This window comes from Dermochelys coriacea, chromosome 10 (genome assembly GCF_009764565.3).
Source record: "Dermochelys coriacea isolate rDerCor1 chromosome 10, rDerCor1.pri.v4, whole genome shotgun sequence".
Taxonomy (NCBI): domain Eukaryota; kingdom Metazoa; phylum Chordata; order Testudines; family Dermochelyidae; genus Dermochelys; species Dermochelys coriacea.
The window spans coordinates 1,018,150-1,306,507 of record NC_050077.1 but is presented as its reverse complement, the minus strand read 5'-3'; the positions used below and the strand labels follow the sequence as shown (position 1 = coordinate 1,306,507).

The following is a 288,358-nucleotide window of genomic DNA, read 5'->3' as shown; positions in this document are numbered from 1 at the left end:
TCAATGATCTGGAAAAAACATAAAATCAACAATGATAAAGTTTTCAGATGACACAAAAATTGGGGGAATGGTAAATAATGAAGTGGACTGATACCAAGCAATCCAGATCAGTTGGTAAACTGAGTGCAAGCAAACAATATGCATTTTAATACAGCTAAATGTAATGTATACATCTAGGAACAAAGCACGTAAGCCGTACTTGCAGGATAAGGGACTCTATCCTGGGAAGCAGTGACCGAGAAAAAGATTTGGGGTTGGTGGTGGATAATCAGCTGAACATGAGCTCCCACTGTGATGCTGTGGCCAAAAAGGCTAGTGCGAACCTTGGATACATAAACAGCGGAAATCTGGAGTAGGAGCAGAGAGGTTATTTTATCTCTGTATTTGGTTCTGATTTGACCATTGCTGGAGTACTGTGTCCTGTTCTGGTGCCCACAATTCAAGAAGGATGTTGATAAATTGGAGAGGGCTCAGAGAAGAGCCACAAGAACGATTAATGGATTAGAAAACCTGCCTCATAGTGACAGATGCAAGGAACTCAATCTATTTAGCTTCACAAAGGGAAGGTGAAGGGGCAACTTGATCACAGTCTGTAAGTACCTGCAAGGAGAACAGATATTTGATAATAGGCTCTTCAGCCAAGCAGAGAAAGGTCTAACAGGATCCAAGGGCTGGAAGGTGAAACTAGAAGAATCCAGACTGGAAATAAGGTGTACATTTTTAATGGTGAGAGTAATTAACCATTGGAACAAATTTTAAAAATGGTCAGTGATGGAGAATCCACCATGACCCTTGGTAATCCAGACTGGGTGTTTTTCTAAAAGCTCTGCTCTAGGAATGATTTGAGGGCAGGTCTCTGACCTGCGCTATACAGGGGTCAGACTAGATGATCGCAATGGTCTCTGAACCTATGAAAAGAGGAGGACAACTCACAGCAGCTGAGAACGCCATTGAGGAAGATGTCGCTGCCAGGGAAACAGATTATGACCAAGCAAGAAACGAGGCAGTGGCAGACGGAGGTGGCAGGAACGGGCTACTCCATGTGACACAGGCATGAGAGCATCCAATACATAACAAATAACAACAATGGCTCTGAGAGGCTATGGAGCCCAACATGCTCCTTCCCCAGCCCTGTCTGTCCCTGCACAGCTGGCTTTGAGCAGCTCCGAAGATTGGGCTGGATCCCAGCCTGATGGCCCAGGGGCCCCAGAGGGCCCCATTAGTTGGTACAGCCCGTTATGGCGGTTCCGTTTTGACTGATCTAAAAACCGTGAATCTCTCCCCAAACTAAACTCAGCTCCCTGCCCCCCAGAGACATGCAGCCCGATGCAGCCCACTCCTGCTCCCTGTCGCTCCCCCCAGGACTCCCGCTCCCCTCTCATCACCACCCTCGCTCAGCACGCGCCTGAAGGTGGTGCATGTCCCCTGCACATCACAGCCGGCGCCTGGAACTTGTGGGTGGGCAGGAGGTGTCAAGAGGCCGTGGCCAGTGCCAGGCTGAGCGCGGTTTATACCCTATGGCAGCACTGGCAGGAAGGCTCTAAAGGAGCCACCTTCTCTCTTTCCTGCCATTTGCTGCCCTTTTTCACATGCTACACATTAACGCTACACTGACTATATACATTTAATGCACTGAGCAGAGCTTGGCTTTTCTCCCTGAAGCTGAGAGACTCCTGCTTGCTCCGGCAGCTGGTTGCCAGCCTTGCTGTAGCCTACAGCGGTTCTCACATCTGGGCCCTGCCCTGCGCGCACTCCACAATGCTAACAGCATTGCCTTTTCACTTCGCTTGTGACCCAGGAGGAGCAGCTGCACCAAGCGAACCCGTGAGCATGAAAACTAAATGGTTTCATCCAAGGGTGGCGGAATATTGTCCAGGGAAACAGGCAGCAGTGGGGAGCCTCCCTCTCCAACCCATTGTTCTCGCTTTCAGTTTCTGCTGGTGGTAAACTTCAGACTGTGCAAACAACCAACGCTCATTTCCATTCTGTTCCACTGCTGCCTCAGCTAGCACTAATGATGACACAGGTAGAAGCACAATCCCCAGCCCCGGTCAGAGGGGAGAAGCTCTGTTCATCGCACCCAGTCCTGCACCGTCTATAGATCAACACACACACACTCCCCGTCACCCCACCCCTCTCTCTCTCTCACACACACACACACACACACACACACACACACACACACCGGGAGTGTTACATGCAGCTGCTTTGTTGTTAGGAAATAATTCTAAATTCCAAAGCAGAGGCTGAGAAATTGAGTCCTGACTCACTAGACATATTTCCTATATGTTAATTTCAAACAGACTTTCAGAATGTGCTTTCCTAGATCTAAAGTTGGCAACAGAATCTTAACTATTTGAGTTTCTTGCTGGCTGATAAAATATGAATAAAGGAACCAATACTTTATAACAGCAGGAAGAAAAATAATTGCCAGGGCTGGCTCCTATTTGAATATTGTTTAAAATCTATGCAGCGTGGAGGAGGCTGTTGCAGTTGCATTCTCCTTGTGTGAATAACGACGTTATGCAAGAGTTCCCACTCTGTACAGCAAGACAAGAGGATAATGGGGGTGTTTTCTAATTGCCCGCACCAAAAGCTGGAAATGATCGAATCTCACACGTTAAGAACCATTCTCCATCCTGCCCCTGAGCAATGGGAGCAGTGCTGTGTGTTTAAATGCTACATGCCAAGGGCTGGGCTGTGATCTCTGGTGCCAGAAAGCATTTTCCAGGCTCAACAAGGGGAAGGGGAAGAAGATGGGGACAGTTCTTTAGCAGCAATTGACTAGAGCAATGGAAGGAAAGAAAGAGATGAGTCAAGGAGCTGGCTGGCTTGCAATTGCCATTCACGGTTCTGAATCCCCCCAGTAGCCTGAGCACATAGAAGAGCTGAATTTTGGCAGGATTTGTTGTGTTTTTAACATGGTGGGTTTTTTTAAAATGAGCTGCTGCTGCCACTGCAGAGGCTCCCAAGGACGGTAAAGTGACACTGACTAATTTAATTCTGAACAAGCTGGAGCAATGCAAATATCTGACAAATTGATTTAATTTTATTCACGTACAATAAAGCTGAGATCTAAAAGGTCAGCTAGAAAATGGAAAGGGTCCCTGGAGTGCTAACAGGGAGAAGCTGACTTTAATACACATTCATCACATTTTATCATCTAATTAGTTCACACAATGCCAGACTGATAGACAGAGGCCTAAACAAAAGTATTGATTGATTATTACCCCTGTATCTGTCATATTACCTTCAGCCCCTTGTCGGCTAGTTCTGGCAACTGCTGCTTAGTGTATCAGCAGAACAGGGTGTTTGTTTTGATAAATTGTTTTTCTATAGCAGACTTTAGACTCAGGAAAGTCTCTCTCCTGGATTCCAAATGATAAAGGTGCTGCTTTATTCCCCAGAACACAGCCAGCCTGGGCTCCCCCCTCACCTGGTCTGCACAGTGAACAAACAGCAAACTCATCCAGCTCAGGTTGTTAATGAGCCCCAGGCTTGCATGGCATTGCCTGGACAGGCCAAATCTTCTAGAGAAGTTAACACCAAACCACTTGGAATCAGCAACTTTCTGGCCATGGAAAGCAGGACCCACATCTCTAGCTGACTTTCAGTGTCTGTGACTTTGCCTCGGTTAAATATCGTTAACTTTCCTTAGTTACTGTAATGGGCTGGAGCCCTGGCTGTAATGCACAGTTATGGCAGGGCATCTCTCAGGGTTCTCTATCCGATAGGCACTGGAAGACAATATTGCTCATCCTGGCTGGGTCCCTGTTTTGGGGGCTACTTGATATGATCTCTGGAGCCTGTGTTCCCATTCACTGTTATGAAAGTGCTTCTCTGCAGTTCTTTTGAGTCTCAGATCAGTCACAGTTTTCCCTTTTCTTTGCTTTTACAAAGCAGGGAAATTCTGAAAACATAACAGGAAGCCTCCTTGCAAAGCTGAGCTGTTTCCTATCACTGTGCATGGCACTCGTATTTGTGCTTTAGTAGCTGAGTTATAGTTGCTATGAAAAACAGATCTTGGCCTGCCCTGACTTTGTGCATCTTCCATCTCAGCCCTTGCCAAGGTGGCCATGTGGCTTTTTGCACTTACTTCCCTCCTACGTGCCCGGAGCATTTTCAGAACGCTCACAGAAGCCTGGGCAATGAAATCCTGACTTGTAGTGATGCTTTTCCTAAGTGTTGCAGTCCCTGCTACTGGACAATCTGGGCTTTTACCTCCACAGCGGGGAGTTTGAAAGGCAGGCAGAGATCAGGGAGAAGTGGGCATTCATCCACCAGGAGGGTGCCTGGAGCCTAGCCACTGTGCTTTTGTCTCCAGTGTTTGTGTTACTCTGAAAAGGGCTTTTCATCCAGGGAGAGGAAGCAGGCGTGCTTCTGCCCTCCCAGAGCCCGGCATTTCTCACTCACAGATGGAGAAACATTTTAAAAAACATTTTAAAAAGACAAATGTGATTGCACTGACTGGCAGGTGGTGAGAGCTCAGCCAGGACGGCCAGAGGCTGCTGCAGCCGACAAGCTCTAGGAATGGCCTGGCAGGCTTAGCTTGATAAAACCAAATTCCTCTGTTGATTTGCCATCTAGGCGGGGTCTGAGCAGCTCCGAAGAGCAGGTGCTGCACTGTGCCACACGCAGCCAGAACCTGACAGGGAGGCCAGGCAGTGCTATGGACTGGGGCAAAGGCACCGTGGAATGTGACATCCTCACAGGCAGTGAGCCAGGGGTCTGTTATTGATCCAGATTGTGTGTCTCACGGAAACAGTGAATTCCATAAAAAGAAAAGGAGTACTTGTGGCACCTTAGAGACTAACAAATTTATTAGAGCATAAGCTTTCGTGAGCTACAGCTCACTTCATCGGATGCATTTGGTGGAAAACCAAAAAACCGAAAAAGTTTTCCACCAAATGCATCCGATGAAGTGAGCTGTAGCTCACGAAAGCTTATGCTCTAATAAATTTGTTAGTCTCTAAGGTGCCACAAGTACTCCTTTTCTTTTTGCAAATACAGACTAACACGGCTGCTACTCTGAAACCAGTGAATTCCATGACAGACAGAGAGAACGAGCTGCACCCAAGCACCACCCCCTCCCACTTGGGAAAGGAGAAGAGGAGGAAACTCCATGAAGTCCCCTTTGGACTCAGCTTTGCAGATCCAATTTAGTTGGCAATTGCTCAGATACTATAGTGATGGGTGCTGTAGGACAGTGGTGCTCAACCAGGGGTACGCAGAGGTCTTCTGGGGGTATATCAACTCAACTAGAGGTTTGCCTCATTTTACAACAGGCGACATAAAAAGCACTAGCGAAGTCAGTACAAACTCAAATTTCATCCAATGACTTGTTTAGGCTGCTCTATATACTATACACTGAAATGTAAGGACAGTGTTTATATTCCAATTGATTTATATGGTAAAAATGAAAAAGTCCGCAATTTTTCAGTAATAGCGTGGCAGTGATACTTTTGTATTTTTATGTTTGATTTTGTAAGCAAGTCGTTTTTAAGTAAGGTGAAACTTGGCGGGTATGCAACACAAATCAGACTCCTGAAAGGGGTACAGCAATCTGGAAAGTTTGAAAACCACTGCTGTAGGAGACCCTCAGACAGACAGACAGGTGAATGGACAGATGGAGAAACAGACTTTTCTCTTCCAACTCTTTGAGGCAGGGGAGACTTTGCAGCATGGATATAATGCTTTAGCACTTCTCTTTGCTGAGAGGTGTGATGTTTAAGACTCCTTCTTTCCCTGAGTAATCCCCTCCTTTCTCCATGACTCATTTCATAAACCTTGGAGTCTGTGATACATCTGTACTGTAGGAGGATGTGATGAGATAGCTTTCCTGGAGATGCTGTTACCTGATCAAACCCAACTTCCTGGCACAGTTGCAAATGCTACTTCAACAATTGTTTAATTCCTGTCACTTTCACATCACTGAAACGTCTCCATCCTGCAGGTGGTTCCAGATGCCAGGCTCCCATCAGCCCCATGCTGTGCTGGTAGGAGGATCAGACAAGATGTTTCCCCCATGCAGTGCTCTGGTCTGGATCTTTTAAATGGGGCCAGCCCAGCAGTCCCCTAGCAGAGACTCCACCCCACTGAGACTTGGGTTTGAGGAGAGCTCAGGCCTTCAGTGAGGTGAACCTGCCTCGACCAGAGGACAAGGGTAAAGTCTGTGCAAGTTCAAAGTCCTGCTCGAGCCTTGAGTCCTCCTCAGGTTCTCCACCCCACATGGCTGTCACTGCTTCTGCATCGCTGGCTGTAGGTACACAGCTGATGTCCCTCCAGAGATGCTGTCCTGAACACTGGGCTGTTACCAGGGCACTACCCTATTATTTCTCAGAAGTTCATAGCACTGACTGTCCCCAAGTGAGTCCTGGTGCATGAGATAGCTCAGCCTACTGCCACCAGGCCTCAGTAATCACTCTCCGGCCATCGGAGAACCGGCTTGCTGCAAGCAGGAGATCACGGGCAGTGCGCTTTTGTCTCCCAGTCTCAGCAAGGATTGTTCGAAGCAAAGGCAATAACCATGTGCCTTGGAAGTCTCCACATGTATTTAGTATTGATTTGTACGATGGCAAATGTTACGAACTGCAATTCCATTAAGCATGAGCCAGTGGCTTCTCCCCATGACCCAGCTGCCATGCACAGCCTGTTCTCAGCACAGAGCTGAGTTTGGGGGAGATTGATCTTTCATCAAGGAGGCTAAATTGATAGAGGGCAGGGAGAAAAGGAAAGGCCTGAAGCCACCGGTCATGGTAATAACATGCAGCAGGGGGCCCCTAATGCTGTGGGGAGAGACTAATTAATGGCATCTGGTTTAATACAATTTCACTGAGTTTGCCACATTCCAGCTTGTATTTTAATCAGCCCAAAGTAGTGAAAGTGCAAAAGAAATCCCTTTCAAAGGAGATGAGTTTAAGCATTTGTAAAAGTAATTTAATGAGCAAAGGCAAAACAACTGCCATAAGGTTACATAATATTCTCTTGGCATACAGTTACATTTGCATTTATTTGCATTATTTTTGTGTCAGAACATATGGAACGGGACCTCATCGGGGAAGTGGGCGGGTTTGTTTTGCCTTTTCTTTAGGCTCTATTCATTCTGACTCCAGATTATCTCATTATTTTGGTTTTAAATCATTAGGATTTGAACCTGGATATTTTAATATTGCCTAATCTGGAAGATTTAAATGGCTTCTGATGAGACAGGCACATTCAGCTGTTGCCACAATACTGGAATTCAAAACCCCCTTCTTCATGGCTTGATTTCTATAAAAAAATGAATAAAACACGTAAGTGGGATGACTGAGTTTAGCTAACTGGAACACCCAGAGCACGTGTAGCTCTGTGTTAATGAGACAGTTAAACAAGTCTTAGAAGATTAAACGATCCCAGCCCTGAGGATCTTCCTCCTGGGACTGAAGCAGCATCTATGCCCTGCCCATGGGAAGGGATTGGTCCCTCTGTGGGTGCCACACTGAGGATGCTGCTGCTCTGCACTCAGTAACGCTGAGTAACGCTGTACAAGGAGCACACACCCGGAGTGGTGAAGCTGCTGCTCCTGCTGTATCTGGGTATGTGGACATGGCTGAGACGGGCTGGAATTTACAGGGATATTGTCATGTCTGGGTTTGGGCACAGCACTCTATAAATAACTACTGCCTCCCTCTTCAGCGCCCCCCCATCATCCCTCCCTCTGCCTCCCTCACCTCCATAAGAGACATGAGGAAGAGGGAACCATTGCATATGCCCAAAGCACACCCATGGGCTGGAGTCAGCTTTTGTGTAAACAGCTTTTCCTCCTGTGTAGTTCTGTTGACTTCAGTGGAGTTGTTCCTGCTTTACACCAGTGCAAGTGGGGCAGAATCAGGCTCTTTATCTTGGCAGATAAATGAGGTTGTTTTTTGAAATTAGATTGGGGAAGCATCTGTGCAGGCCTGGAGCAGCTTTTGAGCGTGATCACTCAAAGCGTCTCAGGCCCACTAGCGCACACACATGCTAGACTCGGCTCGGGAATTGCCACCGGAGGCCAGTCGACTGACTGTCATGTCACTTCACACTTTCTTCCATGCCTCTCCTTCTGCTCCTGTAAAGATCATCCCTGTCCTGCAAATCCCTCCTTCAAACACCCTCTGCCATGGTGCCTACAGCCTAGGCAGCTGGGGTGCTGTAACCAGCACTTCTCACCTGGACCGGGATCAGCACCTTGATTGCTTGTGCTCCCGCATGGCGGCTGCAGCGCCCTGCTGCCTCTTTCATCTTGGACAGTGAGCTCTTCTGGGCAGGGGCATCTTTTTGCTGTGTGTTTGTACGTGCCTAGTAGGATGGGGCCTGGCCCTAGGCATGGCCACAACACACATAACAGCAGAATGTACCACCCAGCAGATGTAGCAGCCTCTGATGCTGAGGAACTAGTCTCAGATCTTCTTTAAAGCTTTAGTTAGGGAGGGCTCAGGCTGGGATCGACCATCTGGAATTCTTCCCCGTGTGCCAGTCCTGTGAAGTGCTCTGTGCCTCCTGGCTACCCTCAATCCCCTTCCCTGCTTCAGCAAAAGTAGAAGGAACTCAGCCCCTTCTGGTCTGGGAAACCTCCCTTGTAGGACTGGGTCCTAGCTCTGGACTGACTCCAGTTCAGGCGGTGACCTAGGGAGGGTTTCTTGCATTTCCAGGTCTATCATGACTAGAATAACCTGTCTGAACAGACTAGCACAACTAATTTATTCTGAACAAAGCAAGAAATAAAAGGATAATCAGGTTATCCCAAATGACAGCAACAACATCTGTATTTTCTGGTACACTGGGCACATTTGATGTGCAGAATATTGTAATCAGGCTGGAAAACTTGTCAGTGATATTCCTTTTGTCCCTTTCTCAAAGGAGCAATGGTTAGCACTCCAAAAAGAATATTAATTGCTACAAAATGTGGAGAGTAGCACCTTCCTGTCCTGACAGTCATTCGTTTCTGTCTTTCTACAAGGGACCTGTTTGTCCTACCAGTGGTACTTCTTTCGGCAGTCTGTCGGGAGGGAACAACTGAAAGTATATGGCCCACAGCAATCTCTCAATAGCTGCCAATGTGGGTTTGGTTCATTATGAAAGATCCAGCTGCCTTTATAATTTGACACTCGCCTCAGTACTGGGAGCAGCTCTGTACCCTTTCCCCAGCTCTGCAGCCAGCACACCAACCAGACCTGCCCTTGCACTCAAGCACTGCAGGGTCAGTGTGGGTGAGCGGCCAAGTCAGCCCCTCCTTCAATCCAGGAATTGCCTGATATCAGGCTGGACAGTACATAAGAACATAAGAAAGGCTCTACTGGGTCAGACCAAAGGTCTATCTAGCCCAGTATCCTGTCTTCCAATAGTGGCCAATGCCAGGTTCTCCAAAGGGAATGAACACAACAGGGAATCATCAAGTGATCCGTCCTGTTGCCCATTCCCAGCTTCTGGCAAACACAGGCTAGGGACCCCATTCCTGCCCATCCTGGCTAATAGCCATTGATGGACCTATCCTCCATGAATTTATCTAGTTCTTTTTTGAACCCTTTTATAGTCTTGGCCTTTACAACATCCTCTGGCAAAGAGTTCCATGGGGTGACTGTGCGTTGTGTGAAGAAATACTTCCTTTTATTTGTTTTAAACCTGCTGCCTGTTAATTTCATTGGGTGATCCCTAGTTCTTGTGTTATGAGAAGTAGTAAACAATACTTCCTTATCTACTTTCTCTACACGGGTCAGGATTTTATAGACCTCAATCATATCTCACCTTATCCGTCTCTTTTCCATGCTGAAAAGTCACAGTTTTATTAATCTCTCCTCATACGGAAGCTGTTCCATACACCTAATCATTTTTGTTGGTCGTTTCTGAACCTTTTCCAATTCCAATATATCTTTTTTGAAATTAGGTGACCACATCTGCACGCAGTATTCAAGATGTGGGTGTACTATGGATTTACATAGAGGCAACATGATATTTTCTGTCCTATTATCTATCCCTTTCTTAATTATTCCCAGCATTCTGTTTGCTTTTTTGACTGCCGCTGCACATTGAGTGGAACTATCCACAATGACTCCAAGATCTCTTTCTTGAGTGGTAACAGCTAAGTTAGACCCCATCATTTTATTTGTAGAGTTGGGATTATGTTTTCCAATGTGCATTACTTTGCACTTATCAACATTAAATTCCATCTGCCATTTTGTTGCCCAGTTACGTAGTTTTGTGAGATCCTTTTGTAGCTCTTCGCAGTCTGCCTGAGACTTAACTATCTTGAGTAGTTTTGTATCATCTGCAAATTTTGCCACCTCACTGTTTACCCCTTTTTCCAGATCGTTTATGAATATGTTCAATAGGACTGGTCCCAGAATAAACCCCGGGAGACACCATTATGTAGCTCTCTCCATTCTGAAAACTGACCATTTATACCTACCCTTTGATTCCTATCTTTTAGCCAGTTACCAATCCATGAGAGAACCTTCCCTCTTATCCCATGACAGCTTACTTTGTGTAAGAGCCTTTGGACAGGGACCTTGTCAAAGGCTTTCTGAAAATCTAAGTACACTATATCCACTGGATCCCCTTCGTCCACATACTTGTTGACCCCCTCAAAGAATTCTAGTAGATTGGTGAGGCATGATTTCCCTTTACTAAAACCATGTTGACTCTTCCGCAACAAATTATGGTCATCTATATGTCTGACAATATTGTTCCCTGGGAGAATAACATGAGGGGGAAATAACATGTTGCATCTGAAGAAGTGAGGTTTTTACCCAGGAAAGCTTATGTTCAAATAAATCTATTAGTCTTTAAGGTGCCACCGGACTCCTTCTTGTTTTTGTGGATACACACTAACACAGCTACCGCCTGATACATGAAGGGGAAAGGAGTCCAGGAGAGCTGGCTGTATTTTAAAGAATCCTTATTGAGGTTGCAGGAACAAACTATCCCGATGTGTAGAAAGAATAGTAAATATGGTAGGCGACCAGCTTGGCTTAACAGTGAAATCCTTGCTGATCTTAAACACAAAAAAGAAGCTTACAAGAAGTGGAAGCTTGGACTAATGACCAGGGAGGAGTATAAAAATATTGTTCAGGCATGCAGGAGTGAAATCAGGAAGGCCAAATCACACTTGGAGTTGCAGCTAGCAAGTGATGTTAAGAGTAACAAGAAGGGTTTATACAGGTATGTTAGCAACAAGAAGAAGGTCAGAGAAAGTGTGGGCCCCTTACTGAATGAGGGAGGCAACCTACTGACAGAGGATGTGGAAAAAGCTAATGTGCTCAATGCTTTTTTTGCCCCTGTCTTCACGGACAAGGTCAGCTCCCAGACTACTGCACTGGGCAGCACAGCATGGGGAGGAGGTGACCAGCCCTCTGTGGAGAAAGAAGTGGTCCGGGACTATTTAGAAAAGCTGGACGAGCACAACTCCATGGGACCGGATGCACTGCGTCCAAGGGTGCTAAAGGAGTTGGCAGATGTGATTGCAGAGCCATTACCTTTGAAAACTCATGACGAATGGGGGAGGTCCCGGAAGACTGGAAAAAGGCTAATGTAGTGCCCATCTTTAAAAAAGGGAAGAAGGAGGATCCTGGGAACTACAGGCCAGTCAGCCTCACCTCAGTCCCTGGAAAAATCATGGAGCAGGTCCTCAAGGAATCAATTCTGAAGCACTTAGAGGAAAGGAAAGTGATCAGGAACAGTCAGCATGGATTCACCAAGGGCAAGTCATGCCTGACTAATCTAATTGCCTTCTATGATGAGATAACTGGCTCTGTGGATGAGGGGAAAGCAGTGGACGTGTTGTTCCTTGACTGTAGCAAAGCTTTTGATACGGTCTCCCACAGTATTCTTGCCAGCAAGTTAAAGAAGTATGGGCTGGATGAAAGGATGATAAGGTGGATAGAAAGTTGGCTAGATTGTCGGGCTCAGCGGGTAGTGATCAATGGCTCCATGTCGAGTTGGCAGCCGGTGTCAAGTGGAGTGCCCCAGGGGTCGGTCCTGGGGCCAGTTTTGTTCAATATCTTCATTAATGATCTGGAGGACAGCATGGACTATACCCTCAGCAAGTTTGCAGATGACACTAAACTGGGAGGAGAGGTAGATACGCTGGAGGGTAGAGATAGGATACAGAGGGCCCTAGACAAATTAGAGGATTGGGCCAAAAGAAATCAGATGAGGTTCAACAAGGACAAGTGCAGAGTCCTCCACTTAGGACCAGTAGCGTAATTAGGGGGGAGCGCGGCAGCGGCCTCTCCCGAAATGAGCACAAGTGGCACCTTGTCAATGTCTTGGTGCCTTTTAAATTTTCCCCTGTTGCGGGAACAGGGGGAGCGATCCCAAACAAAGGCGCCACCCGCTGCGGCACTTTTACTCACCTGGCAGCGTTCCGGGTCTTCAGCGGCTCCTTGGCGGCGGGACCTTCAGTGCCGCTGAAGACACCCAGAGCGAGTGAGGGCCCGCTGCCGAGGTGCCGCAGAGCACCACCATGTGGGTAAAAGCACTGCAGCGGGTGGCGCCTTTGTTTGGGATCGCTCCCCCTGTTCCCTCCACCTGGCTACGCGGCTGCTTAGGACGGAAGAATCCCATGCACCGCTACATGGGACTGGGGACCGAATGGCTCGGCAGCAGTTCTGCAGAAAAGGACCTGGGGGTTACAGTGGACGAGAAGCTGGCTATGAGTCAACAGTGTGCCCTTGTTGCCAAGAAGGCCAATGGCATTTTGGCCTAATAAGTAGGGGCATTGCCAGCAGATGGAGGGACGTGATCATTCCCCTCTATTCGACATTGGTGAGGCCTCATCTGGAGTATCGTGTCCAGTTTTGGGCCCCACACTACAAGAAGGATGTGGAAAAATTGGAAAACATCCAGCGGAGGGCAACAAAAATTAGGGGACTGGAACACATGACTTATGAGGAGAGGCTGAGGGAACTGGGATTGTTTAGTCTGTGGAAGAGAAGAATGAGGGGGGATTTGATAGCTGCTTTCAACTACCTGAAGGGGGGCTCCAAAGAGGATGGATCTAGACTGTTCTCAGTGGTAGCAGATGACAGAACGAGGAGTAATGGTCTCAAGTTGCAGTGGGGGAGGTTTAGGTTGGATATTAGGAAAAACTTTTTCACTAGGAGGGTGGTGAAGCACTGGAATGGGTTACCTAGGGAGGTGGTGGAATCTCCTTCCTTAGTTTTTAAGGTCAGGCTTGACAAAGCCCTGGCTGGGCTGATTTAGTTGGGGATTGGTCCTGCTTTGATCAGGGGGTTGGACTAGATGACCTCCTGAGGTCCCTTCCAACCCTGATATTCTATGATTCTGTGATTTATTATAGTTTCAACCAGTTTGCCCAGTACTGAAGTCAGGCTTACAGGCCTGTATTTGTCGGGATCACCTCTGGAGCCCTTTTTAAAAATTGGCATCACATTAGCTATCCTCCAGTCATCTGGTACAGAAGCTGATTTAAATGAGAGGTTACAGACAAGAGTTAGTAGTTCTGCAATTTCACATTTGAGTTCCCTCAGAGCTCAGTATGGCTACCTTTGGGGAGCTGAGTTGGGACCTGCTTCTCAGAGCAATCCTGGCTCCCCCAGTCTATTCAGCTGGTTCTTTTCATGGTTAGCAACATCCATTGCTCTTCCCCTAGACCTCTGGATATAGGGAAGAGGGAAAGATGGGGGAGGAAGTGGGGAAGACTGGAGAACCTGAGTTTAACCTTACGAATAACTCCCCTGTAGGAGACAGCATGTCCCTGTTTCAATTCTTTTGGATTGGAGCTGCCCTGCCGGATTTGAAGCAGGGACTTGGCCCTGGGTCTCGCACGTCCCAGCTGAGAGCTCTAACTTCCAGCTATTGGCTGGGCTCTCTCACACTTATATTTCTGGGAATGATTTCAAAAGGTCTCAGACTTTTCACATCAGAACAAAAGCCCATTTCAAAACATCAATGTTTTTTCCAAAATGGACAAAGGGTTGTTTTCAGGCTGTCCCAGTCTCTGATAAGTCATGTCAACTGCTGGCATCATCACAGCTCCCCTCAGCAACTGACTGGTGAGAAGAGCACCTCCGCTGCCACCTGAGGTTACCTCAAGGAGGGGGTGGCCATGACAGAACCTGCTTCCCCCCCCGTTTGCCAGTGCTTCCTCTGCTAGGGTGCGTGACTGCCTTGCATCCGTCCCCATCCTGCAAAGGCATGTGCTGTTAAGAGGCACTTTGCTGCTCTCTGTTGTGATGGGTTCGAGTTAGCACAGCTCTGAAATCACTGCTCAAATTTTTATTTATGCTGATAGTTTTTTTCTATTTCTAGGCTTTGAACTCTGCTGATTTTAGAGGAGTTTTATTTGCTACTAAATAACAGGTGGTTATTACTGAGTTTTGAATAACCACTTTCAATGGATGAATTTTATGTTCTCATATGGTGTAATCTGTGCTGACCATAGACATGAGGGGCGACTACATTCAAGTTGAAATCAGGGGCCAATTTTCTGTTTACAGGGGGTGCCCCAAAGAGCTGAGGAAGCGCTGTGGGAATCTCTGGTACTTGCTGATTCAGGCACGGAAGGATCTTACCAGAACCCAGGTAAAACAACACCTACTTTGGATACAGTTCCCAGGCTCTGCAAGCTCTGGAGAGAAGGCTGATTCCTATTGATTCTTCCCTCATCCCCATATTTTCCCACATTCAACAACAAATTTTCAGCCTGGCCTTATCTGAGCCTCCACTCAAGGGCATAAATCACTGCGGGTGCAGCTTTGTGTCTATCATTATTTGGACCCACAAAAATGAAGTCTGGTGTCTGAAAATCTGCAGGGTTCAAATACCCTCCCCTGCATTGCAGTGCAGCATGTAGGGGAGCAAATGCCTGGAATAATAGAGGCCCCGAGGGCCTGTGGGAGAGGATCAGCTGAACGCTTGTGCAACAGGAACTGCAGGCAGGAGAGGAGCACGTTTGCCTGGCTGGGGATTGATCTGGAGCCTGTGATTGACAAAGGGGCTAGGGGGCTTTTCCTCTCTTCCACTGATTAGGAAATTTTATTTTCTCATCCAACGCCCAGCTGCTAACCCTCCAGCAGGGTCTCCAGCCTGGCCTGTGGTGTGTACCATGCAGAGAGGGAAGGCTCCTCCTCTAGGAGACAATGCTTTTTGTTGCTTTTTGGCTGCCTGCAGCGCTGACACCAAGCTCAGCATGTACCCACCCGGGCCCTCTGAAAGAGCAGGTCTCCCTCTGGCTTTCCTCTGAATCTTCCTTCTGTCCCTGCAGCTCTGTTCCCATCTCTCCCTCTCCCACCCTACAAGGATATAGCTGCCAAATGGAGCCATCTGAAGCCAAGGCCAGAGATCCCAGCCAGGGAGCAGCATGGTGTGTAGCTGGCTTGGTGGAGACAGGAACAATGTTATCTTCATCCGTGGAGAATGTGACGAATGGTACACTCCATATCATCCTGGTCGAGACAAGCTTGGGAGCCATCCGGCAGTCAGCCTGTCACTCTCTTGTGTCATTAATAGCTCAGGTGAAGGGGTGGCCCTCTCACAAAGGCATTTACCATCTCTTGTGTGGAATCCAAAGAATTATATTTAGCTGCAAGGTTATAATTAATCTCCTCATTTCATTTGTGCAGGTTCCCAGTATATGCAACTAGACACCATCTTGGAAATGTACTGTTGATGTTGATTTCTTTTTGTGCTAGCTCATAAGAACTCAGGGCCTAAGAAATTAATCATGGTGCTGGCTAAGATAACTGTCCCCTTGTTTGCTAGTTTCCATTTAAATTGAGCTTTGTGCGGCTTTGATGAAGGAACATATTAAAGCTAGCATGGCTGACATTTTTGTAATAAATTCCAAGATGAATTCCATGCATTTGCTGCACTAATGTGGAAGGTGGAGATAGAGACTGGGATGAGCTGAAGCAGAAAGTAGACTGTAAATTGAAGTTTGGCATTGAATATAAATGGGAAGCATTGCTTGCCTGACAATAACAGTAAATCAGGTTCCAACCCCACGGGGCCGTAGGGCTAGAGATGCTATTCCAGCCTGACTCTGCGGGTTTGGTGGGTCATTCGGGTGCGGGTGACTCAGCGAGAGATGTGTAAACCTAAGAAAATTGTTCTTTCCAGTGAAAAAGCGGCCCCAGTCTTGGCCCTACAGGTTGTGTGCCAGCCAGGGGCCTGCTCCTGTGAAGTGCTGAGCTCCCTTAGCTTCCAGTGACTTCAGTGGGACTTGGGCTCTCAGCAGAGTGCTGGGTAGTATTGGACCCTTAGGGTGGCCTGGGGTCCTGATAACCAGACACACACTTCAGCCATCCTGTGCCCCCTCTTGTGGCTCACACCCATTTGGAGCAGCAGCACATTCCTTCCTCTTTAGCCGCACAGCGCACATACTAACGACCTAATTACCGAGTGCTGTTCTTGAGCTGTACCTGGAGTCCTCATTGGAGCTCAGGGTCCCACTGTGCTGGGTGCTGTGCAAATACACAGCGAGAGTTCCCTGCCCAAAGAGCTTACAGACATGATGGGCAAAGAGTCGGAGAGGAAACTGAGGCCTGGAGAGGGGAAGTGACGTGCCCAAGGTCACTGAGGTCAGTGGCAGAGCCAGGAATAGAACTTGGGTCTCCCGAGACCTCGGCCAATGCCCCAGCCACTCGCTAAAGCCCTCCCAGCTTTTCCTGAGCGTTCCAGCTCTGACCCGTCCATGTCCAAGGGTCACGCCTGTAAGGAAGCACTTGCTTAGGAATCCTCCATGGAATGGGGCTCTTTGGGGGAGGGGCCCAGAGAAATTAACCTGCCGTTAACCCTTCTCCAACCACATGACTAACTGAAATGGGCTAAAGCCCCCATTCCCTTTCCATTGGTCCACAGCCCTCTTTTACAGCCCCCAGGCTCAGTACTGCCTAGATTAAGCACCAGTCAGTTCCCACAGATGGTAATAACGATGGTTCATCTTCCCTTATGCCTGAGAGAGGTTTCTGTTCCCTCATGGGAAAGTCCTATAGAACTACGAGGGGATAAAACCGGCAGGAGTCTATAGGATTTATTCTAATAACATAAAGAACAGGAGGACTTGTGGCACCTTAGAGACTAACAAATTTATTTGGGCATAAGCTTTTGTGGGCTAAAGCGCACTTCATCAGATGCATGCAGTGGAAAATACAGTAGGAAGAGAGAGAGAGAGATACAAAGAACATGAAAAAATGGGGGTTGAATTGGATGGGACAGGAAAGCTTTGCTAGGTTTTTGAACCATCCGGTAGAACCCTATCACCAGGATAAACTCTTGTCTAGATTCCAAAGGGAGGCCCCAGAATCCCACAGAAATGTTCTCATTTGCTATTCAGTCCAATAAGGCTTTTCCAAATGGGTTTCCTTTGTGTCAGCCCCTCACCCTCTTTTCATTCAAACCCTTCTTTAAAGCCATCTGGGACAAAACTTTTCCACCACAATCCACCAAAAACGAGACATTAGCTGCATTAAGAATCACGACACCAAGCAGTAAATATGTAAAACAAAACCAATCTGGGATCTGCTCCCAGGAGAAAACACGACGCTCCCCAGGGAACAGTGTTTTCTGCCGCCCTTTGCTCTTCTCTCCCCACCCTCGGGGATGTGGCATAAATTTAAAATCAGAAAATAACAATGAACATAATAAAATCCGTTCTCTAAACCGCCCAGCTAAACAGACCAGGAGCTGAGGCTCTGAGTCCCTGGAGAGCAGGGGAGGGGCTTGGGCTCAGCAGCCAGAAGAATCAATTGCTGACGCCTGGGAAAAGTGAATTTGAGTTTGTTAATTCAGAAAGGAGTCTGTGTGTTGGAGGGTAATGGAAGTAATTCTGGGGGAAATGGTTCTGCCTCTGATTAGAGGAATTGATGAGCTAGGAACTGTTCCGCAATAAAGCTAATGGCAATGTGAGCAGCAATGTTTCAGGGGATGCGGTCAAAGGGAGCGCTTGGTCTGCAAGAATCAGTAGTGGATTTCTCAGCTAAGTTCCCATTGCAAACTCCTTGTAACTGGTGACGGGGTAGGAGGCAGAAAGATTCTGGCTCTGTTTTGGATTCCAGCTGAAACCTGAGATATCAGCAGTTAGAAGAATAATTTTCTGGCTAAAACTGAATACCAGCACAGGTAAGATGTTAGCTGCACAATGGCACTGACCCTAGGGCACTGAGAATGAAGAGTTCTGTACTGTGTTCTATGGAGAGGGACTGGAGACTAGTAGATATGAAGACGGGGTGTAACACGGCTAATACTGCACTCCCCAGAGCATACAAACAAGAGGGAGGTTTTTACAGAAGAAAAAACAAAACAATCCCCCCCAAACCTAATCAGAATTGAAGGGTTTAAGCAGTAGCCACAACTCTCCAGGGTCTAGACAAAGCTAGATTTAATCATGCTAGCTGCAGAAAAGGACATAAATACTGTTTAGGAGATAGGAGATGCCTGATTATGAATTATTCTGGTCAGAGGTTGCAAAGATTTTAATGCCAGAAAGAATCATTATGATCATCTTGTCTACATAACACCAACCAGAGCACCTCACCCAATAATTTATGCCTCAGGCCCATCTCCTTTGTTTGAGCAAGCCCATGTCTTTTAGAAAGATATTCAGCCTTGAGTTAAAAACTGCCGGTGATGAGAAATCCACCCAGCCCTTGGTACATTGTTACTCACTTAAAAATGTGCCCCTCATTCCTAGTCTGAGTTTGTGTAACTTTGGCTTCCAGCCATGGGATTTCCTTCTGCCTTTTCCTGCTAAATTAAAAGAGCCCTTGTGACGTTATTGACATAAGCTGGGACCGTATAGAACAGTGTTGCAACCAAAGTCCTGTAGTACCACCAAATCTTATATGAAGGGGGTCAAATGAGGTCTCTAAGACCAGGTTATGGTTTGCTGCTTAGGATTATGGTGTCTATATGTGTGTATCATTTTTGTAGTTGAAGTTATGAATATTGGCTCTATACTGTCTGTAAGTTCAAACTTGTGCTATGCTTCTGGGGGACACCCCAGACAAGTTGGTGTCAGCTCTGCCTAGCCTGCTGGATGGCCCATTAAGGACCATCAGCTATACAACTGACCCACTGAGAGAAGGCAGACACGCCTGGGGACTCAGCCAGGTGTGCAGGGACCTGCCTATGGACAGAACTCTGAGGGTTTTCCAGGCCGTGTGCTGGACAGCTCGTCTTTGGAATAAAGAAAGACCACATGGCAAGAGAATGTAAAAAGCTGCTGCAGCTCCTCCATCTGGTCTTCAATCCTGATTCTTACCTCTGGAGGAACTTTGCTACACTGAAGCTTTGAACCAAGGACTGAATGACCCATCCCAGCTGTGGATGTTCTCCAGAGACTTGATTTGAACCTGCAGTTTATTCTAACACTGCTGCAAGCCTGAACCAAGAACTCTGCCATTACCGTATGTCATTGATTCCATTTAACAAATTCTAGCTCTCATCTATATTTCTTTCCTTTTATGAATAAGCCTTTAGATTTTAGATTCTAAAGGATTGGCAACAGCGTGATTTGTGGGTAAGATCTGATTTGTATATTGACCTGGGTCTGGGGCTTGGTCCTTTGGGTTCAAGAGAACTTTTTTCTTTTACTGGGATATTGGTTTTCATAACCATTTGTCCCCATAACGAATGGCACTGGTGGAGATACTGGGAAACTGGAGTGTCTAAGGGAATTGCTTGTGTGACTTGTGGTTAGCCAGTGGGGTGAGACCAAAGTCAGTTCTTTTTGGCTGGTTTGGTTTGCCTTAGAGGTGGAAAAACCCCAGCCTTGGGCTGTAACTGCCCTGCTTTAAGCAATTTGTCATGAATTGGCACTCTCAGTTGGGTCCCGCCAGAACCAGCATCGTTACAGCCCTGTACTACCAGAAATCTCTTCGCTATGCCGGTACTTGTAGACTGATCAAGTCACATAGATTCATAGATTCATAGATACTAAGGTCAGAAGGGACCATTCTGATCATCTAGTCTGACCTCCTGCACAGTGCAGGCCACAGAATCTCACCCACCCACTCCTACGAAAAACCTCACCTATGTCTGAGCTATTGAAGTCCTCAAATCGTGGTTTAAAGACTTCAAGGAGCAGAGAAGCCTCCCCCAAGTCAACCATGCCCCATGCTACAGAGGAAGGCGAAAAACCTCCAGGGCCTCTCCAATCTGCCCTGGAGGAAAATTCCTTCCCAACCCCAAATATGGCAATCAGCTAAACCCTGAGCATATGGGCAAGATTCACCAGCCAGATACTACAGAAAATTCTTTCCTGGGTAATTCAGATCCCATCCATCTAATATCCCATCTCAGGGGATTAGGCCTATTTACCCTGAATATTTAAAGATCAATTACTTACCAAAATCCCATTATCCCATCATACCATCTCCTCCATAAACTTATCGAGTAGAATCTTAAAACCAGATAGATCTTTTGCCCCCACTGCTTCCCTTGGAAGGCTATTCCAAAACTTCACTCCTCTGATGGTTAAAAACCTTCGTATGATTTCAAGTCTTAACTTCCTGGTGGCCAGTTTATACCCATTTGTTCTTGTGTCCACATTGGTGCTGAGCTTAAATAATTCCTCTCCCTCTCCTGTATTTATCCCTCTGATATATTTATAGAGAGCAATCATATCTCCCCTCAACCTTCTTTTAGTTAGGCTAAACAAGCCAAGCTCCTTAAGTCTCCTTTCATAAGACAAGTTTTCCATTCCTCGGATCATCCTAGTAGCCCTTCTCTGTACCTGCTCCAGTTTGAATTCATCCTTTTTAAACATGGGAGACCAGAACTGCACACAGTATTCTAGGTGAGGTCTCACCAGTGCCTTGTATAACGGTACTAAAACCTCCTTATCCCTACTGGAAATGCCTCTCCTGATGCATCCCAAAACCGCATTAGCTTTTTTCACAGCCATATCACATTGGCAGCTCATAGTCATCCTATGATCAACCAATACTCCAAGGTCCTTCTCCTCTTCCGTTACTTCTAATTGATGCGTCCCCAACTTATAACTAAAATTCTTGTTATTAATCCCTAAATGCATAACCTTACACTTCTCACTATTAAATTTCATCCTATTACTATTACTCCAGTTTACAAGGTCATCCAGATCCTCCTGTATAATATCCCGATCCTTCTCTGAATTGGCAATACCTCCCAGCTTTGTATCGTCTGCAAACTTTATTAGCACACTCCCACTTTTTGTGCCAAGGTCAGTAATAAAAAGATTAAATAAATTGGTCCCAAAACCGATCCCTGAGGAACTCCACTGGTAACCTCCCTCCAACCTGACTGTTCGCCTTTCAGTAGGACCCGTTGCAGTCTCCCCTTTAACCAATTCCTTATCCACCTTTTGATGTTCATATTGATCCCCATCTTCTCCAATTTAACTAATAATTCCCCATGTGGCACTGTATCAAATGCCTTACTGAAATCTAGGTAAATTAGATCCACTGCATTTCCTTTATCTAAAAAATCTGTTACCTTTTCAAAAAAGGAGATTAGGTTGGTTTGGCACGATCTATCTTTTGTAAAACCATGTTGTATTTTGTCCCATTTACCATTGACTTCCATGTCCTTAACTAATTTCTCCTTCAAAATTTTTTCCAGGACCTTGCATACTACAGATGTCAAACTAACTGGCCTGTAGTTACCCGGATCACATTTTTTTCCTTTCTTAAAAATAGGAACTATATTAGCAATTCTCCAATCATTCGGTAATACTCCTGAGTTTACAGATTCATTAAAAATTCTTGCTAATAGGCTTGCAATTTCAGGTGCCAATTCCTTTAATATTCTTGGATGAAGATTATCTGGGCCCCCCGATTTAGTCCCATTAAGCTGTTTCAGTTTCGCTTCTACCTCAGATATGGTAATATCTACCTCCATATTCTCATTCCCATTTGTCATGCTACCATTATCCCTAAGATCCTCTTTAGCCTTATTAAAGACTGAGGCAAAGTATTTGTTTAGATATTGGGCCATGCCTAGATTATCTTTAACCTCCACTCCATCCTCAGTGTTAAGCGGCCCCACTTCTTCTTTCTTAGTTTTCTTCTTATTTATATGGCTATAGAACCTTTTACTATTGGTTTTAATTCCCTTTGCAAGGTCCAACTCTACTCGACTTTTAGCCTGTCTCACTTGATCCCTACATGTTCTGACCTCAATTAGGTAGCTTTCCTTGCTGATCCCTCCCATCTTCCACTCCCTGTACGCTTTCTGCTTCTTCTTAATCACCTCTCTAAGATGCTTGCTCATCCAGCTTGGTCTACAACTCCTTCCTATGAATTTTTTCCCCTTTCTTGGGATACAGGCTTCCGATACCTTCTGCAGCTTTGATTTAAAGTAATCCCAGGCCTCCTCTACCTTTAGATCCATAAGTTCTTCAGTCCAATCCACTTCCCTAACTAATTTCCTTAATTTTTGAAAGTCAGCCCTTTTGAAATCAAAAACCTTAGTTGCAGATTTATTTTTGTTAATCCTTCCATTTAGTTTGGACTGAATTAGCTCATGATCACTTGATCCAAGATTGTCCCCTACAACCATTTCTTCTATGAGGTCCTCGCTACTCACCAAAATTAAATCTAAAATGGCATCCCCTCTAGTCGGTTCAGCAACTACTTGATGAAGGAATCCATCAGCTATCGCATCTAGGAAAATCTGAGCCCTATTATTATTACTAGCACTGGTCCTCCAGTCTATATCTGGGAAGTTAAAGTCTCCCATGATCACGCAGTTTCCATTAGTATTTACTTTATTAAAGACATTAAAAAGGGCTCTATCCATATCCAAATTAGATCCCGGAGGTCTATAGCACACCCCAAGCACTATCGTATGAGAGGCTTTACTAGTTTTCTTCCCCAATGTAATTTTTGCCCACACGGACTCTGTCTTATCCATTGCATCGCTTCTTATTTCTTTACATTCTACCTCATCATTGATATACAATGCTACTCCACCACCTTTACCTTTGTTTCTGTCTTTCCTAAACAGCACATACCCTTCAATACCTGTAGTCCAGTCATGACTACTATTCCACCATGTTTCTGTTATCCCTATAATATCTGGTTTCACTTCCTGCACCAGTAGCTCTAGTTCCTCCATTTTGTTACCTAGGCTCCTCGCATTGGTGTATAAACATCTTAATTTTTGCTGTTTGGCCTCGCTCACATTTTGTACCCTATTAGGCACAGTCATTCTACAGCCAGTATAACCTATTAGACTAGTATCCACACCGCCCTCGCTCCTTATATACAATCTCCTACCCACAGCTGTATCCTTTCTTACTTCGTCTTCTTCCCTCTCAATGCTAAAATCTGGCGTGGAGATTTCCTGGACATTTCCCATCCATTTCCCCCTAATTCCTAATTTAAAGCTCTCTTTATCAGTTGTCAGAGTAGCAGCCGTGTTAGTCTGTATTCGCAAAAAGAAAAGGAGTACTTGTGGCACCTTAGAGACTAACAAATTTATTAGAGCATAAGAAGTGAGCTGTAGCTCACGAAAGCTTATGCTCTAATAAATTTGTTAGTCTCTAAGGTGCCACAAGTACTCCTTTTCTTTTATCAGTTGCGCCAGCCTTGATCCTAGAAGTCTATTTCCTTCCCTACTCAGATGAAGTCCATCCCGAGAGAACTGTCCTCTGTCTGTGAATGCCTCCCAGAGGCCATACATCCCAAAGCCCTCCTTATAGCACCACTGCCTAAGCCATCTGTTGACAGTCATAATCTTGTCACACCTTTGTTGCCCTTCTCTAGGAACAGGAAGGATCCCGCTAAAGATCACCTGAGCCTCAATTTCCTTAAGCGTCTTCCCCAGCCTAGCATAGTCTCCCTTAATACTTTCCAGCGAGAATCTAGCCGTATCATTTGTTCCCACATGAAGGATAATTAGGGGATTCTTTCCCGCTCCCTTTAGGATCCTTTTCAACCTCAGGTCTACATCCCGTATCTTAGCACCCGGAAGACAGCACAGCCTTCTATTCTCTGGATCAGCTCTGGTTACAGGCCTGTCTATTCTTCTCAATAAAGAGTCCCCGATCACATAGACCTGCCTTTTGCTGGTGACTGTGCTATTCTCAAGTCTCTCCCCTGTTCCCTCTGGCTGCAAGTTCTTTCCATTCCTATTTTCCCCTTATAATCTTCTTCAACCTTTTACCTTTCTCTTGGATAACCTAATACAGTGGATTGAACTTCTTTAGTCTCTCACTAATAGGCAGGTTTTGTAGACTTTGAATCATTTGTGTAGCTCTTTTCTGCACCCTCTCCAATATTTCAACACCCTTTTAAAACTGTGGGCATCAGAACTGGACACAGGATCCAGTAACTGTCTCACTAATGCTGAGCATAGAGGTAATGACAGCTTCCTGCTCGTACTCAATGTCTCCTGCTTATACATCTGAGGGTCGTGTTCACCCTCTTTGTTGCAGCAGCACACTGAAGCTTATGTTCAGTTGGTTCTCCATCATGAATACTAAGTCCCTTTCTGTGTCACTTCTTCCCAGGATGCACTTCTCCATATGGTAAGTATGACCCACATTCTTTGTTGCAATAGGTATGACCTTGCATTTGACTGTATTCAAAACAGTATTTATCACTCCACCAACTATCATGTCTTCTGCACATTTTGATAAGATATTGAACAACAATGGACAAGAACAGATCCTCAGAAACCCCTTGGGAACACCCCCGATTGGATGTCTGTTCCCCATTTACAATTACTTTTTCTGATCTACCAGTTAACCATTTAATATGGGCTATACTGATTTTGCACCATGTTAATAATTTTTTTTAATCAGCATGGCATGCAGGACTAAGACAAATGTCATAGTGAAGTCTATCCACAGTGTTACTGTTATCAATTAAACATATGGCCTCATCAAAAAGCATTGTCAAGTTTGTTGGACAAGAACTATTTTCTATAAAACCCATATCGATTGCCAGTGTTGGGATTTTGTGGTTCCCAATAATAACCAAATGAGTCAGATGCCGGGCAGAATCAAGGGTCTTCAATAATTTATTGAATTCAACAAGACTTTATTCAATGTGCACAAAGGGAGAGCCCCGGTACAAAAATCAGCCAGAGTCCCTCCAGCAAGGAGCCCCTCCCATTGCTATTTTATAGCACATGGCAGTTACATAACAAGTGACATAACACAAACCTCTAGCCAGTCATATTTAACCTTTCCATATATGGATTTGTTCATCACATACTTATACTTCTCCACTCCACATGTTGAGCTCACCCCCCTCCTCTTGGCCTGTTCTAGAATGTTCCTAGGGTGGTGAGCATGCTTCTTTATGCATACGTACCTTCTAAATCACATTTTGTTTAAAATGAACACAAGGATACCCTTCACCACTAAGTACGCTGCCATTCTTAAATGATTTACAGACCATGTTCCATATCAGCCTTGCCATGATTTTGCACAGAATCGACGTCGGGCTAGCTGGCATATAGTTGTCAGGGCATCCTGTTTACTCTGTGTAACTATTGTAAAAACATTAGTTTTTTTCCAGTCCTCTGGAACTTCCCATTATTCCAAGATTTGTTAACTATTAACAATTGATAGTTCATAGAGCTCCTCAGTCAATTATTTTAATACTCTTGGATGCAAGTTATTAGCTTCTGCAGATTTAAAAATGTTTAACTTTAGAAGCTGCTGTTTAACATCCTTATAAGAAGCTTACAAGAAGTAAAAGATTAGACAAATGACCAGGGAAGAGTATAAATATATTGCTCAGCATGCAGGAGTGAAATCAGGAAGGCCAAATCACACTTGGAGTTGCAGCTAGCAAGAGATGTTAAGAGTAACAAGAAGGGTTTCTTAAGGTATGTTAGCAACATGAAGAGAGTCAAGGAAAGTGTGGGCCCCTTACTGAATGAGGGAGGCAACCTAGTAACAGAGGATGTGGAAAAAGCTAATGTACACAACACTTTTTTTGCCTCTGTCTTCACAAACAAGATCAGCTCTCAGATTGCTACACTGGGCAGCACAGCATGGGGAGGAGGTGACCAGCCCTCTGTGGAGAAAGAAGTGGTTCGGGACTATTTAGAAAAGCTGGACAAGCACAAGTCCATGGGGCCAGATGTGCTTCAACTGAGAGCGCTAAAGGAGTTGGCGGATGTGATTGCAGAGCCATTGGCTATTATCTTTGAAAACTCATGGTGATCGGGGGAAGTCCCGGATGACTGGAAAAAGGCTAATGTAGTGCCCATCTTTAAAAAAGGGAAGAAGGAGAATCTGGGGAACTACAGACCAGTCAGTCTCACCTCAGTCCCTGGAAAAATCATGGAGCAGGTCCTCAAGGAATCAATTCTGAAGCACTTAGAGGAGAGGAAAGTGATCAGGAACAGTCAGCATGGATTCACCAAGGGCAAGTCATGCCTGACTAATCTAATTGCCTTCTATGACGAGATAACTGGCTCTGTGGATGAGGGGAAAGCAGTGGATGTGTTACTCTTTGACTTTAGCAAAGCTTTTGACACAGTCTCCCACTGTATTCTTGCCAGCAAGTTAAAGAAGTATGGGCTGGATGAAAGGACGATAAGGTGGATAGAAAGTTGGCTAGATTGTCGGGCTCAACAGGTGGTGATCAATGGCTCCATGTCTAGTTGGCAGCTGATATCAAGTGGAGTGCCCCAAGGGTCTGTCCTGGGGCCGGTTTTGTTCAATATCTTCATAAATGATCTGGAGGATGGTATGGATTGCACCCTCAGCAAGTTTGCAGATGACACTAAACTGGGAGGAGAGGTAGATACGCTGGAGGGTAGGGATAGGATACAGAGGGCCCTAGACAAATTAGAGGATTGGGCCAAAAGAAATCTGATGAGGTTCAAGAAGGACAAGTGCAGAGTCCTGCACTTAGGACGGAAGAATCCCATGCACCGCTACATGGGACTGGGGACCGAATGGCTCGGCAGCAGTTCTGCAGAAAAGGGCCTAGGGGTTACAGTAGATGAGAAGCTGGATATGAGTCAACAGTGTGCCCTTGTTGCCAAGAAGGCGAATGGCATTTTGGGCTGTATAAGAAGGGGCATTGCCAGCAGATGGAGGGACGTGATCATTCCCCTCTGTTCGACATTGGTGAGGCCTCATCTGGAGTACTGTGTCCAGTTTTGGGTCCCACACTACAAGAAGGATGTGGAAAAATTGGAAAATGTCCAGCGGAGGGCAACAAAAATGATTAGGGGACTGTAACACATGACTTATGAGGAGAGGCTGAGGGAACTGGGATTGTTTAGTCTGTGGCAGAGAAGAATGAGGGGGGATTTGATAGCTGCTTTCAACTACCTGAAGGGGGGCTCCAAAGTGGATGGATCTAGACTGTTCTCAGTGGTAGCAGAAGACAGAACAAGGAGAAAAGGTCTCAAGTTGCAGTAGGGGAGGTTTAGGTTGGATATTAGGGAAAACTTTTTCACTAGGAGGGTGGTGAAGCACTGGAATGGGTTACCTAGGGAGGTGGTGGAATCTCCTTCCTTAGAGGTTTTTAAGGTCAGGCTTGACAAAGCCCTGGCTGGGATGATTTAGTTGGGGTTGGTCCTGCTTTGAGCAGGGGGTTGGACTAGAACCTCCTGAGGTCCCTTCCAACCCTGATATTCTGTGAATCTATGATCCTCCCTAATTACTGATCATAGAATCATAGAATCATAGAATATCAGGGTTGGAAGGGACCCCAGAAGGTCATCTAGTCCAACCCCCTGCTCAAAGCAGGACCAAGTCCCAGTTAAATCATCCCAGCCAGGGCTTTGTCAAGCCTGACCTTAAAAACCTCTAAGGAAGGAGATTCTACCACCTCCCTAGGTAACGCATTCCAGTGTTTCACCACCCTCTTAGTGAAAAAGTTTTTCCTAATATCCAATCTAAACCTCCCCCATTGCAACTTGAGACCATTACTCCTCGTTCTGTCATCTGCTACCATTGAGAACAGTCTAGAGCCATCCTCTTTGAAACCCCCTTTCAGGTAGTTGAAAGCAGCTATCAAATCCCCCCTCATTCTTCTCTTCTGCAGACTAAACAATCCCAGCTCCCTCAGCCTCTCCTCATAAGTCATGTGCTCTAGACCCCTAATCATTTTTGTTGCCCTTCGCTGTACTCTTTCCAATTTATCCACATCCTTCTTGTAGTGTGGGGCCCAAAACTGGACACAGTACTCCAGATGAGGCCTCACCAGTGTCGAATAGAGGGGAACGATCACGTCCCTCGATCTGCTCGCTATGCCCCTACTTATACATCCCAAAATGCCATTGGCCTTCTTGGCAACAAGGGCACACTGCTGACTCATATCCAGCTTCTCGTCCACTGTCACCCCTAGGTCCTTTTCCGCAGAACTGCTGCCGAGCCATTCGGTCCCTAGTCTGTAGCGGTGCATTGGATTCTTCCATCCTAAGTGCAGGACCCTGCACTTATCCTTATTGAACCTCATTAGATTTCTTTTGGCCCAATCTTCCAATTTGTCTAGGTCCTTCTGTATCCTATCACTCCCCTCCAGCGTATCTACCACTCCTCCCAGTTTAGTATCATCCGCAAATTTGCTGAGAGTGCAATCCACACCATCCTCCAGATCATTTATGAAGATATTGAACAAAACGGGCCCCAGGACCGACCCCTGGGGCACTCCACTTGACACCGGCTGCCAACTAGACATGGAGCCATTGATCACTACCCGTTGAGCCCGACAATCTAGCCAGCTTTCTACCCACCTTATAGTGCATTCATCCAGCCCATACTTCCTTAACTTGCTGACAAGAATGCTGTGGGAGCCCGTGTCAAAAGCTTTGCTAAGGTCAAGAAACAATACATCCACTGCTTTCCCTTCATCCACAGAACCAGTAATCTCATCATAAAAGGCGATTAGATTAGTCAGGCATGACCTTCCCTTGGTGAATCCATGCTGACTGTTCCTGATCACTTTCCTCTCCTCTAAGTGCTTCAGGATTGATTCTTTGAGGACCTGCTCCATGATTTTTCCAGGGACTGAGGTGAGGCTGACCGGCCTGTAGTTCCCAGGATCCTCCTTCTTCCCTTTTTTAAAGATGGGCACTACATTAGCCTTTTTCCAGTCATCCGGGACTTCCCCCGTTCGCCACGAGTTTTCAAAGATAATGGCCAAGGGCTCTGCAATCACAGCCGCCAATTCCCTCAGCACTCTCGGATGCAATTCGTCCGGCCCCATGGACTTGTGCACGTCCAGCTTTTCTAAATAGTCCCTAACCACCTCTATCTCTACAGAGGGCTGGCCATCTCTTCCCCATTTTGTGATGCCCAGCACAGCAGTCTGGGAGCTGACCTTGTTAGTGAAAACAGAGGCAAAAAAAGCATTGAGTACATTAGCTTTTTCCACATCCTCTGTCACTAGCTTGCCTCCCTCATTCAGTAAGGGGCCCACACTTTCCTTGGCTTTCTTCTTGTTGCCAACATACCTGAAGAAACCCTTCTTGTTACTCTTGACATCTCTTGCTAGCTGCAGCTCCAGGTGCGATTTGGCCCTCCTGATATCTTTCCTACATGCCCGAGCAATATTTTTATACTCTTCCCTGGTCATATGTCCAACCTTCCACTTCTTGTAAGCTTCTTTTTTATGTTTAAGATCCGCTAGGATTTCACCATTAAGCCAAGCTGGTCGCCTGCCATATTTACTATTCTTTCGACTCATCGGGATGGTTTGTCCCTGTAACCTCAACAGGGATTCCTTGAAATACAGCCAGCTCTCCTGGACTCCCTTCCCTTTCATGTTAGTCCCCCAGGGGATCCTGGCCATCTGTTCCCTGAGGGAGTCAAAGTCTGCTTTCCTGAAGTCCAGGGTCCGTATCCTGCTGCTTACCTTTCTTCCCTGCGTCAGGATCCTGAACTCAACCAACTCATGGTCACTGCCTCCCAGATTCCCATCCACTTTTGCTTCCCCCACTAATTCTACCCGGTTTGTGAGCAGCAGGTCAAGAAAAGCGCTCCCCCTAGTTGGCTCCCCTAGCACTTGCACCAGGAAATTGTCCCCTACGCTTTCCAAAAACTTCCTGGATTGTCTATGCACCGCTGTATTGCTCTCCCAGCAGATATCAGGAAAATTAAAGTCACCCATGAGAATCAGGGCATGCGATCTAGTAGCTTCCGTGAGTTGCCGGAAGAAAGCCTCATCCACCTCATCCCCCTGGTCCGGTGGTCTATAGCAGACTCCCACCATGACATCACTCTTGTTGCACACACTTCTAAACTTAATCCAGAGACACTCAGGTTTTTCCACAGTTTCGTACCGGAGCTCTGAGCAGTCATACTGCTCCCTTACATACAGTGCTACTCCCCCACCTTTTCTGCCCTGCCTGTCCTTCCTGAACAGTTTATAACCATCCATGACTGTACTCCAGTCATGTGAGTTATCCCACCAAGTCTCTGTTATTCCAATCACGTCATAATTCCTTGACATCACCAGGACCTCCAGTTCTCCCTGCTTGTTTCCAAGGCTTTGTGCATTTGTATATAAGCACTTGAGATAACCTGTTGATCGCCCCTCATTCCCAGTATGAGGCAGGAGCCCTCCCCTCTCAGACATTCCTGCCTGTGCTTCCTCCCGGTATCCCGCTTTCCCACTTACCTCAGGGCTTTGGTCTCCTTCCCCCGGTGAACCTAGTTTAAAGCCCTCCTCACTAGGTTAGCCAGCCTGCTGGCAAAGATGTTCTTCCCTCTCTTCGTAAGATGACATGGTCTCTCTTGGACCGCCTATCTACGGCAGGCTGCATGCCAGCAAAGAACATAAGAACGGCCATACTGGGTCACACCAAAGGTCCATCAAGCCCAGTATCCTGTCCTCTGGCAGTGGCCAATGGCAGGTGCCCCAAAGGGAATGGTTATCATCAAGTGATATCACCATAATCCAGACTGGTTATCATCAAGTGATCCACGCCCTGTCACTCAATCCCAGCTTCTGGCAAACAGAGGCTAGGGATCCCTACCCATCCTGGCTAATAGCCATTGATGGACCTATCTTCCATGAATCTATCTAGTTCTCTTTTGAACCCCGTTATAGTATTGGCCTTCACAACACCCTCTGGCAAGGAGTTCCAGAGGTTGACAGTGCATTGGATGAAAAAATATTTTCTTGTGTTTGTTTTAAACCTGCTACCTATTAATTTCATTTGGTGGCTCCTTGTTCTTGTATTATGAGAAGGAGTAAATAACACTTCCTTATTTACTTTCTCCCCACCAGTCGTGATTTTATAGACCTCTATCATATGCCCCCTTAGTTGCCTCTTTTCCAAGCTGAAAAGTCCCAGTTTTATTAATCTCTTCTCATACAGAAGCCGTTCTATACCCCTAATCATTTTTGTTGCCCTTTTCTGAACCTTTTCCAACTCCAATATATCTTTTTTTGAGATGGGGCGACCACATCTCCACACAGTATTCAAGGTGTGGGCGTACCATGGATCTATATAGAGGCAACATGATATTTTCTGTCTTATTATCTATCCCTTTCTTAATGATTCCCAATATTCTGTTCACTTTTTTGACTGCCGCTGCCCATTGAGTGGATGATTTCAGAGAACTATCCACAGTGAATCCAAGATCTCTTTCTTGAGTGGTAACAACTAAGTTAGACCCCATCATTTTATATATATAATTGGGATTATGTTTTCCAATGTGCATTACTTTGCATTTATCAACACTGAATTTCATCTGTCATTTTGTTGCCCAGTGACCCAGTTTTGTGGGATCCTTTTGTAGTTCTTCGCAGTCTGCCTGGGACTTAACTATCCTGAGTAGTTTTGTATCATCTGCAAATTTTGCCACCTCACTGTTTACCCCTTTTTCCAGATCGTTTATGAATATGTTGAATAGGAGTGGGCCCAATACAGATCCCTGGGGGACACCACTATTTACCTCTCTCCTGACTCTAAGCGTGAGTCTACTGCCTGGCGCCTCATTTGGTAGCCTGGTGCACCCACTTGGCACACCTGTGAATGAGGCACAAGGTGCAGAGCCAGGGAGGAGCAGCCCACAGACTATGCCCTTCTGGTGTCTCCCCTGAGAGCAGCTTTTATAACTGCTGCTACCTTTGGAAACTGCTGAGGAGAATTGCTGTCAGGTCTGTTCTGGCTGATGGCAGGAGAAGACCCAAAGTGAAATCCCTGACCTGTCCTGTCCTGGCCATGGGAGTGTAGGACATTCTGGATGATTCACATTACCCGTTCCTGATTAGCTCTCTTCCCCAGCCCCTGGGACCGCTGCCTTTTGATAGCAACGATTACCCTAGTGGCTAAGTCAATTCGCTATCCAGCATCTCTCCTCCAGGGAGCCAGGAACCGCGAGTTAGGAGTGACAGGAGCTGCTCCCATTTAGATAGCCTCCTGACACTAACATGTCTGAGGATGCCGTGGCTTTTCCCCACAGGTGTCTGAAATTCTCCATATAACCCAGACATCTTCAATGCAGATATTACAAACACTGACTTTAAAAGCTTAGGTACAGCCCCATCCATCACCTGTAAATATGAATGTGGGCAGGTTGGTCTGTCACTGGTGGGAAAGCAGACCAGTGTGCCGTGATTTATTTTCACAACTGGAAGGAAATGACAAGTATGTGGTGTGTGCTGGCATGTTATAGCCTGGGAGGTTTCCCAACACTCCAATGCTTGGGCAAGTGATGGGTGCTATCGTCACGGGGCTAGCACTGACCCTGGAAAATACAGGTGTCCCTGTGACCAGGCTGGCAGTGATGGGGCTCACTCCGGATTCTAGCCCCAGCCCCAGGATGCCGCCATGCTTCCCCCTCAGAAAAAAGTCTCCCCAAGTTTGATTTCCTGGCACCTGGCTCGAGCGGATCCCAGGGATGGTGTCCACCTGTCTGGCCAGGTCCTGGCAAGTGGAAAAGCCACACTCTGAGCTCCCTTCCCAGTATAAACCTGGATGATGTCACTAGCAGAGGTTGAAAGGCTCTGGGTCCTTTTCACCAGGTCTTTGTTAGGACTCTCGGGTCCTGGTATCACAGCAGTGCCTGGTGGCTCCAGCTGAAATCGGGTCCCTCCGTTCTGGGATGAAAAGAAGGGATGTGACTTGCCCAGGGCCAGCCCTCCAACTCCCTGTATCACGTACTAGCCATGAGGCCTCCCTGCCTCCCCTGCTACTGGGAGGAACCTGCATGCGGAAAGTGGGGCGGTTTGTGACTATGCGGAATGATTGTTTCATGCTGGGAGATGCTCAGCAGCCACTGAAGAGGGCTGGAGCAGAGATGACCAGGTGCCTGGTGTAAGGGTGCCACAGGCGTCTGGCAGTCCTACTTAGTGGCTGGCACATGGACGGGGAGGGCAGAGAATAACAGCTCTGACTGGCCTTCCTGATTCAGCTCGCTCTGTGAGATCACCCGGCTGCCTCTCCCCTTTGGGCTCTGCCTGCAGAAAGGGGATCGAGAGCAAAGCAACACATCTGGGTGTTTGGAAAACTACCTTGGATAAGCATAAAACCTCCCCAGCTCCCAGCTTTCCTGCGTAACTGAGCCAGGCGCAGCGGTGATGGGGGCAGGAGCCCTGCTCTGTTCCATGCCTCTCTGTCACTGAGCCGTTCCTTCCGACGCTTGCACAAGGCAGATACCATCAGCACCGCCCAAAGCTGCTGCCAGTTTGAGTCCTGAGCACAGGGAGTAAACCTACGCTTGGCTTCTGCACGCAGGGTACCTGCTGCTGTACTTTAGCAAACTGCCTGGCTAGAATGACATGAATTTTAAGCCTCTCTCCTGTGAATGTACCATATGCACAGACCCCTGTTCCAGGGAGAAAGCACTCAGCACATCCAGCCAAGAGAAATGTGGGAGAGTTGGAGGAGTTTTCTGAGGCTTTTATTCTTCAGGACAACACATGTAGGGAATGGGTAAGTTGTTTAATCAGTGTAATGGCAGAGGGGGTGAGAGGACCAGGGGGAGACAGCTTGAGGGATGGAAAGACAGACCAGAATGTTTTTATAATGAAGAATGAACCTGCGCTAAATTGTTTTAGATTAATCTGGAGCTAACTGAGCTCATTAAATGGAAATGATTTCATCCAGGACCATGAGAGAGTGCCTGAGGAGAGCTCTTCAGAGAGCAGAGACATATTAACCCCCCGCGTGGCTAGCACAGTTCAGACTCAAACCCACACAAGTGAGAGATTCAAGGTTCAGACTGACCCTCTTGCTCCTCCTGCTCAGTTCTCCACCCCTAGAAGGGAGGCAGGCACATTCAGCCGGTGAGACTGCTGCTCTCCGGAGATTCCTGCAATCTAGGTAATTGCATCCTGCCTATCTATTCACCTGGACATGGGATTCTTCTTCACTGCCAATCCCGAACTGGGGGCCAGTGCTGCTTTGCATGGTTAACAGCTGCTGTGCTCCACTGCAGAAGTGGCCGTGTTTCAGCACTGGATGAAGGCATTCCTATCCAGACAAAGCCAAATTCTGCTGCTCTTGGTTAAGCAACTCACCCATTTGCCCGGTAGTTTGTAAAGCATTTGGGGATCTTTTGGGCTGACGGGCCCCATAGGGATACGGGATATTTTGGCAACATCCTGTGTAACAAGGTGAGCTAAGGCTGCAGAGACCAAAAGGCCTGGGGATTTGAGCCCCATTTCTAACCCTTCTCTCATTTCTTGATTTAGCTCTCACCCTAAAAAGTTCCTTTCAAAACAAGAGAGTTTTCCCAAGACTACTAAAGAAAGAGAGCTCCTGGGAAATGTCGGAAGCCTTTGAGTGGGGGTAGGAGACTAATGCAGAAACCCAAACTGTCAGGCCAGGCCTCGCAGTGTTCACTGCCCCAGTGGCCACTAGCCATGGGACTGTTCATGTTAAGCACAGCTAAGCCCAGCTCAGTTCCAGGTGAGCCCCCCCTTGGTCACCTGCAGGGCTGGGTGGGTCCCTTGGGGTGGACTGGCAGCACCGATGGCCTCGCAATGACTGGAAGACGCAGCCATTGAATTTTCCTGCCCAAGGTTTGTCCACAAATGGTGAACACAGCACACAAGACAGACTTCTGCTATGAACTGTGCCCTCCGGCTCAGGGAGCCCATGTGGAACTCGACCGCAGCTCTGCTGCAGACCTTGGAACCCGATCTGCTCCAGTGGTTATGTGTAATCCCAGGCAGCCCCTGTACTGGGTGGGTTTGTCTGTGCCAGAGAAGGGCCCCTGAGGTGCCACCCAATGCCCTCTAAAAGGACCAAGCCAGCATCACTTCCCCTCTGTCTCTGCCCCCAAGGCCCAGCTCCTGGCTTTTGCACAAACACCCACCAAGTTATCACCTTTCATTCCCTCCGTGCCCCTTTGCAAACTGAATTAAACCCAGAGCTCACATGCTGCAACTCGCCTTGCCAAGTCCCCGCCTGGGTGAAACTGAAGGGCTAAGATACAGAACATTCAAATGAAGGTTTCCTCTTATGGAACTCCTGAGACCACCCCTGTCAGGGCAACTGCCTGGAAATCTCCCCATTTCCTGGTTGGTCAGCACAACGCCACCAGCTCATCGGCAGGGAGTGATGTGTTACCTGGTCGTACCATCCTGCTCTGCCGGCCCCACTGCAGAGTCAGGGATCAATGACAGTGTCCCCTTGGGCACTCCAGTCTATCTTGCCACCAAGGCAAGCTTAACTCTGTGATAAATGGTTGCTTTACTGCAAAAATCACAAAATATTCAGGTTGCTTCCAGTCCTGGAGACTGGTCATTTACCCCAGGTCAGAGCTCAGATCTCACACCAAAGATGCATCCGATGAAGTGAACTGTAGCTCACGAAAGCTTATGCTCAAATAAATTTGTTAGTCTCTAAGGTGCCACAAGTACTCCTTTTATTTTTGTGGACACCAAAGATAGTGCTTGTAGCTAATCCCATAGTAAACAAACTAAGGATTTATTAACTAGGAAAGGAAATGAGAGCATTATTACAAGGTCAAAGCAAGCAAACTTAGATACACAAATGAGTTTCAAAAAGAAAAGGAGTACTTGTGGCACCTTAGAGACTAACAAATTTATTAGAGCATAAGCTTTCGTGAGCTACAGCTCACTTCATCGGATGCATTTGGTGGAAAAAACAGAGGAGAGATTTATATACACACACACAGAGAACATGAAACAATGGGTTTATCATACACACTGTAAGGAGAGTGATCACTTAAGATAAGCCATCACCAACAGCAGGGGGGGGAAGGAGGAAAACCTTTCATGGTGACAAGCAGGTAGGCTAATTCCAGCAGTTAACAAGAATATCAGAGGAACAGTGGGGGGTGGGGTGGGAGGGAGAAATACCATGGGGAAATAGTTTTACTTTGTGTAATGACTCATCCATTCCCAGTCTCTATTCAAGCCTAAGTTAATTGTATCCAGTTTGCAAATTAATTCCAATTAGTTTTAAAAGGTGACAGACTTGTCGTAATCTCTCAGCTCTGAATGTCTTTTAGGGCTAACCCAACTTGACCGTGGGGATCTCGGCTTCTGTTTCCTAGCTCCAGCCCCTGTTTCCTAGCTCCAGCCCCTTTGTCCAAACAGCAAAGAGAGAGGGAAAATGTTCTTGTTCACTCTCTTTATTTCCTTCTTCCAAAATTCAGGCTGATAGGATGAGCCCTTTTGCACAGAGCCTCTTCATGGGTGTGCAGGGGCAATTAGCAAAGTCTTTGTATTGTGATGCCCCACAATGGCCCATTTCGTTTTGTTAGCCCTTCCTGGTGGGCAAGAGGGGATTCCTTTCACAGGGATTTAGCATTTGGCCCTTGGTAAAGTTTTCTCTTGTTTGGTGAGTCCCATAGTTCAGAACAAACACTTTATGGCTCTAGTGCAAACACTTAAGTACCTTGTAGCATGGGATACAGACCACAGAAGTAGGGTTAATACATGTTGCTACTAACAAGCATTTCATAAAGTCTACACACATTGTTCTAAGTCCAATACCTTCCTGAGCCAGTCTAACACATGGGTGAAACAGACTGGGTTCCAGCAATGAATTTGTCAGTGCTCAGCTGAGGCCTAAAACCTTGGCAGGAATGGGCACCTGGTGTGCCAGGGCCAGTGTCACAAATGGCTCTGAGTCCGAGACAAACCATACAGGAATCCTGGACAATGCAGCTGTCAAACCCACAGGAATGGGAGGAGTTTCCTTCTTTAGGGAATGATGAGCATTCAGAGAAACTCCTCAGGAACACTGGAGCATCCACTCCTGGAGGATCAATTTCCACTCTGATCACCACAGTAATACTCTGTGTGAGGCAATATGATTTTCTTCTATGTAAACAGTGATAACTTCAGAATTACCCAGGAAAGACAGAGACCTCAAGAGATCTTTAAATTACTGGCTATACCATTAATCAAACGCCAATGCAAGACAAGCAAAGACTCTAGCTACTGAGCTGGAAAATGCTTAAATTCATTTATTGGGACAGCAGGGGAAGCCAGATCCTGCAGCAGACATTGGAGCAATGCCAAGGGCTGCGTAGTCCAGGAGTCGGGAGGCCACCATGCTGACATGGTGCTTTTACAATATTTACTGACTGTCTAGGGCTTCAGTCTGTTTCATCGCACAACCCTGGGGCCAATTTCAGCCCAGATGGGAGCTCTCCATGCCATGGGGCTGCACCCGCTGACCCCTGGGCTGCATTTCACCCCTTGGCCTGAGAGTCAACGTTGGGCAGCCATCCCAGGTGCTAATTCCAGAGACATCCAGGGAGTTGCATGTGCTTGGGGTTTAGCAGCATCTGCCTGGCCTGGCCTCAGCACCAGCAAGTGCACTGCCACACGGTGTCTCATCCTGCTGCACTTACAATGGAACTGAACTAAAAGAGAGAGATGTGGCTAGGAGGCTCCTTCCACCCTCTCGGGTTGTCATGCCAACCAGAAGGACAGAGACACTGACTGTCTTCACCATCTTGACATCAGCTCTGAGCTGCTGGTGTCACGGGTGCGGAGAACAATGAAGAGACCTCAGGGGCCGGGGGGAGTAGAGGCTGCACACTCCACTCAGTCATTCTCCACCCCAGAATGTATTTGCATTTCCCAGTCAGTTCCTGGGCCTCTCCTGACCTGGAAATAGGACATCCAGGTAGGTGCCCAAGGGAATAAATCGCCCTTGCAGAGTCTTTAGAAGGAACAGGGGGTTGGGAAGCAGCAGGAAATCCCATTGGAGAATGAGCCCCGAAGGCCTGGTCTTACTGGGGCCTCCTCATTTTCATGGCAAGACTCGGTCACAAATGCGAGGCACTACCACAGTGTGGGTAGATCTCCGCCCCTCTGACTGAGGCTCCTCCCTCCCAGTCTCATCAGTAGACTCTCTAGGGAGCTATGGTGCAATGTATGTGACCAACCCGCTATTTCTAGCTGCCCTGGGTTTTACCGTCCCCAGACTAGCAGGGGCTGGAGAAGATTCGGAGGTTGAGTCTCATTGGGCCCCTCCACCCAGCTCCTGGTCACATACCCCATTTGACACACCCACCTGTCCTGGTGAATGTCTGGGATTGATGCAAAGTGCCGGCAGCGCCTGCTGGTTTGTGTTCCCAGCAGTAGGCAGTGTGCCAGGAGGGCACTTGCATGTAAATATTCCCATGTCTGGCCATCTCTAGAGACCCCAAGCTTTTCACGAGCCTGGTGTTTGGCTCACAGATTGTGTTTGTATCATGTAAGCTGCCAGAAATGACCCTGCAGAGCCAGTGTTCTTGGGTCAGGCACTGGGCAGTGAGCAAGGGACACTCCATTGTCAGAAATGCACGTGTCTTGGGAATGTAGGCTACAGCACTTTCCTTGGCAGGTGTCCTTCTCAACAGCTGCACACACACAGTCCCAAGGCCCTCTCTCACAGCCTGCTGCCCTTTCAGATCAGTTCTACTTCTTCCCTGCCTCTGTGTAGCTACCCGTCTGTCCATCTACCCTCCAGCTAGCTGTGGCATTTCTAGACTGCCGAGTGAGGCACCAGTTCGGCACTTCATTCTAAAGCACCAGTGGGGACAGACTTGTAAAAATGTATCAGTTCCTCATAGGAACATAAGAATGGCCACACTGCATCAGACCAAGGGTCCAGCTAGCCCAGTGTCCAGGGGCTTCAGACGAAGTGAACAGAACATGGCAGTTATCAAGTGATCCATCCCCTGTTGTCCAGTCTCAGCGCTGGCAGTCAGAGGCTTAGGGACGCTCAGAACATGGGGTTGCATCTCAGACAGTCTTAAGAACATGAGAGCGGCCAGACTGGGTCAGACCAAAGGTCCATTCAGCCCAGTATCCTGTCTGCCGACAGTGGCCAGTGCCAGGTGCCCCAGAGGGAATGAACAGAACAGGGCAGTTATCGAATGATCCATCCACTGCTGTCCAGTCCCAGCTCCTGGCAAACAGAGGCTCGGGACACTCAGATATACTCTGATGCTCAGGTGTTGAAACACCTTGTTTTACTGCCAACTCGTCCACCCCTCCATCTCCTCCCCACGTTTGTGTGTTCGGCCAGCCTGGTGTGTCCTGTTCTAACCTAGACTGTAAACTCTTTGGGACTGGGATTTTTAAATAAGTGTTTTGACAGTGCCCAGCACAATGAGAACCTGTCCCTTTCTGTGGCCCTGAAGTATGGGTGTAACATACTTAGTAGCTAATAGTAATGATCACAGTGTGTCACTGAGCACTGCGTACTTAGCCAGATGTTCTAAATTTCAATCTGGGCTTCTATGTCCACATACAGAAACACAGAACAGGAGAATCCGATGGGTAGCCATTCTGGGTCTGCCTATACTGCACTTGGGAGTATTTGCTGTTGGATTTGGGATCCTCACAAATCGATATCCCAGACCTGCCACCTCGTATAAATTACGCTTTGCTAATTTTCACGGATCCCCGGGGCCCTGTCATGCACTGGCAGTTTTAGTCCAAGAGCTGTAGAGCAATATGCTTATGAGTAATAGCATCTTATTGGAGTGTAAAGACCTTCCTATTTCACTGATTTATCCTGCATTTAAACTATTTCAAAATTCACTCACTTGAAGTAGTACTGGAAGCAAAATACTCCCTGTAAATAGCTTGGCTTCTTCTAAACTGATATCTCTGAATGGGAAGATGGAATAACTTGCGCTATCTATTTTCTCTTGGAGGCAGCTCCGCTGTTCTATTTTGACTGGTTTTCATGAAGAGGGCCAGAGATGATTCTTTTTCCTCTAAAAAAAGGCTTATGGGCTGGCAAGGACTATCTGACCTTTTCAGCTGAGGCCTTAGGAACTCACTGAAGATTAATTTGAAGTTTGCGCAAGTAGCTCATTAGGAGATCACTTCATTTTCAATTCACTGCATGGTGGATTTTTGAATCACAAAATGCCAGATATCAAAACCCAATTCCTTTTCATTTGCATTATGCTTTTTCCTCCCTAAATATTTTAGATACTCTTTATGAGCTGTCACTTATCACATCACAGAAGAAAAGCAGAACCGAGCCAGGGCTGGTTACATTGTTCAGCTATGACAGGAAGCTGAAAAGCTACAAACGTGGAAGTAGAGAAGGAGGCAGATCATGTGCAATGCACAATGCAGAGAACAGATACCAGCACAGCTAGTGCATCTACATCACTGGAGATGTGGAGAGCAAAATGGAAAATTTTTATTGAAAATGATTTTTGAAGAAAAACATTTTCAACTAATTTCACCCCTATTTCCCCACCATTTTTTGAACAGCTCTAGTCATGAGACGAGCACCCTTTTGCCTCTAGGTCCCTGGTGTCAGGTCAGTAGAGACCAGACGTTATTACTGTAGCTTTGACAGGCTCTAGGAATTGGATTTGCACCAGTTGCGATTAAAGCAGTGGTAGAACTAGACCAGACTGGCTACCTACTTAGCAGCTGTAAGAGAGAGGCCAAGGCCTGGATACATCAGAGATTGGAATTCCCGGCTGCTGGTTCATCGGTGGGGGCATTCAGTGTCTTTGATAAAGGCTTGCCTGTTCTGTTCCTATTCAGGGACATCCCGAGGGCTTCAGTCTCCAGACCTTTCACCAGAACTAATGAACTTTGTGGGGACAGAGCAGCAGGATGGGTTGTGGTTAAGGCCCACAATCACGACTCAGCCGATATGGGCTCTATTCCTGACGCTGCCCTGACCCTCTGTGCAAACGTGGGCAAATCACTGCCTCTCTCCATGGGGACAGTAGTTAGGGGTGAGCGCTTCAGGGCAGGGGCTGGCTCTTACTGTGGCTGTGCAGCATCGGGGGCTCCGCTTTCCATTGGGCTTTACTGGAATGCAAGTAATAATCATTGAACATTAACAAAATACCAGGTTAACCGTATAAAGCACAAGCATCAGGCAAAACTTGGGAACTATTTCTAAGAAAAAGAAACAGAACGAATGTGTAATTTCTAGCAGAGGGAAGATGACTCTGTGGCCGTGCTAACTGTCATTACTATAACTAATGACCCAGTCCAGGGGCTGTATCTGCTAGGTTCTTGGGAACCGAGTTTCATTGTCCCAGTTACATCAGGATCATTTGCATCAGGCAAGCTAGGGTATGTCAGCATGTGTCAGGTATGTCAGGTATGTCAGCAGGGAGATTCCCTTTACTAGCCCAGGGACTGGGAAGAGTAAATGTGGTACCAAGATTCAGAAAACAGTGATCCTGGTATAATCATCTGATAAATCCAGCTTCGGTGCCTAGCTCAATAACGTAACACATTCTAAGAGGGAAAAATGCTCCCTAACTGTCCACAAGAGCAGAGCCATGAGCAATAGGGGACACAGGGGTTTGTAGGGAATAGATCTTGGCAGGAATGTTCTGGGCACCTCAACACCAGGCAGATGCTGATAAATTCGGGAGCTCAGAGAAGAGCTACAGAAATGATGAAGGGGTGGCGGGTCCGATGGATGAGCAGAGATTAAATGAGTCCAATTCACAGCGCTTGGCTACTTGGCACATGTGTGAAGAGGGGGCAGAGGGAGGGACCTCCAGGGGGTCCAGAGGGGTTCGCTAGGAGGATGGGCTGATACTATGGAAGGGAACATCTATCGGAAGGTCCCTCTTGACAATGAGCCATGTCAGGCTGTGGGAAGTCCTGAGGAAACGACGTTTCATCAGAATCATTCCAACCAGCTCCGCTGGGAATGACCAACAGAGCCAGAAGCAGCCAAGAGGTGAAACCAGACGAGGATGCCGGGGAGGCCCTGAGGTCTGGCCAGGACAAGCTGTTAGACACGCTGGCGACAGCAGTCCCAGCAGATTGGAGAGAGTGGGACCAGGGAGGTCTGGGATGGAGCTGGAGGAGAGGGACTCAAGTAGCCCTTGTAAGCTGCTTGCTTGGTGAGTTTGGTGGTGAAGGGAGGGGGCAGTGGCTGGAGAGACAGGTGGTTTCAGAGTCTCAGGGAGACCAGGCTGACATCTATGTTGTGAGCAGGAGCTAGAGGAAAGTGATGAGATATTGTCCCCGAGATGTGGGGTCCAGGGGAGGCAGGGTCATCATCTCATGATGTTCTTGGTAGCACCCATCTATCTCCAAGTGCCAGGCTGTGGGATTTATTGTGGTAACAGCAGCTGACTGACGGACCCTCTCTGCTGCCAATAGCAGGCTCTGGGTGATGTGGCTTCAGGCAGCTGGCAAGTTGGCCTGTGCTCCTGGAAGCCATTGTCTCTGAAATCACCTGGTGGCTTAATTAGCTTCTCTCTGACCTGTCTGCAGAAAAGGGTCCTCCACGTTCCTCAAAGGCTTCAGGTGCCAAGACGGGAAAACTGGTCTCAGTGATGGAGGACGGGAGAAGAGTGCTCACACACTGAGATGGTCTCTGTCAGGAAATGGCCACCTTTACTCCACTCATAATAATCCTCCTCAGCTGAGCAAAATCCAAGCCTGGCTAATATCACTGGTTCAGACGTCCATCACTCGAACAGACGCTGCTCTCCAAAGCAGCCTGGTGGAAGGAGTCACTGTCTGGGCAGGTTTGTGAGCTGGCTATGTGGCTTATGATCACACGCTGGTTTATGATCTATTTGGGTGACAGATGTCCATGGGAGAAAGGCGTTTTGCATTTGGAAAATGAAGTTATTTGGCATGGTTAATGGGGTGTGACTGCATGAGTGACAGATGTCTGTGTGCCAGACAGGGCTGGCTCCCCTCACTCTGTTCCAGGAGCAGTCGCTTTAGAAGAGATTCTTTCCTCAGAGAGGCGAACACTAAAATCTGCCCTTAACCGTTTACCTACCTGTTCGTCCTCAGCCATTCACACCCCACGGGCATCAGTGGGTTCTGGGGACACTTGAGCCCCAGTAGATTGTTCCAGTCAGAGCTGTCTGGTGCATCTGGCTGCACAGCAGGTGTGCGCTTCCAGGATCAGGCTGGAGCCCTCGGCAGGAAAGCACTCGACCTCAGCCTGCCACCGAGCACATGCATTTCACCATTTGGCCACCAGCACGTGGCCCAGCACTGTAGAGCGGGAAAGCAGCACTCACTTTCACCACCCCCTTAGTCAGCACCCACCCCAAGAGTTACTGCAGGACCCACAGCTAAAAACATGGCACAGGCCACCTGCACTGCCTCTGAAAGCCAGGGGACCTGCAGGGCTTCAGCACCCCCAAATCAGACCCCCATGCCTGGCTTTGGCCAGCATATGTGTTGTGTTGACCTATTCTGTAGAGGTTACTACGTTCTTATGGCTTTCAAAAGCTGTGAAAGGAGGCAGAGCTTCTTGGCTCATGGTTCTGACTTTTCTTTCTGGTGTCTAATAATTTCTAAGGTTTCTCCTGCATCTCTGGTGGCAAACTGGGCAAGTCCTTTTGCAATATTCAGTTCCCACCACCTGCAAGAATTGCAGAACGGCTGCTTCTCTTTCTCTTCGTGGGCTGCTAACAGTCAGGTGTCTGAGGCACAGCCTGAGATTGGCGAGACAGGCAGCGAGCGGAGACTATTGCTTATTATTCAAAAACACTTTCCTTTCCCCGCCTCCCCCGTGTGTTGGCTTCAGCCACCTGCTGCATCTTAACCTCGCCCGGCAGCCCTCTGGGCCAGGCCTGCCTTTGCTAGCTCCATGTCTGTGCAACACCAAGGACCACGGGGCCCTGCTCCAGGCCTAGGGGCTCCAGACATTCCTGTACTGCACGTAAGGAAGGGGAAGAGAGGGATCAGTTATTCTGATGGTTGGCTCTGACCACAACAAGGAAAAGGCTGCCAACTGCAGCTGCAAAGGTCTGCCCTGCCCAGGAGAGAGGCAGGAGAGGAGGCTTTCCTAGCGGAAGTGGGGCTCCACAGAGGTAACTCAAGTGGTCTTCGGCGAATCGGGAGGTGGTATCTGCATTGCAGATCTCAGAGCCCAGTGCGGAATGCGAGAGACACGGAGAATTCCTGCTTCATCAGCACATCCGTCAGTGGCGACCAGAGGGATGCACCCCGCTTGATATGGCACGGCAGAGGCTGGACTGGCCATTTCATCTCCATGCCACCTATCAGGTTGCTGTGGTGACAAGATCCCGGGATGAGCCCCTCAGAGAGAGGCCTGCGTGCCAAGCTACCTGAACTAGACTAGTGAGGTGGGCACCAAGACTGATTCAATGGCATCCTGCCATCAGCAGCCATCCTTGGCCCACAGGCCAGGGAGAGGGTGTGAGAGAACTCGCCGGGGAAGGGCCACGGTGCTGAGACAGTGCGGGGCAGGAGCTCAGCACACAGCTCAGTTAATTGACCCCAGGGAGCATTTCATTCGCTACATTGTCTCCCTGGAGGCAGAGCTGGGCACTGATGGGCAGCAGCTGACGATGGGCATTTTAATATGCACAGTCTGTGCTGGCACAAGCGTCAGAGTTCAGCCTTCCAACCCAGTGCTGGCAGCAAACCATGCAGAGGGGAATTTGTGCCTCCAATCCCCAGCACCTGCCAGCTGCCGAGACTCATCTACCCCTTTCCAATTCATAAGCCACCCCCTTTATTTAGGCAGCTGAGTGACACCCTCTCCACCGTGTTGGAGTGCACAGGGTCATTGGCCTCACCCACCCCCAGGCGAGATCCTGTCCCCGGGGAGGGAGCCTGCTGTGTTACTTGAATGAATGTTTCTCAGCATTTCTCCCCCCAGACCCAGCAGTCACACTAAGGAAGGAGTCACTCCAATCCCGCAGATGTGCTTGCTGCACTGAGCCGAGCAGACACCGCACGCGAATGCAATGCCCAGCCCCAGAGCTGGAGACGGAGCATCCAGCAGGTATGTTATTCCGGGAAGGCGCTTTCTGCTCCACCTGCTGCTGAACACACGAGGGTCACTCTAGCTGGGCAAGGCCAAGATAGGGCCCAGCGCTCAAAAGGGGCAGGGGCAGAGTATGAGCTGCTGGGACACAAGTCACAGCACAGTGAGCAGAAGGGGCAGGAACTCACAGTGGCCGGGCCGTAGCAGGGGCAGTGGGAGGTTAGGGGGCTAGACCAGAGTAATGGGGCTCAGATGGGGAAGAGGCCATGTGGGCAGGGTTCCCAGGGGCCAAGTCTCCACACAGGGCTCAAGTGGGGAAGAAGCTGTTGGGGCAGGGCCCTGTGTGGGGTTCAGAGGGGTGGGGAATGGGCTCTCCCAGCACTCCTGCAAAGCTGCAGCTTGGAATATGGAAACAGACATGGAATTGGAGTAGTTCAATCAGCAAAAGGAGCAGGGTCTTCACTCTTAGGCACCATCTACCCTGGGGAATTAACCCTTTCCTAAGTCAACAGGGTGAGCCCCCTGGCCCAGGGCTGAGAGTGCTGATGGGACAAAGCCATTTCCGGCACCATTCAGGAGGTAGGTGTGGGGATCGGGTGCGATCGTGGCCCACCTACACTAGCAGGGATATCATTCTCAGTCCGGGTTGGGGTGCCCAGTGCAAACGTGGCATTGGTACAGGTCAGAGCTCTTTCCGTTTACAGCCTGTCCTGAAGAAATAACCTACCCATGGTAAGTGACATTCACAGCACGGCGCACTGGGCCGTGCCCACTCCCTGGGCCCATAGGGAGCGGCTGGGACGGCAGGGAGATCGTGCCCTGCAAGGCCGTAGAATGGCACTTGGCCTACAGCGTGCAGGCTGACCGTGTAGCCCGCACCCCAGTGTGTGTATTTGTACATGATCGGAGGAAGCTGGCAGCCCATGTGGCATCCGAGGGCTGCTCCCTGGCCCTGGGGGAGGGCATGCTGCACACATGTCCCCAGGGCTGAGTGTAGAACTCAGGCCGTCCCTTCTCCCTGGAGGTGGCTCGCTGGCTAGAGGTGACTGAGTGAAAACATCTCGGCCTGGTAGGAGTACAAGGGGCGAGAGTGATATTCTTTCAGGTGGATTTAGTGTTGGTGGAGGTTGCCCAGCAGATAGGATGGGCTGAGCCAGGGCAGATCTCCCTGGGCAAGACATCTCCAGCCCATGGGTCATCCAAGCATTGACCTGTTCTCACAAGGGGCTAGACGCTGCCAGTCACTGGGACTGTGATTTCTGTTGTCTGGGCTCTTGTCCAGAGGGAGCTGGACTTGGAGCACAACCCCCAGATGGGGTAATTTATAATCCCACTCACCCTGAGCTATTTTCCTAAAGGTAACAGGCTGCCTAGCCCATTCCCAAGCTGTGTGCTGGGTAATCAGTGTCATGCAGCGTGATGTCATGCCAGCCCAGACTGACATCACCCTGATAAAGCAGCCTTATCGGTGATACAGCAGCTGCATGAACGGTTTGTCAGGAGCTTTGATCAGGAATGTTGCTATGTCTGAGCAACCATCCTACCCTTTAAGTTGGGAGGCAGCATGCTTCATTGTACAGGGCATGGGGCTGGGAGCCAGGAGACCTGGGCTTTGACTCCTCCACAGAGCCCCATGTGCCCTTGGTCAAGTCACTTAGCCTCTTTCTGTGCCTCAGTTCCCATGTGTACAATAGCCCTGCCTTGCCTCACAGGGGAGCGTGAGGGTGCTCAGATCCTGAGGTAATGTGGGCCAGAGATGTACCTAACAGCTTCCTGGCTCTGCAACTAACTCACGGTGTGCCGTTGGGCAAGGCTCATCTTCGCTCTGTGCCTCAGTTTCCCCCTAGGGATGATGACATTTAGCCCCCTTGAGAGCTAAGCATTGTTACTGTTGTATTAACACACACATTGGAGACACCCAGTTTGCTTCTGCGCTCAGTGTAATCTGCTGCCTGCTAGACCATTTCAACCTGCCCTGCAATCAGCCAGAGGCTTTTCTTCATTTGCAAACCCTGGCACTTGGCTTGCAAGCACTTGGTTAGATTATCTCCTGACAACGTGCAGATAATGCCACTCACCCACACACATCACTGTACGTTGGTAGGTGACAGATTGGAAAAGCTCCCACTGACACCCTTTCAGAAGGAGCAGATATGGCTGCACACGCATTTAACAGGGAGATGGAGGGCAGGAGGGGGCCGGTCACTCTGGCCTTGCCTGATGAGCATGGGTCTCTGAAATAAGAGCCAAGGGTCTCAGGGCTCATTGCTATACTGGGCAACCCGTGAACTAGATACATCACTATTGACTAGAGCCACTTACTAGGCTCCTTCTGTGCAGTGCCCCTGACACTTCAGAAAACAGAAACCTTCTCTGAGCCTGGAGAAGAATGCAGGCACATCACATTGCCAAGAGGAGCAGGAAAGCAGCTGCTTCTGCATTCCCGGTGCACGGTCTGGGGCCGGGGAAAGCAGAGCGGTTAGCAGGCCCAGAGAGGGTGGAAGGGACACTGAAGACCACCAAGAACCAGCGGAGGCTCAGAATAATCCTGCTGATCTGCTGCTAGGGAGGCAGGCACCGTGCAGGCAAGGCTGTGGGGCGATACGGTCCCTGCTCTCCACGGAGCTGGATTGAAGGGGGACGGTGACCCCTGAGGTGTCTACAGCAGCCCCAAAGAGGCGATCAGTGGACTGAGTATGCCATTTTACATTGCTTTCCTAGGAGGACGGAGCGGTGTAGTGGGTGTCTCCCTCAGCTCCATCCTCTCCCCACCCAAGCAAGCCAAGCCGCTGAGTGTCACATATGCGGAGATCCTGGTGTGCCAGAGTTTAGAGGAGCCCAAGGGAGGGAGGGAGGATGCAGCCGTGCTCAGCCCTGCTGCCCCGTGGAGCGAAGTGAGACTTGCTGCCGTAGCGCCTCCTGCTGGTTGTCTCGGGAATTAGCTCTTCCAGCCTAAGGAGCACCCCCTGAAGGCCGGTGTCTTGCCTGCTGGTGGCCACCGTGTCCCTCCCAGATCCCAGTGCCCCTCAGGGTTCTGCCCCGAGCAGTAACCCACAATCTGGGTCTCCCCACCCAGGGCAACCCCCAACCCTCTAAACCCACCTTGCCTCAGTGGCTACTGCCGTCGCCATCTAGCCCCCGCTCACTGGGGCAGACTGCAGTGCAACGGCCACTCATCATTGGCAAGGAGGTTGGACCAGCTGCCTCTGCCCATCACCGAGCTGCCCCTCTGCAACCTAGTGCCTTTTGGGCCCTTAACAAGGCCACAGCCTTGGGATGGGATGGGATGGGATGGGATGGTCTAGTCTAGTCTAGTCTAGTCTAGTCTAGTCTAGTCTAGTCTAGTCTAGTCTAGTCTAGTCTCTTGCTCCCAGGCAGCTAGCCCTTCTCCCTCCAGGGCTAGAATGAGACTCCAGCAGCTTCTGGCCCACAGCCCTCTTATAAGGGCCAGCTGAGCCCTGATTAAGATGGCCACAGCTGTGGTCAGCTACTCCCTCAGCTTCCCCCAGCTGTTCTCACTCCATTTCCCAGCCACAGCCCTCTTCAGGGCTGCTTTTAACCCCTGTTCTGCAGCACTGGGGCAGCTGCCCCACTACACCCTGGGATTCTGCTCTTTCCCTGCCCCTCCATTTGGAAGCAGAAGGCCCAGCAAACACACAGATTCTCCATGGTGAATTTAGACACCAAAGAAGCTTCAGTTCAGTAGGCAGCTCAGGTCAAGGTGGCCAGGGCAGACCCTTGGTCTCAGTGCAGGCAAGGATGGCAGCTCCATTTGACAATGGTCCAGGAAGTTGCTGATCCCAGTGAGCTAGACTGATCTCAGCCGTGGCTATGTCCCTTTCCCTAGCCCCAGGCATGTGGCCACTTCCCTGAATGGCTCTCCAAGATCCTAGCAGTGACTAACTCTTCCTGGGCTGCTAAACAACTCGCACTGCAGAGCCCTTGCCTCCCTCATTCTGCTCCAGACCTGAGCCATGCTGGTGCACAGACAAGGATGGGCCTGGGGGTGGGTCACAGCGCCTCCCCATGACCCTCCAAAAAGGGTACAGAGAGCTGGGGGCTCTGCAACTGCTGAGGAATAGAAATCAAGTTCCAAGCCTCAGCCGCTTTATGGTCCTTTCCTCCAGCAAACCATCTCAACACAAACCAAATCTACAGAGAAACACTGGGTGCACATAGTCCGTTTGTTTGTTTGGCTAGATAGCCAGACAGCAAACTGCTCCTTCCCCAATTCCCCCTTAACCCTACTTCCCCTTCCTTTTATACTCTGCCCTGATCAACCATGTGACCAGCCAGGACCTGTTAACCCTTTACAGGCTGTAGTACCTTTGCCTTGCTGCAGTTACCTTAGCTAGAAAAATCAGCCAATTCCACATTACATATTTAAAGTCATTTCACAGCACCTTCACCAGTTAGCTAGTCAAAAAGCATAAGAGGAAAAGAAAAGTAGGTCATTACTGAGGCCACAAACTCAGCAGAATTAAAAAAAAAAATATTGTTAGGGCAGGCCTCACCATGTGGCACTGCCACATATAGTTTTCCAAGTTATTTTTTCTCAGCATGTGAGCAAATGTTCAGTCTTGGGGAGACATGCTGCTAGTTTTCTTTATGTAAGGTTTAGTGCAGCTTTGGAAAGAGAGAGCTGTGTGAGCGGCAGGAAAGTTTCTGTCTTGGACTTTAATTAGAGTTAATTCTTGAGGCAGAGTTGGTGCGGGGCTGAAGTTGTTGAAGAAGGGATTTCCCTATGCATTGGTTGACCATCTCTGCTCCAGGACTGGGGACATATGTGTAAATGAAACTCATTACACTCAGCATATACCTAGCCACCATGTCACTGATTTCTCCTCCACTGGGAAGCAGTCCTGAATATCTGCTACCATTGAGCAGAGCGGTGAAACTGGTGACAGAACAGCACTGTACGGAGAAGGGGGCACAATATGGATAAAGAGAACAGCCATGATTACATTAGAGAGGCTGAAGTTGTATCAGCAATAGAAATCCGCCTGTTCCAGGGCTTGAGCCAATGACTAGCAGCTTGAGGTTTTCAAGAATCTTCCCTTGTGGACAAATTATTCCATAACTCATCCCCCTGGGTGTCGTACACCCTCCACCGGCAAAGGCTGCTATTGGAGACAGGACAGCAAGGTGAGTCAGGATCACCCAAGGAGCTGGTTGCCATGAAGTGCTCTTGTTTCACAGGTGAATGCATCTCACAGAATGGTGGGTTCTGGGGGCTGCTGGAGATGAGATGGAGAAATGATGGCACGTTCCTAGTGTTCTCATTGGCCTCTACCAACAAATAGCCCGAGGACTCAAACAAATCCCAGTGTCTTATGAGTGTTCTTGGCAGGGATGGCGGGGGGGAGGCAGTCACCTTGTCACTATGGAAACACAGGGCAAGGGGCCCTGTTCCTTACCCAGTCCGCAGCAGAAAGAGTACAGACAAATTCAACAGGCCCCTATTAGCCCATATCCGGCCACTGCAAATAGGAGCTTTGGGTGAAAGTGGGTGGCAAGAAAGGCCCTGCCCTCTCTCAGTGCAGTCACACAGGTTATACAGGGCTCCATGGAAAGGTGAAAGCTCATTTATCTTGATGTGTGAACTTAGTGCTGGTGAGAGATGCTGCCTGGACATCCTGGAGGCTGAAGTTGTCTCTGTACCCACAGAAGGAGTGCAGAGGCCATGCCAGCTTCTGGCTCGCGGCCCACTGGCCAGCAATGTGCCTGAACAAGAGAGTGAAGGGGCTACTTTAGGATCTAAGTTTCCTTTCCATTTCCGCTCATCATCCCGTAGCCTGTCTGCTGGGACTTCTACCAGCACAGAGATCTACTGATGGCAATGGCAGTGGAGTTTTAGGTGGCATGGATTCCTGAGACCGTAACTTATTTCACACAGACTGCTGACAAAAGTCCTCGTGATACACTCTGATCTTGAACTCAGAGCTGTTTCCCCCACATCAAAAACTCCTTGAGACTGCAGAATGCCATCACAGAACTTTTGCCAGGTTTTAAATGGTTCCTTCATTTGTAGTTTACTACCTAATCAGCCTGTATTTACAACCTCATTTTTTCATTCAAGTGGCTAGGACACAACATGGAATAATTCTTACCTCTTAGAGGTGTTTCATTGTTTCTGATTAAAAATAAATAATGAAACTGAAGTAGCAGAGGAAGGTTGGGTAGGGAGGTTTCTGGAAATATAGGTACGGGACTATATGATTATATCTACAATGTTGTAACAGTCAGGAGAAGAAGATCATATCCATACTTGCTTCTAAGTGCTAGTAGCAATGAGGTAATACAAGCTTCTGACACACCTAGATTCACAGATTTTAATCAGACCAGAAGGGACCATTGTGATTGTTTAGCCTGACCTCCTGTACAACACAGGCCAGAGAATCGGACCTAGCGATTCCTGCATCAAGCCCTATCGTGTGGCTGAGTTAGAGCAGATCATTTAGAAAGATATTCAATTCTGATTTTAAGACTTCAGGTGATGGAGAGCCAATCACTACCCTGGATAAGTTGTTCCAGTGATCACTAGCCCCCTCTGCCCCCTAACCCTAAAATGCGCACTTTATTTCTAGCCTGAATTTGTCTAACTTCAGGGTCCAGCCCTGGGATCCCATTAGGCCTTTGTCTGCAAGACTGAAGAGCCCCGTGCTGCCTGAGATCTTCTCCCCAGGTAGGCACTTGTAGACCATGATCAAGTAACATCTGACCCTTCTCTTGGGTAAACTAACTTATGTGGACAGTGACACAAACAATTCCTTTGTTTGGATAGGGGCCAAACTCTGCCTTCCCCTCATGAGTGGGATGCTGAGCCCGCTCAAGCGACAACAGCAGAATGGAGCCCAGTGTGCGGCCTGAGAGAAGAACATCGCCAGTGGGACGGAGGGAAGCTGCTGGTAGCGCAGCCATGGAACACGTCCGGATTTCCCGCTGTCTAGCTCTCCACTAGGAGCCGTCTCAGCGCCCATGAATGCCATTGACATGACTCTCGTGATGTCAGGGAGACTTGGTGCAGGCCCTAGTGCCTCGTACAACAAAGGGTCCCTGCAATAGGGCCTGCCACCAGCCGAGCGACCCCTCCTGGCCAGGGTGCCGCTGCTGTTCCCTTCGCCAGGGCTCCTGCAACGAAGGCGACAGGCACTTTCCGTCACCACCCTGCACGGCGACTGGGGTTTTATCACATTAACTCAATTCTCAAACAAACACAGAAACAACCTTCTAGCCAGGCTCGAGCTGGCACAGCACTCCTCCCTAAGGACCTGCTGCTTCTCAGGCCCCCCGGCAGGGACCTCCTTCCCTCCAGCTTCATCCACCATCCCTCATGGCAGGAGCCCCAGCCTTTCGCTTCCTGCTGCTACTTTTTACCCAGGGATCACCCTATTCAACCCTGGGGAGGCTCATCCTGAAATCAGAGTTGCCTTAGCCCCAGGTTCTGCAGCCCATGGGCAGTGCCCAAATGTCTACAGCCACCCATTGCCACAGGATGCCATGGAGGCCACAGGCCCAGCAGGAATCACAAAGGAGCCGACATTTATATGGAGCTGAGAGAATCCAGGTATATCACATAGGGTAGGAAATATTAGAAGTGACATAAACGTTCAAGCTTCAGGGAAACTACTAAATAATGGGGCTTGAAAGAAACCCCCCTCTATGGGAAGGAAATGCCGTAATTGTCCATCACGGGTTTTTTTGCACCTTCCTCTAAAACAGCCGGTTTGGCCCTTGCCAGAGAGAGGAGCCTGAGCTAGATGGCTCATGGGTCTGATCTGCCCAGGTGATTCCTGTGCATAGCCAACAGTACTTGCTGGACTCTGAACTGGACACTTCCCGAATACTTGGGAGTAACTTTCAGGGCTAATTAATGAGCCTGGAAATGTGCAGGTACACAATGTAAATGTAGGAGCCCTCAGTAGCAGAAACTGTGAAATAAAGTGTCACACTCCATCAGTTTCTATCATATCCACTCAGAGAGCACCACCGACAGTTGGATCACACTCACATCTGCTCAGGCATGTGTTTGACACCCATACAAGAAAAATACAAAACGTTGCTTCGTTTATGAGGAATAAAATACTCAGCTCTGAGCCTGGGTACCAGCTGTTTCAGGAAAACCCCTCATTGTACAGGGCTTTCCACTCTGGTTGTAAAATTTTCCTCTGGGCTAGAAGCTGGAGCCCAAGAGGAGATTCTATTTCCTTGATGTCGGATCCGCGTGCACATCCTATTCGGGGCGTGTGCAGCAAGCAGAACACATGGAGAGGTGCCCCTGGAATCTCAGACAGGGGTGTTTTGGTAAATGCTGTGCTGTAAACATGTGCTCTGTTTTACAATAAATAATTGAAGTTTTTCTGGCCCCTCCTGTTTATTTTGGAGCTTCAAAATCACTTCCATCTCCTGTAGGGTAAATCCTCATTTCACAGGTGAAAACGGCTGCCGCAGAGTAATTGCATTTGGCCAACACGGCCTTGGAGATTTTTCCCACGTGGAGTCAGTGCAGAGATGCAGAATCTGCTGGGTCAGTGGTTCAAGCACCGTGCTGGCAGATTCAGCCCATCTCTATGATACCCAGTGGTTTCTCCAAGTTTAAATCAAAGAAAAACGAGTGCAGAAGCAGGTACGAGATGCTCCGAGGATGTCCAAGCACCAATCTAAGAGGCGATATCTCCATATTAATGTTGGAGACCAACTCCAGAGATGGCCAGCGTGCATCCAGTTCAGTATGGAGGATAATGAAACAACACTGTGGGCCCTGCACACCCAGAAGTCGGGCAGCTCTGATACATTCAGACCATGCTCATAGCTCCCAAGTGGGGAGTAAGGGGAAAGGGCTGGGACCAGCAGGCTGAACACTCCCAAGGCCTGATCAATCAGTGCCATTTCTCTCTGGAAAGAGCAGTTGCACTATTGATTTGCTTACGCTCAGATTGCAGCAACTCCATGGGATGTAGGTTAAGGACAGTTAGAGTAGCTAAAGCCATTCCTAAACCAGAACAGCAGATTAAACCTGCTCTGCTCAGAATGTCTGGGAAAGGTGGAGCTGTACCTAGCCCTACAATTCACACTTCCATCTACAATGGCCTGACCTGCAGCCCTCCCGCTCTCCCCCCCCCCCCCCCCGGGAGTTTTCAGGACCTTTGGCTTTGGGTTTGAATCCTGATCTCACCTTGCTAGTCCTCACTTCTGAAACAGATGCCCCTCACCCCTGAAGAAATGCCCCCTGGAATTAACCTGCTCACAACAGAGATAGAAGGACAGTGCGGTCCCAGGGCTAGGAGTCACCCAGCACAACCTACGCTGGCTTCCCAAGCTCCATGTTGCGCTGCCCTCACAGGTGTGTCACCGGATCCTGAATGTGCTCAGTAGAGAATTTGCTCCAGTACTGAGGCACAAGGCTGTGAGTGAAGGAGACAAGGCTTTACTTCTGTCAGCTCAGGTTAGCCCCGGAACATTAACATAACTGTAACGCAGTTGAAAAGGAATCCACTAGTTACAGGAAATGATTTACAGGACACAAGACTGCCTTTCAGAGGCCTCAAGTGTACCATAAAAAATATATTGTAAAGGAGTAATCTTTATCTGAACTGAAGCTGCACAGAGAGAACACATGTCCAGCTGAGAGCAGCATTGAGCTTTTGTTCACTCTGGGAAAAGTCAGTGCTCTTCATCTTATTTGATTAATTTTTTTCTTGGCACTGGACATCTAGTTAATATTTGTGCTCAACAAAGGTGTTTTTTTCCTCCAAATGTTGCTCTTGTCCTGGGCTCAGACAAAGGCAGAGATGCCAATAGTATCTCCCCAGACAAACTGCCCTGCTGGCTTTGTGTGTTAACTGCAAGATGTGGAGAAGTCAGACTCCATTCCCCACTGTCCTGCCCCTCGCTGCCAAGACGGGCCTATCTCCTGAGCAGAAGGTGCCAGGAGCATTAAGCCCACCTGCCCCCACACCCCTCCGCCAGGCTGATGCCAAAGCCCGTTTGCAAGAGCCTGCGTGGTAGGGTGTGGAGCAGCTCTGTACCCCCAGGAGACTGAGGAGGAAGGGACGGCTGTCTTCAGCTGTATTTTCTTCTCTCCCTTGGTGAAGCTGAGGTTCCCTGGGGTTCACAGTATTCAGCACTGAAAACATGGGCACTGTGGTTGCACCTAGCTCAGAAATGTGTGTACCTCAATGAGCACCCCCAAAATAGGTGTGGAATCTCCAGTGCTTACACACGAGCCAGGCGTAGCATGCAGCTGTAACTAAGCATGCAGGGGAATTTCTGTCCCTAACTTGGGTGAGTGCACTTAGGCACATGCGCCTTCAAAATCGGGGCCCTAATGTTCACTTTCAGATCCCCATTGAGTCAAGTCAGCAATGTAGAGAAGAAGGAGAGTCCAGAGGTTAGGGCACTAGGGTTCAGTTCCCTGCTCCATCACATATCGCTAGTCTCTCTGGGTCTGTCTACACAGTAACTAGACACCCACAGCTGGCCCGTGCCAGCCGCCTGGGGCTCGCGGGGCTCGGCCTATGGGGCTGTTTCATTGCTGTGTAGACTTCTGGGCTCAGGCTGGAGCTCGGGCACCAGGACCCTGCGGCACGGGAGGACCCATCTGTACACCCAGGGAATAGCCCAGCCCTGCCCTGCCTCCAGGGGGGCTGGAGGGATAAATACGCCACGGATTGCGAGGTGCTCAGCTCCTACAGGATAAGTACCTAAAAGATACCAACAGACTCCAGGGCAAGGTGGGGAGTGTAACAAACCCACGTCCACACACCCCAGGAGCTGCTCAGCTAAGCACACCTCTGCGGCGGGGCAGAGAACTGCAGCCCTCCCCTCGCCCCGAATGACAGGTCAGGGAGGTTACTGGATGGTCTCTCCGAGGAGCCCAGGTTCCTCTTGTCGACATCCCGAAGGACAACAGGACCGGGGTAATTTTATGCCTCTGATGGAGTCACCCCTTTCTGGAGATCACTAAATCACCCTTGCAGGGACCGAGGCCAGGGCCCCATATCGGTATTTCTGAAGGATAAACACGGATGGCCACTGCCTCCCCTTGCGTCCCATGGGGGAGCCAGGCCTGCCCTCAGGGGAGATGGTGCCTCCTTAGTCATGATGAGGGGAGCTCCTGGGTTGGGGGGGGGCTCTACCCCAGGGAGAACAGACTCTCCTGCCCATAGAAATGTAGGGCTGGAGGGGTCATCTAGTCAAGCCCCCATCTTCCGGCTTTTCCCCGCAGACGGAATCCCCCACCTCTGGGGGCAGGGCCCAGCCTTCTCTCATGAAAGAGGAGGCTCCTCTCCCCTATGACTTGGGGTCACAGTGGCCCCTGCTTGGAGCCCCCAAAGACAGAAGATGGGGGCTGACAGCCACTCACCCCGGGGAACCTGCAAAGGAGAGGGGGGAAGGCCCTGTCCTCACAAGGTGGAGGAGGAATAGTCTTGGGGAAGCTGTGGAGTAGTGGGGAGGGGGGCAGCAGTGGGGGCAGGGAGAAGCAGAGGGCGGGGTGACGGGGGCGGCAGTGGGGGCAGGGAGAAGCAGAGGGCGGGGTGATGGGGGGCAGTGGGGGCAGGGAGAAGCAGAGGGCGGGGTGACGGGGGCGGCAGTGGGGGCAGGGAGAAGCAGAGGGCGGGGTGATGGGGGGCAGTGGGGGAAGGGAGAAGCAGAGGGCGGGGTGACGGGGGCGGCAGTGGGGGCAGGGAGAAGCAGAGGGCGGGGTGACGGGGGCAGGGAGAAGCAGAGGGCGGGGTGAGGGGGGGGCAGTGGGGGCAGGGAGAAGCAGAGGGCGGGGTGACGGGGGCAGGGGGGCAGGGAGAAGCAGAGGGCGGGGTGACGGGGGCGGCAGTGGGGGCAGGGAGAAGCAGAGGGCGGGGTGACGGGGGCGGCAGTGGGGGCAGGGAGAAGCAGAGGGCGGGGTGTCGGGGGGGGGGGCAGGGAGAAGCAGAGGGGGGGGTGACGGGGGCGGCAGTGGGGGCAGGGAGAAGCAGAGGGCGGGGGTGACGGGGGGCAGGGGGGCAGGGAGAAGCAGAGGGCGGGGTGAGGGGGGGCAGTGGGGGCAGGGAGAAGCAGAGGGCGGGGTGAGGGGGGGCAGTGGGGGCAGGGAGAAGCAGAGGGCGGGGTGAGGGGGGGCAGTGGGGGCAGGGAGAAGCAGAGGGCGGGGTGAGGGGGGGCAGTGGGGGCAGGGAGAAGCAGAGGGCGGGGTGAGGGGGCAGTGGGGGCAGGGAGAAGCAGAGGGCGGGGTGACGGGGGGCGGGGGGCAGGGAGAAGCAGAGGGCGGGGTGACGGGGGGGCAGTGGGGGCAGGGAGAAGCAGAGGGCGGGGTGAGGGGGGGCAGTGGGGGCAGGGAGAAGCAGAGGGGGGGGTGACGGGGGGCAGTGGGGGCAGGGAGAAGCAGAGGGCGGGGTGAGGGGGGGCAGTGGGGGCAGGGAGAAGCAGAGGGCGGGGTGACGGGGGCAGGGAGAAGCAGAGGGCGGGGTGAGGGGGGGCAGTGGGGGCAGGGAGAAGCAGAGGGCGGGGTGACGGGGGCGGGGGGCAGGGAGAAGCAGAGGGCGGGGTGACGGGGGGGCAGTGGGGGCAGGGAGAAGCAGAGGGCGGGGTGAGGGGGGGCAGTGGGGGCAGGGAGAAGCAGAGGGCGGGGTGAGGGGGGGCAGTGGGGGCAGGGAGAAGCAGAGGGCGGGGTGAGGGGGGGCAGTGGGTGGCAGGGAGAAGCAGAGGGCGGGGTGATGGGGGGCAGTGGGGGCAGGGAGAAGCAGAGGGCGGGGTGACGGGGGCGGCAGTGGGGGCAGGGAGAAGCAGAGGGCGGGGTGACGGGGGCAGGGAGAAGCAGAGGGCGGGGTGACGGGGGGCGGCAGTGGGGGCAGGGAGAAGCAGAGGGCGGGGTGACGGGGGCAGTGGGGGCAGGGAGAAGCAGAGGGCGGGGTGACGGGGGCGGCAGTGGGGGCAGGGAGAAGCAGAGGGCGGGGTGACAGGGGGCAGTGGGGGCAGGGAGAAGCAGAGGGCGGGGTGACGGGGGCGGCAGTGGGGGCAGGGAGAAGCAGAGGGCGGGGTGACGGGGGGCAGTGGGGGCAGGGAGAAGCAGAGGGCGGGGTGACGGGGGCGGCAGTGGGGGCAGGGAGAAGCAGAGGGCGGGGTGACGGGGGCAGTGGGGGCAGGGAGAAGCAGAGGGCGGGGTGACGGGGGCGGCAGTGGGGGCAGGGAGAAGCAGAGGGCGGGGTGACGGGGGCAGTGGGGGCAGGGAGAAGCAGAGGGCGGGGTGAGGGGGGGCAGTGGGGGCAGGGAGAAGCAGAGGGCGGGGTGACGGGGGGCAGTGGGGGCAGGGAGAAGCAGAGGGCGGGGTGAGGGGGGGCAGTGGGGGCAGGGAGAAGCAGAGGGCGGGGTGACGGGGGCAGGGAGAAGCAGAGGGCGGGGTGAGGGGGGGCAGTGGGGGCAGGGAGAAGCAGAGGGCGGGGTGACGGGGGCGGGGGGCAGGGAGAAGCAGAGGGCGGGGTGACGGGGGGGCAGTGGGGGCAGGGAGAAGCAGAGGGCGGGGTGAGGGGGGGCAGTGGGGGCAGGGAGAAGCAGAGGGCGGGGTGAGGGGGGGCAGTGGGGGCAGGGAGAAGCAGAGGGCGGGGTGAGGGGGGGCAGTGGGGGCAGGGAGAAGCAGAGGGCGGGGTGATGGGGGGCAGTGGGGGCAGGGAGAAGCAGAGGGCGGGGTGACGGGGGCGGCAGTGGGGGCAGGGAGAAGCAGAGGGCGGGGTGACGGGGGCAGGGAGAAGCAGAGGGCGGGGTGACGGGGGCGGGGGGCAGGGAGAAGCAGAGGGCGGGGTGACGGGGGCGGCAGTGGGGGCAGGGAGAAGCAGAGGGCGGGGTGACAGGGGGCAGTGGGGGCAGGGAGAAGCAGAGGGCGGGGTGACGGGGGCGGCAGTGGGGGCAGGGAGAAGCAGAGGGCGGGGTGACGGGGGCGGCAGTGGGGGCAGGGAGAAGCAGAGGGCGGGGTGACGGGGGGCAGTGGGGGCAGGGAGAAGCAGAGGGCGGGGTGACGGGGGCGGCAGTGGGGGCAGGGAGAAGCAGAGGGCGGGGTGAGGGGGGGGCAGTGGGGGCAGGGAGAAGCAGAGGGCGGGGTGATGGGGGGCAGTGGGGGCAGGGAGAAGCAGAGGGCGGGGTGAGGGGGGGCAGTGGGGGCAGGGAGAAGCAGAGGGCGGGGTGAGGGGGGCAGGGAGAAGCAGAGGGCGGGGTGACAGGGGGCAGTGGGGGCAGGGAGAAGCAGAGGGCGGGGTGACGGGGGCGGCAGTGGGGGCAGGGAGAAGCAGAGGGCGGGGTGACGGGGGCAGTGGGGGCAGGGAGAAGCAGAGGGCGGGGTGACGGGGGCGGCAGTGGGGGCAGGGAGAAGCAGAGGGCGGGGTGACGGGGGGCAGTGGGGGCAGGGAGAAGCAGAGGGCGGGGTGAGGGGGGGCAGTGGGGGCAGGGAGAAGCAGAGGGCGGGGTGAGGGGGGGCAGTGGGGGCAGGGAGAAGCAGAGGGCGGGGTGACGGGGGGCAGTGGGGGCAGGGAGAAGCAGAGGGCGGGGTGAGGGGGGGCAGTGGGGGCAGGGAGAAGCAGAGGTCGGGGTGACGGGGGCGGCAGTGGGGGCAGGGAGAAGCAGAGGGCGGGGTGACGGGGGGCAGTGGGGGGCAGGGAGAAGCAGAGGGCGGGGTGAGGGGGGGCAGTGGGGGGCAGGGAGAAGCAGAGGGCGGGGTGACGGGGGGGCAGTGGGGGGAGGGAGAAGCAGAGGGCGGGGTGAGGGGGGGCAGTGGGGGCAGGGAGAAGCAGAGGGCGGGGTGACGGGGGCAGGGGGAAGCAGAGGGCGGGGTGACGGGGGCGGCAGTGGGGGCAGGGAGAAGCAGAGGGCGGGGTGAGGGGGGCGGGGGGCAGGGAGAAGCAGAGGGCGGGGTGACGGGGGGCAGTGGGGGCAGGGAGAAGCAGAGGGCGGGGTGAGGGGGGCAGGGAGAAGCAGAGGGCGGGGTGAGGGGGGGCAGTGGGGGCAGGGAGAAGCAGAGGGCGGGGTGAGGGGGGCAGTGGGGGCAGGGAGAAGCAGAGGGCGGGGTGAGGGGGGGGCAGTGGGGGCAGGGAGAAGCAGAGGGCGGGGTGACGGGGGCAGTGGGGGGCAGGGAGAAGCGGGGGGGAGGCTGGCTGGGGGTCACGGCTGGCAGGCTGGGGCAGCGGGGGGGGCACAAGAAGTGTAAGGGCAGGGAGGGGAGCGGGGGGCGGTGGGGGGGGTTCGAGGGCGCGCGCGCTCCCCCCTCTCCGTCGCCAGCGCCCCGAGCGCAGCCGCGGGCTCCGGCCGCGCGGCCCCAGGGCCAGGCGGGCCCGGGCGCGGGGCCGGGCGCGCGCTCTCCCCAGGCGGGGGCGCGCTCTCCGCCTCCCACTCGGCACAAAGTTTGGCAGCCGGAACTCGGGCGGCCGCAGCGCGAGGCGCCGGAGCCGGAGCCGGAGCCGGAGCGTCCCCAGCCGAGCCGAGCCGAGCCGCCGCTCCCGCTCCCGCTCCCCATGCGCCCGGCCGGCCGGAGGCGGCGGCGGCGGCGGCACCGCGGGGCTCCGCGCTGACTGGGCCATGCGGGGCTGCCCCCCGGCGGCTGCGGGGCGGGAGGGCAGCGGCGCCCCATGCAGGCGGGGCTGGCGGGCGGCGGCTGACACCATGCGCGCCCGGTGCCCGGGGCTAGGAGCGGGGAGCAGCCATGGCCCCCCCCCGCCCAGCCCGGGGCGCAGGGCGGGCGCGGCTCTAAGGGGCCCCCCGCTCGGAGGCTGCTCTGCATGTGCAGCCTCTCGCTGTGCCTCACCTACCTGTGCTACAGCCTGACGGGGGGCACCGGCCCGGCCGCCCCCGCGGCCCCCGCTCGGGCCGGCAACGCCAGCGGCGCGGGGGGCTCGGCGGCCGCCTGGCTGCGGACCGCGCTGGCCCCCGGGGAGGTGATCGCGGCGCCCAGCGGCGCCTTCGAGGGGGACCCGCAGGAATCCAGCACCACGGACGAGGAGCTGAGCCGGGCGGGCAGCACCACGCCGGACTACGGCGAGCAGCGGCTGCCGCAAGCCCTGATCGTCGGCGTGAAGAAGGGGGGCACCCGGGCGCTGCTGGAGGCCGTCCGGGCGCACCCCGAGGTGCGCGCCGTGGGGGTCGAGCCCCACTTCTTCGACAGGAACTACGAGAAGGGGCTGGAGTGGTACAGGTGAGCGCCGGGCCGGGCCGGGCCGGGCGAGAGACACCTGCCCCGGGGCAAACAGCCTGGCCCCCCACCCCCCCAGCGGCCGGAGCCCAGCCCGTGGCCGGCGGGGAGCGCTCCTGGCTGGAAGGGCTGGGCCCGGACTCCTCCCGTGGCTGCTCGGCCCGCCCCTCTCCGGCTACACGCCCGCTCCCGTAAGGCACCGGCGCAGCCCATCCCCGCCGCCTGGGAGCAGGGGGCAAATTCCCTTCCTTCGCCTCGGGGGCCGGGGGGGCCGGGGGGCCGTGTCTTGGAGCCCGAGGGCAACGCTTGGCAGCCTGTGCTGGGTACCAGGGGCTGTAGCTGTGGGGGGCAGCGCCAGTCCAGCTCAGCCCTCCCAGCCCAGGGACAGATGCTGGGGGCTGTGGTGGTGGGTGTGGGTGTGGGTGTGGGTTGGGGGGGGGTTATTAGTAGCTGTTGTGCCCGGGGCGGAGGAGAAGGGAGTGTGTGTTGTTAGTGGCTTGACTTTCCATCACCTTGCTTTTGTGGGTGTGGGTTTGTGTCCCGTGTGGTGGGTGGGTGTGGCTCACCCTGAAGGTTTCTGTGTATTTAAAATCTAACTTTCCCTCTCCGTGCAGAAGTTCTCACATTGAGTCTATTGCTTACTTATTTATTGCCAACAGCGGGCTCAGGTCTGCCCACCTCCTACCTGGCAGCTTACCCGAGCAAGGTACTGTCTCCAGGATCTGTGTGAATCCCAGCCATGCTCTCCCCTTTCAACTGCAGGGACCTTGGAATTGCTTAGCTACATAAAAACAATATATAAGGGACATTGATAGTGACAAATAAGGGATGCAGATGAGGCCCCAGAGCAGCTAGCGCCTGGCGTGGAGGCAAGTTGTGCGATAGCACATTTTAAATGCAGGTAAAATAAATGTATAATTAAGGTGACTGGCTATTATACTATTTAAAATACAGGGTTCTGATGGAGATGCCAGAAATAGATAAAAATGCACATTTTATGCAGCCCCCAGTACACAGAAGATTTGAACAGATTGCTCTGGGTAGCTGCACTTGCAATGTACAAATCTAGACTGTTCAGCAGTTAATAATTACAGAAATAAACAAGCCTGCAAGCCCAGGTGATAGCTGCAGTTTTAAAGTGACAATAAATAAACAAGGATTCTGTCTTCATACAAGCCGCAGCATCCTGAATTTACTTCCCAAATGGAGATTTATTCCTTGTATGCAACAAGTTCCATCTGCTAGAAGTTTTTGAATTGACTAGACTGAGCTCTGCATATGAATTACTCTTGGTGTTGCCGTTTGATGTAACACATCTAAAACTTTCAACGTAGACTCCTTTTAACCTGTTCAAATCTATGAAAACTGGATGAATTCGTCAGTAGGTTTCTTTGCTGTTTCAGCGTATCAAACTAATTGTGATGTTCACTGTTTTAAAATATGTAATCTCAAAACTTGAAAATACAGATAATTAATTTAACTTGAAAATTATTGATGTTATTCTTTTTTTAGTTTCTGGCAGCACCCGCACTGTGCTTGTTCCTTTCCAAATAGGCAAGAATCATGATTAAAACATTGAGGTCCTGGCTTTTTATTTCACTCATTAGGGCAGTTGACTAAACAGCTCAAAAGAATGAGGAACATTTTCAGTTTCAGAGGCAAAAAGTTAACAACTGCTTAAATTAGCTGGGTTTTGGTTTTTTTTTTAATAAAAATAAAGTGTGAGGTTTTCATGCCAACACTAACTTAGATATGATGATCTTCAGGCAGGTTTCCTCAGAAATTTGGGAAGCAAAGTGCGTGCATAACGCTCATTTGCTGTGGGTTTTGCTTGGCTTTGTTATGATGCCCGGCGATTCTCCGAGGAACTCCAATGAAGTGGAGACCAGCCATCAGAAAGAGAGTACTTGTATGGGAGCGTGTTCGTTATGTGCTGTCAAAGGCTGTGCCTGTTGCATCAACATCTGGGCATGAGGAGGAGGACTGGCTCAGCTGATTTTATTTTGTGCACACATTTTTCAAACAGCCAACATCCTATTTTACCTAATTTTCACCCAGGAAAGCTTTGCTTTAAAGACCAAGTTTAGAAACTTGATGAAAGAAGCTAAAGATAGGGGTGTAGAGAGGTTTGGTTTTATTCAAAATAGGCAGAAGAAGATGATCAAGCATTGAATGTGGCAAGCAGCTGTGTTTGCATCTTGAAAGTAAAGCTGGGAGAAAAGGGCCAGGGAGTGAGCAGAGATTTCCCTTGGAGTGAAAGGCACAAACAGGTATGCATCTGCAGAACAGTATTTGGATTTTGTTGTCATTCTTGTAGCTGTGTGGTGTTGCTCTGCATAGTTTGTTTAAGCTCATTTTTAGTGCTGGTGAATGGTGCTGGACTCAACAGCTGTGGGCACTGAAATCTACTGGTTACCCTACCTGCAGCCACCTCTCAAGCAGCGAGCAGACTTTCTTCTCTCTGCCAAGGTGTCTCAATCCTGAGCTGGAATTCCCATACTGGAAGACAGCAAGGGGAGACGTACCGTTAGCTGTCCTTAGTGCCTCAGAGTAAGGCATAAATTCCCATTTCTGACACGGGAAGGGGATATCTTCCTGACCCTCGCTGATGGTTAGCTTATCTCCTGCTCCTGCAGCATGAAGGTCTTTGCAGTTGTATCCTAGCTAGAGAAATTGCAGGTGTTGTTCATATTCACATAAAGGTCTGTTTTTTAACCTTATTGAATTACTTGCATTAATGTCTTCCAGCAGTGAGTTCCACGGAATACTTACACACTGTGTAACATGTGGCTTCCTTTTGTCCATTTTAAAACTGTTGCCTTTTAATACTATCAAATTATTATTTTCTAGTGTCAAGGGGTGGAAAATGAGGCCACTTGACTCGCCTTCTCTGCATCATTCATTGTTGAAAGTATGTTCTGGTGATTACTGTACTGTCCTAGGAGACAGTAATTTTATGTTCTACTTCAAACTCTGCCAACATGGCCTAGAGCCGGTCCCCTTTTAACTTCCCTATGCCTCAGCTTTCTAATCTGTAAAATGGGGATAATAATACACATCCAAAAGAAATAGCTAAGTATCTTGCTACAGTCGGTCATGCCTTTGTCTCCTTGAGATTGACTGCTGTAATACCCTCTACATGAGGTTATATCTTTTGATGATCCAGAAGCCAAAGGTAGTGCAAACCACACTTTATGTAGAGAATCAGTTACACCGGTTCTTTAGAGTCTCTGCTGTTTTTCTGTAATGTTTAGGAAAAGCTATGTGAATGAGTGATCTGTGTTGATCGTGATAGTTTGAAAGCCAGGGTTAAAGTTTATATGGAAATTACAGAATTGAAATCTTCCTACGTGTGAACTGGTGGATTTTGTTGAAGGTGGAGTTAAGGCTGCGTGGGGTTGTTCAGCATTCAGGTGTCAGAATTGCTTTTGGAATCGTCATTTGTGATTCCATACACTTCAGCGGTGGGTTGTTTGAAGGATGTGTTCAGTGGTACATCTTCCCTTCAATTGCATTTGTAGACTTCAGTATAAGTTAACTGTTGCTGTTGAATTTCCTAGATTTTTCTTTTTTGTAAATGTGGAATGTATTTTGAATGCTATTAAAAGTTGTATTTAAGGGTGTGTGGGAAGTGTTATCTACTTTTAGTTTCTCTTTTTTATTAACAATCCACTGATATTTCTTTCTGGCATATATATCTTTTGCATGTTCTTAATTTCACCTCCTTTCTTTTATCGGTGACATAGATACTTAACAGTAGATATTATCCTTCATGATAAAGAGAATTAACTGCATCCCTTCTACAATGCCAAAATGATTGTGAGGTTTGGCAAAGGTCATGAGGTCTTCATTTCCAGCAAAGTGGAAATTAACTAATGCCTCTTCGTTTCTTCCTTACCCTTCTAGATCACATGATCTTTCTATCATCCTAAATATGAATTGCCATGGATTTTTAGTCAGTACTTGGTGCTTTTATAATCCAAGAATTTCCCACAGTCAAAACAGGGGAATGTCATCATTGCAGAATTAACTGGGGTGACCAGCACTCGGGTCTGAGTATGGGGGTTGCCCTAGTCAGGGTGTGAGCTGTCACACTGCAAATCCGGACTCGACTGCATCCACACAGTCGCTGTGCTCATCCATGTTAGCACGGGAACTTCTGGGGGCTCGTTGTGCTGCAGCATGATATGATGCTCTGTGATTCTTTCCTAGTGAATGGTGGGAGAACTTGTCTGTCCTTCTGGGCACACGGGGGAATTGTGAGAAGGCATCGGAGGACTGTCAGCACTTGAGTGGTTTAACCTGAATCCTCACTGCAAAGTGGGCAGGTTGCCAGCCCAAAGGTAAGCCATGTTCATACGTTAGCCTATAGCCCAGGACGGGCCAGCTAGCTCAGGGGTAAAGCTGAGGTGCGGGTGTGAATGGCAGTCAGGATAAGGCCAACCCCACCTAATAGCCGGGTTTAACTCTGCAGCAAGGATGGACTCCCAGTCATTTCTGGAGCTTGGATACCTGTGTCGTCTTACATGTTTTGGCATCTAAAACTGCATCATTTAAAAGTTCGTCATCTACTATGAAACCCTTTGGCAAAACCCTGCATACTCCAGAACAAGCTAGACCTGGATTCTGTGGCAAAGTCTTCGAAATCTGTGGCACTCTGTTGCAGCTTCATTTAAGTGGAAAAGTGGAAGAGTTTACTCAGTGAAATACTAGCTGAATGATACAGTTAGCACACTAGTCCCTGTGCTGTTCATTTAGAGGTTAATGTAGAAACAGCATAAAATAAAATGATTTGATTGGTTTTCAGCATGCCTCAGCTGCAGCATGTTCCTGCATTGTAGGACTTGTCCCGTGGAAGCAGGTTTGGGGAGTTGGGCTGAGGACAAGGGGGCCATTGGGACCTAAAGAGGCAAGGAAAGCTGTCTGGGAGTGATAAGCACATTAGCTAGGTGTTGCACGTGTGTGATCAGCAGAAAAATAGTTAATCGTGTTGGCATGTAAATTGTCAACTTTAGGTATCACAGTAAACTCACTGAGAAGGGTGGGACAGTTCATGGATCTCGGCGCGATTGTTTCCGCTGCTTGCAGGTTCAGGAAGCTTCATGCTTTCAAGGTTATCTTGGCATCTGTAAGGGCTAGAAACATTTTTAAATGAAAGTTTAGAGTCTGTAGCATCCGTTTGATAACAAATGCACCATTTGTAACAAAATATGATAAGCCTCATAACATAAATACAGCATTTATGACTAGCAGTGTTAAATCCAATATTTTCACATTAATAACCATGGCAGGTATCCTGTGTCTTAGATTTTCAAATACAGTAATCTATAAATCAGTGAATTTTCAAATAAAAATGGAGACATTTTAAAATGATAACTAACAGATTTACTGTTAAGTTCTCAGAAAATTCATCCGGTATTGTTAAGAATAAGTGCTGTAAGTATGGAGAGGATATGATAAATTTATATTCTTCATTCATAATGAAGACCTTTCATCCTTTTAGTGAAACTCTCAATGCAACTTTAACTAAGGGACTGCTGTGGTGTCTTCATAATTATAACCTTACTTTTACTTCATGGCTCATTCTCTCTTACGCCTCAATCCTTTTAGGGTATGTCTACGCTATGAAATTAGGTCGATTTTATAGAAGTCAATTTTTAGAAACCGATTTTATACAGTCAATTGCATATGTCCACACTAAGCGCATTAAGTCGGCGGAGTGCGTCCTCACTACCGTGGCTAGCATCGACTTACAGAGCGGTGCACTGTGGGATGCTATCCCACAGTTCCCGCAGTCTCTGCTGCCCATTGGAATTCTGGGTTAAGCTCCCAATGCCTGATGGGGCAAAAACATTGTCGCGGATGGTTTTGGGTACATGTCATCAGGCCCCCCTCCCTCCCTCTGTGAAAGCAATGACAGACAATCGTTTCACGCCTTTTTTTCCTGGGTTACCCGTGCAGACGCCGTACCACGGCAAGCATGGAGCCCACTCAGCTCACCATCACCGTACGTCTCCTGGGTGGTGCTGGCAGACGTGGTACTGCATTGCTACACAGCAGCAGCTCCTTGCCTTCGCGGCAAACGGTGCAGTAGGACTGATAGCTGTCGTATGTCTCCTGGGTGCTCCTGGCAGACCTCGGTGAGGTCGATCAGGGGCATGGCTATCCTCCTCTTCGAGCACTGAATGGGAGCCAGAGACTCCAGGTCATTCTCTTCTTTAAGTTTCGTCTCATGGAGATTCAGTCCGGCCTGGAATATCGTGCAAGCTGGAGGCTTCTGCCTCAGGCTGCTCTCCCAGCCAGCTGTACTGCGTGGTTGCACCTACCCCAGCCTACACCTTGTTCCCATGGCTCATGAAGCCTGGACAGTAGTAAGGAGCAGTTCAACTATAGGCTGAGCAAGTGCAGAATGGTGGTAGAATGTGCCTTTGGATGTTTAAAAGTGCGCTGGCGCTGTTTGCTGACTAGGTCAGACCTCAGTGCAACCAACATTCCCATTGTTATTGCTGCTTGATGTGTGCTCCATAATATCTGTGAGAGTAAGGGGGAGACCTTTATGGCAGGGTGGGAGGTTGAGGCAAATTGCCTGGCAGCCAGACACCAGGGCGATTAGAAGAGCACAGCAAGGCGCGCTTCACATCAGAGAGGCTTTGAAAACCAGTTTCGTGACTGGCCAGGCTTCGGTGTGACAGTTGTGTGTGTTTCTCCTTGATACAAACCCGCCCCCTTTTGTTGATTTTAATTCCCTGTAAGCCAACCACCCTTCCTCCTTCAAAATAAAGTAACTATTATTTTGAAACAGGGGGGAGGGATAGCTCAGTGGTTTGAGCATTGGCCTGCTAAACCCAGGGTTGTGAGTTCAATCCTTGAGGGGGCCATTTAGGGATCTGGGACAAAAATTGGGGATTGGTCCTGTTTTAAGCAGGGGGTTGGACTAGATGACCTCCTGAGAGTCTATGAAACCATGCATTCTTTCTTTATTAATTAAAAAAAAAATGAGATAATGGACAAGGTAGCCTGGGTGGGGTAGGGAAGGACAAGGCCACATTGCTTATTGTAGCCACACTAAATATCAAACTGTTTGAATGACAGCCTTCTGTTGCTTGGGCCATCCTCTGGAGTGGAGTGGCTGGGTGCCCGGAACCTCTCCCCCGTGATCTTGGACATCTGGGTGAGGAGGTTATGGAACATGGGGAGGAGGGTAGGCGGTTATACAGTGGATGCAGCAGCGGTCTGTGCTCTTGTTGACTTTCCTGCAGCTCCAATAGACACTTCATCATGTCCGTTTGCTCCTCCTTTAGCCTCAGCATCGCGTCCTGCCTCTGCTGTTCATGCTCACTTAATTCTTTCCTGGCCTCTGCTACTGAATGACTCCATGCATTAAGCTGTGCCCTATCAGTGCGAGAGGATTGCATGAGCTCGGAAAACATGTCATAGTGAGTGCGGTTTTTTTTTTTTTTTTGCCTTCTAATCTGCGATAACCTCAGGGATGGAGACGATAGGGGGAGCGTAGAAACATTCTACAGTCTACGATTCTGGGGGGACGGCATGGTCACCTGTGCTGCTGAGAGCTGCTGAGTTCGCCATGCTGACCCAACAGGAAATGAAATTAAAAAGTTCCCAGGGCTTTTCCTGTGTACCTGGCTAGCGCATCGGAGTTCAAAGTGCTGTCCAGAGCGGTCACAATGGAGCACTCTGGGAAAGCTCCTGGAGGACAATACCATCAATTTGCGTCCACACAACTCCAAATTCTACCCAGCAAGGTCGATTTTAGCGCTACTCCCCTCGTTGGGGAGGAGTACAGAAGTCAATTTTAAGAGCCCTTTAGGTCAATGGACCGGGATTGGTTGTGTGGACGCAGTCATTTTTAAATTGACCTAACGCGGCTAAATTCAACCTAGCCCCGTAGGGTAGACCAGGCCTTAGGCTTAACTTTTCGCATGCGAGTAGCCCCATTGAATCAATGAGCCTGTATGCATGGAGAAAGTTCAGTGCACATTCCTTGTCTTTCTAGGCTGTCAAATTGTTAGGGCAGGGCATGTCTAAGTTTGGTTGTAAAGTGCCCAGCACAATAAAGCCCCCAGATGCTACAGTCATACAAATAATTAATAACAACAAAAATCGGGAGTCCTAGTCCTAAATAATAGAAATATCTGTTCCCGAACCAGTTGGTCCAAGAAGCAGTTGTACTGGGATTGAGAAACTGATTCTTTAAACCACAGCCCTCTGGCCACTACCCTAGTGCAGGGGATAGACAATGGGCGGACCATGGGCTGAATCCGGACCACCGGACACTGTTGAATGGACCGTGAAATCTTTTTATTTACTTGTTATTATCATTATTGTTGTTGCGGTGTGAAAAGATGTTGCTCTGGAGTCTGGACCTTAACTATACCTTGACCGAGAAACTTGGATCTTGACAAAAAATAATTAATTACCCCTGCACTAGTGCATATTTGGGTAGTGACTGTCATGTGCTATTGTTATTTTTAGCAGGGTTTGTTGCCTCCCTGCTACTGTTACCATTCTGTGTTCCCCATCCCTGGCTGTGTTGTTCTAGAGGCCAGTGGTCTGTGATTCACACTTGTACAATGTTTGTACTCCTGTGACCTGCAATTTGTATCCACACAGATTGAACAGCATGACTTACCTTTCAGGTAGATTGGTTTCCATGGCCATGTGTCCCTTGGGCCTCTCTGCTCAGACTGCCAGCAGGGGAAGTGAGAGGAGGGTAGGGGCAAGGAAGGCTAAGATCCTGGACTGAGACCTGGACTCATTTCACGTTGGGCCCTGAACAGCCATCGGATAGCAACAGCCTTTGGTCACCTCAGTGTGAATCCTGTGCTGCTCTATAATATTTATACCCCTCTATTCTGCGTCATAAGATTCAGAAAATAAAACCACAGCCACTAGTGCTAACATTCGGTGCCTAGGAGCACTGTCGGGTGGATAGATAGATGGGGCTTTTCTTCTCATGATGTGAGAGATGCTGGTACTTTGTAACTACTATATTTCTCTGCAAAAGGCCTTTCCAGTGTATACTGTATCCTCAGCACTTCTGATAGGTTAGGGAAGGGCATTGATTTTTTCCAGGTCCTGCTGTGAGTTGGCTTTTGCTGAAATGCAGTGACTCAGCTGCCCTCACTACACTGTGGATCCGATGTATGGGGATTACCCTGGGCTATGAATTTTAAATTATACACACGTGCCCCGTTGTAATATTGGTTGTTTCAAACCTGTCAACTCCTCTTTTTTCCTCAAACATTTAGGACCTGATTTTCAATGATAGCCTCTAATTTTGTGGCACAATTTTGCATCTGCAAATAATTCTGGGATAATGTCAGTGCTGTTTCTCACGGCGGGGGAGGGGAAAGGAATTAGCGTACTGTTATTTCAGATGCATATGTCTTTTGTGCATACAGGCAAGGCAGAGATGCATGTATACATATACACCCCAGTTAGATCTGTAGCCAGTTCTCATGAAAATTGACAGAAGGACTGCAATAGATTTCATTGTTTTTTTGATCAGGCCTATACAGTTCATGCCAAGGGCCAGACTTTGCCCTTGGCAAGGTGTCGGGAATTCCCTATTCTTGCCCTGCTGAGAGGTTGGGGGTGGGGGTGAGTAAAGGTCTCTCATAGGGTACATTAACCTCTTAAGCTGGGGGGCTGGATCTGCTCCCAAACCAAGAGCTACTAGGTGACTCTACCCTGGTGCAGATAGGTCTGGCCCAGAGACGCTCACAGTCTTTCTGTGGTCTTAGGCCAGGAGAGCTACGTTTCCCAAAGATGGTACCTGGTTTCTCTTAGCCTCTCTGCTTTGTTTCGGGTGGAGGGATATAGGGAGATGTAGGGAGAAATCAGGCTTCGCTGCAATGTCATATGGCCTAATGGCCACAGAGCAGCACCTAGCGCTCAGCATCCTCAAGCCGGCCGCAGACACTGAGCTCAGCCCCGTACAGCAAAGGAGAGCGTGCGTGAGAGCAAGGGGCAGCGTGCTCGCAGGGCAAGCATTGCAGGAAGACCCATTCCTGCTGGAAGGCCAGGGCTAGCACCAAGCTGCTTCCTGCCACCTTTTAGTTTTATTATTTGTTTGCTGCTGAAAGGGCCTTGGGGGGCCATGGTGCACAGAGACCCTCCTGGCCTCCTATCAGGAACCAGGCCTCAGCGAGCTCAGAGCTATGCGCCTTCTCAACATGGCGGAAGTCACACTCCCGCCCCAACCTCCTCAGCCACACCCACTGCCCGTCCAAGCTCCACCCCCTTGTGCCCTGCCCTCTTGAGAGGGAAGGGGCAGAGGCATGGGGCTTGAGACCTCCTGCACTCAGAGTGGAGGATGAAGCCTGGTGCTTCTCCCCAGACGTAGTCTCTATTCACACTCGCATGGCAACGCAAGAACCTGGTGCTCCCCGCTGGGTGCTATGCATAGGCTTGCAGGGTCATGGTCATCATCTCGGCTGTCTGTAAGGATACCGCAAACAGAAGCAACTAAAGATTTCCCCAATTAAGCATTTATTTTTTGCTTTCTAACTTATCACCTGTCAGGGGACTATGCCTTCCCCATCTCTGCTCCTGTACCCGTCCCTGGGGCAGTCGTCCTTCCCCCAGGACTCCCTGATTATCCAGGTGGGAGTTCTGTTAGCAAACACTTCCAATGAGCCCAAGCAGATAAAGGGCTGACTGCAAGGTCCCCCTGTTCTGTGAAGCTGAAGTCCATTCTGTTGGGATTATGATTGTCCGAAAGCTGTCTTTAAAAAGGCTGTGACGAGTTACAAACTGGGAGATAAATAACCACCACCAAAAGGTAAAGTTATGTTTCTTTTAACACCCTTTTGGAGCATCCTTTTGCCAGATGGTGGCCAGTGCCACGTTGCCAGGCCTGGAATGATTTACATATCAATGTACGTATGTGGGAACAACAAAGCTTCGGAGCATTTGTCTCAGTAATCCACAGAGGAAATTCTACAGTGCTTTGCTTCTAACGATTTGTCATTTGTATGATCAAAGTTTTCAGATTGAGCTTCATGTGACTGCCATTTCACATTGGCCATGCAGCTACTACAGCGAAGGGCACAACAGAAAACCCAGAAATAGGACTGAGCTCCTTTGGAAAACACAGAGGAAAAGAATCAGCTGGTTACATTTCTGGGTTTAAATGATGAGTTTGACCCCTATTCACGTATTGATTTAGTGAGGCATATTCTGCTTTGTAAAAACTGCGGTCTAGTTAAGGGAGAAACAACAGGTTTACGAAGAAAGTTAAGAGCAAAGGCTTTTGATTTTCAAAGTGAAAATTCCACCGCAGATTGGTGACGCCTTCTATTGAGAGCAGTTTGAATCCTCTGCTTTTCATGGATCTCTTTTTTTTTCCTCCTGTTGTCATGGGGATTTCTTTTCCCTGAGTTATTATATCATGCACTTCAGCAGAAATTTTATTGCTTTTGGGGCCGGCAAGGCTCATGTGGGACATTTCTCACTGCTCACAGTGTAACGCGCTGAGGTAATTTCTTTCAAATGTTTTTTGCTTGAAGTGGCTTCAATGAATTGAGAAGGGTAAGAGTGTGAGTGAATGGCTGAGAATTTAGCACTGAGTTCAAGTAAGGAACATACACTATCAAACTTTCCAAAGCATTAAGAGTGGATATTATAATTTCACTGTGGCATATAAATAGCTAGCAGTCCATTTTATTCTTTTTTCTCCCCGAATATTATTTAGCATTAGAATCTGTTTTAAATTGCTTTTCAGTCCCTTTTAAAAGTTTTATTGTAAATCCCAGGCTAGCTGAATGTCTTCATCCAAGGGGAAAATTATCGTTGTTTAGATTGAAGATATAGGGTCCAATCCTGCAAGATGCAGCATACCCTTAAACTTCCGTGGGAGCTGAGAGCACTCAGCAGGATCAAGCCTTTATGGCCCAGTCCTCCCGCACACAAGTCGGACTTGTCATGCACACAAGTGGGAGTCGGCCCCATTGAAGTCAGTGAGGCCGCTTGGCTGAGTAAGGATTGCTCATGTGAATAAGCATTTGCAGGATTAAACCTTTAACCCTCAATTCTGCAAAGATTTACACCGATGTTTAACTTTCTGATTGAATTTAGTGGGATCATACGGAAAGTTCAGCCTCAGTCTGTGCAGGATCAGGGCCTTAACCTGTAACCTCTTTGGGGCAGAGACTTTTTCACTTGATTTCCTTGTGAAGGGCCCAGCATACGCTTGGCAGCATGTCAGTATAAATCATTGGTTGACATATTGAGAAAATGCCTTAATGTCAACATTATGGGGCTATCCCAGAGCTTTTAATGTGGCCAGAAAGACATTGTTTCCTTTACAGAACTAAGTCTCTGGATTTTTCTAAGGCCAGTTTCAGCCCTCAGAGGCTACATCCACTGAAGCCAAGGGGAATCACTGGCAAGAGGGGAAAGTATAGGCAATTGGATTCCCTAGCTGGGACTCCTGATCCGTGGTCTCCAGTATGGCACTGGCTGTGGTCTGGCTACCTGCAGTTCATCTTCCCTTTTCCCAGCTGCTGGAAGGCCCTTGAGCATGTCGGGGTTTGGAAACTCACTAATTACTCCGAATGAGACTCTCCTCGTTGGCAGCAGGAAGGCGGCACTCTTAGGCAAAACTTGTTAATTACTGCAACCGAGGTTCCAAAACCAACTGCTGCTTGTGAACACAACCTTCATTGGGTGTTTTATTCCCATCCAGGTCTCTGCTCTGCAGTTGCACTGAGTTAGTTGCCATTTCAATGCTGAAAGCGTATTTAAAAAGCAAAGTGTTTGAAGGCTGTGGGAAAAAATCATACTTATGAAAAATATCTATTTTTGTAAATCTCCAATTTTCTTCCCCAAAGTCTCCACACCAGTTTAGTAAATGTTGCAAGATTTGCTGTTTTTCTCCCTGTCAGATTGTACATCTAAGCATCATAAACTTGCTCTTTATTGCTTTAATATTACAATCACTAGTCACATTTTATGTAAATGATGGTATTTACCTTGACAAACTCTCCTGTGAAGTACAGTAACTTTAAAGAATTTATTTTGCAATATAAACAGGACCAAACTGCCTGGAGTGGATGTAAAATTCAGAGTGGTTTTTACAGCTAAGTTCTTCTCCCAAAATGTCCTGCTAGGTACGCTGGGGCCTGAGCTGGAGTCGGTCAGCTCCAAATTGAATCAGTGCTTGAGAGAAAATGAGTAAAGGAGGCTTATGGGAAAGAAGAATCGGCCAAGAGATTGCAGCTAAATTCTAGAACCTGTGAAGCAGCCCAGAACATTGGATAAAAGTACTAACTGCCAGGTGTTGTTCATTAGGAAAATTGTTGGAACACGTCTTGAGCCAAAATTTGCTTTTAGTTGCATCCATGGAGCCACGCTGGAGCAGAATTTGGACCTTTGTGTTATGAGTGAATAAAGGCCCTTAGGTTCATTACACCAAGAGCCGGAAGTCACAACTCTCTGGTGTTTTGGACCCACATACACCTCCATCCCACACAGAGATGGACAAGCAACACAACTGACTTTCCATCACTATTCTCACACGTTTGTAAGTAGCATTGCTTCAGCCATGTCGCTGCCCCTTCTGTATTCATGCTCCATGAAAATTTGTGTAATTCAACTTAACAGGCAGGGCGTTCATGGAACATGAATTTCAGCACCATGTACAAAAGCATTTGTTGAAACCAAATTTTGGATTCACATAGTCAAGTATGTGTACTGCACTCATCCAATCAGGGAACAAAAGCAAAGCCATGTGACATTCTGACCAATTGCAACGAAGTAACATTGCTGGGAAACTGAATCTCCAATATTCACAGGGCACACTTTGCCATCACCCCAAGGAACTAAAAATATCATCCAAAAATGTATACATTGGAGGAAATCACAGCCTGGGGGAGGTGTGCAGAAAAAATCTAAATTAGCTGGACAAGTAATTAATTGTAAATTATACTTTCAGCTCTAATCCTACACAAAAACTGCTGTAAAAATATTAACCCCAGAAATGCTGACTCATGAAACTCCAATTACAAACCATGAATCCTAGAGTCATTTCTGTTGGAGGAGATCTCTAATTGGCCAGTAGTTTATCCCCATTTGGTTCTTCCCCCTAGAGAATATTGGCATTGATTCTGCTACCTTTTGCATACAAAGTCAGCATTCTAACTTGCGAGCTAATTTCCCATCTATTTATTTTAACTAAATTAATCCCATGCCATCTTCAGCTGCTATCAGTGCTATCCTCTGTCTCTAATTTTGGGCCTCAGCAGGGTAAGAGGTACATGCTGATGGGACAAAGGTGTTGAAGAAAGGGATGGCATTGTGTTATTTATATGGGCTGCAAAGCACAAAAATAAAGAAACCCACTCACTTTTTTTATCAGCTAGTAGAAGAGCTGAGAGCCAGAGCGGAGTTTGACAGTGTCATGTGAAAGACCATGATCCTGGAATGAAATGGTAGTCAGAATAAACTGATGCAGTAATGCAGGATTAAACATGTGATGCTAGCCAGTGGATACCAACCCCTGCCACACCGGAGGGGGTATTAGCTTTTTGTAAATCTGATTCAAGTGATATGGCAAGGGCCAAGAAATAAAGTGCAGCCTCTAAGCAGCATTCCTGTTGGCGAGATCTGTATGGCATAGTACCAGAAATGGAGCAAACGAAGCTACCTGAGTCCCTTGGTCTGTTGCCATTGAGTTCATAGCCACACTTGTGCCTTCCTATCCTCCACTCACTAGCACAACTTGCGTTAGAAAGCACAGAGCTGGGGGATGCAGGCTTTCATGCTGCAGTTAGCACCACTGGAAACTCCACCATAACCAGTGTTCAAGGCAGGATACGAGAGGTGGTGTCCAGTGCCCATCCCCTCTTTCTGCCTCCCTCCCAGAGCTTTAGCCCCAGGAGAGGGGCTTTCACACACACACTAGAAATGTGAGGGGAAAGGGGACATGGCAGGTTAGTGTAGGTCTGTGGATCAGCATCAAATGACAAGCTCCGTGTTACAAACACCATTTGGAGTGGGAGACTGCCCTGTGCCTACACGGCTGCCTTTTGCCTGCCGTCTTCTGCTGAAAGCTCCAGGGAGGTGTCGGAAGCAGTTCTTGTGGCTAGCCAGAGGCTAACAGTGCACTCAAGGGTCCTTGGTCTGGAGGGTCCCCCATTCAAATATAAGCACCGTAAACCAGCAAACTAGCTGCCCCCTGAGGATCCAGTTTAACTAGGTAAGTTGGTAACCAAGCAACAGATCACCTGACAAGGGCTATGAAGTGCCCAAGTAGAATCACCTGACTGGGGCGGGACGGGCAGAGTCTTATAAAAGGGAGGTTTTCTCACTGGCCATTTCAGAGAAAGGCTGGGCAGGAGGAATCCTGCTGGACCCCCTGGAAAGACACTTATCAAATCTTCCAGGCTCTTGGCATGGTGAAGGTGCTGAGGCAGGGTTCTGCATGCAGGTTTTCCGTAGATCTGTGTGTCTCCTTTGCTGTGTAAGAGTAAAGAGAGAGAGAGAGAGAGAGAGTGTGTGTGTGTGTGTGTGTGTGTGTGTGTGTGTGTGTGACTTGCTTGCACTGTCACGTAGTCCCTGCAGGGGGCAAAAAGTAAACCAGCAGGCCCACGAGCTCTGGGAGCATACAGCAGCTACCAGCGAGACTAGGGAGAGCTGGCCCTAGTTCCAGGGTCTAGGCAACTGGACTGTAGGGTCCCCACTGCCAAGAGGGTTACCAAACACAGGCTCTGCACCTGGAGAGTTTGCCTCCCGGCCCAGAGATGGACAGACAGTGCCTGAACTCCACCCAGCCCTACCAAGCTAAGAGCACATGGGATCGAAGGTTTGGGTTCAGTACAGCAGCTGCTGCTTGTGCTTCTCCTCCCATCCCCCTTACACACTCATGGTAGCCATTGCATCATGTGAGTAAGCTGGGTTGGGGAGATGACCTGTCCCTGTGGATGCACTACACATGCCTACATCAAGAATAATAAAGGTTCCTTACTCAGCTCCAAATCCTCTAGAAACCTGAAAGAAAAAAATCAAAGCACCATGGGAAAAATGCCTGAAGCAATAACTTCATTGGTAAAGGAACACATCTAGCTGAGAGTTGCGAAGACCCAGCAAATCATAATGCAATTTCCTATGCAAAAACGGTTTATCTCTATCTAAATATTATTCTGCATCATTACTCATTGAAGGGAAGCTATTGCTGTCCTAGGTTAACTGATTGAACTTTGCAACCAGAGCTGCAAGCTTATCATACTGATGATAGTTTGACTTTTATTGCTCCTAAATTGCAGTGATATTGTTAGATATGAGTAAATGTACACTTCATTAGGAAATATTAAAGTTTTATACCTCGTTAGAATTAAAAAGATTAAAAGAGGCATTTCTGTGATCTAGTCCACCATGAAATTGGAATCTATTTGGTATGTAAAACGTATAATACAAATCGTCTAACAATTAATGATAACAGTGGGACTAGGTTGGATTTAATGCTCAAAGCTAGCCTGGATTTTCTGAGGCTGATAAAACATATTGCCAGGTAGTCACAACTCTTATGGCAAGGGTCATTTGCCATAGTTACAGTTCCACCAAGGAGTTTTGTTATAACCTGGTTTCTGTATGCTCAGAACTTTCTGAAAACATTTCATGGTGGGCTGAAATTGTCCACGCTGGGCATCTACCAAAGGGAGGCTGTTTAGAAAGTTTGCAGGAAATTTTCTGCAGTTTGCAATGCTGAGAAAATACTTTTCCAGCGAAGGAGCCTTTTAAAGGTGCACATTTGTTCATTTGTAACTTAAAAGCGGATGAACATAAAACTGTGGCATTTTATTGCTGTCTTGGGACTAGGGCCCCCATCCAACATAACACTGAAGCACATGTATAACTTGGTCAGTGGGACAACGCATGTGCCTAAGTGTTTTGCTGGATGGGTTCTAGGTCCTTTCCCTACTTCACATACCAGTCAGATAAGTGCTTAAGAGGGTAGTTTTGCCCATGTGCTTAAGCTAGTGTTTAGAGCGTTAGGACTGACGTTGGTGCTAAGGATGAAATTCACACCTGTGCACGGAGGCCAGTGATTTTGAGTGCTTAACAGGTGGACAGGCTTGGTGATGGCCTTCGGCACAGAGGTGATTTTCACCCTTAGGACTCGGGCCCTGCAATAAACTCTGTGCAGGTTCAGGACCAACATCTCTGTCATAGCTAATGTTTTGGTAGAAAACCTTCAACCAAGCTGTATATAAACAGTTCTCCATGGGTAGATGTCTGTGCACAGGGGCTGGATTCTGCATCATTCCCTTCATGGTTGGTGAGGAAGCAGGGAGCCTTTCCCATGCAGAACTTCTAACCCCTGCAAGGAGAACTTTCTCCCATGTGGAACTTTACCACTCTGACGACTCCCTTTCATCTCTTCTTCTTTTAACCCCTGCAAGAGCAACACTGGGGATTCCAAATGGAGTTTGTAAATGGTGCCAGAACAATAGCTCCTCAGACTTATTAATGTTCTTTTAATTGTTCCTTCAGGGGGACAACGAAATTTAAAATAAATCTGACGTTATTATGAGGTTCGAGTGTGTAGCTCAGTGCTCAAAACTGGGGAAATGGGAAAACCCAGGCTGTCACGTTAACATTCATTGGCTGCGCTGCACATACCTTGTATTCCTAGTTAGGTCACCCTTTGTGAAAGTGCATTTTAATATCTAAAGTATCTGCTGCACAATGCTGCTCACTCTGTTTTTAAACGTGTAGGACAGACTCTGGAGATCCTTCTTCTCTGACCTGATGGCGAGACCTTTGGCATTTCATTGCTGGACTTGTCAGTGCTTTAATGAATAACCTTAATGTTACATTAATGTAGGATTCTTATATTTTAATTATGTGTGTTGCCATTGGAAATGAAGGGGCACAAATGGCAATGAGTTCAAAAAGCAAGTGGCAGGTTTAATTGGCTGTATGTGTGAAGCTGGAAGTGCTTGGTGATTATCTGCACAATCCCTCACAGGGCCAGCTTCTCCAGTCCAGCTGCGTTGTGCTCAGCATCAGACCCCACAGAACGGGCAAAGGTGGCTTGAGGCTGCCTTTGCAGCCCCCCTGCCCCAATCCTGGGGACAGTAGGTCGCCAGTCTGATCCCCGATGTATGGCTGCCAGTCTGATCCCTGACTGTGCGTCATTCTGCCCGTGGCACCAAGGGGATGTTCCAACAGGTGGATATCCCTGGGGTTCCCTTTGACCGCAAGTTGATGCGACATGAATGCCCCAGGAGCTGCTATACTAGCACTAATACCACCTGTGGATTCCTCTATACATGGGGACTCCACCACTGGCAGTTACGCTGGCTTTCGGGTTGCTTTGTGCTACCAGAAAGGTGCAAAGTTGCTCAATAGACCATAGAATCTGGTTCATATTAGTACTCTCAAAAATATAATGTATATGCAAAGGTACAAGGCTTGCTTTCTCGGAGTACCAGGCATGCCCTGCCTGTGGCAATAAAACCACTTATGAAGCTGTTTTGCATTCAAGGATTTGCAGTTTCCTGGCCCATGAATATTCAGATCCGGGCTTGTCCTTTGTGTGGGTGGACTGTACCTATAGTTTCCTCCTCTTTCTTTTTTTCCCAGTGGATTCAATTAGTTCTATTTGCTGCATTAGCAATAAACAATTCCCTCTGTGGCGTGGAAATGAGTTTGTGTTTCATTGTCTCCTTGTTACATTTTAAAAACTGGCCAGGGAAGGGTGAGCGGGGACCCTGCTGGGGGGCTGCCCTGGTTTGCAGAGCCAAGCACAAGAGGGCACAAGATGTATGTGGGGCAGCACTGAGAATTAATGAAGAGTCTTGAAAACCACAAACTCAAAAGGTTGTTTCTGCTGAGACAGGAGCCCCAGCACACAGGGCCCAGTTTAGCGGCTATTGGTAAAATGTCCACAAGTGCCACGTCCCAGTGGCTCCGGGGTAACCTAAGTCACTTAGATGCTATTGAAACTTGGCAGAGACTTGGTGGGATAACTCCCATGACTGGAGTACTGTCATGGATGGATATGAACGGTTCAGAAAGGACAGGCAGGGCAGAAAAGGTGGGGGAGTTGCACTGTATGTAAGAGAACAGTATGACTGCTCAGAGCTCCAGTATGAAACTGCAGAAAAACCTGAAAAATGCATCCGATGAAGTGAGCTGTAGCTCACGAAAGCTTATGCTCAAATAAATTTGTTAGTCTCTAAGGTGCCACAAGTCCTCCTGTTCTTTTTGAGAAAAACCTGAGTGTCTCTGGATTAACTTTAGAAGTGTGAGCAACAAGGGTGATGTCGTGGTGGGAGTCTGCTATAGACCACCGGACCAGGGGGATAAGGTAGACGAGGCTTTCTTCCGGCAACTCATGGAAGTTACTAGATCGCAGACCCTGGTTCTCATGGGAGACTTTAATCACCCTGACGTCTTCTGGGAGAGCAATACAGTGGTGCACAGACAATCCAGGAAGTTTTTGGAAAGTGTAGGGGACAATTTCCTGGTGCAAGTGCTGGAGGAACCAACTAGGGGCAAAGCTCTTCTTGACCTGCTGCTCACAAACCGGGAAGAATTAGTAGGGGAAGCAAAAGTGGATGGGAACCGGGGAGGCAGCGACCATGAGATGGTCGAGTTAAGGATCCTGACACAGGGAAGAAAGGAGAGCAGCAGAATACGGACCCTGGACTTCAGAAAAGCAGACTTTGACTCCCTCAGGGAACTGATGGGCAGGATCCCCTGGGAGAATAACATGAGGGGGAAAGGAGTCCAGGAGAGCTGGCTGTATTTTAAAGAATCCTTATTGAGGTTACAGGGACAAACCATCCTGATGTGTAAAAAGAATAGTAAATATGGCAGACGATCAGCTTGGCTTAACAATGAAATCTTTGCTGATCTTAAACACAAAAAAGAAGTTTACAAGAAGTGGAAGATTGGACAAAGGACCAGAGAAGAGTATAAAAATATTGCTTGGGCACGCAGGAGTGAAATCAGGAAGGCCAAATCACACCTGGAGTTGCAGCTAGCAAGAGATGTTAAGAGTAACAAGAAGGGTTTCTTCAGGTATGTTAGCAACAAGAAGAAAGTCAAGGAAAGTGTGGGCCCCTTACTGAATGAGGGAGGCAACCTAGTGACAGAGGATGTGGAAAAAGCTAAAGTACTCAATGCTTTTTTTGCCTCTGTCTTCACAAACAAGGTCAGCTCCCAGACTACTGCACTGGGTGGCACAGCATGGGGAGGAGGTGACCAGCCCTCTGTGGAGAAAGAAGTGGTTCAGGACTATTTAGAAAAGCTGGACGAGCACAAGTCCATGGGGCCAGATGTGCTGCATCCGAGAGCGCTAAAGGAGTTGGTGGATGTGATTGCAGAGCCATTGGCCATTATCTTTGAAAACTCATGGTGATCGGGGGAGGTCCTGGATGACTGGAAAAAGGCTAATGTAGTGCCCATCTTTAAAAAAGGGAAGAAGGAGGATCCTGGGAACTACAGGCCAGTCAGCCTCACCTCAGTCCCTGGAAAAATCATGGAGCAGGTCCTCAAGGAATCAATTCTGAAGCGCTTAGAGGAGAGGAAAGTGATCAGGAACAGTCAGCATGGATTCACCAAGAGCAAGTCATGCTTGACTAATCTAATTGCCTTCTATGACGAGATAACTGGCTCTGTGGATGAGGGGAAAGCAGTGGACATGTTGTTCCTTGACTTTAGCAAAGCTTTTGGCACAGTCTCCCACAGTTTTCTTGCCAGCAAGTTAAAGAAGTATTGGCTGGATGAATGGACTATAAGGTGGATAGAAAGCTGGCTAGATTGTCAGGCTCAACGGGTAGTGATGAATGGCTCCATGTCTAGTTGGCAGTCGGTATCAAGTGGAGTGCCCCAAGGGTTTGTTCAATATCTTCATTAATGATCTGGAGGATGGTGTGGATTGCACCCTCAGCAAGTTTGCAGATGACACTAAACTGGGAGGAGTGGTAGATATGCTGGAGGGTAGGGATAGGATACAGAGGGCCCTAGACAAATTAGAGGATTGGGCCAAAAGAAATCTGATGAGGTTCAAGAAGGACAAGTGCAGAGTCCTGCACTTAGGACGGAAGAATCCCATGCACCGCTACATGGGACTGGGGACCGAATGGCTCGGCAGCAGTTCTGCAGAAAAGGACCTAGGGGTTACAGTGGACGAGAAGCTGGATATGAGTCAACAGTGTGCCCTTGTTGCCAAGAAGGCCAATGGTATTTTGGGATGTATTATTAGGGGCATTGCCAGCAGATGGAGGGACATGATCGTTCCCTTCTATTCGACATTGGTGAGGCCTCATCTGGAGTACTGTGTCCAGTTTTGGGCCCCACACTACCAGAAGGATGTGGAAAAATTGGAAAAAGTCCAGCGGAGGGCAACAAAAATGATTAGGGGGCTGGAGCACATGACTTCTGAGGAGAGGCTGAGGGAAGTGGGATTGTTTAGTCTGCGGAAGAGAAGAATGAGGGGGGATTTGATAGGTGCTTTCAACTACCTGAAAGGGGGCTCCAAAGAGGATGGATCTAGACTGTTCTCAGTGGTAGCAGATGACAGAATGAGGAGTAATGGTCTCAAGTTGCAGTGGGGGAGGTTTAGGTTGGATATTAGGAAAAACTTTTTCACTAGGAGGGTGGTGAAGCACTGGAATGCGTTACCTAGGGAGGTGATGGAATCTCCTTCCTTAGAAGTTTTTAAGGTCAGGCTTGATAAAGCCCTGGCTGGGATGATTTAGTTGGGGATTGGTCCTGCTGTGAGCAGGGGGTTGGACTAGATACCTCCTGAGGTCCCTTCCAAGCCTGATATTCTATGATTCTATGAAAAATTTTACCCTATACCCTTAAAAGTGGAGCCTGTTGGAGTCCGTTCTGAGAAGGCTCCTAAACACACAGCACCTCTCATTACCCAGTGGGGATGGAATACATTTGACTGGTCTTTATTTAAACTGAAGCATGAGTTCCTTGGTGCTGAAACGTCAATTTCAATCCAACACAGAGGTTTATTGAAATGATATTTGAAAACGTCCACCGTTTGAAATATTCACCAGGGCACTGGGACTGTATTGAGGAGCCATGTAATTTGACTTCCAGGGCATGGGAGCGCACAATGTAAAGAAAGAAATTTAAGCTTTATAAGAACTGGAATAACACTGATTATGTGGCCAGGGTATATAAATAATTATACAGGATGCCAGAATTTTGTTAGCAGTCTGCACTTTTCGGGGGTTGAAATGTCGTCAGGTACCTGAATAATGTTAACAGACCCATAAATCATTCTTATTTCACACTGTGTTAAACAGAAATCATATTAGTTACAACATTGAAGAGAATCTAAGTAAAGAAAAGGGAAAGGCAAGGTAGTAAGAGGAAACTAGATTTAAATCTAATTGCTTTTTCATGTGTATTTCATTGCTGTTTGGCTGGAACACAATGGTATTCTGTAGGAACTAAAGATTAGACTGTGCACTGGGAGGGAATTCACACAATGTTCCTCGTCTCCTATCCAGGTTGTTAACAGCACACAGTTGTATTAATAGTGGATGAAAGAGAATGTCTTTGTTTATTAATTTTTTTTAAAATGGCATGTCCTCTTCTTTCTGTGACTAATACATTTTTAAGTTGTAGCACTGGTTCCTTTTTCATTAATGAGATTAAATCTAGACTCAGATGAGAATTTCTAGACCAGAATGCTCAGAATAGCTGCTTTGACCTAAATGGATTTAACTAGTGTTGGAATTCTTGTAGAAAGAGCTCTGTGTTTTTCCTATCCCCAAGATTTGTGTGTTACACCTGGAAAAAGCCTGAACTGTCCTCTAACAGAAAGTGAAGTGACTAATTAAACCCACTATCTTCAAAACTAACTATGGAACTGAGGCCAGGACTGTTCTCCACCACAGTCCTGCAGGTTGTGGTGAATTTCTTTGCTGCAGGTTTCAGCTGATGTGACATATTGAAACTTACTGTTAATAACAACATAAAGCCAAGAAGCTTAACAAGAAAATATGTCTATTTAAGATGAAAACCCATTTTAAACAGATGAAAAATGAGAGAGTGGGGCAGGATAAGCGGGATGGCAAGTTAGGGAATTAATCAAATGGGTTGTAATGTGGAAGGGAAATAAACGTGATAAAAGGATTTGTCTGAGTAGATTACAGACAAATAAAAAAAAGGCACCGGGCATCACTGGCTTGGGAATTGTGCTCTTTAGAAATCTTCAATCATCCTTATAATCAATTCTGCATTTCCTTAATAGCGGTGTGAAACATGGCTCCCTGTGCATTGTCTGAGATTAACCGCTAACTGCAAACCATACATTAAATGAAGTATTGAATATTTGTCTCACAACAGTACACTTGGAAGTTGTTTATTTCCTTGCTAGGTCTTCTGTGATGCATTTAGGTACTGTACCAAAATTGTAAAATACATACTTGGAATATCTGTACTCAATAGTCTCCCAATGTCTCACCTGAGAACCAGCTGGGCCGAGGACCCACAATTACAGTGAGTTTTTCTTATAAAGGGACAGTTTGTTTCTGGAGACAATTACTCTGTGATTCTATCATACAGTGTATGTTTCCCTGCAACAAACAATCTGCTTTACGGGTTTTCTTAGTAAAATACCAAGTTGAGATACGCTGTGCTCACTAATATGATTCAATTGTACTGTGTTATCTGACCTTTAAGGAACTTGCAATCTATAACAACACGGTTCTACCACAGATCCACTAGTAGAAAGGCTCAGCTTCTGGGAAATTCAGTCTATAAACAAATGTAGCAGAGGTATAAAAAGAGTAACTAGGCATCTTAATCCTCTTACTGCTGACTTTCTGAGTGCTGAGGGCAGGAGCGTTCCAATGTAGATTGTATACTCCACTGCTAATGGAATAGAAAAGTCTCCCAGGATGGACCTGGGACGCTGTGCATCACAGAGACGGCCTGCTGGGATATCGGCACTGGGTTCTTGGGAATCAGATAAAACAAAACTGGGACCATTAATCTCCTCTCCGCCAGCTTTGGGATATTGGATGCAAGTTGCATCTCAGCCAGTGCAGGCGTTGGTTGCAGCTTTGCATTACCACAGGTCACCGAAATAAAGCTTTGCACAATGAAAATCACCTATGGCCTCACTTTGCCTAGAGCCCTTGGCAGCAGTGTAGACGTGAGTCCCCCTGGACAGGTTGCCCTGAGCTGTTCTCATGTACTGTGCCCTGCACGTGATTCACATGGGTGATGTAAAGCACTTCCCACTCATCTACCTACATGCGTCTTTTCACTGGCTCTGGGCTCCATTCCCCTTGCCTTAGACATTGGGTCCAACACCACCAATTGCGAATACAGGGTGAGCGCACCACTTGCAAACCAGCTGCACTGCCCCCTGTAGCCTCTGTCTCCTTGTAGCCTTGACCAGGAGGGAGCTCCGGACTGGCTCAGAGAGAAGAGGTTATCCCTGGGTCCAGTAGTCAAAGCAATTCTAGCGCAGAAGGGCAAAGCTGTACTTGCTGATGCAGTGACCACGTTGAATTCCTGAGACCAGGGCAATGACTCGGTCACGACCTGTGTAGGCAGGTGCTGCTGGGAGCGGCAATGGGGACACATTGCTGACCGTAGCAGATACCAGGCTGGTCAGACCTGCCCGAGACATTTGGTGCTGGTCTGGTGTCCTGGCAGGTGCAAGGACCCCAGCATTAGGCAGTGATGGGACAACCTAGGCCAGAGGAATCTGTTCCTGACCCCCGTCTCTCAGAGGTGGGGCATCCCTGGAGCAGGAGGTTTTCGAGCACTAACACAGACGTGCCGAAAGCCAGGAGATGGCTAGTCTGAATAACGATGGAGGAAACAGGGAGAGACGAGAGGGCTGCCTGCCGCACGCCCATGATAAGTAACCCATTCCCACTCCCTACCTGGTTCCAGCGCAGTCAGGGAATCTTTGGGCTCCCCCCCAAATCATCTCTTTCTCTGTCTCCCCGTTCTCCCCCAGTGCCCCGGCACCAGCACCCTCCTGCCCGGTCCTTCGGCTTCTCCCCTGCACTCGCCTGCTGCGGCCCTTGGTGACACCTTGAGGGGAGAGGGCTCCCCTGTCATGCTCGTTTGACTGGGACCATGAGTGGAGGGTTGAGGCCTCAGCAGCTCCTTGGCCTTCAGCCTCTGGTTTCTTTGCAGCCGTCTGTGAGCCCTTCTCCACCCCTCAGTGCACCGCTCCAATGGCCAGGTTAAAACTCGAGTAAAGAGATGACATCACATTAAAGGAGAAGAACCCAGTTTCCTAGCTCCCCTCGGCGGAATACTCTGCAAAGCCCAGCCAGGTGGGCATTGCATGGCTGAGCTACAGAGACGGGAGGGCATATCGGACACCACTAGAAACCAGGCCATGCTGAGACAGCATCTCCTCTCTGGGTCGCCGAGCCCCCTGCTTTTCAAGGGCTTCCAGAGCCCAGTGTTATGCCAGACAGCCCCCATCTCTGTGTCTCAGCTTATCCCTAAAGGGTCTGTTAAAGGAGGGTGCCTACAACAGGTGTCAGTGTTTGCATTCCCCTTCCTCCAGGGAAGGGGGAGAAGCTCCTTCAGCAATGCTAAATAGCTGCCTTCTAAAAGCTCCGTTTCCTGGCTCAGCAAATGGAAGCTGCCTGCTCCAGGAACTCCATAGCTTTTTTCTTGGGATTGAAGGAGTGACCTACATGCATCATCACTCAGTTTTCACCTTATTTCCCCCATATTAATGTCTCTTCTTGACAGAAATTACCAGCTCCCCATCTACCTTCTCTGTGTCACTCATTATTCTGACAGGTTTCAGAGAAGCAGCCGTGTTAGTCTGTATTCGCAAAAAGAAAAGGAGTACTTGTGGCACCTTAGAGACTAACAAATTTATTAGAGCATAAGCTTTCGTGAGCTACAGCTCACTTCCGATGAAGTGAGCTGTAGCTCACGAAAGCTTATGCTCTAATAAATTTGTTAGTCTCTAACGTGCCACAAGTACTCCTTTTCTTTTTACTCATTATTCTGTATTCTTTTATCATGTCGCTTCTTGTATGTCTCCTCTCTCAAGTAAACAAGCACAATTTTTTCAAACTCTCTTCATAGAGAAGGTTTTCCAGAGCTCTAATTGTTCCTGGCCATATTTGAACCCTCTCTTGGACAGTAGTAACTTTGGATGACTTTGTTTAGATAGGGGCATGATGTGGGATATTCAGAAATCTCCTGTCCCGATCATATGGGCAGAAAACTCCAGCAGAGGAAGGAAATAGCCATTAACAAAATAAGGGGCCATTTTTGAAGAAGCTCTAGTAAAGCCAGTGCCAATCTCCTGGTTTGAAGGGTTTTTTCCCCATCCTGCCACATGGACTTCAGGTACAGATCTTTGTGAAATCATTTTTCCACTGAAGAACCAGAGATCAGAGAATCACTCTGTTTAATGTTGAGTGTGCATGAATGTGCAGGGATATTATCTGAGGCTCTAATAACCTCCTTAAAGGTCACTTTTTGATCCCATCAAATATCCTCTTTACGGGGAGATAAGGTTTAAAAATGAAAGGTGAAAAAGAGATAGCTTAAGAGAGAAGGAAAACTCAGAAGCTAGCAGTAAAGACAGGTGGTGAGCATTACTATCAGGTTATTAGAGCAACTGCTGAATGGTTGGAGAAATCACCATGCAATGGGTGAACTGCCATTGAGGTTTCATGGGCAGTAACTTTCTTAGGAGTTAGATCCCTAGGGAGGAGCGCATGTGAAATCTCTTTTGAATCCTATTGGACTGCAGGGTTCTCTGGTGCTGGGTTAACTAATGCACCAGGGCAGCCTGTTTGAATTAATCACTTGCAGGCTTTTGCTTAGGAGAAGTAGCATAAGGAATCACTCGGGATTCAACTCTGAAAACCTACAGTGGGGAGCCCAGTGGCTGGTGCATGTTGGGGGATAGTAATTGCTCTTCGCTAGCACCTTCCATCCAAGGTTCTTGTCCCACTTTGCAGATATGAATGAATTTGGCCTCCTAACACTGCTGTGAGACAGGTTAGCATTATCATAGCCACGTCCCTTAGTATTTCTGCAATCCCCCGTGAGGTGAGGTGACTTTTCCAAGGGGCATGCAGTGAGTCTTGCAGAACTAAGGACTGAATGTGGCTCTTCAGCCTCCCCGTCCTGTGCTTTATCCACAAGACCAGTCCTAGCCCCGTAGCAGCTGTGCTGTCTTCTCACGTGTCCAGCTCTGAAGAATGATGTAAGAACCCTTTGAAGAGAACCAGCTGACTTCGAATTGTACTGATAGACTTTCAGGGCTGCTGTAGGCTCATGGCGAGGAGAGAAATGGAGGGGAGCTCCCCCTCTGGAATTGTTGGTGGTCCACTAGAACGGTGATGCTCAATGATGAACAAGCAGGCAGGAGAGTGCTGGGTTTTGTGAGCTTAAATGTGTATTGGGGCAGCGTGTTCTCTGTCATACAGTGTGGGAGATGGAGACTATCAAATGTTCTAAGGAAGAATTTGTCAATGGAAGATATCAGAATTTGGCAGAATATAAAGCTACCCCACGGGTCATGAGAAACGAAGTAAACAAGATTATACAGGTTGGGAATTTGGCTACACTACAAAGCTAATAGCATGAGAAGCAACTTCTAGTTTCCAGTACAGCAGAATAATGAAACACTAAGATAAGAACATTGGATAATGAATTGTAAAAAGGATAAACAACTATCGTATATATATGACTGTATAATCAGAAATAAAATGCTTTTACCAGCAACTGTCTCAGTTGTGCTGCAAGCCAGCCTGCTAACAGCGACAATACAGTTCTTGGGATGCCTGTGTTGCACTGAGTGTTCCCCAAGGTCAGGGACTGTGTCTCTGTAGCCATGCCCAGCACCACAAGCACTTCTGACGTTAAAATACCACATGAAATGTAAGCTTAGAAAATTACTACTTGGGGGCTAGAGGAGAGGATCCAGCAGATCTCACAGGCCTGGGTGTGCTGGGCTTAGGATTGGCTTTATATCAACCCCAACCTCTGCTGGATCTTGTGGGTTGGCAGTGGATCAGTCAGCGGGACTGGCACTTTCCCGCCCGGCTGGGTAGCAAGCCGAGCATTGCGTGCTGCTTTTCGGGCTCAGCTGATGACATGATCACTAGTGCTGTGGTTTTCTGCTCCGCCTGGCTTGAAGTTCGCCCCCTTGCACCTCCGCCTGGCTGGCAGGGGTTGGAACGTGATCTGGACATGTTTACATGGCAGTGGAGATCAAGTACAGAGCTGTCGTGCAATCGTGGGAGCCCTTCTGTGATGTGGGGTTTCAGCAATTGTTTGCCTTTTACAATCAATTCCCACGTGAGGGGCTTTAAAATGTATAACTGTCTCCTTGAAACTGCGGTGTTCAGCAGATGGGAACACACAGGCCCTTTTAAAAATCTGTATGAAGGATTTAAAAAGGAAACCTTGGCTTTTAGATTGATTTTTAAATAAGCATACATTTAGCTGGTAGTGCTTGAAGTACGTATTGGATTATATTCTTCTGCAAACAGAATATTCTAATTGATCTTGCTAATAAATAATGAAAGCCAGGCATGCTACATATTATTCAAGGTTATCCTATGTACCAGCAGCACTGGGGTGGTTTTTGATGTTTAAAAGATTTTTTTTGTGTGTGTGATAAAAAAAACAGAGAGCGAGAGAGGCGGGGGGTTGGGAGCGAAAGGAGAATGCTGGGTCTGTCTAGAGTTCCCTTCTGTTATTTTCTAAAATGGAATTAGTGAGCTTCACATTGTGGGATTCTTAAACATATACAATTAACAGGCAAGCCTTTTCTTCTCTGGGAACGGTTGGCCACGGCACAGACCTGGCCCTGGATTTCTGGGGTTTCTAGCCACCATGACTAACTGTCCTGGGTTTGCTGTTGTAAGCCTGACCCTTCATGTTCTTAGTGCAACTTTTTTGTTTGCAAATAATAACAACAGAAAGTCTTCAGCAATTGTCAGGATAAAGGTGCAGCTGATTACCAGAATGGTAGATTGTCTGCAGAATCAATTTTAATGTTGAGCCTAATATTGATCGGAGCTGTGACGGGTCACTTTCCTGTAGTGCAAGAAGCTTCAAGGAGTGTCTGTTCTGGGCTGGAGCCAAGGTGTCTGAATGCTCAGAGAATACTAACCTGGCCAGGGCCGGGGAGCTGGAGTGGCTGGACTCTGTGTGGTTTTTTGAAGCATTCACAGGAAAGAGAGCGCACCACCAGCCTCAGTGGGCAACTTCTCCCTTGTGACACTTTCCACACAGGCTGTTCTTGTAGCAGGGCACACCCTCTGGGAGGGCATCAGGAGGTTACAGGCAGAGTGAATCCAGCACTTGAGATGCATGTGTATCTATCTATCTGTCTAGGGACCACATGGCAAGACATTGTACAAACCAAACCAGCTACCCAGAGAAGCGTGGCACAGATTCCTGCACACAGTAAACCTGAATCAAAGGGGCAGCTCTCAGCTTCATTTCAAACCAGGGCACTCAGAGCACCACAAAACATGTATGGAATGGACTCCCCCAGAGCTGAAACATCTTGCTATATACGTTGTGCTGGCTAACCTATCAACAACTTTGAACACTGGCTCATCAGACCCCAGTAGACAGCCAGCAGCACCAAGGCCATGCACCACCTCCTGATTCAAAGGAGCATGGTATTATGATTTGCTAATGTTGCATGGGTCCTTTGCTTGTAAAGCAGAAATTAATCATTTGGTGACATTTCAATTATCATACAGGGGTAGGGCATTTATTTGGCATTTAATGTGTAATTAGAGTCAATAACTATTTCTCTCCCCAAGACAGTGCAAATCCCATGAGGCCAGATTTTGACCTGGTGAAAGTGTTGGCAATGTGACTGCAGGGAAGTTGCTCCAGGGCAGTAGTTTTTTTTGCCCAGCTAAGTGCAATTATAAAGCCTGTTATAAAAACTAGTGGATGTCGCAATAGAGTCTCAACTAAAGCCTCAGTTTGCGGCTGGGGCCATAACAGCGATCAGAGTCGTGTGGAGGATGAGGAGTTCCGTTTTCAAGACTTCAAAAGTTGGCTTCATTCTGAATCGGAGCAAAAATGGATAATTATGAAATTCTCTGCAAAAGAAAAGGCTGAAAAAATGTGAGTTGGAGTTGATCAAATGTTTAATTATTATTTATTTAGGGTTGGCAGAATTAGATTTTTTATGTAATTTCAATGGGATAATAGGAATGTTTATTTTTATCAATTTAAATTTTCTGAGTTGCAAAAAATTATGGGATTTAAAAAATATTTTATTGATTTAAATTTTCAGAGTTGTGGTAAATTAAGGGGGGGTGTAGACAATGATTATTTAATGGTAGTAGACATTGAGATTCAAAAAGTTAAAGCTTTAGAACCCTTAAAACACAAATTGTCAGCATCATATTTCAAAACATACAAAGTAAATCTCCTTAAATCAAATTCTAAGAAGTTCTCAAGCCGCATTTTTCCTACGTTGCCTGTCTGTACATTTCAATTATATTCGATGGAAATTTTTTTCTTGTTTTGTGTGTGCACGGTGAAATTGACATTTACCAACATATAATAATAAACATCTAATCATTCCAATCCTTATTATATTACAGTATACAAAATAAAAAAAAATTCTCAATGAAAAGTCATTTCAAAATGAAAAATGGGAACGTTCAAAACAGGACATTTCAACATTGTCAGGCCTTATTTTCCCCATTTTCCTTCCAAAATAGCGGTCCAGTGAAATTAGCTAGATTTCATAAAGCATTTTGATTTCCGTGGAAGTGGGTCCCTCGAAGTTTCTCCAACTGTGGGATGATGGTGATTGTCACGTCCCATCCCAGCGCTGGGCCCTGCAGACAAAAGCCCCTGGCACTTATCACATGGGGAGGCGCCTAGACAAGCTGTTAGCTGGTCTTTCCAACCAAATGAGTCCCTGAAGCAGAATCCTCAGGATTACAGGACTCCAAGCAAAGAAATCTGCAGTGCTCTCTGTGGGCCTGCAAGCCAAGATTGCCAGCTCTCCCCATGACTACTCAGGGAAGCAGGCAAATGCTTCCTGGCCTGAGCTAGGGCAATGGTCTGTGTTTAGTCCTTTGACCTAGACTGCTCCTCTGGCCCCGCTCCCTGGTTTGTGCCCTTTGGCTCTCCTAGTTCAGTTGTTGCTTCGGAGCCGCTTTCCCAATCTCTCAGCCAGCAGAGGAACTAGTGGCTGTGTTGGCCCCAGGATATGAGAGAGACAAGGATCTTCTCTGCAATGTGCGGAGTCCTGTCTGCATGTGCCTGGCTGCTGCTGCTCCTCCCCTCAGTCCCTCTGGAAAGGGGCAGGTGTCAGTGCCAGCTACGGAGGACTCTGGGAGGGAGGCAGGGGTTCCTCTGCTCGCGGTGTGGAAGTGCTGTGTTACCAACATTTAACCACTCGCTTCACAGATGCACCCCTCGAGGAGGGATCCCGTGCATCCAGCCCATCTCCCCTGCTCACCACTCCCTTGCACCCTGGCCTGTGCTGGGGCACGCAAGTGGGAAATCTGCTCAAAATGAGTATTTTCTGGTCTGTCCATGCAGCGGGGGAAGGGCAGACACAGGGAACTTGCTGTCGGCCAGACTCCCAGCAAAGCAGGCAGGAGCAGAACGGGAGAAGCAGCCAGGCTGGGGGGTGCGGGGAGGAGACGCCACCAGTGAGCATTGGAGAGGCGAAGGAGGGAAGGACCAGGGAAACAAGGGTAGCAGGTAACAGACACTGTCCTGCAGTGCTCCATAACCCTCCTGAGTCACTGCGATCAGACCCTGCAAGGCCTGGCCAGCCCAGGAATCTAGGCCGGCCGCGCTCAGCCATTCATCTCCCCACGCTAGCCACAGGTGGAGCAGGGAGCACTGAGCTTCAAGGCAGCCGGCTGAGCAGAATCTGCAGGCAGGGAGCAGTAGTGCCAGCCTGTGGCCAGGGCGGGAGGGAGGCTGTTTTGTCTCCTAGGCACACCGACCCCTCTTCATCTCTGAGCATATCCCCTTGCATCCTGTGGCTGGAACTTGTCCCTGCCCAATGCACGTGGGGAGGGGATGGAACAGAGAGCTGGAGCTGGACCAAGGAGCTGCTTCTCCTCTTGATGCCTCTGTGTTGCCCCTTGTGCGGAGCTGTTCTTGCTTCAAGTCAAATGTGGTGTCTGAGCAGCAGCTAGTGTAGCTCTTCCAGGAGAAAGGAAACCTGTTGCTATTGTCCCTTTCCTTAAGGAAGCTGGCAGCCATACTCCCCATCATCTGGGGCTCCTGCATGATCAGCCAGCAAAGGCAGTACAATATTAAAGAGCTGCTGACGCCTCATGGAAAGCTCATTTAAAAACCATTGTATTTGGATGTGTATGTGTGCAGGGAAATCACAGATTTTCTGTTCCTCTCCCCCTCACTCTGTGTCACTGGGGAGGTTTGCATGGAAAACAGGATCCGGGTGTGGACGTTTATTTTCTGCCCTTTGGCTAGTGGGGGGCAGGATGCATGGAGCTGAGTGTTTTAGTACATTCAGGGCCAAGCCGCAGGCCTCTGATACGCAATGGCACCCTGTTCAGTGAGTGTACTGAGTCTGCCGGGCCCCCAGACAAGCACTTCCTGGGACTGTCCTCCCCGGGATGCATAATCCAGGGAGGGGCAGAGGAGAGGATGCGTTTGTGCTGGCTGGAAAGGACACAGAAGCCACAGGCAGGGCAGACAGTTACACTCCTGGGACTTGGGCCGCTGTCACTTAGCAAAGGAGTTTATTTTCCTTTTGCCTGAAATGTGCTCCAAAAGACAGCAGGCCCGTGATCTGGAGGCAGGGAATAGTAATTAGAGTGGGGCACTGAGCGTCAGGACTTCTGAGGTTGGTTGCTGACTCTACCACTGGCTCGTGGCATTACCTTGGGCAAGTCATTTCACCTCTGTGGATACAATAATACCTGTCTCACAGAGTGTTGTTACGAATCTTAGTTAATTAGTGCCTGTAAAGAACGTCAGATCTTTAGAGGAGAGCTAACTGTTAGTCATGTTTGTAATTTAATCTAATTTTAGAAAGTCTCCCTGACAGAAACACTGGTCCCGGCTCTCAGACAAGAGCCACCGTAGCCCGATTACCCAGACTGCTGCTTATAGCTGTCGATCCCTCAGACACGCTGGCTCATGCTGCCCCCACCGGCTGGACTCAAGCACAAGCAGCGGGGCGGGGGGTTGAGGATCCCAGTCCTGGCCTGGTGTCATTGTGACATCTCAGGCTCTGAGGGCGGCAGGATGCCTGGCTTATCAGAGCACCAGGGAATCTGGGACATACAATTATTAGTAGAATCGCTGCCTCTCGGGAGCCTTCTACAGGAGTTTCTAAAAATTCATTTCCCAGGAGAGCTCAAAGCTCAGACACAGCAGCTGCTCGGGTGAGCGCCCAGTGCTGCATGTGGGTTGGCTGAGGGCTGCAGGAGCCACTGTGCTCCTAGACCCCAAGGGGCACCAGCTGCTGCGAGGGGGGCAGGGGCAGATGGTGAGTGAGCAGGCCGAGGTGCTCTCTGCACGTGGAATCGCCTCGACACAAACGTCACCCTACGCTGGCACTTTGTGCCCCAATGGCACTAACTGACCAGCTCTGCCACGAGCCCTAGGCCCAGGGTGCTCTATCGCAACCTGTGCAGACGAGTCTGTCGTGAGCCTGCCGTGGCCTAAGGATTCGGAAATGAGCTGTTCAGGGCAAGGAATGTCTGAGACAGCCCCTCCCGGGGAGAGACTGCCCCCGCACCGCTTGCTGAGCTCCTCTCCGCAGGATGGAGATATCCGCTCCGGGCATACAGCTTCCCAGCAACCCAAGCCAACCAGGTGCAGCTGTGGGCTCGGGGGCTGCTCTCAGCTTAGGAACCTGGGAACCATCTGGTCCAGCTTTGGGGGAAACTATGAACAATTTCTGACACATGCTGCAGCCATAGCTCAGAAATCCCGGATGGTGCCCTGAGGTATTTCCACTGAGTGTCTGTCTGCCCTGGCCCTGGGTTCGAATCCCTGTTACCAGCACACTCCACAGCTCCAGCTGTAGGCATCAGCTCATCCATCGGGCCTTGGCGAACCAGAGGACACAGATCCTGCAAACCAAGTGACCATTCAACACTTGGCTTGCCGGGGATTGGACTGAGCTCAGGACCAAAACTAATTTACCCAGAGTCCCAGCTAAGCTGGGGTTTGGCACCGGAATGAAAGGCAAATGCAGGAACAGGCTCCCGGAGTCTCTCTCCAAATTGTTTAAGATTCACAAACATTCTTGTTCATGTTCTTATCCAGACCCAACTCCTGGCTTGTGCCCTCTCTACTGCCTAGCTCCAAGCCATTGTGGGCTACGGTTTGCCCAGCAGAGACACCGAGGGGCAGCATGGCCTCAAAGTCCAAGCAAAGGCCAGAAAGTCGGGAACTCCAGCATTTTACACCCACTTGTCACTGACTCCCAGTGTCTTTGGGTTTATCCTCAACTTACAGATGGGGAAACTGGGGCACCACTATTACTACATAGGAGCTGCCAGAATGGACCAGAACTGAGGTCCATTCAGCCAAGTGTCCTGACTCAAAGAGCAGCCAGCGTCAACCGCTTTAGAGGAAGGACCTAGGAGCAGACAGTTACAGACTTACTGGCCCACAGGGAAACCTGCCAGTGAGCAGGCGTAGGCCATGAAGCAGGAAGGGGTAAGACCCTTCTAGCAATGGTTTTGTCCTTTGCAATGTAACTGGATGGTCTTGCAAGCCGTATAAATGTCTAATCCTTTGCTGAATGCTAAGCAGCATCAATGACCCCTTCTGGCAGTCCATTCTAAAGTTCAGTTATGCAATTTATTAAAACAAAGTATTTCTCTGTATAGGTGTTCAGTATATTGTCGTTCAGTGCTGGCGGATATCCCCTTGTTTGTGAGTTATGGGCAGGTAGATAGGGATGTCTGATCTACTTTCTCTAGAGAGACAAGGTGCGGGAGGTAATATCTTTATTGGACCAACTTCTGCTGATGAGAGAGACCAGCCTTAGAGCCATATGGAGCTCTTCCTCAGCTCTGGGTCTCCAGAATTTCTGTGCCACTCACACACTGCATCTAGGTCTTTGCAGCACCCAACTGCTTTCATGGCTCCACCGCCCTGGACTCTGAAAATCTCTGCTGGGGTTTAAGACACTAAGATCCAGGCCTCTCTCTGGCCCACAGGGGCCCTTTCCCAGGGACAGGAGTGGGGCCAGTGCAGCAGGCTGCAGAACCCCATTTACAATGCACCAACTCACCTGTCCTCCCCCCTACCCATCCCAGAGCTTGAGACATTGGGGAGGAATAAGCTGCATCTGAATTTGGCAGATCAGGCCCCTTATGAGCTAGGACTGAACAAACTGTACTGCTCTGATCTCTTAGCTCTCCTGGATGGAGGATCTCTAGCCGGCTGCTTGGTGCCCCATCTTTCCACAAGCCAGTCCATTGTTATTGGCTCGGTTCTTCTCAAAACACACAAAATCTGATTCCTGTCTTCTTTTGCTTCAGCCTCCGCAGAGGGTGAAGATGACAGGAGCTTGACTAGCTGTTTAACAATCTGCTGTTGCCTTCTCCAATTCCCTGCAATCATTCCATAGCGATCCAATTTTCTCACTCACATTTGCTCTTGCTAACAGATTTGAAAAACTCTTTGTTAAGGGAAATAGTCTCTGGAAGTTGCTGCATTGTATTTCTTTTTGCTATTCTAATTAGCCTTTTAATGCAGCACTGCTCATATTTATAGGTGGCAAATCTTCCCCCTGTCGCCCTGCTTCTCCGGGTATGGAGAAACCTGCTAAAAGCCTTTTGTGCCTGGCTGTTTTCTACATCCTGCTTCCCCTGCCCTCCGCCTGGTTCAAACACCCTGACCCTCTGCTGCACTCTCTCAACCAAAAATTGGACGGGATTCCAGGGTCCCATTCCCAGGAAATCACAAACCTTTGAGCAGCTGCCTCTGCTTCTTATCTTCATGATTATTTCCAACCCACTCACATGGTGGTCTTTTGCTGCTCCCCACTTCAACCAGTTCTTCACCATCTCTTGGAAAGATGGCTGCCTGACATGGGCGCCCATGAAGGACTGATCTACCCTGTCCTAGCAGCTTGTCAGTGTGGACATGGATCCACTTCATTCACCTCTTACATGCTTTTAAGATCTCACTTCCCAGTCAGACACCACAGTCTCTCTTTTAGAGTAGCAGCCGTGTTAGTCTGTATTCGCAAAAAGAAAAGGAGTACTTGTGGCACCTTAGAGACTAACAAATTTATTAGAGCATAAGCTTTCGTGAGCTACAGCTCACTTCATCGGATGCATTTGGTGGAAAAAACAGAGGGGAGATTTATAAAGGTTTTCCTCCTTTCCCCCCCCCCTGCTGCTGGTGATAGCTTATCTTAAGTGATCACACTCCTTACAGTGTGTATGATAAACCCATTGTTTCATGTTCTCTGTGTGTGTATATAAATCTCCCCTCTGTTTTTTCCACCAAATGCATCCAATGAAGTGAGCTGTAGCTCACAAAAGCTTATACTCTAATAAATTTGTTAGTCTCTAAGGTGCCACAAGTACTCCTTTTCTTTTCACAGTCTCTCTGTATCCTTGAACTCTGAACGATTGAGTGTAGCCTTTTGTTCTGAACATCTTAGCTCCTTTCAGTCAGAAAGGCCTTTACATTCATACAAAGGGAATGTGGTAAGGTATTCTTTCCTATCCACCATCCTCATTAATATTTTAAAATAAATCACACTTTTGATTCTTTTAATATATTAAAGAACTTGGATCGAATGATTTGCTATGCAGCTTGCTGGAAATGCTCTGAGTTAAGACTAATGAGTCCATTTTCCCCAGTGTGTGTGTTTACATGCACTTATCCTACCAGCACTTATCCTACCAGACCTGATGGGAGAGTAACCCGTAAGAACTCTGTTCCGCCACGTGTTCCTAACCTTGACTTAGGGACAATTCCCCCGGTAATGCTTTATCTCTGCACTTACGAAGCTTAAGCTACCCCAGAGCTCTTCTGGTTCAATGCCAAATTCCAGAATCAAACAGCAAAGTGATTTTTACAGGGCAATGTTTTATACATTGTAAAAACTTTATCCTTGCACTGGAGATGTAGAGCTTTACCCTTTGTGCAATCCCGCTGGCAGAGTCTTTCACTTTGTGGTGTCAAATGGAGATCATGCAGCACAGGGAGCCTGCTGGCTTATCTGCATTTAGAAATTGTGTTAAATCTTAAGAGCCTCATTCCAGATAGGAAAGGAGTACCCGTGGCACCTTAGAGACTAACAAATTTATTAGAGCATAAGCTTTCGTGAGCTACAGCTCACTTCATCGGATGCATCCGATGAAGTGAGCTGTAGCTCACGAAAGCTTATGCTCTAATAAATTTGTTAGTCTCTAAGGTGCCACGGGTACTCCTTTTCTTTTTGCGAATACAGACTAACAGCTGCTACTCTGAAACATTCCAGATAGGAACATTCCGGTGACAAGGATGTGTTTTCTATTGTGCAAATCTCTGGGTGTGGTGTGACAAGATGGCTGATGTTAGTATGTGGGTCCTGCGCTTTTCTTGGCTGGGGGCTAAGATGCCACCTCTTGCCCCTGCTCTTGGGGCCTTGAGGGCCCTGCTAGTGGCCCAGGAAGGTGGTAGAGGAGGGAAGCGGGAGGGGGTCTGGGTTTGCTCCTCACTCTGAGCCGCAGCCCCTTTCAACCCCTGCGGGTTCTCACCCTCTTCCCCCTTGGGTTGGGTACCTTCGGTCCTTAGACACTGGGGAAGGGAGTCTCCCTCCCCTGCTGGGGCAGGGTCTCTCCTACTTCGGTTCTCTGGTTTTTCAAAACACACCTCCAAGCTCCAGTCCTCTCTCCTTCCTCCTCCTCTTCTGATTGCCTGAAGCAGGGGGTTTTATTAGGTTCCTGACAGGGCCTTAATTGACAACAGGTGCTCCAATTAACCTGTAGCAACCCTCCCTAGTCTACAGGAAACCACACCTTAATTAGCCTAGATCTCGCCCATGTCCCGGTGCTCAAAAGGAACACTCTACCACTGCTCCCTGGCCCTCCTGTATCACAGTGGTAAGGTGGGATGGAGAGTGCAGACAGACACACACACAGCTCGGTGAGCTTGCTGGGCTACTGTTAATGTGCATTGTTCTAAGGTGTTGTCTCTCCTTAAAGAGGATGCTGTGTTTTGGAGAAGGTCCCTTTGAAATCTGAAGGTGACCTCCTGCCAAAGTCCATGAACGTTCCAGCTCCCAAATGCACTGCAAAAGCCCAGGCAGTACCACAGTACCTGCAACAGAGACCCTGGCAGTGCCATCCTCCACCCCCATGCATTCTTCTGTGATCAGCTCAGGTAATCCCGGATGTGTGGTGACCCCCCAGGCATACATTATAAACCATTCTGAACATGACAGTGACCCATAACAGGACAGAATAACTCCTTCCAGCACAAGAATCCGTGGGTGAGATTCAGTGTCCTGTGAAAAGAAAAGCAGTACTTGTGGCACCTTAGAGACTAACAAATTTATTAGAGCATAAGCTTTCGTGAGCTACAGCTCACTTCATCGGATGCATTTGGTGGAAAAAACAGAGGAGAGATTTATATACACACACACAGAGAACATGAAACAATGGGTTTATCATACACACTGTAAGGAGAGTGATCACTTAAGATAAGCCATCACCAACAGCAGGGGGGGAAGGAGGAAAACCTTTCATGGTGACAAGCAGGTAGGCTAATTCCAGCAGTTAACAAGAATATCAGAGGAACAGTGGGGGGTGGGGTGGGAGGGAGAAATACCATGGGGAAATAGTTTTACTTTGTGTAATGACTCATCCATTCCCAGTCTCTATTCAAGCCTAAGTTAATTGTATCCAGTTTGCAAATTAATTCCAATTCAGCAGTCTCTCGTTGGAGTCTGTTTTTGTCCTGTGCTATTCAGGTCAGACGAGAGAACGGTAATGGTCCTTTGTAGCCTTGCAATCTGTGTCTTTCTGTGGAGGAAAGGACGTCTCCTCACATTAAGAGCTGAAGTCAAGTTCTCCAAACTCTAGTTTGTGGGGAGGTGCAACTTAGTACGGGATGAGAACATCTTGCATGGCAAGGAACCGAACCAGAAATGAGGCTGTTTTCTCACTGGGGAAACTCCAGGTGTTTTCCTAATATCCCGTTTTTGTAAGTGCATATTTTGGAACATTGATGGCTGAAACTAGTGAGTTATTTGTTGACACAAGATATTAGCCCTTGTCAAGATATGTCTTTTCTGTGCATACATTACATTTTTGTCCTTGTTTTCTTTTTTAAATTGCTCCAGTTCCTCAAACTCATCTCCATTTTATCATTCGCTCGATGCTCTGCATGTTTTTGTCAAGTTAATGAGATAGTAGCAGCATTAATTCTGTGCGTCAGGATCCTTAAAGAGCCAGACACATGGGAGAAAAAGTGCCACAGTGGCTTAGCAGCACAGATCCAGATGCCCTGATACCTCAGGGGATCTTCATTCGAACTCAGTGATGTGTTTTAATTTCTTTCCAAACTTCCCGTGTCTGTGACTTGCAGTAGGACCCTGGCCCGCCTGCTGCCACCTTGAGAGGGAACCTGGGAGTTTCTGACATGGGGAGGGGAGGGGGCATGACTGGCGGGTGCAGAGATGCCTGGAAAAGCCTGCCACGACAAATAGAGACAGCTGTACTCAAGGTGTGCAGCATGGCAGCATTTTACAGTGAAACACTGCCCCAGATACATTGGGAGGGAAAGCGCCCAGGTAGGGTCAGTGAGGAAGGGGAATCTACTGTATCATGATGCTCTTGACCTGCACCAGGCATGTGAAATGCCTCTGCGTCCATCACCCTGCACGGGAGGCTAGAGGGCCCAGGACCCAATATTGTCTCCTCAGCCATAGTCAGTTGAGCGCCGAAAGCCAGTTATTCTACCCAGCCGAAGAAGATAGCAACGTGTCCTCTTTCCCTTACCTCATTTTTACATCCCAAGCAAGAAGCGCCACGGGAGAGAGAACAGAAGGAAAGCGTCTCAGAAGAGGATTAGACTGGCAGTGAAACAGACTCCTCCCGTGATCGGGGCAGGCTATTTTCAGCAGCAGACGAGCTTGGGGAACTCCTGGCCACAAGAGCTCAGACTGAGCCATGGTGTGTTGAGAAAAAAGTGCAAGACATGCCCCTTCCCACAGTCCTGTTCAGGGTAGGGGCATGGTGGTGACAAGCCCTTTATAAATACCGAAGTAGGTCAATAGAGTCTTCTTTCCCCTTAAAATGGCCACTGAATTCAGAGCAAAGGCATCTAACAGGATGTTCTTGACACAGGCATTGAACTTCACCCTGGTTTAAAAATAAGGGCCAACTCCTCAGCTGTGGCAAATCAGCCATTGAAGCCAGTGGGATTCAATGCACCCAGCTCTGGATCTGGCCCGGCACGAAGTACGTTGCAGGTCGGCTGCTCCCGTCGACTGAGAATCCCAAGTTGCTTTCCACACCCTCAGTGGAGCCGTGCAGCCCCCCTGCAGGGTAGCTAAGGGATATGCAGGAACGAACGCCCCAAGACTAAGCCTCGCTTCCCTCCCACTCAGGGGGAGACAGCAGAGTACAGTCCAGAGCAAGACTTGAAGAGGACCCTCTTATCTAGTTGAGACTGCAGGGGGTTAGAGAGGCAGAACATCGAGACACGGGCTAGCGTTTGGCGAAGCCACTGAGATCAACTGTCTGCTCTTTTAAAAAGTGCCCTGGGGTCTGTGATGACCACAAATGGGCTCAGTCTTCTCTGACACCCCATGCCCTTGCTTCACAGGCATGGCGGTGGGAGGCCTGGCCAGTGGAGCAGACCCTGCCTGATGTTCCCAAAGCACTGGGCAGCATCGCATCTCTCAGACAGCAGAGTCCTGTCCTCAGCATGGACCTAAATCTGTCACTGGGTGCAGCTATCTTGTAATGGCGCATTAGAAGTTATATGTAAGGAGCCATGTAAGGCTCAGACCCTTGCCCAGAACCTGGGTGCTGACATACACATAGAAGAGCAGGGATATGTTGATGGCTTTAATCCAAGATCTCTGTGCTTTCATCTGCTAACGTTATTTCAAACGTACCCTTTTTTTTGGCAGCGCGAATAGGGGCCAGATTCTGATTTTGGCTACCTGCAGAAAACCCAGAGTGACTCTGACGACACTGGAGTTTGTCCACAGTCACTCTGATGGCATTAGACTGTGGCTCTGGGCGTGATCCAGATCACACCAGTGTGTGTTGTAACACGTTTGATTGGCACAAACTCTCTGCTATCAGCTTGCTCTCCGCCTGGTTAGTGATGGGCAAAGGACAAAACGTGCACAAAGATTTACCCTGAATAAGCACCGAAAACCTGGTCAGCATCCTTTAGTGCTTTTTTGTAGCTAGCTTTTGCATTAACAAGAGCTGCACAGAGATCAGCTCTTCACAAAGGCTTCTCATGCAATCATTTAACGTTTTGTTTCTAATTAATTTATGGTATAATTCCCTGAGAGGGGAGAAACCTCCAGTACCCAAGGGGTTAACGTTCTGTATGTGTCCAAGAAGCTCCTGTCTATTCTCACGTGCTACTTGTACCTTTCCAAGCCTCCTAAACCCACCTCCTTGCTGTGACAAGCAAGAAACCCCAGCTTGCGCTCACTCAGTCTGAGGTCCCTTCCTTAGCAAGCCATGCAACTAGTTGCTGCTGTACCCAGCTGCACAAATGCCTCCTCTGGTATGCTGCTGTTGGTGGCTCTGCAGTCATTAATCCAGGGAAACCAATGACAACTCATGGGGATGTGGTTCTGGGTTAAATTTCATCTCAACCAGACATATGCTGTGCAGCCTGCATGTTGAAGAAGTGATTTGTCATTGGCTGGATAGCAGCACCTAGTAATGAGCAAGGTAACTCCCGGCTGAACCAGAAGCTGCTTTCTTGTATTAGAGCAAATTGGGAAATATTGGCCAGAGTCAACGTCTGTCCCTAGGGAGTTGTGCAGTCAGTGCTCTCAGGATGTGAAGACCATTCTCTCTCTACAGTCTCCTCCTTGACTCAGACTGGTGCCACCCTGCTTCGACAGTCTGAGCTGGAGAGAAGCATCCATGATGGCCGGCAGCTTCGCCCGATGGAAACGGCAGAGGGAGGTTAAACACCGATATACACACGCAGTGTGTGCATTGAAAACAAAATGCCAGCCTATCCTGTCGCTGGATTTGAACCTTTCACGTTAACAGTCACCATTTTGCCTACTGGCCAGCAAGGGAACGTGTGATGAGCAGGGCCCTGTTCTGATGCCTGATGCACAGTAACTGAGCTCCCCCCACTCCCCCAGCCTCCTCTGTGCACAGAAACCTTCCTGAGCAAAACAGACTTCTTCAGCCAGACAGTGAGCTGTCCATGCAGACTGGACAGCCACTCAGAAAAGGGAAGAGGAGGACCCCAAGGCAGACAGACCCAGACATCACTGAGGCCGTGTGCTCCCCGCTGCACACACACACACAGGCCAGGAATGGCTACAGGACCTCAGCCACCACCTGCAGAAATCCATGCTGCAGCCTATGGAGCAGGCAGGAGACTGAGGACCTGCAAGTAGGACCATTTCTGGCAAGAGCTTTAGCAGCACTGGAGAGCAACTCTCTGGGGAGCACGCTTTGCTCATAGAGATTCACCTGAGATTCAGAACTGACCTCAGCAGCGCAGAGCTGCACTCCCAGGGCTCTCCCAGCTGCTGCTGCCCTGGAGTGCCAGTGGGAGGCCCACACTCAACACTGTGGAGACATTTAAAGCCTGATTTTCAGGGGCGCTGAGTCTCCACAAGCCCCCTGGGAGACGGGGGTGCTAAGTATTGCTGGGAATCAGGCCGCCTTGCCCACTGGTCCCATGGAGACTCCCATGCAGGGGGTGGGGATCCTGCCATGGGACGAGCTGCTCTCCACCCCTCTGCGTGGGAAGGGGAAGATCCAAGCCTCTTGTTGGCTGCTCCTCTGTTTGCCTTGCAAGACTTGCCAGGTTGCTGGCGTCTTTCAACGGGCAAGAGATTCTGGGTTTAGGAGGGGGTCCCCTGCATAAAAAATAGTCACTAGTCAGAAATCCAACCCCCCCCCCCATTTGGCATCTGTTCTCCCCTCCCCACTCAGGCTCGTGAAAGGGGCTAGCGATAGCTACAGGCAATTACTGGGAAGCCTCCCCAGCGGTGTGGAGCATGTTTCCTAGCAGGCTGTTTCAGCTGCTGCATCCCTGAAGAGGGCTCCAGGGACCATTGCTGGACTTGCTGCTGTATTTAGACATTTTACAGGGGACAGGGGGAGGGGAGTTTATTGCAGTATTTATGAGGGACCGGAGATTATCTGCATACTCTGAAAAATCACTGGCCGATATAAAGAAGGGAAAGTATCTTCCCTTGGCAAAGAAGGTGGATTGGTATTAGCCTGGAGTCAAAGAGGATCTTAAATTATTGTTGTCTTTTTGTATCACTGAACAGTGGTGTAAAGATAAAAGCCATCTGGGAGCAGTTCAGATAAGTGGGGGAAGCCAGAGAAGCCTAGATAAACTGGTGACAATCTGCTAGGATGAACCTAGTGGCTGTTAATGCTTCTGCTTTGCTTGCTAGGATTCACATTCGTAACCCTGAGATCTGCCAGGGTTGGGCAGTGTTAAATCCTTCTCCTCTTCACAGCTCCATCCATTCCAACAGGGGTATTGCTTGTGGCCACATGTCTCAACAGGTGTCACTGCAAATCAGCGCCGTCTCTGCAAAGCGTTGGCTGGAGTCCGCAGATTTGTGCTGCCTCTCGGAAACACCTGTTCATTAAGCAGCTCTGGCTATAAATTCACATCCTTAGCTTAGTGTTTATCATCATTTCACCTGCCTCCAAATGGAAGCTGCAGGCACTTGGATCAGTGGATTGACAGGCTGTCTGGCTGCACAGCCACCCAAGACAGCTTCTCTGTATACAGAGATGCTTCTGCTTCCTTTAGCCACAGCATGGACGAGGGAGGATTATTTTAACAACCCCCCCTCCCCCAAGGGATGGAAGTATTCTGTAAACAAAGTTTTCCTCCATTGTGTGACTTTACTGCTCTCCACTGACACAGTTGACTAGCAGCCTAAAGCCAGGATAACTAGAGAACTGAGACTTTTGAGAGTCAGAACATGTGCTGGCTGATACATTAGAGAATTAAAGAGTTAAAAGGGCACCCACTTGAAGCCAATAACTAAGGGGTTAAATTAGTTAACCTCTTGGTCCACAGCTGACTATTGTATGGCTAACATAGGGAAAAGACTCCTAAAATCATCTGACCCTGACTAGTTCTATAGTCTAGACATAGGTCTATTCATAATAACGAATGGAGTGTGCAACAGAACGACCCAGCGAGAGCAGCTTGGCTGCTGCTTAGCACATGAATCCTTGAAGTGTTATGGGAACGAGCACACGCTGTTCGTGCGGGGAAGGAACACACGGAAGGCTGTACTTGTACTAGCTGCTTCCTGAAGCCTCGTTAAAGGGAAAGGCTGCTTTCTGCATGGGCAGCCCTGAGACGGCAAGGAAAGTGGGTATTCAAAGCACGCAGAGCCTTGGATGCAGGCACAATAAGCACCCATGGAACATTGGTTTAATGCATTAGAAACCCACCATTCCTGCAGGTTTACTGACTTTATCGTTACTATTGCTTCTTTCATACCAGGCCAGTGCTCAAAGTCTCCAGCCAGGATCGGGTCTACAGAGGAAGAGACAGCGTCAGGCCAAAAGAGCTTGAACTCCAAGAAGTCAGGAATGGACAAAGGGGTCCGTGTGATGATAGGTGACATGTGAAGGGAAGCATGGGGGAGAAGAATACTGTGGTTCAACTGCATCCAACTATAATAAATATTTGAAAGAGTAAATTGCCTGGGTCTGAAACCTTCCTGGTAGGAGAACGTCTGTGCTGCAGGCACATCCACTTCTCGGCACAGCTCTGCACTGGGCAGCCTGGATGATCAACAGACATTCTCTTCATCACGAGGGTTAGAATATCTGGCTCTAAGCAGAGAGTCCGGATTCTTACCCAAACATTTCTAGACTATCTGTGTTATTTGTTAAACTGGCTTTGGTGGCAGAGTCAGTGTTTCCCAAGGGAGAGAAATGACACAAGGGAGGAGCCTGCGACATGGAGTGAAATCAAAGTGGAGAAGCCATGACAACTCGCAGCCTGCATCGTGCAGCAAGACAGACTGGGGCAGAATCACCTTCCCGGAGCTCAGAGCTGTTTTGAACCGGACCTGTGATGGGTATAGAGGTCTGGTGGCACTCTCATGCCATGGTGCTGGGTGCAAAACGAACACCCAGGTAGGTATTTTAAAATTAAAACTGGAGTAATCTTGAGGCCCATGTCATTCAAGAACTTTCTGAGGTCAGCCACCACCTTGACTTCAGTCCCTGCAGCGAAGCCAGGCTTGATGAAATGCGGTCACATGGCTGCATACCCTGTGCTGGTGTGGCATAGTCTTACAAAGACTGAGGATTGGTAATCAGTCCTCCTGGCAAGCCAGCAAGCTGCACGGCATTACAATAATCTAGTCTGCAGGAGATAAAAGCATGAACAAGCTTTGTGGAGTCAGACAAGGATAAACACAACGTCTGGGAGGTTTTTCAAATGATAATGAGTCTCCTTAACAAAATGCTAAATTCTAAACCCTGTGGAAAGTCACACATGACCCGAGGGGTTTACTTGATGATCCCAGATGAAGTGCAGGCAGATGGTAAGCAGTCTGCTCAAGGGCTCCTTCTGGTGGCCAACACCTTTACCTCTGCCCGACTGTGAATGAGTCGGAGATTCCACCAGGACCCTGACTTGTACACACAAGAGGACATGGCACCACTGTACCCCAGGCAACCATCCTTGGTGCCTAGGTACCCACCAGCCTCCTGTCTTCTGCTACCCTCCCAGAGCCCCAGAGCTGTCCCCATGGTTATTCTGCCCAAGGAGAGTCAAAATGCCCCATTCCACACATTGCTCCTCAGGATAAATTCCCGTGCTGACCCCGCACACCAGGGTCCCTTGGGGTGCTTGGATCGTGCACTAGCATTGCGCTGCCAGCAGTGCCGCCACATGCTTCTGTCCGTGTCCCCAGCGTGCTGCTGGGACGCAGCTTTAAATCATTTCAGAGGGTGCTCAGGGTGACTGAGCCTTTTAGAGGCGATCTTACTGACTCCCTGATGATTTCCAAATCTGTCTTTGTTTGACGCTGCTTCTTGGAATTGCTTCCATTCACAGCGCAGTTTGTGAGGGGAGTGATAAGGCTCATGAATATGTAAATGCTGTTCTGAAGGTGGGAAGTTTTTTTGGTTTGACCTACGATGTCTGCCTGAAGCGTGCATGTTTTGGAACTCATAGAATGGCATCTGCAGAAATAATGGCCAGGCTGCTCACTGCTGACGCCCCCCTCGGACGTAAGCCTCCAGTCATTATCAGTAGTTTTGCTGTGGGAAACTGGTGTTACTTGCACTCCAACTCTGCAGAGGCTAGTAAGGTCAGACCAGCCTGCCCAATCAGACGGGGCTGAACAATGGGACTTATCCGAGAGATCAGGGAAATGCTCAGAGGAATCCTGCGAGGGTCCAACTTTCAACAGCTATTGCAAAGCACCAGCTTCTCACGCCATCATTGTGGGAGCGCAGGGAGCCATACGGGCCGCAGAAAGAGACACGTTGTTATTCAGCACATATTGTCCTTGCTAGCGATACAGTCCAGCAGCAGACTGCTACCAAATGCAAATGAAATGGCTTTGCAGTTCCTTGGCATTGAGTACCCAGCTCACAGTCATACAGTGCTTGCTAGTTGCAACTAAATGTTCAGTTCTCTGTGACTTCAGTGCCAGCAATGAATGCCTCCTGCCAGTAGTGTATACCAAACCCAGCTAGCATGCTCTGCTGACCCTAGTGAGATGGGCCTGAGCCAGTGAATCTTTGAAAGCTTCTGTAAATCATCAAGGTCAGTTAATCACTGACTAAGTGCAGGACTAAGTGACAAACCCCTTTCCTTCTCACACTGAGCTCCTCGGACTGCCAGAGTGTCAGGATAGATGGCATGCAGCATGGCTGATGTAGGGACTTGAATTAAACAGCACACCTCCTCTGGGGCCAGGAGCCAACTCTTCTGGGCCGAGCAAGAGCTGCCGCATTGTGGGAGATTGAAACAATTAGAACTGTCCAGCACAAATAGCTCCAGAAGCGCGATCAATAATGTGCCTTTTAACTAGTGAAGTACCTCTCCTCTGCCCCCAAAAATCTGTGTTGGCATTGAGCCTTCTGCAGCGTAGAGCTCTGTGCCGAGGCAGGAAGACAAACTCCTTCAGACAGCTATTGTAACTTCTCAAAGGTTTTAATGATTGTTCTTGGACAAAACTAGCCCTTTACATTCTGGAAAATGTAGTGTGGTGTGCTCCAGGGCAGCACGTGTGACAGACCACTGGGAATAAGCCTGTGGTGGTGACAGAATCCAGGAATTAACATGGCATAGGCAGGACTTCAGCTGCCAGCCCGGTCCTGGGCCACGACCCCGAGGCCCCTAATCCAAGGCAGCCCTGGGACTTTTCCCCACTGGCACATTCCTCCCAGGCTGATAGTTGCCTGTTGCCATAAAATCTATGTCAATAATGAAGCTCTGGACAACATGGATCACTTTGGCTGTCTCCGCTCAATTGTCACCAGCTCACTTAACCTTGATAGGGAGCCTGACGCTAGAATCAGCAAAGCCTCTGACATGTTTGGCAAATGTACCTCATGGGTCTGGAACAACCAGCTGCTAACCCTGAACACAAAGGTGTCTGTTCATCAGGCTTGTGTCCTCAGTACCCTCCTTTATGGCTGTGAAAGCTGGGTCACGTACGCCGAGCAGGAGCAGAGATTGAACAGTTTCCACCTCTGCTGTCTTAGAAAATGTTTTGGAGTTACTTGGGACCAATGGATCACCAATAATGAGATCCTTGAGAGCACCAGCCTGCAGTCTATGCAGACCATGCTGGAGGCTCGTAGGCTCTGCTGGCTGGGACACATGGATCATCTGCTGAAGGCCGTACTCTATGGCCAACTCAAGAACTGCCCGTGACGCAGAGGAGAGCCAAAGCTCTGGTACAGAGACAAGGGCAGCAAGGCCTCAAGGAATTCAGCATTCCCACTGGCAACTGGGAGAACCCTGCCTACAGCTGCTCAGTCTGGAGAAGTGGGTCAAGGCTGGTGCAGTGACCGTGGAGAGCCATCAGATAACCCAAGGTGAGGCCTGCAGGCGAGCCAGGAAGTAGAGTGTACTCCAGCTTCCGTCTGGCGAGTGGACCTGTAGCCACTGTGGAAAGGTTTGTCACTCATGCACTTTTCCCTGTACCATTGCCAAGCACCACTGACAGGCCGATGTTGTCACGTCTCCTTTCATCTGTCATGATGTTGCATGGCCAGATGTAGAGTTTCAGTGGTTCTATTAAGCAGACCGCGTATCTGCTGCAGACAGCCCTGGCTCGCTTTTCAAAGGTGCTGACCAATCTCAGCTCACAGTTACTTGAATAGAAGGTGTGGGTGCTGAGTGCATCTGTAATTCAGGCCACAAGGTTGCCAATACTCTGCAAACTGGATGCCCCTGAGTGCTTGTGAACAGACCTGTTTGTGCCCCTCCCTTCAGACTCATTCCTGAACCTTTGAGCCGTGTTCCCTGACTCTGCCAACTCGCAAGGCAAAACTCCTGGAGACAGTCCGGAATCCAGCTCTGCCCAATGCAGCACCAGGCAGGGCCATACCTGCTGGTGTGCTATGCCACTGAGCAAGGCTCAGGGAGATGTGGTCTCACAAGAGTCTCTGACACACAGACAAGGGCATTAGCAAGGAGTTAGTTTTCAACCGGAGACCCCCATGCTGAATAATGACTGAGGCTGGGAGAGTGCATTGGGGATATTCGCCAGACAATTCCCTTCTGTAATTAACCTTCCCAGCCACCAGGTGTCACTATTCCACAAATAAAACGGAACCCGAATTCCCTCAGCGTTGCACAGCTTGGCTCTGGGCTCAGGCAGTGGCGGTTCCATTCCCACCAAGAAGTTATCAAGGAACAGCCACTGCCACCTAAAGCCTACACCAGTAGTGGGGCTAGCTGCCTTCTACGCAGATCTGGACATCACGTCCTTTGCACATACAAATCCAATACGCTCTGCATAGATCCCACCAAGTATTGAGCTTTCTAAAAACAGACTAACTTCTTGGAACAGATACGACGTCTTGAGGGAATGCAGTGAATGTTGCACACTGGCATTTGTGGGGTTGTTTGGTTGTGAGGAGACAGCTGTTTGTAACGGGACACGCGGAGCAAGTGATCTGTCGGCATTCGAGGGGATGCAGTCTATGAACAGTGGCCTATGATGGCAGGTAGCGGTAACCTAGCCATGTTTTTCTAACCACATAAACACATTGCACTCCAAGACTGGGTTTAGTGGCAGTCATTTATGCAGAGCTCTTAGCATTTACCATAAAATTAGACTCTGTCTCCTCTGTTTTTGACCTAAAGGATCAATGGGAGTGATGCACAGCTTTCTGGAGGCATGGCGGGAACAGCAGCCAAATAAATCCCAAACCCTGTGAATAATTTCTTTGATACATGAATAAAAAAAAGCATAGGTTTGTGGTGGTTGGAGGTATATTAATCCATTCTTGTAGTGCACACCCAAATGCACTAGATCATTGTAATTCCCTCTGCACCAAGGCTGCACTGGAAGGCATCTCGCTTTGTACATTACTAAGAAGAGACCGGAAAGGACAATGGATGTGTTTTGTCAGCTTGAAAAAATCCCAAATGACATCCATTTAGCCAGGAACCATTCCCACATTTAGTCAGTGCCACTACAGGGTCACTGTGGTTGGGTCTTCCTTTCTCAGTGGGGTCCCATGTTCAGTTAACTTCAGACTCAACCAAAATTCATGTGACCCACAGTGATGTCTTAAGGCATGGGCAAAAGGGGCATGCACCCAGTGGGGGGCCCCAGCAGTGATGTGTACAATTGTTTTATCCAGTTTCAGATGATGCAACGAGAAGTTCATAAGCAGTTGGAGCTGCAAAAAGAAAAAAAGCAGCTGAAGAAGGCAACGTTTTTAAATCAGCGAAGACAAATAACACTTTGTCTCTTACCACTGTGTTGTGTTTTGGTTCGCAGTAAAATTGCAAAGACCAGAATTACTGTTTATTTCCTACTGTATTCTGGTAGGGACCCCAATGTACTCTGTCCCTCAGGTCCCCAAAAGCATTCAGGTGGCCTAGTGACCCAATACCAAGGCTCTCTTAGAATTAGCACCACTAGGCAGCACTGCCAGTGCTCTGCCAATCTCCACTTTTACACCATGCTCATCATTGGAATGTCTGAGCCCCTCACAAAGCTGTTGTCACATGAAAGATCTGCCTTGTGGCCTAATGTATTCTTCCACCTCATTGTCTCTGCTCTGCCAAAGCCTGTACTGGAGTCTGGGGTCCTTGTTCACAGGGAGCTGTGACACAGGAATGTCTCTCTGTTTGGAGCTGCAGGGCACACTTGGTTTCTGCCATGGACAGATGTGCCACTTGCCTAATTGACTCAGTTGTGCTGAAGTAAAGAGTCGTCACGTTTGCCTTTTAAAAGCAGAGCTGTAGCTGCTCTCATCCATCACGTCTCCCTGGAGTCACCCAGGCTCCGAAGCCATCAAAGCTCCTTATCCCCCAGGAGGTTCTGCCCTCCCCACCACCCACTCCATGCATCTCTGCTGCCCATCTTATGCTGCTTTGCTTGGCCCTATGCTGGACGATGGATAGCGCGGAGGACATGGTTCCCCCAAGCAGAGTCACAAATGATGGTGCTATTGTCATCTCTGTGCTGTATGTGCAGGGGAGGGTGAATGGGGGGCAGAAAGGGATGTTTTCTTTCCCATGCTGATAGCTTGCCCCTTTCTCAGATCCCTACCCCACATATATTTCCCCTCCTACTTCCACCTGCCCAGTGCATTTCTTGCAGTGACAGGCAGTGGAATGTCTTCTCCAGAGCTCTCCATGCTTGTAGCTCTACTCCAAGTGACCACGCGCTCTGAGATAGCCCGATCACACCGCATCCCCATCCTTTTCCTTCCAGCACTGGCATGCCCTTCCCCTTGCCTACCCCCACACCCACTGCTTTCCTGGAGCAGGTGGCTGCCATGCAGCAAGTGGCATCGTGTGGGTGGCCACCAGTCCCACCTGGCCTGCACACGGTGGCTTTGGGAGGGTGGGAGTTGCTGCGCCGTTTTGCTCTGCTTCAATGCTTTCGTTGCTTGGCTCCTCCTGAGACAGAACTGCACATTTCCATGGTAGTCCCCTGGGACTGTGAGCACCAGCTTCTCTCTCTCAGTGCCAATGTGCTCTACAATCCCAGCACCAGACAACGTGCATCTGCTGCCAACCATGTTGCAAACAAGAACCCATTGCAGCCGGGCTGGGCGCAGCATGCAGCTGAGCAGAAGTTATCCCTCACCCCAGGGAGCACAGGGCCTGGGCTGCAGTTCTAGGCAGGTTTTTATGACACCCTAACCACCATTCCCTTCTTCTCACCCCCACATTTATTGCTCCTCTCCTGAGACTCAGCCAGGAGGACCTTGATTGCCAGTGCAACCCGCTGTAGCGGCGAGCGCATCCAGGTGGAGAATGGAAATGGTTCAGGGCTTGAGCCAGGGAACTTCATGCTCAGGCTAAAGGAAACTCTGCATTAGCCATGATCTGCAGTAGCACGGCTGGCTTCCAGCCACTCGGAGAGGCAGCCTCCTGGCCAGGGTACAACACAGACATTTCTCAAGAGTTCTCTTGCTGCATCTGCCTACCGCTGTGCATCTCCCCTGCAAACAGCCCTTGGGGGAGAGGGCTTGGCCAAGTGCAAGGAGGCCGTTATGTCACTGCCTCTCATGTGTGCGACACCTTTCTTGACCTGGAGCAATGCCTGGGGAAGGTGGAGAGTGGGAACATGCTGGTCTGTCTGCCCAGAGGAGCTCCCAGTTGGCAGACCAATTCCTGATGCGTAGATCCACAGAACAGGATTCTAAATCTGGTCACAACTGCCGGCGCTGCCACCTACTTCCTTCCCGAGAGCCGACCATCCTGCTTGCTGCAAACGCCCTTTCCTAACAGACTGTGTCTAGGCAAGAGCTTTCCCTGCGCTGGGAGGCACATGGGGCAGTTGGTCCCCATGTTAAAAGGCTTTGTACCTGCTGTGTTCTTGGGAGGAAGAGACTCTGCATCAGAAATTCCAGGAGTGACACTTGTGGAAGAAGCTTGCGGTTAAACGGCTGAGGAGCTTCTCATTTCGCAATTTAAATCCTTCTTGACCCATCTTCTTATTCCAAGCAGCTGCTGAGTCTTCTCTTGTACAGTCAGCAAACAGCTTCTGCGTGCGTGTGTTGCTCCTGGGCAGTGAGAGGACAAGGTCTCCTGCAGCCGGCTGGGAAGCACAGAACAAATTAGCAATAAAAGTAGCATTTGTATCGTGATGTTTCCTCTGCCCATCATGCAATCTCCCTCCACCAAGTGCTTCCGAGTCTCCCCAGGCTGTGGTCCGTGGCCTGCAGAAGGCCCCATGGCCAGCAGGCCCCTGTTCGGCTTCCTCTATCAACTGACAGCCCCTCCGGGCAGGGATCGTCTCTTTGCTTTCTGTGTAGAGTGCAGCCTGAGGGGTCCCGGTCCTGGGGCAGGGGGCTTTGGGCACCAGACATTCACACCACTGCTCCCCTCAGCACTGTCCCCACCCCACATACAAACAAAGAGCCACTGCAGGGACTGCTGAGGGCTTTCGAAAGGCAGCGAAGGAGAGAACTGAACCCCTGAGTCACCCATCAGTCCCTCCGTAGCCGCCTGTAGCGACCGGCTGATGTCGCTCCCTGCCGTGGCTGGCGCCCGCCCCGTTCTGCTGCATGGGCTCTGGGCACGCTCCCACGGACGCGCTCGTCCTCCAGGTTTGCCCAGCCTCCCGGCCTGCTCACGAGCTCGTATCTGTGGGCATCCGAGGCCGCAACTGCAGAGTCGTGCTGCACGATTGGCCACCTCAGTCACATGACACCGTTTCTGTTTGCTGATTGGATGAGGTGTACGCTTATCAGCTGGAGAAAAGCCGGTGTGAGCCAGAGGGCGGTGACCCTCGGGGGGCGGCAGGACACAAGCCGGCCCAGGGAGTTCACATCTCAGCTTCTCCGTGTTACGTGCTGCTTTGCAAGGAGCCCCGATTTCAAAGCTCCACTCCCGGGTTTCTTTCAACCACGGCTGGACGCCCAGCGAGTGCCTGTCTCCTCCCCAGTGATACTCTTGGTCAGTTTTCTTTCACTCTTGAGTCAGGCTCTCCCCGGACAAGGTGCATCTGCATAGAGACCATGGCTCCGTGTGGACAGGTCCCTGTAGATGCCAGCTCCGCCATTCAGCGAGAGAACAGCTCTCAGTACGTCTCGGACTCTCTATGGTGCCGCCTGGCAGACCATATGCCAGCCCAGAGAGAACATGACCTGCAGGCCCTTTGCATTGTCGGAGCTAGACAAGTCAAGGACAGACTATTATGGGCTGCCCCTGTCCCTCATTGGGTCTGTGTGTTTGGCAGTGTCCCAGGTTGGGATTGTGGAGCACAGAGAATGAGCCCGTCCCAGAGTAATTCCAGCACCAGTCACAAGGCGCGAGTAGTCACTGACTGCTGAGTGAGTTTACTCGCTACAGGGGTGAATTCTCAGGAGCGAGTCATTGCCTAGCCCTTCAGGCCATGAAAGAATGAGCTTTAGCAGGGAGACATGCAGCCTGGTCAGAAAGCAGACCAACCTAGAAGTTAGAAATGGAACGCCCCCATTAGCCCACCCCATCCATCTCTCATGGCCAGCATTGGATTGATCCCTTTCGGACATTTCTGTCCAGTCTTGTTTAAAGTCACAAGCAGTGGAACTTCCATGCTTTCCCTTGGGGGCTATTCCATGGTCTGACATGTACGCTGTCAGGAAGCCCTCTGTGATATCCAGTCTACATTTTCCTTGTGTTAATTTCATTCCATTTCTCCTGGTTGCTGCATCATGTACCACTTTAATTAATTTCTCTGCTTGCTGTCATCATTGTTACAGGAGTGCTCTCTAGGAGACGACGATGTGTATGTTAATTGTCAGTTAATAGATAAAATGCCCGTAGGTGGCTCTCTGGAACATGCAGCATTGTTCCTGGCTCTGGTAGGACCAATGAAACTTCTTGCTGTGCATTGCCATTGCAAATGGCCCCTTGATAGTCCTGGCTTAGCCAAGCGAGAGAAATTGAACTCTTAAACTTTCCCTCTGGCCCTTGGTCATTTTTTGTGGCTCTTCTCTGCACCCAGCCCACCTGCAGCAATTTTGTTTTGCTGATGAGGTGCTCAGACCTGACGTCAGTACTGCAAAGTTATCACCCCACAGCCAGACCTCCCTGCCCTGGGCATGCTGGATTTGCATTTGTAGCACAAAAAAAGCATGGGACTGTCTTGCAGTTGTATCAAATTACAAACTCATGTCTGATTTATTATCCTCTCAGCCCTAGATCCCTTCCAACCATTTCTAGTTCCTGGGTCTCTCTTGCCCGTGGGGAATACATGTTTTGCATTTTTTCACTCGGTTTCCATTAAATTTTCACTTGACAAGTGAAATCTCATTTATTTCCTGTCCACATTTCTGATCTTTCTGGATCCCCTGTGAGTTTATTTATTTATTTAGTCCTCATTGATATTTGCAACACCTCCCTGATCCATACACTGGATCTTCTGCATCTCCCAGGCTTTGTTTCAGAGCCCAGTGCCAGCACTTAAAGAGCCAATTGCTTTCCAGCCATCTGGCCCATGGCACCCATTTTAATTGAGGTAGCAAAACTGAATGTGACTGAGAGCAAAACCATCCACAGCAATGGAACTCTGTTTGTGTGCTGAGTGAAGGGGGGAGCCATGGAAAGTCAAGCTTTGTGAGCTCCCCAATCCATGTTCAAGTCTTTCTGCGCACTGGGGAATTTGTAGAGATGCATAATGTCATCAGTTAGAGGCCAAAATCCAGCTCTTGGGGTATTTATCCTCTGTTACTGAGCAAGTCCCACTTTCCATTGCACCCTCATTCAGATCAGCTCCCTTCAGAATCCCTGAGGAGCAGACGTATGGTATTGCACCTGATAGCTCACACCCTGTGTCATTTGGTACCTCTGGCTGGCACTCCCCAGCAGAGGCATAGCACAGCGGGATTAGCTGGTATTTCAGCAGCCTTAATATGAAAAGATGCTCAGAAAGGTCTCCGGACTGCCCTACAGTATTGCCTCTTAAGTGAGTCTAATAGGTGTCCTTTAATGGTTAGCTTCATTTTTGTTTATTAAAGAAAAGAAAGCTTTTGTCAAACCTCAAAGCTGGGATTTAGGACACAAAGCAATCTGCTTTTCTGTGGATTTCTGAGAAGCCAGAGGAGGAGAAACAATTGTTTGAAATTCCCCCCGAAACTAGTGAATTTGAAACCTGCATTTGTATTTCGCTGAGTAGAAAAGGCTAAATAAATTACCTGTCTGCCATAAGTCTCTCTGCAGTCTGGTGCTCAATTCAGATAGGAAATACGTGGGCATGGAGCATGAAAAATCTGCTACAGAGCATGCCGCACAAGTGCAGGAGTGTCCTGTCTAAGGTGGGCAGCCACATGCTATCTGTATCTCTGGCTGGAGAAGGGCTCTCTTATGCTACGTAACAGCCCTGCACTTTACCGAAGCTCACAGCAACCAACCCAAGAAAGGGAGCCATACCCAAGAACCCTGGAAAACAAGGCAACAGACATGTCTTTCCTGGAGCTTGGATGAGCAGTGTATTTTAAAACCTCATAACCCTCGATAATTGATGGTAGAGCCTGGTATTTTCACAGCATTGGATTACAAGCTGCAACCTTGAGCTACAAGGCATTATTGGCAGTATTTAACACCCATCTGTTTTCCATCATAGTCAAATCCCACTTCAATATACACCTCAAGAAGAGAAGTCAAATACAAAATTGATTTCTTTAATGGGAAGTGTTCTTCAGGAGATACCAGCCCTCCTGGAGATGCATTAGTGGGTTTACAATATTTTTTTTTATGGATGCCTCTCTATGCTGGCATGGTTGTGAGATGCTAGATGGATGTGCTGTTCCAGAGAAGGAGCATGGGGACCTGGCCATTTATACCAGCTGTATCTGTGACCAGGAGAGAGATGGTCTGATGCTCTGTCGCTCCAGGGGAGAATGGAGTTTATAAAACACCAGCAAAGGGAGCGCTAGTCACACAGTTCAGACCCAGGACAATGCTGCCTTGTATCCAACTGTGACCTGAACTACATGTTCATTTTCCCCTTTACCAGTGTCCTGAACTGCCAGTGGTTTTTCCTTCTGCCGCCCTTGTTTAAGGCTCCCCAGTACAGTGGGCTGTACGTTCTCTTTGGAGGGGTTGTGAGCATGTTACACAATGGAAATGCAGGAGAAAAAAAACAACTGGCCAGATAACAAGGTCCAGTTTCGGAGTGAGGGGCCCCTACACAGGGCCCACCCCTCTTTGTAATCCCCCTCTTCCCACGTGCCCTCACCTCACAGTGGCTTTTTGCCCACAGGGCAGGCTGGCTGCCTCTCTCTGGGGTGCAGCTTGCACTGTTTTGGAGGCAGCTGCCACATAGCAGGGTTGGCTGGTCCGGAATGGAGCAGCGAGTTACTGGAGGTACATATTTCTTCCCTTTTGTCTCATGGTTACACAGCGGGGCTGGAAACATTTGTATAGTGGGGTGCTGAAGGCGGAAGCCACGTATTTGAGTTATTATTACTACTTCAAGACAGGGGGGTGTGGCAGCCCCCCCAGTACCCCTAGTTCCAGCACCAATGCGGTTATATGGGAATTCGTGGCTTGTGAGCTCTGTGGGACAGGGACGGAGGCTTCAGATGTATTTGTGCAGTGCTCTGCACCACGTGGGCTGGCTCCCAACCACACGCTCTGGGGCGACTGAAATAATGAAGTCTTCACTAATTGTGTTCTGAGTCTGGATGTTAAATACAGGGCAAGTATTTGTCTTTCCACCATAAGGAGGAGTGTTTGACTGTTCCTGGAATGTAAGAGCACCAAGAGTGGATAATTGCCCCTTTTCAGCGTAATTAAACTACCAGAATTTAACTTGACTTTTTAAAAACAAAAGCATTTCTGTCTCCCTTCTCTTTGCAGGGAGAGCCCTCAGTTCAGCACCATGCTTCACATGCCCACTGAACCAACTTGATCCCCTCTTGGAGTGGATAGCGGAGATCAGGGTTGGCACTGGGAGCTCCTGGCTCAGTTTGATTTTAGAGCTGAACAAATCATCTGTTTTCTGGCCATAGCCTTTCAATGAAGATAGAATGAGAGAGAGAGAGAGAGAGAGAGAGAGAGAGAGAAATTAAAGCTACCCCAGCCCCACCTCTCTCTGAACTAATGCCAGGGCCAGGTCTGGATTAATATCATTTTCTTTCTCCAGCTTAGTGCCAAGGAAGAAAAGAACTTGGTTTTGGTACAGAACATGCCTCAAAGGGTCCAGAACCAGCCCTGGGGTAACAGCTTTGTTCTGGGTGGAGTTGTACCAGTAACTGATTTGGCCCAAAGGGCTAAATGCAAGGGTAAAATCAATGGGGGGAGAATGTGCTCCTCATTAAATGAGTGTAAATGGGTCCGAGCTCACATCCAGAGGGGAGAATCGGAGACCAGGGACATGTTTGGGGGTGTGGTGGCTGAGAACATGCACACCCATTTTCTGTGGCTCCAGGGTCGCCTGCAGAAACGAGGTTATGGAGAGACACCTTTGCTTGACAGAAACCATAGCGGGTCTGAAACCACCAAGTAGGAAAGGGCCACAGCAAAGCCTGTGTGAAAAGAACAGGCTAAATGACGGTGCTTAACATCAACTAGGAAGCAGTTGCCTGGTCAGGGATCTCCGCTTGCAGCCGTGTTGCATGCTGCGAATAGGAAAATACCCCTCTGTACCCTGAGTGGCACTCGCACTCGGCACTCGGAGGTGTGTGCTTGTACAAAAGCATTTCCGGACAGAGAGCTGAAGCTCCAGTTCCCCTTTATGTAAATTAGGGGCCCCTGCTTTAACCTATTCCTTCCTAGGAGCTGCTTTTCCAGCCTCATCACTTCCTATCCCTTCCAGCCCCTTGGCATCCCCCCTGAAGCTGCCTCAGGAACCCTGACATCCTGTCCCAGGCTGGGAGGGTGAGACTGCACCACAGGGACAGCCCCTCTTGTCTCTGGGCTGTGGGTTGGGGGAGAATCAGCTGGATTGTTACGATTCATTATTATTTCTCTCAGTTCTGCCTGCTCTCTGCAGCCTGGACTCTGGAGGTGCCTGCCTAGGTTCTAGTCACTCGCTCTGGCTCAGCTCAGTCTGACTCCCCCCTGCTCCCCCGAGCTCTGCCTCCAAGCGAAGTCATGGGGAAGCCAATGGGAATCTGTGTGGTGGTGGGAGAATCCACATGGATGGGCCCTTGGTGGACAGAGGCTCTAGAGAGAAGGAGAGAGCCTTTGGGGGCCACGTCCTGTGTCTGTGCCGTGTGTGGCCATGCTCAGCGCACTGGCCATGGATTCAAATGAGGAGTCTGGGTGGGAGAGGCCACAGCGCCTTGCAAAGGCCAGTGTAGAGCTCAGGACCATCTCTCCCCAGAGGCCTTTTCAGCTTCCTCAAGGCAGCTGCTTTGATCAGTTCATTTGCGTAAGTTGCCAGCCCCAAGGTGAAGGTGCCAACACTGCAACTTTTAAATCCTATTCCTCGAGTTCATAAAGGCAGGTCCCACACCTCTCCCCCGGCTCCACCTGGCACCTCTGGGCTGAGCTTGGACCCTTTTCAGCTTTCTAAAACTTGGGTATGTGCAGGGAGCCATGCGGCTGGAAGAGATCTGCTGGGTTAGTCACTCTGTCCATGTCCTGACTTGGCAGCAGGATTGATTTCATTGTCCCTAAAGCATACACGGAAGGGTTTTAAGTGAGAGTGATAAAGCCCTGAAAGATGGGATTCACACTGGAAATGCTGACTCAGACTTCGCTTTAGTAGCACAAATGGCACCACAGTAAAGTTGTGGGCTACTGTAAAGCACTTCACAAATCTTGTTGGCAAAGCTGCATGTTTCCTTGTGAAATGCTGAGAATTCATGTCTGTAAATAGACCAGTGATGTGCAGGAGGCATAACTGGTCAATTGGGCTGGAAAGAGCTTGGCTTTTGTCCTGGATCTGAGCAGAAGGGTTCGCTTCTTCCGGTGTCCCGCGTGCCATTCACAGGGTATTGCCTCATATTTTTTGGAAACATTGCAGGAGATTGCAGTTATGACTCTTCACTGATGAGGGTCCCAGCTACACCGAACCAGAGCTTGGGCCTGGGGAAGTTATTTGGCTGCATGTCACCCTCATGCCTTTTAAGACCCCAACCAGCAAAGCACGTAAGCGTGTGCTTAACTCAAAGCACACAAGTCGCCCCACAGAAGTCACTGGGGATGGTCTAGACAGAAACTGAAGCCAGTGCGGTTACTCAGATGCTAAAGATGAGCAGGTGTATAGGGGCTTTGCTGGTTCAGGGCTTGATGCCTCATCTCCAGTATTGCTTAAAGCTAAAGCCAAATGTGCAGTGTGGAGCATGCCCGCTGGCTAAAACTGAGCTATAGCTTCATACGGGAGGAGGAGGCCATCACTGAGGGCTAAATATGTACTTTGCAGCCATGATCAACATTTACATCTTTCAAAATCTGCAGCTTGCTCGATTATGTTGGTTTTTTCATCAGCGGAATTGGAGTATAAAGTAAACACACGGACATTTCTCCTGCACTGCAAACTAAGGATTTGAATATTGATTTCTAAATGTTAACACGCACAGTGCTGATTCTCCCCAGGATCTCGAGAGCTGAGTGCTACATGTAGCAAAGCCCTTGCGAGAGCTGGGCAGATCATCTAAACTGAGATTTGCCACATAATGAAAGCAGAACACATTGCAATATTTAGTGACTGGGTTGGGCCCGATCACCCATCTCCTGACTCTTATGATTAGTGAATTATTCATAGTGCAGAACTATCTAGGGAACCCAGCCAAGATTGGGGCCCCATTGTGCTTGGGGCTGTACAAATGCAGAGGAAGAGGCAAACAGCTTGCAGGCTAAACAGAAACAACACACAAAGGGTGGGAGACAGGTGGTATTATCCCCATTTCCCAGTGGGGAATGTGAAGCGCAGAGCAGAGCAGAGCAAAAGGAGCCTGGCAGAGCCAGGGAAGTGAACCCAGCTCTCAAGTCCTGGTTCAGTGCCTTAATCGCAGTCTGTTCGTCCTCCATCACGCTGGTTCGGGGCTGGTGTCACTTTCCGGCAGGCAATGAAGTTACATGGCCATAAAATGAGGTGGGTGATCAAATCCCTTAGTCACAGAAATCTCTGGGAATGATGAGCCCAGGTCTACCACTGGTGAATAGTTTTTAAAACTATACATAGAATAATTTATTCAAAAGTATTCTGAAGCTCCAGGAATAAAACACTTGACTATTTAAGAAATTATCTGAGCAGGTCTTGTCCTCACTGATTCCTCAGTTCAGCAGATAAGACCTTCCCCTGCTCCGTCTGGGCTCCCAGCAGAGATGGCAATTTTGTCAGGTGCCAGGTGCCAGCTCATGTCAAGGCCCCTAGGCCTCAACTGAGCACTGGCAAATGCAGAGCTGGAAAGCAGTCGAGCTCACTTGTGGGTTAGTATTGATAAAATAGATATTAATTATTAAAATGGTTTAGGGTTTAGACTTTATGACGTGCTTCTGAGTTGCTGCCTGTATTAGTCTCACGTATAATATCTGAACTCCACATTCTAAGGTTACAGTGAGCGTGTGCATTGTAAATCTCTGTCGCTGTGTAATTCCCCAAACAGGAAAGAAGTATTAACTAAGGCGATGTTACACTACAGCTTATGTCGGCTCACCCCCCTGAACGACATCAGTTACACTGACCTATGTGAGCAGAAGAGCTTCTCCTGATAAAGCACAGCTACTGCCACTTGTTGTGGGTGGATTCATTACGTCGATGGGGGAGCTCTCGCCCGTGGGCTTAGAGCCCAGATTCCTGCTTCAGCCGAGACTTGGAGGGTCACCTTCCAGCCTGAGAGGACAGTCCATTGAATCCTTTGCATCTTTGCAGAGATTACCGGCTCGGGTCACTCAGTGTTAATTGTGTGTGTGCATTTTGTGATACATAAAAACTTAAGAGTGGCCAGACTGGGTCAGGCCAATGGTCCATCCAGCTGAGTATCCTACCTTCCAACAGTGGCCAGGGACATGTGCTACCAAGGGAGTGAAGAGAACAGGGCACTTTACTGAGTGATCCATCCCCTGTCATCCAGTCCCAGTTTCTGGCAATCAGAGGCTAGGGACACCCAGAGCCTGGGGTTGTGTCCTTGGCCAAGAGCTGGACCTATCCTCTGTGAACTTATCTAGTTCTTTTTGAACCTAGTTATAGCTTTGACCTTAACATCCGCTGGCAAGGAGTTCCACAGGCTGACTGTGCGTTCTATGAGGAAGTATTTCCTTATGTTTGTTTTAAACCTGCTGCCTGTTAATTTCATTGGGTGACGCCTGGTTCTTGTGTTATGAGAAGCAGTAAATAACACTTCCTTATCTACTTTCTCCACACCAGTCATGACTGTATAGACCCTAGTTCTCTTTGAATTGTTTTCTTGACCTGCCTAATTCTACTTTTACACTTGCCAAAATGTGTGCTTCATTCTATTTTCCTCAGTAGGATTTAATTTCCAATTTTTAAAAAATGTCTTTTTGTCTCTCATCACCTCTTTTATTTTGTCGTTTAGCCATGGTGGCATTGTTTTTGTGTTTTTTGGGGGACATGGGGGGGGTGGTAATCCATTTAGTTTTAGCCTCTATGATGGTGTTTTTAAAAAGTTTCTGTTTAGCTTGCAGGCATTTCATTTAGGGATCTGGGTCAAAAATTGGAGATTGGTCCTGCTTTGAGCAGGGGGTTGGACAAGATGATCTCCCGAGGTCCCTTCCAACCCTGATAGTCTATGATTTATCAAAGAAGTCTATGATTTATAGCTGTTCCTTTTAATTTCCATTTAACGCTCCTCCTCATTTTGGGGTAGTTCCCCTTTTTGAAGTTAAATGGGACTGTCTGGGTTTCTTTGGTATTCCCCCCCCCCCCCCCACGTGGATATTAAAGTTAATTACATGATGGTTGCTGTTACTGAGCAGTTCAGCTATAGTCACCTCTTGGACCTTATTATGTGCACCACTTAGGACTAAATCAAGAATTGTCTCTCTCCTTGTGAGTTCCGGGACTAGCTGCTCCAACAAGCAGTCATTAATGGCATCTAAACATTTTATCTCTGCATCCCATCCTGAGGTTACATGTTCCCAGTCAATATGAGGATAGTTGAAATCCCCCATTATTATTGGGTGTTTTTAGCCTGTCAAATCTCCCTGAGCATTTCACAGTCACCATCCCGGTCTGCTGGTCAGTAATATATTCCTACTGCTCTACTCTTCGTGCTCAAGCATGGAATTTCTATCCACAGAGATTCTGTGGCGCAGTTTGATCCGTTTAAGATTTTTACTATATTTGACTCTCTTCTCTAGTGCTCCTCCCCCACCAGCACGACCTATTCTTTCATTCCTGTGTACGGATGCCTGCTCCCTAGGATCAGACTGAGACACCAGCCATGGCACAGAACCCACTGAAGAGCCATCACAGCTCTGACGCGGGGCCTGCTGACCCGGAGTTCATTTACAGCGGTGAATTAGTGAGGGGAGGTTTGATGGCTCTCCCTGACTCCTCATCATGCAGTCCCTGTGGACAGCTAGCCAGAATTTTCAGTAGTGCACATAGATTATCCAGGGCTCGTGCTGTGCATTTTTGGAACGTCAGGCCCCTTTGAGGTGGTTCAAGTTGGGCACCCAAAATCCCTAGTCACTTTTGCCTTTCATTTACAGCAGTGGTTCTCCACCCAGATATGTGTACTCCTGGCAGTATGCAGTGGACTTCCAAGGGGTATGAAACGCATCTAGAGGTTTTATACCAGGCTACAGAAAAAGCACTAGCAACACCAGTATGAACTAAAATTCCATGCAGACAGTGACTTGCTTATCCTGCTCTATATACTATACATTGAAATGTAAGTACGTTTATATTCCAATTGATTTATTTTAGAATTATCTGGTAAAAAATGAGAAAGTCAGCAATGTTTCAGTAATAGTGTGCTGTGACACTTGTATTTTTGCCTGACTTTGTAAGCAAGTAGTTTTTAAGTGAGGTGAAACTTGGGGGTACACGAGAGAAATCAGACTCCTGAAAGGGGGACAGCAGCCTGGAAAGGTTGAGAGCCCCTGGTTTACAATATACTCCTCCTTATGCGATACATTCCAGTGATATGGGGACACCCCACCCAGGTATGAAGATTATAGAACTGCCAGCTTCCGTGATAATTGTGTGTTCTTTGCATTGTCTGCAAACAGGCTCGTCACCCATTTTAAACCAGTAAATACATCATTCCCTTGCTCACTCTCAGCATCCTGTGGATGCCCTAATGTCCCACCAGTCTCAGTGGAGCAGGGACAGAGCTGTCAAGGAAGTGGCAGTCCAGTGCCTAAAGAGCAAATGTAGAGGAGCTGGGATGAGAAACTAGGTCCTCAGCAATCTTACCAGCTGATGCCAGCAAAGAATTCCCTTCTCTATTACCTGTAATTCCTTACAACAAGGTGTCCGTGACCTACCTGATAATAGAGAGGATTGCTTGCGCTCCCTGTAAATGTCAGAGGCACAGCTGGAATCCTCCCAGGGCTACGCATGATGCCCAGGGGTGCAATCACCAGGAGTTTGCTAAGTCAAAGCCTTTCGTAGCGGAGGAGAGTTAAACAGAAATGCACAGAGGACCCCGGTTATCTAGTGTTATCCCTCACTGGGGCACCGCTCCGGCCGGCTAAAAAATGACGACAGTGTCAAGGTTTCTTGCTCCTGGCAATGAGAACCGTTCCCCTGAGAGGTTGGAGGATTCCCGGCAGAGGCTGTGTGAGGAGAGCAATCCAGAGAAGAGCCAGAGGTGCCAGCAGGGCAAGGCTCTTAGTCACACCTGACCTTTGGTCTCTGCAGAACTGGAGAAACACCCTTTCTAAAGAGCGCTGATGACATGTGGTAACTTCACTTTTCATGCCCCCCTCCACTGCTAAGCAACAAAGCTCTCCCTGGAGCACTGGGCTTCGCCAGCCGCTCTGTGTTCTCTTCGCAGACGTCAGATAGCCAGCAGTGCCCGAGGCCTGTGGAACGGGTTTACTAGACTTGCATCTCCTGTCAGGAAAAATCAATTCAGGCTCTGGCTTATCTGAAATAACAACAGGCCTGACCAAGTGCAGCGGAGACACTCCATTTAACAAGCCCCCGTAGGGTTTCCCGGCTCTGATGCAGTGGTGGGGAGGGGGCTAGGCTGAGACGGTTTATTTCCTTGTAACCCGACTCACCTTGGCTGAACTGGCTGCACAAAGTCAGCCCCAGGGAAACTGACCAGGGTCATATTTCATCACAACCCCCATTTGGGGGGGGGGGGATTTTTGAGCGTAAATGTTTTATCAACATTTTAATTTGGGTAAAGCTGAGACCCTGGGGATTTCAGAGCCTCCTGCTCTCGTTACGTAGCGTGTTTGGGGTGTTGCTGGAGCCTGTGGTATGCGCACTGGGATCAGGGCATCACACGACTGCAAAGGGGCACTGCACGATGGCTCCATAAATGGCAGAGAGCCACAGTGTGAGAGAGACTGGGGGGTGGGGGTTCCAGGCCTCACTTGTCTTTGCTGTCTGTGTCAGTGTGTACCCAGGACAAGACCTAGGTTGGTCAGGCTAGGAACCTCTGTCAGCGTTTGAGTGGAGCCAGTTCATTGCTTAGAATTACATTCTGCTGATCCCTTCTGGGAGGATGAAGGGCCAGAACAATTTTCCTTGCATCCAGCTTCAAGGCCATTTGCTGTTCCTTTATCATTTTTGCTCACTTGGTATTATCTCTGAAACCCTTTTAGAAGCTTGGAAATGCACATTCTGTCTCATGCTGGAGCCTTTCACCATGTGGCAAAGACTGGTGGCTCTGTTTGCTAATGGAGCTGGATGTTAAGTCGGTTGTTCTGGTTAGTGATTAGCAGCCCTGGAAAAAGGAAATGCAGAAACAGCAAGAGGAAAGGGTTTCAGCAAGCCGCGAGTTTGTGGAAGTTTCAGTGCGCTAAGACGAGTATTTATTTAAACGCCTTTAGTGTGTGGTCCCTTCGCTCAGCTACCCCCTTGCTGTTGAAATAGGCTCCAGGACTGGCCCGTTCCTGTGTAACTCAGACAACATTATCAAGGAGAATGGGTCTGCAACATCTCTCTCCTAGCTCTGCTGGATGGCACTAATTCAACATGCCATTTGGTCCATCTCAGACCATGGCAGCCGGAAGCCCGCATTCCCATGCCACCACAAGCAAAGGGTTTTATCATCTTACCACAGTGGGGAAGAAACTTTAAATGTTAAAAGGCAGCTTATCTGGATTCCAGCCACGATAGCCACCTAAGGACTCTCTCTGCCATAGGGTGATTGGTGTTTTCAGCCTCTTGATTTCACGTGTTTCTGTTGTTCCCAGCTCTCTCACACACGAACACACACCCCTGCAGCAGGTTACCTCCAGACAAGATACTAGGGTGTGTGCAGTGACTAGGGGTGTGGGACTAGCATGGAGAGCAGGACTCATCCCTCCAACTAAATCTTTAACCTGCCATTGTAGAGGCAGAAATCCCAGATATATTTTCCTGATCCTCTTCCAGCAGAAAGCAGGGCCCTTTGCTCTGCCTGATTTCTCCTGCTGGCTCACGGCAGCTAGATATGTTAGCACTGATACTAAACCGAGTGTGGGGAGCTAAACCTTGTGTCAAATGCACTGTAATATTCTGGAAACACAACCCCAGCACTGGTTTCAGAGTAGCAGCCGTGTTAGTCTGTATTCGCAAAAAGAAAAGGAGGACTTTTGGCACCTTAGAGACTAACAAATTTATTAGAGCATAAGCTTTTGTGAGCTACAGCTCACTTCATCGGATGCACATCCTAATGCCAAAGGGTAAAGTAGCCGAGGTGTGCAACTCAGGTGATTAAGGCTCTCAGGGTTAAGTAGCTAAACCCTAATGTTCTGTCACCTAGGATACTGCAAATCCCAGGTGTGTGGGTATAGGGGGAGCGTGTGCTGGGAGACATGACAGAATTAGGAAGCTTTTTTCCATGTTTACATTTTACTGAGGAAGTTTTTTATCTTTGGAACAATGGACCGGAAATGTTCTTTTACTGATTATAAGCCCAGCATTAATATGCAGATGAAAATGCAAATCAGTCAAGATTAGACTTTCTGGATGGCAAAGGAAGTCAGGGATTTAGTTTAATATGATCTTTTACATATTTTAAGCTTCTCAAAACAAGAATACAGATAACCCAATGGAAAGATTTTATGTCAGCAACACTCCCTGTCAACAATTCATGTGCAGTTGTTTGCCTCCAACAATTACAATTACCCAATATTAAAGGTCTGGCTCCTACAAGGCCCCTACATGCTGATGGACCAAATCCAACAGCAATGTAAAGCCGGGGGGGTAGATGTGGCACTGATTTCATAATGGGGCTGTGCAGAGCAAGTGTGATTTGCAAGGCAACCGGACAGAAGGAACAGCAGCTAAGAAGGCAAAGTAAGGGAAAGGAGCCCCCCCACCCCCCACCCCATCCTGATAGTGACTTTTCTTGCCAGCCCCTTGTTCTGCCCTCCCTTCTCCCTGCCAGCTCCCATAAACCACTCCACACACACTGGGCTCAGGGCCAGGTAGGGGCAGGGTCTGCTCCTTGCTGACTTACCCCTGGGGGTTCAGAGTGAGATGGCACAGGGGGGGATGCCAGGGAACTGCAGGACCAGCTTTCAAAGGCAGCATCTCTTGCATAGTGGGGACAGTGCTCTGAGCGCAGACAGGGGCTGTTCCATGCACAGCAGGGCGAGGGGCAAACTGGCCTGGCACCGAGCTGGAAACACAAGCCTGGAGGGGGTGCAGAGCAAGGGCGCCCTCCTGCTCGCAGGGGACTGGCCCCTTTGAAAACCAAGCATTTAATGAACCCACTCAGTATAGGCTAGCCCAGCGAGCCCCAGGCAAGAAAGCGCCTTCCCAGAGGAACAAGCAAGGGAGATGCTGGCTCCAGAGCACCCACCCTCCCCAGAGCTGGAAAGCCATCCCACCGGAGACACGGGAGCCAGGAAGGGTTGGCAGCCCGGGAAATTCAGCACAGCCTGCACCCCTCCATCCTCACACATAAATTACCCCTGACTCTGCGCTAAACAAAGGGACTGGGAACAATTGTGCTGTGAAAAGTGACTTTGTTATTAAAATTCACAGTTTTCCTTATAAAATGGGAATTTGCATTTCCTTCTGCTGGCGCGCCATGCGCAGCCTGACTGGGATTGAAGATCAGATGCACTCCCTATGCTCCCCGTAATGAAGTCAGTCACATTTTATTGCTAAATCACCCTAATAATAGCTCCTTCACCACACTGAAGAGCTGCTCCAGCTTTCTAGACTAGTCAGTAAATCTGAACAGCACCATCATGTCCTTTGCTTGGGTAAATGTGTCCAACGGCCATCGCTGCTCGTGGCACCTCAGCTAGTTTGGGTTTCCCCCCAGTAAATCACAGGATGCCACCCGAGCGTCTTTCACGCACTATTCCAGCACAGTCAGGATTGATGGATGGGCACATCGTGTCCCCCCTTCCCCCTCCCGTCTGGTGGCTTTTCCCATCAGTAGCCAGGGGCGACAGAGAAAGTTCTTATTGAGCTTTCTCTGTGTGATACGATTCCCGGCATGTCGCTCTGTGTATGTGTCACTCTGCAGCCTAGAACGTCTGTTGAATCAGCATGATATGATGGAGACAGCATGGCTGAGGGCTCTCTTTGGTTAGCATACCCCTGGGTCCAGTCATCACGGGGCCCCAGAAGAACGAGATGCAATGATGGTGCCAAATGTGGGAACGTGACAGCTGATCAGAGCAGGAGGGGCCTCCAGCTGGCGGCAGCTCTGTGCACAAATGCTGAGGAACCCGTGTTAACAGCAGCACCGCTTGCTGCGCACAGCATAGAACCAGAAGCCCTGTGACATGCATGACCATGTATTTCAGCGGGCGCCAGCTGGACTTTCAGTTCCTAGTGTTTCTGGAACAGGCAGCACCCCAGCCCCAAGAGGAAAGTAATCCTCAGGAGCACTGAGCTACAAGAACACACAATAAACCTCTTACAGCTTAGCGGTGATCTGCTTCCTCTGTCATGGGACACTGCCCAGGTCTAAAGCAGCCAGCGAACAGAGTGCATTATGTGTCCCTAATCCCTGCCACCTGCTCTCTGCCTTGTAATGCCTCTTTGCTTTCAAACATCTAAAACTTCATCCTTAACTAGGCTGCAGAGACTTGGGGTTTCCTGTCCTTGGATCCCCAGCAAAGCTGCAGTAATGTCTCCTGCTCTCTGCTTCCAGCCTATGCCGGGGGCTAGGTCACATGCACTGGCACATGCCCACACCCAGCTCCTCCCTCCCCACAGCCAGTCCCTTCACCCACAGCGTCTGTGCGAGCACAGGGCAGGCACAGGCAGGGCCGTGCAGGGCCCGGGGCAGAAGTGACAGATTCGTCTCTTCCATCCCCGACTGCGCCGGCCAATCGCACCAGCCCGCAGGGCCCCCCAAAGACAGGCCCGGGAGTGGTCTCCCCAGTTCGCCCTACCCAAGGAACGGCTCTGGGCACAGGCAAGGAAGAGCCCAGCAGGGGTCTAATGTGACCCTTCTCCAGGTGCCTCTGACTGACTAAGGTTGGTGCTGCCCCAGTGCAGGTGATGTCCAAGGGATTTTCCTTGAGCCTAATCACCTGTTGAGAACGGCAATGGTGGTGATGGACATCAGTCCACTGCCACCCTGGGTCATGCCATCTGGGCAGCTTCATTCTAGATATGGTCATTGCTAGCAGCTTGGCCCAGCAAAGGAGAGGAATGAGAGGGAATGTGATAAAGATACATGAAAATAATGGATGGTCCAGGAGTGTAGATCAGGGACTGGTATTCACCCTTTCTTGTGATGCAGGAAAGCTGGGAATTGGCAACAGGAGAGGGATCACTTGATGATTACCTGTTCTGTTCATTCCCTCAGGGCACCTGACATTGGCCGTGGTCCGAAGACAGGTTACGGGGCTAGATGGACTTTGGTCTGACCAGTGTAGACATTCTTATGTCCTTATGATATCAAAAGGTAGAAAATGTAACAGATAAAACAGAAATCAGTTTTGACACAACCATGCTTGACCTGTGGAACTCACTGCCACACGGTATCACTGAGGCCAAGAGTTTACCAAGATTCAAAAAGGACTGGGCATTTACATGAAAGGAGAACAGCAGAATATGGACCCTGGACTTCAGAAAAGCAGACTTTGATTCCCTCAGGGAACTGATGGGCAGGATTCCCTGGGAGAATAACGTGAGGGGGAAAGGAGTCCAGGAGAGTTGGCTGTATTTTAAAGAATCCTTATTGAAGTTACAGGGACAAACCATCCCGATGTGTAGAAAGAATAGCAATATGGCAGGCAACCAGCTTGGTTTAACAGTGAAATCCTTGCTGATCTTAAACACAAAAAAGACGCTTACAAGAAATGGAAGACTGGACAAAAGACCAGGGAGGAGAATAAAAATATTGCTCGGGTATGCAGGAGTGAAATCAGGAAGGTCAAATCACACCTGGAGTTGCAGCTAGCAAGAGATGTTAAGAGTAACAAGAAGGGTTTCTTCAGGTATGTTAGCAACAAGAAGTCAGTCAAGGAAAGTGTGGGCCCCTTACTGAATGAGGGAGGCAACCTAGTGACAGAGGATGTGGAAAAAGCTAATGTACTCAATGCTTTTTTGCCTCTTTGTCTTCACGAACAAGGTCAGCTCCCAGACTATTGCACAGGGCAGCACAGCATGGGGAGGAGGTGACCAGCCCTCTGTGGAGAAAGAAGTGGTTCGGGACTATTTAGAAAAGTTGGACGAGCACAAGTCCATGGGGCCAGATGCGCTGCATCCGAGAGTGCTAAAGGAGTTGGCGGATGTAATTGCAGAGCCATTGGCCATTATCTTTGAAAACTCATGGCGATCAGGGGAAGTCCCGGATCACTGGAAAAAGGCTAATGTAGTGCCCATCTTTAAAAAAGGGAAGAAGAAGGATCCGGGGAACTACAGGCCAGTCAGCCTCACCTCAGTCCCTGGAAAAATCATGGAGCAGGTCCTCAAGGAATCAATTCTGAAGCACTTAGAGGAGAGGAAAGTGATCAGGAACAGTCAGCATGGATTCACCAAGGGCAAGTCATGCCTGACTAATCTAATTGCCTTCTATGGTGAGATAACTGGCTCTGTAGATGAGGGGAAAGCAGTGGACATGTTGTTTCTTGACTTTAGCAAAGCTTCTGATATGGTCTCCCACAGTATTCTTGCCAGCAAGTTAAAGAAGTATGGGCTGGATGAATGGACTATAAGGTGGATAGAAAGTTGGCTAGATTGTCGGGCTCAATGGGCAGTGATCAATGGCTCCCTGTCTAGTTGGCAGCCGGTATCAAGTGGAGTGCCCCAAGGGTCAGTCCTGGGGCCGGTTTTGTTCAATATCTTCATAAATGATCTGGAGGATGGCGTGGATTGCACCCTCAGCAAGTTTGCAGATGACACTAAACTGGGAGGAGAGGTAGATACACTGGAGGGTAGGGATAGGATACAGAGGGCCCTAGACAAATTAGAGGATTGGGCCAAAAGAAATCTGATGAGGTTCAAGAAGGACAAGTGCTACAGACTAGGGACCGAATGGCTCGGCAGCAGTTCTGCAGAAAAGGACCTAGGGGTTACAGTGGACGAGAAGCTGGCTATGAGTCAACAGTGTGCCCTCATTGCCAAGAAGGACAATGGCATTTTGGGATGTATAAGTAGGGGCATTGCCAGCAGATGGAGGGATGTGATCGTTCCCCTCTATTCGACATTGGGGAGGCCTCATCTGGAGTACTGTGTCCAGTTTTGGGCCCCACACTACAAGAAGGATGTGGAAAAATTGGAAAGAGTCCAGCGGAGGGCAACAAAAATGATTAGGGGACTGGAACACATGACTTATGAGGAGAGGCTGAGGGAACTGGGATAGTTTAGTCTGCAGAAGAGAAGAATGAGGGGGAATTTGATAGCTGCTTTCAACTACCTGAAAGGGGGCTCCAAAGACGATGGATCTAGACTGTTCTCAGTGGTAGCAGATGACAGAACAAGGAGTAATGGTCTCAAGTTGCAGTGGGGGCGGTTTAGGTTGGATATTAGGAAAAACTTTTTCACTAGGAGGGTGGTGAAGCACTGGAATGGGTTACCTAGGGAGGTGGTGGAATCTCCTTCCTTAGAAGTTTTTAAGGTCAGGCTTGACAAAACCTGGCTGGGATGATTTAGTTGGGGATTGGTCCTGCTTTGAGCAGGGGGTTGGACTAGATGACCTCCTGAGATCCCTTCCAACCCTGATATTCTATGATTCTATGGCTAGTGAGAATATCCAGAGTTAGAATAGTGGATTCATGGATTCCAAGGCCCAATGGGACCATTGTGATCATCTAGTCCAGGGGAGTCAATTATTTTTTATCAAGGTCCATATTTCTTGGTCGAGGTCTAGTCAAGGTCCAGACCCCAGAGAAAATAATACAAAATAAATGACAATGATTATAAGTAAATAAAAAGAGTTCAGGGTCTGTTCAAAAGCATCTGGTGGTCTGGATTTGGCCTGCGGTCTGCCTATTAACTACCTCTGATCTAGTCTGACTTGCGGTATAACACAAGTCAAAGAACTTCCCCAGAATAATTCCTAGAGCAGATTTTTTAGAAAAACATCCAATCCTGATTTAGAAATTCGGAGGGATGGAGAGTCCACCATGGCCCTGGGTACATTGCTCCCATGGTTAATTACCCTCACTGTCCTGAACCTGGCGAGGCTAGTCTGGCAGCAAGGACTGCACATCGCTGGGGCAGCATTGCACCTTGACTTCCTTTTGTCAAGCTCTCTCAGCAAATCTCAAGTATTCATTGCAAAGCGATCTGCTACGGCGTATTATGGTTCCTGAACACTCATGTGCTTTAGGCATGCTCTCAATAATCAGACAGGCTGAGCATGTCAGGTCTGACACACACCCCCCCCCCCATGAGAATCCTTGGCTGTAAGCTGTTCCATTCCAGAGAAGCCCGGATGGCACCATGGGCAGCACCTTATTGAATGGTCTGTCCTGCAGTTCACGTCTACACTGCAATTCAAGACCAAGGGGAGGGTTCTGGCTGGCCCAGGTCAGCTGACTCAGGCTCAGTTGGCTCCATCTATAGGGCTATAAAGTTCCAGTGTAGACATTTGGGCTGGGGCTGGAGCCCGAGCCCAGGTCTAAGACCCTGCAAGGGGAGAAGATTCCAGAACCCAGACTCCAACCTGAGCCCGAGCCCAAATGTCTAGGCTGCAGTTTTACAGCCCCACAGCCTGAGCCCTATGAGCCTAAGTCAGCTGATCTGGGCTCTGAGACTCCGTGCCAGAGGGTTTTTATCACACAAACTAAAAAGGTTTCAGAGTAGCAGCCGTGTTAGTCTGTATTCGCAAAAAGAAAAGCAGTACTTGTGGCACCTTAGAGACTAACAAATTTATTAGAGCATAAGCTTTCGTGAGCTACAGCTCACTTCATCGGATGCATTTGGTGGAAAAAACAGAGGAGAGATTTATATACACACACACAGAGAACATGAAACAATGGGTTTATCATACACACTGTAAGGAGAGTGATCACTTAAGATAAGCCATCACCAGCAGCAGGGGGGGGGAAAGGAGGAAAACCTTTCATGGTGACAAGCAGGTAGGCTAATTCCAGCAGTTAACAAGAATATCAGAGGAACAGTGGGGGGTGGGGTGGGAGGGAGAAATAACATGGGGAAATAGTTTTACTTTGTGTAATGACTCATCCATTCCCAGTCTCTATTCAAGCCTAAATTAATTGTATCCAGTTTGCAAATTAATTCCAATTCAGCAGTCTCTCATTGGAGTCTGTTTTTGAAGCTTTTTTGTTGAAGGATAGCCACTCTTAGGTCTGTAATCAAGTGACCAGAGAGATTGAAGTGTTCTCCAACTGGTTTTTGAATGTTATAATTCTTGACGTCTGATTTGTGTCCATTTATTCTTTTATGTAGAGACTGTCCAGTTTGACCAATGTACATGGCAGAGGGGCATTGCTGGCACATGATGGCATATATCACATTGGTAGATGCGCAGGTGAACGAGCCTCTGATAGTGTGGCTGATGCGATTAGGCCCTATGATGGTATCCCCTGAATAGATATGTGGACAGAGTTGGCAACGGGCTTTGTTGCAAGGATAGGTTTCTGGGTTAGTGGTTCTGTTGTGTGGTGTGTGGTTGCTGGTGAGTATTTGCTTCAGATTGGGGGGCTGTCTGTAAGCAAGGACTGGTCTGTCTCCCAAAATCTGTGAGAGTGATGGGTCGTCCTTCAGGATAGGTTGTAGATCCTTGATGATGCGTTGGAGAGGTTTTAGTTGAGGGCTGAAGGTGATGGCTAGTGGCGTTCTGTTGTTTTCTTTGTTGGGCCTGTCCTGTAGTAGGTGACTTCTGGGTACTCTTCTGGCTCTGTCAATCTGTTTCTTCACTTCAGCAGGTGGGTATTGTAGTTGTAGGAATGCATGATAGAGATCTTGTAGGTGTTTGTCTCTATCTGAGGGGTTGGAGCAAATGCGGTTATATCGTAGCGCTTGGCTGTAGACAATGGATCGAGTGGTATGATCTGGATGAAAGCTAGAGGCATGTAGGTAGGAGTAGCGGTCAGTAGGTTTCCTTTTCTTTTTACAAACTAAAAAGAAAGCCCTGCAGGTTCCTGTGACCAGTTCCCCTAAGCTGTCATTCTTGTGGCTGTTACATAAATGTGGCTACTGCCAGATTCCCAGCTCGATGCTGCACAGGTGGCAGCCCTCAGCTCCTAGGAGGTTTCCCATGACACCACCAGGCCTTCTAGCTATTCTGAGGAGGGCGAGCCCCCCGCTCTGCATACGTAAGGAGAAGCACCGGGCTGTTGTTCTGTTATCTGTACAGATGGGGGAAAGCCATTCGTGTTCCGGCTGTTTTCTATTGTGGGTGAATGTGTCCCCTTAGTCCCCTGTGGTGTAGTGCCGCCCTTCTCAGCTTACCATGGTCAAAACATGCATTCCAGCGTCTGAACCTTGCCTTGGCCCCGGAAAACAGATGCTTCTTTAAAGAAGGAGATATGGAAAGGCTGCATCTGTACACAAAGGCAGTTCTCTCAGAATGATATTGCAAGGCCCTATTGAACAGATTGAAGCAGGAATCCTGAATTACCACAGACATACTGAACTCTCCTCAGCTTACAACAAACAAGACCCCAGGCCACTGTCCCTGACACACTGGCTGCTCATTACGCAAGGAGTTCAGAATTTACTCCCATGCTGTAAAGGTTCAATTTCTTAACAGAGCTGTAAATCACTTCAGACCCTGGCCCATCTTCTGGGCCTTCGAGGGTGTGGGTTTTGGCACTTCGTGGGCTAACTAAGCAAAGCTGTAAATGTTCCATGAAAAAGAGCAGGATGGAATCATCTAACCAAGGAGACTGGCTGCATCTGAGGATCAAGAATGGAATCCAGGCTGGTAGGGAGCAAAAGCCACCCTTAGAGCTGGGGAATGATACGTCATAAAGACTTCCTTCGGCAAAGGTTGCCTCTTTTTCCGGTAGAGAACTGTCTGAAAAGAAGAAGGTGATTTTCTTTTATGTTTATTATTTGAAATCACGTGCTAAACATTTCCTTTGACAAGATCTTGGCCAGTGGCTCGTTTGTCAGCAATTCTCGGTGAGCCTTTGATATTGGAGTATTGACTGGACACATTGGCCACATGGTATTCTTGTTCCCTGGTTGGATGCATATCAACTCTTATCCCAGTGTGTCCTGGGAAATCCAGTGAAATCCACTTGCCATGAATATTTGCTAACATTTGTTTAAAATTCGCTGTTCACCTGGTAGAAAACTCCTTTGCGGTTTGTAGTCACTGTTATCAACCAGCCGTTCAGTGGTCTCTACCAATAAACTGGGAAACTTGGTGCAGGTTCCAGTGGACAAGTAGCCCCGTTGTGACAACTGTCCCAGCTGGCAGACAGAGGCCAGGGCCTGAAGGAGGTGCAGCGGGGTGTCCTTCATCCTGAGAGCCCATCTCTCTGGGGCCAAGTGGGTCCTGGTGGCAGGGTAGCATGGGGGAACATGTACTGTCCCTATCAAGGGGCACAGGGCGGCCTTCACACTGTTAATGGTTTGTATTTGTATTACAGCAGCACCTAGGGGATTCAGCCAAGGCTGGGGACCCAGCGCACTGCGCACTGCACCCCCCCAGTGAGAGACAGCCCCTGCCCCAAGAGCCCCCCCAGGCTAAAAGACAAGCCAGACAAAGCGGGGGAGGGAACAGAGTCTCCGAGAGGGGACATGACCTGCCGGAGGTCACTGAGCAGGTCAGTGCCAGAGCTGGGCGCAGAGTCCAGGTCTCCTGACTCCTAGCCCAGTGCCCTTCAGCTGGATGCTGCCTCTGCAGCTGGCTCAGAAAAGGCCGCTGCCGTTATTTTAAAATCTAAAACTGACCCAAATTCTAAAGAACTGTCACTTTTAGTCATAGCGTTCTTTTCCTTCGCCCGGAGATTCCCTGTAGGGGACCCCCCGCACATGAACAATGGCTTGTTCCTCAGCCTGGCAGCACCATCCCGGCGGGAAGATGCAGTGTCAAGCACCTGCTGGCAGGTGTCTGGTAAATAACTTCATGCTAGAGAGGGGAAAGCCAAAGGGCTGGCACCTGCCTGACCAAACAGAGACAAGCCGGACCTTTCAGACCAGACCTGCCATGGCGTTAGCTGAAGCTATAAAGCGAGGCAAGGCAGGACCCAGGCCAGCAGCGTTCCTTGCGTATGTTCTGCATGTTATTTCATCTGCCACAATCCTTCCCTCCCATCACTGCCCTTCCTCTTTCTTGTCACCATCTGCATTTGTCTAAAAGCAGAAGCTCTTCAAGGTCTGTGTCTTTATGTTTTCTGCAAAGCCTGCTCCGGCATGTGCAATCAAGCACCAGCCCCCTGCTCATAGACCCTGTGCTGAGCCGTCTTTCAGGATCAGGGCTTGCTATAAGTCTGAGATACTAGAGAAAGTTTCTGAACAAGCCCTAGGAATGTGTGAAGCGCTGATTTAAAAGGCAGTAGTAGGGCGCCCATGTCACTGCAGCAGCAGCAAGGCCAAAAGACTCCTACGTTCTTTTGAGAGAGGGCAGGACTGCATGCAAGAGCACTGTCATTAAAACACGAAGCTGTCTGGGTGGGAACCCTGCTGCAGATCAGGGGTGAACCATTAGGCAGGTGCATTGCGCTTGCTCATGATTCCAACCAAAATCCACGATATGAGACCTCTAGCTTAGAGAGGTTGTCCTCCGAGGCAATGAATGGCAGCAGAGGGATCAGTGCACATTAAACCGGGCTCAGGCTGGTGGAGTGGAGAGGCTGAACCATGGCAATCCTCCTCAGGAGCCGCTCCCGCACTCCAGAGATGGGATCCATGCTCAGAAGAGGCAATGGGAGGCTTCCTTGCCATCTGCATTTGAGCCGTGGCTCATGCCTCTCTCTCCCTACAGCAGGAGCCTGGGAAGTGCTCGCAAGATGCTGGTATTTTGTATGCATTTATTTATTTATTTTTGCTGCAGGGAAAAATTGTGACTCTAGCTTTAAGCATGTTAAATTACTGTCAGTTAATGATGATTAATTTACAATTAAGACCCTTTACAGGCTAGTGTGTGCGTTATATAAATACTGATCTTTCATTTCTGGCCACAGATATATTACCCCAATGACAGGAAATTCACCGCCAGTAACTGTCCTGTAGCCTCTGCTCCCAGCCAGACCTGTTCAAGGAGGCACCGGCTTGGAGCTCCTCAAAGTTAATTGAGTTTGTAAGAAAATTCTGGCGATTGCCGGGCTCCAGGCAGCACCGAGTGTCTCAGCTTCTCCTGCGCCTGGTGCCCTCTGCATTTGGAGATAGATTAGAGTCACTTCACATTTGAAATTCAAATATTCACTCTGATTCGCTCCACATCCACTAGCAACAGCTTCTGTGGAACAGGAGGGCTCAGAGCTCACAGAGCCCTGGGATCTGCCTGCTTTCTTCTTTAATTGGCCTTAGAAAATAAACCAACTGCCCAGAGCCTGTTAAAGTTTATTAGCCCGATTTAACAAACCAGTCAGTGGCTTGAGTGTGACTGACCCTGGGATTCCAACAAAACCTCGATGAGTGCAAGGGTCGGGCTGGCCAGCGGCTCGGGCGGGCTGACGCTGACTAGCCGCAGAGCGCAGTTAGTCTGCAGAGCGCTCTGGCTTTCTCTGCCTCTCGCTTGGGCAGACTTGGCTCACCAATCCGCAGAGAACCTGAGCAGCGGGCAGAGGTTCCATCCTTCGCCCACAAGCTGCGCCGCCCCTACACGCAGTGAGTCAGTGGGATCCAGAGGAAAGAGGGCGGCTGGCCTTAGCCAGCACATGCTTTGTGGGAAGGCGTCTCTAGTTTTAGATGGCCAGGTGCTGGTGGAACCCCCTGGGGCATAGGGTGACTAGATGTCCTGATTTTATAGGGACAGTCCCAATATTTGGGGCTTTTTCTTATATAGGGTTCTATTACCCCCTACTCTCTGTCCCAATTTTTTGTTCTTGCTGTCTGGTTGCCCTAAGGGGGATGCGTACCACACTGACATGTCAGAGGCTATCCAGAGGCATCTTGTCAGTGTACATAGGGGACCTGTTTTGTTCCTTAAGAAATGCCGGCTGGTTCCCTGCGTTCGCAGCTCTGGCTGATGAGTTGCGAACCCTCTCAGGAAAGTATTAATAATCCAATGCTCATGTTTCTGACAGCCTGGGAGTCAAGTGTCCAGCCGGCAGTCCTCTTTGGAGAATGCTACTGTCAAAGTTCCTTCCCCACTCTGAACTCTAGGGTACAGATGTGGGGACCTGCATGAAAGACCCCCTAAGCTTATTCTTACCAGCTTAGGTTAAAAACTTTCTCAAGGTACAAACTTTGCCTTGTCCTTGAACCCTATGCTGCCACCACCAGGCGTGTTAAACAAAGAACAGGAAAAGAGCCCACCTGGAGACGTCTTCCCCCCAAAAGATCCCCCCAAGCCCTATACCCCCTTTCCTGGGGAAGGCTTGATAAAAATGCTCACCAATTTGCATAGGTGAACACAGACCCAAACCCTTGGATCTTAAGAACAAGGAAAAAGCAATCAGGATCTTAAAAGAAGAATTTTAATTAAAGAAAAAGTAAAAGAATCACCTCTGTAAAATCAGGATGGTAAATACCTTACAGGGTAACCAGATTCAAAACACAGAGAATCCCTCTCGGCAAAACCTTAAGTTACAAAAAGACACAAAAACAGGAATATACATCCCATTCAGCACAACTTATTTACCAGCCATTTAAACAAAAGGAAACCTAACACATTTCTAGCTAGATTACTTACTAACGAGTTCGAAGATTCCATTCCTGTTCTGTTCCAGGCAAAAGCATCACACAGACCGACAGACCCTTTGTTCCCACCCCTCCCCCCCCGATTTAAAAGTATCTTGTCTCCTCATTGGTCATTTTGGTCAGGTGCCAGCGAGGTTATTTTAGCTTCTTAACCCTTTACAGGTGAAAGGGTTTTGCCTCTGGCCAGGAGGGATTTTATAGCCCTGTATACAGAAAGGTGGTTACCCTTCCCTTTATATTTATGACAGCTACCAAGTTCAGCAGTGGGCGTGCAATGCTAAGTGGAACAGGGGGTTCCCACCTGGGGAGAGATGGAGACACGTTGGGCTGAGTTAGTCCGGGAGAAGGCCTGCTCAGGTGAGTTGCCTGTGGTGAATTCAGGGTTACTACTGCAATCAGCTGGCGGAGACTGTTACAAGACCAGGCCTGGGAGGCAGAGAGTTACGTTGAAAGAAAACACATGGAAGGCGACGAGTGAATGTTAATACCTCGGTACTAGTGACAATAGGCACCCAGCTGCTATGTCTAGCTCAAGGCTTGTCCTTCAGCCCATCACCGCAGTGCTGAGCGCCTGCCACACAAGACTGACCAAGTGAGATGCCTGGGGACTTCACAGAGCCATGAGCCATTCTGGACAGAGGCAAGTTTGCCTGGTGGTTGGGGGGAAAAGGAGCAGGGGTGATGGTTGTAAATATCATTCTGGTCATGGAGGGACAAGCCAAAGCACAGAGTGGTCTGCCCTACGTAATTAATGCAGTCATTAAAGGTTGGTCTTTACGGAGGGTGACAAACAAGAGCAGTGGGCTTTCACTGGGATGATGGCCCTTTCAGGGGGCAGGCTGGGGGGTTTGGTGGCTATGTCCCCCCACCCCGATTGGAGGGGGAGGGCGATGCAATGGGAGCTCACTATTTTAATTTGAAACTTTAACATTTAAAAATATTCCAAACATTCCCTCAGACAGAAGTGGCAGGCCTGCCACTGGCTCGGCCCTGTGGCCCCGGGAGTGTGCAGTTGCATGTAGTGCCCGGGCCTGGCACTTGGCACATGCGTGGCTAACAGCAGGTGGCATGCCGGCAGCAGGGGGGATTTGCACCAGCTATTTGGTTATTTGGGGTGGTTTTCCATAGCTGTGAGGCCATGCTGGGTGTTCTTGTTTGTTAAAGCGCCTGGAAGCCTTTGTTATTAGTGCAGGCTCCCTCGGACTGGCTGTGGGAGGGAGGGTTCCCAGGGCTTATTCAGGCTAAAAGGAGTGAAGGAGTTAGCCCAGTTTAGGAGGAGTCCCTGACATATAACTGCATTAGCCGAAAGGCAGAGCATGCAGTAGCACCACGGCATCTCTCCCATAGCCCCTCTTTGTGGCAGTGACATTGTTTAAAACATTTGCATGAGTAAAAGAGAAAGGCTCAGCTGTGTCCTCACCTTTCCCCTTCTTCAGCTACAGTCTGCTCTGGACAGGGCTCGATGCAATCCCAAGTTGGGAGTGTCCCTGAATACCTGATGCGGTTTTTCAAATGCCTGGTTTCCAGCCAAGCTCTTCTGGAGTTTTTTGCCTGGTGTCGCCATTCAAAGGCCCAGCATGTGTACAGAGTGTACAGAGACAGCGAATACATTCAGCAGTACATCTGGGACTTGATCCAACTCCCATTTAAGTCAATTGGAGTCTTTCCACTGAGCTGGATTAGACCATTAATGGAAGCCAGCGAAAGTTTTATCTCTGGAAAGATGGGCATTAGAACTGGCATAAGTTAGCATGAAAACTAGTTTCCTGGCATGTCCGATTTGGGGCACCAGGGGCACTGACTCTGTGAGTGAGCCCCAAGTCTTTCTACCCATGATTTCCTCCACTGTCACTGTTGTTCCGTTGCCTGTACACTGTCAAACCGTCTCAGCTGCCACTCTCCAAATGGGAATGGCCGGACCACCTTCCAGGTCTCTTTTCGTTTGGGGCAAGCGCTCTCCTCCCGAAGTCTTGGGTAACTGGTTGTGTTGGCAGTTTCTTATGTCAGGGCTTAAAGCACACAATCACTAGCAGCCTAGGACACTGTGATCTTCCTTTTAGAGTAGCAGCCGTGTTAGTCTGTATTCGCAAAAAGAAAAGGAGTACTTGTGGCACCTTAGAGACTAACAAATTTATTAGAGCATAAGCTTTCGTGAGCTACAGCATCCGATGCATCCGATGAAGTGAGCTGTAGCTCACGAAAGCTTATGCTCTAATAAATTTGTTAGTCTCTAAGGTGCCACAAGTACTCCTTTTCTTTTTGTGATCTTCCTGTCTCTCAGAACACAGTGGTACATGTTCCCCCTACTCCCGAGTGTTTTCCAAAATCCATCTGGCTTTTTTTCTAGAGCAAGTGCTCTGTCTGAGATGTATTTATTGAAATCATTTTAGCTGCTAGTTGTTAGTATTTTATTTGCAGCCAGGTTTCACAGGAAGCTGCAAGGCACTCCACATTTTCTAATTTTATGACTATTTTTAACTTGCATCTTCAAAACATTTGAGGCTGCTCTGTTGGCATAGCAGTGGCTATCTATGCGCTGTCAAAATCCATATCACAAATTAGCTTCTGCAGCATCCTTCCTGCTGTGTATCACAGGACACTTCTCAGAGCCACACACATTAAAGTGGCACCTAGAGAATTACAGGTAACCCAAGCTGGGGATTTCCAAGCTGAAAATGTGCCTGCAGTGCGAGTCCTCAAAAGGAGATAATTCCGTCTCTGAGGCAGAGTACGACCAAAGTTTCCAAGAGTCAAGGGCCAAGGCGAGGTGCCAGGCTGACCACTTTGCTTTAGCTAAGAACACAATCCGGGAGCCAGCCCCCATTCTCAGATGGAGCAGATTTCTCTAGATCAGGGGTACTCAAACTTCATGGCACCGTGACCCCCTTCTGACAACAAAAATTACTTCACGGCCCCAGGAGCCGGGACCGAAGCCTGCCCAAGCCCCACTGCCCTGGGTGGGGGGGTCAAAGCCCGAGCCCCACTGCTCCAGGCCGGAGGCCTGCAACCTGAGTCCTGCCACCCAGGGCAGAAGCCCTCAGGCTTCAGTTTTGGCCCTGGGCAGTGGGGCTCTAGTTTCAGCCCTGGGACCCAGCAAGTCTAAGCCAGCCTTGGCGACCCATTCAAAGGGGGTTGCAACCTCCCAACCCACAATTTGAGAATGGCTGCTCTAGGGCTGTTGAGGCTACGCTAAAGGCCTGCCAAGGGATGTTATCGGCAGTCGTGGAGCAGGGAATGGTGAATGGCAGCAATAAAACACAGCTGGGGGTTATAAAGAACCAATCATGACATCAGTCCCTTTTTGATCAAATGACACAACAAGCGGAAGAGGGGAGTGCAGGGTAGCTGAAATATGTCAGGGGGTGAGTAAAGCATTTACTCATGAAATCTGACCTGAACAACTGTGGCCCAAGGGAGATGATAAATAGGACTGTCTTGATAATTAGGGTGAGGTGTGTCTCTAGCAGAGTCCTGCAGGGGTAAGTGTTTGGTTCAGGCTTAGCTACAGTCTTGGTTAAGGATCTGGAAGAGGGGAGAAAGCGCAGGCTAATTAGATTCATAGATGGCATTAAACAGAGAGGAGATGTAAACACCAGTGCAGACAGGGATAGGACAAAGGAAAGGGACCTAGTGAGAAATATGGGAAAGAAATAAAACCAGAGACTCAACCTGGCCAAGATAATAGAGCTGGGGATCATAATGTAGCTCAAGATGTAGCGTGGGAAGGAGAATGAAAGGAATAATGAAAAAGAAGGCTTCAGAGTGCTAAAAAACAAAACCGAAGCTAGCATCCCAGGATGGCAGCTAAAAGAGCTGATGCCAGTTTGGGATTGCAGGTGCAGAGACCTCCCCATGCAAACCACCCAGGGATTGCTGCAGCTCCTGACTGAACACAAGGAGCCAGCGGTGTGCATTTCTTGGCTTTAATACATTTATCTCACACTCTGAATAAACTTAAGAACCCTAAAATAATGCAAATTGGTAAAAGTTCCCTCCACATTCTGGGAACTTGCTTCTCCCTCCAGGGAGCTCCTTACCAGGACCCAGGGTACTTTGAAAATGCAGAGTCTAACCATTCTGTTTGGCTTTGCCTATCAGATCGCTCTGCAGCTAGGACGCTGAGGGTGGAATCCTGGCTCCACTGAAGTCAGTGGGAGCTTGGCCATGGACCTCCATGGGCCAGAATTTCACTCAGAGTCTTTGAACAGCGGTTTTCTTTCTTTCTGCATAAAATGATTGGCTTTCTTTGGTCTTTTCCTAATTGCTGCAACATGATGGAGCGGCCATTCTTGCTGCCGCTCTTCACTCTGAGATCTTCAATCGACTCTACATAGAGATAAGGCTCATTAGTCTTTTATTACTATCTTTCTACAGAGACACAGATTTAAGTTGGTTGCTGCCATCCCATATATTTTAAGATGGACTGTTAAGATTTGCTATTCATGCTGTGCAAATCCCCATGGAGTGTCAGACTTCGTGGGTTCATATATATGTCTAACTCTGCATCGTTCCTCTTACAGTGATTTGATGCCTACAGTTCCCTAGTGAATGTTGTTGTTTCTCAGTTCTTTCCAATTTCTCAACATCCAGCATGGAGGTACCCAGAAAACAGCCATAGAACTCCATTAGAAAATATCTAGCCAGGGCGCTTGCTCCTTTAAAGCATTTCAGAGTTAGCAACCCCCGCCCCCATGCTGTGAGCTCACCAGCAATGTTTTATTAGAATAATACATGCCACCTGGGATTCCAGGCCATTCCCATCTGAGCTGCTTTTTCACACCTAGCCTACTCCTAAGATGGTAACTTCCCCCCCACACCTCACAGCCATTTCACAAAGCAAAGGCAGAGACTCACCCAGATGTCCTCTGAGCGATTTATGCCCTTCTCCCCAGACACATTCTCCTTTACGCTCTCTCCCCACTGGCTAGTCTCCTATCTCCTGCACAAGTGGTTTCTTGAAGGCAGCCTCTCCACAAGAACATTGTCTCTGGTTTTCACTTTTGTTTGAGGCGTGTGTTTAAAATGATCCTTTCGTTTAATCTGAATGCGCCAATTCATTCAGAAGTGCACTTCCTGGTTGTGAATCAGCAGAGCTGTTTATGCTCATAGTGTCCATAAAAATGTTATTTTAGTCCTGACACTGATGCTTATGAATAAAATTTAGATCTCATTCAAAAGTGCATTAGCTGTAGCTATTTGGCTTCTTGTTAAAGCATTAATTTTTACTGAGAAGAAGACATTGCCAAGCAGTTCCCTCTCCATCTCACAGCAAACTAAGTAGTTCAAAGTATATACTTCAGTAAGAGGCCATAACAGCATTTCAATTTCTCTTTATTACTTGCTGGCCTAGAGATTCGAGTTGCAGCTGGTTTGGTCCTACTACCAGATTGTGATTGGAACTTCATAATTAGATTTCATTAACATGAAAAACCGGTGCCTATACAACTCATAATCAGAAAGGGCCTTCAATAGGTCTGCCTGAATCATCAGTAAATTGGCACTAAATTACTTATTTGTGAAAGCCCGTATGTTGAGTGTGTTGGAGTCAATTAGCTCACCTATGCATTTATTGTACTTTTTTTTGCTTGAAGCAGACTGCTAAATGTCAAAAATACTTCAGTAATTTATCCAAAGGATAGTTTTTAATAGATTCCACCTACAAACAGGAGCTGACTGGCAGAATATTAAACGCGGGGAGATTTATTTTTAATCTGTGTCCCCAAACAGCTCGAACTAACCAGTTTTGCATTGCTCCTAGCTGATGACTCTTGCTGTTCCTAGACTGGCCTTCCCACGTGCTACATACAGTGGCAGCTGCTTCCTTTCACATTCTATTAACCTTGTCTGTGGAAAAGACACCTGGCCAAAGCAAAGAATTCGTTCTTGTCATTAGGAACGTAAACAGCACATTCTTCTCAGTAACATGCATGCACTTTGCACCCCATTCTCCACATATACATGGGGTTTGAGACATCTGGACAGGCTGGGCTGCCACAGTCAGATGCTTACCACTGTAATACTGAACCCATGGCAGTGATTACAGCTGTGCGGGAACTTTTCCAAATGTTTTTTCACTGGAAAATGTTGATAAGTTGGAACAGAACCTGTTAGTGGGAAAGGGTTGCTGTTGATGAATTTCCCGTATCAAATAGAACTGGAAAAAATTCCAAATTGCAATTTCCCATTTTAAGACATTTTAAACAAAAATTTTCCATTTTTTGGTTTGAAAGTATTTTTGTTTCCAAATGTAAGGTAATTTACAGATTAAAAATGTAAAAGAGAACGTAAAACATCAACATTAAAACAAAACATTTCAAAAACAAATCACAAGACCCAATCCAATTTGGGGTGGGAGGGATTTTTGGTTTGTCAAAATTTTCAAGACTTTGGCTTTTCAGCCCAATTCGGGGTGGGATTTTTTCTTTTTTTTTTACTCTTCAAAAGTATTGAAGGACAGGAAAACCATTCCCTGCCCAGGCCCGGCAGTGATTATGGTATCGCCAGACACTGCTGCATCATAAGGGAAGGGCAGGATCCCTGCTGAAGGAGGAGCCTGGCAGGTTTCTGGATTCCTGCCTGCTCCTCCTGGATTCCTTGCCTGCCTAGATCCTGTGTCCTCTTTCGGACCTGTTGCAGATTAGCACCTGTGCTGTTCGCCACAGAACCAATGTGTTTGCCTTCAGGCTTCAGACAAAAAGGCAGAGATAGCATCCTCTTTGTGGCCTAATGAATCACTGACCTATGAACAGTGGGAGTAAGCAAGGAGCCAATGCTTTCGCTGCCTCATTAAAGCTTCAGTGTACTCTCCTGATGCCACCGTGCCATCAATAACATTGATATCAACTAATTTAAACCCAGTGAACCAGTGAACTCGATCTGCAGGTGTGTTTATGAGCAGAGTACTAAGTAGATGTTTTAACTACGTGGAACATTTCTTGCTTCAATTAATGCAGAAGGTAGCAACTCAAAAGGAAATATTAGGGACATTAACTTTTATATTGTTCCCATTCATTATATTTGATGGGTAACACTCTTAATCAGTTTATTTTGGTGTTGATATCTGTGGTTCATTTGTGGTTAAAACAGCTTACAAAGGCAAATATGGAGGTGTCATTACTGAGCGGCTGATTTAAACAAAGTTAACCCATACATGTACTGTGTCTCCAGTTATTAATTACTGTCATTGGTGGGGGAGGGGAGGGGCCCAGAGGGTCCCGGAGGAGAAGTCAGTCTCTCAGTCACACTGAGTCATATAACCAGTCTGCAACTGGTGAAATAATGTCTGATATTTATGGAGCACCTTTCCTGTTCCCTTCCCAATGCACTGGGTATGGGCCTCCCAGACACCGGTCACTGATACACACAATGGATCACTTCACTCACTACTGAAATGACACCTCTAGTGTCAGGCTATCAGGAACACTGTGCACTGAGATATGGCAGGTCATAAGGAAACCATATGTAGCTGGGGTTTGTAGGGGAATACAGGTGGAGAGAATGCAGGAACAGATTGGCTAGGTTGCTCACAATAGACAAACCTCCTCCCCACTGCAGCTAGACGTCGACCCGGTTACGGCTGAGAGAGGGACTGCACCCATGATCTCTCTCGCAGTCTCTCCATGAGCAGGTGACAGGCCTACACCTGCACTCCTCTCAGAGTGGCACCCCATGGCTCACCCCACCGTTAGAGGGAATCACCGGGCTACAGTGTCCCCTTTTTACCAACTGTATTTACTTCTGGCAGGTCTGAGTGGATTTGTCCCATCCTATGAAATCGTTCCCAGGAGCTGGGACCAGCTGGTCACTGCAGTGATCGAACACTGCGTGTTCCAAGCAGTGCATGATTTACTGATCCATAGGAACAGTGCAAACGGAGAGAAAAGGGTTAAAAATAAGAAAAGGCCAAAATGCAGTGTCTCACTTAACTTGGCCCCTCCTTGACAGTTTAAGAAGGTTCTTAACCCAGGCACCTGTGACGAAGTGGGACTGTTCTTAATGTTTTCTCTGAATGTTATGGGGGTGCCTCAGTTTCCCCTATGCAGTTCTTACGTATCTAGGGGGTGGGATAAGGGTGTATGATCATTGCAGAGCCCTAGAGGGCAGGTGTGTGCAGGGGTCTGGACACAGAGAATGGCCGACACCCTGTTTCCTGGCACCTGATGGCCTGGGCCCTTCCCCCCTGCAAGGTGAGAGCTAAAGGGTTGGAGAACAAAGGAACCAGGTGCCCTCCTGGCCCCGGAAAGGGACAAAGCCCAGAGGAGGAGGGGCTGGAGGGGGAGTCAGTTTGGGGCTGGCTGGGGACCTGGAGTGAAGTGCAGACGGGGTTGTCTGGCTCACTGCCCCCCAAAATGGACCCAGCTGAGGGGTCCTGTTCTCTGCACCTACAAGCTCTGCTTTAGACCATGTTCTTGTCGTCTAATAAACTTCTGTTTTACTGGCTGGCTGAGAGTCCCATCTGACTGTGGAGTTGGGGGGCAGGACCCTCTGGCTTCTCCAGGACCCCGCCTGGGCGGACTCACTGTGGGAAGCGCACGGAGGGGCAGAGGATGCTGGATGCTCCGAGGTCAGACCCAGGAAGGGGGGAGCCGGGTGAGCTGTGGGTCCTGCAGACAGGCTGCTCCCAGAGAGGAGACTTCCCCGGAGTCCTGCCTGGCTTCGTAGGGAGCAGCTCCAGAGCATCGCCTGGGGACTCAGTGACAGCACACCCCCGTACCCCATCCCCAAGCTTTGAGGATGGGAGAGACAGGCTGCCCCCTGCAACTGTTGCCTCTCAGTCTGATCCCCAAGTTCCTGTGTTTGAAAATTCCCACTTGGGATCCCCCGCTACCTTTGGAGTCACTGTTCCACTTGCTGATCGGAGCATGGTGGGGGCAAACCTGCAAAGGAGCTGATACCTGCATTGCATGCCAAGAATCGGAGACTGCTCCTATACTCCGCCTTTCTACAGCCCTACAGGGCCCCGTAGAACTGAGTTAACCCTTAGCAGTCACCCACTCAGAATCAAACAATGGAGGTTCCCACAAAATTCATCAAAAAATACTACAGACAGCTATTGCCTTCCTCACAGCCATCCTCTGCTGCCCTCCTGGTGCAGGCCGGGACCCACCTCAATGGGGTGGGGATGAGTGCATGATCTTGTCCAGTGGGTGTCCTGCCTGTGGGTGAGGGGAGGCCAAATGGCAGCTGGAGCTGTGGGATGTTGGGCTCCTAAGGAAACATCCCATGTGGGTGGGCTGTCCCATTACTGCTGGCTGAGGGGTGTCTTGCACTTTCCCGAAAAGGCAGTTGGGACCAGCCACAATCAAGAGACTGGACACCAGGCTAGATGGATCTCCGGTCCGATGGTAATTCCCGTGCTCCTAGTTCCAATGTCTTGTAAACTAAGACACACTAGGAAACAGCCTTGCTCCTGTTCCCCAGAAAGTCAGGATCTGTCTGTGTGTGTTTGGGGGGGGACCTTGGGGGGCCAGGGCACTGGCAGCATCCCAGATTCAATGGAGCCATGGGTCCCTCAGGGGATGTGACTGATTAACTGGGATTTCTGCAGGGCATGAAACGTGAAACGTGTGACAGGATCTTTAACAATTGCAGGTGTTCAGTTCCTGGTTCTTAAAGCAGCGCAGAGCCCATGAGCGCTATGCTGGGCCACAATTCAAGTGTTTTAACCGATTTTCAGGGTAAGGAATATTCAGGTAGCACCGAAGAAGGAAACGCTGCCTAGGTACCATGTGCATCTCATCATTTTAGTCTTAATGTTAAGGCTTAGTCGGCTTGGCCTCTTAGTTCAGAGATTCAGTGGGGGGGGTGTGACCATGAGGTGAAGCAATTAAATGAGCATTCATAACATGCTCACTTCTGAAAATTGCGGTGACTTTATTTTTGCTCAGTAATATAATGAGTTTTATTTTGAGTGATGCCGGATTTAATGGTTAAATCAATATGTGTGTTTAGGCTTTATTTTAGCACTACGTGACATGAGATAAGCAGACTTAGAGAGTGTTAATTGGTTTGTGTTTAGCATTTACACTAATCAGAGTGTGCAGTGCAAGGGGGCGGGGGAGGCTCTTAAGCACTAGTGATTCTGTTTATCTAAACCAGGCACTGTTTGCTTTATTGACTGGAGTGGAATCACTCTGGTTTCTCACAAACTTGACTATTATGCTGAGTTTGTGAGTTTAACAAGAAGGCCTCTGTAATGCAAAGCAGCACTGCACACACGGCGCGCATGCAGGGGAAGGCAGCTAAACAAACCCAGCAGAATGCAAAGCACTGCCTGTCGCTTGTTGTGAGAAAGCCAAGACACAGAAATTTCAAATGTTGCGAGGAAACAGCATCTATTTTCCCTTCATCGCTGGCACTTTTGTCTCGCTACATTTCTGAGGACACTTGAACAGCCAGGCGAGCCCATTTGCCCCGTTCACCTTGGCTACAATGAATATAGAGCCTCCACCAGACTGTTTATCTGACGGATCCAACAGATTCTGTTGAGTTCTCTCGCTGGAGTCACAACGCTCTGTCTTCATGAATGGTAAATGGAGAATGGGGTTTATCAGATGAAATTAAAGAGATGGCTCTTTGGACTCCCTGGGAACCACAGAATTGCAGTCGCTTCTGGGCTGTGGAGAGCAGTGCCGTGACGGGGGCAGTCATCTCATCTGTTCCCTCTGCTGCCTCTCCTCTTACGGCTCATCCCATACGCTGGCTGTGGGTCTGCTCTCCAGCATCTTTGGCTCCATGGGAGATGGGCTGGGAGAATTCTTCCCATCCCATTGATCGTACCAGCGGGGCCCTGGGCCCAAGCCAGCTCTGCAGCAAGACAATGGACCTTCTTCAGTACATGCCTGTTTCTTTACAGCCATGGCAGCTGGAAGTCAGCATGAGGCATGCTGGGGATTGTGTGGAACTGGCCTGCAGCTAAAGCAGGCAGCTGATGTAAGAGGCAAGGCTGAATATGCTTTCCTGTGGAAGGTATTTCCTGTTAATCAGCCAGTGCCAGACAGAGCTCTCCCCCTCACAGCAGCTTCCAGTGCAGACGATGACCTTGCCCCGTGCGGAGCACCTGTGCTTGAGAGTTGTGGATCACTTAAGGTCCCTGGCAACCTTCTGAGCATAGGGCCTCATGCAGCCCTTCTGCCTGGGCCCCATTTCACAAGCCCCTTGTCTCTGGGCTGGAGGCTGGCTGTGAATTACTATGGAACCAGTAGGGCTAGGCTGAAATATCCCCCGCGGCAGAGCCATCAGAGAGCCCTCACTGGCTTGCCAGACTCTCCTCATTGACCTACATGTTGCACAGGAATGGGGGACCCTTGCTTGGGAGCATGTGCTGGAGCAGTTTGGAAACTGGGTTTTGCCATGACGGCCTTTGCTGGAGGAATCAGCAACTTTTCCCTTGGACAGTAAATGCTCTCTGGCTCATTTCTGCTTCCATGGGGTCCTGGAGAGAGACTGACTTGGCCATCCCATCTCTCGTTGAGAGTGACCCATTGAGTCTGAAGGGAGGACAGATGAGGGCAGGGATCAATATGAACCCCAGTAAGCCAAATGGTGTCGGTCAGACACAGGAGAGATCCCTGCTGGCTCCACCTCTTGCTTCTCAGTTTGGATGGGGCACAAATTGTGGAGGAGGAGCCTTGATGGGTCTCTCTAAGACACAGGCTTCCAGGTGCTGCTGGTATCATGGGCCAGAAACATCATCCCGAAATTGTCAATGAGCGGCTTGTTGGCCTGGGCTCACGCCCTGCCTCTGAGCAGAGAATGTCCTCATGCTGAGAGCTAATGTGTTGCATAACCTAGCCCAGCCCAGCCCTGTTCCCAACTGGGGGGTGGGAGGGGAAGCTTGCCAAGTTCATAAACTGCTTGGAAACCAGAACACTCTCTCTTGTTTTGTTCCCATCACTTTTTAAAGTCATTTTGGGCCATTTAAATGTTATCTAAACATGTGCTTCCCAGCTGAGCCCTTGAGCTCAGCTCTCTAGCCCCGCTGGAAGCCCCTGGAAATAGTGCTATCTAGTGGAAATGCTGACAGCTCTAAGTACAGTCCAGTGGCACTGCTGGGATATGCCTCCTGAACACTGCACAAGGTTCTCGCTGGCTGCAGACCTGATTTTCACTCTGCCTCAAAATACCTTATTCCTGGTAGCAGAGCAAATATTTACAGGCAGCAGTGACATGTACAGAACCTGCAGAAGTTGGTGCCCCAGCAAAGATACTTTTTTTGAGACAAAGGTCAGAAGCATCGGGGATCTTTTCATTCTCTTGGATACTTGGAGCTGCACTGAGAGGTGGAACCAGATGAAACCTCTTTTATTTTTCTTGTGTGAGTTCACTGATTCCATCCAACCATGATTTAACTTTTCTGCCATGTCCCTCTAGGGTCTGTCACCAGGGAGTGCCAGTGTGGAAGGGGCAGGCCCACGGCCACTGTTTTCTGGGGCTGCAGAAGCATTTGGACAGTTTTCAAGATGGACATTAAATCACTTGTGCGAGGGAAGGTGAAGTGCATGTCACTCAAGCTGTGCGAGAGGAAGCTGAGTTGTACCAATTGCACTGACTGTGTGATCCGAGTCAGAATGAGAATCATAAATCTTGATTATTCTCTGTCTCAGCTGATTTGAACCAAACGCCTTGGACAGGGATATAGTTCACATCTCGCTGAAAACTGCAAAAAAACTGATTAAGTGTACAAACTGATATAAATAGCACTCCATCTATGTTAATGCTCAAACTGTCACTGCTCAGGCAGAGAGGTTACTGTGAGCACAGTGCTTTCTGGCCTGACACAAAGCAGCTTGCTGGATCTTTTCTGAGGTTGTTTTCTCCCTGGTTCCATTTATTTTGGTACTTTGTTTCCGTAATGTTAGCTGTTATTATGATGCAGTCAATTACAGATGGCATCTCTGATTCTGATTGCGCCTCGGTTACAATTAAGCATCCTATAGAAAAATGGAAATGCTGGGGTATTAGCATAAAGTAATAATAAGGTAAACCATTCAATTATGGAGGAAAAAACAACATTTTGAATAATAAACATATTGTACGCCTAAAAGACATTCAGATGTTGGCATATTACCATTTTTGCATACATAATGAATGAACTTAAACCCCAAAATAATCAGCACAAGCCAATAATAACTAGCTGTGCCCTTTGCAACAGCCCGGCTGGCTTTGCTTTCTCCTGGGTCACAAGCATGGACCTTGTCAGACAGAGCACTTTTGCCAAAAGCTGAACAAAGCTATCTGAGCTCCCTGCTGCAGCCAGGCCTCATAGGGCAGGAAGTGGCCATTTTGCTGCATGACTGTCACCTGAGTGGCTTTTTCAGGCTTGGAAAGGGAGGCTTCCCAGTTGAGCCCTGCACAATGTATTGTCTATCCCTTCCCTTCCCGTTCTACTGACAGCACTGTGCACCGGGGGGGTGGGGGGGGGAACTCCTGGGCAGAAGGCAAAGAGTCTCACCTCGTGGGTGACTCAGGAATGCTCATGGCCCAATACATCCCTGGTGCAAAGTGACCAAAGTCCCTGGTGTTACATCACGGATCGATTTGGTGTCCAGACAGGACAGATGGTGATTAGGATATGTGGATGTGATGCAGGGGGGGAGGTGGTTGTGCACATGGGTGTGAGGTGACCGAGGGCCCAGTGCTTGGCTACAGTGTGCACATGGGTGTGATTTTAGAAGAGGCAGTTTACTAAGTGTAAGGAGGGGAGAAGTCTCACTGCTGTCATGGGAAGTCTAGAGCGCACAGGCAGGTCTTACAATGCTTCCTAGAGCTGCTCAGACTCTGGACTGTTCTCATCTCCCTTGGAAGCCTGCTCCACAGTCAGAGCCCATCGGCTGAGAATCACTTAGCTCTGGCCTGTAAGTGCTGTGCGAAATGCCTGGTATGGACCAGTGTCAGGCGGATGGGAGTACAGGAGATACTCCTCGCATGTACATCCTAGGGACGGGCATGCTGAGGACAGGAAACATGGGAGTGAGTCAGGGATACCTCTCAGCGCAGCCATCTGCCTATGGCTGAGCCTGACACTGAATGGACCGCCAGAGGCAGTATCCGGTATTGCCTGTGCCCTGGTTTAATGTCTATTGCTCACAGTAGAGAGCAGTAATATGCACACACACAAACTAGCTGATCGCAGTACCAGCCAAGCAATGCCCCAGCACTGTTCCAAAGGGGGCTAGCTCCAATCGTGGGGTTCACAGAGTGCTGCTAGCTCTTGGTGCATGGCGAGAACCAGGCTTTCAACGGCATGGTGTTTCTGCACTTACGCTTTGGGGCTGTTTTCCTTTCCAGTTTACCTGCGGCTTCAGCCCTGCTCCCACTGTCCCTTTCAAAATTAGGATCCAAATGAATGTTCTGTTTAAAGAGCGAGGGGATATTGTGTCACTCCCTAGCTGCCTCCATGAAAGCCAGAAACTCTGACTGGCAACTCTAACTGGCCCTCCCCCCTCAGTAGTTCAGTACTTGTAAAGCAGAGTCTCTCTCCATTTGGCATGGCTCATCATCATTGTTAGAGCTCTGGCTGGGCTGTGTGCAATCATTTCTGTTACTCAGCGTCTTCTGCAGACATTACTCCTCTGGCCGCCCTTCCATAATAGTTTCAATCCTTTTAGTTGTTGATGGCTCTCCTATTACTCATGATGCTGCGTTAGGATAACATCCAAGTACATCTGAACAGTGGAATTTATTTACTGTTTTTCTCCTAAAAGCTTCTAGCATGATACAGCCAGGGTGGCTTCATTTAGAGAGCCATTATTTGCAGATCTTTTTTGCTGGGAGTAAATTTCCCAGAAGATGAAACAGAACTCCTTGCAATGGAGAGCCACACTATTACATTTTTAACACTCCATTTTCATGATCTTCCTCTTCAGGAATGGCCCCTCCTAGAGGGAGCAGGAATAGCCTAAATTGCACAACTGAGCCAAGTCGATGGTTAGAGTGGTTTGGACCGGGCATCTCTCTCTCTTCTTCAGCTGGATCATTTTACACAATAACTTGTTTTTTTCAGGTTTCCAATAACCTGCAATATGAATAGTGAATATTAATCTTGAAGCTTCTGCAGATGTTACTTAGCTATCAGTGAGGCAGATACTCCTGTGGCAGAGAATATGCCTCTGCCTTAAAAAGATGTGCAGAACTAGTTTACTGCACGTCAATGCGCATATGTTCTTGTCTCTCACAAGGCAAGAGATGGCGCTGCGGGGTGCTAGTGTCACAGGTTTGAGGTGACATCCTCCCCTGATGGAGCCTCCAGAGTCACGCAGTTCTTCCCAGCACGTGACACTGGAATCTGTAAAACACTCAGCAGGGTCCCATATTTACTTACGTGGGGACTGTGGAGCCTAATTTTCGCCTGCCTGGTTTGCACATTCTGGCCAATGTATATGAAGGTTTGACAGGGACGTTGGGCTTGGAATATAGGCATTCACACGCTGGATTTTGTGAGCCTCTATGCAGCTGACACAGACACACCTTTGACTGCACCCTGAGGTTAAAGGTCCCCACACAGAGGGCCTGCCTGAGAGCATAAAGCAGCCAAATGATGTGTGTATGTAGCTGCTTTTACCATAATGGCTATGAACACAAAGGACCAGTGGAAAGAGAAGAACATGCTAAAGCTCCATGCTGATACAAGCTGTTACTGAGTGGCACAGAGGCGTATGTGCTGGGTGGGTGGGTGGGTGGGTGGGTGGGGTGGCGTTACAAAGCTTCTTACAGTTTTAACAAAAGAAGAAAACTGACTTTAAAAACTCTTAACCCTGTGAGCACAAATGTTCCCTTCTCCCTCTTGCCCTGGCTGCTCCAGACTCCAGGAGAGCAGGTTGACTGCTCATGTCCTTCCCTCACATTGATTTCAGCTCCTTGGCACCCTACGCATGTTCCTATCCCCTCCCCGGTGGTACACACTGGGTTTACAGATATGTCAGTGGTGTGGATTTCCCATTCAGATGCACACTGCAAATACTCTAAGGGGAGGCACACGCTCGCACACACAGGGAATCTCCCTCCAGAGGCATTTCTGAGAATGATTACAAGCCAATTAATTAAGGAATATTGTACCATTTGGGCTAAGGGAATGGTAGATGGAAGTAGATTTCAGAGGCAATTTAGGGTGAGTAACTGGCTGTAGTACATGCTAGATTAGGATTCATTTCTAAGACTGATGCTTTAAGTTGGAAACTCACAGGGCATTTTCCCCCCACTTACAGGTTTTCATTCCAGCACCAAGGCAAAAGTGTATTTATTCATTTTTCAATGTAGACACATTAAAGGCACCGTTCCCATGTTCTTGGTGCCTGGAGAATCACCATATGGTTCTCACCAACCATTTACCTGCAAAGATGTAGCACCAACATGGTATGCACAGAACTGGTCCATGGCCTCAAGGTGTGACGGACACATTCCACATAAAGCCCATCTCCCTCCATTGCCGAGCATTGGGGCAGCAGGCAGAAGTGGCACAAACCAGGCACCCCCAAAGAAGACCTGCTTCTTGCAGACCCTGACTGGGTCTGTCCTGTCCCATTTGGAGAACCCCTGACCATCTCTTGAAGCAGCCTCCCTGTCAGTGTGACCCAGACGTCTGTCTGTCTTTTACACAGTGCCTCCAGGAGACCAGCTGTCAGGTGCTCTGGGGACTGGGATCCCTTTCCCAGCTTTGAAACTCTCCCCTGCAATGGACACTGCCCTTCCTTCGTTCTTTTCCCTCTCTGCATCCGGAGGAGTTAAGCCAGTAAATCCCCCCCTCTTTCCTGAGGGAACAATTTTCAGCTGCTGCCGTTTTGCTCTTGAAATACAATATAGCGACTCCTTTACACGCATCGCTCCTGTTACTTCTCTGTGTGAGCGGCTCCTTTCGTAGCGAACAGCCCGTATCTTAGTGCCCTCCTCACAGCAGCCTCTCTGCCTTGCGCCCTTGCCTTTGTATCTGACACTATCTCAAAGAGCCTTGTAGCCTTTCCACTTTCTGTACTCCAGGGAGCTCCTTTTCCCCAAGGAGTTCACAGCTAGCTTTGCTAGCCCACACAAATTGCTACACAACGCTCCTGCTGCACTATCTTCCTGGCTGCCCACCTTGTCCCTTCTCCATTCCCAGACTAGCCAGGGGTGACCAGGGCAGAGCAAACTACCACAAGTGTGGGGGGCTGGGACCATTGTGCCTGGGTTTGAGAGAGAGAGAGAGAGACCTCAAGTCACAAGGGTGAAATTTGGATTTCTTGGCGGATTGGGCTTTAGGGGCAGTTTTGCAGAACGATAACAAGTTTCTCTCCCTTGACCCCACCATCCCTAGGAGCTGGAACCAAGTCCCTGCATGTAAAAGGATGCTCAGTGTAGTGTCTTCAGCACCTTTAGTGGACTCAGGACTGCTCAATGAACTGCAGCCACAACTGTGCCCATCTGTGGCCCTGTGTCTGCCCTGTGCTAATGACCCCCCAGCAGGGAGCTGATAGTGATTGCTCAGGACTGCCATTTCCATGGATCCCTGACGCTGCAGCACGGCGCCACTGCAGGACTCTCGTAATGTCCCATGAAGAGTCCTTATTAAAGGTTTCCTTCAAACTCCACCTCCCATCTGCTCATCAGAGCTGCTCCCCTCCAGCTCACGTGGCTGGTCTTAGGCTCCTCTGCAAACTCAGCAGGGATGCACAGGGGAGATCGCTGCCCAGCTGCACTGAAGAGCAGAGGGATTGGGGCTGCCAGACCCCCTAGGCCCTCTGAGGATCCGGGGCTCCGCATTCAAGACCAGGCGGGGGTCCACAGTGCTATTCACCCCTCCTATGGGTCCATCTCTGAATCCAGCCACTCGCCCTTCTTCCCTGACTTGCTGTTTCTTCTCATCCTCCTGCCCCGTCTTAGGATGGCTGGCTTGTATCCCTGCTCCCACAGCTGCCCTGCCAGGCCATTCACATGCATGGCACAGAAGTCACCCCCACTGGTTCCTGATGCACCCAGCAGGAGAAACCTGGTGGAGGTGCCTGGCATCCTCCCACTCTGGCAACTCTGCTCCTGGTGCCTTAACCTGCCAGCTGTTGCCTAGGCCTGCTCTGACACATGTTACCAGGGTGGTCTCCAGGTCAGTCCTGGGGATCCCTGCATCTTCCCAGGGATGCTAATTGGAGATCACAGCTTATGCTAACATCTTCCCTACCCACCGATACCTCTCTGAAATGGACATATTGCATTCCTACCTTCCCCCTTTTGCAATAGTGTTACAGTGTTCACTCATATTTAGCTTACGTGTTATTTAGCTTGTGATCCACTATGACCGCCAAGTCCCTTTCTGCAGTATTCCTTCCTAGGGAGTCATTTCTCATTTGTATGTGTGCAACTGATTGTTCCTTCCTAAGTGGAGAACTTTGCATTTGTCCTTATTGAATTTCATCCTATTTACTGCAGACCATTTCTCCATGCTGACACCTGACCCTCATCCTAGCCCTCCTCGCTCACTGTTCTGGGCTCTTCCCCCAGATACAGCTGTCCAGCCCATCTGCACTGCTCCTGCAGGGCTGAGAAAAGAATAAAGAGACATGAATGAACTGATGCTCACAGTGGAGTCAGAGCGTCTGAAGTTGGAGTTTCAAAATGATCTCGCTTCCTTGCAATGACATGACAGACTGCATGTCCCACGGCTGCGCAGGCAGCCCTGTTAACATCCCGGGGGCTCCTCTTTAGGAGGGAAGCCTGGACCCCTCTGTAATGAAACCATGATTGAGAAGGTGCAGAACTTGTTCCCAGAGCACTGTCCTGGACCTGGTGGGCAGCACAGTGCGTCTTGCTGGACGTTCTCAATAGAAACCTGCAGAAATAATTTCTGCTCCCTTCAGCGACAGCCACTGTGCCTAGGACACACACTATCTAGGCCCCAAGTCAGTGAATGGCTTTGTGCTGGCTGCATTACATGTATTAGACTGAATTAAGATACTTGCCATAAACAGCATCAGGACAATCAGTATTCACCTCCATGAGAATGACCGTGAAAGTGGGATTTGGACAAAAGGGGCAATATTTGTTACTGAGGTTGGAAAGCTGCATCTTTGAGCATCTGGCCCTCCCGCCTCAGCACCTAAACTACTGACAAACAACAAATACAAAATAAAAACTGGGCAGCCCAAGCCAAACGCATGCCCAGCATAAATGGAGTCACACCAAACATGCGTTAAATGTCCACGTCTCACAGAGCCAAGATTCCTTTGCATACAGGCATGGAAGGTGCTCAACAAAAGGTGAGTAAAACTCTGACAATCTCATTCGCTGTGGGCACCAGAAAAAACTACAGGGCGTATGTAAATGCCAATATGCCAACCACTCCCCACTACGCTAGAAGCTTTGTTATTTTTGAGGTCAATGCTGTACAGGGCCAGGTGCTGTGCGGAATTTGCATTCTCCAGCTGACAGTCAGGATGCTGTGGCAGGAGCCAGTGATTCTGTGCACAACCCGTTAGGGAGGCAGTGGAACCGTGGCAGTGCTGTATGGCTTGGGATTTTCCGAGTGTGCTTTAACTGTGTGGCCATGTGGGCTGAGGGATTTCAGGGCAGTTCGATAATCCTTTCCTGGGAGGATCTTCTTGAGGAGCGGGCAAAAGGGAGTGAGATTCACGTTAAGATTGGCCTTTCCGATTGCATTGTGCTAGCCACACTGCCCTATACAACAGTGGATCTTGGGGGAGGGCACTAATATAATAGCTCTTCAGACCAGCCTGAACAGCGAGGGTTATTTTTAATTGCAACGGAATGGCTTTAACCTTGTGATGACTGTTCACAACGCACTGCGGGATTAATATGGGCTCCATCGCTGCCTCTGCTAAAAGGCCTTAATGGATCAGCTTAATTTTTTGCTCCATGATTATAGCATTCTTACCCACCTATCATGCGCGAGCCAGATGGTCCCAGTGAAATCACAGTGTATTTATATCTCTCACTGATACTCAACCAGCTGCCCCTTGAATCTATTCCATGCTGGCAGGAAGGGGGACCAACCTTGCTGGGCGCAGTTCACCCCACCCATCGTCCCTGGCCCTGGTGTTTCACCCACATCCTGAGAATGCTTCAGAGGGCAGCACAAATGTTTGTCTGCTTCACAACACTCGAGGAATTGAAAACTAGGCCATGTCAAAGCCTCCTACGGCTGAGTCCAGAGGTCTCAAAGGTCAGAGCAAGCTCTCCTCGCCTGGCTGGACCCAGAGATTGCCCAGTCTGCCGTGGGTTTGTTTTATTGGCAACGAAAATCGTTAGGAAGGTTCGGACACCAAAGAGACCCTAACAACGCCTACAGAATCTGAGTTCCTTAGAGATGCAGCAGCTGATTCTTCGGCCTCAATCAATCACTGATGCATGCACACATCAACACCCCCTACTTCTGATTCTCAGGCCTCAGTCAGTCAGGAGTAGGGGGTGTTGGGGAGTGCTTGAGTCATGGGTAAACTCTGTCCTGGCTCGTTATCCCAGCTCTCAGGCAGTGCTGGATTCACCACGTAAGAGCCTAGTGGATGATGTAGGCTGGGCACCATTAAGGCTGTAAAGGGTATGTCATAGGACAGCCCTGCCTAGAGAACCCTTCTGCTGCAGACCATGGCATTACAGGGCACCTGCCTTGGTTTCCCTCCTGCAGTCTCTCCAGAAATAACCCAAAGCCTCTTCCAAGTATAAATATGGCCCTTGTGGGGTTCACTGAGGACAAAAGTCCCATACCCATAAATCAAAACAAAACAAGACCCAACACCATCGGCCAGAATGCCCCCAGCATAGTCCAAAAGTACCGGCATCATACAGCCCCCTGCATCCATTACCATGCACTGGCTCTCCAGCGCAGCCCTACTGTCCTTGTACCAGGGCATCACCCCAGCCTTTGCAAACGGTGCGCCTTCCCAGTAGGAACACCCACGGCCTTGCTGCTAGGAGCATCTTTGCCAGAAAAGCATCCCTTGCTTCTCCTGGCCCTCTCGGTCCAGCTTCCAGCCCTGAAGAAGTCCCTCTGCTTTTCCCTTGCCTGCAGCCCTCTCAGCTTAGAGCCAGCAGGCACCAACTCTGGCACTCTGTCTTGGGGATGCCAAACATCTTCTCCCAGGAACCACCTTCTGCTTTCTTCTGGGACAATCCAACAGCCCCCAGCTCTCTGGCAAATCTCACCTGCCTTCCTGACCAAACCAGTCAGCTCTGACTCCCTGTCACTGGGTCGCACCCTCAGCTTTTAGAGCCCCTAGGTGCTGCCCTGCCCTCTTAATTGGCCAGTTGTGCTCTGGCACAGGGGAGCTGGACCTACATCACTTACTAAAGCCAGCCATGCTGTGACAGGGTACACCATGAAAACCCTTTGCTTCAGGACCATAGGAGATAGTGATCTGCCCTGAGAACACCACACCAAGATCCACACTAGCCTCTGCAGGATTTCGACACGAACTCAGGCATGTGCATCACCCAAATTCCTGCCACTGAAATATTCTAGACTACTTGGGCTGTGACTAACTGGTGTGATAAGCTCCCTGGAGCAGGAACTGTCTCCTTGTGTTTGTACATTGCTGGGCTCATTCAGCCTCTTCTTGCTTACCCTTGTGTATATCAGGAGTTACTCCATTGTGGTCAACAGCAACCCCAGTGTACGTGAGAGGAGTGAAATGGGACGGGTGGTCAGCCAGGTGCAGCCTCCTGAGTCCGGGGAAGCACCCTCCTGTTGGTAGCAGCAGCCTGCATTGTCTGCCAGGCCTCAGCTATATGGTTTCATATCGTGGTGCCGTGTACATTGCAGTGTGACTTATGCTGTCCCTCAGGTATCAGAACGGCCATTACGCCGTGGCCTGCTCAGAGGCACTGAGATTAAGTTTGGAAGAAGAGACTTTTCTCTTAAGCCCTGTGACAAAGCGCAGATGTCCCCCTGGCCCTTCGAGATCCTGCCTGCTGCATCCATGGGATGGTCCCATGAGATCATGTTACACATCCCCCAAACCCTCACCATCCTGCATGGGATACCAGCTGAGCAACAAATGTGGCATGCTGCAAATGGCAATAAAGACCTTTGACTTCCCTGGCATGGTGGAGACACTCTGCAGAGTTGGGAGAGCTTTGCAGGGTCCTGCCAGCCATTGGTAAAGATCCTGTTAGAGACAAATCCACTACCAGGGGCAACAAGAGGCTGAATCAGAAAGTAAAGTGGCATCCATGTTGTGGTGCTAACGGGAAACTCACAGGAGCAATAAGGATGAGTCACGGAAAGAACCAAGGAATGACAAGTCTTTGTAGTCGTGCCCCAAGAGAAGAGCCCTTCCCTCGGACCCCTGCCTGGGCAGTGGCTGTTCAGACCCAGAGCGGCCATAACACAGCGTTAATAACACATGGAGAGGTGCACATTCTCTGCCCCATTTTGTCATCTCACCCCTTTGCTGCAAAGCCTAGTGAGTGCTCACAGGGTAGATGCCAGAGCCCAAATGAAGGCGGACGGGGAGATCCTGTCCTGTCCTTGTGAGATGGGGTTACTGCCTTTGAAATGCAAAAAACCTGGTACCCTCCCCCACAAGGCAAGCCTGCCGTAACCTCAACCCCCAACCACAAGGCAACACCACATCCCCCCTTCAACAGCCACTTATAGTGACACAAACCCTCTCTCACACACACATGCGGTGCGCTTGCATGTTGGTGGGCCCACAGCTGCTGTATTTTCAACAGTTTTGATCTGTTATCGCTTAAACTGTGGAAGTGGAAACACTGCAGCCTCTTTAGCTGGACACAGACACTTTTAACATTATCAGTGTATTGTGATAATAATGCAAATCTTTAGACCTACCTAAAAATACCCGGCAGACTAAATTATTTTTCTGGCAAATCCATAAAAAACCCCAGACAGGCTGGTCAAATACTGTGAGAGTGTGAGGTGCACACTCCACCCCACCATCTGTGTACAGGGCAGCCAAGACCCATACCCAGTGGGGCAGTCTAGGAGCAGGAACACAGTGAAGGCCATCACCCAGCTGGGCAGGGGGCAGGCCTGGAGTTCTCTTCATATCCCATTAATGGAGCATCCAGAATTAACAACCAGAGGTTCACAGAAAGGGCCAAGCTCCAGACCAACTCCTCAGAGGGAGCCTCATCATTTCGGTATGGTAACTAATGTCTCTAGTGCACATCTCTGGATACCTGCCGCTCAGCGAGGCAGGTGTGATGCGGGGGTAGAGGTGGAGTGATGGGCAAGGTGAGCACAGGGTGTCCAGGTGCAAGTGGGACTTTGGCTGGGTCGGAGAGACCCTGAGTGCTGGAACACTGCGGAGACCTCCCACCATGGCAGCGTTAAAGCAGAAGGCTCCGGGAGCCCGTGTCACACCACAAGCCCCAGCCCCAGGAGCCCTGCTGCAGATTGGTTTTCTGGGGTCCCCTGAATTGGTTCATTCACTAAAAAGCGAGGGTGAAACAGAGCAAACACACTGCCCGGCTCAGCTGCAGAACAGTCTCAAACCAGCAGGAAACATTTGCCCCAAACTGTTGTTTACATTTACGTCTTCTTTGAGAACCTTGCTATTGACACCATTTCAAATTCAGCATCTCAGTTGCCATAGCAACTTGATACTTTGGTTCTCTGATCATATCAGTTTACAGTTAGAAACAGGATGTTAGCACCTAGGTTGTTATGGTAACAAGGCCCACTGTGCTCCCCGGCTTTCCAGACACATGGTTGTGGAGGGGCTGGCCTGGCTGGCTGGTGCTCGGCAGACGTGTGAGGGGGGGATGCCTCTGCCAGGGTTCTGCAGCCTGGTGGGCACCACACTTTGGAGGCGGGGGGGTTCGGTTGACTCCTGGGGTTAGCTGAGCTTTGTTGGTATTTCTGTGTCGGTAACTGGTAAAGGGGCACCTAGAGATTTCAGACGGCACCCCTCCCCTCTTTTACGATGATAGGAGCCCAAGTAAATTAATCAATCCTCTGCTGCCAGTGGTCTCAGACATGCCACATTCTCCTGTTAGCACAAGGAGAACACACGCCAGCAGAAGGGGATGGCAGCAACTCCTACCCAAATGCAATGGTACAGCACTCATTCCCTTCCATCATCCCCGGCGGGATGGGCAGAAGCCATAGCCGGGCTTTGAGATGTCTAGCACCACTGGCCATCCTGTAACTCAGAGCTGTGAGGAGCCTGACGGTGAGAAGCAGAATCATAGAATCATAGAATATCAGGGTTGGAAGGGACCTCAGGAGGTCACCTAGTCCAACCTCCTGCTCAAAGCAGGACCAGTCCCCAACTAAATCATCCCAGCCAGGGCTTTGTCAAGACTGACCTTAAAAACTTCTAAGGAAGGAGATTCCATCACCTCCCTAGGTAACACATTCCAGTGCTTCACCACCCTCCTAGTGAAAATTTTTTTCCTAATATCCAACCTAAACCTCCCCCATTGCAACTTGAGACCATTACTCCTCGTTCTGTCATCTGCTACCACTGAGAACAGTCTAGATCCATCCTCTTTGGAACCCCCTTTCAGGTAGTTGAAAGCAGCTATCAAATCCCCCCTCATTCTTCTCTTCTGCAGACTAAACAATCCCAGTTCCCTCAGCCTCTCCTCATAAGTCATGTGCTCCAGTCCCTAATTATTTTTGTTGCCCTTAGCTGGATACTTTCTAATTTTTCCACATCCTTCTTATTGTGTGGGACCCAAAACTGGACACAGTACTCCAGATAAGGCCTCACCAATGTCGAATAGAGGGGAACGATCACGTCCCTCCATCTGCTGACAATGCCCCTACTTATACAGCCCAAAATACCATTAGCCTTCTTGGCAACAAGGGCACACTGTTGACTCATATCCAGCTTCTCGACCACTGTAACCCCTAGGTCCTTTTCTGCAGAACTGCTGCCGAGCCATTCGGTCCCTAGTCTGTAGCGGTGCGTGGGATTCTTCCATCCTAAGTGCAGGACTCTGCACTTGTCCTTGTTGAACCTCATCAGATTTCTTTTGGCCCAATCCTCTAATTTGTCTAGGGCCCTCTGTATCCTATCCCTACCCTCCAGTGCATCTACTTCTCCTCCCAGTTTAGTGTCATCTGCAAACTTGCTGAGGGTGCAATTCACACCATCCTCCAGATAAATAATGAAGATATTGAACAAAACCGGCCCCAGGACCAATGCTTGGGGCACTACGCTTGATACTGGCTGCCAACTAGACATGGAGCCAGTGATCACTACCTGTTGAGCCCGATGATCTAGCCAACTTTCTATCCACCTTATAGTCCATTTATCCAGCCCATACTTCTTTAACTTGCTGGCAAAAATACTGTGGGAGACCGTATCAAAAGCTTTGCTAAAGTCAAGGAATAACACGTCTACTGCTTTCCCCTCATCCACAGAGCCAGTTATCTCATCATAGAAGGCAATTAGATTAGTCAGGCATGACTTGCCCTTGGTGAATCCATGCTGACTGTTCCTGATCACTTTCCTTTCCTCTAAGTGCTTCAGAATTGATTCCTTGAGGACCTGCTCCATGATTTTTCCAGGGACTGAGGTGAGGCTGACTGGCCTGTAGTTCCCCGGATCACCCTCCTTCCCTTTTTTAAAGATGGGCACTACATTAGCCTTTTTCCAGTCATCTGGGACCTCCCCCGATCTCCATGAGTTTTCAAAGATAATGGCCAATGGCTCTGCAATCACATCTGTCAACTCCTTTAGCACTCTTGGATGCAGCGCATCTGGCCCCATGGACTTGTGCTCGTCCAGCTTTTCTAAATAGTCCCGAACCACTTCTTTCTCCAAAAAGGGTTGGTCACCTCCTCCCCATGCTGTGCTGCTCAGTGCAGTTGTCTGGGAGCTGACCTTGTTCTTGAAGACAGAGGCAAAAAAAGCATTGAGTACATTAGCTTTTTCCACATCCTCTGTCACTAGGTTGCCTCCCTCATTCAGTAAGGAGCTCACCCTTTCCTTGACCTTCTTCTTGTTGCCAACATACCTGAAGAAACCCTTCTTGTTACTCTTAACATCTCTTGCTAGCTGCAACTCCAGGTGTGATTTGGCCTTCCTGAATTCATTCCTGCGTGCCTGAGCAATATTTTTATTCTCTTCCCTGGTCCTTTGTCCAATCTTCCACTTCTTGTAAGCTTCTTTTTTGTGGTTAAGATCAGCAAGGATTTCACTGTGAAGCCAAGCTGGTCACTTGCCATATTTACTATTCTTTCTACACATCAGGATGGTTTGTCCCTTTAATCTCAATAAGGATTCTTTAAAATACAGCCAGCTCTCCTGGACTCCTTTCCCCCGCATGTTATTCTCCCAGGGGATCCTGCCCATCAGTTCTCTTCGGGGGGGGGGGGGCCAAAGTCTGCTTTTCTGAAGTCCAGGGTCCATATTCTGCTGCTCTCCTTTCTTCCCTGTATCAGGATCCTGAACTCGACCATCTCATGGTCACTGTCTCCCAAATTCCCATCCACTTTTGCTTCCCCTACTAATTCTTCCCAGTTTGTGAGCAGCAGGTCAAGAAGAGCTCTGCCCCTAGTTGGTTGTTCCAGCACTTGCACCAGGAAATTGTCCCCTACACTTTTCAAAAACTTCTTGGATTGTCTGTGCACCGCTGTATTGCTCTCCCAGCCGATATCAGGGTGATTGAAGTTTCCCATAAGAACCTGGGCCTGCGATCTAGTAACTTCTGTGAGTTGCCGGAAGAAAGCCTCGTCCACCTCATCCCCCTGGTCTGATGGTCTATAGCAGATTCCCACCACGACATCACCCTTGTTGCTCACACTTCTAAACTTAATCCAGAGACTCTCAGGTTTTTCTGCAGTTTCATACCGGAGCTCTGAAGAGTCACACTGCTCACATACAATGCAACTCCCCCACCTTTTCTGCCCTGGGCCTGTCCTTCCTGAACCGTTTATATCCATCCATGACAGTACTCCAGTCATGTGAGTTATCCCATCAAGTCTCTGTTATTCCAATCACAGCATAGTTCCTTGACTGTGCCAGGACTTCCAGCTCTCCCTGCTTGTTTCCCAGGCTTCTTGCATTTGTGTCTAGGTACTTAAGATAACTCACTGATCATCCTGCTTTCTCAGTATGAGGCAGGAGCCCTCCCCTCTCACGCATTCCTGCTTGTGCTTCCTCCCATTATCCCACTTTCCCACTTACCTCAAGGCTTTGGTCTCCTTCCACTGGTGAACCTAGTTTAAAGCCCTCCTCACTAGGTTAGCCAGCTGCTTGCGAAGATGCTCTTCCCTCTCTTCGTTAGGTGGAGCCCATCTCTGCCTAGCACTCCTCCTTCTTGGAACACCATCCCATGGTCAGAGAATCCAAAGCCTTCTCTCCGACACCACCTGCGTAACCATTCGTTGACTTCCATGATTTGACGGTCTCTACCCAGGCCTTTTCCTTCCACAGGGAGGATGGATGAGAACACTACTTGCGCCTCAAACTCCTTCATTCTTCTTCCCAGAGCCACGTAGTCTGCAGTGATCCACTCAAGGTCATTCTTGGCAGTATCATTGGTGCCCACATGGAGAAGCAGGAAGGGGTAGCAATCCGACGGCTTGATGAGTCTCTGCAGTCTCTCCATCACATTGTGAATCCTAGCTCCTGGCAAGCAGCAGACTTCTCAGTTTTCCCGGTTGGAGTTGCAGATAGATGACTCAGTCCCCCTGAGGAGGGAGGATGAGAAGCTTGATGCTGACAGAGTGGGAAATGGAGCCAGTGGAGGGATTCAGTCCCAAAGTGCCATGTGCACAAGCACCTTGCTGCCTGTCACTGTCTGACTCGGGCCTGCAGGAACTGCTGCACCTTGAGTAAACTTGCACAAACCTCAGCTGAGCTCTTCTCCTGCCTGGCCCAGAGGCACAGTGTCTGGGTGGGCTCTCCCAGCTCCAGTCCCAGTGGCACGTGCGTGAGGCCATGATCCCATGCACTGTGTCCTGGGAAAGCTCACGGTCTCTGACCCCTCCAAGGGGCCAGGCTGTTAGTTCACTGCAGCACTTCACTCCTGCAGGAGCTTTTCCATGGTAGTGGAGCTGCAAAAGCCTCTCTAGCACCTCTGACTCCAGCCCCTGGTTGGCTGGCCTGATCCCTGTGGAACAAGGGCAGTGTCCTTGTAAGAGGAGGCCCTTACACCGGCAGACAGTGATTTTGATTCTTTCTTTTATACCTTTGAAAACTCATGGCGATCGGACGAAGTCCTGGATGACTGGAAAAAGGCTAATGTAGTGCCCACCTTTAAAAAAGGGAAGAAGGAGGATCCTAGGAACTACAGGCCAGTCAGCCTCACCTCAGTCCCTGGAAAAATCATGGAGCAGGTCCTCAAGGAATCAATTCTGAAGCACTTAGAGGAGAGGAAAGTGATCAGGAACAGTCAGCATGGATTCAACAAGGGCAAGTCATGCCTGACTAATCTAATTGCCTTCTATGACGAGATAACTGGCTCTGTGGATGAGGGAAAAGCAGTGGACGTGTTGTTCCTTGACTTTAGCAAAGCTTTTGACACGGTCTCCCACAGTATTCTTGCCAGCAAGTTAAAGAAGTATGGGCTGGATGAATGGACTATAAGGTGGATAGAAAGTTGGCTAGATTGTCGGGCTCAACGGGTAGTGATCAATGGCTCCATGTCTAGTTGGCAGCTGGTATCAAGTGGAGTGCCCCAAGGGTTGGTCCTCAGGCCGGTTTTGTTCAATATCTTCATTAATGATCTGGAGGATGGTGTGGATTGCAGCCTCAGCAAGTTTGCAGATGACACTAAACTGGGAGGAGAGGTAGATACGCTGGAGGGTAGGAATAGGATACAGAGGGACCTAGACAAATTAGAGGATTGGGCCAAAAGAAACCTGATGAAGTTCAACAAGGACAAGTGCAGAGTCCTGCACTTAGGACGGAAGAATCCCATGCACCGCTACCTTTATGGGACTAGAGACCGAATGGTTCGGCAGCAGTTCTGCAGAAAAGGACCTAGGGGTTACAGTGGACGAGAAGCTGAATATGATTCAACAGTGTGTCCTTGTTGCCAAGAAGGCCAATGGCATTTTGGGCTGTATAAGTAGGGGCATTGCCAGCAGATGGAGGGATGTGATCGTTCCCTTCTATTCGACATTGGTGAGGCCTCATCTGGAGTACTGTGTCCAGTTTTGGGCCCCACACTACAAGAAGGATGTGGAAAAATTGGAAAGTATCCAGCTAAGGGCAACAAAAATGATTAGGGGGCTGGAGCACATGACTCATGAGGAGAGGCTGAGGGAAGTGGGATCGTTTAGTCTGCAGAAGAGAAGAATGAGGGGGGATTTGATAGCTGATTTCGCTTTTTGCGAATACAGACTAACACGGCTGCTACTCTGAAACCTGCTTTCAACTGTGACTCAGCAGGGAAATGCTGCCGGGGCGTCAGGCCAGCGTCCAGGGAGCAGACTGCGTAATGCCAGAGCAATAGGCACCCAGAGCTACGTAGGAGCCTGGGTGAGGGTGACAAGAAATTTCACTTCCACGCCCAGGCAGCAGGGCAGATGTCAGAGAGGTGCCGGAGCCCAGCTCCGTCCATCATCCATCTGCATCTAAGCAGTGCTGCTTAGTCTGTGGGATGCATCCTGGCTGCTACGCGTACCCAACAAGCCTTGGTCCTGCTGCAGCAGGCCTGTGCTAGCTGTGGTTCCTACACACACCTAGTGCATGGGCGTGCCATTGATATTGGCAGAGGGCCTGGCTGCGGGCCCTTGGGCAGGGTGTTTGCTGACATCCCTAGCAGCACTGAGACACAGCGCTTGTGCAGCTTGAGCAGCTTTGCTGGGAGGGGAGAGGGCACCCTCTGCCAGCCACTTCGAGGCAGTAGGGTCAGCCCACAGGAGTGGAGCGGTGAGTCCTGGGGGATGGATTTCTCCTGCCCACCTTCACCACCATGACCAGTGCTTGCACTGGCCCAAATGTCATGAACTGTTTCTAAGCGAATCTCCTTGAAGGCCATATGTTCAGTTTTAGCCTTAATCAAAGCCACTGGAGCCTTAGCAAAGGAAAACATATGAGTAACCACAAAGTTTCCTTCCAAAGCTCTTTATCATTTGTGTTTAACGTTTTTTAAAACATATGTGCGAGCCATCTGAATTAGAGTAATATGCATCTATTAGGCAGCAGCAGCTGCAGGTTTTGTGTCTCTGATTAGAACGGATTGGATTCTGTGGTTTAGTGATGTGCAAAGGATTGGACTTTGGAGAGATTAAAATTATTTTCAGCATTAAGCACAGTATTTGTAAGCTAATGCACTCAGTCTTGAATATAGATACACGGACCAAAACGATTATAAAACACTACATCTATGTAAATTCAGCTATAAATTTATGTTTGAACAAATTCAACAAGAGATTTGACTTGGGGGCTTACAGCAAATAGATTTTATTTTAAATGCATATTGCAATCTTTAACTGCAGTGCTGTATTCCTCTTGAAAATTCCACAGCTGACTGAATTACCAACAGTCACAGTTGAGAGCCCAAGCAATTATACCAGAATGTGTTAATAATAAAACAGGAAAATGACTCTGTGTTTGTCTGGTCTAAAGAAAAAACAGATGTTTGCACCACATTTCAAAGAGTGGTAGTGACTGGTTCCCTTCACAGGAGACGCAGTCAAGGCAGCTGAACGCTGCATCTTTTGGGTAGCATTTGTCCTGTGCATATTAAGGTCCTGCCTCTCTGTGATACTGAGCTGAGGAAGTCACTATACAAACTTTTTCTCTATGGTGAAAGCATAAAAATATAGTTAACAAAGGCTCCTTTTGAGTGGGATTGCAGGAACCCTACAACATAATGAACAAGCTGCCTACACAGATATACACGACAGCTGTGACTGAAGCAATAAACAGGATAATCTGGATTTAAATAAGCCACAAGGGGGATTTGGCAACATGTAAATTCGCAAATTTATAAAACGTATCCTTTGAAAATTAAGAGCTTGTTTGAAACCAGCAGCTAAGAACAATTACTCAAGCACACTTCCCCGGTAAGGGTTTAGAGCCGGCCTTTGTGGCAAACTGGAGTGAGAGAAGGGAAGACAAAAGTTATTGCCATTCCCTGCATGGTGGCACTTGTAGATCTGATTAGTTCAATCATAGAATCAGAGGCTCATAGAATATCAGGGTTGGAAGGGACCTCAGGAGATCATCTAGTCCAACCCCCTGCTCAATGGTCTAACAGGAGAGAACTGAATATAGTGAGTCTCCCCTTTGGACCCTGGAGCAGCAGACATGGTTAGGGAGGGGCCAGGGTGGGATGCAGAAAAGGCTGGTTTGTTTTAGCATCAGTGCTGCGGTGCCATGGGCTGAATGTGAAGGGAAGGATATATCAAAAGCCAAACAAGCGCCCAAACAACACGTGTGTTAGTCAGTTAGGACAATTCCTGGACCCCAGCCCCGGCCTGGCAATAAATGTTTCTGGGTGACAACGTACAGCATAGATAAGCAGGAGCCCACATGTCCCTTAGACACTCCAAGGATGGAGCCTTTTCATAACCCCACTGATGGGAAGTGAAGGAGTGGTGTGAAGGAAGCCTGGAGAGCAGCTGAGGGGCTAAGCTGTCCTTTCTGGCTGTGCAGCACGATGCCAATGTTAAACACAATTCCACACAGCCGGCCGAAGAGAACCACCCCAGCCAGGCAGGCTGGCGTGGGTTAGCGTTCTGTTTACACACATGCAGTGAGAGCAGAGCGCATGGCAGGCAGGACTGGGAAGGGTTAACTGCTCTGAGGAACATGCCTTTGGTGCTGGCTGTTTAGCTGCTTGACGTTTGAGTCTCTTGTTATTTTCAACCCCAGGAGTGAAATAGCGGCAGGTGTTTTTCTCTCCTGTGCACTCGGCACCTGCGCTGCTACTGGACACAGGCAGAGACCAGGCCAGCAAGGATGTAGGCAAAAAGTGCTGGCCAGGAAACCCAAACGTGCTCTAAGGCTGGTGAGACATGAATTCTGACCCGCTGGGAACCTGTCAGACTAACAAAGGAGAGAACCGACGTGCTGCACAATAGTACCCCCGAGAGGCCAGCATGTCAGAGGTATTCGTCCCGGAGGTGCTGATTCCATACGGCATCCCAGCTCTGCTTTGGCTTCCCTCATAGTCACTGTCCAAGTGCATAGGGATAGGGACTGGGTGCTTAGAGAAACGTCTGTTCCCGCACACGGCACGCTTACATCCAATTTGCTGTTTGCTTTCATCCCTGCCCTGTGTTAGAAAATCCATTTGCCTGTCTTCCATGCAGCTCCCTCCCATCCAGTGTCTAAACTCTAGATTATTATCCCCCAGGAATTACTGGGCCAGGCCTGGCTCTAAACTGAATTACACTTTTTTTCACCCTGTATCTCAGTGCAGAGCTCAGTAGCTTGGGCTTGGAGAGGGGCAGAAATCCCTGAGCAGCTCCCCCACTCCATCGGTGGTGCTTGTATAGGACCCAGCCCTCCCCATGGCATGATGAGAGACTTTCATTGCTGACAGTCCTTCAAGTCAAGCGTTCCCTCCACCTTGGCCCCTGCTTGCAAGCCAGGCCCCGCATTGTAGGCAAATCTTCCAGACCTGTATTTATGAGCTCAGCTGTGAAGCAAGAGCGAAATCTCTTAGCTGGTCCCTTCTCCATCTCCAGCACTCTGCTGTCACTCCTAACTGCCCATCTTGCTTTGCACTTGTCTCCAGGTGCACAGAACTGAACACAATCCCGGAATGTGGTGGGGCTCTCAGGTGATTAGCCCTTTATTGTAATTTCTCGGCTCCTGTTTATTGTGATCAGATCAGCTGAAGGGCTTCTGTAATTAAGAGCTTGTCAGTGGCTCTTCCGTAAATCCCTCATTTGTTTGGTTTGGACTTGAACATCTGCCAGTGGAGCGCGGGTGTCCCCACCAGGCAGGTGAGGCTCTTAGGCATTTATTTACACAACAGTTTGTTTCCAGCGCTATGGTAGAGCAACACTGAGTACACTAAACACAAAACTACAGAAAGGACAATCCCTTTGCCTTGGCCTCGTCACCTGAGCACCTGGCAGAAAATACCACTCTAACTCTTTGACAAATCCTGCAGCCAAACTCCCAGCTGGCGGGTGCCCCATGGGCAGGAAGGGCGGATCCGAGAGGTCATATTTCCTACTGAATTTGGGTTCATTTTCATCTCATTAGCCTTAGGGTCACCCCAATAAATAAGAGCCGCACTCCACAGTCATGGCCACCAAATACACAGGAATGGCTCAGGTAGCAGCAAACCCCTGTATTCCTGAGCCCATCCCCTACCCAAAGGCACCTGGAACAGATGAGTGACAGCAGAAAGCTTGGGGCAGTTTTCCTTGTACAGCACCTAGCACATGGTGTCCTGGTCCACAGGTAGGGCACCTGGGCATGACGGAAATACATAGATTAATAATAAATTGCCAGAGTCTATCCCAGAGCATCAGTGCCGAAGGCAGGCAAGCCTGGCTGTGGGCATGGCCACACGGAGGGGTGGGATTAGACTGGTGCAGGGCCCCTTGCAATCAGCATCCACAAGCACATCTCTAGAAGTGGGCAGTGGCCAGGGCGGGGTGTGGCCAGCCTTGGTGCCGGCAGAGGACAGATTCAGGGCATTCCCAGGCAGCCTCCCATGTGCAGGAGTCCTTTGGAGACCCAGCTTGTTATCAAAGCTTCTGTCCCCCAGGACGGAGGCGGCCCACAGCCCTGCCTGCCCTGGTGGAGTCTCGCTGCTCAGCACAGAGGGGAACCCACAGCCTGCGCGGTGTCTCCTGGGAATTAGATCACAACTGGACTGGCCGAGTGGTTTGTGCATGAAAATCTGCTGCTGGGGCCTCTCTTCGCCACGCCTTCCTGGACCGCGTGTGGCTCATCGTGCATGCTGCCGTGGACGGCTGCACTATGGGGAGAGGGCTGGCGGCTCCAGTCTCCCACCCACTTCATGACTCCTGGCCTGGCTGGAAGCCATTACTGCTGGATGCCTGTGTGGGAGCTTGGTGGGCAAGAGAGGCTCAGGGTGCAATGGACATGGAACCCCAGGCCGGGACCGGGGCTGGCAGTGCTGCTGCCCAGCGGGCCAGGGCTGCATTCCCAGACAGCACTGCAGCTCCAGAAAGCCAGAGAGCACGTCTCTCCCATGCTGCCTGTGGGGCCTGGCCCACGGAAGGAGACCAACGACGACGTCTCCGGCTCCAGGACTGTGCAGTGGCCTTGCGCCAGTTCCAGAGGCATTTGACAGCACATGTTAGAAGGGAGCCCAGTCTGCTCATCCCACCTCACCTCCTTCCTTGGGCCCAGTCCTCATGGTGCACCCCTGCAGCCCCCAGGCCCCCTCTCGTCGGGTTCACTCAGAGCTCCGAACAGCGGCCGTGTTCTGCCATCCGCCAGCCTGGCCCAGGTGACCTTGTTCCTGTTGTCACAGTTTCTGACTCAGATTAGCATCAGTCAGTCAATTTCACCCACCCTGATCCTTCCATTTGCTCAGACAATTGCATAAGAAAACAGCGTCTCATGTCTGGGAAATTGTAAACAAGTGTTATTGCTGAGCTGGTGTCAGGGTAATTGAAATCCCCAGGATCAGTGACTCTTTGTTGTCGCCTGGCATTCCAGCCCAGCTCGCAAGGCTAGAGGACTCTTATGTGCCGCTGCTTCTCGTTTGCATCCTCTGCTGTCTCAGCTGATCAGCCATGCACGGTAGGTCTCTTTCGGAGATAGGGACCATCTTCCCCCACCCCACGCGTTTTCGGCCTCCCTGCTGTGTCTGCATGTCATCTACATAAGCACTATAGTTGCACAACAGTATTTTAGCATCCTGTTAATCCATCTCCACGTCCCAATTTGCATCCTCGCATCTTAATGCTGAGAATTGGGTTCCTGCTTTGGCCAGTGGAAGGAATAGCCTCTCCTTGCTGGGTAGCTGACTCTCAGGGCAGGCAGTTCTCAGCAGAGGTACGAGCACCATTGCTTCACCTGGAGGAGAGGCTTCAAAAGATTTGCTCATGAACTGAGACCTTATGTATTCCTTTAGAGACAAGGGAAAAGGGGATCTGAGCTTCTGTTTAAAGCCTTCTAAGTTCTATCCTGTTACAAAATAATTACTGGTTTAGAGAAGGAGATTGGGAATATCTGTTTTCTGCCTCATAACACAAGAGCAAGGGGACAGTCACTGAAATAAAAGGTGTGAACTCTAAAATCAGTAAAAGGAAATATGTTTTTATGTAATTAGCCTGTGGAACTCACTGGCACAGGGAGCTGTTGAGGCAAAGAGCTTAGTAAGATTTGGAAAAGAACTGGACATAATTCTGGATATTCTTGATATCCATAGAAATCATAATTAATAGCAATGGATGTTGGACAAGATATTGAACCTCCTGCTTCAAGAGTTAAGTCAATTTCTAACTATTGACGATTACGGTGAGACGTAATGTAGGGGGCAAATTTGCTACTGCAGGGTTCTTACATCTTCCTCTGAAGCATCTAGCTCTGGCCAGTGTTGGAAACAGGCTACTGGTCTAGATGGAGCATGGATCTGACCCACAATGCTTTGTGTTGCTAGTATACTGTGGACACTGTGGTGGTGAGCGCAGGGCAAGCCAACACATAGCAAGAGAAGAGAAGTGAAATCATTGCACAAGTTTTGTTTACTCTTCACTGTTGATGGTGCATGTTGATTTTTTGCAATTAACATACCTTGGCTCAATGAAAACAGACTAGCCAGCTCGGCTTTCATTTCTAGTCAGTCAGTTTACATTTTTGGTTCTCATGGGCCTGCACAATGCTGCTAATGTTTGGGTATGCATGATGCAGACACTTCAAGGGAACAGATGTTCAGCCCCAAAACAAATGTATCTGATTTTCTACTATTGCTAAAAAAGACGTTCAGCATTAATGCACCTAGCAGTAATTGTCCAGTCGACCCTACCGCAGTCCTGTGAGGTCCTGGGGGAGGATTGCTCCCATTTTACTAATGGAATTTGAGGTATTTGAGGAATTTACTAATGGAAATTGAAACCAGAATTGCCACAAAAAGGGCCACGGGTTTGGTCACCCAACTGTAGACACACAGGGCCTGGCTACTTTGAGTGCTGAGCACTCATTATCACAGCATGAGCTTTGGGTATGCTGCACCCCTGCCTGATAAGCAGGCCCCATGGTGGTTTGTTGAACCCCCAGAACTAGTGGCCACTTTTTAAAATATTAGCTTAAATGGCCTGTACTGGGCCATAGGGGAGGCTGGATCAGAACACAGATGAAAACTCAGAACTCCTGATTCCCAGGCCTGTGCTCAAAGCACAGGGCCAATTCTCCTTCTCCAGCACCAGGCAGTGGTGTGGGAAGGGTCAGGACTGGAGCTGGCCAGGGGTCTCTGCAGACAGTTTTCTCATCAAGAAATACAGTTTTGCCAACACCAACATTTGTTTGCCAATGAAAAATGGAACCGAAAGGAAACAACCTTTGAATTCAGATTGCAGGTTTGAAATGAAACTTTTTGTTTCAAAATTTCCTGTGGGAAAAGCAACATTTTTCAAACCGAAGTTTTCGTTTGGCGTTTCTCTCAGGAAAAGCGTTGGTTTTCCAAGCAGCGCTAATCAGGACAGAGTGACAGGAGCAGGCTGAGCTGGTGCTGGTGGACACGTGCACAGGTACACTGTGAGGGCCGCCTCTAGCCACACTCGTTCCTGCGGCCCAGTCCCTCATTCCAGGAGTGTCCCTTTGAACGCAGCCCGCCTGCTTGCAAGGCTGGCTGAATCTGGCTCATGGTTTTGACTCTCTGACCCACAGGATCTCTTCAGTTGCTCGGATTCCATTGTGCCCCCTTCCTGAGTGTCTGCTATTCCCAGGACTCCCATGAAAATCACACAGCATCTGATTAGCTGCTGATAGTGAGAGCATGACAAGACGCAATTCTGGGGGGAGGAGATTAGTGAGTCACTTCTCCCCAGTACCACATATGCCCCGTGACCCTCTGCACAGCCATATAGAGGGCACACGGCAAGGAGGGGGACGCTGTAGAAAATTCACTGCTGTAACAGCTCGTAACCCTGCCTGGTGGCTGCATCCCCCACCACACTGTGCAGAGCTACCCAAGAATGACAGCCTGAGTGACGTGCTTCCCACAGAGTGATTTTCCTCATACTACTTGAGCTGCCCCCCCCCCCCATTGCAGCCCTTGGCTCTTGCTTCCGGCCTTGCTGGATATGCAAAACTCAGGCGCCGGCACTAGCTGTCAGCTGGAGGAGCTGGCTGCAGTTTATGACATAAGGGAATGATGACTTGACCCTGCCTTGTGCGGCTAGAGCAAGTCACAGTGCAGGTGGGAACAGGGGTGAAAGACAAGACATGACCAGTGGGAAAGGCTCAGCTGTCATGATCTCCAAGGAGCCCATAGGTCAGAATGACACTTAGAGCACAGGCCTGCTACATGGGGTCCTTTGCCTTCTCAATACAAGCTAGCCCAGGGGTCGGCAACCTTTCAGAAGTGGTGTGCGGAGTCTTCATTTATTCCCTCTAATTTAAGGTTCCGCGTGCCAGTAATACATTTTAACCTTTTTAGAAGGTCTCTTTCTAGAAGTCTATAATATATAACTAAACTATTGTGGTATGTAAAGTAAATAAGATTTTTAAAATGTTTAAGAAGCTTCATTTAAAATTAAATTAAAATGCAAAGCCCCTCCCGGACCAGTGGCCAGGACCTGGGCAGTGCGAGTGCCACTGACAATTGGCATGCGTGCCATAGGTTGCCTACCCCTGAGCTAGACAGTGAGTTTCTTCCAGCCTTCTGATTGTGATGAACTTCCCTAGGCAGGCAGCTCACCGCTGCCTGCAGCCAGACCCGGTGAAACAGCAGGACAGGGACACGTAGGCATGAGGAAGGCCCCAGGTCACATCCTATAGATGCTGCACGACAGAAGAGGGGCGAGCGCTCAGGTGTGTACCAAACAGGGTATAGTCTGAGGAGACAAAGGCTGGAAACTTCCAGGCCTTAAAGGACACCAGCAAAGATACAAACCCAAACTGAGCATGCCTGGCAGTAGGAGGGCCAGGCGCTAACAGCAGTTCATATTCTCCTGAAGGGGAGAAAGGGCCGAAGAGCAGCAGACTGTCCACAGGTGCCCATGAGCACAGTGATAACTGATTCTAATCCACTAGACCAGGGAGCCTGAGCAGAAAGATCCCAGCTCCAGAAAACAGCCTGCCTGCAGCCCATATCTGTGCCGTACGATCACCCGCAGCCCCCACAGTCACATCCAAACAGGAACAAAACATTGTAGTTGGAAAGAATTGTATGCCAGCACCTGCCCCCAGACTGGCAGAGGCATTTCCGGCTCCTACACTTTCCTGCTTCCTGCTCTGGCTGAGCCAACACCACCAATCTAGTGCATCATTCTGGGGGCTGTCACGACACCAGGGGAGCCAGAGAGAGACAGGGGCTTTCCTTCCCAACAGATGCTCCAGCTGGGGCTTTCTACACGTTGCACTAAGCATGAGAAGCAGCACGCTCAGGACCTGTCTCCTCTTTATTTGTAATTGAGTCGGTTATGGAGGCAACACACAGAAATGGGCTGTTATGAATTACCATAAAAATCTGTTTTGTGGCTTGAGCAACAAAACCATAACACACTGATTTCCGTAGTTAATGGATCGTTAGAGATCTGTGCTAGGATTTCATCAGGAAAAACAGCTTGATTGGACTGTCCTGCCAGGTATCTTGCCTTTGTCCTCCACCAGGTCTTCAAACAGACTGAGAATTATGATAATTATTGATTTCCTTAAAGCCCCAGCTCCTGGAGTCAGGTGGAGATGTGATAATTTCAGCTTTCATTCTTAAAGAAAAAGTAAGTTTCTAGCCCTTGTGGCTGTGGAGAAAGCTTCCAAAGGTGACCCCATTGCACTCTAAAGCAGTGGTTCTCAAACTTTTGTACGGGTGACCCCTTTCACACAGGAAGCCTCTGAGTGAGACCTTATCAATTAAAAATGTTTTTATATATTTAACACCATTATAAATGCTGGATGCAAAGTGGGATTTGGGGTGGAGGTTGACAGCTCATGACATCCCATGTAATAAGCTCGCGACCCCCCTAAGGGGTCCTGACTCCCCAGTTTGAGAACCCCTGCCCTAAAGGCTCAAAAAGCAGGAGGCAAATAAAAAGAACCCCAAATCCATTATTGTACATAACATCATTATTTTAAAGCCAATCTCAGGATTTTTGGTGATTTCTGATTCAGTTTTTGAACATTTGGGGTTGGCAATGCTGTTCAAGGCCCAGAATTGGAGCCAGCCTTTGCCCTAGACTTTCTTCTCTTTCTGTCCTGCCACCTCCCACCATCTCTGGAGCATCCTGGTGATCTTCCTGCTCTCCCCTGACATCCCTCATTTCCTCTTTTCATGCTTATGGCTCCTTGAATAATGTCCTTCCTAAATCCTCACAAGCCAGACATCCTGGAGTCCGCTACTCTGGCTGCCCACCCTGGCCTTCCCTCTGCCCTGGGGCTGGGGTGGAGAAAGGCTGTTCGGCTTGTGTCAACACCTCGCCCCCGAGCCTGCCACATGCACACATTCAGAATCACTTCCCATTTGAACGTCTTGCCTAAAAACCTTCCTTTCCTGTTGGCTCTCAGAGCCTGGAGGGTATTCTCCCTCTGTTCCACCCACACTGCAAAGGCCTTGCAACACTTGGTAGGAGACACACAGACACGGACTAGCAGGGGTGCCACCTTTCATGATTTTATCACACGTCTTGAAATATTTGGTGTTTGCCTTAAAGCCCCAGTTCTAGGAGCCAGGTGACTGAATCTCAGCTTGCCTTTAAAAAAACAACACGTGTCTAGCTCTCAGGAGTGAGGAGAAAAACTTGAAAATCTGACTCAAATGCCCCTAAAGGCTCAAAATACAGAAGGTGAATAAAAAAAAACAACCCTCAGCTGGACTGGAGTTTGTTCCCCTAAACCTATGATTTTCAAACCAGTTCTCTGATTCGGAGACTGTACTAGGCATTCATTGTTCTGATATTGCTCAGAGTCCTTAACAGAGAGATTTCAACCACTGTCTACCAGTAGCACACTGGTATGTTTGGCTCACACGTTAACCTGCTGCTGGATGAATTAAGCATGAATGAGGCTACGTTACACTTAGTAAAAGTCATGGACAGGTCACAGGCAGTAAACTAACGCTTGGGTGCTCGGAACGGGGGGCGGCCCAGGACCCCCGCTGCTGCTGGAGGGAGGGTTGGCAGGGCTGGCAAATTCCCTACCCAGCTCCGCGCAGCTCCCCAGAAGTGGCAACATGTCGCTCGGTGACCAGGCACAGGGATGGCCAGGGCTGCTCCACGCACTGCCTTTGCCAGCTCTGCAGCTCCCATTGGTCAGAATCTGCAGCCAATAGGAGCTGCGGAGGCGGTGCCTGCTGGCGGAGGCAGCGCGTGGAGCCACCTGGCTGCACCTCCCTCTGCCTAGGAGCTGAGGGACATGTTGCTGCTTCAGAGCCCTCACCCCCTCCCACTCCCCAAACTCCCTGAGCCCCCTCCCACACCCACACTGCTGCTGCTGCTGTGTGGGCAGGGGGCCCAAGATTGCCCCAGCACCGGCTGCTGCAGAGGTCATGGACATCACGGAGTCCATGACAGACACACAGCCTTAAGAGTGAAGCGTAGACAAAGCACGGGAACAACCTGCCACTCCAGTTAGTGTGGGGACGGTACTCCTTCATCCTCCGCTCTCACTAGCAAAATGAAACAAAATGAAATGTTTTCCACAAGCAAATTACAGGCTGTTACATGTTTACAACTAACGGAGCCCTTTCTTGGAAATGAGGTTATTGGGGAGGAGGAATGCATGAAAAGGTTTCTGTTTTGGCTGCTTGAGAAAACATGATAAAATCCTGCTGACTTTTTGCGTGAGTGTCCTGAGTTCTCAGCATTTGGGTTTTCGGCACTAGATATTCAAATATTTTACTAGCCAGAGCAAACACTTGCCTTTCCTAATGATCCAGCATAACTATGTGGGAAGAGGAAAGTAAACATTTATGGCATTATCTCCTCAACTGGCACACTTCTGCTTATTCCTGAGCATCCCCTTTTGTGAGAGAAGTGGCTGGGATCTGGGACTGATTCAAGGCTTGACGGGGGGCATAATAAAGTACTGTCTCTTCAGAGACCCAGCTGAACAGGCTGGCTGCAAGATTTCAGTGGTAAAGCGATGTGTATTAACTCAGTATTACTCATCCATTCTCCATTCCATGGAAGAGGACTGGACCTTGCCCTTATTGTGGGGTAACTTCGTATTGCTGAGTCTAATGCTGAAGCCTCTTTCCAGGAGAGTGGAGATGTATCAGAATGTAGAGGGGGAAGCTGCAGCCAGCAATATCACTTACACTGTTTGTAAACTGGTGTTTCTTTCTGTTATCATTCAATAAAACTAAATCAGCTCTCCAAAAATCAATAACTATGGAATGCAATTAAACCCCTGCAGCTGAGTGCATTTAGAGCATAACTGCTAATCTGGAGGGAGATTTGATAAGAAGGAAATAAAGTATTACTCTTCAGAAATTCTTGCTAACCTGATCTTCAATATCATATTTTAACAAATTTACCAAGCCACTTAGGCTGCAGCGCTAGCAGCACGCCGGTGCGGGCTACGTGTGCTGCTGATGGCACACTCGTGAATCGCGTTAGGGCCAGCGAACTCAGCACGCTGAGGGAAGTCACTTAGCTGCTGCACTCTGTAAACACTGGCCTTTTATTTGAAGGGGGCAGATCGTATCCCCCTTCTCCATGGTAGGAGGATTAGCATTTTGGTGCAGTGCACACAGCCATACGCAAGTGCCGTCAGTCATTTGCTCAGCTGATGAAGTCCATCAGCTCTGTTCTGTCACTTTAATCTGTTCTGCTCAGTTGCATCAGACCAGCCTAATTTCCAGACAGAAATTTTAGCATTTCAGTTCCAAATTTTCTCAACAGCATTTTCTGAAATCTATCAAGAAATTTTACACTGCTATGCTTGGATTGTTTGGCCAGTGCAGGCAGGGCCAATGCACAGGGGTATCGTGTGCACTGAAAGTTCGCATCTGCAAGAGCTGATGAGGGGACACTAAGCCTGGGAGTATGTACAGCTGGGCGCATACTGTAATTAGAGTTATTTCTGGCTGGTCATTTGCAAAGACACAGTGGTGAGTGAAAGCAATTTCCATGGGAATGTGAACACCAGTCTGAATTACTCAGGAAATTGGAAAGTTGCATGTGCCCAGGTGCAGGTCCACACATTAGATTGGGTGAATTTGCAGTGTAGCTCATCGGCAGCTGTTTCTGCAGTTCGTAGTGTCTTTTGTCCAGCTGGCTGATGTGCAATATATCAGAAAACCACAAGTGCAATAGTACTTACTGAAAAAGTCACTCCGCTTTCAAGAGCCAACATTGTCAGCTTTGCTCTGAGCGTAGTTTCTTTCTGCATTGAGCTGCCTTTCTCCTCCAAACACATCTCTTCCAGTTAATTAACTGGAGAGCCCATTCTGACATGGGAAACAGTCACAGAATCATAGAATCGTAGGACTGGAAGGAACCTCGAGAGGTCATCTAGTCTAGTCCCCTGCACTCATGGCAGGACTAAGTATTATTTAGACTGTGTTTGTCTAACCTGCTCTTAAAATCTCCAATGATGGAGATTTCACAACCTCCCTGGGCAATTTATGCCAGTGCTTAACCACCCTGACAGTTAGGAAGTTTTTCCTAATGTCCAACTAAACCTCCCTTGCTGCAATTTAAGCCTAGTGTTTCTTGTCCTATCCTCAGAGGTTAAGAAAAACAATTTTTCTCCCTCCTTTTTGTAACACCTTTTTACATACCTGAAGACTGTTCTCATGTCCCCTCTCAGTCTTCTCTTCTCCAGACTAAACAAGCCCAGTGTTTTCAATCTTCCCTCATAGGTCATGTTTTCTAGAATTTTAATCATTTTTGTTGCTCTTCTCTAGACTTTCTCCAATTTGTCTGCATCTTTCCTGAACTGTGGCACCCAGAACTGGACACAGTACTCCAGTTGAGGCCTAATCAGCACGGAGTAGAGTGGAAGAATTACTTCTCATACACCATTGCAAATCCTAGCTCTTTGGGAAACACCCTATAGACTTTAATAGAGAATCTATACATCTGTACGAATCTCTTAAGTTCTGTAGGTTTTTGATGTAACTTGTATCGAACCTTATAGTTTTATCCCCATTAACTTCTATGGGACTTTTCTATAAGGAAGTTAATGAGATTTCGCTGGTCTATTCACTCATTACTATCAATATGCACAGTGCAGAAAAGGAAGGAGTTGGTGGCTCAGAGGCTGGTGTGGAAAGAGGGATGGATAGATGGGTCAGAATAAATGGAAGAGTGGAGAGTCGTGGTTATCAGACAGAGATGGCTGGGTTGTAGGAACTGTCCTGAGGGAGACATACTGGGGGAAGGGATGGGGAGGGGCCTGGATGCAGCTGCGGCAGGTGAGGGAATGTGGGGATATTAGGGTCCCATCCCTAGAGCAAGGAACCAGTCTGGCTGCAACATTTGGGCTCCCTGACGCCTAGAGACTGGGGATTAGGAAGATCAGGCAGGGGAGTGGTGCATGGAGGAGCTGGCAAGGGACAGGAATAAGGGGCAAGTCAGATGCTAAGAAGGGTGACAGTGTCCCAAAGGGGGTGAACGTCTGAATTCCAGCCACAGGAGATGTAAGGTGCAGACCGCAGGCTAGCATTCTTCATAGGAGGAACCATCAGCTGGCAGCACCTGCCTGGCGAGCCCCTGGGCATCTGTGTAAACATGCTGACAAAGCTTTAATTGCCATTTAATTGTCACACATGGCCTTTAAAACGGGTGCGGATTTGATAGTCCGCAGCGATTGCATACACACATGCAACTGCTTTCTGCTTCAGCGCAAAGCAGAGTCTGTATGTCAGGGACTTGGCACCTACTGGGCATGCAGCATTCTGCGGGTGTGGGGGGCCTTGTACTTTGCTTTGCTGCTGGGCGCTGTGCATTGTGGGATGCAGAGCGGAAGCCTGCCAGAAACGACTGGAAATCTGGGACTCAGGATCACAAAGCTCAGCAAAAGAGGTTGTTTGATAGCAACCCATTTACCGCAGGGGGACCGGGGGGGGGGATTAAAAGGGGGGACACAGTCACCTAGCAAACTTCTTTGTCAAAAGAACTCTTGTCTTCAGTACGATAAGACAGCCTTGGGCCCTTCCGGCAATATGGACAACTCTAGCCATCCATCACCAGCTTCCAAAGCCTTTCAGCTCAGAGCTGGTTCCTGGAACACGCTCCACACCCAAAAGGAATTCTGTGGCACAGGGAACTTAGTCTGCTAGGCCATCATGTCGGGAAACATGAGCACACACTACGGGTGAGTTGTAAAGCCACGGATGGCACTGAACAGTCTCAGCCACAAGGCAATGGCAAGTTCACCTAGCTGGGCCTTGTCTAGCAAACATCTCTGCTTGCAGGTGTCCACTGGGGAACCCCACAGGAGGGCGGCTTGCCTGTGCACTGCTAGGTGGCAGCATTGTCGCTGCGGTTGCGGACCTGAGGGGCTGGTAAAGAACCGTTTCAAGCCGAGATCCGTTATTTTCTCACCCTATGTTTGCACTGAAAACAGTTTCCCATGTGAACGGCCTGATCCTGCAAGATGCTGAGCAGCCTCACCTTGCATTAAAGCCAATGGGAGAGGTGGGCAATGCAGGGGCTCCTCTCAGGGGATGCTCAGCGCCTTGCATAATCATGCCCTGGTATTACCTTATGAATTCTAGCCCACTGTTGAGTGACCACCCCTCCCCCTGCTAATTACCCACTCAAGCAATACAATAATCATGAACATTTGGGGCAACTTACACCAAGGTAAACATCCCAGTGTGTGTGAGAGAGAGAGTATAACTGCAAAGCTTAAAATCAAAAAGTTGAACTGAAAATAAAATGGGCATTTTTGTTTTATTTTATGCCCAAAACATTTAAATTTGTGCCAATTACAAACACTGAAACAATGAGCATTGCTCTGACACTTGGCACTAATACCTGATATAAACCCTGTGCACTGGGGACCTGTTTCCTTGCCCCTTACTTACCTTGGTGACTCCTGCACAGAGTGGGTGTTGAATGGCATCATTCTGGCTGGGAGATGTGTCACACACACCTTACACAGGTGCAAATCACTACATGAAGTACAAGGCGGCAGCAGCCAGGCCTCTGGCATGCTGGATGAGGCAGGATGTTGCACAGTTGTTCTTTCTGTAGCTGGTGGGTAAATTTTCCAGCTGATAAATAAAGATTCTCAAGCCAGGAGCCACAAGAGAACAGCAGAACCCACCCTGGCCATGAGAAGAGACACACGAGTTCTCTTCTTGATCCTGGGAGCATACTGCCCTGCCAGCCCTGCCCAACACAGCATGTGTGTGAACTGGAGGCACTATGTGCCCGGTGTACAGCAAAGGTCATCAGCCAGTCTGGTACCCAGCAGTTAAGGTTTAAAAGATGCTCTAATGCACATACTGCGTCCATGATTTAAAATCTTCTGGTTTGCGACATTAATCTTTGGCTTGGGCCATATGAGCCAGGCATTTACTTCTCCATTTTTTTAGATATAAAAGCTATCTGGACTGCAGCTGCATTTTACAGTATGATAATATGCTATCCAGGAAAGTCTTGCTACATGTTAATTTATCCAGGAGGCAAATTCCTTTTGGCTAATAAAAGTGCTTGCGCAGGAAGCTCAAAACCCAGCAGCAATTAATTATTGACAGAGCATGTGAATTAGAGATAAAAGAAAAGTCATTCTTCCTCACACACAAGATAGTAAATAAATTTAATTATTGTACTAGAAACAAGGGATCTTATTCTGTATTAAGTTTTATTAGCTGAGACATTTAAAAGCATGTCATCATAATAAAAAGGTCTTGTGTAATCCTAAATGCACCACTTTGGTACAAGGCTTTGAAGTGTGTAGATTTAATTGAGCAAATGGTAGCAGATGGCTTGCTGTACAGACAGGTATTGTACAGGTTTATTGTCAATTAACTCTTGTCTACATATGCCTATGGCAAATTGAGTGTATCATTTGTTACTGAGACTGGCTTTAACACTTGACGTACTTGCCTTCCCCAGGTTCTGAAGCCAAAGGACACTAACCGGCATTAGGTCTCCAGAGATTATGGGGTAGCTAGTGTCACTTCCCTGAGGGGTGCCCTCAGTCTCACTGGGCCACAGGCTTCAAACTCACTGTGCATGGCCGAAGGGGAACCCACATGCCTGAGTTTCCTTGGGAGCTGGATTCCTACTGCAGAACTAAGCTCTCTCTTTCTCTCCTGTTCCTTTCTCTACAGAAATGTGATGCCCAAGACTCTGGATGGACAAATAACGATGGAGAAGACGCCGAGCTATTTTGTGACCAACGAGGCCCCAAAGCGCATTCACTCCATGGCCAAGGACACCAAGCTGATCGTGGTGGTGCGGAACCCCGTCACCAGGGCCATCTCAGACTACACGCAAACGCTCTCCAAGAAACCTGAGATCCCCACCTTCGAAGTACTTGCCTTCAAGAACCGGACCCTGGGACTGATCGATGCCTCCTGGAGCGCCATCCGCATCGGGATCTATGCGCTGCACCTGGAGAACTGGCTGCAGTATTTCCCACTTTCCCAGATCCTCTTTGTCAGCGGCGAGCGGTTGATTATTGACCCAGCTGGGGAAATGGCCAAGGTCCAGGATTTCTTAGGCCTCAAAAGGATTGTGACAGAGAAGCATTTTTATTTCAATAAAACCAAGGGGTTTCCTTGTTTGAAGAAGCCAGAGGACAGCAGCGCCCCCAGGTGCCTGGGCAAATCCAAGGGTCGAACTCATCCCAAAATAGACCCAGATGTTATCCACAGACTGCGCAAGTTTTACAAACCATTCAATGTCATGTTTTACCAAATGACAGGTCAAGATTTCCAGTGGGAACAGGAAGAAAGTGATAAGTAAAGCCAAGAGAGCAGGGAAAAAGCTATCTGCTATCTAGAGGTGAATCGTTGTCAGAGACACTAAACTCACACAGGGCTAAAGTCTCAGTCTTGTGATAAAGAGACTCTTGCAGTGTCAAGGTTAAAGTCAAGCTGAACAGCATTTCCAGCTCTGAAACCTTCATGTCACAGCAAGTACAGGTTGCATTTGGGTCTGTTCCAAGCCCTCCCACTGTATTGTATTGCAAGAATTGCTGGGGAAGGCTCCAGTGGGACAGGGGAGGCTACCTGTTTCTAGCACTTTGTTCCTGGTGCTTCCTGTCAGCGCCAGATAGTCAGTATTCAGTGAGTCCTACCCACGGCCAACAAAGGATGAGGGAAGCTTATAGAATCCCAATAGTGACAAGGCAAGCCGACAGATTCAATTTCTTCTGCACTACTTTAGTTTTGCCTTGCTGGCAGTCAGGTGGTATCAGATCACACACACACACACACACACACAAACACACAAACAGCAAAGCTGCAAAGAATCTATTTACAGATACTTTACTTGCATACTAGTTACACCTTGCACTAGCTACCATTTACCAAGTGCCACAAATATCCTGAGCCCAAGTCTTTTCTCACTTTTGAGTGTAACTCCATTAACTGAATAGAGTTGCTTGTGATTTCCTCTGGTCTGCAGTGAGACCAGAATTTGGGCTTCCTCTCTAAGTCCTCATATGCTCCTTTAGATGATCACGTGCTAAAAACCACTGCCATGCACTGGCACCTAAGGAGCCAGCTGAGAGTATTCTCATGGGATCCATACCAGAAAGCTTGGCCTGGACACATGGCATAGTCTCCTAGCAGAAGGTGCAGTGTCCCACTCACAGCTCTTTCTGCAGGCAGGTAATGAACTGGCATTTCTCAGTCATTCTGGAAACCCCCTGCTCCCCTGCAGAGCAGATGGCCGTTGAGGTTGTCATTACAGGTGGCTTTTTAGTTCTTGGCTAGGTGGCCATTAGCCCAGAAGGAGAATCCTCTACTGAGTAAAACCTAATCACAGTATCTAGAGTGGTGTGCAAAATCCAGACACAGGCCAGATTTTCAAAAATGCTGAGCAGCCGCAAATGCCACTGGAGTCCCTGGGGCTGTGGGTGCCAGCCGGTAGGGCTGTGGGTGCCCAGCACTTCTGAAAATCAGGACTCAGCTGGGTTTGCAAAACCATGAAACAGTCTTCATCTTTGCTTCAAAATCTGCAAAGAGAATAAAAGGTCATTTCCACTGAGCGAGTGCTCACTACCCCGGAGAAAGCTTCATTTCCAAGTGGAAACAACAAAGGTTTATGATCAACCAAATTGGCAAATCCCGATGGAAACTATAAGATAAGCACCCATCACTCCTAGAATCTCAGCAAAACCGAAGCGAGCTGCATGCCTGGATCAGCAAAGACAAGGTAGCAGCAGTTTGACACAGCTGCACTATATTCCATGTCTGTTACGGAGAAAAACCCAGTAACAGTGGGCATGAAAGGAAAACACTGTGTTACCTGTGAGGGAACATTTCCTTCCTTGGGGTGATTTCTTGCTGTCTGGGGTTTATTCTCTTTTCCTTTCCTTTTATTTACTGTTTAAAAAGAGCAGCAGTGGTGCCTGCTTTTGCAGGGGGACGGAGGAAGATATTTTATTTTTATCAAGCCTCAGTGCTCCTTTGAGATGTTGCATTTGTTGCTGTTTGAAAGCAGCAAGAAAATGCAGTTTATGTATTCCTGAGCAAGACCAAAGCTCGGTTTTGATTAAGGTGGAAAGAAATCCTTGTTGATCCAACTAACCAAAGGAAATGTCACTAAAACACTGTTAAGCAAGGTAACAAGTTGAACCTGCTTTGGGTTTTATGGCCTGTCATGTGGTTCATTACACAATAAAGTGGTGCTAGTGCTTTGGATTGTATAAAAGGAGCTAAATTCATTTGTCAGATTTCAATTGTGGGCCAGGTTTGGAGAGCATCACATTCGTTCCCACTGAAGTAAATGTCAGTTCAGATTAGCCTGATTAGGTTTTAAAACAGCGTCTGACAAAACACTTTCTCACTGACCTGCAAACCCAGAAATATATTGTACAAACATTGGAAATATGTAGTAAGGGGGGACATTCAATTGTTTCAGATGTTATTAAAACGTTGTTTCTTCTGCAGAATGAAAGCTGGGTTGTTAGGCCATTTAGTGCAAAATGATTCATGGCTTCAGAGGGAGGGATTTTTTTTTAAATCTTCCCAATTTCTAGGGTCCTGCTGATATGGACACCCCAAGTCTTTTCTTATTTCACATGCCCTGCAAACCCGGAACTCGTTTTGGTGTCACTCCTGCCCGATGCTGAGCCCCGCCTGGAAATAAACAGTTGCCCGTCAGCCCAGGGGAGATGATGGAACTGAGGGCACTCAGCACCTGGCAGGATCAAGCCCTTTCAACTAATCTTTGCAAAAGAGGATTAAAAAGTTTATTTTCCTGACCGTGGTTTCATTAGCAGTCAGAACAATGCCATGTGAACCACAGCTGCTGCTGGGGCAGCTGGCCCAACCCTTAGCAACAACCTGAGCAAGGGGGAGCTTTTTGTTCCCACACGAGACCCTACTGAGCTCAGAGGCCCCCATAGGAAACCCCCCCAGACCCACACCAAAAATGTTCTTTGCATATTTTAAAAAAAACCCAAAAGCCAGAGTGTTGCGCTGCTCCCTAGTCAGGGGCCACCGGAGATCAGCCAGGGCAGCAGAGGCAGTGGATTGCTTGTGGTCTGTGGCTGCTCTTTTCACAGGCCTATTCCTGGAAGGAAAAGAGACTTGAGGAAAGGCCCTGCCTGTGCGTGCTGACACTATGGTTCTGCAGATTGGTGAAAGCTTTTGGCCAGTAGATGGGCAAGAGACGTTTGCATCTGGATGAAATACAGTCACCCCCAACCCGTTTGCTGTATTCCCAGAGCAGCAACAAAATGTTGACCCAGGATTCAGACAGCAGCGTGTGGCCATGGCAGGCTGCCTGAGCTTAAGTCTCCATCCCTTCGCCACCCTCTGGAAGGAGCTTGCTTCACCCCAGCCAGCTTGCCCGCCCAGAGGCTAGCAATGGAAACGGTTACAAAGCTGCATGTTCTTGCAGAGACATGCTCTGGAGGCAGGTCCCATTTGGTTGCAACAATAGAACTGGACCTGTCTGCGTCCAGGGGATGCTGCGCCACCGAGGCTTCCTGCCTGGTCTTCTTTTTGCCATATTTTAAGAGGTTTATTTTTTATATGGGTTACTTCCCTGCGCTCGGGAGGAGGCGCTTACTGACTCTAGCAAAGGGAATGTGCTGCTCCTGCACTTTTCCGACTGCATTGCTCAGCAGGCCTGTTCTGGGGCTAGGCCTCTGGTGAACATTAATGGCCTGCTAAGAAGTCAAGGAGCCAGGAGAGACTCAGGTGCCGGGAGGTGGCTGTTCACTAGCACACACATGATGCTGTTGCTCTTGGGAAGGGCAGGCCTGGCATGTCCGGCCATCAAGAGGCAGTGACATGGCTTTGTCGGCTTGGGTGAGATGGTGACTTTTGTCTCTGCATACCCGCATGGTCAGTGAAAAGTGTCTGCTTTTGTGATGTGCTCATGTGACCGAGGAGTTATTTCTCTCCAGCGAGAGAGAGAGAGCAACCTGCTAGGAGATAGTTGGATTAATAACTTTTTTTTTTTTACTATTTAAATATCAGCATTACGGCACATGGGAGATTGAATTTTGTATTTGATTTCCATTAGCAAAGCATAAATTATATTTAATTTTATATACAGAGACTGGATGATTCATTGTTATGGAAAAGCTGGTACTTAATGGTTCAGAAATGAAAATGGACAATTTGTCCTTTTGAAACCAAACTGCAGTGCTGTCATCTCCTCCCAAACACGTCTGTCTGTATCATTCTGTACTCGAACGATAGGAACATCTGCAAATCTCGAACTTAAAACTTGAACCTAACAGCACTAAACAATAAAACATTGTAACAGCTGCATTTTTCTGCTCCATTTCTCCTTGGTCCGAAGTGGCAGGAATGGCAGGGGTAAGGAGAATTCTCTGCTCTATCCCGTAATCAACCTAATACCATAGAGATCGGTCAACACCATGCAGGAGCCTGGGCCCAGTCAGTCACTTGGGATGCAGGTAGTGGGAGATGTTCCTCTCTTAGTTTTCCATGACCGTGAGCACAAACCAGATCCAAAAGGACTTGGGAGCAGGAAGAGAACAAACCACGCAGCTGCTACTGGGGCAGAAAACCCACTTTGCCAGCTGGGGGGCTCTGTGGCTTGCTTGGGTGTCCTCGCAGGGCTGAGGGCCTGGGGAGACGGTGTCGCTCCCTGGGAAGGACAGAACCAGCAGCAGGTGAATGCTGCCAGCGTTATCTGAGCACTGCCTGCACATTTCCCTGTGTGATCTCGTTAATGGCATGTTGAAAGGGTGTTTGGCCAACGGCAGGAAGACAATGGCTCTCATGCTACACGTGACCATAGCTGATGGCTGAGTCACCCCTTCCCCAATGCTCTGCTGCCCGTCTTTGCTAGGCCTGGACTGCAGCCATGCAGCAACGCAGTGTCCTTTGCAGGGCCCCGCGTGGAACTAGCACACGCAGAGGGTGTGTCTTGGCTACAGGAGCCTCACGCAGCCAACCACTGGGAGCCAGGGGCTCAGCCAACAATGGGCGTCCCTGTTTCTATGTTGTGAATTAGCCACAGACTGGCCGGGATTGTTACGCACTGTGTTGTCTTCTAACCTGCCTTGCAAGGGCATTTCAGCCCACAGGACACTCACAAACCATCCCCCCTGCCCTGCCCCTATGGGTCTCTGATTAGCTCAGTGAGGGGAGACAGCTCACCCAACCCACACTGTCCACAATCAGGCAACCAACTCTTTTAGCAGCAGGAGGAGGGAGGATGATTCCCATGGAGCTGCACAGAGCTGTGTGTGAACACCCAGTAGGTTGGGGGCTCCTGGCTCTGCACCCACTGCCCCATGTGTCAGGGCCCCTCAGCTCTGCACCCTAGGCCCAGTGGGCTGGGGCCTCTTGCTCTGTGTAAACATTCCTGCAAACAAAGTATGCCTTTGCAGACAATGAATGGAATTGCAAACACTGTCAATTTATATCAACCAGAGGCTAGGAATTGTCACAAATTGATAAAGGAAGCAAAGGGACACAAGGAGACATCTATGCCCAACAGAGTTAAAGACAATAAGAAGGAGTTTTTAACGTATATTAGAAACAAAAAGAATCCTAACAATGGTATTAGTCCATTACTAGATAGAAATGGTAGAATTATCAATAATAATGCAGAAAAGGCAGAAGTGTTTAGTAAATATTTTTGTTCTATATTTGGAGAAAAAACATGATGTAGTCATATCATATGGTGATAACATTCTTTCCATTTCACTAGTATCTCAGGAGGATGTTAAACCACAACTACTAAAATTAGCTATTTTTATGTCAGCAGGACTAGATAGCTTACATTCAAGAGTTTAAAAAGAGGTGGCTGAGGAGCTCTCTGGACCAATAATGTTGATTTGCAATAAGTGCTGGAGCACTGGAGAAGTTTCAGAAGACCAGAAGAAAGCTAATGTGCCAGTATTTGAAAAAAGGTAAATGGGATGACCCAGGCAGTTATAGGCCAGTCAGTCTGATATCAATCCTGGGCAAGATAATGGAGCAGCTGATACAGGACTTGAGTAATAAAGAATTAAAGGGAGGTAATATAGTTAATACCAATCAACATGGGTTTATGGAAAATAGATCCTGTCAATCTAATTTAATATTTTTATGAGATTACAAGTTTGGTTGATAAAGGTAATAGTGTTGATGTAACATCTTTAGACTTCTGTAAGATATTTGACTTGGTACCACATGACATTTTTATTAAAAAGCTAGAATAATATAAACTTATCACAGCCCACATTACGTGGATGGGTCTCAAAATGTAATTGTAAGTAGAGACTCACTATCAAGTGGATGTGTTTCTAGTGGGGTCTCATAGGGATTGGTCCTTGGCCCTATGCTATTGACCAATTTTATCAATGATCCAGAAGAAAATATAAAATCATCACTGATAAAGTTTGCAGCTGACACAATAATTGTGGGAGTAGTAAATAATGAAGAGGACAGGTCATTGATACCGAGTAATCTGGATCTCTTGGTAAACTGGGCACAAGCAAACAATATGCATTTGAATATAGCTAAATGTAAATGTAGACATCTAGGAGCAAACATGTCTGCCATACTTACAGAGTGGGGGACTCTGTCCTGGGGATCAATGACACTGAAAAGGCTTTTGGGTGGGGGTGGGAAATCAGCTGAACTTGACCTCCTGGTGCAATGCTGCGGCCAAAAGGGATAATGTGATCCCACAATGCATAAACAGGGGGATCTCGCGTAGGAGCAGGGAGGTGATTTTACCTGGAGGTTTGGCACTGGTGCAACCACTGCTGGGATCCCGTGTCCTGTTCTGGTGCCCACAGTTCAAGAAGGAGGTTGATAAATTGGAGAGGGGTCAGAGAAGAGCCAGGAGAAGGATTAAAGGATTGAAAAACCACCTTAAGAAAGGTGATAGACTCAAAGAGCTCAATCTGTTTAGCGTCACAAAGGGAGCGTGAAGGGGTGACTTGCTCACAGGCCGTAACTTAACATGGGACACAGATATTTCATAATGGGTTCTTTAATCTAGCAGAGAAAGCTCCAACACAATCCAATAGCTGCAAGCTGAAGCAAGACAAATTCAAACTGGAAATTTTGCAGTGAGAGTAATTAACAGTGAGTAATTAACCACTACAACAATTTACTGATGGTCATGGTGGATTCTCCAGCACTGAATTTTTCAATCAAGATCAGATATTTTCCTAAGGGTCTGTCTACACAGGAAACAAAAACCCACGGCTGGCCCATCCCAGCTGATGGGCTCATGGGGCTGTTTCATCACTGTGTAGACTTCTGGGCTTGGGCTGTATCTTGGGCTCCTAGACCCTCTCACCCTGCAGAATCCCAGAGACTAGACTCCAGCCTGAGCCTGAATGTCTACACAGCCATGGAACAGCCCCACGGTCTGCGTCAGCTGGTATGGACCAGCCGTGGGTTTTTCTTGCTGTGTAGACATACCCTAAAAGCTCTGCTCTAGGAATGATTTGGGGGCAATTCTCTGGCTTGTGCTATACAGCAGGTCAGATGAGAGGATCACGATGGTCCCTTCTGGCATCGGAATCAGTGAATCAATGTAACGTAGCAGCTTCTGTTTGATAGACACGAAGCCAGTTCTTAGTTACAATGGCCCCTCAATGCCCCAAGCAGAGCACCCAGTCTGCAGGCAAGATGGAGATGAGTGAGGCCAGCAGGGGAGACTCCAGCAGTTCGCAGCAGGCTGGACACGTGTTTTCATGCTCTAGCCATGGGCATTTAGAGGTAGCATTTAAAGAGCTGGTCAGCAGCCTGGTCTCTGCTCCCACTGCCCTGCCCTATCAGCTCACAGTTGTGGGGAGGGGGTGGGATCGTAGGATCTGGGTCACAGCCTTTGGCCAGCTCTGAATCCCACAGGGCAACTGTGGTTGCATCTGGGAAGGAAGGGCCTGTGCACAGCGCTGTCCAGCTCACAGGCCAAGGGCAGCCAAGAGCCAGTAGCAGACAGGGCCCTGATCCACTCTGAACCCTGAGGTGTCAGTGCCCAGCCCTCTGGTCTCTTACAACACATCAAACATCTATGGGCCCGACTCTGCAAACCCCCTCCCCCCGGACAGCAGGAGGAGACCCCTTCAGATCCTGGGGCCAGGGCAAGATTTCACAGATTGGCAGGGGGAGCTCTGTACTGCACACACACACGTGCGTGCTCCAGATAAGGTGGCCACTCATATGTTCCCAGCATACCCGTCATGCTGGTATTGCCAGAAATGGCATGGGTGGGCCTGCCCCTGCTGGCGTGTGAAGGTGCGTGTGAAGTCACACCAATTTAAAGAGCCGGAGGGGGTGGAGCAGCAGCCTCCATCCGATACCAGACAAACCCATGTCTGGTTTTGTCCCAGTACCAGAGAGGGAACCCAGCTCTCAAAAAGGAAATGTCCAGATAATACTGTCTGAGTGGCCCCTGGCCCCAGTGGGAGAGGGGCCACTCCCAGCCCCAGGTCTGTGCTGGCTGTTAGCTCTTTCATGTGAGCCTTTTCCCTACTTTCCTTTTGACCGTGGCAGTTGTGGTTTGGGAGCATTTGGTACCAGAATCAAAAGCAGGTGGGACGTCATATGGTGCCACTTTCCACCCAAACCCACCGCCAGGCCTAGCCCACTCTGAGCTCAGTGCAGGCACCAAGCCTGCCAGCCACAGACTTCTCCCCTGGATGTTTAGCTGTGCAGGCAGCAGATTGATGTGTGAACCAGCTGAGCCCCACATTATACAGAAAACAAACACCACGGGAAAGCGCTTTCTCTCCATTTATTCTCAGCCTTCCCTCTACTCCTAGAGCTCACTCAGTTTGTGACGCTGCAGAGAGGGGAATGGGGCTCCTGGTGGGCTGAGCATTCCCACAAGCTCATTAAGAAAAGATGCTTTAGTCCTGATAAGGAAACCGTTTTCCTTCCCTGCTCCCACAGCGAAGGTTAAGAACTCCCAAGGTCACAAAACCCAAATCCCTGAACAGTGCTGGGAAAGTTTCACCAATTGCTGATTAAAGCTAATTTACTGCATTATAAGGGGGGGGGGGGGCAGGCTTCCAGTGGAAGACGTTAGAAGAGAAAACAGTTTATTTTATTTTCTGTGCACCGTTTCCTAGCAATTTAGAAAACCCTATTTCACACATTGTTATTGTGTCATCTGATAAAACCACTGACAATTTTTATCAACAAAATTAGGAAGTAGTGAACTATAAAATTGCTAATTATTTTCTAGTAAATTTACTTTTAAATAACTTTAGACACCAATTACAGGCACCATTAAGCACCATTAACACTGGGTGTATTTATCAAACAAGGACTGAATACTTATTCAAATCAAGATCATTTTGGTGTAGATTCTACTGTTTGAGAAGCAGCTCCCCTCTTGCCAGACATTTAAAAAGTCATCAAAAGATCAATTAAATCTCAAAATAAGTCAGAGTTTTAGTACCTGAGTGATATAATCACACTGCAGTGTAATCCGCCCCCTTGGAATAAATATTTGCTTGACTAAGATTTTAATCCTAATTAGTTAACTGGGGGCCACTCCATAGCTGCTCAGCATTGACGTAGCAGAAAAATCTCAGTATTAAGACCAAGGAGAAATGCGCTCTTCTCTTGATGACCTTTGCGATGAAAGTGCTGTATTTTTAGACAATCAAACTGTCTTGAATGATGTGCCATTTTCACCTGCTGTTGTCATTAAAAGCTTTTGGAACAGCCATAAAGATGCAAAATAAAGTTTCCCTTTATTGGACACCTGAGCTCCATGAGCAGAGCATGACTTTGCCAGTGCCATGTCCAGGGCAGACCGATCAGCCAACTCGCCTGCTCCCCCAGTTTGGGCATGGGCAGGCTCTTTGCTGGCAACTCAAACTGAAGTCCAAATCACTGGATTCCTGTGACCAGGGACAACTCAGCCCCTCCCTGACACATTCCTGTGCTGACAACACTACAAAGAGCCCAAAGGAAGAAAAGGGAAATACAAAATGAATTAAACAATGAAAGATGATAACTTGCCATGGATGCATCACTGCTGGCTGTGGTAACTAGAAGGAGCTGTTTCTAATGGGGCCACACCAGGCTCCCCATGGCCCCAACAGGCCAAGCCAGCTGCTGGGGATGACTGGGCTACAGAGGCGTCCTGTCCATGTGTCCTTTCCCCTGGGAATGCCACAGGCCCATGGGGGGATGGGTGCCACCCAAGAATTGCCCTGAGCAGGGTGAGTGGATTTGAGCTGCCAGCCTTACGGCTGCTTTGTGCCACCGGCAAAGCAGACAGCAGCCCAGAGCAGCTCTTGCCAAAACCCTGCTTAGCAGTTGTTCCTTGCAGCCGTTGTTGGGAGCACCCCTCAGAACCCCATCCCATCCCCTGGTTTGAGCTGCTCACACACCCTGGGACTGAGATTTCCCACACTCACTTTCTCCCCAGAAGGGAGCTTTTTTGGGAGAGCATGTGTGAAATCATTCCCCCCATTTCCAGGTCTGGGGGAATGGAAAAAATGTACAAGGTTCTACCCAGACTGCCCTGCAGATAGCAAACAGCAAACCCAGCTGTGCTCTGAAACCTGCCTGAGCACCGGCACCTTGGCTTGTTGGGTCTCCTTTCCCCTGGGAGATTATCAGCTTCTCCTTTCTAGGGAGTACACATGGAAAGGACTATTAGCCACCTAGGCCACCCTTTGGCCCATGCTGGAGTGTTCCCACAGCCCCATGCACTTGTCAAGAGGGACGGTTCACTAAAGGACAATAACCAGGGCACTTCTCCAGCCAGCTTTTAAATCCTCCAGTGAGTTCCTGACAGAACTGAGTGAAAACTGCAACATTTATTGGGAAATAGTCGCTTGTCTGTGACAGCAAAATCTGGGGACAGAACAAAATTAGCCACTCAGTGTTTTATTTTAAAAACTTTGTGATATTAATCAAACCAAGTATTCACTGACTATGTTTGCAAAGTATTCACCAGCTCCACTCCCTGGTTACCTCTTTACTGTTCTACAGCTAAGCAAAGCTCTGGGTAATGTTTCTCGAGGCATTGACCCATTCTAGTGCCCAGGTGTAACATCTCAAAAGCTTGCTTCAGCCATGCATTGTCTTGTTGAGATGGAGTCGTGCTTTTTAACTAGACATTGCCTTGTCAAAGAGCTGGCTGCAAAGTTTCAGAAGAAGGCAAGTATTCTCAGATCAAAGGGTCTCTGTTGTGCAGGGGTCTGTGTTGTTGTCATTACTGCCAATATTCCATAAGAAGGATTCATGGACACATGGTCAAAGAAACCCACAAACTCACTTATAGGGCTTTGCCCCTCTTTCCAGTGGTGTCCACACACACACACACACACACACACACGGTAGAACAATTACTTTGTTCACTGCAAGTACAGGTTCATTCTGGATGAGTCCATACGCCCACCAAGGAGCCCTTTGATTGTCCTCCTCCTAGTCATCAAAGTTTCAGCATCCAGTCAAAAAGAAAAGGAGTACTTGTGGCACCTTAGAGACTAGCCACAAGTACTCCTTTTCTTTTTGCGAATACAGACTAACACGGCTGCTACTCTGAAGCATCCAGTCAGGGAGCCGAAACGATGCCATGCGACTTAGGTGGCCAGTCCCTCCCCACAAAGGACAGATCACAAACACAACCAAAGCAAAGACAAGTCACAAACTGTTTCATAGAATCATAGAATATTAAGGTTGGAAGAGACCTCAGGAGGTCATCTAGTCCAACCCCCTGGCTCAGGTAGTTTGCGTACAGAAAAAGGGTGAAATGCGTTGCAGGTGTTAATTCCTAGGAATAGCTCATCATCACTGCCTCCCCCCTGTCCCCCGCCCCCTGACTGCCTGTCACTCTGCTTGGAGCTCAGGGGAGCTCAGCCTCAGCACTGCACACCACCCCAGCCGTGAACACTTTGGCCACGGCTGCTTTCACCCCCGGTTCCCGTCTCCCAGAGAAGATACATTCATGCCTCAGTCCAAGCCTCGAATGGGGGTTACTTGCTGAGCACTGGTGGAGAGAAACACCAGCGGGGAGTAACGCCCCCAACACACACACACACACACACACACACACACACACACACACACACACACACACACACACCAGGAACAGATTGCTCTCCAAGCAAGACACATCCTGCTCTGAGGTCTGCAAGCGGGCCAGCCAGGAAATGGCAAGGCTTTGCTGTGAAAAAGTTCTCAATGAAACTAAACCATTTTAATTTTTCATGGAATTTTTCAAAGTGAAAAATTTGCCTAGAATTGAATAGAAAATCAGAAGATTCTGAATGGTGCAGAAATGGCGGATCCACCCAAAAAGCCATTTTTCATAACCCCACCCCCCCAGAAGATCTGATGAAAATATTCCATCTCATTCTAGTGCTGAGGTTCTGCCGGTGGGCGTTCCCAGATACCGGGCCCTGCTCTGCCGGGGTGGGGGCAGGCCCAGTGCGTTTGCATCACAGCCCTGCAGTGGGAATGTGGAGCGAGGAGGGTTCCAGATGCAGAACACTGCGCCATGGCGTGGGTTGGGCCATGTCCTGCTGCTGCCTTGCTGACAAGAGGTGCCTATGGCAGCTGGCTGCCTCCTCCAGTCAGGGAACAACTCTCCTGGGGTGGGGTGAGTCAGACTGATTTATGTCTGAACTGGCCTCTGCCATCACTCCCTGCTGGGGGGCAGGGTGGGGAACTGGCACAGGAGGTGGCACATGCGGCACTGTGCAAGCTGCCCACAGCTGAGGCCTAAGCCCCTTGTTATGCTCGAAGGGGCTGTGTGTCTAGCGAGCCCACCGCCTGCCGGGCTGAGGGGCCTGCGTAAAGACACTGGGCAGGTATGGCCAGTGCCCGGGTCGGAAGAGAGCAGAACCCTGACGAGGAATAACTAACGGCTACTGAGCTGAGCAAGTGTCAGTGAAGGAGCCGCTATCAGTTTCTTGGCTGATCACTAGTGTTCACCCTGCTGGGGGTGGAATTCATTGTGCCCCAGCGGGCACTGGAGATGCTAGTGCTGTTATTATGATGTGTGTGAGAGAGCAGGAAGTGAAGACCCCAAGCCCCGGATCAGGACCACTAGGTGTTGCCCAGACACACACAGGCCCTGCCCCAAAGAGCTGCCAGTATGAAGAAGACCAGCCACACAAGGAAGATGTGGGAGGAAGGAGACATGCGGAGTGACTGCAGCGAAGGGGCCAAGTCAGTCTAGGTCTGCCGGGGCTGGGTGGGGGTTATCTTGTTTGGCTGCTTTTTGTTTTTACACTGTTTGGTGCGAGGGAGGGAAAGACAAAGAGGGAGAGGCAGGAAGGGGGAAGCAGTATCAGGGATGGCGAGGGAGGGCCCCCCTGTCCTGCTGCCACCACAGGTCCCAGCTTCTGGCAGGGCAGGGCTGTCTCTTTTCCCTCAGAGGCTGAGGCCACCAGGATTTCCTTCCCCTAGACCATGTGGCTGGGGATTGGCGGGAAGGGAGCGCAGGACCCCCGTCTTTCTCTATACGTGGTCTCTCAGATCACACAGCACAGTGACGTGGTGAACAGTTAACGGCGATCCCTGGAGGTGGCCGCTGGCTGCACGGGGAGCAGAGTGGGACGGGAACTAGTCCATGCACTGAGGACTCTCCTGAGGACTTGCCAGTGGAGTCGTTTTTTGGAAAATGTGACACGACCGGTCCTCTTTCCCTCCCTGCTCTGCCAGAGCCCAAGGACAGGGGAGGGCAGGGAAAGCACCAGAACATGCAGTCTCGAAGGAAATAGAGTTGCAATGTACCAAAATTGTTTCAACACTATATTTTGTGACTAACGTCATTATGTGCAGAAAGATGTGTGGGGAGCTGAAGGAGAGAATTAATATAGTAAGTAATTCTCTCCCTTTAGCAATATCTTTCTGCATGAAGTAGTGATTTAATGTGTAACTGTTTCCACCATACACATTTCCTCCTAACAAACACTTGTATGATATGCAGCTATTTATGTTTCAAGGCAAAGAGCGCTGAGCATAATGGACTCTACTCTGACTATTTGTCCGTAAAGATATTCTGATGCCTCATGGGAAAGCATGAAAAACATTCCATTTGGAGAAAATTCCCTTCTATTTAATCCAGTCTCTGTCTCTCTTTCTCCCTCATTCTCTAGGACACTTGCAGAAAAACAGTGTCTCTTTGTTGACTGTTCTGCACCTTTAGCCCTAATCCTCTGTCTGTGACCTCACTGGTGGTTGTATGTCGCAAAGAGTGTTTTATCCAAACCAGTCAATGCACATGGCTAGAAAACAAATACACAGACTGTACCATGAATTATGATTTTACAGCTGGTCTTCTTTTTACAGCTGTCACAAGGTGCTGTACTTCTTTTGTGCAGGCTAACAGAGCAGCTTACTAGTCTGGGTAGCGTTTACCAGCTGCTCTGGGCTCCTTTGGCATGGAGAGCACTGTAGATGCATGTTCCCAAAATGCCAACTAGGATATTTAGTCCTAGCACTAATCAGTGAAAGATCAAGTAGTAACTGTGTTTAAACTCTGGTGCAGGCTGAATCCAGCCATTGGCTCTCCTGTATGTCTCCCCAGAAGATGTTCGCAATCCAGCCAGGTACAGCACACACACTGCTTTAGGAGGAGACAGGTTGCTGTTTACAGGACATATCACAAACATGGGAGCACTTACTGCTGTGCAGGTGACAGACACACACTGCTCAGCTCCATGGACTGCTCAGAGCAACAGCTTGCATCACTTGCAAGGAAAATTCAGAGCAGCTTGGATTTCTGAACATGACTCAAGGGGCCCCTGGCTGGGTTCATAAGAACATAAGAACGGCCAGACTGGGTCAGATCAAAGGTCCATTCAGCCCAGTATCCTGTCTAGTGGCAGTGGCCAGTGCCAGGTGCCCCAGAGGGAATGAACAGAACAGGGAATCATCAAGTGATCCATCCCCTGTGGCCCATTCTCAGCTTCTGGCAAACAGAGGTAGGGACACCATCCCTGCCCAGCCAGGCTAACAGCCATTGATAATCCTATCCTCCATGAACTTAGCTAGTTCTTTTTTCAACCCTGTTATACTCTTGGCCTTTACAACATCCTCTGGCAAAGAGTTCCACAGGCTGACTGTGCGTTGTGTGAAGAAATACTTCCTTTTGTTTGTTTTAAACCTGCTGCTTATTAATTTCATTGGGTGACCCCTAGTTCTTGTGTTATGAGAAGGAGTAAATAACACTTCCTAATTCACTTTCTCCCCACCAGTCGTGATTTTATAGACCTCGCTCATCTCCCTCCTTAGTCGTCTCTTTTCCATGCTGAAAAGTCCCAGCCTTACGATTCTCTCCTCATACAGCAGCTGTTCCATGCCCCTAATAATTTTTGTTGCCCTTTTCTGACCCTTTTCCAATTCCAATATATCTTTTTTGAAATGGGGCAACCACATCTGCACACAGTATTCCAGGTGTGGGTGTACCATGGATTCATATAGAGGCTATAAATATGATACTTTCTGTCTTATTATCTATTCCTTTCTTAATGATTCCCAATGTTCTGGTCACTTTTTTGACGGCCGCTGCCCATTGAGTGGATGTTTTCAGAGAACTATCCACAATGACTCCAGATCTCTCTCTTGAGTGGTTACAACCAATTTAGACCCCATCATTTTATATGTATGGTTGGGATTATGTTTTCCAATGTGAGTTACTTTGCATTTATCAACATTGAATTTTATCTGCCATTTTGTTGTCCAGCCACCCAGTTTTGTGAGATCCTTTTGTAGCTCTTCGCAGTCTGCCTGAGACTTAACTATCTAGAGCAATTTTGTATCATCTGCAAATTTTGCCAGCTCACTGTTTACCCCTTTTTCCAGATCATTTATGAATATATTGAATTGGACTGATCCCCATACAGACTTCTGGGGGACACCACTATTTACACTCTCTATTCTGAAAACTGACCATTTATCCCTACCCTTTGTTTCCTATCTTTTAACCAGTTACCAATCCATAACAGCACCTTCCCTCTTATTCCATGACAGCTTACTTGCTTATGAGCCTTTGGTGAGGGACCTTGTCAAAGGCTTTCTGAAAATCTAAATACACTGTATCCACCGGATCCCCCTTGTCCACACGCTTGTTGACCCCCTCAAAGATTTCTCGTAGATTGGTGAGGCATGATTTCCCTTTACAGAAACCAAGTTGACTTTTCCCCCAACAAATCGTATTCATCTCTGTGTCTGACAATTTGGTTCTTGACTATAGTTTCAACCAGTTTGCTGGGTACTGAAGTCAGGCTTACTGGCCTGTAATTGCCAGAATCACCTCTGGAGCCCTTTTAAAAAATTGGCATCACATTAGCTATCCTCCAGTCCCCTGGTGCAGAAGCTGATTTAAATGAGAGGTTACAGTTAGTAGTCCTGCAATTGAACATTTGAGTTCCTTCAGACACTCTTGGGTGACACCATCTGGTCCTCGTGACTTATTACTGGTTAATTTATCAATTTGTTCCAAACTTCATTTAATGATACCTCAATCTGGGACAGTTCCTCAGATTTGTTACTAAAACGAATGGCTCAGATGTGGGAATCTCCCTCACATTCTCAGCCGTGAAGACCGATGCAAAGAATTCATTTAGTCTCTCTGAAATGGCCTTATCGTCCTTGAGTGCTCCTTTAGCATCTCAATCATCCAGTGCCCTCCCCCCAGTTTTTAACAGCTTACTGCTTCTGATGTACTTATAATAATTTTTGCTCTTACTTTTTGAATCTTTGGCTAACTGTTCTTCAAATTCTTTTTTGGCCTTACTAATTATATGTTTACATTTCATTTGCCAGAATTTATGCACCTTTCTATTTTCCTCACTAGGATTTAACATCCACTTTTTAAAGGATGCCTTTTTGCCTCTTACTGCTTCTTTTATTTTGTTGTTTAGCCACGGTGGCATTTTTTTGGTTCTCTTACTATGTTTTTTAATTTGGGGTATACATTTAAGTTGAGCCTCTATTATGGTGTCTTGAAAAAGTTTCCATGCAGCTTGCAGGGATTTCACTTTTGGTGCTGTACCTTTTAATTTCTGGAGCTCCACTTCGGACCCTGCACGTGGTTCTGCTGCATGCCCGGGGTTCTGCTTCTCGCCCTGCACATGGGGTCCTGGCTGCCGCCCATATCCAGGGATCCCTGCTCCCAGTCACACACACGAGATCCTCGCTCCCAGCCCCATGCCCCAGGCTCTGCTCCTGGTTCCGCACATGGGGTACCAGCTGCCACCCCACATCTGGGGCTCTACTCCCAGCACCACATGCAGGGTCCCAGCTCCTCACCTGGGACTTTGCTCCCAGCCCCACACATGGGGCTCCACCCCACAGCCTCAGCCTCCTCACCCCTGTCTGGGGTGAGAACACACAGAACACACAGTAACTTCCTGTAGACATGACCCCTGTTCCCAGACCAAGTTCTGGGGTGTTGGGGGGGCATGAACAGGAATAAGGGTGTTGGCTTTCAGCACCCCCACTAGTAAAAGTGTTCCAGCACCACTGGGGAAACTCTGGCCCAGGGAGAAGATTCTTGGGGTGTGTCATAAACATACAGTTAAGGGTAGCAATAAAATCCCTCCTTTACCTATAAAGGGTTAAGAAGCTCAGATAACCTGGTTGGCACCTGACCAAAAGGACCAATAAGGGGAGAAGATACTTTCAAATCTGTGGGGGAAAGGGTTTGGCTTTGGCTCTTTGTGTATGTTCTCTCAGGAGACAAAAAGAGAGACCAAGCAAGTAATCTTGCTCCTACTGAATGATACATCTAAACTGACAGAAATAGTAAGTAATAGCAAGGAAATGTGTTAGAGTATCTTTTGTTTTAGCTTGTGAGGTTTCCTTGTGCTAAGAGGGAGGTATATCCCTGTTTTTTGTAACTTTAAAGTTTTGCCTAGAGGAGAATCCTCTGTGTTTTTAATCTGATTACCCTGTAAAATTACCTTCCATTCTGATTTTACAGAGGTGCTTCTTTTATTTTGTTTTTATAATAAAATTCTGTTGTTAAGAATCTGATGGATTTTTAGGACCTTAAAAACCCAAGGGTCTGGTTTGTGCTCACCTTGTTTACCTATCTGGTTGGTAGATTATTCTCAAGCCTCCCCAGGAAAGGGGGTGAAGGACTTGGGGGGGATATTTTAGGGAAACAGGAACTCCAAGTGGTCCTTTTCCTGAATCTTTGTTTAACTCACTTGGTGGTGGCAGCAGTACACATCCAAGGACAAGGAAGGATTTGTGTCTTGGGGAAGTTTTTAACCTAAGCTGGTAGAAATAAGCTTAGGGGGTCTTTAATGCGGGTCCCCACATCTGTACCTCAGAGTGGGGAGGGAATCCTGACAGGGTGCTGCTGTTCCTGCAGCCAGCAGAGTGTACACCTGAGTTGTAGCATGCAGTGCTTTGTCCCACAAGGAGGCTGTGGAATTAACTGCGTTTCTCTCCTTGTCACTTTCTGTCTAAGGTAGGATTTGATGTTTAAAAAATAGGTGTCCCTGCTACACACAGAACAAGCACTATTACTCCAGCACTACAAGCTACAGAACCGCACAGACACCGGTAACAAGAGACTTCTGTGTAACAAAGGCAAGCGACTCATCTGGCAACATTCCACCCAACTGACAGGGATCGACAGGTAGCAATATCTCCCATGCCCTCCAAATGCCTCTCTAGGTGCAGGGGGCTAACCAGCCGCAGATATCCCAGCGCTAAGGCTGGGATCACATTCAGGAAATAGAGATGTGCACTGAGTCTGACCAACTGTAACAATAAACGACAAAACCGGCTGACAGCCAGCATACCCACAGCACCCAGTAACAAACTGGGCATTACACAACTGTAAGAACATGCTGCAGTGCCTCCGAATGACTTGGATGACCTGTTTATTCATAGCAATGCCATGCTGGGGCTCACAGCTTCAGAACCAAAACTCTGCACAAACCATAAACCACAAACCATAAATCCCATCCCTTGGGCTGCAGGCCCCAACTCTTCTTGTTGGGTTTTCCCCCTGTGGACTGGCAGCTCCTCCCACCCTTCATGCACCAATAGATCCAGCTGTTCACAGGGACCAGGCCTTGGTCCCTTTATCTTAAAGCCCCAGATGAACTTCCCTTGGACACCCTATGCAGAAGGGGTTCAACAGCAGCGTAATGAGAAATAGCTAATGGAATGATTTTTACTTTTCCCTTAGAAATAACCAAAGAATAAAGTGCAGTGAATGAAAGGAATAAGGAATTCTCAGATCACCTTGGGTGATTACACTTCCCCCTTGGAGAATTTCACTAGACAGAATAAATGATTCAGAGTAAATAATTTATTTGACAAATTTAGCCTCTCTCTCTTCATGGAATCTCTGTTCACATCACGGTGTCCTGAAATTTAATCTCTCTGATAAATATTTTCCATTTTTTGCTTTATGTTCATAAACATTCAAATTTTGTTCTGTGTACTTAGTTGTGATTGGCCAGAGAAGCCAAGGTATCGTCTTCTTCTCTATTCCAGGCACCTCTTGCACAAGTTCTTATGCATTATTCATGCAGCTCCAGCTGTTTTGCTGCTCGGAGGAACTATCCCATCAGCCTTCACCCTCCTGGGATTTCCTATGTTCAGAAATAAAAGCACCCTGGGTTCTTCAGCTAATTGTCACACAGGGCAGCATGACTGCAGCAGAACTGGCACCCTGCTTGCTCTGGGCCACGGCATGACACCCTTTCGACACCTAGGTCGTCCTCTCCTGCCTGGCCTGAGGTGTGTTTAGCCCCATCTCGGCAGGTTGCAATCTTCCCTGATACACCCTCTGTTGTGGTGCGAACAGCAGCTCTGATCAGGGGAGTAGCCGGGGCCCATGCCCATCTCCTCTGCTGAGGTCAGACCGCCAGCTCTCTTTACCCTTCCTGACTGCAAACGAGCACACGGTGTTCCAGTTACACTTTGGAGTCATGGAGCTGCCAACACAAGCCCTATGTGTTAAAGGATTCTCAAGGCATCTCTCTTCTTCAATAACTCACTGCTTCAGCTTTTATAGCTCTTGGCCTCACATCCCCACATGCATCCTGCTCCTGCCATCTGGCTCCTCTGCGCTGGCTGGCAAGGGAGTCGTCTGACTCTGTAGCACTCTCATTCAGAACATTCTCAGCAGAAGAGTTATCTGGGTACAACAGTGCCGGCCTGGCATTAGATGGCACTCTCCTGCATTCCTCCTCCAAAGAACAGACTAAACTATACTGCATTCAACAACGCACAGCCCCTCCCAGGCCATCCGTATCCTCCCCTTGCTGCAGGGTACAGAGGCGAGCACGGTGCATACCACGCAAATGCCCCTTCCATGCTTTTCCTCCGCAAAAGGAAGGATTTGGTCCAGCATGCCCTGGTCCGTCCATTCTCTCAACCCTTGCTGTCAACAGCCAGCCAAGCTCCCCGAACTAAACTCCATGCCGGGTACTCAACTCAGTCACATTTACACCACAAGTCACAAGGGATTGTCCTGGGCCGACAGCTGTGGTGAGGTCTGAGTACATGGGGCACGGAGCTGGCGAGGCCCAGGAAAGGCCCTCTGCCACGACAGTGTTCCTACGGCCAAGCAGACTCAGGAGTGTCCATTCTGGGTCCCTCCATCCTCTTCTCACAGGGTCTGGCAGGTGCCAGATTTCCACCACAGCCAGCAGCGCATGTGGCTGTCTGAGGCACCGCAGATGGGGAGCTGATGGAGCTCCGTGGTCTGAGCAGCATTCCAGGGAGCAGCTTCCAGACCCACTCACTGACTCCACACAATTATTCTACCATGCGCTAAGCTCTCCCAGAGAAGCTAGTGGCATTTCTGCTCATCTTCAATCCACATTTCTCAGCCCTGCCCCTCGGCACTGCCACACCTGACACATTCACCTCCAGCACCAGTGCGTTATCTGTAGGTGCTGACTTGCCAGCAAGCATCTCTCTGATGCTCTAGGCACTGACACTGTTATAAATACAAGCTCTTGCCACAGTCTATAGAGCCTCTTCCCTCCCTACACTCCATGCACCCCTTCAAGAAAGGCCTGGGAGTGGTGAGAGAGAGCACTACATAGCCTTGCAACAAATCTGGGCTCTTTTGGGGCCCAGTCCCAAAGCTGAGGCTCTCTCCCAGAGAATACCCAGGCTCCAGCCTCTTTCAGTCCAGGCAACAGACCTGAGACTCAAGTGCCTTCCTAACAGTGCTGTGAGGTGTAGCGGGAATCTCCCAGGGCAGCCGTAGCATTGTGGGCCTTTCCCCAGTACCTGTGGGTACAGTGCTGAGTGACAAGCCTGCCCTGGGACGCTCTGGGCCTAGCCCAGTCACAATCCACTCCTTAGCAAAGGCTCCACTCACTCATGTAGGATAATCCCTCAACAGTGGGCCCTACGCTGCTCCCGTCACTTCCAAGGGCAGGCCAGACGTGGAAAGAACTCACACTGGGATAGATTATCCATGGTTATGAAGGCTGCTAGGCCTGACAGATACTCATTAGTCACATTCGCCCGGTGATCTTGATGAAGGAGACCAAACATTTCAGTGTGTTTTGCCCACGACCAGGATGGTAAATGTATTGGTGACACTGGCTGCCTTTCATGCAGATAGTTGAATTTATGGGGCAGGTTCTCAGCCTATGTTGTTTAGCAGGCTTGCTATTGAGAAGTGAGCTTTTTCTAGAACATTTCCTGAGCCAACTGTAGCAACTTCTTAATCCTCAATGTTGGCACCACAATGTCCTTCCCTTAGTACAATAACATCCTGAGTAGACAGCTCATTAGTGACTGTGCAGAAAGGCTGTGTTTATCTGGGCTGCAATTTGGCCATCTTCCAGCTCATGCAGTCTGGCAGAGTTCACCAAAGAGAAGGTCCTGCTGAGAAGTGCTTTACAATTTCTTGATCATTAAAGCTTCCGAGTTAATATGCATATACAATGGCTAATGCTTTGCTCATCCCATTTGGTCGGGGCCATCTCTACAGGCTACAATACAATGAACCGTTAGCTGGCCTATTTTTCTAGATATGTTTAATAAAATCAAAAGCCTGATGTCTACATTCAAGGTACTGAAATGCATGTAGCAAAAGAGATTTATCAGACTGACAATATGGGAATTAGCCACCAGAAAAAAGATACATTCCCGGAGACACACTGAAAATCTGAAACGCTCTAAAACTCATACAGCCGCGAGGTTTATTCCCATTCCACGAGGGAATTATGTCTTTTCATATCAGCCAGGAAGGGAATGCATATGCCACTGTTTTTTCCATCTATCTTCTTATGTTTATAGCAGAAGAGCTCCCAAACCAGCAGGTCTGCCATTGGTCACAGCAAGAGTTGCTGCGTCTAGTTTTAAGATGTTAAATGCAAAAAAGCTAAAGCAATGTCAGGCTAAAGCTGAGATCTTAATACGCACAGAAGTTAGAAAATCCAGAATTAAGGTGCCCTCTGTAACAATAGTTGTGCCTTTCCACATGCAATCAGATCCCCCATTGCTAGACAATGGGAGAGACGATTGGATTTGGTAGCTAACACACCACTACAGTAGAGGAGAGCTGCACTTGGAAGTAAGTTGAATTGTTCATTCTTGCATTCTTGCATCTGGGTGCATCCCCATAGACGTGTGTGCGTTTCATTTGGCATCAGAGCATGCATGTTGTACTATCAGAGGCTCGTTCACCTGCGCATCTACCAATGTGATATATGCCATCATGTGCCAGCAATGCCCCTCTGCCATGTACATTGGCCAAACTGGACAGTCTCTACGTAAAAGAATGAATGGACACAAATCAGACGTCAAGAATTATAACATTCAAAAACCAGTTGGAGAACACTTCAATCTCTCTGGTCACTCGATCACAGACCTAAGAGTGGCTATACTTCAACAAAAAAGCTTCAAAACAGACTCCAACGAGAGACTGCTGAATTGGAATTAATTTGCAAACTGGATACAATTAACTTAGGCTTGAATAGAGACTGGGAATGGATGAGTCATTACACAAAGTAAAACTATTTCCCCATGGTATTTCTCCCTCCCACCCACCCCCCCACTGTTCCTCTGATATTCTTGTTAACTGCTGGAATTAGCCTACCTTGCTTGTCACCATGAAAGGTTTTCCTCCTTTCCCCCCCCTGCTGCTGGTGATGGCTTATCTTAAGTGATCACTCTCCTTACAGTGTGTATGATAAACCCATTGTTTCATGTTCTCTGTGTGTGTGTATATAAATCTCTCCTCTGCTTTTTCCACCAAATGCATCCGATGAAGTGAGCTGTAGCTCACGAAAGCTTATGCTCTAATAAATTTGTTAGTCTCTAAGGTGCCACAAGTACTCCTTTTCTTCTTGCAGTATGTGCACACACACGGAGGTAGGCGCGGGGCTACTCTAGGAATCTCAGCTCTGAACTCCCCTGTTCTTATGCAAAGCCTCACCATTACACACAGCCGGCAGGTCAGGTTTGACATAGAATTTCTGGTTTTTTAGGCTGGAATGAAGGCTCTCAAGGCAGGGGCTTTGCTTTCTTGTGTTCCAGAGAACACACAAGGCACAGTTATAAGTTTCTAGAGCGTGCACCAGCCATGTGATGTGGCGTTTCTGTAGAATTCCCTGGCAGGGTGCCTAGGGCAGTATACGCCTGCGTGCAGAGGATAGGCCTGGGACAGGAGGGCTCAGGGTGTGCCTGGTCCCAGAGAACTGGAGCAGGAGTTTGTTCTGGGAGTTGCGTTCACCTTTCAGAACAGAGCCGGACAGACTGCATGTCGCACCTCAGCTGGGATTCACAGCTGGGCAGAACAACCTAAGACTGTACCGCCCCAGAGGATGGTCTAATTTCAGGGAAGATGGGGATGTTTGGAAGGGACAGGCTGTACATCAGATTTTAAATTGCATGCTCCTCTGTGTAGGGACCAGTGCTGTCTTTCTTTTGTTAGCATGCTGACCATGGGCGGCAGGTGGACCCCTCCTGAGCCCCCCCACTGCCTCTCCCACTGCTGGAGAAGCCCCTGACTGGCCGGAACCCCGACACACACACCCCACCGCCAGAGGAGACCGGGGCTGGCCCCAGCTGGCTGACCGACCTGAGCAGCCCCAGCCCAGCGTCTCGCAGCAACGGCCTATTATACCTGTCCCCCAAGATGCTGACAGCACTTTCATTGTTAATGACCATCCCGGGGGGGGCGGTGGTATATCATCAGTGCGTGCAGAGTCTGGTAGGCTGGACTTTGGTACCTTTTGCACCTGTATGTTTTGTTTTGTTTTGCAGGCCACTTAGGAAGTGGGTTTCTTCTGGGGTACACTTAACATGCAAGCACCATATTTCAGCAACCTCAGCCCCACACCTGCTGCCACCCCCTTCTAAGCGTTCCTGAGAAATACTAAGCATTGCCATCTTCCACAGAGACGCCTGCCTAGTGTCAGCGCACACAACACCTACTGAGTCTTTGATGTTAGCAAATGTTCAGTCTTGTACACTGTGTCACAGATTTGTACAACTTCTTCCTAAGCAGCAAGAAAATGTTTTCCAGAGCGAGCTAATTCCTGCACATCCTCCTTGGGTAGGTTTGATGTTATGAAACAGTAGATCCGTGAAATTAATTAACATACAGCTTCAGTTACTCAGCTAATCTGCATATTTTATTTCCCTGAGGAGGGAAAGCCGTGGCTCCAGTCCTGAGGCAGGTGAGCAAACCCCCCAGCGAGGAGAGCGTCACTGCTACATCTCCCATGCCCCAGCCAGGCTGTCAAGTCTCCGCAGAAATCTCCCTCTTGGGAGCACTAGATCATTCCCAGGAACACAGAGAGCGCTGCCCCGGCTTGGCTCTCTGCTTCTGGACAACTTGCTCCAGGCTCAATCATGCTGCCCGTGGCAAACATGAGCAACGGGCTTGGCCCAGGGGAGGGGTCAGCTTGGGAGAGAATCCTCACCTCCTTCTCCAAACCCCTTATGGCTTCTGCTGTGTGCTCAGGACAGCAGTAACCCTGAAGTCAGAGTGCTGCTTGGGTGGGCAGTGGTTTTCTGCCACCTGCCCGCCAGGCCCAATGCCCCTTCCCTGCCGGTGCAGGGCAGAATGGTAACAGGCCTCCTGTGAGAGCATCTGTCTCCACCCCCCCCCCCGTGCCCAAATGCACCCCGAAGCAGCAGGACCATCCCAGCTCTGCTGCCCTGAGGGCATGCTGCAGCCAGGGAAGAAGGGGCAGCAGCTGCCCTAAGGGTGATGCTAAGAGAAAGACACACATGTTTTGTGATTTGGCGTCTTTTCTTCTTGGCACAAAATCTTCCAGTAGATGATTACATGAAAGATGAGTCCCCACGATACAATAGCAAAGCGACATCCTTGACTTACTGGCAGGGAAGAAAGAATGTGACCAGCATTAAGCTTTGGTTCAATGTCTCCATTGTACAGTGTCTGAAGGGGATTCTAACGAGGGCTTTCAGGCCTGGGCAGGATTGTTTCTGAACATCAGAAACCCAGCTCTGTCCCCACGAGAAGGCTGGTGAGTGATGCTCCTTATTAGGAGCATGGATGAACGGGCCCTTGCGGCAGCTCTCAGCTCTGCACAGCGTGAGCTCACAGTGCAGGCACCGGCTAGCGCTCCCGTAGTTCGGAGTGCAGTCTAAAATGGAGCACCAGTTCTAGTGTGTGTTCCCTAAGAACAAATGTCCAGATGGGATGAAACTTCACATAGGGATAGTGTTTATACCATTGAATTTTCTATGTCATTTTTGTCTGGTCTCTTCATAGATTTTTAATAATCCGCCTTTAAATTTGGGCTCTGGCTGCAGTTTTTCCTTGGCCATCATCTGTTATTGCTGACTGATAGCTCCTACGGACATTGCCCTCCACACAAAGCCTGGCAGGATGCCCTCTTAGGAGAACGGGTGCACCGGGAGGGCTGATTTTAGGGCCATGTTTCACTCTTACTCACATTCAAACTGAAAGGTTCTGCACTGTGCTCACACATCTGACTGACTGGGGGCGGGGGGAGCACATTCAGATTTGATTGGATGATGGTGAGAAAGGGAGAGGGCACACTCAAAGCCTGATTGGTTGATGGGGGGCAAGGGCACATAAAGCTCTCTGTCTGGTACTACACTCTTCAGACAGTGTCTCGCCTATACCATGCGCCAGAGCTGATGAGAAGTGGCCTCCTGCTGCCCTTCGACCCCTTCATGCTCACCCCTCATCCCCCTCCCCCAAGCCCTACCTTCAGTTTAGCTCTAAATACCCTAGGGCTGTAATGCACAAAACCCCATTGTGACGGAGTTATGGTTTCTTCACATACAACATACCTGGCACTCAGCCCTCACTCTGCCCTCAAGGGTGCCCGCCATCCACCACCCTCTTTAGCCTCACTGCTGCACCAAGCCCTTTAGCAATCTACCTTCCCGCAACACAACTACTACCCCACACACCTGCTACTGTTGAGGATGTGGGTAAGAATCAGGGGGCAGAGTTGAGGTTGTGGTGCGTGCTTATGGGTGAAGGAACAGAGGGTACATGTTGGTAAGTGGCTTCACTTTCCATTGCCTAGCTTTTGCGTCAGACATGCAGCTAGTGGGCAGCCACTCTACCTGCATCACAAAGCCACACCTTTGTGCACTCACACACACACACACACACACACACACACACACACACACACACACACACACACACACACACACACACACACACACACACAGTATACACACCTCAAAACCAGCAACTGTAAAGCAACCACAAGCTACAGCAGGAGACAGCTGGGGATTTACGGTTGTGATGCTAATGGGCATGTTTTGGAAGTAGGCTTCCCCTTTACTGTATCTGGCCACAGCAGTCAGTTTCAGTGAATGAAATCGCTTCTTCTTTTTAAATGATGCCACAAACATTTACCTGTCAGAAAGGGTTTCTGTAGCCTGGGGCGCCACATTTTCCAACAGTAAAAGTCAGTCTCTCCTGCTCCCCACACATGACCAGATAGTCCCGTCAGAGGCAGTTTGTACAGCGAGAAAAATACAATTGCTGCCCCCATCCCTTCCCCCACCATTTGACCTGGGAATGTCTTCGATGCTGCAGACCCACAGCACTGGGAAGAACGGGGAGGGAGGTAGAGGGAGGAGATATTTGCCACATTCCCCTTAGAGCAGCTCTGAGCCCAAAGCCCACTGTGCAGCTAGACACCGTGGCTCTGGGGGCAATCACAAGTAGAGGCACAAGCAGGGGGCTGCCTAATCCCACACATCCTGGATTCCCCCCACAGCAGCGCTCCCCGGGCTTGGGAACAGAAATGCCTGCTGTGTGCTCTACGCACAGCCTGGCATCAGCTTCAGAGTCCTCAAGGGCTGGACTCTTATTCAAATGGCAGACACACCCGGTACCCCGTGGCCAAGGAGAGTCACAGCATCGACAGCTAATGATGTGAGTAACACACTGTCGCCGCAGCATGAGGAGACAAGACACACACACACATCCAAGTGGGTGTCCTCTAGCCAGGCCATTCTGGCCCTTAATTTAAAGCAACCGCATTAAAACCCAGCAAGAAAGAACTGGGTGTGTTCAGCCTGGCGAAGAAAAGATGGGGGGCGGGGGGGCGTGAGAACAGTTCTCACGTCCAGAAAAGCTTGTTACAAGGAGGGAGAGGTAAAGGTTCTCATTAGCCTCGGAGGGGCTAGATGGCCTCTCGGGTCCCTGCAGTCCCACAGTTCTCTAGGGATGTTGTAGCAGTGGCGGCTCACCTTGCCATGTGACAGAGTGTTAACATGATTAAGGCGGGGTGATCAGGGCTAGGACCTAAAGACCAACCTCTGCGGGTCTGTCTACACAGCACCCAGACACCTGCAGCTGGCGCGTGCCAGCAGATTTGGGTTCGTGGGGCTCGAGCTCTGGAGCTGTTTCACAGTAGTGTGACCCAGTCTGGAGCCCGAGCTCTGGGACCCTCCCACCCCTCAGCGTCCTGGCGCCCAGGGTCCAGCCTGAGCTCAGAAATCTACCCAGCAGTGAAGCAGCCCCATAGCCCGAGTTGGGCGTCTAGCTGCTGTGTAGACACATCCTGAGTGGCAGTCAGGTCTGTTGGTCGGATGTGAAATCCTGGCCCTTAGCAGAGCCAGCACATGGCAGTGAGAAGTGTCACTCCCAAAGCAGAAGAGAGGCCTGGGGAGGGGCCTTGGGAATGCACAGCTCCCTGCCACGCTGAGACACAGCACAGCATGAGGTGCCAACCTCCAGGGGACGCGGGATGGGATCAGTCTTTACGTGGCTGCCTGGGGGACAGAAAACGGAAGGGGGGGTTCTTTGGCTAGCATATAAAGGTCTACAAGAGCCGTGTCTGGAAGCGGGAGCCAGCTACATTCAGACCAGAAATAAGGGGCAATTTTTTTAACGGGGGGGGTAATTAACCGCTGGAATAACTGGCCACGAGCTTCCACGGATTCTCCAGCACTGACTTTTAAAATCAAGCCAGGTGGTTTTTCTACCAGACCGTCTCTGTCCAAACAGGAATTCGCGCAGAGAAGGCCTGTGGCCTGTGCAGTGCGGGAGGCCAGACCAGATGGTCCCGGGGTCCCCTCTGGCCGTGTGATCTATGAGTGAACCTGCACTGTAGAAAAGGTCAGCGCACAGTGCAGTGTTCGGGAAAGGTTTGTAGGGGCAGAGATTTGGGGCTGGCCTCTGGGGCTGGCTGAGCGTCCCCGGGAACATCTGCTGCCGCTGCCCCCGCTGGCAGAGGGGTTGGAGGGTTCTGTTTCCAGGCGATACAGAAACAAAGAGCAAGAGGCCTTGCCAGGAGCAGCTCCGAGCACAAGGAGACGCAGCACAGTGACTGGCAGGGTTTGCACCACTGGCTCCGGGGACATGGCTACCCGCAGCTGGCCTGGGCCAGAGCTGTGACTGGGGCTGTTTCCCTGCGGTTTGAGCTCAGGCTGGAGCCCTGGGAGGTCCCAGAGCCCACACAGGTTTTCAGCTCCCAGCCCAAGCCCTGGAGCCTGAATCAGCCGACCCAGGCCAGCCGCAGGGTTTGTATCTCTGTGCCGAGGTTCCCTCAGAGTACAAAGGAGGGCAAGAGCCCAGGACACAGAGTCCCACTCTCCTTGCACAAAATGACTTTCGGTAACGACTTCCCAATATCAGGGAAGGCGAGGCTCTGGTTCCTGCCCTGCCCAGTTAAAGCAGGTGAGTGTTGGGAGGAGGGGGGGGAGACATAGCTGCATTCTAGCTTTTTCCACTTCAATAGCATGTTCTAACCTTGATGATGTTGGTTTAACTAGAGTAGGAAATGCAAATGTTGCATCAGCGCGACAGTTTGGACACCCAGCAGAAAGACTGAAGGGTGAGAGGCTTCCCAGAAGGGTCAGAAAGGGAGCAGGCGCAGTTAGATAAAGTGAATAAACAGAATACAACCCTCCCCTATTAGCAAGCTGCCTGAGCCTGTCTCTACAGGAGCTGGCGAGATTGCCCTGCAGAGAGTGAACTGCTGGTCAGGAGAACAGCCGAAGTCACTAAGAGGGAAGGCCCTGGGGTTATGCTAAATGACTAGGCCAAGAGGGGGCCTCCGCTCCTTCTGCTGCTTGGCTGCTTCTGCATTATTACCTGCCCCAGCACTCACTGCAGCCCTTCCATTGATTTCAATGGGCCCTGGATATACTGCAAGCCTAGAGTCAGAAGAGCAATTCTCCCCTGGTCTGTAACCGAGCTGGGACCCAGCATCCACACCACATGCGTGGACGGGTGGCCTGGACTGGACAGAGTCAGAAGCGAGAAATGGCCCAAACCAGCCAAGGGTTCAATTTGCTGCTGACACTAGCTCTTTAGCAAGCCCTTGGTTTACAAAAGCTGCCCCCACCCCGGTAAATGCAGCACATCATTTGAAAGCATTGAATGGAGCAGGAATGTGCGACTACCTTTCAATCAAGGTGAGACTGACGTGTCAGCCAGCGATCCCCCAGTGACATGGTTTGCTTTGTACCTGAGGTGCAGTACAGCCCATCTAGCTGTCCAGTCAGGGCGCTAGAGTCCTGACAGCTGGACATGGCTACAAAGCCTACTCTCCCGTCTCAGCTGGCTCCTGCTTTACACAGTGGCTTTGCCATATGGGCCCAGGGCCAGTTGCAGTCGAGAGGGGCCCAAGGCACAGTACAGCAAGGGGGTGTTCTCTGGATCAGGCTCAGACAGTGACAGTCCCAGTTGGTGCTTTTGGTCAGGCAGGGACAGCTGGTTACATCAGGAGAATTTTTCACAGGGTGTCTTTCTTGTAGCTTCTCGGAGGCATAATTTGCCCTAATAGAACCAATTTATAGTTTAAGTACAATGCAGCTAGGCAGTAATTGTGCTGACTTTGCTCTGATGGCTGTCCCCCATTCAGTTCAAGTATTCCTCAGTTCATCGCTTACTGCACAGTGCTGAGACAGATACTTAATACAAAACACTACATATGAAAATCAAATGTAGCCACAGATGTTTACAACTGCTATAGCCCTGTGACATGCATGATTTGCCATGCACACACACACACCCGCCCCCGGCCAGACCCAGCAATGGGATGAGGGCGATGGGATGAGATGCTGCATTTGCCAAAATTCGCCAAAGCAAATCCACCATTCCTGCCACTGATCGGTGTGTGATTTCTCACACACGCTCCTGGAGCTAAACCACCATGGCCCACAGTGCCTGTGAGGAGGGAGCCGCCAGGTGTCTGTGCTTACTCCAAACTGGGACGTGAAAGGAACACAGCAGGGGCGGTTTCTTATCCTCACATGCTCGTCGCACCATGATGCAACCTGCTGCCAGAAGGTCAGTGAAGAGGCAGACACAGGTGGATTTGGCCAAGACAAAACCAAACCAAACCACACAAACAGTTGTCCGGGGCAAAGGTGGTTGAAGAATCTGGTTTGCCAGGCAGACACTAGCAAGGATATTCTAGGTGCTGTAGGGGAAATTCAGCTCTGTGCAGAAAGGCAACGTGTGCGGACAGGCAGGATGCCCGTGCATCCTGGGACTTAAGTGGCCCAAAGGACATGGACTGGGCTTCTGCACAGAGGTGAATTTCACCCTCCCAGAGCAATTCCCTTGCGCGGGGAGCCCAGGAGTAAGCAATGCGCTCGGAACAGCTGGCCACACGGGAGCAACCATCCATTCAGTCTCACGTGATTGCAACAGATTCATCAACTAATTCATGCCATCTGCTTCAGATGCAAAATTCCCTTGGGGACAGCTTTCCTTCTGTGGAGATTCCCTTTGGGGAGGGCTTTCCTCCCGGGGCATGACAAGGTGCCATGCTCTAGAGGGGAGAGGACCCAATGTATAGACAGGGTTAATGTCACAGGAGTACTCTGGTTTAGGCATCTGCAGTTTCATCATGGCTTTATTAAAAATTTAAATCACAAATTACAATATTCACCAGGGAAGAGTTGCTTTCCTACCAATTACAGTTAATAGAAGAAAATTAATGTACCAATTAATATGGCTGCTTTTAAAACTCAGTCTAATATGTTAAATACTGTTCCTGCCTCTATAAATGCAGCAAAATAATGCAGTGATCAGGATAGAAGCTAATAAAGTTTTGCTTCTCTGTACTTAAACTATGTGGCATCACTAACTTAAGGCACAGGAAAAAGGAGATTATTTAACATTTTAAGGTTTGTAAGATCCATAAATCATTTCATACATGCCATGTTTGTTGAAAAGGATAGAATACATTCAATTTTACAGTATATTAAACTTCATCTAATTTGAACGCAAGAACAGACCAGCAAAATAAATGACCAATTTCTGAAGCAGAAATTACCATTTGGCTGCTGCCATTATGAAGCTGCTGGTATTTTATCATGTTCTTAGCATAATATTGCTTGTCTATTGATGCACAGTTGTAATGCGAGTCCAAATTAGAAGGCAGTGAAAGAGGAGAGTGCAGAGGGTTTTTTTTAATAGGCATCATTTGTCAGATGTTATTTCAGAGGCCTTTGCACTGATGATAATATGCAGATTAAAGCAGAAGTAAATAGCAAAGGAAAAAGGGAATGAAAATTGTACACTGTTTTTGCTGCAGCAAGTAAGAGGCAGACAGGTGGACAGGACCCCAGTGGGCACAGATAACAGTAATTAATCTGGTTTGAAGGGTTTCCGCTGAAAACCCCATGGTCTTTGACAAAGAGGGAATCCTCCTATGAATTTCAATGCTGAGTGGAGTCCATGCACATACAGGCAGAGAGGCCACACTCCACTTGGGAAGCAGCGCAAACATGACTGGCTGTGCCCAGCCCCCTGCACCGAGGTGCAGAGAGCAGAGCCCTCCTCCCCCACTGTTCACCAGCCACAGGAACCACAGATCTGAGTGCAAATAAAAATTATGTTTAGTTTGCAAACTGAGCAGTACGTATCGCCGTTCTTTAAAGTTTATTGTTCTGCTGAACTTGGTATTACAGCAGCAATGTGTTACGGTAAAAGAAAGCAGCTGATTGAATCACATCCGGAATGACAATGGAAAGCCACCAAACATGGTGAAGGGTGAGGCTAGCTGGGGGAACTTCCACCCAGAGGGATTATAGGGCATTAGGCCCAGGCAAGAGGGGTATTTCAGATGGCAGGAATCCCTCACATGGGACATTGCCTATCCCAGCAGACCTGACTGATGGCTGTTTGACACTGGGGGAGGAGGGAAGAGAAGTATACCTGGAAGAGGAAGCTGGTAGCCTAATGCAGCTGACACGCTGGATCGCACAGATTAATTTCCTCCTTATATTTACTAAGCTCTCCATCAAATACAACCCTTCTGTGAGTGACAGCCCTTGCAATGGGGGCTGGAGGCCAGAGGAAGTCCATTGGGTGGACATACAGAATATAGAATCATAGACCATGGGACGTTGTTCCAAGAAGGAGGAGTGCTAGACAGAGACGGGCTCCACCTAACAAAAAGAAGGAAGAGCATCTTCGCAAGCAGGCTGGCTAACCTAGTGAGGAGGGCTTTAAACTAGGTTCACCAGGGGAAGGAGACCAAAGCCCTGAGGTAAGTGGGGAAGTGGGATAACGGGAGGAAGCACGAGCAGGAGCGTGCGAGAGGGGAGGGCTTCTGCCTCATACTGAGAAAGCAGGAGGATCAGTGAGTTATCTTAAGTACCTAGACACAAATGCAAGAAGCCTGGGAAACAAGCGGGGAGAACAGAAAGTCCTGGCACAGTCAAGGAACTATACTGTGATTGGAATAACAAGAGATTTGGTGGGATAACTCACATGACTGGAGTACTATCATGGATGGATACAAACGGTTCAGGAAGGACAGGCAGGGCAGAAAAGGTGGAGGAGTTGCACTGTATGTAAGGGAGCAGTATGACTGCTCAGAGCTCCGGTATGAAACTGCAGAAAAACCTGAGTGTCTCTGGATTAAGTTTAGAAGTGTGAGCAACAAGGGTGATGTCATGGTGGGAGTCTGCTGACCACTGGACCAGGGGGATGAGGTGGACGAAGCTTTCTTCCGATACCTCACAGAAGTTACAAGATCGCAGGCCCTGGTTCTCATGGGAGACTTCAATCACCTTGATATCGGCTGGGAGAGCAATACAGCGGTGCACAGACAATCCAGGAAGTTTTTGGAAAGTGTAAGGGACAATTTCCTGGTGCAAGTGCTGGAGGAACCAACTAGGGGCAGAGCTCTTCTTGACCTGCTGCTCACAAACTGGGAAGAATTAGTAGGGGAAGCAAAAGTGGATGGGAATCTGGGAGACAGTGACCATGAGATGGTCGAGTTCAGGATCCTGACACAGAGAAGAAAGGAGAGCAGCAGAATACGGACCCTGGACTTCAGAAAAGCAGACTTGACTCCCTCAGTGAACTGATGGGCAGGATCCCCTGGGAGAATAACATGCGGGGGAAAGGAGTCCAGGAGACCTGGCTGTATTTTAAAGAATCCTTATTGAGGTTACAGAGACAAACCATCCCGATGTGTAGAAAGAATAGTAAATATGGCAGGCGACCAGCTTGGCTTAACAGTGAAATCCTTGCTGATCTTAAACACAAAAAAGAAGCTTACAAGGAGTGGTAGACTGGACAAAGGACCACTGAGGAATATAAAAATATTGCTCAGGCATGCAGGAGTGAAATCAGGAAGGCCAAATCACACCTGGAGTTGCAGCTAGCAAGAGATGTTAAGAGTAACAAGAAGGGTTTCTACAGGTATGTTAGCAACAAGAAGAAAGCCAAGGAAAGTGTGGGCCCCTTACTGAATGAGGGAGGCAACCTAGTGACAGAGGATGTGGAAAAAGCTAATGTACTCAATGCTTTTTTTGCATCTGTCTTCACGAACAAGGTCAACTCCCAGACTACTGCACTGGGCAGCACAGCATGGGGAGGAGGTGACCAGCCCTCTGTGGAGAAAGAAGTGGTTTGGGACTATTTAGAAAAGCTGGATGAGCACAAGTCCATGGGGCTGGATGGGCTGCATCCGAGAGTGCTAAAGGATTGTGATTGCAGATGTGATTGCAGAGCCATTGGCCATTATCTTTGAAAACTCATGGTGATTGGGGGAGGTCCCGGATAACTGGAAAAAGGCTAATGTAGTGCCCATCTTTAAAAAAGGGAAGAAGGAGGATCCTGGGAACTACAGGCCAGTCAGCCTCACCTCAGTCCCTGGAAAAATCATGGAGCAGATCCTCAAGGAATCAATTCTGAAGCACTTAGGGGAGAGGAAAGTGATCAGGAACAGTCAGCATGGATTCACCAAGAGCAAGTCATGCCTGACTAATCTAATTGCCTTCTATGATGAGATAACTGGCTCTGTGGATGAGGGGAAAGCAGTGGACGTGTTGTTCCTTGATTTTAGCAAAGCTTTTGACATGGTCTCCCACAGTATTCTTGCCAGCAAGTTAAAGAAATATGGGCTGGATGAATGGACTATAAGGTGGATAGAAAGTTGGCTAGATTGTCGGACTCAACGGGTAGTGATCAATGGCTCCATGTCTAGTTGGCAGCCGGTATCAAGTGGAGTGCCCCAAGGGTTGGTCCTCGGGCCGGTTCTGTTCAATATCTTCATTAATGATCTGGAGGATGGTGTGGATTGCACCCTCAGCAAGTTTGCAGATGACACTAAACTGGGAGGAGAGGTAGATACACTGGAGGGTAGGGATAGGATACAGAGGGCCCTAGACAAATTAGAAGATTGGACCAAAAGAAATCGGATGAGGTTCAACAAGGACAAGTGCAGAGTCCTGCACTTAGGACGGAAGAATCCCATGCACCGCTACAGACTAGGGACCGAATGGCCAGGCAGTAGTTCTGCTGAAAAGGACCTAGGAGTTACAGTGGACGAGAAGCTGGCTATGAGTCAACAGTGTGCCCTTGTTGCCAAGAAGGCCAATGGCATTTTGGGCTGTATAAGAAGGGGCATTGCCAGCAGATGGAGGGACGTGATCATTCCCCTCTGTTCGACATTGGTGAGGCCTCATCTGGAGTACTGTGTCCAGTTTTGGGCCCCACACTACAAGAAGGATGTGGAAAAATTGGAAAACATCCAGTGAAGGGCAACAAAAATGATTAGGGGACTGGAACACATGATTTATGAGGAGAGGCTGAGGGAACTGGGATTGTTTAGTCTGCGGAAGAGAAGAATGAGGGGGGATTTGATAGCTGCTTTCAACTACCTGAAAGGGGGTTCCAAAGAGGATGGATCTAGACTGTTCTCAGTGGTAGCAGATGACAGAACAAGGAGTAATGGTCTCAAGTTGCAGTGGGGGAGGTTTAGGTTGGATATTAGGAAAAACTTTTTCACTAGGAGGGTGGTGAAGCACTGGAATGGGTTCCTAGGGAGATAGTGGAATCTCTTTCCTTAGAAGTTTTTAAGGCCAGGTTTGACAGAGCCCTGGCTGGGATGATTTAGTTGGGGTTGGTCCTGCTTTGAGCAGGGGGTTGGACTAGATACCTCCTGAGGTCCCTTCCAACCCTGATATTCTATGATTCTATGACATGCCCATCCGTCTGCACCACCTTTCCCAGCAGCTAATGCAGAGCCTGGAACAGGATCTTCCTGCTGGTGTGCTGCCCATCTCCCTGCTGCGTGCAATGGCTAGTGAGGTGCAGAGCTGGGCATGGCCAGTGGAGGATGGGTGGGAATCGCCAAGATTCAATTTCAGGAGAATGGTGACCAGACACTATCACACAGCCCCCAGCCGTGCTCCTTTGCCACAGTTATCCTCAGGGAACAGCAGAAGGGGAACACGGAGCCAGAGCCCAATGGGCAGGGAGTGGGAGGCACATGTGCATGACCCTGAAGCAGCCTGCCGGGCTGCAGTGCTCGGTGTGATCTCAGACTGTCAGAGGTTTGGAGCATGAACCGGCTTTTCCTCTGGGCGTGGAATGCAGGGCCTTCTGCAATGCGAAGTCCCACACGCTTAACAGCAGCTGCCACTGCCTGCAGCAAAGCTGGGAGAGCAGATTGGTTCACTGCAGAGACCAGCCTGGTGTCCATCACAGCACACTCAATGCAAGGAGGCTGGACTTTTGCATCTCCTTGGGCCTCTAGAAAGCTTGGGGTTTTCATCCCTCTGCCTGGCAGCAGAGGGGAGCACACAGCCGCTGTGTCCCTGCACAGGGAGCAGAGAGGGTGCTGCCTGGGGCACGAAGCTCCGGCAGATCAGGTGGCTTTGCCCCCATGAGACCCAGCATTCCTATGGGGGAAATCCCATGGAAGGGTGTACAGGAAACTCTGATGGGAGCCCTGGAATTTCCAGTCCCCTGGAGGAGGGGCAGGAAGAAACAGGGAGTAGCCCACCTAGGACATGTGGTGGCCCTTCCCCTAGGAGCCATTCCCCTGGGATCCAATCACCAGTCCTGCAACTCCTCCAAGGGCCACCATGTCAGCCATTTGTCTATAACTGAACGCAAGCTTGCCCGTCAACCACGCACCATGCGGCTGTCAGTGCCAGTGCAGCAGCTCAGGAGTGTCCAAAGGGCTGGAGTTCGGGTCCTGCTGGGTATACGTTCAGGTGTTTTCCTGAGCAGTTCAGGTCTCAGGAGTCCACAGCTTTGGGCTGGGGAGACTCGGCTCCTTTTCATACTGTCCTACACTTCCAGTCCCAGCTGGAAAGGGGTGTGGAAGCAGGTTCCCAAAGAGAACTGGAAATGAGGTTGAGGTTTGGCTCTGCCAACAAAGGGTTGCAGGTGGGATCCAGCCCGTTTGCCCATTTCACCTATGGAGGCTGCTGCAATTTGCAGGCTATTGTCTCCAGGGTGAGTTTGTCTTCAGGGCAATTCATCCAGTTTTTGTTTGCTGAAAGCAGAACTGGTTGCCATTGTGTAACCCAATCTGAACCTCTCTCTTCAGCACATGGAAAGGGAAAACACTGCTAGTATTGTGCCTGCTTAAACCAAAAGAATTGCTCAGTTCTTAGCTCCCAAAACTGCAAACCTGTGTGCTAGGCTCTAATGTGCTATAACAGATTTCAATTACTTTCTAACCTTCAGCGCGATGATGTGACATTATACTCCGCTGTCAGAGCTTGCCAGCATGCTCCTACTTTTAGTTCTCCTGTTAAATATGGTCTTTGTTGCGCTTCATTGATCTCTGAGCATATTCTGCTGTTTACAACTTTGATAATCTTTTGTAGTCTTCAGGGGTAATTGAATTCCTACAAATGTAGCTGAATTTTAAACTCCTCACAGATTTAAACATGTTGAAACGCCACGATATGAAAGTCAAACCTGAAGGAAGAGAGAAGCTCGCTCTCAACTTCTTTGCTACAAACTAGGCCAGGAGGTGAGATAGTGCCAGTGAGGAGAGGAGTAATTAATTGGTTAGGAGACACAGCTCAGGCCTTTGCTTTACTCGAGGGGATGCAGGAGGGCCTCCTTCAGGCCTTTCTTTCTCAGGCCAGATGAATGAGCTTTTCTTTGAATGAACTAGAAGTGGCCCTGGAGCCTCAAGTGGAGATGTCTCTGCTGGGCACCAGGAGAGAAGGGTCCGGGAGATGGAAGCAGGAGCAGGATGGAGCAATAGTCAGCCAGCCAGAGGGAAGTTGCTGTGGCCCCTCTCTAGGCAGTGCTATGAGGAAGCTGGGATATACTGGGGGGAGGCATGAGGGAAGCTAAAAGAGCAGCAGGGTCCCAAACTGGTGACAGCGGCGCTGCTTTACCAATGGAGCTTTGCATTTACACACACACACACACACACACACACAACACCCAGGTCGAGTGACAGACGCTATGCAGCAGGCCAAGAAATGCCTGGTGCTGGAGAACGGTGCTGGAGCCTGGACTGCTTCGCTCCAGCTGCTGATTCTGGAGCTGCTCACGGCTGCTCTGGGGAGGAGGAGGCATCCGCTCATTGGTCTGAATTGTGGGAGGGAAGATGACAGACATGGCATAGCTAGAGCAAGGAATCATGGCAGTGTGTCTGCTAATGGCTGCAGTAGCCAAGCCCCAAGACTGACATTGTCCCATCTCTGGATCCCTGGGAGGATACACTCATACCTGTGCCCCCGAGGAAACAACCGCTCATTTCTGCTTCTCTTACCTCCTTCCTGGAGCCCCTCCTTGGACATCTCCCAGCAGGGACCCACCCCACACTGGTCACAATCCATTTAAAATGCTCCTGCTAGGATTTTAACTCAGACTCGGTCACCTTCTCCCACTGCGTCGTCTCGGAGTCATTACATTGATGTTTTACCAGAAGCCAGATGGATTTTTAAGGCCCTTGATGGATTCTTCTTCAGCAAACTGACAGCAGCTCGGCCCTTTGCGGATGCCTAGAATCAACTCTGACCCATCAGCTACCGCCCTCCAGGCAGCAGGCTCGCAGCTCCCCTGCCATTTTTAAAGCCAAGTGTCAGATGGTTTGGACCCAGCAGTGGGTTATAAACACTGAGTACAGCTAAGCCCAGACTGTGCGCAGTTGCCGTGGGTGCTTTGGGGGCTGGCTGGTTCTGTGGACTGGGAAAGGAACATCCAGGCTTTCACTCGGGGAGTCCTCAGTGCACATTCAGCCTGGCTTAGCTAGCAGCAGCTGAAATTCATTCCCATCCAGCAGTTGTAGCATGAGATGAGCTGGCAGCTTATTGGGGGTCTCAGTCCAGTCCCTAGTGGATGGATGCAGATCACCAGGGTCACTGACTGGCCCCTTGTTGGCAGCCCCAGCAGAAGCCAAGGACTGTGACATGCATGAAGTCTCTGCCCCCATCCCTCCAGGGACGGGACACGTGGGCAGAGGGACACGGGGCAGCTTTCGCTGCTGCCGACAGGGCTCGGCACATCCTGGGCACGTGGGAATGGATGCTTCCCAAACCCAGCACCGTCACCCTGGCACCTTTCACCAACACATAGCGTCTTTAAAAAGCCGAATCCGAGTGAGGTGCCAGGAGTCCATCTGGACGCACTGTCTGAGGAACTGAGTGATTGGGAATAAGGTCTCGCAGCCCAGCTCGGCCAATAAGGCCTCCCACACACGCTGCAGTGTGTGAATTAAAAAGCAGAACTATAATGAGACTTTACTTTAAATTCCATAAAAAGTCAAGCTAATCAGCGACTGAACCTGTAATTGATTCTTTTGCTAGTTCAGTACTTAATGCTACATGTGAAGCAATAGGATTTTACAATTCGCTAGCACTTCACTTACAGAGAATTAAGCAATAAAAATCCATTCTGAGCACAAACAGTGAGAGGGGAGCCACGCTCGCTAATAAGCGAATGAGCCAATAAAGTGACTCAATGCTCACATCGACCCTTTGTTTTTCAAAATCTCTCTCTCTGCGTGATACGGGAAGAAGCTTTAATGGACTCCTGCGGTGTCTGAAAATGCCTCCAAACACAAGACTCTGGCATAGGACTAAGTTAATGGAATCAGAAATGCCAACAGTTAGTGGCTGAATCGAGGTGGGTTGGTGCGGAGGTGGGCGCCCCATCATGATGCAGGGCAGGATCAAAGCCTGGCACTCCCACACTCAGGAATTTGCAGTGAGTGCAGGGAAGTCCCTAGTATTTGTAGTGAGATCTGAGAACCCACTGGAGCCCCGGCCAGTGAGTGTTGCAGGCTAGAGAGAGCATAGAGGAGGATGGTTCAGGAAGCCAGAGAAACATCAGCACTTTCCCAAAGGGCAGGTGCCACATAATGAATCACAGAATCATAGATTCATAGAATATCAGGGTTGGAAGGGACCTCAGGAGGTATCTAGTCCAACCCCCTGCTCAAAGCAGGGCCAATCCTCAACTAAATCATCCCAGCCAGGGCTTTGTCAAGCCTGACCTTAAAAACTTCTAAGGAAGGAGATTCCACCACCTCCCTAGGTAACACATTCCAGTGTTTCACCACCCTCCTAGTGAAAAAGTTTTTCCTAATATCCAACCTAAACCTCCCCCACTGCAACTTGAGACCATTACTCCTCGTTCTGTCATCTGCTACCACTGAGAACAGTCTAGATCCATCCTCTTTGGAGCCCCCTTTCAGGTAGTTGAAAGCAGCTACCAAATCCCCCCTCATTCTTCTCTTCCTCAGACTAAACAATCCCAGTTCCCTCAGCCTCTCCTCATAAGTCATGTGTTCCAGCCCCCTAATCATTTTTGTTGCCCTCCACTGGACGTTTTCCAATTTTTCCACATCCTTCTTGTAGTGTGGGACTCATAACTGGACACAGTACTCCAGATGAGGCCTCACCAATGTCGAATAGAGGGGAATGATCACGTCCCTCCATCTGCTGGCAATGCCCCTCCTTATACAGCCCAAAATGCCATTGGCCTTCTTGGCAACAAGGGCACACTGCTGACTCATATCCAGCTTCTCGTCTACTGTAACCCCTAGGTCCTTTTCTGCAGAACTGCTGCCGAGCCATTCGGTTCCAAGTCTATAGCGGTGCATGGGATTCTTCCGTCCTAAGTGCAGGATTCTGCACTTGTCCTTGTTGAACCTCATCAGATTTCTTTTGGCCCAATCCTCTAATTTGTCTATGGCCCTCTGTATCCTATCCCTGCCCTCCAGCGTATCTACCTCTCCTCCCAGTTTAGTGTCATCTTCAAACTTGCTGAGGGTGCAATCCACACCATCCTCCAGATTATTGATGAAGATATTGAACAAAACTGGCCCGAGGACCAACCCTTGGGGCACTCCGTTTGATACCGGCTGCCAACTAGACATGGAGCCATTGATCACTACCCATTGAGCCCGACAATCTAGCCAACTTTCTATCCACCTTATCATCCATTCATCCAGCCCATACTTCTTTAACTTACTGGCAAGAATACTGTGGGAGACTGTGTCAAAAGCTTTGCTAAAGTCAAGGAATAACACGCCCACTGCTTTCCCCTCATCCACAGAGCCAGTTGTCTCGTCATAGAAGGCAATTAGATTAGTCAGGCATGACTTGCCCTTGTTGAATCCATGCTGACTGTTCCTGATCACTTTCCTCTCCCCTAAGTGCTTCAGAATTGATTCCTTGAGGACCCGCTCCATGATTGTTCCAGGAACTGAGGTGAGGGTGACTGGCCTGTAGTTCCCCGGATCCTCCTTCTTCCCTTTTTTAAAGATGGTCACTATATTAGCCTTTTTTCCAGTCGTCTAGGACCTCCCCTGATCGCCATGAGTTTTCAAAGATAATGGCCAATGGCTCTGCAATCACATCCGCCAACTCCTTTAGCACTCTCAGATGCAGCGCATCCGGCCCCATGGACTTGTGCTCGTCCAGCTTTTCTAAATAGTCCCGAACCACTTCTTTCTCCACAGAGGGCTGGTCACCTCCTCCCCAGTGCCAGAGGTAGGGCTGATGGATAGAGTCCAAATATAAATGTTCATCTCGACAGCTAGGAGTCAATCTGCCTGTTCTGCTATTGGCCACATGTCCCGTCACAAAGCCAGGGACGCGAAACATTGTTTCAAGCTGATATAAACATGTCAGGTCTGTGGAAAATTTAAAAAATATTGTTTCAGTCGTGGGCAAGGTGTATGAAATTTTTCAGTGAAAAACTAAATCCTAAAGGCTGGGGGGAAATAGTTTTTTGAAAATCTTTTCTCGTAAAAAAAATTCCAGATTTATCCAACAAAAAAAATGGAACGTTTTGATCAAAACTAGAATATTCTGTGATATTCACTTTTGTAAAAAAAAAAAAAAAAAATGTTTTGACTGGAAGCTCTGCTAGTGGTTCTCAGCCCAAGCCCCATCCCCAAGCCCTGGCTCCACCCACAGTCCCTGAGAAACCAGAAGCTGCTGCTGGTTGACCAGCACTGAAATAGTTACAGTACTGACATTTACATGGCTATCATTAGGGTTCAGAGTACTGCTCTCCTCCTGTCACTCCCACGCTCAAACGCTGCCATCAGCTGGGCCCCAGAGGAGAGGGCCTTTGCACCATGATCTGCTCTTTTCAGGGCAGCTGGCGAGCAAACGCTTCTCCACGCCCGCAGCTGGGCCTGCGACTGCCACCATTCTCTCTCGCTCAGCCCTTTGCAACAATTGGAGGGCCAGACTTCTAACTGCTTCGCTTGCAGCCCAGACTGGACTTGGCCACTTGGCTGATTCCCTGTCTCTGTCCCACCGGTGCAGGAGTGCGGAGTGAGAGCACAGAGCAGCCTCACACCTCACAATTGATAAACTGCCAGTGCTTTATAGCTCTCTACGAAGGGTTATTTCTTCTTCAGGAGCGTGGCTAACAGGCCTTTGCTTTATTCGAGGGGATGCAGGAGGAAGCTTCTTCCAAAGATTTGATACTAACCCCAAAGGTGGCGTCAGTTTATTTTCCAGACTCCTCTGGGCCCACTCACACCACTCAGCAGGTTACCAAGGCTGTTATCTGCTCAATGGGTGCTGGCATCAGTGCACAGGGACATCAGATGGGGAGCAGCTGACAGCCCGGGCTAGTGAACGAGGCTGTGGGGAGCAGGAACACCTCCCTGCTCAGGCCACACAGGGGGACTGCTGAGTGTCTGTACACTAAACACGAAAGCTGTCTTCTTCCCGCAAGTCTCTCGACTAGCTCGGCCTCCAGACTCCCTCTGTCTCATCCCCCCTGCCTACTTCCCACACTGTGGAGGCCTGGACCGCGTACCTCGCCTTTTTGACTAACCGACGAGTGGGGCTTGCCCTGGGACAGTCACCTCGCTGGCTAGAATGGGGTGAGCCCCCCTGCACACCAGGCCTCTCCCCACAGCCTTATGGCTCCTGTGGAGCTTGCAGTGGTTCCAGTCCTAGAGCCTGTGAATGGCAACTATTAGCCAACCCTTATCCGGCCTGGCCCTCAGCATGGGACTGGCCGCTGCGCTCTCCTGCTTAGATCTTGGTAATAACCTCAGAGCCCATTGTCCTGCTGCTCCTGCTGGACTCTGCCGCTTGGCCACTTCCCCATCTCACAGAGCCTGTTCCATGGTGAATGCGGCGTTGACCCTGTCCTGGCTGAGAACTGGCACTCACAGAGAGTCTAGCACCTAGTTATTTGTGAAGCCAGGGATCTGCGGACTTCATCCCCCTGCCTGGACACTCAGCATCCTGGGATGTCCGCCCCTCCCGCAGCCAGCTGATCTAACGAGCTGCGCCTCCATCCAGCTCCTTCCAGTGGGACCCAGGCACCAGATCCCCACCGCTCGCAAATTCCAGCCCCAAGCTGCTTCATGCTCTTCACGTTCCCATATTAACTGCTCTACGCAGCAGACTTGGGGGCTTCTATGGAAATTACAGGATAATTGTTCATTAGAGATGAGCCACAGGGCCAAACGCCTCCCAACGTGTGCTCCAACTCCAAACCCAGATCCAGATCTGAATTCCAAGCCGCTCTCCTTCCCTCTGTGTCCTGGGCCAAGCCACATCTCCACTCCCAGACACCTCACAGACTGAGAGTGGCTGGCAGCTGGCAGCCCGGATCCCAAGACAAGTCTCGGGTGGCAATCAGGCTCCTCTCTGCAGTCCTAGCTCACCAAGGGAACCTTCCTGCAGTGCGTGGCACTTACTGGAACACAGAACTGCTGCACCAGATGAGACCCACAATCCAGCCCAGCTCCCCGCCTCCTGGCCGCAGCCATGCATTTGTCTAGCTCCTCAAAACCACAGATGTTTGTGTCAGGGGAAGTTGCTGGTGTGAGTTGCACAGCGGGTGTATAGCCATGGCAATATTTTTCTATGTGCAATCGGAGACAAACATGATCTGCAAAGGGTGCCTCTGTTGTGCTTTAAGAAAAGGAGTACTTGTGGCACCTTAGAGACTAACAAATTTATTTGAGCATAAGCTTTTGTGAGCTAGAGCTCACTTCATCAGATGCATGCAGTGGAAAATACAGTGGGGAGATTTATATAAACAGAGAACATGAAACAATGGGTGTTACCAGACACACTGTAACAACAGTGTTCAGGTAAGGTGAGCTATTACCAGCAGGAAAGCGGGGGAGAAAAAACCTTTTGTAGTGATAATCAAGGTGGGCCATTTCCAGCAGTTGACAAGAATGTGTGAGGAACAGTAAGGGAGGGGGGAATAAACATGGAGAAATAGTTTTACTTTATGTAATGACACATCCACTCCCAGTCTTTATTCAAGCTTAAGTTAATTGTATCCAGTTTGTAAATTAATTCCAATTCACAGTCTCTTGTTGGAGTCTGTTTTTGAAGTTTTTTTGTTGAAGAATTGCCACTTTTAGGTCTGTAATCGAGTGACCAGAGAGATTGAAGTATTCTCCGACTGGTTTGTGAATGTTATCATTCCTGATGTCTGATTTGTGTCCATTTATTCTTTTACGTAGAGACTGCCCAGTTTGACCAATGTACATGGCAGAGGGGCATTGCTGGCACATGATGGCATATATCACATTGGTAGATGCGCAGGTGAAGGAGCCTCTGATAGTGTGGCTGATGTGATTAGGCCCTATGATGGTATCCCCTGAATAGATATGTGGACACAGTTGTCAACGGGCTTTGTTGCAAGGATAGGTTCCTGGGTTAGTGGTTCTGTTGTGTGGTTGCTGGTATTTGCTTCAGGTTGGGGGGCTGTCTGTAAGCAAGGACTGGCCTGTCTCCCAAGATCTGTGAGAGTGATGGCTCGTCCTTCAGGATAGGTTGTAGATCCTTGATGATGCGTTGGAGAGGTTTTAGTTGGAGGCTGAAGGTGATGGTTAGTGGTGTTTTGTTATTTTCTTTGTTGGGCCTGTCCCCTAAGGAAGTTACTGCCTAAGGATCTTTTGATTGGGGAAAATATTAAAGCTTTGTTCAGCCCAGGTAATCAGTCACAGGAAAGGAATGATCTTAAACCTGTGTCTGTTATGGGCAATGATTTGCCTGGGGAGGGTTTCTCCAAAGGTTTGTCTAAGGAAAAGAGCTGTTTGTCTGTAAATGAAGTTTCTGAATGTCTCTCTAATGTCTCAGAAGTGAATCTGGAGTTAGATAAAGAGCAGAAAGTTAGGTCAGGAAAATGTTTCTCAGAAGCAGATTAAAGTGGATGGTCAGGTGAAAGCCCTAACTGAGGAAGGAAAGGGTGGATTTTTGTTGGCTGATGGATTGTTGGCTGGTACAGCTTGTAAAAGTGAACCTGGAAAAGGTAACTGTGATTTGCTGGAAGTAGCTCAGTGTAGTGAAGAGAACAGCAGTGGGGAGGGGCAATGTGCCTGGTAAGGAAAGTTTGGATGAGCCTAGGCAGCCTTGTGAGCTGATGGCTTTGTCTAGTCAGCAGGGTGGGAAGGCGAGGAGAGTGGAAGATGAGTGTCCCTGGACCTTACCTGTTAGCTGGATGGAGAATTGGGACAGTGAAGGAAACGTTCCTGTGTCGGTCAGGGGCATTGACTTGCCTGTGGAGGGAGCTACCCTGACCTCCAAGCAGTTGTCTGTGAACAGCCCTGTGTGCTGGAACCAGGAGAATGAGATCCCAAGCTGGGTGTCTGTTAAAGGAGGCTCGTTCACCTGCTCATCTACCAATGTGATATATGCCATCATGTGCCAGCAATGCCCCTCTGCCATGTACATTGGTTAAACTGGACAGTCTCTACATAAAAGGATAAATGGACACAAATCAGACGTCAAGAATTATAACATTCAAAAACCAGTCGGAGAACACTTCAATCTCTTTGGTCACTCGATTACAGACCTAAGAGTGGCTATTCTTCAACAATAAAACTTCAAAAACAGACTCCAACGAGAGACTGCTGAATTGGAATTAATTTGCAAAGTGGATACAATTAACTTAGGCTTGAATAAAGGACTGGGAGTGGATGGGTCATTACACAGAGTAAAACTACTTCCCCATGATTATTTCCCCCCCCCCTCCTCACACATTCTTGTCAACTGCTGGAAATGACCCACCTTGATTATCACTACAAAAAGTTTTTTCTCCCCCGCTCTCCTGCTAGTAATAGCTCACCTTAACTGATCACTCTTGTTACAGTGTGTATGGTAACACCCATTGTTTTATGTTCTCTTTGTATATAAATCTCCCCACTGTATTTCCACTGCATGCATCAGATGAAGTAAGCTGTAGCTCACAAAAACTTATACTCAAATAAATGTGTTAGTCTCTAAGGTGCCACAAGTACTCCTTTTCTTTTTTGCGAATACAGACTAACACGGCTGCTACTCTGAAATCTGTTGTGCTTTGCTTGTGCAGTGTACTCTTAGCTTCCTCTAACCTAAGTGAGCCTGGGTGATATCTGAGTTATGGTGAGAAGCAGCCACATCGATGGCAGGCAGCTCTCAAAGCAGGTTATGATAAAGGCATTTGGAGAAAACTCCTTCTGGCTGCATAGGGAGGGGGATTGTGAGCTGTTCCAAACTGGCACCTCCCTGGGGGATAACCAGGGAAGGGTGGGGTGGGACTCCCTGGGTGACCTCTTCACAGCCAGCTGCAGATGAACAAAAAGCACTTTCCTTTAGGCTAGACCTGTTCTCTCACTTCCAGGATACGGCTCTTGCCATCCCATTGGAAGCTGGAGCTAGAAACGTAGGTGTGAGCTGTCCCATGCAGGCATGGCTGTTATTAACAAAGGCCGGGGGGGGGGGCTCTGTCAATCTGCCGTGCTGCCAATCATGTGAACGGGGCTCCCCCGCATCTGGGATCCTCCTCTGAGTGGGGTTTCCACTGTGACTGACTGACCGCTCCCCTCCCCCGCCCGTTTCAGGTCTTTGGCTGTGTGTTCAGAGCTCTGCCGGTCATTTATTAGGTGTCGCTTTGCAAACTGTCTGTGCAAACTGTCTGTGACCCTGCACCACGTGGCATGGGGCGGCACTTCAGATGTACAATTATTATGGGAACCTACAGGAGCCTCAAAGGAAATCAGAGCCCAGGAGGGGTGTGTCACAAGCTGATCCTGCCGCTGGAGAGGGCGACATCCTTCCCCATGTATAACACGTGGTGGGGTGAAATCTCACTTGGACTGTCAGATCCTGGGGCAGGGACCTGTCGTTTGCATTGGTCTGGAAAAGACACTGCACACCTACAGCTCTGCAACAACCAGTGTCTGCAGTGCTGGGCACTGATAACAAACGTTAGCGTTGATGGACGGACAGAGTAACTTTCCTCCTCCCCTGTTCCCGTAAGGCTTTTCCCTGCCCCCTGGAGCCAGTGGGCACAGGATCGAGCGCCTTAGCATCAGTTCAGCTGCAGTGCAGGGAGCTGAGGGAGAGAACGAAATGATCACACTCAGGCCACCTATTAGCATCGTGTCTTTAACCGCAGGAGCTGCTGGCCAATGCAGTGCTGACTCCCAAGGATGGGGCTGGCCCTGAAGGGGTTACAGGAGCAGGGACTGGGAGTGATGGTGTTGGTGGGCGAGTGCTGAGGGAACCCTGCACACTGTGGCTAGCAGACCACATGGAGCCCAGGGGGTTGTTCTGGCTGCTCTGAGTTGTGGGAGTAGAATCAATATTTACCTAAGAGGTACAAAAAAACCAACCACCAGAGTCCAGTCAGCGATTTTAGCTGTTCTGGACATTTCTGGAGAACCTCCTCCAATGTGAGCTCTGCAAAGCCCTGCTCCGAGCACAGAGGAGACGCAAGCCCCAAATTAGATGGAAGGGGAGGAGACGTCCAACAGCCATGGCCACTGCCGCCTTCAGAACTCTGCCCATTTCAGCCTGAGGATGAACTGTGCAACACTCTGACTAGGCATAGAATCACAGAATATCAGGGTTGGAAACGACCTCAGGAGGTATCTAGTCCAACCCCCTGCTCAAAGCTGGACCAACCCCAACTAAATCATCCCAGCCAGGGCTTTGTCAAGCCTGACCTTAAAAACCTCTAAGGAAGGAGATTCCACCACTTCCCTAGGTAACTCATTCCCGTGCTTCACCACCCTCCTAGTGAAATAGTGTTTCCTAATATCCAACCTAAACCTCCCCCGCTGCAACTTGAGACCATTACTCCTCGTTCTGTCATCTGCTACCACTGAGAACAGCCTAGATCCATCCTCTTTGGAACCCCCTTTCAGGTAGTTGAAAGCAACTATCAAATCCCCCCTCATTCTTCTCTTCTGCAGACTAAACAATCCCAGTTCCCTCAGCCGCTCCTCATAAGTCATGTGCTCCACTCCCCTAATCATTTCCGTTGCCCTCCGCTGGACTCTCTCCAATTTGTCCACATCCTTTCTGTAGTAGGGGCCCCAAAACTGGATACAATACTCCAGGTGTGGCCTCCCCAGTGCCGAACAGAGGGGAATAATCACTTCCCGCGATCTGCTGGCAATGCTGCTACTAATGCAGCCCAATATGCCATTGGCCTTCTTGGCAACAAGGGCACACTGCTGACTCGTATCCAGCTTCTCATCCACTGTAACCCCCAGGTCCTTTTCTGCAGAACTGCTGCTTAGCCAGTCGGTCCCCAGCCTGCATTTCTCTCTAGGTTCTTATATGGCCCCTAGGATCAGAGCACGGGGTCATGACCTTGCATCTACCTCAGTTGCACCAATCTGATTCTGAATCCAAGTGATCTCATATTAAGTGTATGCGAAGTGAGCTGCTATTACACTGCTCCTCACTCAGCACTGTGCGGTAAAAAGCTGTTGCACTCTGTTGTGATACTTGGGCCTACAAATTTACTCTAATTGTGAGCTCAACTGTAGAAAGGATGTGAAAGTTCATAAGATGTCACAGTAACAAGTGTTCATGGGAAAAGGTACAAAATGGAGACAGAAAAACGGAATTAGTCTAAACAAAGAGGCCCAAGATCCTGCCTGGTGAACAAGAAAATGAGGATCTGAAAATCAGTGAACAAAAATTGTTGTGTTGGAAACTTGGTCTAACTGGTGGAAAAAATCATGAGGGGCTGGGCTGTGTTCCCCCCCACACGCCCTTTGTGGGTCCTGAAAGAAAGAGACTGAGGGGAAAATAGAAAAGACCAGATGGAGGCTAGTGGAACGAGCTGTACCATCATGGCTTCCATCCCCACCATTTCCTGGGACTCCGCGCCTTCATCGTCCTGATCCTGAGCGATGTCCTGACCAGACTCGGCCAGCGAGAGGGACCCAGATGATGTCACCCCCCTGCCCGCTCCAGCTGAATCCCACCCACCACCTGAGATGTAATGAGATCGGACTAACAGCAGCAACAACTCAGTTCCAGCCCTTCTCAACTACCCTGTCTTTCCCCCAGAAGGACAGTTATTGTCATCTTTGATACCACCTAAGAGACTGTCAAACAAGGGGGGGAGGGTTCCGTCTAAAACCTCTCCCCAGCTAAAGGCAAAGAAACAAGGGATGGTGTTAAAATGAAAGTTTTAGTTAAAACTTTACATTTCCAATGCTTCAACAGTGCCTAACCTAGGATGCTAAAGGAACTCGCTGAAACAATCTTGGAGCCATTAACGATGATCTTTGAGAACTCCTGGAGGATGAGTGAGATCCCAGAGGCCTAGAGAAGGGCAAACAGAAGGCCAAACAGTACCTATCTTTAAATGGTTGGGGGGAAAGGACCCAGGGAATTACAAACCAGTCAGCCTAATGTCAATACCTGGAAAGATACTGGAACAAATTATTAAACAATCAGTTTGTAAGCATTTAGAGGATAATAGGGTTACTGGCTTAGTGGAGGGGGGAAGCTGTAGACATGATGTATCTCAATTTTAGTCAGGCTTTTGACACAGTCCCACATGACATTCTCATAAGCAAACCAGGGAAATGTGGTCTAGATTAAATTACTATAAGGTGGGGGCATAACTGGTTAGAAGACCCTACACAAACTGGGGAACATATCTAGGGGGACCCCAATGGGGTTTGTCTTGGGTCCAGCACTATTCAGTATTTTCATTAATAACTTGTATAATGGAATGGAGCGGATCCTTATAAAATTTGTGAGTAACACCAGCCTAAAGGAGGTTGCTAGCACTTTGGAAGACAGGATTAGAATTCAAGATGACCTTGACAAGTTGGAGAATTGGTCTGAAATCAACAAGATGTAATTCAATAAAGACAAGGGCAAAGTACCTTTCTTAGGAAGGGGAAAATCAAATGTACAGCTACAAAATGTGGAATAACTGGCTCAGAGGTAGGATGCTGACAAGGATCTGTGAGTTACAGTGGATCACAAATTGAATATAAATCAACAATGTGATGCTGTTGTGCAAAAGGCTAATATAATTCTGGGGTGTATTAACAGGAGCATTGTATATTAAACACAGGAGGTAATTGTCCCGTTCTACTCAGCGCTGGTGAAGCCTCAACTGGAGTACTTTGTCCAGTTCTGGGTGCCACACTTTAAGAAGAATGTGGACAATTTGTCCACAAGAGAGCAACAAAAGAGAAGTCCAGAAGAGAGCAACAAAAATCAATGTAGCAGCCGTGTTAGTCTGTATTCGCAAAAAGAAAAGGAGTACTTGTGTCACCTTAGAGACTAACAAATTTATTTGAGCATAAGCTTTTGTGAGCTACGATGAAGTGAGCTGTAGCTCACGAAAGCTTATGCTCAAATAAATTTGTTAGTCTCTAAGGTGACACAAGTACTCCTTTTCTTTTTAAAAATCAATGTAAAAGGCTTGGAAAACCTGACCAATAAGGGAAAGGTTAAAGAAAAAACTGGACATGTTTAGCCTTGAGAAAAGAGGGCCGGAGGGGGAAGGGGGATGGAAACCTGACGGGGCTGTTATAGAGAGGACAGTGACCAATTGTTCTCTGTGTCCAGTGAAGGTAGGACAAGAACTGATCAGCTTAATCTGCAACAAGGGACATTTCAGTTAGCTATTAGGAAACATTTTCTACTTCTCAGGGTAGTTAAGCTCTGGAACAGACTTCAGGGGAGGTTGGGGAATCCCATCATTGGAGGTTTTTATGAACAGGCCAGACAAACACCATCGGGAATGGTCTAGGGTCACTTGGTCTTGCCTCAGCGCAGGGAGCTGCACTAGATGTGCTGTCAAGGTCCTGACAGCCCTACGTGTCCATGATTCTCTGAAGAGACATCAGAGGAAGAATCCGTGGTTGGCAGGGCTAAGGACAATAAGGTGGAGGGTTTTTTTAACTAGAAAAAACTAAAACAACTAGAAACTAGTTTTTTTAACTAGAAACAACTGAAATTCTGGCAGTGGTGTAGGCCCATGACTAGGTGGAGATGGTTAATAATGATGTAGAAAAGGCAGGAGTGTTCAACGAACACTTTTGTTCTGTAGTTGGAAAGAAACGGGAGTTTGTACTTGTTTCACATGAGGATGATGAAGTACTTTCCAGCCCATTAGTTACCGAGGAGGATGTTAAAGAACTTGTACTGGGGTGAATATGTTTAAGTCAGCAAGCCCCAGTAGCTTGAACATAGGAGTGTTAAATGAGATGGCTGAGGGGATCCCTGGCCCACTGATTTTTATTTTTAATAAATATTGAAATGCCAGGGAAACTCCAGAAGACTGGACGAGTGCTAACATCATGCCACTATTCAGAAAGAACAAGTGGGATGACCCAGATAATGGCAATTAGCCTGACATCAATCCTGGGCAAAATAATCGAAAAGCTGATACAGGATTCAATTAATAAAGAATTGACAGGTAGGAATATAAGTTAATGCCAGTCCACATGGTTTTATGAAAAATAGATCTTATCATATAAATCTGATTTTATTCTTTGAGGAGATTACAAGTCTGATTGATAAAAGTTCACTGTATAGAGAGAATAGACTTTTGTAAGGCATTTGATCTGACAACATTCTATTCAACCACACACCATTCCAGGAGAGATGAGCATTATACACTTTCAACAGAGCACATGTCAAACGGAGGAAGAACCGGCTCAATGACGGATCTCAATGGTTAGTTCTAAGTGAAGAATAATCCATTATGGAGGTATTTCTAATGGGGTTTCACAGGGATCAGTAGTAGGCCAGGTACTATTCACCATTTCCAGTAGTGATCTGGAAGTAAATACAAATTACTGCATATAAAACTCATGAATGGCCCCGAGATTGGCAAAGGGATTTATAATGTGAATGGAACAGTCACACAGAGCAATCTGGATTGCCTGGTGAGCTGGGCCCATGCAAATGAAATGTGTTCAGTGCAGACATATGCAAAGTTACACAGCTGGGTCCAAGTCATGCAGGCTGTACCTACAGAAGGGGGGGCTGTATGCTCAGAAGTAGGGACTCTTCAAAGGACCTTGAGGTCATAGTGGAGAGGCACAATGCTGTGCCAAAGGGCTAATGTGACCCCTGGATGTATAAACAGGGGAGTAGCGAGTACAAGAAGGGAGGTGATTTTACATCTGTATACACTGCCTTTACAAACAGATCTTGTAGCCAGGATCACTCGTGCATTATGCCACTTGGTTATTTATTTGGATTTCTTAATACAATGTGTCTGTCCTTCCACCACTACCCCCACCTCCCCCACAAGGTCGATTAACAAATTTTAGGAAATAAGCCAGTGGCAGAATATGATCTTTGAGGTATATGTGCCAGATATGCCCAGAATGTATATTGGTAATAGGTTACTACAGGGCACCCTCTGCTTCCCTAATCAGGAAGCAATCATTCCCCCTACTCTCCTCTCCATAATAACCAAGGTTACCCCCTGTCACTCTCATGCAGATTCCAAACTTCAGCCTCCTCTTGGAGCTAAACACATTGGCAATCAATACGCCCATGCCAGCAGGGGGACATCTTGTCTCAGGAGGTTCAGTTAAGCTAGTGTTGAACTACACCTTTCCCAGGAAAGGAAAGCTCTGATGCTTGACGCTTTCAAATTATTGTTAAACCTTTAGACAGGAACTTCTCATGACCTGCATGTGGAGAGAATTTTTGTCTGGCTATACAAATTAAGAGCCAGGGATGAGAATGGAAAATGTAAATTAAAACCAGCTCAGAATGGCTAGCTACGTGACCCAACAAGCTGAAAATTCTGGAGGATAAACTTCCTGATACCCTAGAAAGTACAATAAATATCTTTGGCCTCAAAAGAAAGTGTACATTTGTCTGCCTTATGAATCATATCTGTACCCATCTACATGTGAATGATCGGCCTTGCTTCTCCATTGCAATGTCTCATATCTTATGGTAAACCCTGAAAACTGTGAAATGAAAAATATTAGCTATAGTCTGTACATTCTTTGATTATGTCCACTACATTTAGAAAACTGTCTGGATTTTGTTGGTTTTCTTCCTAAATTATTATTGCACTATAGAAGTCGCATGACTCTTATGGCACAGAAAGAGTTGTAATGTTACCTGGGACCCAGAACTGGAAGGGACCTCCTGGGTCACTGAGTATTGAAAGATACAATCGCCCAACCAGGGTGTAATTTTGGAGTATCAGGAGAAATTGCTTAAAAAGGGGGATTTGAATGAATAGGAATACAGAATCACAGAACCATAGGGCTAGAAGGGACCACAAGGGTTATCTAGTCTACCCCCCTGTCAAGATGCAGAATTCGTTGTGTCTAAACCAGAAGGACAACCCTTAGAAAGAATCAAACATAAGAAGCCTCCAATAAGAAAAGGACTGAATACGCCGACACCATCTGCTGGATCCTCTCAGAAGCAGCAGAGAAAACTAAGCTGAAACCTTGAGTGCCCAGATTGGCCAGTGCCAATAGAAAATAAGAGAATGGGCTTCCTCCAAGGGACCCGGAGACAGAGTACATAAACCCGAGGCCACCACATGGAGACCAAAGTTTGTGAAGCCCTGCAGACAGGACAGCCTTCCCTCTCCTCCAGAGGTAAAGGACAAAGAAGAGGAGTTGCTGAACCCACAAAAAGAAAAGGAGCATAAGCTTTCGTGAGCTACAGCTCACTTCATCAGAAAGCTTATGCTCTAATAAATTTGTTAGTCTCTAAGGTGCCACAAGTACTCCTTTTCTTTTTGTGAATACAGACTAACACGGCTGCTACTCTGAAACCTGAACCCACAAAGAAGCTGCAGAATCCAGAAGTGCTATCGGACCCCGAGACTGGCCCAGTGAACAGCCCTCCCCCAGGGTTATAGGACTAAGAAGTGTGGAGATTAAAGTGGCCTAAGAGAGACTTAATAACTTGAAGCAATTGCTTTTGATATTTTAAAACTTGTCCCTTATACCAAATAATTTGAGTTGCAGGGACCACTCGCTTGATGATTATCAGTAAATGTAATAAGAAATCTTGACAATTTGTGTCGTTCCTGGCATAACTGCAGGATCCCCACACTGGTCATAGTTAATCACTTACAAGACTGCCTGTGTATTTTGTGTTCAGTACGTGCAGAGAACATGGGTTGTATCTACACTTGACTGATGAACTGTTGATTGTTTACTTATGTCATTCTGGGTGAATTAATAAACTTTTTGATTGCTCAGAATAACTAAGTGTCCCGATCTGAGAAATCCCAGCCAAAGGAAAGGTTGACCTGAGAAGAACCTACTGTTCAGTTATTAAGGTAACACTCCCTGGACTCATTTAAAAACGGATATACTCATTAAATTCCATCACAGTATTAGCTACAGCATTTAACAAACTTAAGAGGTTTTTAAGGTCAGGCTTGACCAAGCCCTGGCTGGGATGATTTAGTTGGGGTTGGTCCTGCTTTGAGAGGGGGTTGGACTAGGTGACCTCCTGAGGTCCCTTCCAACCCTGATATTCTATGATTCTATGAAACCGGCAAATCTGGATTTCAGCTTTAAAATCTAACTGGCACTTCAGCAAGTTCATAAAATGGGCCCTTTTCTATTGACACTTCCCTCCAAACTTGGGCCCATGGCTCATAAGGGGCCATGCCAGAGGTTTGAAAAGGTTTCATGATTCTTCTGTGTCTCCTTATTCTGCCTGGGACTGGAAGCAGAAGAGTTGTAGTGACCTCAGAGGCCATTCTTGTGGCATTTCTGGCCTGACAGGCAGGGGACTGGGCATCTGGCAGGAAAACCTTCCCTCACCAGACCTCCAGGACAGTTTGGAGACACATTGGTCTTCATCCAAACTGAATCTCTGGAATACCTGGAGGTTCAACCCCCGCTGCCATAGGCACTGACTCCGTGGATGCTTTGAGGCTGAAGCACCCATGTGGAAAAAATGGGGGGTGCTGAGAACTCACCGGCAACCCCCTAATCTGCTCCCCTCTTCCCCCAATGCCTCCTGCCCACCAGCGGCCCCGCGGACTAGCTCTTCCCCCTCTCTCCCTGCACCTCCCGTCCACCTCAATCCGCTGTTTCTTGGTGTGCAGGAGGCTCGGGGGGGAGAAGCGAGGGCGTGTCGTGCTGGCGGGAGAGGGTGGAATGGGGCGGGAAGAGGCAGAGCTGGGGGTGGAGTGGGGGCAGAGGCTTGGGAGAAAGGGTGAGGTGGGGTGGAAGAGGCGGAGCAGGGGTGGGGCCTGGGACACAGCCGGGGTTGAGCCCCCTCCAGCACATTGGAAAGTGCTACCAGGCTACTCCACCAAATCCAAGACTCAGGACACTAATAAACGTCTTAGGAGCTTTGAGTCTTTGTCCCAATTGCACTCAGAATTCCTCTGAGGACATTTTCCCTACAGCACGGAAAACCTGATCAGCGAGGTTCTCGCTAAGACCTAGAGCCTTCAACCATGAAATTATGTGACTCTGCCTTGACCTCAGTTTTTCTGCAGTTAATGTCTCTGGCAGAATGTAAACTGCTGCTCAGGGCTGCTTTCCTGACTCAGCCAGTCACTAGGAAATTTACAAAATCTCAGAATGTTGTGTGGGTGCCTTTATCAGACACCTTCTCCCCTAATTCAGACCCTCAGTCAGCAGAGCAGCTTCATAGCCATGTACAGCTGCTGGCTCACCCAGAGCAGCTTTGAAATATCACCTCTTCATCCCATTTAGGGTCTGCATCTTTGCTTGCATCTCCATGCTTGAAGAGGTGCATGAAGATCTCTCTGCAGAGTCCTGGGAAAAGCCCAGCTCCACCCCCAACCCAATACATCTGCTCAGGACACAGAGCACAGCATCCTTCCCAGCTCTCTCCTCCACTCCAAAGAGCTTTGACCCAGTTGCCACTGAGGACAACAGCAGAAAGGTCCTTGATGTCAATGGGAGAAGGATGGGAGGGCCCAATGGAAACTGGCTACAAATCTCTGGCCATCTGGGATAGTGTATGTAGCTGCTTGGTGGAGCTACTTGGTTCCCAGTGACGCAGGAAGGGGGGCAGGGTTTGGATAATAACCTCAGCTTGGGCTGCTGAAGACACTGTAAAGATAAGGCCTTTGTCTGCAGCCAGATTAGGAGAGCAGCAGCCATGAGCTAAGAAGCAGGACGTCACATCCTCACATTCCATCTAAATTACATTAAAACAATGTAATATCAGGCTGTTAAGAAGGAGACCCCATCCTAATAGCACCCACCATCACCATATAAATAAACAGATCTTAAGATATTTAAAGAAAACTTAGTTTGACAGCATCTGCCTGGCAAGAAACCACTTATCAATAGTTGTGGTTGTGAAATCCTCATTTCTTTATTGTTTTATCTTTTATGTTCCCCACTTCTCTATTGTTTGTCTGTATGATCTCAGTCTGGTTCTTTGATTGTTTCTGTCTGTTACATAGTAAATTTTGCTAGATGTAAATTAATTAAGGTGGTGGGATGATTAGGTTAGAGAATTTTGTTACAATATATTAAGACTGGTTAGTAAAATTTTAGTAAAATGATTGGTTAAGGTATAGCTAAGCAGGACTCAAGTTTCACTATATAAACTGGGGTCCAAAAGGAAGTTTTTAGGAACAAACTCCAGGATAAAGCCCCAAGATCAGAGCTGCCAGACCAAAGCACTCTGCCAATGACACCTTGCAGAAACTGGAGTCCCCCAGATGACCTGATCCTGACTGGCCATCAAGAAAAGTTCATCTGTCTTATTGAAAGTGGTGAGCATTGTACGTGTAGTATGTGCGTTCTGTTTTGGTGATTGTTAATAATTAGAGGTTAATTAGGATATGACTGTGTAAGGCTCTTTCACTAATAAAAGATCCCATAAACCCACAAAAGATTAAGCCCTGAGTCACAGGGAAAGGGTGTTTGCTCTGAGTCCACAGAGAATGGGTGTTTACCCGGAGCCCAGAGAAGTAGAGCCCGGAGCCCACGGAGGGGGGGCGGTAAAGTTAGGTGCCTTTCGCCTGGAGTCCTACGAACTGGGAAAGGATGGGGGGTGCCTAAATTACCCAGGTTACGCCTTGAGCCCTAGGAACTAGGTAAAGGTGGGTGCCCTAGAGTGTGCAAGTGACAGAATTGTGCACGGGTAACAATACCAGTCCCTCTTCCCCAGGGTCTGTCTCAGGTGGCTCCAGTCAGGGAGCCTTATGATGTCAGTAGCCTCAAAATATATATATTAAAAAAAAAAAAGCCATCCCACACCGTTCACAAATCCATCTGAACACCAGGCCACCCCCACATTCACCCACAACCTTAGTATCTGGCCCACCCCCACTGTTAATGCAGCCACTGAGGGGCTGCCTGAGTGCTGCCCCTCTCCCCCAGTCACCTTCTTTGCTCCAGGAGGATTTTATTTGTAACAGCCATTTGCACCGTTTAAAACATGTACTTGTTACTGTGTGTATTACATGGATGATAAGGCCATTGTGGAGAAACTAAATTAATTCTTTGCATTGGTCTTCATTGGAGAGGATGTGAGAAAGATTCCCAAACCTGAGCCATTCTTTTTAGGTGACAAATCTGAGGAACTGTCCCAGATTGAGGTGTCAGTTCAGGAGGTTTTGGAACAAACTGATAAATTAACCAGTAATAAGTCACCAGGACCAGAAGATATTCACCCAAGAGCTCTGAAGGAACTCAAATGTGAAATTGCACAACTACTAACTGTGGTATGTAAACTATTGCTTAAATCAGCTTCTGTACCAGATGACAGGAGGATAACTAATAAGACATCAATTTTTTAAAAAGGCTCCAGGGGCAATCCCAGCAATTAAAGGTCTGTAAGCCTGACTTCAGTACTGGGCAAACGAGTAGAAACTCTAGTAAAGAACACAATTATCAGACACATAAATGAACACAATTTGTTGAGGAAGAATAACCATGGCTTTTGTAAAGGTTAAATCATGCCTCATCAATCAATGAGAATTTTTTGAGGGCGTCAACAAACATGTGGACAAGGGTGATTCAGTGGATACAGTGTACTTAGATTTTCATAAAGTCTTTGATAAGGTCCCTCACCAAAGGCTCTTAAGCAAAGTAAGCTGACATTGGATAAGAGGGAAGGTCCTCTCATGGACTGATAACTGGTTAAAAGACAGGAAACAAAGGGTAGGAATAAATGGTCAGTTTTCAGAATGGAGAAAGGTAAATAGCGGTTTGCCCCAGAGGTCTGTACTGGGACCAGGCCTATTCAACATATTCGCAAATGATCTGGAAAAAGGGGTAAACAGTGAGGTGGCAAAATTTTGAGATGATACAAAACTACTCAGGATAGTTAAATCCAAAGCAGACTGTGAAGAGCTACCATGGGATTGCACAAAACTGGGTGACTGGGAAAGAAAATGGCAAATGAAATTCAATGTTGATAAATGCAAAGTAATTCACATTGGAAAACATAATCCCAACCATACATATAAAATGATGGGGTCTAAATTGGCTGTTACCACTCCAGAAAGAGATCTGGAGTCATTGTGGACAGTTCTCTGAAAACATCCACTCAATGTGCAGCAGCAGTCAAAAAAGTGACCAGAATGTTGGGAATCATTAGAAAAGGATAGATAATAAGACAGAAAATATCATATTGCCTCTATATAAATTAATGGTACCCCTGCATCTTGAATACAGTGTGCAGATGTGGCTGCCCATCTCAAAAAAGATATATTGGAATTGGAAAAGGTTCAGAAAATGGCAACACAAATTATTAGGGGTATGGAATGGCTGCCATATGAGGAGAGATTAATAAGATCGGGACTTTTCATCTTGGAAAAGAGATGATTAAAGGGGGGTTATGATAGAGGTCTATAAAATCACAACTGGTGAGGAGAAAGTAAATAAGGAAGTGTTATCTCATAACACTTATATCTTATATCCTCATAACACAAAAACTAGGGGTCAGCAAATGAAATTAACAGGCAGCAGGTTTAAAAGAAAAAAAGGAAGTATTTCTTCACACAGCGCACAGTCAGCCTGTGGAACTCTTCGCCAGAGGATGTTGTGAAGGCCAAGATTATAACAGGGTTCAAAAAAGAACTAGCTAAGTTGATGGAGGATAGGTCCATCAATGGCTATTAGCCAGAATGGGCAGGAATGGTATCCCTAGCCTCTGTTTCGCCAGAAGTTGGGAAATGGGCGACACGGGATGGATCACTTGATGACTCCCTGTTCTGTTCATTTCCTCTGGGGCACCTGGCATTGGCCGCTGTTGGAAGATAGGATACCGGACTAGATTGACCTTTGGTCTGACCCAGTGTGGACGTTCTTATGTCACGTGAGCAGTGAGAGTCTAACCTGTGGCAATGACTCATGATGCTGATGCCGAGGTCAAGGCCAGAACGGACCATTGGGATTATCTGCCCTGTTTAAGGTGGACCCGGGAACCCACCCTCTGACTCCCTGTACAGTGTGTGGCTGAGCAAGAAACACCCCCTGTCTTGATTTAAAGACCGAGTGACAGAGACCGTGCTGTGTTCCCTCGGGAAGCTGCTCCAATAGCTGATCCTCCTTGCTGGGAAAATTTTGCTCCTTCATTCCAGTCTGTCTGCCCAACCCCCTGCCATTGGCACCACCGTCCTGCCAGTAAAGTGCATCTGAGAGGTGGGTGTGACCAAGGCTGGGACGTAGCACTGGCTGGCCAGCCCCCAACCCCTGCTTCTGGCTGCACCAGTGCAGTGCAGTTGGACCTGGGGCTTTGTGCCTCCTGAACCAATGGAAAGGTGTGGCAGAGCGACTCGCGTGCCTGGGTGCTCCTGGAGGGGTCTCGCTTTGTGTCAGCATCACGCGAGTCTTGCCTGGGCTCAGTTTGAACCATCCACAGTTCATCCTGCGGCCAGTCTCGGGCAGGCTTTGGGATGTGTCTGGGGTGGGATTTGTGGGCATCTGCAGATGGGGCGGTAGTGCTGCAGGGGAATCAGCCCAGATTGTCAATGGAGCCTGTGATGTGTCTCACTCCTGCGGGACGTCTGGGCACAGCATTAATCCCTGTGCAGCTCCTCTGCAGGGCTCGGGGGCAGGGGAGCCATCGCCCATCATCACTCTCCGGGTCGTGCTTGTGAGGGACGAATGAAACCACCTTCATCCACTCCATCTGCACCAAGCGCTGAGCAAGAGTGGTTCACAGGCACACAGTACTGCCTGTGGAGGAGGGGAAGGAAGAGGAAGGGGGATACCAGTCTGTCACAGCAGCTATTCCTGCTCAGTGTGAACTCCATAAACCAGGCCTTGCTGCGCGAATGACTCACATTCACGAGCTGCAGCTTCTGTAGGGTTAGTCTGGTGCCATTCCTGAGACCGCAGCTCAGATCCCTACGAGGGTTTGTGGGGAGCCTCACCAAACCAGCTCAGTTAGTGGTTATGGGGGAAGGATTTTCATAGGAGGCAAACTTGGCGTGTCTGGCAGGAGAAGGGTTGCACGGCAGCAGCAAAAGCAGAGTTGCCAGTTCTTGAAAACTTCTGTCACTATCAATATTTCCAGAGGCATCTCTCTGATCTTGCAGGGAAATTGATGTAGAGAGAACGCCAATGCCATTATCAACTGAATTCGAAAACTCAAAGGGAGCTTGAAACATTTTATAACATGTTGGGGCCTTTGTGGAAGGGTTATTGCATCTTCTGGGTTTCCATTTCCTTTATTTTGGGGGGAGGTAAGATTTATAAATATTGTAATCTACTCACTTCTGGCAACTTAAACTTTCTCTTTAAAAGACTTGCTAAATGTGGATTAGATTTAAGCCCATCTCTGCACCAGCAATATTTATATGTATGTTAAAAAACTAGAAGCTTAGCTTCCCCAAGTGGTAATTACCCCTTGTGGTCAGAGGTGAGAGAGTGACTTGCTACATTATTCTAGGGGCTGTTTCCCAGCGTTGCCCCTCTCGGCAAAGCAGCACAAGCACTGTTTACTCTCATAGATGGATTCTTCATTTGGAGATTGCAAAGTGTGACTTGGTGACGCCTGCACCTCTTCACGTGCTATTGATTTGTGTTTTGTTTTGGAATGAGCTAAGTGAGCAGCATGGCCGCCTTACACTGGTGATTGCCGGACAGATGGGCCACGCGCACTGTTCAATCTCCGAGAGGGGAGAATCCAGCCGCTAGACCTTGGAAAGAAAGTGCAGGGGGCCTTGGGGTAGGGTTGCCAATTTTGGTTGCACATATTCCTGGAGGTTCCAGCCCATGACAATCTTTAATTAAAGAGTAATCTTTAATTCCTGGAGACTCCAGGACAATTCTGGAGGCTTGGCAATCCTACTTGGGGCCAGCTGGGCTCCAGTCAGACATTTCCCACCTTCATGCCACCAGCAGGTTTTGTTGGGCCTGACTGTGTTCTCACGAGTATTTCCTGGAGATGAAAGTGCCAGCTAGGAACACAGTCGGCTCGCTTCCACATCAGGCTCCACCGGCCCAGGCCAGCCAGCTCCCTACATCCCCCTAGCCCTCGGGAAATGCAGCCAGGTTGGGCTAGGCCTGCCTCTCCTGTTCACACCCTCCTCCTCCTCCTTCCCCTTCCCCTTCAGGGCAAGCCTTCGCCAGAGCTCCCCTGCAGGGCTGCTCCTCTGGGCAGCCGCTGCCGACTTCCCCACGCGCTAGCGACCTTCCCAGTCCTTCAAAAGGCAGGGTCAGGATTTCAGTGGGGAGCCCTTGAACCATCCCTTCTGCCCCCTCTTGACGAGGGATTAATCCCCTCACTGGAGTGGGGGAATGGCTCTATAGACACCCTGTGCTGTGCTGTGCTGTGCTGTGCCTGGCCTCTGAGCACTAAGAGCCCCTGGGGACTGCCCAGAGGCAGCTGTCTCTCCCCCTTTTATAAACTGAGATCCCAAGAGACCCTGCTCCCACAGAACCCAGCCTGGTTTCCAATTAACCTAATTGGCAGCAAGCTTCACCCCTCTCCCAATCAGGCCAGCAAATCCCTGCTCAGCACAGCCAAGGTCCCAAAGCCCCTCAGAAAACTCCTCCCCAGTGACCCGGTCTGTAAAACACTTTCCAGGTAAAAGCCCCTAAGGAGGAGCACAGGCCCCCCCGCAGGGAGCCTGGCCAGGAGGTGGACATGGGCCTCAGCTGAGATGTCCTCTGCTGGGGACGGGTTTTAAGGGCTCGGGGAGGCCTTAGAGGATCCCAGTGTTGTGTGAGCTGGTCTCCTCGGGCTGTTTCAGCCCCTCCCCTCCGGAAGAGCATACACCTCCCGGAGCGGCTGTAATCTGGGCCCCAGCAACGCCTTCTGCAGGCCTTAAAAAGGCCAAGGAAAGAAAAAACAAATCCCAGTGCTGGGTTTTCTTCCCCAGCCCTACCGGGGCTGGGTTCCAATTCCCCCCCCCCCCCGAGCACCGTGCTGAGGCCCCTCAAACCTGACCTGTAGCCAACCCCCCTGCACTCCCTCCCCCACCCCCAGCTCTGCCAATGCCCCACTCAGTCCTCCTCTGCCATCCCCTCTGCTAGTCCAGTCCTGGGTCTCTAGTCAGCAACACTGGTGAGAATCCCGACGCCCTTCACTGAAAGGAAGCCGGTCTAGTGACTAAAGCACACAGTGAGGCCTCAGGAGATCTGCCATCTGCTCCCACCCTGGCACTGATATACTGCATTACTTTGGACAAATTGCTCTGTGCCTCAGTTTACCCCCCCCCGAGTGGGATAACATTGCCCTGCCTCACTTAGTCGGTGAGGCTAATAAAGCCCCCCATGTTCTCCTTGTATCTGGTGTTAGAACAGGGTGAGGTCTGGTTGGGTGAGCGTCTGTGATTTAGATAGAGGTCTGGGAGGAGCTGGGAGAGGGCTTCTCACCTGGGACTTGCTAGGCTCTGAACCAAGTCCCTCCTCATTTATACCAGTCTGAAAGCAGGGTAGCGCCTGTGGCACGTACCCCTGCCTGGCTGTGAGCAGAGCTGGATGAAGGGGCCAGGGACACAAGTCACAAGCGCTCGGCGCATGCGGGATCCTGGTGTGAGGGGCGGCTCACGTGTCTCCATGGGTACAGTGACCATGTATAGGGCGCCTCAGGAGTCCCTGGCTCTGTACAGACGCACAGGGCCAGGCCCTGCCCCAGGTGCTCCTGGCAGGAGGTCCAGCTCAAAGGGGTTCCCTGGAATTCTGCTGCCAAGGGGTTGTATCCCTCCCTCACCCCATGGATGAAAGCAGGGGCTCGTCCCCTCTGCCCCACACATCTCCTGAGAGCCTTGGGGATCTGCCAAATGCAAAGGCCATGCATGCAGGGACCCGGGGCCTCAGCATTGTCATCCAGCCCCTCCCCCGAATTTCCTAGGGCAGTGGTTCTCAAACTGTGGGTCAGGACCCCAGAGTGCGTCGTGAGCCCATTTTAATGGTGTTGTCAGGGCAGGCGTTAGACTTGCTGGGGCCCGAGGCCAAAGTCCAAGCCTGAGGATTTCAGCTGTTGGTGGTGGGGCTCAGGGTTACAGGCCCACCCTGCCCAAGGTGGGCTCAGGCTTCGGTTCCCCTCTCCTGGAGTCATGCAGTAATTTCTGGGGTCAGAAAGGGGTCGTGGTGCAGTGAAGTTTGAGAATCCCTGTCCTAGGTCAACTACAGAGCATGGCTGCTGCAGAAGCACATTTCGAATCTAAAATCATTAAAACTCCCGCTTCACGGCTGATGCCCATCTGTAACTAGTGGAGGCCAGGATCTTCATGGGGGCAGACTATCCCACTCCAACCCTCCCCCCATGGATCTGGTGCTGGCCACTGGACTAGATGGACCTTGGTTCTGATCCAGTCTGGCAGTTCCTACGTTTGTATGATGCAGATGCTACTGGCTCAATCTGGCCTGAGCTGACTTAGAAATGACTTAGCTATAACTTGCACCTGTTGGGCCAGGACCCTCATCTGGAGGTAGATGGAGTGATACCAATTTACCCCAGTCAAGGATTTGGCCCTCTGGGTTCACCAGCTAGGAGAGGGGGAAATGAAATGTATCTGCTCACGAGGCCCAGCTGCTGCACCTGTACATCTTATCAGGTTTCAGAGTAGCAGCCGTGTTAGTCTGTATTCGCAAAAAGAAAAGGAGTACTTGTGGCACCTTAGAGACTAACAAATTTATTTGAGCATAAGCTTTCATGAGCTACAGCTCACTTCATCGGATGCATTTGATGAAGATTGGAGAACTGCTGCCCTCCACACCCTCTCTGCAAGATTTATCTGTGAGAGACAGGCTGCAGGAGGTGATATCTTTTATTGGGCCAACTTCTGTTGGGGAGAGACAAGCTTTTGAGCTACACAGAGCTCTTCTTCAGGTCTTTGGCAGCCAGGTTGTGAACCACTTTCTAGCTCCAATTCAAGCCTGGTTTGAAATCTTCTCTTATACATTGGAAATAAAGCTGGTTTATTGAAGTTGGAACAATCTGAATGTTCTGAATTCCAAGAGGAGTGCTGGCAAACAAACGCAGCTGGCAAAGATTCACACTCCAGAGGAAGCAGTACTATGGGGTCCTGCCAGCAGGACTAGCAACAATTTCATTCTGCTGCCTCCTTCACAGTGCCTAATATTCCTGTCTGGCAACTGATTTCTTTAAACTAGTTTTTTGACCAGTTTCCACAAATCTGTCTGAGACCCGACTGGACCCTTCTCTGCGCATTGGCGGGGGAAAGGCCTGGATCCACCCTCCTGCCAGATGTCCCTCCTTACTAGGAACTGGCAGTACCTGCAATAGCTAGCAGGCCAGGGTCTGCATCCTGCCAACAGCCCAGTGTAAAAAGTCCAGCAATCACGCAGGTGCCCTGGGCAGCACATTTTAATCATGCTGCAGGATCCAAGTAAATGAGATGGTGCAGACCCCACTTCTGCACACAGGGCATTTTTGTTTATCAGACTATTTTTCTTATCAGAAAATCTAGCATCACAATTAACTGTGGAGATGATCCTGGTGCCATGTTAACCTTGCCGAGTGTTTGCATAAGGGAGACAAAGCAAGTTGTAGAGAAAAGGCTCCCTGGGGCAAAGTGCAGTCAGACAGAGGAGCATTGGAATTCAGTTCAGGTGCAGACCAGGCCTGCAGGGCTGGCAAACTGCTGCTGAAATCTAAACACTGTCCTCCTTGGATCTAGTTACCTTTTGCCTGGCTCTGGCTGAGTGCAATGTTTTTTGGCTAAACACCACACAGAATGTAGGACCCTGCAGAGACCCAGAGCAGGTGCAGGTTTCAGAGTAGCAGCCGTGTTAGTCTGTATTCGCAAAAAGGAGTACTTGTGGCACCTTAGAGACTAACGCATTTATTAGAACATAAGCTTTCGTGAGCTACAGCTCACTTAATCGGATGCATCAGAGCAGGTGCAGAGGCTCCCATGGCTGAGAATCTCCACCCTGGGCTTTGTGAGAATCAAATTTTTAAGAGAAGTTTCACAGCACAGATTCATGTGAGTATGTCCAACCTCACTTCTCCAAGACCCCAGTGACTGACAGTGAATTCTGCAGTTTCTGGGGACTGACATGTAAGAATTATGGAGACATTTAAAGGTGACACCATGAGAATACAACAATATGGACATATACATACTATTAGAGCATAAGCTTTCGTGAGCTACAGCTCACTTCATCGGATGCATTTCTCAGCTGTAGCTCACGAAAGCTTATGCTCTAATAAATTTGTTAGTCTCTAAGGTGCCACAAGTACTCCTTTTCTTTTTGCGAATACAGACTAACACGGCTGCTACTCTGAAACATATACATACTATGTATCTCCACATCAAATAACTTGGTTACTGTGCAGCACTCATATATGTTTAGTGTGTAGAAGTACAGCTTGAAATACAGGGTGCATGACTGTATGTATAACTTTTACAGGGATTATGTCTTGATACACACGTCAGTTTGATAACACCAGCACCCGTTACGTGCATCAGTCTGGCTCACGTGGCAGTCCATGATAGGGAAATTACAGTCAGGGAGAACTCCTGGGATGCAGAAGAACAGTCTGGAAGTAGTGGAGGAGGGACAGTAAGAAGAAGACATGAGTTCTAGTACAGGAGAGGGAAGGGTGGATGCGCCATGTGGAGGTGGGAGGTCGTACTGAAGGAATATTGCCCCAGTACTGTACAGCTTGCAAAGTATCCCAGAACCCCCAAGCCCTGGACTGACTTTTGTCACAGGCATGATTCCTAAACATCTTTTAATGCCTAAGGTAATTCCCAGGCAAGAGCGTTTGGCGCCTGGAGTTAAGTGGACTAGATCCAAAACTCCTGAGAACACTGCAGTTTTCTCAAATAATACAGATCTTACGAAGTCTGGACATTGCAAGTTAAAGGTCTGCCTTACCAACATACCACAAGTAGGCCAGGAGGAGACAGCTAGTGCGAAGATGGGATGTTCCAAGAAACACTTTGAAAGAAATGAAAAAAATTCATTTCTTAAAAATGTTTTATTGAAAATATCTATTTCTTTTACAAGAAAGAAAGAAAGAAAGAAAGAAAGAAAGAGAAAGAAAGAAAAGAATTTTACCAATTTATTTTTTTAACTGAAAAATTGGAAAATTTCAAACAAAGCTAAACATTTTGGGGAACAATCCAGTTTTCATTTTAAAAAGTTGAGATGAAAAATGTTAGACCAGTTCCAGTGTTAACCCTTTCGGGGTCACTGACAAGATGTTCTTCTATTCTGACAGCCATAGACTGTCAGTACAGAAGGGAACGTTGGGATCAGCTAGTCTGACCTAATAACATGGGCCAGAGAACTGCCCCCAGAGATTCTAGCATCAAGCCCAACAACTTGTGATTGAACTAAAATGTAGCCTTGAGAAAGATTCTATGTGGTGGAGAATTCACCACACCCCTTGGAAGTGGTTCCAGTCACTAGCTACCTTCACTGTTAGAAGCATGCAGTTTATTTTCTCCTTGAACTTTGCTAACTTCAACTTCCAGCCATTGGATCTTGCTGCACCTTGGTCTTCTGGTCCAAGAGCGCCTTTCCCTGTATAGATCCTTTAAGCTGGGAGTGAGTCACTTCTTCACCTTCTCTTTGATGAAATAGTCTGAACCCCTTCAGTCTCTCATTGCGATATCTGGGTGAGCGAGCAGTTTAGGATGAGCACAGGGAGAGCAATTTGGGATGAGTACAAACATATGATTCAGATTTATGTGTAATTAGCAGCACATTTCTCATGAGAATCCCCGCTGCATGTTGTAAAAATCTGGATGTCCCATTGTGGCTGTCAGGAAGAAAAGCTTCTTGGGCAATGACCATGGTGCAGTTACCCTTTGAAAGATACGTGTGGATGGGCCTTTGGAAGCCATGGCAATGATGCTCCTTGATTGGCGGCCAGGAGCTGGGAGCAGAGCACTGTGGGTGCCTCCTGCACTCTCCTTGGGAGTCTGTAGTTTGGCAGCGGCCCTCCGGGATTCTATTCCTTCCAAGAGGCAGAGGTGCTGAAACTAGGAGAGCTGGGGGGGCTCCGCGCCCTGTGGTGTGAAGTGGTTTCCGTCATATTCAGAGTTTACAGTTTGGTTCAATGGCTCTCAGCCCCCACACTGTACACAGCGTGCCAGTCCCGCTGCAAGAAGGGCCACTAATCATGCTGAGACCAGCCCTTTTCCAAGTGGGTGTATTTCAGTGAAAGAAATTACAGCACCAGGGCTGGGCAGGAGGAAACCCTGTTGGGCTGTGGCTAAATAACAAATCAAGCACAGCCCCGGACTTCATAAAATATGTAATCTATTAATAGGTCTGTGACCAGATTTCCCTGGTCAGCAGTCAGTCCTGAGAGGGGCTGGCTGCGCAGCTTGTGCTGTCAGACGAGGGGAAACCCTGCTAGAGTCTCTGCTAGAAAATGAGATTTTTCTCTTAAAATTCATGAAGGAAAATGGAATATAAGTTAAAAAATAAGGGCTCTCCCTATTTACATATATCACCGAGACTACTACAGTGTTTGCTATGAATTACTTAGCATAATGCACTTTAACATCAGCCCATTCAATAGCAGGTCACTGAAAATGTAAATTAAAGTGACACTGAAATGTGTTGGAGCATTTATTTATATTGTTCTCTTGTTTTTAAAATGCATTTATGAAGGATAGTTCCAGGCACGCTTCCTTTCTTATTAAAGAAAAAGCAGGTTAGTCAAAGTAACACTAAATGTGATTTAACAAGACTGGAGCTACTTGGATTCAACTTCTTAAATGGCTTGTAAGTTTTAATTCTGTTCCCTGCTTGATTCTGGAGTAATGCATCTTCTGTGCTTCACACTCACAAACTGACTCCCACAGAGTCAGCCCCACGGTTTGGGTCCAGTACTGCAATCGCCCCACTGCAGCCCATGGGAGTGCTGCTGAATGTGGAATCGGGCTTAAAATCAGTGGGTGTGCCATGGCTGTGGGTGGGCATGCAGTGGGTGTGCAGTGCATATTGGCAGGCATGCAGTGGATGTGCTGTGGATGCGGGCGGGCATGCAGTGGGTGTGCAGTGGTCGTGGAGGAGCGGGCACGCAGTGGATGTGCCGTGGCTGTGGGAGGGCCTGCAGTGGGTTTGCAGTGGCAGTGGGCGGGTGTGCTGTGGCTGTGGGTGAGCATGCAGTGCATGTGCCATAGCTACGGGCAGGCATGCAGGGGCTGTGCATTTGGCATGGAGGGGCGGGCATGCAGTGGGTATGCAGTGGTCATAGAGGGGCAGATGTGGGTCAGCAGTACAGGTTGCAGTTGAGCTTCCATTAAAAGGTCTATATATTGTCCCTGTCTGTAATGCTTTGGGGTCAACCCAGCCCAGGGAGGGGTTGTGTCACTCCCTGTCCTGCAACTGTGGGTGCATTCAATGGTGCGCTGCTGTGACTCAAAGCCCCTACATTCACAGCTCACAAATCAGCATGCAGCTCACACCCTGGCTTCCACAGCACCGCAGCATGACCCCAAATATGCTCCCAGTCTTGAATTCCCCCAAACAATCTGCCCTGGAGTATCCAGCCCTCTCGCTGAGCACTTACAGAAGTTATTAAACTCCCTTAAAAAGACAGTTCCCAGCAGCTTAGTACCTTACCTGGGGTTAACACACACTCTGTTTTTATTAAAGCACTGAACTGGATTAGAGTAAACGTAAAACAGATTTATTAAACAAAAAGTCTGAGGTTTGAGTGATACCAAGTCAAGGTATAAAGGTGGGATTACAAACAAACAATAGTAAAAATATGCTTCTAAACTAAAACTTCATTTCAACGAATTACAATCTTGCCTAAGTAGGGTTCTCACCTGTACTCAGTTCCCAGACACTTCAGCCCCCTTGGTCGAAGGACCCACCTTTCTCACGCTGCAAGAACTCTGTTCCCTTGTGTCTGTCTAGTGCTGGATAACTTAGGGGGTCTCTGCCCCTCCCTTTTGAGTCCAGTAACACTTTGAAAAGCACACCTCTCCAAGGTCATTGACCTTGTTTTCAAGGGGCAGGATGAGCTCATGCTGGTCTTCCCGTCCTGTGGACCTCCCACCTCCTGCTGATTTCTATGCAATGCAGCTTCCATTGTTTTTGGTCACTCCTTGCTTGATTTCTTTGGAGACAGATAGATGGACAGAGAGCTGTGACGTTCCAGTCGGTCTGGGAGAGCCTCTTTCTCCCTTTTTGTTTGGGTCACAGATTTTAAACATAATGTTGAGGATTCAGAACCCGTTATGTGGTGTTAATACATATGCCTCACGATTACGGTAGGAGGGGAAGGGTGCAGTAAGCCCAGCCCATTCCCAGACAGATACGCCCTGGCTGCTGGAGTAAATACTGGGGCCCCCTGATGGCTCCCCACCAGTCCTGTGTGGATGGGGCCCTGCTGCCTCTCCTGGGGACAAAAGTGACCCCATGCTGGTGCCTCTCTGGGTCCAGAGGGTGATACTCCTCCCGCTGTCCAAGCTGTGGACAGGGCTAAATTCAGGGGCAGAGCCACATGGGCCCTGGATGGCATTAACCCAGCCTTGGCTGATCCCAGTGGTTTGTGCTTGGGCCGTTCCAGGGGCACAGGGCTGCTAGGCACCTCCGGGACGGTCAGCCCTGTAAGCAAGAGCCTGCTGCCAGGCGGGATCCCTTTCCCCATCATGCCCAAAGCCACAGAGGGATGGAGCCAGCCTCAGAGCTGGGACTAGAACTCACTTCGCTGTTCTTCAGGGGCCTCCTGTGACCTTACTGCATCTCGCGCTGGCTGAGTGGCATCCCGGCAAGCACACTGGCTACTTGCCAAGGCGCAGCTTCAGGAGCTGGCAGGAGGGGGAGGAGATGGATACCAGGCCCAGAGCCATCAGCACTGACCCTCCTCCCTCGCCAGCAAGCTGTCATGCCATGAGCCCTGAGTCAGCGTCCCGCAGGCCGAGCCAGCAGGGGCTTCACTGGCCTGCCTTTATCTAGGAGTTCCTGCCGCGGCCAGCACTGGTGCTGCATAGCTTTGGTGTCCGAGGGCAGTCACTCTCCCCAGCCCTTGCACTCTGGTTGTTATGCCGGCTCATTTAGCCAGGCAGAAATTACAGCAAGATTTTAAAAGCTCTGTGCAGTATTGTGCCTTGCAAATTCCCTGTCTGCAAAGCCAAGTGCATGCAAGTTAAGTGCATTTACAAAGGCAGGCCAGGTTGATCACATTTTAAATTGTAGATTGGAGTTTAAGGATTCAATCTTGAGAGTCACCAGAGTCTGCCCCGAGTGCCAAGTGGAAAAGCTCCTTTCCTTTTTCCCAGATAAAATTGCTTTTCTAGGGCAGGTGCTGGTGGAAATGAGTTTATTACCATATGTTTGTCTCACACTCGTTTTACCAGTGCAAAGAGGAAACATGAGCAAAAACCACAACAAGAGGAAGGAGGTGGGATGGAGATGCCAGAGGAGCATACAAGCTCCTGCAAGCTTTGGGGATGGGTTGGGGGGTGCAAATCCACTGACGATTGACATGATGGCACTGAAATAACGTAGCCAACCCGGGCGCTGTGACCTGGTGTGTTGGGCCTTCCCAGTGCAAAGCCTGCTAAGCATCAGGCCTGGACCAATAACCAGAAAAACACCATGACCCTCATGGCCAGCAGCCACAACCACAGCAGGTATTGTACCACTCCAGCAGCACTCTGGGCTTCCGCCGGGATCCAGGGCCAGCTGTCAACCTGTACTGGGCAAGTGAGTGGCTGCTTGCCACAGGGACAAGGCATGGGCCTCCATAACCCATCCGCCTGCACTGCAGCATTCAGGGTATAAATCAGGGAAGATACAGTCTGGAGGATACAGTGTCAGTTTCGGGGACGCTGTGTGCCTGCAGACTCACTGGCATGGGGTGGAGTGACTCTGCTGGAGGAGCTAGATGCAGCCAGACTCTGGGGTCTGCCATCACTAAACATCCGCCCAGTAGCCATTTAGAAGCTCTATAGGAAGCTTTCCTTGTTGCAAACTGCCTGTCAGGATGCACCCAGAGTCACCGTCTGAAAGCTGGGCAAATGGGAGCTCAGTGAGGAGGAGGCTATGAATAAGGGATGTTGGAAACAGCCTGCAGGAACTGGGCAGCTGAAGCAGGCAGGGATAAGAGGTGTTGGGCGTGAGGTGGATGGCTAGGGACTGTGCCCCTCCATGTGGATCAGATGGCACACTGGAGCCAGAGAACAACCTGGTATTACTGGTGGGTGTGAGAGCTTAAGACTGTTGTTGCTGAAGAGATGGTGGGAGAGGGATGATCTTTTATTGGACCAACTTCTGGTGGTGAGAGAGAAGCTTTCCAGCCCCACTGAGCTCTTCTTCAGGTCTGGGAAAGGACCTCCCAGTATCACAGCTAAATGCAAAGTTGGACAGAGTGATTAGCATAGGCAGTTAGCGCATGCTGTAAGGGACCATTCAAGGTAGAGAGACTCGTTAACAGCTCTGCAATCTTTGGACAAAAACAGGGGGCTAGCGGGTTACTAAGCATTGTAATAAGCCATAAACCTAGTGTCTAACTATTTATGCTAAACTATCTGTTTGATCTTGTATTTAGCTGTGATGCTCAGAGTTCCTTTCTGAGGAAGAGCTCGGTGTGGTCTGAAAGCTGGTCTCTCTCCCCAACAGAATTGGTCCAATAAGAGATACGACCTCACCCCCATTGTCTCTCTAGGTACAGGGAAGTCATTTTGTCAGTATTTTGCAATAGCAGCACATGAAGGTGTGGGTGAGGAACACCAAGCACAAAACAGTGAGTTGTGAGAAATAGTCACAACCAAGGCAAATATTGCCAGTAGATAGTTTATACTTATTCGCTTTTTTAAAATTAACTTTCTCTCTGTCTCAGAAGCATAAGGCTGTATAACATTAAATCGCTATCCTGGAGGGACTGACCTCTGGCCTGTCCTACAGCGGAGAAGTGGGCAGAAGTGCAGGACAGGGGAAGTAATCACATGCAATATGATCTCAGCCTGCTGACTCATTCTACTTGCCGCACAGCATCTGGGCTGTGACTCTGCTGGTTCCCACCAGGATGCCAGCCCCCAGCTCTGATGGAGAGTTGTGCATCCATACCCGCATCTATCATCATGGGCAGACCTGAGACTCCCAGAGCTAGCAGCTGGCCTGCTTTTCCTTTCATTTCTGTAACACGGCCTCCGCCCTATGCTATTGATCCTCGTTAGAGCAATTCCTCAGCTCGGAAAGCACTGGAGCATGGCTCCCAACTCCAGTTATGATTGCCTGGCAGGTAAGAGCACGACTGCACAATGTTCAGGAGGCCAGACTCCCAAGGACCATGTTAAAAGAAGAGGCCCGCCCAGCGTGCCTTGTCTCTTAACGAGGCAGGAATCACACTTGTATAATTCTGCAATAGTCTATGAATTCATTCAGGGTGAGAAGGATTAAAATGCACCAAAACCCAAATTGCTGCCTAACAGAGCTACTTGTTAGTGTGAAAGCCAGTAATCCCCAGGGACTGTCTACAAAGCAAAGGCCAGGAGAGGAAATAGTCTCTTCTCTCCTGTCTAATGTTCATCTTACAAAATGTGCCTTTCTAGCTACATTTCCACCTGGAAAGGAAGCAGCCAGGTTAGTTTAACATTTCCCTGGCTATTGCGAAAAGAAATCTCAGACAAAAAGGGCTGTCCAGACAGGGGCCAATTTGTTAATCAGTCGCTATGATATTCTCTCTCTCAGTGCTGGGGCTGCCTGGATCTGCAGCAGTACTTCCCAAGAGGGCTGGAGACAGAATATAAACCCTGCTGAGGTTCAGGTTCAAGACACTTCAGATTCAAATTGGAAGTCTCTGAAATTAATCTTGAACTAACTGGGGAAGGAGATGAGAAGGAGGGGGGCAAACACGAGAAAGGAGACACCCATGAAGTTAGAACAGAACTAAAACAGCCCAGCTGAAGCCAGAGGGGAAGGGGGAGCATCTCTGAAAATGTATCAAATGCCCGCCCTCCAGGTGCTCAGTCACTGCCCTCTCCCATCCCTCTCAGGGCTATTCAGCATTTCTCCAGGAGCCCTGGAATGGCTCTTTGCACAGCTCCTGCTCTTCTCACTGGCCAATGCGGTCCCATTGGGAAAGGCCTGTTTCTTTGCTGGCTGTGAGTGGAGCCACTGCCTGGCATCCTACCAAGTTTCCACTGAGCTGGTTTTTCAGACCAGTCGTTCTATGTGACTAAATGTTTTGACATTTTTGGAGCAGTAAACCTGAAATAATTTCCCTCTATTCCTCCCTCCTGTTGGATGCATGAAGCATTTTATTCACATGGGATTTTAACTGTGGCTTTCATTCTATTTTGGCATCTCACTCTGACCCCTTTTGCTGTTTGCCCTGAGGAATTCCAGCAATGGAACATCATGTTGATTCTTAATGCATTTCTGGGTATGCACTTTGAAAACGTGGCAACAATTTACCTTAGTCATGGCACTGTGACTGTTCAAATTTCCTTAGCAATGCATTATTTTGTCCGGCAAGGAGTTTGGGTTCAGAACCTTTCTACCAGCACTCTCAGGAATCCAGCCATACCATGTTAGAAAGCCAAGGCCATAGGTCTGGGAGAATCCCCTCTGGAAAGGCACCAGGGAGAGTCATTTGGCTAGTGTCATGGCTCAGCTCATTCACACCAAGTCCTTTCTCCAGTCGTCTCAAGCAGTGGGGCTTGCGTGTCTTCTCTTGTGCAAGGCTCTGGCTCTGTGGCATTCTGTCCCGCGCACACACACAGCTCCCTCCCTAGGCACTACAGTATTTTTGCAAAGGGCAACTTGGCATCTTCAGGACACTAGCACCATCTGACAGGCCTTACAGCTGGGTCACCTTTGCAGGCCTCCTCATCCATTTGCAGGTGGAATCCTGCTGACTTGGGACAGCAGAGGTCAACAGACTGGTCTGCAGAGCACTTGCTAGTGATTGCCAGAGAGCTGACTGGTAACGTGGGATTGGTTTCTCCTCCTTCCCAATCATTAATGAAGAAGCTGGATAAAATGGCTTCTGATCACAGACAGTGTCTCCCGCCTCAATTCATTGTGTTTATTTCCCCCTTTTGTTTATTCACCATTGAGTAGCTTTGAATCTAGAATCAGCTAATTTTTCAAATAGATTTTATGAGATAACCAACTGTTTCATGAAGTTCCAAATATCTCGCACATGCACCGTGTTCCTACTGACCAGTTACCTTGTTAGTGTATGTCCTGTACTTCGGAAAAATTGGGATGTTGATTAAATATTCAGTAATACCTGAGCAAATTGGCTTGGAGGGAGCTGAGCGAGAGGAAAGAAAATTATATCTACGTTTTAAATGGAAAAATCCTAGAGCCTAAGTGTGTGGAGATCACCGCCAGTTGTAAGAATGAGAGCACAAACTGACCGTATTTATTAAACAGGTTTATAGAGTGCATTTGGAGAAGCAGAATAAAAAGTTCATTTGTACAAAACCGGTTTCACTACGAGCTCTGGAGGGCAGAGAATCATCTGCAATGTCACACGGCTGTCTGCTGCAGGACTGCACCTTAACTCTGTGCACCAATTTTATGCTAGTGCCACTGTTAAAGTCAATGAGGTTATCCTGGCATGAAGAGGGTGAAAAATCCAGGTCTGTGACAATATTTCAGGTTATCCAGCAGTTGTTTCAATGGGCTACACTCTGCTATAGTGAATGGTTTCTCTGGGCCCTGAGTATATTTGTTTTTCATGAACCACTAGCCCTGTATAGGGTGGTGGTAACATTAATAGCATTTGTCTGAGTGCCACTGAGTGGTAAAACGGTAATATTAATGGCCATTTTAGTTATGGTCAGATTATCCTCTGGCAAGGTCCCGATTTCCCCCTGGGATAATGCAATTGGGCCATATGACCATAAATCCTTATCATGGTATTAGATTGGAGTCGAGTGTTGGATAACTGGCTAATGACACAGAGGTCTACAGTGCACTCTGAATTCTCCTTTGAGCAAATGGATGGGCAGAAATGCCAAGGGTAGCAGGGCCCCGTGGAGCCATCTTTGACACCATGACCTGCCATAATTTCTAAGGTCAATGGATAGTTATTTTAGAGGTCAGCTCAGAAAACCAAACTCCCTCTCCATGCACGTCCTCAGCAGCTTGTGTTTTCTGCCCCTGCAATGTCAGCTTTTTTAACCGTTCCTATTTACATGACATGAGAAGCTTCCTGTGCAGTTATAGCCTGTTCGGTGATGTCAGTGAGCTCCACAGGCCCCTCCCAGAGCACACGCACGTCCACTGGCCTGTAGATTGCGAGAACTGATGAATTTTTACCAAAGATCCAGAATGAAGGACAATAAATCCTGGAAATGTGTACAACACATAAATGGTTGTGATGGTGTTCCAGAAAGCAGCTACAAAGGATCTTTTAGGATGACATCAAACATGGGGCCCAAAAGAAACAAAACTCAGAACTTTAAAAAAATCTCCCCTGATGAAGTGGATGGAAGGGCAGAAAATTGATTAATTGATTAATGAGGGAAGAGAGCCCCTGGGGCAGCAGTGAAGATACCTCCGTCTACTCCATGCCATGCAGTGCTGTGACAATCCCCAGGAGAAGCTGGTGAAGGAATCTCCTTGTCATCAGAGCAAGGAGATGTGTAAGGAACTCCAGGGCAACCACTGTCATGACATGCAAGGGAGTCCTGGTGCAATCTCCATTTGGCTTGTGTCTGTCTTCCTCTGTGACAGAGAATTCATCTGAGAGCTGGAGAGAGTGTCTCTAAGAGTGTGTACCCAGGAGGTCCAGGCAGGTTTGCACTCAGGCAACTAGCCCAAGCCACCACCCATGGTAACCCCAACTATACTGCTGTTTTTTAGCGGGCTAACTCAAGCAGAGAGAGTGCACGTCTGTCTACTCATGCTGAAAAGCACACACTAAGATGTTGTGTAGACATACCCTGAGTATGACACATCCCCTTGGTTTGCTGCATTGTTCAGCAGAGTTTTCATTTTAATATTGTTACTTTCTCTCCAAGATATGAGAAATATGAACTGGCCCAAGTTTGCAGTTGCTAATGTTGTCCTCTTTCCAGCTTGATTTCTACTGGGGGATTTATCGCTCTCTCAACACCTTGGTTATTTGAGTTCTGCTTTGCTGCAGGGCCAGGACATCAATAAATTTCCTTCCCCCTCTGGAACATGTTCTCACCTTATCATTTTCTAATAAAGCGTTAAAGCTTGAAGCAAACTGCACTTCCACATGTGCCTGAGAAGGGAGCAGTTTTAATGGAGCTGATGAGCTTTTAGCCCTTGGCTGAATACACCTTTATGGGCTAGCACTATTCTTTCCAGAACTTGATTAGTTCTAGCTTTCCCCTCCAACGGAAGCCCTGTCACCTGGCAGAGGCAGCAGCTTGCCCTTCCTGTCATAGATGAAATGGAAATCTGCCCAGCCTATTGCAATCTCCTCGCCACACGCACACATGCACACACTGAGGAACAGCGACCCTTCAGGCCTCCCGTGATTAATGACTCCACTCAGTGCAGGATTTTAGTGGGGCTGCTGCAGATGCTGCATGGTGACAGTTTGTTTTCTTCATACAGTATCTGAGGATGTGGAAAAATAAAACGCTCCTTCAGGACGAGAACAGCAGGCCTGCCATGCATTCAAAGCTCGCCTTGCTTTGACTTAACAGGCTTGTGTTGAATGCATGTGCAGTAGTTATGGTCCAATAGATATTGAGCTGCATTTCAAGGAGTGAGGTGGCCATGACATCCCCAAGGCATAATCCAGACCAGTGATTAGCTGTGTCACCCCAACCCTGTAACCTGGGGTGCTCTTTACACTGCTTTCTGCTGTGGCCTCCAGTCCGGACTGCTCACAAGCAGCCTCCGGCATGTAAGTCACTCCCAGCTACATCTGTGTGTGAGCTGCAGCCAGCCAGCCAAACCGTGGCTCCTACCAGCGTGAATGATACTGCAGGGTGACCCCAGCACACTCCCACTCCCAGATTTTTCCCCAGCCATGTACATCTTGCACTGCTCAGCCCTCTCCTGGGCAACACAAGCTCATATAAAGTCCATCACTTTATGAATAGAAGTGATATGCACCAATCTTGTTATCGCAAGTGTAGTTTCCCAAACGTCTTCAATTCAAACACACTTGTTTAGATAAAACAATAAAACAAGTTTATTAAACTACAAAGAGAGATTTTAAGTGAGTCCAAGTAATGAGGGATAAAAGTCAGAAATGGTTACAAGAAAAATAAAGATTAAACACAACTAGTGCCTAACTTAACAAATCATGTTAAACTCAAAGTAAAGTTTTTCTCACCACAGTCTTACTGGCCAGACTCCTTAGGCCAGGACCCCCTCTTCTGTGTAATGGCTTCTTCCTTTGTTCCTTCTTGTGTGGTGAATTGATGGACAGAGAGAGAGGAGGAGGGGTATGTGATGGGTTTGATCACAGAAAACCCCTTGGGAACTGCCAACTGATGTGCTGAGACAACTTCTAACCCGTTTTCCCTGCCAACTTGGGGCTCCAAAACCTTGCCAGTTTGAGCCAGATACGCTAACCTGTTACAAACCCAGACCCAGGTCTGAAGCACATCCCCCAACAGCTGCAGGCTTAACTGAAAACAGCTTAAGAAGTGTTCCAGAGTCCAACACTCAGATGCCCAGCTCCCAATGGGGTCCAAACTCCAAATAAATCTGTTTTACCCCATATAAAGCATATACAGGGTAAACTCATAAATTGTTCACCCTCTATAACACTGATAGAGAGATATGCACAGCTGTTCCCCCCTCCCCCCCCCGGTATGAATACACACTCTGGGTTAATTAATAAGTAAAAAGTGATTTTACTAAATACAAAAAGTAGGATTTAAGTTGTTCCAAGTAATAACAGACAGAACAAAGTGAATTACCAAGCAAAATAAAATAAAACACGCAGGTCTATGCCTAATATAGTAAGAAAGTGATTACAGATGAAATCTCACCCTCAGAAATGTTCCAGCAAGCTTCTTTTACAGACTGTCCTCCTTCTAGTCTGGGTTCAGCAATCACTCACACCCATGTGGTTACTGTCCTTTGTTCCAGTTTCTTTTAGGTATCCTTTGGGGGTGAAGAGGCTATCTCTTGAGTCAGCTGAAGACAAAATGGAGGGGTCTCCCAGGGGCTTAAATAGACTTTCTCTTGTGGGTGGAGACCCCCTCCTATCTCCTATGCAAAATCCAGCTCCACGATGGAGTTTTGGAGTCACATGGGCAAGTCATATGTCCATGCATGACTCAGTTTTTACAGGCAGCAGCCATTGCCTACATGCTATCTTGAATGTCTCCAGGAAGACTTCTTATGTGGATTGGAGTCTTCCAAGAGCCATTGTCAGTTAAGTGTTTCTTGACTGGGCACTTAATTTGCACATTCCTTTCTCAAGAAGCTGATCAAATGCTTTACTAAGGCTATTTAAACTCAAACAAGTACACAGCCAATATTCATAACTTCGAATAACAAAAATGATACATACCTACAAATAGGATGAGGACATCTAGTAGATCATAACCTTTGCAGAGATCTGTTACACGGCATATCTAGCATAAAACATATTCCAGTTATGTCATATTTACTTCCAGAAGCATATTTCCATGGAGCATTACGGGGTCCAACGTCACACGGTGCACTTCTTTTTACAGTCCTGCCCTCCCATTGCAAAGTGGTCCCAGCGGGGCGCGGGGTGGCAGGCAGCCTGTGCAGGGGCAAACCGGAGGCTGTTCCTTTGCTAAGATGCAGATTTTCTGGCCAGGCCCCTTTTCCTGCCAATGAACGTCCACTTAGCAGGTAATGGCCCACTGACCTTGTTTACACCTGGCTGAGGCACTGGCTCTCCCTTTGTCTCTGAGGAGCTGGTTTGGTCACTCCCCAGACCTGGAACATGTTTTAGGAAGCGGAATCCTATAACTTTACACACAGTGTTGCCACACATATTTTACCAAGGCAGTAATGACCAGTAAACTATGAGTTTTCAAATGATACCTCACAAGGCATCCTTTGTGCAAAGATTACCACCACTGTGTGCAAGGGGTGAATACAAGGGGATGGTCTGTCTGCTGAAAGGGGATATGCAGTGATGTTGTGTGCGCAGTGGATGCTACCTCATACCCAACAGCCTGGGGACAGGGAGCTGTGCCAGTATGTGGAGTGGGGTACAGAAGGCTAAGGCTTGATATGGCCATGGCCATTGGACAGGAATGGGGCCAGCTATGGGGCTGAGGTGTAGTGGGCAGGTAGCTAGCACTCAGAGTCTTTAAATCAGGGTGGAATATCTTTCTACAGCTGCACCCTAGCTCAGCCTTAGGTTACTGGGCTCAGTGCAGGAATCGCTGGGGGACATTCTGCAGCCTGTGCTATTGAGGGGCCAAACTAGATCCTCATAATGGTGCCATCTAGCTTTAAATGCCATGAATCTCTGCCTCACTACACAGGGTAGGATGGCCACAGCAGAAAGACAGATCTTTAGGACCTGGCATCTATTTTCGGTTAGGGCTGAGTCTCTGAACTTCATGAACTTGGATAAAGTCTGTGAAATCTTGAAAACAGCTGTAAAAACACATTTGATTAGGCCCCTGAACCATGTGGCATTGCGACCCACCACATGTGTCCACACTACTCAGGTTTAGCCAGTTTGCTGCTCTGTCTCAATCCATGCAGCGATGGACAGGCCAAACCTGAGGGGCTTGCAACCCATGTGCCAGGTCGCAACAGCCTGAGCAGGGAGTTGGCCCCAGCCCGAGAGGACAGGAGCCACTGCCTCAGGGTGAGCTTGCTCTCCATCTCCTCCCCCTTTCCCTGATGTATCATTTTTCACCCCACCCCCTTCCCTCAAATTTACTAAAAATTTCTGTGCCAAAATTGTAGCCTTAGAGTTAGCACTGAAGAGTGACTTGGAACAATGGTCTCATTCTGAACATGATGTTGACCAAGAAATATTATCTAGTCTCATTTAACAATAAGGAAATCTAATGGGAAGAGGAGGGTCTGGAGGCACTGGAAGAGGACAGGCATTCAGCAAACTAAGCCTGTAATGGAATAATGTGTTGTATCATTATTATCTTCTTTGTAAAACAAACAAAACTCCCACAATTAAATCTGACATGGTTTGCTGAGGAGAGAGAAGATTTAGGAGGAGGCTTCTGGCACTTTCAAAGTTTTTTCCATACCTCACCTTATGCATAGAATGGCTTCTCCCAAGAGATCCACAAAGCCTGTTCTCCTCATATCCCTCCCTCTGCCATGCCACCTGCAACTCCTTGCCAGCTAATCAGGCCCAGGAAGAGGGCAAGCTGAGCCAGTCTATGAAGTAGCACACTCATAATTCATAGATTCCAAGGATAGAAGGGACACTTGTGATCATCAAGTCTGATCTCCTGTATAGCACAGGCCAGAGACCTGCCTCCAAATCATTCCTAGAGCAGAGTTTTTAAGAAAACATCCAAACCTGTTTGAAAAATTGTCAGTGATGGAGAATCCATCACGACCCTTGGTTAGTTGTTCCAATGATTAATTACCCTCACTGTGAAATATGTATACTTTATTTCCAGTCTGAAATTGTCTAGTTTCAGCTTCCAGCCATTGGATGATGTTAGACCTTCTGGTCTAGATTTGGGGTATACATTTAATTTGAGCCTCTATTGTGGTGTTTTTAAGAAGTTTTCTTGCAGCTTGCAGACATTTCACTCTTGTCACTGTACCTGTTAATTTCCACTTAACAAGCTTCCCTGTTTTTGTGTAGTTCCCCTTTCTTAAGTTAAATGCTACTGTGATGAGCTTCTTTGGTATTTTCCCTCACACAATGATGTTAAATGTAATTACATTATGGTCACCATTACTGAGCAGTTCAGCTATATTCACCTCTTGGACCAGATCTGTGCTCCATTTAGGATTAAATCAGGAATTGTCTTTCCTCTTGTGGAAAGTCCTCTTCCAGGAATAGCTGTGCCAAGAAGACATTTCTAGACATTAATGGTGTCTAGAAACTTTATCTCAGCATCCCGTCCAGACATGACATGGACCCAGCCAATATGGGGCTAGTTGAAATCCCCCATTGTTATTGAGTTATCTATTCTTATAGCCTCTCTAATCTCCTGGAGCATTTCACAGTCACCATCACCTTCCTGGTCAGGTGATCAGTAGTATATTCCTGCTGCTGTACTCTTACTATTCAAGCATGGAATTTCTGTCCAGAGAGATTCTATGGTACAGTCTGATTCATTAAGATTTTTGCTCTGCTGGACACTACGCTTTCTGGTCAGTGGGCTGTAATTAGGGAAGGCATGGGGGATTTGTGGAAACAAAGCCAAGTAAATAAAATCCCTTGTCACCCCGACATCTCACAGCAAGATAGTGCTCAGCCTTCTGAGCCGTCAAAAGGCAGGATTTCAAACCCGTCAGTGATGGGCTGCTTCAAACCCAGCCCAATCCTGGCAGGTGGTTCTGTAATTGTTAATCACTTTGCACAGGATTTCCCAAGAGCTGGAGTTCTGTGCAGTATTTTAGGAGAATCTTAACACGGTAAAAAGAATGGATTGATGTTGCAGCAAATTCTATTCTCATTACAGTAAAAGAATCAGGTGCAGTATTAGAATTTTACTGGGTAAACTGTTTGGTGAATTATAGCAAGGCTCTATATTGTAGAAATATGATTTGTTCAACATATTCTGTTTGGATTGGCAGGTCAGCCTAACCCTTTCTCAACTGACTGATAAAGCACTAGGCAAGGGATTAGGCCTCTTGGAAGCTAAAGAAAGAGGTAATTTGGGTTGTTTATAGCCTGCAGGGGTGGAATCAAAATGTAGAATACTGAGAGTCAAACTTTGACAGCATATGGTACAGCCATAACTCACAGCAAGTATGAGACATTACAGCTTTGTGAAACCCGTTCCCATGACAAAATGCTGTAAAGGCAAGAAGAATGAAAGAAATTAATCTATTCTTGGGGTAAATATTGTAATGAAGACAGGAAATGCCAAAAAAAATAACCCCTGACTGAACCAGTGTTGGGATTAGATTGCATGATTCTCGTTTGATTTTATAATTCAGAGAACTTCACCTCTGAGCTGTGGGTTTGAGTCAGAAATAAATAAGGAGTCAGGAAGCTGCTATTGATGCTGTTGACACATGACAGCAGCTCCAGTTCTGACCTAGGCTTTCCTACACTAAACAAAGAGCATCCCCCAAACTGTGTTTCACTGGATTTTTTAGGTTTTAAACCTAACTGCTGAGATCATTATAAAATCATCATTTTAACTATGCAAATTACATGAAGTAACTGGTCATCTATTTCTGTGATTATCCCTGATTATTAAATGAACAGCTGCCTCCAATATGTTCGCAACATACTAATTCAATGAGTCCATGTGCCTGAATATTCATGTCCCTGATTTGTGTCACAGACTTTTAAGACTTTTTCATTGTGACTTTAAAAGTTAATTTATCCTGACAGTTTAAATAAACACACTTCCATCAGCTTTAGTTACTGCTCCAGCCTTTAACATTATATTTGGCAATAAGCAAAAGGTGCTCTAGTCCCCGCACTGACATCCTGTCACAACCCAGAACTTTCAATGGAAAGAAACATCAGTGTTTGTGTTGATTTCAGACTTCTCCCATGTCTTGTTTGCCAGCTTGACAGCCTCTCTCCATGTAGCACTAACAAAATGTGACACTCTACAGTCTGTTTGGTTTAGCGCTTCCACTAAATTCTGCAACCATCTGAAATAGCCAGGAAATAACTGGCTTTCCCTGAATGTTAAAATATGGAAAAGATTGGCTTATGCAACAGAAAGAGAGTAACTCCCCCACCCAGACTGCACTGTGCTAGAAAATGGCACAGACAAACTGTTAATTTTCCATTTAATCAGAAACTGCTTTTTCCCTCCTCATCTCCACATCCTTCTCCCAGAATAAACATAGCTCTGATGTTTTCTGCACAAAAGGAAAAAATAAAAATAAGTCCTTTTTGCTAACTGCTTCTCCGAAATAATCAGTCGAGAGGCTGGGACTGGCTGCCAAGTGATGCTCAAACAGATGGGACAGAGTCTCCTGCACGGCACCATTCTCGCCACTTGTGTATCTGACACGCTAACGCAGCTGGAAAAGCCAGTCTCTGAGTCAAGAGCCCTCCTCCTGTGGCCCAGCCAGTGAGGCTGACCCTCCTGCAGCTGCTGGAGAGACAGTACAGGAAAACAACAATAATAAAAAATAATAATAAATAATAATAAATTTGTTAGTCTCTAAGGTGCCACAAGTACTCCTTTTCTTTTTACAGGAAAACACTCTCTCTGGCGCTTCAAGTTAATGTATTCACTCACTCACGCTGCAGCAGGGGTTCACTCGCTGCAAGAGCTCCTCCTCCTGGCCAGGCATGGCAGGGCAGCTTTCTTCCCAGGTGGAGCCCCTGCCATGGGTCACTGGCACCGCGCTGGTCTCTCCCTTCCCATAATTCACAGTTCTTCCTCTTCGCAACTCAGCCCTCCGGCGATGGCACTATAAAGCCCCCACTTGCAGTATCAGTCTTGCCAGACCAGCTGCCTGGGTGATGCCTCCAACAGTCCATGCCACTTCCCCGTGGCTGGGAGGGGACCCCGCACTACACTGGGCTCCAGCCCAGGGACCCTGTAACCAGCATCCAGGGCCTGCCCAGTGCCCCTCCTTGCTGTTGTTTCCCTGGGCTTCTTCCTACCGTCTTTCTCCATCTTTCTTTCCCCAACTCCTCTGGGGTGGACCCTGTTTCCAGGGCTCAGGCCTTGTTCTCTGCCAGGTTTCCTCCTCCTCCTCCCAGAGTCTGCACTAGGCAGAATCAGATTAGGCAATTGCTTAGGGCCCCGAGCAACTCCAGGAGGCCCTGTTTCCTGTTAATTATGTGTTGTGGGGGGATGCCCCCAAAATATTCCTGCCTGGGGCCCCCAGTGGGCTACTACCACCTCTCTGCTCCTAGAGAGCGACTGCAGACTCCCCCCCTACTACTGCCAACTTCATCTCTTCAAGTTCCTGACCAGCATCTCCCCAGCTGGGCTTCATCAGCACTTAGTATTTATAACTCCCTGGACCTCCCTTCAGGTGCAACTGCAAAAGTCACCTGGCCTCCTCTGGGCCACCTTAACTCCTCCGGGGCTGGTGTTCAGTGAACACCATCTCACACACCCCATCGTAGTCTCTGGTCACATTCCATTCAGTTCCTTAACCCCCCAGCAGTATCAGCTAGAGCCATGGTCGGGTACAAGTAGGGCAGTTCCTGTGCTGGCTCTATCCCTTGTCTACCCACTGCAAGCAACCCACCCCCTTTGTAAGGGTCTCAGCTAATGCAGCTCAGTGAACCTGATTTCTCCTAACAGGATGTGCCTCCTTCCCCACCACCCCACTGCACTGTGGGGCTCAGGGGCCTCTCCCAGGGTACCCTTGAGACAGGACACTTGTGGCTGTAGGAGCCCAGCTGGGGACTTTGAGAGACCCACACTGCCCACATCGTTCTCTGAGCCAAGCTGCCCTGAGAGAGGTGGTATCATGCCAGCGAGCTGCAGCATTTGGGGCCCCTGCTGCACTGCATTATCAGGTTCATAGAACAGCTGCCTCAGTGGAAAGCCCTGCTTTGCAGATCCTACCATCATACGGCCAAACTCTCCAGTCCTTCCTGAGGCAGGCTTCCCACCAGAACTGCGTAGCCAGCTGCAGCAATGGTGCAGCTGCACTGGTGCTCAGTTGCAAGCAAGGCAGGGCTCAGGCATTTCCATCACCCTCTCATGGAGTCCAGCTGCAAACTCCTCAAGGGAGAGTCACCCAGAGTGCCTGTGCAGGGCCATGACTCCCCATTCACCCCTACACAGGGCACACTGGCTCTCCTTGTGCTGCTGTGTTCAGTGGCTGGTGTTTGGGTGTCGTTCTCATCCCCTGCGTGCTACAAAATGAATGCTCTGTCACTGAAGCCATCACAGGGGCTGGGGAAATGGGTAATTTTGGGGCAGAGGTCAGGGACACTCAGCACTAATGCTTTTCAGCCAGCATCTACCAGCTGCCACTGCATTGGACATCACCCAGCGTGTCTGTACACAGGTGTGCATGTCCCAGCAGTCAGGAGGCAGAGACAGAATGGATGGTGCGGTGGGAAATTGCTAGAGATTCTCTCCACTGAGCAGCCACACTCTTTACCCAATACTGGCTGCAAGGAAGTTAAATGCAACTCTTGTATTTAAATTCCTACACACTGTTCCGATTAAGCTGAGCTGCATCTGATAAACAGAACATTTTAATAACTTCACAGCGTGACCCGTATGGGTTTGTTTAAAAAAAACAGGCATTAATTTAACGTGGAAATATAGACAGGTGCCCAAGAATGGGTATTTCACACAGTGCTGCTAATACCACGTGCCAGAGCAGTACCGTGGGGTGCTCCGGCATCAGAGGCAGTGTGTGGCCTTAGCAGCTTGATAGAATCATTTCCCAGGTAGGAATGCATTGGGACTTACACAGTTTCAGCTGCTGCTCAGGAAAGAGCCAGAATCCTCAAGGTGCATTTGTGAAGCCTCTTAGATCCTCCCACTTAGCATCATAGAATATCAGGGTTGGAAGGGACCTCAGGAGGTCATCGAGTCCAACCCCCTGCTCAAAGCAGGGCCAATCCCTAACTAAATCATCCCAGCCAGGGCTTGGTCAAGCCTGACCTTAAAAACTTCTAAGGAAGGAGATTCCACCACCTCCCTAGGTAACGCATTCCAGTGTTTCACCACCCTCTTAGTGAAAAAGTTTTTCCTAATATCCAACTTAAACATCCCCCACTGCAACTTGAGACCATTACTCCTTGTTCTGTCATCTGCTACCATTGAGAACAGTCTAGAGCCATCCTCTTTGGAGCCCCCTTTCAGGTAGTTGAAAGCAGCTATCAAATCCCCCCTCATTCTTCTCTGCCGCAGACTAAACAATTCCAGTTCCCTCAGCCTCTCCTCATAAGTCATGTGCTCCAGCCCCCTAATCATTTTTGTTGCCCTCTGCTGGACTCTCTCCAATTTTTCCACATCCTTCTTGTAGTGTGGGGCCCAAAACTGGACACAGTACTCCAGATGAGGCCTCACCAATGTCGAATAGAGGGGAATGATCCCATCCCTCCATCTGCTGGCAATGCCCCTACTTATACATCCCAAAATGGCATTGTCCTTCTTGGCAATGAGGGCACACTGTTGACTCATATTCAGCTTCTCGTTCACTGTAACCCCTAGGTCCTTTTCTGCAGAACTGCTGCCGAGCCATTCGGTCCCTAGTCTGTAGCAGTGCATGGGATTCTTCCGTCCTAAGTGTAGGACTCTGCGCTTGTCCTTGTTGAACCTCATCAGATTTCTTTTGGCCCAATCCTCTAATTTGTCTAGGGCCTTCTGTATCTTATCCCTATCCTCCAGCATATCTACCTCTCCTTTCAGTTTAGTGTCATCTGCAAACTTGCTGAGAGTGCAATCCACACCATCCTCCAGATCATTTATGAAGATATTGAACAAAACCGGTCCCAGGACTGAACCTTGGGGCCCTCCATTTGATACCGGCTGCCAACTAGACATGGAGCCATTGATCACTACCTGTTGAGCCCGACAATCTAGCCAACTTTCTATCCACCTTATAGTCCATTCATCCAGCCCATATTTCTTTAACTTGCTGGCAAGAATACTGTGGGAGACCATGTCAAAAGCTTTGCTAAAGTCAAGGAACAACACGTCCACTGCTTTCCCCTCATCCACAGAGCCAGTTATCTCATCATAGAAGGCAATTAGATTAGACAGGCATGACTTGCCCGTGGTAAATCCATGCTGCACCCCCAATGCCTCTGTTCTTCCAGGCTCCTTAGATGATCCCCATGACTGTAGATCCTGAAGGCCTCTTGTGCGCTCAAGAAATTCTCCCCGGTCGTCCCATGGCTGGATATTGTCAGCAGAGCCAATCACTAACTCAACTATTCTCAGGGCTGGGAAGAAAGGCCCAGAGGGGCTGGTATTGTTATTTCTGGTTTTCAGTACTTCAGAGGCACCCAGCCATCCCAGTTATGGGGGCAGCACATGTACCTAGATGGAGACGATTAGATCAGACGGAGCCTGTGCAATGAAATTCATTATATGCGGGAAAAACTTGCCAGCCAAGACACACCAAACACCAGTCTCCTTTTCATGCACTGTCAGCCTGTCTTCAGAGCTTTCCCACAGAGAAACCATCAGATAGGAGCTAAGGGCTAAGATTCGTGATGTGACGGAGAGACTGCCGAGACTCATCAAGCCCTCGGATCGCTACCCCTTCCTGCTTCTCCACGTGGGCACCAATGATACTGCCAAGAATGACCTTGAGCGGATCACTGCGGACTACGTGGCTCTGGGAAGAAGGATAAAGGAGTTGGAGGCGCAAGTGGTGTTCTCGTCCATCCTCCCCGTGGAAGGAAAAGGCCTGGGTAGGGACCGTCGAATCGTGGAGGTCAACGAATGGCTACGCAGGTGGTGTCGGAGAGAAGGCTTTGGATTCTTTGACCATGGGATGGTGTTCCATGAAGGAGGAGTGCTGGGCAGAGACGGGCTCCATCTTACGAAGAGAGGGAAGAACATCTTTGCCAGCAGGCTGGCTAACCTAGTGAGGAGGGCTTTAAACTAGGTTCACCGGGGGAAGGAGACCAAAGCCCTGAGGTAAGTGGGAAAGCGGGATACCGGGAGGAAGCACAGGCAGGAATGTCTGTGAGGGGAGGGCTCCTGCCTCATACTGGGAATGAGGGGCGATCAACAGGTTATCTCAAGTGCTTATATACAAATGCACAAAGCCTTGGAAACAAGCAGGGAGAACTGGAGGTCCTGGTGATGTCAAGGAATTATGACGTGATTGGAATAACAGAGACTTGGTGGGATAACCCACATGACTGGAGTACAGTCATGGATGGTTATAAACTGTTCAGGAAGGACAGGCAGGGCAGAAAAGGTGGGGGAGTAGCACTGTATGTAAGGGAGCAGTATGACTGCTCAGAGCTCCGGTACGAAACTGTGGAAAAACCTGAGTGTCTCTGGATTAAGTTTAGAAGTGTGTGCAACAAGAGTGATGTCATGGTGGGAGTCTGCTATAGACCACCGGACCAGGGGGATGAGGTGGATGAGGCTTTCTTCCGGCAACTCACGGAAGCTACTAGATCGCATGCCCTGATTCTCATGGGTGACTTTAATTTTCCTGATATCTGCTGGGAGAGCAATACAGCGGTGCATAGACAATCCAGGAAGTTTTTGGAAAGCGTAGGGGACAATTTCCTGGTGCAAGTGCTAGGGGAGCCAACTAGGGGGAGCGCTTTTCTTGACCTGCTGCTCACAAACCGGGTAGAATTAGTGGGGGAAGCAAAAGTGGATGGGAATCTGGGAGGCAGTGACCATGAGTTGGTTGAGTTCAGGATCCTGACGCAGGGAAGAAAGGTAAGCAGCAGGATACGGACCCTGGACTTCAGGAAAGCAGACTTTGACTCCCTCAGGGAACAGATGGCCAGGATCCCCTGGGGGACTAACATGAAAGGGAAGGGAGTCCAGGAGAGCTGGCTGTATTTCAAGGAATCCCTGTTGAGGTTACAGGGACAAACCATCCCGATGAGTCGAAAGAATAGTAAATATGGCAGGCGACCAGCTTGGCTTAATGGTGAAATCCTAGCGGATCTTAAACATAAAAAAGAAGCTTACAAGAAGTGGAAGGTTGGACATATGACCAGGGAAGAGTATAAAAATATTGCTCGGGCATGTAGGAAAGATATCAGGAGGGCCAAATCGCACCTGGAGCTGCAGCTAGCAAGAGATGTCAAGAGTAACAAGAAGGGTTTCTTCAGGTATGTTGGCAACAAGAAGAAAGCCAAGGAAAGTGTGGGCCCCTTACTGAATGAGGGAGGCAAGCTAGTGACAGAGGATGTGGAAAAAGCTAATGTACTCAATGCTTTTTTTGCCTCTGTTTTCACTAACAAGGTCAGCTCCCAGACTGCTGTGCTGGGCAACACAAAACGGGGAAGAGATGGCCAGCCCTCTGTAGAGATAGAGGTGGTTAGGGACTATTTAGAAAAGCTGGACGTGCACAAGTCCATGGGGCCGGACGAATTGCATCCGAGAGTGCTGAAGGAATTGGCGGCTGTGATTGCAGAGCCCTTGGCCATTATCTTTGAAAACTCGTGGCGAACGGGGGAAGTCCCGGATGACTGGAAAAAGGCTAATGTAGTGCCCATCTTTAAAAAAGGGAAGAAGGAGGATCCTGGGAACTACAGGCCAGTCAGCCTCACCTCAGTCCCTGGAAAAATCATGGAGCAGGTCCTCAAAGAATCAATCCTGAAGCACTTAGAGGAGAGGAAAGTGATCAGGAACAGTCAGCATGGATTCACCAAGGGAAGGTCATGCCTGACTAATCTAATCGCCTTTTATGATGAGATTACTGGTTCTGTGGATGAAGGGAAAGCAGTGGATGTATTGTTTCTTGACTTTAGCAAAGCTTTTGACACGGTCTCCCACAGCATTCTTGTCAGCAAGTTAAGGAAGTATGGGCTGGATGAATGCACTATAAGGTGGGTAGAAAGCTGGCTAGATTGTCGGGCTCAACGGGTAGTGATCAATGGCTCCATGTCTAGTTGGCAGCCGGTGTCAAGTGGAGTGCCCCAGGGGTCGGTCCTGGGGCCCGTTTTGTTCAATATCTTCATAAATGATCTGGAGGATGGTGTGGATTGCACTCTCAGCAAATTTGCGGATGATACTAAACTGGGAGGAGTGGTAGATACGCTGGAGGGGAGGGATAGGATACAGAAGGACCTAGACAAATTGGAAGATTGGGCCAAAAGAAATCTAATGAGGTTCAATAAGGATAAGTGCAGGGTCCTGCACTTAGGATGGAAGAATCCAATGCACCGCTACAGACTAGGGACCGAATGGCTCGGCAGCAGTTCTGTGGAAAAGGACCTAGGGGTGACAGTGGACGAGAAGCTGGATATGAGTCAGCAGTGTGCCCTTGTTGCCAAGAAGGCCAATGGCATTTTGGGATGTATAAGTAGGGGCATAGCGAGCAGATCGAGGGACGTGATCGTTCCCCTCTATTCGATACTGGTGAGGCCTCATCTGGAGTACTGTGTCCAGTTTTGGGCCCCACACTACAGGAAGGATGTGGATAAATTGGAAAGAGTACAACGAAGGGCAACAAAAATGATTAGGGGTCTAGAGCACATGACTTATGAGGAGAGGCTGAGGGAGCTGGGATTGTTTAGTCTGCAGAAGAGAAGAATGAGGGGGGATTTGATAGCTGCTTTCAACTACCTGAAAGGGGGTTTCAAAGAGGATGGCTCTAGACTGTTCTCAATGGTAGCAGATGACAGAACGAGGAGTAATGGTCTCAAGTTGCAATGGGGGAGGTTTAGATTGGATATTAGGAAAAACTTTTTCACTAAGAGGGTGGTGAAACACTGGAATGCGTTACCTAGGGAGGTGGTAGAATCTCCTTCCTTAGAGGTTTTTAAGGTCAGGCTTGACAAAGCCCTGGCTGGGATGATTTAACTGGGACTTGGTCCTGCTTTGAGCAGGGGGTTGGACTAGATGACCTTCTGGGGTCCCTTCCAACCCTGATATTCTATGATTCTATGATTCTATGATAGGAGAAGATGCAGCAGACAGAAAAGGCTGCATTGACAAGTGTATCAAAATGTGCCTGTCTTTCTGCCCCCTCCTGCGTGTCTGTAGCCAGGGATGATTTTTACTGCCTGAACCTTTTACAGCTTGGTTCAAGTCCATCGTAATCACTCCTTGTTTAAATCTTTTACACAAACATCCCTCTGGCTGCCCGGGCTTTGAAACCAGCTGATGCAGCATGTGACAGCCTGTTTTGTTAAGGGCTGTGTCTCATCAGGGGCGCTACCCCTGCCCTGTGGGCTTGGCACTGGCTTCCGCTTTGTTTTGGGTGGGCTCTACGGGGTTGATTTTAACCTCTAAAGCCTGAACTGAGCTGACCCTGGGCTAGTGAGGTGACCACTCCTTTGCCAGCCTGGGGCTCCTCAGCACAGCGCTCACGGGTGTGTTTGTGAGGGTTGTTGGGGGGTGTCGTCTACACTAGGGCTCCCGATGCTGCTAACACTGCTGCAGCTCAACAGGGTAGAGCCAGGAGGGAACTTTTCAAGGAAATGTCCCTAGCGAAGACACGGCCTTAGTGGGAACCAGACAGAGGGCAAGAGCAGGCACCTGCTGACAAGAGAGGCCTGGCTGGGAAGAGGCGACTCTGCTCCAGGGCAGCAGTGATGCAAGGGATTGGTAATTCCCTCCCATACTCAGTTAGGAGAAGCAATTTACCAAACTTGGAATGAGGTGCCCAGCGCTAGGTGCGTCCTGTACATTGGCTACGTCCTGTCTCCCCATTCCACTGCTGTCAGAAATTAGTCTGCAATCCCAAGCCTGGGAAACCCTGAAAAGCAGGGTCAGCTGCGGGGGCATGTTCCTTTGTGGGAGCATCTCTGCAATCTTCTCAGCAGCTTGTACTTCATCATAAACCACAGCAGCTAGACGGGCCCAGGCATCCATCCTCTCTCTCTGTGGCAGCTGCACACTTTAGGGCCCTGGGGTATTGTCTGGGGAACTGCACAGTGGCATTGCTGAGGCCAGTAAGCCATTCCAGTGATCTGTGCCAAGGTCTCTCCTGCCCCAGAGGCTTCCCAAACAGCAAGCCGGGACCTAGCAGCAGTTGCAAAGAGCCATGAATGTTGCAGGGTCTTTGCCTGGTTAATCCAGACAAACACAATTGCAGGAACGGGGCCTAGTGACTTTGCAACTGGCTCTGAGGGAGGGAAGTGGCACTACAGGGACCTACTCCCTCTTTTATACCAGTGTAACTCCAGTAACTTCAGTGGGTCACTCCTGATTTGCACCATTGTCAGAGGAGAATCAGGCCCCAGAGCTGTAAAAACAGACCTCCCTTGTTGCATCTACAGTTTGTAGGGACAAGTCGTCATGACTAGAATGTGGCCTCAGTCACAATTCGCAGATGAACTTAGGGCATCGAGCTGTCTAAGTGCCTGGCAACTCCTCCCCAGCGGGCTGAGTGGGGTACTGATGCTTTGCGCACATTTAGCTCTGTTTCGAAAGGTAGTTGATCACTAAGCAACAGTGGCACAGTTGTCTGCTAATGTCAGCCAGGAAATAGGAACATATGATCATTCGAAAGGGCGACATTCTTCTGCAGAAAAAACAATATAACAAGATTAAGAGAAGCAGAACATGCTGAAAAAGGGGGATGGCCTGAGCTCAGGTGCTCTGCTTTCCTGGGTAGTTCTTGTTAATCCCGGACCAGCTCAGAGGGCACAGCTACATTGCTGGAAAGCTACTTTCCTCCTAACCCTTCACTTTCCCAAGAGGGCAGCCAAAGAAGGGGCATGTGGTGGAAGCACTAGCACAGTCTTTGACCCCACAACGGTGAAGAGCCGGGTGCTGCCGGTGCTGTGTGAGCAGGAATCCATTGCCAAGTATCACACACAAAAGGCTGGACTGGGGAGGCTCATGCAGCTTCTATGAAAACTTCTCCCCAGCAAACCCAAACTAGAGACGAGAGAAACCGAACAAACTGCAGTGGTAAAACAATCAGCTGTCCGGTGTTGCCTGCCGGCGGAGAGCAAGAGATTGATTCTCTGAAGAGTTGTCCTCATAATGACAGATCATCACATCTGTCTGACGTGCTCATCACCTGCTCGGTTCTCAGCTGAGGGGTGCCCTGGGCCAGGGGACAGAGCCACTTCCTGAACATCCAAGCACATTGATGCTCTAGGAAGTACAGTGGACAAACAGGAAAGTACCTTATCTGGCTCCTGAATAGCTGAGTGACTCCCCATTCAGAGGCACTGAATTGTAGGTTGCATCTAGTGTGAAGAACTCTCTGTAACTCGAGAGGCAGCCCCGGACTGTTCTGGCATGTGGGAGGAGGCCAGGACAGAAAGCGGGCCTGTGGGTTACAGCCAGATGGGATGATGACGACATGCTCTGCAGCCTCTGAGGCAGGGCCCCTGTGAAGTTCACTAGTCATATATTCTCCTGAGACTCAAATGAAGTAACTGGGCTAGGTTCACCCAGCCTCAGCTCAGCAGGAGCCCAACTCAGCTCCCGCTAGCACCAGCCACACGAGGTGGCCGCATTTGGACGAGAACTTTGTTTCAGGGAGGTCTGTTTCTGAGTGCTGGCAAGGCAGGCTGGAGAAGAGGGAGTGTTTGGGCCTTTATCCTACTCTCTCTCTCAGCTTGCTCTGTCTCCGGATTGGTGACCCACCAAGGGAGATAGCTGCTTTGCCAGCCAACTCCAGACAGCTCTCACCCTGCTGACGTCTGGCCCAGTCGAGTATCTGGCAGAAGAATCACAGAATCATAGAATATCAGGGTTGGAAGGGACCTCTGGAGGTATCTAGTCCAACCCCCTGCTCAAAGCAGGACCAATCCCCAACTAAATCATCCCAGCCAGGGCTTGGTCAAGCCTGACCTTAAGAGTTTTCAATCTAGTATGGGGTGGGGGGGGGGGGAACTCGCTTGGATCATCTCACTGGAGAGACCCAGTGGCAGCCTTTCTTCCTCCAAGCCTCATCAGCCCACCAACACTCCATCTCCCAGCACACTAACAAGAGACAGCGGCTTTATAGCCCTGCCTGTCTTTGCTGCAAGGCCTACGGTTCTCATGTGCCCATGGAACTTCCACCCCAGAAAGCCTTGTTCTCTGGGCAACCAGGAACAGTGTGGACCTGGATCTTCCCTCAAAGGCCCAGCGCTCCCTGTAGGGGATTGAGGAAAGAGAAGGTTGGCTCATTTACATTTTTCATGTGCCGTGTGCTTTTCGCAACAAAGATTTTACCCAACTTGGAAGAAAGTGCTCTTGTTTTAAATCTCCAGTGCAAACTATCCCAACAGTGAACACTGCCCCTTATGACTTTCGTCCATGACACATGGGCCTGGAAGCTTGAAGTCACATTGCCTTTCACAAACAGCTCTCAGAAAGAAAAATAAGGTAATGTGCAGGTATTTTAATATCCTCACTATTCACGTATGTTGCCTTTATGCGTCAGTGCTGCTATGAGATAGGAAATTGCTAAGGAAAGTCCCTCATTTTTAAGCACAAAAAGCAAGCCATCTCTGTTTTGCTTCCTTTTAAGCACTGTCTGTGAGCTGTAGATGAATGGGTAGCATTCACCGACAGGGCCGTGATGGGAAGTTCTGCTGCGTGTCATCTCTTTACGGTGCACTCTAGCAGAGCGGGGTGTGGAAGATCAGCAGCAGCAGGAGTGCAGATCTGGTTAAAAAGTTACCTGGGTTAGTTGGATTGGTTAATACTCTCAATGCAGCTAAACTCTCCAACCAGAAATGAAATAGGCTGGCAATGGTGCAAGGAGCATTACCACCATCCAACCGGGCAGAAACGCAGCATCAAACGCCCATTCTCGGCCTCACCCAGCGTCTGAAAAGATGTCACTGTCACAGAGCAGGAACTCCCCAAATAACAGAGCATGACTCGGAGTGCATGTCTGTGCCCACGAGTGTCTTAAAGTTCTAGATGCTGACAGTGGTTGGCAGCTTCTCCTTCATCTCATGATCATCCTCCTTTCTGCACAACCGTTATTCCTCCACGCCTCCAGCCCCACTTACAGCTGCAGTTGTCTGACAGCCACTGGTAAAGAATCTTACACAGAGCAGCTTACCACGGGAACTGGTGGGAGCCCTACATTAAGCTGGAGCCATTTAAATTGGACAGAGCACTGGAGAGATTTAGTACCGGGAGAAATCCTGCAATGGTACCACAGCCAGGGAGAGGGATGGGCTAGAGATTCCAATAGGTTTTTTGCCTCTCCCATTTCCATGACGCTGGAGCAGCCTGGTTTAACAGTGCAGCAAGGTGGTTAATGTAGCCTAAACCCACAGTACGGGGACGGGTTGTGGCGCTTGGTTTTCTGTTACTACATCAAAGACTTTCCATAGCACTTTGCCCAGGGGAAAGGCAGTGCCAGTGTACCATCTGTCAGTTCAGCACCTTGTACTGCCTTTGTGACTGGGAGTCTGGGGCACAGACACAGGAGAGGGGCGTGTGTTTCTTATCCCTGGTGCCAGCCTGCTCTCAGAACTGCACTCCAAACAAACAGAAGGCACCAGGAGATGCTGCAACAACAGTACCCCCAGCAGCAGCAACACCCACCCCTGAGCCAGTGCAGCTGCTTGCACCTCCCCTGCCATGCACACAGGACTGGCAGTCTGACACTGCCAGCAGACCAGGGGAAAACCTAGCTCCTGACTTGAGCCCCAGCCATATCTCTGTCACCTACCTTTCCACCAGCATCAAAGAACAGACCTAGCACAGTCTCCTCCACCAGCATCGCTGTCGACACGGGTCCCAGTGCAGCGTGGGTAGCACACAATATCTGGCTGCAAAGGATGGGAGAGGTCAATTACAGGGACCAACTGCGCTGGTTCAAGGCGCATCCCATTTACTCAGATCCACCCGGCAGTTCCCTGGGTGAGAGCTCGGAGTACAGTCCACAAGAGCCTTAGGGCCTCCTGGGATACTCTGCCTGCAGCCGCGACTGACACTGCCAGCTAGAGCAGGCATTGGCGCTGGCACAGCCTAGAAAGGCCAGTGTTAAGGAGCATGCCTTCGTTGAAGCGTGAGATAACCATGCCCTAGCGGAGAGGAGAGGATTTCAGAAACGTTGTGGACAAGAGTTGGCAGGAGTTTTCTCTGTTGGGGGTCAAACACTGGGGGAACAATGATTTCCCCTTTGGAGAAGACTGTGACTTTCACCCCCATGTAGAAGTTAACATGGGGGCTCACCATTTTCTGGGCAAAGCTGGTGCTCTCTGTCCTGGAAGCATTTTCCTCTGGAAGGTGAGGGGATGTTTGAGCTCCAGCCTCATACATTAGTTCTGAAGAGAAAGCACGAGACACAGAAGCACCAGAGCTGTTTGGGCAAGAGACGAGAACACACCATAGATTTATTTCTCCCTAGCTTCTGACAAGGGTATAGATTGTTTTCCCTAAGACTGGTTTCAGAGTAGCAGCCGTGTTAGTCTGTATTCACAAAAAAAATGGAGTACTTGTGGCACCTTAGAGACTAACAAATTTATTAGCGCATAAGCTTTCGTGGGCTACAGCCCACTTCATTGGATGCATAGAATGGAACATATAGTAAGAAGATATATATATATACATACAAATAAGTTGGAAGTTGCCATACAAACTGTGAGAGGCTAATTAGTTAAGAAGAGCTATTATCAACAGGAGAAAAAAACTTTTGTAGTGATAATCAAGCTGGCCCATTTAGACAGTTGACAAGAAGGTGTGAGGATACTTAACGTGGGGAAATAGATTCAATATGTGTAATGACCCAGCCACTCCCAGTCTCTATTCAAACCCAAGTTAATGGTATCTAGTTTGCATATTAATTCAAGCTCAGCAGTTTCTCGTTGGAGTTGTTTTTGAAGCTTTTCTGTTGCAAAATTGCCACCCTTAAATCTTTTACTGAATGGCCAGAGAGGCTGAAGTGTTCTCCTACCGGTTTTTTAATGTTATGATTCCTGATATCAGATTTGTGTCCATTTATTCTTTTGCGTAGAGACTGTCTGGTTTGGCCAATGTACATGGCAGAGGGGCATTGCTGGCACATGATGGCATATATCACATTGGTAGATGTGCAGGTGAATGAGTCCCTGATGGTGTGGCTAATATATTGGGTCCTATGATGGTATCACTTGAATAAATATGTGCAAAGAGGTGGCATTGGGCTTTGTTGCAAGGATAGGTTCCTGGGTTGGTGTTTTTGTTGTGTGGGATGTGGTTGCTGGAGAGTATTTGCTTCAGGTTGGGGGGCTGTCTGTAAGCAAGGACTGGCCGGTCTCCCAAGATCTGTGAGAGTGATGGGTCGTCCTTCAGGATAGGTTGTAGATCCTTGATGATGCGTTGGAGAGGTTTTAGTTGGGGGCTGAAGGTGATGGCTAGTGGCGTTCTGTTATTTTCTTTGTTGGGCCTGTCCTGTAGTAGGTGACTTCTGGGTACTCTTCTGGCTCTGTCAATCTGTTTTTCCACCCTATACTGGAAACCTACTGACCGCTATACTTACCTACATGCCTCCAGGTTCCATCCAGGACACACCATACGATCCATTGTCTACAGCCAAGCTCTAATACACAACCGCATTTGCTCCAATCCCTCAGACAGAGACAAACACCTACAAGATCTCTATCAAGCATTCTTACAACTACAATACCCACCTGCTGAAGTGAAGAAACAGATTGACAGAGCCAGCTTTCCCGGGCTGCAAGGGACAAAAACCGATGCAGAGAAATGATTCTGCTTTTCTGTCAAGAAGCAATAGATTAAAAAGCTAGTTAAAAATTCATCTAGGAGAGACAAAGTTTCCCAAGCATATCAAAATTAATATTTATAAAGGGGATGGTTGCTCAGTCTCAATTATTCTAAAAGCCTGATACAAGTGATGCACTAAACAAATGCCGAATACAGGGATGTCAGGGGAAAACCATTTCCTGTGACTGCTAACAAAATGCAATCGGATCTGCAACATGTGGAGCCAATTGATTTTCAACAAGTTATACAATGTAAACAAATGATTGATTCTCAGCTGCCTTTTATTTCTGAGCAAGCAGTTAGAAATCTTTGCTTAATCTTCCCCACACAGGTAAAGCCTGATGGTAAATAAGGGCTGGGATGGGGGCAGCTGCAGTCCTTTCATCAACCTATGAACAGCAGCATCTTTGATTTTTTCCAAACCCCTTAAGCAGTCACTAAATAATCAACAATTCCTCAGCTCAAAATCCCTCCCTGATCCTGTGAAATCTCATACTTGCTAGTGGTCACGTCAGACTAACTCCTAGCTCAAATTTGAGTCTAGAGTTTTCCTTTGGTGGAATGGTTTATTGCTTTTGCATTTTGGTTCCTCGGATGTTTCTAGCCTTGCCCTGATTTACACAAGACAGATGAGACAGGAATATCTCCATGGGCTCCATCCCTGCTCTCCGTCAGTGGCTGCTGCTAAGTCAACAGTGCAATGATATGTGTCTGGGCCGCAGAGTACAGAGGTTGCTCAGATTGTTCTCCATCCCCTGTGAAACCAATAAGTTATACTACACTGCGTGGCACAACTGAGTTCCCCAACCACAGAAGTGAAAATAAGCCGGTATGCCCCGGTACAGCGTACCGGTAAGAGCGGGTGAGCCGTACTGGGACCGGCTTTCCCAGATGGCAATTTAAAGCCCTGGGGTAGCGGCGGTGGGGCTCTAGTGGGGATTTAAAGGGCCCCAGAACTCCAGACCCCGCTACTGCCCCAAGCCTTTAAATCCCCACCAGAGCCCTGCTGCCGAAGCCCTGGGGCAGCGGTGGCTGGGCTCCGGAGGGGATTTAAAGGGCCGGGGCGGTAGCAGCAGCTGGATCCTGGGCCCTTTAAATCGGCCCCAAGCCCCAGAGCTCCCAGCCGCCTCTGCAGCTGGTAGCTTGGGAGTGATTTAAAGGGTTTCGGCTTCCCAGCCACCACTACTGCAGCTGGAGCCCCAGGCCCTTTAAATCAAAATTTAAAAGGCCCGGGGATTTAAGGACCTGCCTCTTCTGGTTGAGGCCACGCCCCCTTCTCAGGACTCCGGTGTACCGGTAAGTCCTCTAACTTACTTTCACCCCTGCCCAACCATGCCCACTGCTAAGTCAAATCAAATCTTACTCCTGTCACAGCTAAACTTCCCATAGCAAAGGCCTGGCTCCAGTTCCCTGAGGGGGCTCAAGAAGGATATGGCTCCCTGCATGGCGGTGCCTTGGCTGAAGTGAGACAAGCCAGTTCCCATAGATCAGTTACAAATTGTTATAAATATGAGGTGTGTGGAGATATTTAATCCACAGGAGAAGAAATGGCATAATATAATATAGGGCTGCAATGTTACTACTCTGCCCTCAGCCCCTTCTCCCCACTGGGTCTGCAATGCACAGTCAGGGGTGAAGCCCAGAAGGTCCTGCTCTGAGTTCTGGGTGCAGGGTCAGGCTGGTCCCATTCTATGCAGAGTGGTTCACTCCTCCCCACTGTCTTTACCCTGCCTAAGTCAGGAAGTGATTTCACTGCTTACCTCCGTTCACTTAACAAACTGCTGCCGATGCAGTTCCAGGCGGTGCAGGAAGGTTCTCCAAATGCCAGGCTGAGCTCAAACGGATACTAGGCCTTCCTCATCACTGGGCACAGGGGCACTGGTGCAGGTATAATGGAAACCATCCCAAACTCACACACGACCCAAAGCTTATGGAGGCTCAGAGGAGTTTGCCTTGTTTTGTATTATGTTGTTATTTTCTTCACTTTGGGTCTCCACTGCAGCTCCCTGGGCCCAGGAAGAGACACTCCTAAATATATGTTGATCTCAGGTACCAGACTGAAACCAAGAAAGTGTGGAAAACTCCTGAGTCTGCTCTCAGGCTATCCCAACCCCAAAGGGTTCAGAGAGACAGCAGTGCACACCTGAGGGGTCCAGCCCATCCCTGGCTGGGAAGCACCTGGGAAGTTCTGGGGCATTTGACAGCTGTCATTGTTAAGAACCATGATTGATATCTGTGGCTCGGCACTGTGGCACTGCAGTGTGAATTCAAGCCCTGTGTCTCTGGGGAATGAGGGAGGAGAGAGGGGAGAGTCAGATCTGAGCACCAAGTTGCGTGTTTCACTGTTCTTTGCACTTGGACAGGAGGTAGAAAGGCATGGTGACTGTGGTGTGTCCATTATACCGCCATGCCAAGGTGCACTTGAGCTCCTAGAATTGTAGGCCGTTTGAGCTATGTAGGCTGATGAATATTTGCATAGAAATGAAATGTGCCCTTGTTAAAAGGGAGGGAGTTTCTCTCTCACCCATCTCCAGTGTGATTCCATCCCTTTGTATTATCCATCCCTGTCTGTAGGTCACCAGCATGATGCAAGATCGCTCTCCTACCACTGGCACAAATGGTGCAGACACGGTGCTCATTATGTCTCTCTCCTCTCTATCTGTCTCTCTTGGTTCTTTGCTCTCTTCCTTCTTGGGTTTGCTAAACAATTTCATATATGAAACAACAGACGTTAAATTAGGGCCAACTCCTCGTCTCTAGCAAATATTGTGGCTGCATCTGTCTCTTGTGATCTGTTGCTCATTGTTCCACTCCAGCTCCACCTTTTATTTTACTTCTCTTTCTTACTCTTTTTGTTGGTATCTGTGTGTGTGTGTGTGTGTCACACACATGTACGTATATTAATTCCTTCCTAAGCCAGAGTTCAGCTGGGGTTGCTGTATTTTATGCAGAGCCAATAACATCTGAACAAGGTGTATTCCTGTGTGTATTTTGCTTTTCTGTTGTTCCCCCATCTCTGTGAGATGCATAGTGCCAGTTTGTTGAGTTGTTGAGATTATTGACTAAATATCATCAGATAAAAGAGCTATGTTTCTATGAACTTTGCTAATGATTGCAATAAAGGAAATACAAATGCATTTCCAGTGTCCCACAAGTTACTTTCTACTATTTATTTATTGGATTTTGTAATAGGGAAAGATTCTTGTTTCATGTTTACAGTACTCTAGCATCCAGAGTGTCTGATCTGGATTGATGCCCCATTCAGATAGGTACTGCATACACCCTAAATACAAATAGCTCCAGATACATGGCCCCTGCTCCAAAGAGCAAGACTGTTAGCCCTGGAGACAGAAGTCTTCACTTTAATCACATAGTAGGTAAAGTGCTTCACAGCCAGTAGCTGCCTCAACATGTCCCCCCTCCCCCCGCATATCATGTCACCAAAATGTCCTAAGCCTGACCAGGAGGGGTTGCTTCTTAGGGTAAGACTCATGAGAGCTTTGCAGTCCTTAGCCACTGCAGAGAGATGGTCAACAGGGGTCTGTAGTGCCAGCTAGTGATGTGAACAACTGCCCACTAGAAACCAGAGTGTCCCCTCTGTCCAAGCTAGCACCTGTGGTATCACCCTTGCACTAGCCACATTGCCCCGGCCTTGTGACAGGACTGTCCTTCCCTTTCATGGCAGGATCTTGCATGTCTGCCTAGAAGCTCTGAAGAGTGAATGTAAAGGTTAAATCAGTATCTGTAACTTCAGTAGCTCTTTTCCTGAGTGCGGCTGACATCTTGACTCATTTATCTGGTGCCAAGTGCAGTGGGTTGTCACTTCTTTCTAGTCTCACATTAAAGGACAGGATATTTAAACACTGGTTTTGGGGGTTTTTTTGGCTAGAGTCAGTAAAAGGAACTGAAGCTGTGTGTAGCCCCCCCACAGCAG

General features: G+C 48.9%; 1 protein-coding gene and 1 long non-coding RNA gene across 2 annotated transcripts; both read left to right on the top strand.

Annotated features, from left to right (window-relative positions):
* The first annotated feature begins 60,538 nt into the window (after nt 1-60,538).
* HS3ST4 (heparan sulfate-glucosamine 3-sulfotransferase 4) lies at nt 60,539-191,943 on the top strand. Its single transcript, XM_038420856.2, has 2 exons — nt 60,539-61,240; nt 186,069-191,943. The coding sequence occupies exons 1-2, from the start codon at nt 60,828-60,830 to the stop codon at nt 186,703-186,705; spliced, it is 1,050 nt and encodes a 349-aa protein (XP_038276784.1). The 5' UTR covers nt 60,539-60,827; the 3' UTR covers nt 186,706-191,943.
* Nucleotides 123,397-134,330, top strand: LOC122456102. Its single transcript, XR_006274769.1, has 3 exons — nt 123,397-123,639; nt 127,728-127,729; nt 134,316-134,330. It is a non-coding gene; the product is annotated as an uncharacterized LOC122456102 (long non-coding RNA).
* Nucleotides 191,944-288,358: the final 96,415 nt, after the last annotated feature.

Bases quoted from the DNA above. Each gene is read 5' to 3' on its own strand.
- HS3ST4 (XM_038420856.2), top strand. From the start codon at position 60,828: ATGTGCAGCCTCTCGCTGTGCCTCACCTACCTGTGCTACAGCCTGACG. The intron at 61,241-186,068 runs GTGAGCGCCGGG...CTTTCTCTACAG, and splicing joins AAGGGGCTGGAGTGGTACAG to AAATGTGATGCCCAAGACTC.